General features: G+C 40.2%; 1 protein-coding gene and 1 non-coding gene across 3 annotated transcripts; both read right to left on the bottom strand.

Annotated features, from left to right (window-relative positions):
* Positions 1 to 42,796: 42,796 nt before the first annotated feature.
* LOC126469961 (protein phosphatase 1H) lies at positions 42,797 to 213,907 on the bottom strand. 2 transcript variants are annotated; one of them, XM_050097375.1, is made up of 8 exons: positions 213,603 to 213,907; positions 180,051 to 180,264; positions 128,698 to 128,853; positions 102,480 to 102,677; positions 96,983 to 97,165; positions 82,121 to 82,228; positions 71,559 to 71,710; positions 42,797 to 43,804 (listed from the first exon to the last, which is right to left on the bottom strand). In XM_050097375.1, exons 1-8 carry the CDS (start codon positions 213,851 to 213,853, stop codon positions 43,057 to 43,059), a joined length of 2,010 nt encoding a protein of 669 aa, XP_049953332.1. In that variant the 5' UTR covers positions 213,854 to 213,907; the 3' UTR covers positions 42,797 to 43,056. The 2 variants fall into 2 exon arrangements, with proteins under 2 accessions (XP_049953332.1, XP_049953331.1); XM_050097374.1 differs by having other exon boundaries at positions 71,553 to 71,710.
* Trnaa-agc (transfer RNA alanine (anticodon AGC)) lies at positions 169,026 to 169,098 on the bottom strand. Its single transcript has one exon. It is a non-coding gene; the product is annotated as a tRNA-Ala (tRNA).
* Positions 213,908 to 231,413: the final 17,506 nt, after the last annotated feature.

The raw sequence follows: 231,413 nt of genomic DNA on the forward strand, positions 1-231,413 counted from the left end.
GCATTTATATCTGCCTAGACTTACCTCAGATTGGCTGTCCTGCATTCAATTACATCGAGTTTTAGGTCACTGCCACTTGACCGGACATTACAGAATGCAAGCAAGGAGGTACAAATTTGAAACAAGATTTCCATATGGGCAAATTTCTATTGGGTCTAGTACAAATCATGAGCATACACTCTCTTTGCCACAGAATATGAATAGTCAGGTTGCAACCATCAGTGAAGAGTTGCATCTCCCAACCGACCTATGCAGTGCATAGTTTTGAGCTAGCCTGGATTTTTGATAAGCTGTTCTCATTGCCATCCTATGTAGTTTCCTATCCACATGGCCATCACCAACAGAAACTGAGGCGGAGACTGGCACACAGAAAGAACCCCCCCCCCCCCCTCTCTCTCTCTCTCTCTCTGTGTGTGTGTGTGTGTGTGTGTGTGTGTGTGTGTGTGTGTGTGTGTCCTCATTTTCACAAGGTGAAGCAGGTTTAGCATCATTTAGCACTGGTTGTGTGTATATATATATATAATGGAGTCTAATGTTGTGGGGAGACAGAAAACACTGTCTCCACCCACCTTAAATATATTTTAGTCAAAGGCAGAAAGAAAAGGAGGTGTAGAACATAATGAGACATGAATGTATAAATGTGGAAGTTCATGACATTCTTCAAACAATTATTTGATGAAGCATTTCCTGAAATATTTAATGAGATTGTCCAGGAGTAGGGTGATTATTGGCAACAGGAAATCCTCTGGAAATTCCAAGTATCTTCAAGCTTATTAAGAACACACAGAATGACCCAGACTTGTTACTTTATTTTCAGCATAACAAATAGATATAGAACAAAGTGTATATCAGTAAGAATGTAGGCAATTAAAGCTAGGGAGTAAAATAGAATGCAATATCTCTATTTGTCAGTAATTAACAACCGACATATTACCCTTATTACGGCTTTAATTAAACAGCAGAAACAGAATACAACATACAGTGCATAAAAAATATAGACATGCAGATTTGTTTGGTACAGTAATTGAAATTCATTTTCACTATACACATATCAATTAAGGCCATGGATAATGTCCAGCAGGACACTCATAACAAGAAACTAAAAAGTAGCTAAATATTTAAAATTAATGTTAGTTTGATACTTAATCCTAAGAACTTGGAATATTTTATAAACAAATGCTTTAACAGTGGGGAAGCTTACCTACAACACAATTTACTAACACAAGCCACTGTACACCATATAACTCTATGTTACCACTAGAGTGTTCAGTATTAAAAACAAAACTTCTAGAGCTTTAAACAACAGTGTACTTGCCAACAGAATCTATTAACAGGACAGAAGAGCTTTATTTGACAATGTTAATATACGACTGATACCCAATTACAAACCCACTACATTTCAAACACTTTAATTTTCTTACTGCACACACAGATTAGGTGGCAGTCAGAATGTAGGAAATTACAACAATTCCCAGCATTGTCATCTTTCATGAAGATAGTAAAAACTATTCAAAAAACAGGCTTTTGAATTACTTACAGCAGACTTCCCGGTAACGAATGATTTGACTTCAGATTCAGAAAATGTAAAACATATGTGGTGGCACCATTTATAATACCGGTAGTATTTCTGTAAAATGTTAAATGAAGAAAACATCTCACAGGCATCTTCCTAGAACCAACAAAAACCTTTGACTCACAAATTTTGTTAAAGAAACTTGACATGCTTTAAATGTTAAAGATGGTGAGGAAATGGTTTCTGTCTTACCTAGAAAACAGAATGGAATGGATTACTGAAACATTTACTGGATTAGTAAGCATCTATCAGAACAAGAGTATGTAAACACAAAGATTGCTATGCATTGGGTACAATACTATCCCAAGTTTACATTAACGATTACACTTAATGTACCACACTGGCAGAAGCAATGGTGTTCTGTTGTGTATACAAACAGTTTGTACCCAATAAAAATTACATTTTGTTTTCAATGTGCCAAAAATAATTAAATATGGTAATACTGAATTTTTTTGTGATCTATGTTGTAGAGAAAGGTGAAATATTAAACCAAGATGTATGCAGTGCATCTGCAGTTTCCCCATCTCCTCCCACCAAGCACTCAGCCAGCATGGTGTGGTGGTTGGAGAAGTGTGCAGTGAGGCTGAGTGCTGTGGCACTCATGCAAGGGCATGGCCCATGAGCCGAAGTCTTGGCCACCACTCGCTTAAGGAAACATGTAGCAGCCTACTTCGCTTTGTTGAGATATTTTCAACATTTGTAATCCACATAAGATTGAGGGAATATGGTATGGTTGTAGGTTAACAACTAGAATTCTCTCAGATACAGATTTATTCACACTTAGCTTCTACACAGATACAAGTCCGGAGGCTAGCTGCTGTTAGCGTCCAACATCCTCCCCAAAGCCCTCTCCTCAAAGATAGCACACTTACGCACAGAACAAATATTGATATTTATGGCAATCTATGCCACACACATAAGGCCCCCCCCCCCCTCCCGCACGGTATGGAGTACGTCCCTGTGAATGGGGGGGTGAGAAGTTAGGAAGGTAACGCACAGTTCTTCTGGGTCAGGCGGAAGCGGTCGCCGGCGGCTGAAAACAACGTCCCGTCCTGGAGTGGAGGTGTAGCACTTCGTCAGCCGGCAGGCAGAGAATCACCTTGCCAGAAGGCCTAACAAAGGCACGCAAATTGCCACACGCAGCACTTCTGCTCAATTTAAAGCAGCGCACCACACGAGATTTTGCACTTCCTCCCTCAGTATTGTCACACGCGAGTACCACACACACCGTATCGCCATCTACGACAACAGATAATTTATGTATGTCATCAGGGTGCACATGTGTTGTGAATTCTTGGATGGGAGCTGTACGAGCAATGGTAGGGAGGCAGGGAGGTGTGGGAAAGCCATGGCAGGGGGAAGCATCTGCTAAGAGGGGGGTGGCAGGTGCACTGGACTGCACAGGAGACAACCTCGGGCGATCAGCTGACAGACGAGGGAGCGTGACCGAAGGCAACGAGGAGCCAGCATGGATTGAACGGCGTGACAAAGAGCTGTCACACGAAGATAGTAACACAATGGTAGAATCTGAGTGGTTGGCAGTTCGACTGCGAGGGCTGTGAGGAGTGAAGCCCCGAAAAGATTGGCCACTTGAATTAGATGAACGCGGAGAAAGAGCAGTGCTCAGCAGAGAAGCACGCTGTGGAGAATCAATACCCAAATGCATGGTGTGGGAAGATGGATGGCCACTCGAAGCAGGAGTGGGAGAAATAGGGGCAGAATCAGGGAGGTTCACCTGAGGCTCAATGAAAGCTGGTTTCACTCGATTGAGTGAGACCATGGTTACAGAGTCTTTTATGAGGAGATCCATGTTATTCTCAGAGCGTTTGACGACCTTGTAAGGACCTGTGTAGGGCGACTCAAGCGGGGCTTTGACTGAGCCGTCTCTGAGAAACACGTACTCACAAGAGTCTAGCATGCGCCCCAGAGTCTTCCACCGAGGCCGATGCACCGTCGTTGCGGGGAGTTGAAGGTGCAGGCAGGATGGCTAGTTTAACAAACTTGTTGTTAGCAGCACCAGACAAGGGCGTGGCGTCAGAAAGCGTCTTAGTGCGGTCACGTCCAGAATGCAGTGCACGGAGCTCACGTTGCCTGGCGGAGTATGCTCTGTCGGCGGCGCGTAAACGTTCATTTACTGGCCTATCTTCATACGCAGAGATTGCAGTCTTGACAGGCAAAGGCAGCTTTTCAGTGCAGATTTCTGCGAGCGTGTCATCAGGCATAACTTGCTCATTGACGAGAAGACGGATGCACCACCACTGCTGGGAAGGAGACCTGTCGCCGAGACGCTCTTCGTAGATGAGCTGTCGCACATTTTCTATCCTGGTTTTAGAGACGCGCTCCGGTATCGTCTGTTTCGCCACAGCATACTTCCCTGCTAGGGGGTGTGCTTTGACCAGATCGTAAATTAAATCGACGCGGTCGTGAAGATGGTTCATGAGGCAGGCGAAGCGTGCATCGTCGTCCAAAGCACAGACATTGAATGTTTGCTCAACCAGGTTAAACCAGAACTCCGGGTGAGCGGGTTTGAAGTCTGGTAATTTCGGCAGATTCAGCACTGCAGTCACTGCAGAGGTGCGCCTATTACTTCGGACGGAAGTAGAGCATGCAGAAGATTGCGAGTCCGGATTATTGGCGTCCCGTAATGCGGGAATCGCGAAATGCACTTGACGCCGGGGGGCCGCTGAGAAGCGACGGACGCTCGAACGGTGTGAGGATCGTAGTCAAAATGTGCATTCTCATTGACGTGGTAGCTCGGAGAGAAGCCACAACTGATTAAGTACGCCAGTGAATGTCCGTTATGCACACAGTATTCACTCGACCGTGAGTGGTGGGGCTGGTTGTAGATGTCGGAGTAATTACTGTCCAGCACAGAATTGTTGACTTGATTAGAAGCAACACAAGGATCCCACACACATCCACTAGGATGCACACTCGGTGTGATATTTGCTGTTTGGCGAGCATTGAACACCTGTTGACTAGCCGGCGCGGAAGGATACACACGTGGCGGGAACTGATTCGAGTTTGAATTTACTACTGGATTTTCCAAAGTAGCAAAACCTCGCTCGACGCCACGAACTGTATTGAATTGTGTGTTCGACACAGGAGTAGGAATGTTCTGACCAACACACTGTGGAGAACACGTGGGAAGGTCCAGGCTAACAAAGCCAGAGTCCACGACCGTTGGTGGTTGGAAGAAACTGGCGGCACTCGATGAATTCCACTGCATGTTCTGGCTGAAGGATTCCGAAGATTCTTGCGGCATGTCCACTACGATGGCAGGAGTGCTGGAGAGATGTTGCTGGAATCCGGGCAGCGGTGAATGCTGAAAGGCCATTGTCTGGAGCTGAACAAAGGCCCTCGCGATAGCGGAGAAACCCGACGCGGTAGGCGCATAAATAACCTTCGGGCGGTAACTCGGACGTGTATTACACAAAAACGGGGTCACCAATGAGGGAATATGGTATAGTTGTAGGTAAACAACTAGAATTCTCTCAGATACAGATTTATTCACACTTAGCTTCTACACAGATACAAGTCCGGAGGCTAACTGCCGTTAGCGTCCAACATCCTCCCCAAAGCCCTCTCCTCAAAGATAGCACACTTATGCACAGAACAAATATCGATATTTATGGCGCTCTACGCCACAAGATCATCTTGGAGACAAATTCCAAGAACTATTGAGCTTCTACTCCCAGTTTTCATTCCACTCTATGTTTATCTTCATGTTCTCTGGATTATGGGAGTTTAGTGCTATAGTTGTGTCCCCAATTACAGCCAGTTTAATTTTTGTTGACACAGTTGTACAGATACCGCTGAGAAGTTCCTGTTATAGGTTTAGTATTGTGGATTGTTTTAACATTCTCATCACTGTGTCATCTGCTGACTGAAAAATATTTTGACATTTTTCATTAGATGTCAAGTCATTTTCATATTATAGCAATAAAATATGCCCAATTACACATCCTTGTCATATACTGTGATGATGTGCAATGTTTAGGCTTCAGCCATATCCAACTGCATGAAACACACCACTCACATTCCATGGGATCTGCTGGTTAATGTGAGATGTGACTGTGGTGCTCTGTAGTGGCAACTGTTGGCTGCATCTGGTTCACAGACACACAGTTATTTGACGAAAATGGACACAAGTAAAATTTCTACATTAGGTCCATTGTTCTGTCTAATGTCTGCTTGTGACTGTGTATGTGCGGATGGATATGTGTGTGTGTGTGTGCGAGTGTATACCTGTCCTTTTTTCCCCCTAAGGTAAGTCTTTCCGCTCCCGGGATTGGAATGACTCCTTACCCTCTCCCTTAAAACCCACATCCTTTCGTCTTTCCCTCTCGTTCCCTCTTTCCTGATGAAGCAACCGTTGGTTGCGAAAGCTTGAATTTTGTGTGTATGTTTGTGTTTGTTTGTGTGTCTATCAACCTGCCAGCGCTTTTGTTTGGTAAGTCACATCATCTTTGTTTTTAGATATAAATAAAAACTTCAGTATTCATGAACAAGTTGTAAGACAAAAAGGAAAGTTCCATGTCCAATCAGAAAGGACACCAGCTTATAAAAGTTCACAAAATCGAAGAAACTCACTCCTGAGAGAAAGTGAACTAATATTTGCAGAACATTACAGAAAATACTTCTTCTAAACTGACAAGAAACTCCCACATCCTCTCAGAAAAAGTAATAGTGAAAAAATTGCATACAGCATGATGCAAACTTATTACATATTACTTCATAACTCAGTGCCTCTAGTGTGGTATGCTATGATGAACTTCTGTAAAATGCAACCTTGTATTTAATGTTACAATCTCCTTAAGACTTTAACTGCCAAGATGTTACTAACTGACATTTAATTACAACAAATAATATGAAGAACAATGCATTTTTGATTAATCCTAACATGTCTTTGCATAAAACGGCATACTTTCAAAACACAAGTTGTAATATGACAATAACTGCAAACAAAAATTCTTTAACTGTCAGTGTGACATTTCTGGTCATCTTGTTACAACAAATTGTGCCAATAACAATGCTTTTTCAAAAGAGCTTTGATGTCCTGGTACTCTGCAACAGCATATATTAGTAGGATGTAAGTTATAATATAAAATCCAGCAAACATGGGCTTCAGTGGAAAATAATGAAATTCAATATGGTGCCTACCAAGTTCTGGTTGTGACATAGAGAGTGTTCTTGCTGCTTATTGGTTCAACCTTCTGGAGCATATTGCTGAGATATCCCCCAGAGCTTATTTGTGTTTCACAAGCTCCAATGCCTCCTCAACATGAAATAACAGGAAGTGACATTAAAATTCGTACATCTCCACATGAACATGAGCTAACTGGTACCCTGTGAGGATGGCTATACTTTGTGTCCATAATTGGAATTCACCTGTGAAGTTAACAAAGTGCTGCTATGCACAATTAAAATAATTAAATAAACAATATTGGCACTGGGACACTGTGGGCCAGTAGAACTGTATCTGCAATCAAGGAGCTGTTTGTGACAGTGAAACTGGAAATGAAGAAAAACAATCTGAGAAGTGGATACTGAAATTCTTCTGATTGTGCAAGTCATCCATAGCTTACCAAACATCGATATGTGGTCTACTGTTTCACTACAATTACTGCTACTATTAAAGGCAGATGTGGCTGATGCATGTGTAAGCAGAACAAGTTGGCAGACAGGTGTGCAGAGCACCCAAGGAGGTGGCATATTAGAGCTGCTGTATTTGAGTGGATTGTACCTGAAGCCACTGCTATTGGTGGGGTGTACTATCCATGAAGTAACCATGGCTATCAAGAGGGTAGATGTAAACTAAAAAGTTACTGTGTGTGGAATTTCCCAAGCAAGTGATCATTTGGAGGTGGTGTATGGCGAGAAGGTCATAGAGTAAAAAACCAGAACTGATTGTGGTGTATTTTATGGCTGTGACAAGAATAAAATAAGAACTAAATAAAGTTATAAAACAGGACTATATGAAAGAGGAAAAAAATGAGATGAATATGCACATTTAAAGACCATTTCTGTAGGTGGAAAAGTATCCTGGGGTGACAAAAGTAATGGGATAGCAGTATGTACATATATTTGTATACATACTGCTTGCACGAGGTATAAAAGGGCAGTGCATTGGCAGGGCTCTCATTTGTACTTAGGTCATCCACATGAAAAAGTTTCCGACATGGTTACGGCTACACAACAGGAATTAACAGAATATGAACACAGAATGGTAGGTGGAGCTAGATGCAGGGGACATTCCATTTTCAAAATCATTAGAAAATTCATTCCAAGATCCACAGTGTCAAGATTGTGCCAATAATACTAAATTTTAGGCATTACCTCTCATCACAGACAATGCAATGATTGATTGCTTTCACTTAATGACTGAGAGCAGTGGTGTTTGTGTAGAGTTGTCAGTGCTACAGACAAGCAACACTGCAGGAAATAACCAGAGAAATCAATGTGGGATGTACGAAAAATGTATCATTAGAACAGTGTGGCAAAATGTGGTATTAATGGCTGTGGCAGCAGACGACTGACGTGAGTGGCTTTGCTAACAGCACGACATTACCTGCAGTGCCTCTCCTGGGCTTGTGAACAAATCAGTTGAACCCTATATGACTGGAGAACTGTGGCCTTGTTGGGTACAACCTGATTTAGGGTTGGTAAGAGCTGATGATAGGTTTTGAGTGTGATGCAGACTGCTTCAAGCCATGGACCAAAGTTGTCAAAAAAGCACTGTGCAAGCTGCTGGTGGCTCCATAATGGTGTGCGCTGTATTTACATGGAATGGGCTGGGTCCACTTGTCAAGCTCAACCAATCATTGACTGGAAATGAGTATGTTTGGCAACTTGGAGACCATTTGCAGCCATTCATGGACTTCATGGTCCCAAACAACAATGGAATTTTTACACATGACAAAGTGCCATGTCACCAGGCCACATACATTCTGGACAATTCAAGCAAATGGTTTGGCCACCCAGATTTCCCAACATGAATTCCATCGAACATTTACGGGACATGATCGAGAGGTCAGTTTATGTACAAAATCCTGCATTGTCAACACTTTTATAATTATGAACAGCTGTAGAAGCAGCATGCCTCAATATATCTACAAGAAACTTCAAACAACTTGTTGTGTCCATGCCACATTGAGCTGCTGCACTAGTTGGAGAAAAGGAGGTCTGACACGATATTAGGAGGTATCCCATGACTTTGTCACCTCAGTGTATAAATAAATAAAGTGCGCGTCATTTATGTTGGCGGCCGAGTTTAGGTTCGTTCTGCGCATCTGGCGTCACAAAACAGTCAGCCAATGAACAGAGAACGACGTTGCCAGATCTTGACTGCTGTGCAGAGCATGGATGAGTGTCTTCAGTTTTAGAAATGTTCAATCATAAATAAAGTAATAGAACAAAAGCAATGTCTTGATAGCAGACATTCTTTTATAGAAAGTTTGGAAAAAGCATTCTTTATACCAATTGCTTCATATTCTATTAATTAATTAAACCAAACAAGCAATAAGACTCCTAATTCAGGCGATAGCAAGGAAAGGTGTTTGTATCACTCTCACGAACCGCTTTTTCGCAATAAAGAACAGCGGTAATTGCTTATTTCCTATTGTACTTCGACGAAGCGTGAGTAATTCATAGTCATACGAACAGTATTTGTCAGTATTTTGCGTGCTGCTTTGACACACTTATCATTCAATTTCACAAAAATTATTTGGCTCAAAAATTTGATTTTTACACGTCTTCTTGACTGATACCTTCCCCCCATAAGTGACTTAATTTTGTTTCGATGTTCAACGCAGTTATTATGCAGCATTAAACGGAGTAAACCATTGCACGAAATTTTGAAGAGTTTGCAGAGGTAGAAGTCCATAGCGTATACTTTCCGTGTGGTTGATTTTAGTTGCCACAATGTTGAGAATGAAATGTGGACAAGATACCTAAATGTCATATAAAATTTACTGTATAACAATATCTCATTTAATTTAAGTACAACATAGGTGTCGTATGTAATATTGAGAAATATTCCGTCTTTCACGACTGTAATAAAAGTATTATTTACACCGGACGCGTTTGGCTTTATTTTAAAGCACTTCAGTCAAGGAAAGGTATGGCACATACACAATGGTACTCATGTTCTCTTTCTTGTTTTTGTTCCACAGTCGCAGTTTTACCAATGATACTGAAATATATTCCTCTTCTGCAACTGTAATAAGGGACTTATTTAGACCGGACGCGTTTCTCTCTTTTGAAGCATCTTCAGTGGACAGTATTTTGTCTCCTCCATTGCCAAGTCATCTTTCGTAGTTTTGTGCTGCGGTAACACAATATTCAACGTTTGTGTTGGCAGATCAGTGTTTTAGCAAATAAATGATGTTTGTGTGTGCCACACACAAAAATTATATTAAACATAGCTCAGAGCACTTCACTGATAGACGGTAGATTCAAGTCCTAATGTTTTTGTAAGTCCACAGTTTTGTTTAATGTATTTTGTCTACTTCCTTTTGATTGATTGAAGTTCTTTAAAATAAAGCCAAACATGCTCAGTGTAAATAAAACTTTTGTTACAGTCGCGAAAGACGGAATATTTCTCAATATTACATACGACACCTATGTGGTACTTAAATGAGCTATTGTTATACAGCAAATTTTATATGAAATTTAGGTATCTTGTCCACATTTCATTCTCAACATTGTGCCAACTAAAATCGACCATACGGAAAGTATACTCTATGGACTTTTTTACCTCTGCAAACTCTTCAAAATTTCGTGCAATGGTTTACTATATTTAATGCTGCATAATAACTGCGTTGAACATCGAAACAAAATTAAGTCATTTATGGGGGGAAGGTATCATTCAAGAAGATGTGTAAAAATCTAATTTTTGGGCCAAATAGTTTTTGTGGAATCGATTGATAAGAGTGTCAAAGCAGTCAGAACACGATGTGTCTGCACAGGCGAGCAGTGCAGTGACAAAATCGCGCACAGCACGGAATGGAGGGAGCACGTCTTTGTAGCAGCGAAAGGGTTAATGCGGCCGTGGTGGTTTTACTTCATGAACTGCGCGCTCCCCCCTAAACGTAAGCTTGTGAACTATGCTATACTATGGCGCTGCTTCTCTTGGCACGTGCGTCGTGTGCAGCTGGCAATGCAGCAATCTCCCGCGTCTGGGCGGGCATGCGCGAGCCGCCAAGATGAAAGAATTGAACTATAGTGGACGTAACTAGAGATGAAGAAACAATAAACCCTCTTGTATGAACAGACAATAGCAGCTAGGCATTAGTAACTTCTAAATGCCTTTGTCATTTGAAATGCTTAAGACATCAACTGGCAGCATTGGAATTCAGTTACTGGCAGCTAAATATGATATGAATAATGAGCCAAACTTTCTAAATGTAATGAAAGAAGTACCTCAGGGATCTGTGTGCAGACTATGTTTGTTCATTGTTTATGAGAATGATCTGCCTAGCTTGCTACCTTTCAAAACAGTGATGTAAGATGATGATATCACACTTATCATTTCCCATAAAGGCACAAATGCTATGGAGAAAGATGATGGAGAAGACATCTTCCCTGTTTCAGGCAAATGAATTAACACTAAACAACACCAAAGCTGGGAGTGTAGTATTCTCCCCAAAAAATAACAGTAATGAGTATCCATTTTGAGACCAAACTTGGAATACCCACACAGAGAAAATATGCAACAAATTATGGTATGTGTTGTAACTTGTCAGAAAATCAAAAACCCATTGTCAGTGGAAAACAGCTACTTCTGGGATGCTATGGCTTTTTCCACACCATCCTGCATATGCACTTGGCACAGTCATGTGAGGTAACTCTGTTGGGGGCAGATGAATATTTCTTTGGCAGAAAAAAGCCTTCTGAGGCATGTATGGTGCAAATTTCAAAGCATTCTGCAAAATGTATTTCATTCAAAACAAAATGTTGACTGCACTTCAGTTTCTTATACATACAAAGATTAGTTGAGATGAGCATGAAACAAGTTCAGATATCCATCCTCACAGAACTGTAGACGGAAACTCTTTGAATACTCTGCGGACTGAACTAACAAAAATATTTAAAAAAAGCTTTCTGCAAGTAAGAAAATCTTATATTTATAAATTACCAGTTGAAACTTAAAAACTTGCAAAAGGCTGTAGAATACTAGTTGAAAGAGAAAGCTTCCTACACTACTGATGAATCTGTAAATAATTGTGTAACTGATATATTAATTTAACTGTAAACAAATAGCTACTGCCCCTATTATTCTAATAGGTGTGTGTATTGCAAAAATGTATAGCATACCTAAATTTAGCCTATGTACCATACATTTAACTGCAATGTGGTTTTACTGTAGTATGTAATTATGCAGTTATATATTAACCAATACAAATTGTATTTAAATAGCTGCAATATATTTACTATTGCTAAGCAACAGCAGATAATGTCTTGCTGCTAGGAAGCTGTCTGTAGGCTAATAAATCAAAAACTGAAAATCACCATAGCATTCCATGAATATATAGTTCTTCATGGATTGTAATATTTGATTAAGGGTAACACTAATTATTGGTAATTGTGCTCACGTAATACGTAAATAATATGATGCATGAAATATTGCACACTGTTGCAAGGATTCACAGAGGATAACATGCTGTGGATAGTGTCTTTGCCAAATCCTCCTCATTTTCTTTCCATTTCAACTGGCAATCTATATTCAACCCTAAGAATCTGGTACCCACAATGTATTCTAAAACATCATCACTAATTTTTAATCTAGCAATATTTTGTTTTCTATTTAACAGTTAGTTTTCTTTATGACTAGAGCCAGTTTGTTTTTCATTGACCAGTTGTAGAAATCTATGAGGGCCGCATTTGCCTTTCCTGTCAACTGTGTTGGAGTTTTAGCTGTGATCACTGTGTTGTTGTCATTGATTGATTGACTTATTTTTATTTGGTCCCGTCTGATTACATTGTGTCTACTTATAATATAGGACAGGTCAACATAACCTAATATATTAAAATATTTAGTCTACATTTACAATATAAAATAACATATTATGAATTATTTACATACATCACAATACAATATCTTACAATACACACATACAAGTAATAACAGCATTCCTCATTCTCTACATATCTACTGATTTACGTTGTAAAATACTTTTTCCATAACTAATCCTTTTGAAGTTTCTTGAGTGTCCTTTCACTCACACTGCACTGTAGACTCTTGGGTAGATGCTTTACCAATTGTACATATGCATTTTTTTCCTAGTAATTTATTGCCTTTCATTAATGAAATTATTGTTTTGTATGTGTAAATGGATGGAAAAGTCAATATTTTTAGATTATGAAAGACAGGTCTGCATGAGTCTGCCTTTTTAATTCCAAATGGTCCTAATGGCCTTTATTTGCAATACAAAAATTCTTCTTGTGTTATCCATGGAGAGGTTCCCCAAACAGTCATTCCATACAGTAAGTACTCTTAAAATAGAGCATGGTGCACCATACCTAGGAGTTGTTGATTAGCACAGTGTCCATGCTGTCTCTCAATAAATATTATGGTTCTTATTTGCAGCAGACATAGTCTCAATTGGAGTTTATTGTCAACTGTAATTCCCAAAATTTTGTAGAGGTAACTTCTTCCAATTGTTTTTTCTATTCATGAACACCAAGAACATTTTCTTTTTTAGATTCATAGTTAACTTTCCTGTGTGTTTATTATTAAATTGTTCATTGTGAACCATTCTGATATATGTGAGGTACAGTCTTTTATTTCATTTTGGAGCTCTTCTGGGGTCTTTCCTTTGATGAGAATATTTATATCATCAGCATATTTAATGTATTTATTGTTAGGGCTGGTTGGTTCCAAGTCATTTACAAACAGTAAGAATGAGATTGGTCCCAGTATGGGAACCTGCAGCATGCCGTATTTATCACAGTGTTTTTCAGAATGATAGGAAATTAAATTTTTCCCTTCTTTGTATAAGACGTCAACTATTTGTTGTCTGTTTTGTAGGTATGACTTTACCCACTCAAAGGCTGGTCCTCTGACACTCTCTCAGCATTAGGCTGTGGTTAATGATGTCAAATGCTTTTGAAAGAGCTAGGAATATTGCTGCTGTGTGTTGTTTTTTTTTTTGTCTAATGTGTTCAAAGTTTCATTCAGGAAATTGATAATAGCTGTCTCAGTGGATTTACTTGTTGGAATCAATGCTGTGTGGTCGAGAAAAGTTTATTTTTTCAGTGAAATCTATGAGTCTTTTGCAGAAGATTTTTTTGGTTTTTAGAAAGAACAAATAGTAGAGAAACTGGCCTATAATTTCTTACATCTATTTTTCGCCTTTTTTTTAACAATGGCCTCACTTTAACTATTTTTAATTTTTTCTGGGAAGATTCCCTCAAAAAGTGAGCTATTGCATGTATCAACCATGGGCCTAACTACTGAGGGTGCACATTTTTTAATGATATGGCCTGGTATGTTGTCAGTCCCAAAGGAAGATTTTGATTTTTAGCTCCTCTATTGTTTTTAGCATTTCCCATTCATTTGTTGCGAACAGGAAGAGAGACTTATTACTAGAATAGTTTTAATCTGGTTTCACTGGGAGCATACTGAAAGTTTTGCTACACCAGAATCTCAGCTGCCTCAGTGAAATATGAGTAAAAATGAGTATTCTTTCAGTTTAATGTTATGGTATTTTCTCTGTTTTACTCTTTTTTCTTATCTTACAATGTCCCCTGTGCCTTCCATCTTATTTGAAGTTTTTTCTATGAAGGAACTACTTGCAATTCTTTTTGATCCTTTTATGACTCTAGTTGAAATATTTTTGTGATTCTTAAAATAGGAATCAAATTCTGGAGATGTGGTGTGTTGTCTATATATTTCATGAAGTAATCTCTTTTGCTTCACAGATATTTGTATCCTGTTGTGATCCATTTATTTTCAAATTCCTTTTTGTGATTGTCTTTTTTTGGAGTGGAAAGCAAAGTTCAGAATAATAGCTAAAACTATTTAAGAACTTGCTGAACTTATCATTTGCATTTTTACATTCATAGATCTCTTCCCAAGTTTCTTTACTCAGACTGTACAGGAAATATTGTGTGTTCTGGTTATTATATTTTCTGCATGTAGTTGTTAGGCATTTGGTTGAACCAAGCTGTTTTCCTACATTTATCTTAATTTCTTGGGATGTGTGGTCCACAAAACCTATATTGAAGGTTTTTGTTGAATATTTCAAGGGCACATTTGTAAGTATTTGATCAAGGATTGTGGCTGCGGTTTATATGATGTGTATTGGTGTTTCTGTAGTATCTTTAAATTGAAAATTGCTAAGAGGTTCAGTAAAACAGTTTTTTGCTTAGACTCACTTGCAAAGTCAATTTTGAAATCCCCACATACAATTACTTTTCTGTTTTTTTCTGCAGTCTTTTGTAAAATATTTTCAAGGTTCTTTAACATGACATTAATTTTGTTAGTTGGTGCCCTATATAAACAAATTATAGCTATTTTTTTCATCAATGATTTCAATTCCATTTACCTCAATATCTGTCTCTATGGATAATTTTTCTAAGTAAGGTATACATTTAAAATTTATGCCCTTTTAACATAAATGCAACTATCACCATATTTATACAGTTTCCTACAAAAATAAGTATCCAATACAACATTTGGAATGGGTAACACAGACGTGTTTTTCATGTCATTTTCTAACAAAACATGAAATTCATTTAGTTTGTTGGATAGTGATTGTATATTTTGATGAAATACTACCAGGTTTGGAGTTAAATCTGAGTTCTGAAACTTACTGTCCTTAGTACTTATATTTATACCAGAATTGCTCTCTGGGAGATTTTTTTTTTTTTTTTTTTTTTTTTTAATTTTAAATTGTCGCTTTTGAAATGTCACACCTTTCACATGGCATCAGTTTCCCTTGTTCTTAATGATTTTACAGATGTCTGTAATCATTTTACTAAAATTCATTGAGCATTGTCTGTTTAAATGCAAGATACTCTGCATGTCTCCTCTCCTACTGGCAGCACAGTTGTGTCATATTTCTCATTTTTAGAAAAAACACTTATCACAAACATTTTGATCCTCTGGCTCAGTAGTGATTTCCCCATTTTCTTAGAGGTAGTCCATGTGTTGTAAAGTGCTTATTTTCCTGACAATCTAAGGTGAGGGAAACAGCATTTTAAATGGGAATAGCAGAACTTTTTTCTAAGTCCTGTTGGTTTTTTAATCGAGGAGGAGTTGGAGGAGGTTAGTATTTAACATCCCATCAACATCATGGTCATTAGAGATGCAGCATAAGCTTGGATTAGGGGAGGATGAAGAAGGAAAGTGGCCATGCCCTTTTGAAGGAGCCATCTCAACATTTGCCTTAAGCAATTTAGGGTAATCATGGAAAACCCAAATCAGGATGCCCAGACATGAGTTTGAACTGTCGTCCTCCCAAATGTGAGTCCAGCGTGCCAACCACTGTGCTACCCTGCCCAGTGTGTGTGTGTGTTTTTTTTAAATATACACAAAAAGATTCAATGTACATAGTGTGTCTTTTAATACTCTGGTTGCTATTCTGAGATCATTTTTATGAACATCATCTGCACCACCTACTATCATGATACTTTGATTCTGTGACACAGAGTTATTGTTTCCATAGTTCTTCAGAATTTCCGGTGCCCCTTCATTGGAAGATCATTTAAAAATGGCAAAAATGCTGAAACAAGCTTGTCATGATAGACACATAACAAATTAATAAAGTGTCAATAAAAAAGCAGCAAAAAACTTGGAAGAATTTATGTAACACATCGTTCTTTGACCTAATACGTGTTGTGGGACCATCAGAAAGGAAGCCTATATGTGTGATGTGACTAGTCTAATATTGTCTACATGGATCATGTGGAAACAATATATAGTGTTTTCTAACATGGGTTACTTTATACTTTATACATATGATTTAACTAGATATTTGGTGCCTATGTTCAAGTGCCTACCAATTCAGACTTTTTCAGATCTTCCATGACTCTCTCCCACGAGTCAGACAAACATTGGCCATTCATGCTGCCATTACTTGCAGACATTCAACACACAATGTTACACTTACTTAGCATGTTTCTTGCATACCTAAGTGAACTACTAGAATGGATCAGGCAAGTATTTTGTCTTATAGACTGACAGTACACTAACTGTGAACTGACAGTCTGCCACCTGACTGAGCCTATGTTATCATTCCATTTCATATTCCTACGAATTGTTACAACCAGGTCTTTGCGCAAGCTGACTGATCCTGTTGTGACTAACTGATATTGTAGTTACAGGATATTACTATTTTCACATTTTATGAAGTGCACAATTTCACATTTCTGGGCATTTAAAACAAGTTGCCAGTCTTTAAACCACTTTGAAAACTTCTCAACAGCTGATTGCATATCGTGCATTTTCTTTTGGATAGTATTTCATTGTGAGTAACTACATCCTCTGCAAAATGTCTGAACTTACTATTAATATTGCTTACCAGGTCATTAATACAGAACACGAACAGTAAGTATCCCAGCAAGAGTCTCTGGGGCATTCTAGAAGTCACTTCTACAGCATTGTAATAAAAAAGTTACGTTTGAAACTTCCTGGCAGATTAAAACTGTGTGCCGGACCGAGACTCAAACTCGGGACCTTTGCGTTTCGCAGGCAAGTGCTCTACCAACTGAGCTACCCAAGCAAGACTCACGACCCGCCCTCACAGCTTTAATTCCACCAGTACCTCGTCTCCTGCCTTCCAAACTTCGCAGAAGCTCTCCTGTATACCTTGCAGAACTAGCACTCCTGGAAGAAAGGATATTGCGGAGACATGGCTTAGCCACAGCCTAGGGGATGTTTCCAGAATGAGGGCGGGTTGTGAGTTTTGCTTGGGTAGCTCAGTTGGTAGAGCACTTGCCCGCAAAATACAAAGGTCTCGAGTTCGAGTCTCTGTCCGGCACACAGTTTTAATATGCCAGGAAGTTTCATATCAGTGCACACTCCGCTGCAGTGTGAAAATTTCATTCTGGAAACATCCCCCAGGTTGTGGCTAAGCCATGTCTCCGCAATATTCTTTCTTCCAGGAGTGCTAGTTCTGCAAGGCATGCAGGATAGCTTCTGCGAAGTTTGGAAGGTAGGAGATGAAGTACTGGTGGAATTAAAACTGTGAGGGAGGATCGTGAGTCTTGCTTGGGTAGCTCAGTTGGTAGAGCACTTGCCCACGAAAGGCAAAGGACTCGAGTTCGAGTCTCGGTCCAGCACACAGTTAAATCTGCCAGGAAGTTTCATATCAGCGCACTCTCCGCTACAGGATGAAAATTTCATTCAAGTTACGTTTGATTTGCCAAAGCCTGAACTTCCAGCGCCGAGAAGAGAAATTTCTGCTGTGAATAAAACAACAAAGTGTGTTCATATTTTTACAGACAGTCAATGAAGAGGTATGGCCAAAATGGTAAAAAACAGTTTTAATAGTGCTGATGCTTCTGGAATCGTGGAACCTGGTGCGAAAATTCAGGAAGTCGTAGCAGTCTGAAAGAGTAAAAAACAATTATGTGATTATAATAGGTGATTCGAACGATGTAGCCTGCAATGAAGGTTTTGATGTTACATGATCACTCACGGAGAAATTAATGGTACTCCAGCATTCTAAGGTATTTATTGTGAACATTCCAAAGAGACACGACTTAATGCCACAGTCCTGTATAAATTGAAGCTGTCTCTCAAACGAACTCTAAATTAGCAAAGACTTGTAAACAGTTTAGCAATACTTGTGTTGTAGATACGAGTAATTTTCAAAGAGAGTTGTTTACCAGACATGGCATGTACCTTAACAGGTCAGGTAAACAAACCTTAGGTACTCTTTTAAATGGAACAACCATGAAAGAAATCAACAAAATATCTCCTCACTCAGAACCTATTACCCTAAAATGGCTCCAGCAATTCCATCAGACTAATTTTCAAACTCAGAATTTCCACAAAACAGATAACAATGAGCCTATTGTTTCTGAGCTCACAAATACTTTTTTAGGCGAAAGCAGCCGCTTTCAGCAAATACCAAAGCTATGAAAATTTCTCACCATAATGTAGAAGGACTTATAAACAAAGTTAATGAAATTTCTGTTCTTTAAGATGACCCACAAGAGATAAAGGATGCTGATGTTTTATGCTTTAGTGAACACAACGTGAGAAATGTTGAAATGTTACAGCTCAGTGGTTACCATCTAGCAACACATTACTGTAGATCTATCATGAAGAATGGTGGAGTAGTAATTTCCTTAAAAAATAACATATCATATAGCACATTGAATTTAAAGAGTCACTGAATTGAACAAGAATTGAAATATGTGGCATAGAAATTACTGTAAGTGACCGTACAGTTGTAGTGTTAGCACTATACAGAGCTCCCTCAGGGAACATAAAGGTATTCCTGAGGCAGTTAGATTCTGTCTTATCACAAGTGTACTCAAAATCTATGGATCTAATAATTACAGGTGATTTCATTGTAGATTTCCTAAATGAAAGCAATGGTAAAGCAGATCTAGAACATCTACTTGATTCTTATAATCTGACGACATAGTAAATTTTCCAACTAGAGTTACTGAGAACTGTCAAAGTCTGATTGACAATATATTTATAGATAAGTCAAGAGTCAACAATATAAGTATACATCCAATTCTTAGCCTTTCTGATCATGGTGGTCAGTTGCTTACTCTCACTGACATCAATCTGAGGAATAGTTCTGAAAATTCTCGGAAATCTTTTACATCTATATCTACATCCATACTCTGCAAGCCACCTGACAGTGTGTGGTGGAGGGTACCTTAAGCACCTCTATCGGTTCTCCCTTCTATTCCAGTCTTGTATTGTTCGTGGAAAGAAGGATCTCTCTTCATGAGATATACGTAGGAGGGAGCAATATACTGCTTGACTCTTCGGTGAAGGTATGTTCTCGAAACTTCCACAAAAGCCCGTACCGAGCTACTGAGCATCTCTCCTGCAGAGCCTTCCACTGGAGTTTATCTATCATCTCCGTAACGCTTTCGCGATTACTAAATGACCCCGTAACAAAGCGCGCTGCTCTCCATTGGATCTTCTCTCTCTCTTCTATCAAACCTATCAGGTACGGATCCCACACTGCTGAGCAGTATTCAAGCAGTGGGCGAACAAGCGTACTGTAACCTACTTCCTTTGCTTTCAGATTACATTTCCTTAGGATTCTTCCAATGAATCTCAGTCTGGCATCTACTTTATCAACGATCAACTTTATATGATCATTCCATTTTAAATCACTCCTAATACGTACTCCCAGATAATTTATGGAAGTAACTGCTTCCAGTTGCTGACCTGCTATATTGTAGCTAAATGATACGGGATCTATCTTTCTATGTATTCGCAGCACATTACACTTGTCTACATTGAGATTCAATTGCCATTCCCTGCACCATGCATCAATTCGCTGCAGATCCTCCTGCATTTCAGTACAATTTTCCAATGTTACAACCTCTCGACATACCACAGCATCATCCGCAAAAAGCCTGTGAACTTCCGATGTCATCCCCAAGGCCATTTATGTATACTGTGAATAGCAACGGTCCTACGACACTCCCCTGCAGCACACCTGAAATCACTCTTACTTCGGAAGACTTCTCTCCATTGAGAATGACATGCTGCGTTCTGTTATCTAGGAACTCTTCAATCCAATCACACAATTGGCCTGGTAGTCCATATGCTCTTACTTTGTTCATTAAACAACTGTGGGGAACTGTATCGAACGCTTTGCGGAAGTCAAGAAACACGGCATCTACCTTTGAACCTGTGTCTATGACCCTCTGAGTCTTGTGGACAAATAGCGCAAGCTGGGTTTCACACGACCGTCTTTTTCGAAACCCATGCTGATTCCTACAGAGTAGATTTCTAGTCTCCAGAAAAGTCATTATACTTGAACATAATACGTGTTCCAAAATTCTACAACTGATCGACGTTAGAGATATAGGTCTACAGTTCTGCACATCTGTTTGACGTCCCTTCTTGAAAATGGGGATGACCTGTGCCCTTTTCCAATCCTTTGGAACGCTACGCTCTTCTAGAGACCTACGGTACACTGCTGCAAGAAGAGGGGCAAGTTCCTTCGCATACTCTGTGTAAAATCGAACTGGTATCCCATCAGGTCCAGCGGCCTTTCTTCTTTTGAGCGATTTTAATTGTTTCTCTATCCCTCTGTCATCTATTTCGATATCTACCATTTTGTCATCTGTGCGACAATCTAGAGAAGGAACTACAGTGCAATCTTCCTCTGTGAAACAGCTTTGGAAAAAGAGATTTAGTATTTCGGCCTTTAGTCTGCCATCCTCTGTTTCAGTACCATTTTGGTCATGGAGTGTCTGGACATTTTGTTTTGATCCACCTACCGCTTTGACATAAGACCAAAATTTCTTAGAATTTTCTGCCAAGTCAGTACATAGAACTTTAAATGATGAAACCATCCAAAATTTCAACACCAGCCTGCAAGAGATAGACTGGAGTCCAGTTTTCAATGAAACAGATGTGAACAAAAAGTATAATACATTTCCGAATGAATTTATGCCTATCTTTGAAGCCACATTTCCCAAAAAATAATTAGAAACAGTCATGTAAGCACTGTCAATAAGTCATGCAACACTACAGGAATAAAATCATCCTACAGAACATACAGGACGCTATATTATTCCCTCAGAACTTGTAATGATCCAAAGAAATGTCAGCACTACAAACTTTACTGTAGCATCCTAAAGGAGGTAATAAATAAGTCAACAAATATGTGCATTAAGTCTAAAATTGGTAAGTCTGACAACAAAATAAAAACAATTTGGAATGCAATAAAGCAGGAAACTAACAAAAAACGGGGAACAGTACATCCATTGAAATTAAACAAGGTACCAATATTGTAAAGAAACCTGAAATGGTTGCAGAAATCTTCAACAGGCACTTTTTGTCAGCAGCAGAGTAGGCAGGCTGTAAAGGTTCTGTGGACGAGGCATTGGCTCTTTTACAGAAAGCTATCAGTAATAGACCCCCACAATTATCCTTACCTCATGTTACAGTAAAAGAGATTGGAATAATGATTACCTAATTAAAAAATAAAAAGTCTGTTGGTGTGGACAATATTTCCTGTAAACAGTATAATATTGCTATAAATATATAAGTCCAGTCTTATGCAACATATTCAATACATCTCTGCCAGAAGGAATAGTCCCCGACAGGCTAAAATTGGCTGTAGTGATACCACTCTTTAAAAAACGTGAGAAAAACAATGTTACAAACTATCACCCAATCTCCCTCTTAACCATCTTTTCAAAAATTCTTGAAAAACTCATGCTCAGGTTGATTGTCAAAACCTAGGAGTAACCCAAGAAAATTCTGGTCCTATGTAAAATCTCCAGGTAGTTTGAAGACTTCTATCCACTGGTATGGTAAAAGAAGGCATTAAAAGGAAGGCTTAAGTTTTAAATTTTGCATTTAAGAAATCATTCACAAGAAAAACCATATCACTGTGTTAGTTGTCGCACTCCAGTGGAGTGTCAATATGTTCAGGACACATGTGGAAGAACTGAGACTCATTGTACAGGAAAGATTTATCTGAATGTATTTTCAAAAGATACATTTTAAAATTACTAAAATTTTTCTACTTGGAGACTATAGCTTCCATAGAAAAGATGATCTTATTGATGATAGGCCAATGGGAGAGTAGCAATGTTCATCAAGGACGCATACCACTCATCACCTGTGCTCTTAACCACAACACTACAAGCAGTGACTGTCTTGGTTCATACCCATGTTCTCAGTGTACCTGCTAACACATATGTACATTGGTGGTAAAACCTTCAAATGGCTTACCTTCCTCATTTTAGGGGATTTTAATATATGTAGTATACTGTATCGTAATCTGGTCCAGGGGTCAACTAACAGAGGACCTCAAAAAACTGAGGACATCATGTTGATTAATATGGGTCATGTTACTCATTTCAGTATTCCTACATTGCTGTCTACAGCCATGGATGTTTCATTTTACTCACCTTTCTGTGCATGTACTGCTTAATGAGAAGTAGATCAAGATGTGCGAGAATTTCCCTATCTCAATCCATCTGACGGATGGAGCAGATACCAAGCAGAGGCTGCTGAGATGGATGATCAGCAAGGCTGCCAGGATGCTTTACAGGCAGTAGCCTGTTTTCAAACAATATAAAGGTGTCCAAGACTGGATGGATCACGTTACAACTGTGAACGACAGGCTGCTAATGCATATACTCCTTAGTCAGCAGAAAAACCTAGGAGTAACCCAAAAAAATTCTGGTCCTATGTAAAATCTCCAAGTGGTTCGAAGATTTCTATCCAGTCACTCATTGACCAGTCGGGTGTGGTAACGAAGGCATTAAAAGGAAGACGTAAGTTTTAAATTTTGCATTTAAGAAATCATTCACATAGGAGTATCGTACAAACATACTGTCAACTGACCACCACACAGACTCCTGTATGGAGGAGATGATAGTAGACATCTAGAGAAGCAAATGAACTAGTTGCAAATAAGTAAGTTGCCAGGTCTGAAAGGAGTCCCAGTTTGGTTTTATGGAGAATATTCTATGGCATTGTCCCCTTACTTAGCTTGCATTTATCATGAATTTCTCACACAGCAGAAAGTCCCAAACAATTGTAAAAAAAGTGCAGGTGACTTCTGTATGTAAGAAGAGTAAGAGAATGGACCCACAAAATTACAAACAAATATCCTTAACATCAGTTTGCTGCAGAGTTGTTGAAAATTTTCTCAGTTTGAATATAACAAATTTTCTTGAGAGAGAAAAGGTTCTGTCCACAAATCAGCACAGATTTAGAAAGCATTGCTCATGTGAAACTCAGCCTGCCATTTTCTAACATGATACCCTGCAAACTGTGGATGAAGGTCGACAGGCAGATTCCATATTCATAGTGTTTAACACAGTGCCCAGCTGCAGGCTGTTAACGAAGGTATGAGCATATGGAATAGGTTCCTGCATATATGAGTGGCTCAAAGACTTCTTAAGTAATATAATACAGGCCACTGTCCTTGATGGTCAATGTTCATCAAAAACAAAGATATTTTCAGGAGTGCCCCAGGGAAGCATGATAGAACCTCTTATTATCTACGTACTTCAGTGACCTAATGGAATGATGAGTAGTCAATTAATGCTCTATGACCAAAAACGCCAAAACCTTTCTGGTGGCAACAGCAAATGCAAGGAGAATACTCAAAAGACAGCAAGCAGAGGTCATAGCAAGAGTTCCTAAATACTATCAAAAGATCAACATCTGTAGGTAAACTAGGGGAAGCCATTAGGATTTCCAAACAGCAGTCACAACTGTCAGTAGCACCTGCACCAACACAAGGGGTATTGCCCAAACAATGGATGAATTTTAGAAGAATATTACAGCCAGCTACAGTCAGGATATGGCTTTCTCTCACTATAATTTAGTTGACAAGAATATTTCCTGATGCCAGGAAGGAAGCAATTTTAATGCTAATTTTAAAAATGAGAAGGGACCACACTTCCCCTAGTAGTTACCATAGCATCTGGCTCAGTAGGTGTACAAGGATGACGCTGGAGCGTATTGTCAACTTGTGCCTAGTGTGTGTGTTTCTGAAATCCCAGCAACTAGTAAGTTGATTTCAGTATGTTAACATGCCTGGCCCATCTGAGAGGTAATTTAATGGGCTTTTCAGTGGTACCAACAGCTTTTAGATGTATTATTTTATCTGGATAAGGCCTATGATACTACCTGGAGGTATAAAATTCTGCTGCAGCTCCAAAAACACTATTTCTGTGGATGCCTCATCATCATCACATGGTCATTGCTATTGCAAATATTTTTTTAGGTACAGACTTCAGTACGGATTGTTCGAATGTTTCTAAGGAGGAAAATAACATCCCTCAAGGGAGTGTTTAAAATGGAATTTCTCATGATAAACAGTATTACACCAGCTATAATGAGCCCAATATAGTGCCTTTTCTTAATGATTTCTCCAGTGTCATCGATCTCATTCTCTTTTTATCTTACTTGTTTGAAAGCTGAGTGATACTGATATCAAATTTGAGGAAAAGATGAAATTTCTGGACTTTATATTTGATGAAAGACTACTTTGACTCCCATATCTCAATGACCTAAAATTAAGATTCTTCAATGCTTTCAATATTTTAAAATGCATTATTGATAAAAAGTTTTGGGGAGTGTGGTAATGTAATTAGAAACTATGCATGATTTTAAATTAATCTTCATACAAGCAATTTATAATGCATATCTTGAAGTAGATGAGTAATATATTATGCTATAATTTATGTTATTAAGTTATAGTGTATCTTTCTTTCTTTTTTGGTAGTAGTAGTAGTTGTTGTTAGCGTGGTTTGCCATTGTCACTGTGTAGCAAACATTACATAGTATGGCAAATACATAAATAAATAGATTAAGGACATCAAATGATATTTCATAAAGCCATTGTGCAGTTTCAATTCATATGTGGATGTAGATTTATGAATCAGAGAGATCTTTGAACCCTAAACTGCTGGATACAGTACAACATATGGAAATTGTGTTATCAACAAAGCCTTATTGCACAAGCTAAATTTCTAGCTTGTGGAAGGACACTGGCCTCACTTTCCACACAATGGCTTATTGACATAGTGCACCTATCATAAGGAGGCTTGTTTGTTCAGAAATCACCAGCAGCCATCACTGTTGCCAAACCTGCACTGGAAATAGGAAATGAGATCATTTAGTTTACTTGTGTGTGAATGCCTCAAGATCTTATAAGTTTATGGAATTAAGGTCAAAAGTCAGGGGTTGGGTATGGGATCCTCATGTCTACCAAGCAAGCCCAGCTTGATTTTAGAACTGATGGGTTACAAGAACACCTGTACCTTAGATCACATTTTGAAAGAGTTTTTAGACTGTCACACAGATTTTGCTGATGTTTACACTAATGGATCTAAGCATGGGGACATTATACACTTCTCAGTAACACTCGCTAAATGTATGATCAGGATAGGGATCTTACAGCAGTTTTCTGTATCTTGTGCAGCACTTTTTGTTGTTCTGATAACACTAGAGTAGATGAGATTTTATCATGGCTGAAATTCCTCATCTGTCCTGTCTTCCAAAGTACCATTCTCACAGATGGACAGATGTACCCAGCAGTTGGGATACTCCAGGATATCCAGCATATCTTTCAAAGGCACGAGTAGGAAATATATTTCTGCTGCATTATCCAAGGCACATAAGAACTGCATTCTATGACATTCTCCTTGTTTAGTACCCCTGTGAACAGTCACCATATATGTGATAAGGAGGACCATGTGCTGGCGGGATTCAGTAGTGAGTGAAAATGGATCTGAAATACAGTTTTTTAATTGAATGTGGGTTATTTTCTGACCTGAGGGCTGGTCTGTGTTTTCACAGCACTTGTCCACTATTTTAAATAACTATTTGACAAGTAAGGTGTGGATTTTAAGGTCTTGCGAGTTGTTTGGTCTCCTCAAAATATTGGATGGGGTTTTTTAATGTGGTGCATAGTGGCTGGATCACCATATATCATTCAGTGGCCACCCAGTTTCAGTAACCTAGTCACTTCTTAAATTTGTTGTCTTGCTGCTTTATAATGGATTTTATTGAGGTATTCTGCATTGGTTGTATCTATTTTTTGTGTTACTGAATTGTATGTCCTTTTTTGGCAGTGTATTTTAAATCTTATTTAAATCAAATTTTAAAGTTCAATTCTATTACCCCAAAATATGGGTAGTACCTATATCTTCAGGGATTAATTGACACACACAAAGTTAAGCATATGAGTCCATAATCTGAGACATGCCAATCAGATTCGGCTCCCTTTAATGAACACATGCTCAATAGGATGAAGACGGAGGAGGTGTGTTTGAATGCATTTCCCACAGTTTTCGCTGCAAGCATTGAACAGGTACCATACAAAAGCAATACACCTAAACAAAAGGCCATTTTGTAAGCTGTTTATATGAAAATAAGACAGCTCATTGATTTGTTCTCTGAAAGGAGTCCCATTTTTGTTGGAAGATGCCCCGGAATTAGAGTGATGAACTGTCAATAAAGGTGTAGAAATAATTCTGTGAAAAATAGCCAGATGTGAGCATTAGTTATTGGAGGTACTTGGATTACTACTACAAGAACTTCACTTACAAGTTTGATAGACATCACATGGACCCATGCTGCACATGTGAAATGCTGAAGGTGAAGTTACAATATCTCCATCTGAATGATGTAACAAAGCATAATGCAACAGCTGAATTAATGGTTCACATGAGGGAAAAAGGAGAGTACCATATTATCTCTGTATAACAGGTCTTTTCCTGTAGACAGCTTAACAGTTAATGTGTTCTGCCTTTCAAGACACGAAAAATAATTGTGAAGGAAATGGACTCATAAGTCCTGGCAAAGTATCTATCTTTCTAGCTAACTACTTAAGTGAAATGCCTTAATAATAACTAAATTTAGATTATTTTTCAGTAACTGTACAACCCAAAATAAAAGTAATATTCTATGTCAATACTTGCTTCATTTGCAGATTCTGGGAAATTCCACAAAATTCAGCAATTCTCTCTTGTGAGGGAGCATAGTCTTTTTCCTTGTAACTGGACTTTCAGAATCATCAAGCAAATGCTAGCCAACCACGACAGTGCATACACAGCCCACGCATGACAGTGTATACACAGTCCATGAACTAACCAGACTAATCAAAGTTCTTGAACTGAAAAATTCATTGTGAAATCCACATCTTCCATGGAAGGTGGAAGCGACCCTATAAGAAGATCTCTTTGTCTATAGAAACTCGACACAGGCAATGAAATGAACCTATTTCTTCATTTCATCATTTACTTTTTAAAAGAGAAATGAGAAGATTCACTCCAGGGTTTGGTGAATACTTTTGGATGGAACCATTCCATGGTCCTGTTATGGCAGATGTTTGGTTTTCAAATGACTGCACCTGTGCGGCTCATTTCTTGAGTCATTCTCCTCAGGGATAAGCTGCACAAAAGACACAGTTGTGCAAATAGACATGCTCCCATCAGCAACATCAAGGTTTGTGAGTGCCCACCCCAGCCCTTCATGTTTTACACAAAGCCATAAATGAGGAACTTGACAGGCTACTGTAGCAAAATGTATGTATGTTCATTACAACAAGCTCTTGGTCTTCTCCACATGTCATGGTAATAAAAAAGAACATTAATTGGTCCCTTAGATTGTGTGATGACTGTTATATCCATAGATTAACACCCATGTGCGAAAAAAAAAATTTTACTAGGTGGAGCAAGGCCCCCGCTTAATTTTACAAAAAGATAAACTTTCTTTGAAAACAAAAGGCTTCTTCTCCTACCAAAATCTTATAACAGGCCAAAGAATATGCCACCTTACTGAATTGAAATATTAGCAACTGAACTGAATTTACATTCCTTTGTCAGATTTTCTCTCGACACTTTCCGGCGGATGCCGAGGAAGTAGACAGGCACAGAGTCCGGGGCCGATGGCCGGCGTAGTGAAGACGTGGCACCTGGACGTTCCAGCTGCGTCGAAGCACACACACACACACACACACACACACACACACACACACACACACACACACACACACACACACACACACACACTTTATTGCCCCTCTCTCTGCACATCTCCTTCTCCCCCCTCTCTTTATCCATTTCCTCCCCTCCCCCCAAAAAATCTCTCTCCATCTCCTCCTCACCCCTCCCTCTCTGTCCGTCTGTGTCCCCCCCCCCCCCCCCCACTCCAATCTCTGTCCATCTCCTCTTGTTCTCCCTATCTGACCTCGAGCCTTGTTTATTGTTATTCCAAATGAAACCTTGATTGGGAAATGAAGTCACTTAAAATGAATGGGTAAATCAGCTGGTATAATTAATATAAGGGACACAGGAGAGACCTCTCCAGCTGCCGGATCTGTGTGGATAGTTTCTTGATTGACAGTATTTCTCATATTTTTAACCTGTGAATAGGTAGGGCTGCAAAGTTTCAGATAATTTACATTCCATAGTAGTAGTCTAATCATATGTCTGTAAGCCATGAAAACAACATTCCTCTTTCCACTTAAAACTAACTGCTACGAAAAAAAAAAAAAAAATAAAAAATAAAAAAATAAAATAAACAGCACACTGTTGTGTATACAATTTTTTAAAAATACATGTGGAAGAAACAGTTTGTCTAATGGTTTACATGGCCTGGCATCTGACTGTGAAAAAGGAAATGAAACCACACGTTTTCACAGCACAGCATTTTCTTTCTTACAGTGGGTTTTAACAGAAAATCTGTGCATTGTTGTTGGAAAAAAAAAAAAAAAAAAAAAAAAAAAAAAAAAAAAAAAAAAAAAAAAAAAAAAACCAGTATATTTCAGTCTGAATCTTGGTAGCGTATCAAGTAAAATTTGACATAAAACAGTCAAGAGTTGTTCGAGATTTTGGTTAACAATGTTTCCCTTTGATATATGAAGTGTATATTTATATATTACACATATTTAAAAAATGTGCAGCCAATGTCTGTCCAAATATTTATTAGAGCACCATGGAAAAATTTGAAATAAATTGGTCAAGAACATTTCAAGATTTTTACTAACAATGTTTCCCTTTTTCGTATGACATATGTATTTATGTACCACATATATATTAAAAAAGTATGTAGCCTACATCCATCCAAATGTTTATTAGAGTATTGCTAATGTCTGTCCAAATTTTTATTAGAGCATTGTGTAAAAATTTGAAATACATTGGCCATAAACTTTTCAAAATTTTTACTAACAACTTTTCCCTTTTATGTATTACATATATATTTATATGTCCATCCAAAAGTTAATAGCAGTGTAGTGTAAAAACAGAGAACAAAATCCATCAAGAGCTTTTCGATTTATTTACTAAAGTTTCCTCTTCATACATTACATGTATATTTTTTTGTACTGCATATATTAAAAATATGTAGTCCATGTTTCTCCTCATGTTATTAGAGTACATGAAAAATTTGAAGTAAATAGGCCAAGTCCATTTCAAGATTTTAGCTAACAACATCAATCAATGACTTGTCTTTAAACATTAAGTATAACAGCCTACGTCTGTCCAAATGTTTATTAGAGCATTGTGTAAAAATGTAAAGTAAATTGATCAAGAATGTCTCGAGATTTTCAGTAACAACTTGAGATGATGACTCGTCTTTATGTAGTAGTATCAATTTATATACTGTATATATTTATAAAAATATGTAGCCTATGTCTGTCTGAGGGTGTATTAAAACACTGCGTAAAAATTTAAAGTAATTTCATCAAGAAATGTTAGAGATTTTTGCTAGCTACCTTTCCCATTTATATAGTGTATATATAATTATATCTCGTATATAATCAAAAAATGGGTAGTCTATGTCTATTTGAATGTTTATTAGAGTATGATGTAACAATTTGAAGTAAATTGGTCAACAACTTTCTGAGATTTTTGCTGAAAATCTTGTCCTTTTATATAGTATTTGTATCTACATACCATAGCATTAAAAATGTGTAGCTTATGTCCGTCTCAATATTTACTAGAGTATCACGTAAAAATCTGAAGTAAATCGGTCAAGAACTTTTCAAGATTTTTGGGAACAATGTTAAACTACAGCCTGCCTTTATATAGAAGTAGGGATAGGATAAGATAGATCAAACACACTGCAAAAGAAAGGTGTGACATTCATGTGATCCACAGTGTGTGTCAAAGCTTTCAGAAGATCAAAATTATGCTTTGTTCAGTTCCTCGTTTTGTCATGTATAATCCCAGAGAAACCCCTGTCCATTGGATAGATGCATCTAGCTATGTCATTGGTGCACTTCTGTCATATAAAGACAAAAATGAACAGAGTATCCTATTGTATACATTAGAAATTAATCACACTTGGCCAGTGTAACTACTTACAAATAAAAGTAGAGACATTAGTGATCATAAATGCAGAAAGTAAGTTCCACACCTATTTGTATGATGTAATGTTCCTTGTTTGTATGATGTAATGTTGACGGTAAATTGAGTTCATGGTTCAGAGTAGTTTCAGGGGTAAGACAAGGCTGCAACCTGTCTCCACTGTTGTTCATATTATTTATGGATCATATGTTGAAAACAATAGACTGGCTGGGTGAGATTAAGATATGTGAACACAAAATAAGCAGTCTTGCATATGCGGATGACTTAGTTGTGATGGCAGATTTGATTGAAAGTTTGCAAAGTAATATTTCAGAGCTAGATCAGAAATGTAAGGACTATGGTATGAAGATTAGCATCTCCAAAACGAAAATAATGTCAGTGGGAAAGAAATATAAACGGATTGGGTGCCAAATAGGAGGAACAAAGTTAGAACAGGTGGACGGTTTCAAGTACTTAGGATGCATATTCTCACAGGATGGCAACATAGTGAAAGAACTGGAAGCGAGGTGTAGCAAAGCTAATGCAGTGAGCGCTCAGCTACGATCTACTCTCTTCTGCAAGAAGGAAGTCAGTACCAAGACTAAGTTATCTGTGCACCGTTCAATCTTTCGACCAACTTTGTTGTATGGGAGCGAAAGCTGGGTGGATTCAGGTTACCTTATCAACAAGGTTGAGGTTACGGATATGAAAGTAGCTAGGATGATTGCAGGTACTAGTAGATGGGAACAATGGCAGGAGGGTGTCCACAATGAGGAAATCAAAGAAAAACTGGGAATGAACTCTATAGATGTAGCAGTCAGGGCGAACAGGCTTAGATGGTGGGGTAATGTTACACGCATGAGAAAAGCAAGATTACCCAAGAGACTCATGGATTCAACAGTAGAGGGTAGGAGGAGTCGGGGCAGACCGAGGAGAAGGTACCTGGATTCGGTTAAGAATGATTTTGAAGTAATAGGTTTAACATCAGAAGAGGCACCAATGTTAGCACTGAATAGGGGATCATGGAGAAACTGTATAAGGGGGGCTATGCTCCAGACTGAACGCTGAAAGGCATAATCAGTCTTAAATGATGATGATGATGATGCATGTTACTTCTTGTAACAGACTACAAACCATTCCTTTACATTTCTTTCTACTTAAGAGTATTTACCTGCATTACTGGTTCATGATTTCACACTTGTTTTATACTGATAATCTTTCTTTCCCTCATATACTCCACGAGTGACCATTTCTTGTCCCATGTCACCCATGCATCATCACCCATACATGCTTGATAATTCCACCAAGTCTAGTTCTTAGTCTTTTCATGTGAGATTTTCGCATTTCAATTTCTTAGTCATTTGCATGATATTAGTTGTTGTTCTGCAGTCTCCCATTATGTGCCTGGATGCCCTCTGTTGCACTCCTATCTGATTTGGCAGCTATCTTTGCTGGGTATCCAGTATCCCTGCAGCATACTCAAACTGGGGTCTTACAAGGGAGTGGTGCTACTATTGGCAATTCTTGAAGAGCGCAGCATGCTGTTTCAAGCAACCTGAAGCACATAACCTACTGCTAATCAAACTCAAGGTCAGGGGGCTTGTAGAGAGAATGAGAGAGCATTAGCATTATTGTGATTGGTTGCATGCTTGTACTGTATTGTGTATGAGTAAGAACTGAGAAATAATGCCCCACCCTGTATTTGTTGAACTATTCTGTCTGGCAAGAGAGACTAGTGCGATAAGGACTGCCTCACAATGGCAACGAGTCTGCTTACCTAAATATCACACTATCTGGATGACGCCACCCACCTGAATATCTTAACATATTCCAAAATACACAAGGTAAAATATAAAATCACACATATGGGGATTATTCTGTAATACATTTAATTATTTTTTTAAAATTTCTTGTTCTATACACAAAAGACTAGCAAAGAGGACAGAAAACAGAAGCACCAAACTTAGGATGTATCACAGAATGGAGTGAAAAGGGACACTTTTTGTGGTTTTTAAATACTAACCACATATTTGGAAGAAAATTTGACTTAATGTTCCACCCATATGACGTTCATCCCCATAAGGCACTTATTTACGTAGTTGTATAATTTCTAGTTAAAATACCACCACATATAATTCTACAAATAGTGTTTGTGCCCTTCACCACACAAATGCATAACTTACCAGGATGAAAAAGACACCTGAGAAGGTTTTAAAATAAAGTTTAAGTACATCAAGCTGAATAAATTTAATTTTTAAGCTAACAATACCATTAAACTGCAGCTTACAACATAAGCAGGAAACTGAGAAAAAGCTAATGGCTTTGAAATTCAGGAAAGATGAAATAAGTACACAAACTTAATGACTACTACCATTCATTGAAATTAACATTGAACTTCATTAGATCTCTTTGTAGGAGCTGTGGATAAAGTAGACCATCTATAACCCTGTGTCTCTTGACTGGGTACCAGTCTTCTACCTATGGCCATTTCAAAGCTGATCCTGAGTTCATTTTGTTTCAGTGAATTTAAGAAATGATGCTTCAGTGTGTTTCTCATTTCTTACATCTGTCACCACACCCACGAAACACATGTGACAGAGCTTAGTAGATGAAGTAGCTCAACATCCACTCAAGTCCACCACAATTCAGTCATTTTCTTTTAAGATTTTATCTTCTGACACTAATACACTCCTGTAACTGGTACACATAACTGCTTTGTTCTACAACTTCTTGCTCAAGGATAGACTCTGAGTCTGAAGTTCCATGATTTGATGATACCTGGCATTAATCTTCTGACTCTTCACCACTGACATCTCAACTCAGGTCAACTCCAGAAACACTCTTAACAGGTTCCACATATATTCTTTTCTTGGGCACTCTTACCTTTGGACCACCATATGAATAGTGAAACAATGGAGTCATTTATTAAACTTTTATCTACATTTACATAACCATCAGCAGCAGGAAGCCTACCTAGTACAATCTGAGGATTTAATGGACTCACACCTGATTTTTGAAATCCAGTCATAATGTTTTCTCTTGCATTTCCCATCATGTGCTGTCTTAACTACCTAAGAAGTTAGGGAAATGCCTCTTTTGAAAGAGAGGACTGGTTTCTTCCAGGACCTCTTTTCTGTTTCTCAAATATTTGATGCCTTGTTGACTTTAAGAGTGGAAAAAGCCACATCAAGAGGCTGAGTAGGATGGGTAGAATTGCTGGGTAGGAAGACAAAATCAGTACCATTCTGCTCACATAACTCTATGGCATCCACTGACAATAAGATGATAAGCTGTCACCTAGAAGAATTTTTTGGCCCAGTAATTTTGAAGCATATGGTATGATCACTGTTTTAGCCAGTCTCAAAAACAATAATGGTCTCAAACCAACCAGATACCCTTCTGCTCTATCTGTCATTTCTTGCTTCTCCCATTGTCCAAGTGTCATAAACATGCAAAGCTTTATATAAAATGTATTCTGGTACAAGCACACCATCACCTGTAGCAGCATACGTTACTGACATAAATACTTCAGTATGGTTAACTACACATTTAGGACATTTTGTCCCATGTCCCATAATGATTTTCTTTAATCCAGGATCATCCGATAAATTAGCTTCATCATAGTTTATAATACTTCGTGATGGCATATTTTTAGTGTTCTCAAACCCGATGAAATAAACTTTCAATGTTTCAGGGGTAACTGTAGCTCTGAGTCTCTTAATGTTTTGGCATATCCTTTATGACAAGTCCCCTTTGTGACCTTCCAGGAAACAATATGCAAAATCTTTTTCTGAAAAACTGTTCATAAATTTAGAAACAGTTTGTCCCTTGGATTCCAAATATGCCATAACTACACATCATAAATTATAGGCATGTAGAGGGTAGCCCCATTCATCATGTGTTATTAGGTATTGCAGAAGATGATCTTCCCCACTTCTCTCTGCAGTATGGGCTGACCACCAACTTTAAGAGGTGCTGTATTTGATCCAATGCATTTTGTGTGTCTCTGCAGTACTAACCTGGGGATTTTGTATTTCTCTGCTGCTTAAGACAAACCAGTTACCTTTTATGTTAGGTTTCTAAGTTCTAGACATTTTGTGCCATATGGAGTCAACTACCCTGTAAATGATATTTGGAATTAGTTTTAGTTTTATATTAGCCAGAATAAGATGAATAATAAATTATGTCAGGCCTTCAATTGTCCCTTTTCATCCCAATCAATAACAAAAATTTATCTTAAACATGATTTACAATTTACTAAAATAAATAATGATGATCTAATGAACAAAAAATCACAAAAATTAAATATTTTATCATAATTAAAAGAAAAGATAAAAGTAAAATGCAATGTACTCAGAAAGTAGTATGCACTTTCAAAAAAATCTCTGTCATGCCAACCAAGCTGCAATGAGACAGAAGAAACAACTATCTAACGGTACTTTCCCAGAGGAAGTGCTGTCTCAACACAAGATACATCGATACAAGGATATAAAATGAAATAGATGAGATCTTATGATTTCAAGAAATGATTGGAATCTATTCAATATTATCATACGAAGCTGAAACTGAATTGGTCACATGTCTAGCAGTGCACGTAGAGCAGTTTGTAGGCAAATTATTTATGTGAATCTCAAATGCTACATAAAAAAAGAAAGGTGCTACTGATATCTCAACCACTTAATAAAACCAATTAAATCTTTAAATCACAGTTTAAAAGTTAAAACACAAACACCTGAAAATGCCTTCTCGGCACACATACACATGCGGCACATTGCCACCTAAACGATCTTACCAGACTGGCACCCATCAGAAAAAGACCACGAAAAACTCTCTCCGCACCCTCAGCTCAGCAAGTCGTGTGATCACAAACAGTCATTTATGCTTAACATTTTAAATACACTCTATTGGGGGGGGGGGGGGGGGGGGGAGGGATGATGACAACAATGCACCATGAAGGAATTATCCAAATGGGGTGGAAATCAGTAGATGAGATGTATGTGTGCAGACAAAAAAAATTATTAAAATTTCAGAAAAAATGGATGATTTATTCAAGAGAAAGAGCTTCACAAATTGAGCAAGTCAATAATGTGTTGGTCCACCTCTGGCCCTTTTAAGCAGTTATGTGGCTTGACATTTATTCACAGAGTAGCTGGATGTCTTCCTGAGGGATACTGTGCGAAATTCTGTCCAATTCATGCATTAGATCATTAAAATCCCAAGATGGTTGGAGGGCCCTGCCTATGAAGCTCCAAATGTTCTCAATTAGGAAGAGATCTGGTGACCTTGCTGGCCAAGGTAAGGTTTGGCAAGCATGAAGACAAGCATTATAAACTCTCGCCATGTTCGGACGGGAATTATCTTCCTGAAACAAAAGCTCAAGATGGCTTGCCATGTAGGGTAACAAAATGGGGTGCAAAATACCGTTTATGTACTACTGTGCTGTAAGAGAGCCATGGAAGAGGTCCTGCTATGCAAAATAATGGCGCTACAGACCCTTTTGTTGCATTCATGGCAAAGCCATCCTCATGTATGACATTTTCACCACAGACAGTAAATTGCATGATGTAAACTTCATTCCTGCCTCATGTTCATGGTAAGCTACTTGCTGAGTATTGGTGGGAATTTCCTGTTCAGTAATGCACAGTTAACAACTTTAGAGGAGAAATGTTCACAATTTTTCTTCTAAATACATGAATCTGTAATAATAATAATAATAATAATAATAATAATAATAATAACTACACTAAATATACACACTAGGCAGAGATCAGAACCAACCAACACACAGAAGAAACCCACAAAACCAGCATGGCAACACAGGCTACAGATCAGAATAGAAAAACCGAGAAAAGACATCGGACAGCTAACACAATTTATATGAAATGAAATGTCAGAAAAAAAACGAAAAGGTTAGGTAAAATCTCACAACAAGAAGCAATAAAGCAATTAGATGAAAAGAAGCAGAAATTACAAGCATTGGCCAAACGACTTAGAAGATACAAAAAAAGTGAAAATAGAAGGAAACAAAACCAAAAATTCAACACAAACCAAAAGAAATTTTACCAGACAATAGATAACACACACATTAAAATAGACAATCCACCAAGCATAACAGACATGGAACACTTCTGGAGCAACATATGGTCAAACCCGGTACAACATAACAGGCATGCACGGCGGATACAAGCAGAAACAGACACATACAAGATGATACCGCGGATGCCTGAAGTGATAATTTTGCAACATGAAGTCACCCAAGGAATTAATTCTACTCACAACTGGAAAGCCCCTGGAAAAGATAAAATACAAAATTTCTGGCTAAAGAAGTTCAGCTCAACACATTCACATCTAACTAAATTATTTAACAGTTACATTGCAGACCCATACACATTCCCTGATACACTTACACATGGAATAACTTATCTGAAACCTAAAGATCAAGCAGACACAGCAAATCCAGCTAAATATCGCCCCATAACATGCCTACCAATGATATACAAAATATTAACTTCAGTCATTACACAGAAATTAATAACACATACAACACAGAACAAAATTATAAATGAAGAACAAAAAGGCTGTTGCAAAGGAGCACGAGGATGTAAAGAGCAACTGATAATAGATGCAGAGGTGACATATCAAGCTAAAACTAAACAAAGGTCGCTACACTACGCATACATTGGTTACCAATAAGCTTTTGATAGTGTACCCCACTCATGGTTACTACAAATATTGGAAATATACAAAGTAGATCCTAAATTGATACAGTTCCTAAACATAGTAATGAAAAATTGGAAAACCACACTTAATATACAAACAAATTCAAATAATATCACATCACAGCCAATACAGATTAAGCTTGGAATATACCAAGGACACTCATTAAGTCCTTTCTGGTTCTGCCTTGCTCTGAACCCACTATCCAACATGATAAATCATACAAATTATGGATACAATATTACCGGAACATACCAACACAAAATCACACTCAAAAACTCAACCAATTACTAAAGATAACAGAAGTATTCAGCAATGATATAAATATGGCTTTTGGAACAGACAAATGTAAGAAAAATAGCATAGTCAAGGGAAAACACTCTAAACAAGAAGATTAAATATTGGATAACCACAGCTACTGCATAGAAGCAAGATGGAAAAAACAGATGCCTATAAATATCTAGGATACAGACAAAAAATAGGAATAGATAATACAAATATTAAAGAAGAACTAAAAGAAAAATATAGACAAAGACTAACAAAAATACTGAAAACAGAATTGACAGCAAGAAACAAGACAAAAGCTATAAATACTTATGCTATACAAATATTGACCTACTCATTTGGAGTGGTGAAATGGAGTAACACAGACAGAAGCACTCATTACACTTACACGATCACAATGCCACAAATATAGAATACATCACATACATTCAGCAACAGAAAGATTCACATTAAGCAGAAAGGAAGGAGGAAGGGGATTTATCGACATAAAACACCTACATTATGGACAGGTAGACAATTTAAGAAAATTCTTTCCAGAACGAGCAGAAACTAGCAAAATACACAAAGCAATCACTTATATAAATACATCGGCTACACCACTGCAATTTCATAACCACTTCTACAACCCTCTAGATCACATAACATCAACAGATATGAAGAAAGTAAATTGGAAAAAGAAAACACTACATGGCAAGCACCCGTATCATCTAACACAGCCACACATCGATCAAGACGCATCCAACACATGGCTCAGAAAAGGCAATATATACAATGAGATGGAAGGATTCATGATTGCAATACAGGATCAAACAATAAACACCAGATATTACAGCAATCATATTATTAAAGATCCCAATACCACAACAGATAAATGCAGACTTTGCAAACAACAAATAGAAACAGTAGATCACATCACAAGTGGATGTACAATACTAGCAAATACAGAATACCCCAGAAGACATGACAATGTAGCAAAAATAATACATCAACAGCTTGCCTTACAACATAAACTTATAAAACAACATGTTCCCACATAAAAGTATGCACCACAAAATGTACTGGAGAATGACGAATACAAATTATACTGGAACAGAACCATTATAACAGATAAAACAACACCACATAACAAACCTGACATCATACTCACCAATGAAAAGAAGAAATTAACACAACTAATCGAAATATTCATACCCAATACAACAAATATACAAAAGAAAACAGGAGAAAAAACTGAAAAATACATCCAACTGGCTGAAGAAGTCAAGGACATGTGGCATCAGGATAAAGTTGATATTATACCAATTATACTATCAACTACAGGAGTCATACCACACAATATCCACCAGTACATCAATGCAATACAGCTACATCCAAACTTATATATACAACTACAGAAATCCGTAATTATTGATACATGTTCAATCACCCGAAAGTTCCTAAATGCAATATAACATATACCGTACAGTTAAAAGGAAGTTACGCTTGATCAAGGTCTGTGTCACTTTCCATTTTTGACCAGACATAACGTCTGAGAAAAGAAAGAATAATAATGATGATGATGATGATGATGATGAAACTTCCTAGCGGATTGAAACTGCGCGATGAACTGAGATTCAAACTCAGGACCTTAGCCTTTCATGGGCAAGTGATCTACCAACCTGCGTTGTGAGACATGCCTGGGTAGCACAGTCAGCAGAGCAAATTTATTCATACTGCTACACATTCATACAACGACAAAATTACACAAACACACACACACACACACACACACACACACACACACACACACACACAGAGAGAGAGAGAGAGAGACACATACAGAAACTTCAGTCATACAACATAAAAATTAAAGCTTTGATACACAGCTAATTGCATTGTCATTTTGAGACTATATGATTAGCTACACTGATACAGATGAAAACACTGTCGACTTTCTGAGTGGCAGATCAGAAATGGCTCCATTCTGCAGCTTCCATTAGCATGTATTGCATATCTTTAAAAGACTATGTCCTGATTGTCACTTATTATTGTGTGATTAGCTTCATATTCACATGCATTTTCAAAACAGTCTGTTTTTTCCACAGTCACAAACAAGAAAGAGATTTTTTTTTTGGGGGGGGGGGGGGGAGGGAGGTATGGGGGAGCAAGTCACCTAGAACATTACTTACCAAGGTAAAATTGTTTCCAGTGCCACTGAGCAAGCACAAAATGGTGAGGTTTAGTCAACACACCTACTCTTGTTTTCTTGCTACATAAAATGTGATTGGGGTGATATAAAACACACTTGAAATCAAAACAAATGTAAAATTTATTTATTTCACTAGAACACAATATAAAAATTGGCAATTTCTGATATGCTGCATAATCACAACCAAATGAAGTGATTCAACACTGATTCTTGCTCAAGAGAATCAGTGTACATTAAGTGTATATTCACTACTGTGAGGCAACTTTCCTGTGTCTATCTTACTGTTTCATTAAATTCCACAACACAGTTTTTCAATACAAAGAATAAAGAAATTAAAACAGCATTTAAAACAGAAATATAATCACATCTATAATCATGATGATAAAAATTCACAACTCTCTCCAATGTGAATTACTAATAAAGTAAAAAATTAAGATTAAAGTACCTAACAAATATGAGGTGGCAAGCTATGGAACTTTTGCAGCAAATTCAATCTACACATTATCTAACAACCGCACAACAAATTATAATTTTTTTGTTTAAAACAATATCACACATAAAATTAAATATGCATAAGAGCACAGCAAATATGCCAGGAAAACTACTTCCACACACTTGTAAAAAATGACTTACTTGTCAAGTTTTTTATTTTGTTAATTGCTGCATTTGTAAAGTCTTTGACCCCTCACAATATACACAATGCAGTTAATACTGAATACATTCAATGAATGTTTTATCACAGGTGCGCCTGCCTCTCTCTGTTAAAATTTACTATTGTACTGCACACAACTGCCAGTCAATACTAGCAAAATTGCAAAAGTTCAGGTGTTTTATTTTCCCTATAAAAATATATCTTTATATGTGTTTGAGAAGTTTCCCATTAGCCCTTTTCTCCTCCTCAGAATCGTACTGAAAATCTTAGAGCTCCACTCACAACAGAACTAAGCTCCACAGATCACAAGCGAAACTGAAACATGATACAACAGGTAAACACAAATTAAGATATAAGACGTTTCACTAACACACAATAAGCAGTTCTAACATAATTATTTGAGCTGCATAACATTTTCAACATGTAATTATATCATTTTCAATAAAATTTAATGCTATCAAAGAAAAGGAACATATTTCCTGTTTGAATCACTCAATTTTGTAACTGTAGACAGCATTTTCCATATTATATCTGGGTAGGCAAAGGACTACGTTCTCTTTGGTTCTTGTTATTTATTCTTCCAAAACTCAATCAGCTACATACAAATTACTTACAGATTCGCAAAATATATAAACTCTGTAATGATACAGACTTTGCTATCTTATTAAAACATAAAATTTCTTTTTTACTGCAAAAAGTGATATGACTTGTAAATGTAAAGTTGAAGGGATGGTTACAGCTGTGGACAGTATTAATACAAATGGTTTTCTGGCAACAGGTTCAAAATACTGGAAGCACATGGCTCCAATTTAATCAGATCAGCCCATCAGAATGGGCACCTAAAAAAGGTATGTACTATTATAAAGTGTCCCAAAGACTGAGTGAGCGTGCACCTTCGTATGTTATGTTACAGTTTCAAGAATTTATAATCTAGCTTTCAAAATACTTATGTTCATAATTCATGAATTTAATGAAAAACAAGGGTTAAACATAAAGGGAACAATTATATACTGTGCAAATTCCTTAGCAGTCAAGGTCACTATCAGTTTATCTCCTGCACAAAACTAACATTAACTAAAAATCAGTCAAATATATCTGAAGTAAAATGCAGCTTTTGACGTCACATAAAAGTTCCTGGTAGTATACCTACTGGACTGGTGCCACTGGGAGAATTTCAACAGAGCTCTATTAAACTTTGCCTTAAATTAACCAAATAAATTACGTATGTTCAATACTACAGTATTTTACACTTGCAATGGCTTATTTCGCTCTTACATTAACCTATGGCTTTGAAATGTTAATCATGTAAATATTCTACCTATGTAAATGTATTCCCTAAACTTCATTACTATACATTAATCATCTTTATGTGTTGTGATATTTTCCCCATCATTGGCTGAATTCAATAGCAAAAGGTACATAAAAGAGTCACTGCTGGCAAGTATTGAGCAACAAAAGAGCTTTCATATGGTATTTTTGACTTCATGAAACAATTTCCTTCAGGGATGACAGTGACACGTTAGTCAATTTAGCCTCTGGTTAATAGACCCTGTTTATCAGCTGTACTTTTTTAAACTAAACCCTCTGAACAAAAGTACTATGTTTAGTATATAAACAATAGGCAATGAAAAGTGACAGACCTTCAAAGTTTAGGAACAACATTAAGCTTCACTTTTTTGATTGTTTTACAGCTTTATGTACCAGCAAACATACCTAAGAGGAATATCATGTTCTGCTTTAGGAGGAATCTGTATGCTGTGAGAAAAAATTATTGAATGGTACATGGATTAACTGAATTTCTTCCATTGTGTTCCAACAGTGGCATAGCCTATATGGAAAAATTCTGTACACAGTGGTTCTGGTGCAGAATTCAGTTTTAATAATTAGACTGTGAAATCTGTATCCTGTGAGACTTGGATTACATAATTTTTTTCCAGTTTTAAAATTTCAGATATTCTCATTCTCTTTCTCTTTCCTCTTTGCCTTCCCCCCTTCCCTCACACACACATAAAAATTTCTCAGCTTCACTTCAGAACTGGAAGTATTTTGATCCTAAAATACAACCACCTTCCCATATACATCTTTGCTGTCTCTATCTATCACATGTGTGGCATATGTCTTCATTGTCAATGTTACATTTTGGTTACCTGACTTTTCTCTGTTCCACACCAAATAAACCACAAATTGGACTGTAATAATATGTCACCATAAGCTCTTTGCTGTTTCAATTAATTCCAATTTGTCCTCCAGAATCTATTCAACCTTCCAAGTATAGTCATCACTCACTGCCATCAAGAACACCAACTTTGAACTGAAAATGTTAAATTGCGACCGATAACCAATTTTTTTACAGTTACATACCTAACACAGGGAGAAACTGAAATCAACAATAACACACACATTACAACACAAAAGTAATCATTTTATTCATTAACAATAAAATTAATTCAATAAACAATCAGTATCAAGAAATGAAAGATAAGAAAAATTCAATAATAAAGTAATGAACAGAACAAAAAAAACACAGAACAATGACTTCAACAAAAATAATATCATAGAACAGCTGCTGCTGTTACCATGTGCAGGCAGTTTGTAATTATTAATATAATATCAGTCTTCTTATAGGGAAATCTTACTTCAGGTACTTTTAAAGTTCATTTTCTAAGTAGGTGGAAAAGTTTGTGAGTCACGTCTCTCACGACTTCTCTGCACTGTCTTGCTTGGTAGTCCCTGGCCACTAGCACTTTCAGATGATACAGTCTTTGGAGTTGATTCCCTGCTACTAGGATTGCTCACATCATCGCTAGTGTGGCTTGCCTTTCTCGCACTACATGAGTAAGATTGTGTTCCCTGAGGACCATGAGGAATATTGGCATCTTTGTTACTTAACTTCTTTGGAGATGGTTTTACATACAAGTCCTTTCGATACCCTTTTTTGGTTGGAGATAGTTCAGGATCCGTAAGATCTATAACGCCCATACAGCGTGTTAACTCCTGCCACTTTTCTGTGGACTTACTTCCATCATCAGGGCTCACTGGAACCACAATCTCCTCAGCATCCTCATCGAAGTCCCATACGTCCTCCTCTGTAGAGTCAGAGGGAGATTTAACTGAACGGCGAACAGTTAATGATCCACCATTTCTAGTCACATCCCGTCTCTGCGACGGGATGGGCGATGTTCTAAGTGATAACTTCCCGAAAGTGTTCTGGGAATCAGGCTCACAGATACCCCAGGCCGCATCGAACATAGTATGCCACTCAGTATATTCTTTTTTATAAGGAAGTAAAGGTATTACAAATACGGATATGTCGTCGATGCTCCCAGCTCGACCTTCGTGTGTTCTCCAATTGTCTCCAACATGTTTCCCTCTGGACTGCATTATCAAATCTTGGGCTGCTGATGTGTACCTGAAAGTGAATATGCATACTGTTAAAGATACTGCTTTGGTACAGAGGCACCAACATTAATGCAGGAAGTTGTAGCAATTTTTCACCAGACAAAAATTAAAGAATAAACAGTGCCGATGCTCTGAACATTAAAGGTTTATGCACAGAAAAATGAAAATGCTTGAACAATGATGTCACATAAATGGACTTTGTGGTCATATTAAGACAGTTACATCTAAAATTACATAACAGACTACTAAATTTCTATGATCATTTAAAACTCCTATTAATTTTTTACCTGAATCACCTCAGTGATGAAGAGAAAACAACATACAAATTATCAGGGCAGACAAAAAGAAAACCAATGCTGTTACACAAGAAGAAATGCAAGGATTGGAAACAGTATGTCTGGCTTGTTAATTTGTGAGAACATTTGAATGTGTTCGTGTATCCTACATTTACACTGGCAACTCCCTCATTCTTCAAACATAAGATTTACAAAAGTGCTTAACAAACTAAACAAATAGTTTGCAACCTAAAAACACTAATTAATTAATACAATACGTTATCCAAAATTAACACAAAAATTATCTGTATATGCAAAATGTAATTTCTGGTCTGTTATGATCCCTTCATTCAAACTGAAAAATTGTGGTATAAATATGTGAAATAATTTTTGTGTGTGCAAATGATCATTGTAATTACTCAAAGAATTATCAAACAAACAAAAAAGCAATGTTATGAAACATTTATTATGTTCAAGTGAAAACTTGTTTCTAATTTAGTCACAGAAGATGCCGTGAAGTACAGTGTGCTATTGAATGGCACAACAAATCAAAATACATAAGAACTGTCACAAATAATTAAAAGACAATTATGCAAAGCAATTTCTACTAAAATGAAATTACACAAAGTTGGACAATCGGGATGCAGAGCTCTAGCTTGGATAGGGCAAGGAAATCAGCCATGTCCTTTTCCAGGAACGATCTCAGAATTTATCTTAACTGATTTAGGAAATATTACGGAGACGTTGCATATATATATATATATATGGCTAAGTTAATATTTGAAGCCTACTCCTCCAACTGTGAGCCCAGTGCCTTAAACACTGTGCCATCTTATTTGGTGGACTAGCTGTACTTATTTAGGTTTCCAAATAATGATTTAAATTATTTTAAGCAAGTGCCAGTGTTCTTCTATGAGGTGGTGACCAATTCCTTCTCACATACTTCCTTACTGATTAAATACCATGTTTCTAATAACATCATTGTGAATTAATTATCCTTAGCCTTAAAACAAACTGGGCTGAAAAATTAATAACATAAATTTGTGTCACTAGGTGGGAAAGAATGCTCATTAAAAATGTAACTATTTACGACTTCTGTTTGATCCATGTCACCAGGAAAAATCTTGATACATGACTGCCACCTTGCCCCCTGGTCAATATGGCACAAGTTGCAATGTTGAATATCAACTGTACCCTCCAATAATTTAACTTCTAAAGCAACTGCTGACAAAACTCCAAATATTAAGCTTCTAATTCCTCAGTTATACCACGTGGTATCCATCATCTCCAACTTTTCCTGACATCACTACTCTCAGGAAAGATTACTTCGAGCAGATAGTTAGAGAACCAACTCGTGAAGCTAACGTTTTAGACCTCATAGCAACAAATAGACTGGAACTTTTCGACTCCGTGAATGTAGAAGAGGGTATCAGTGATCATAAGTCAGTGGTTGCATCAATGACTACAAGTGTAATAAGAAATGCCAAGAAAGGAAGGAAAATATATTTGCTTAACAAGAGTGATAGGGCACAAATCGCAGAATATCTGAGTGACCACCATCAAACGTTCATTTCTGAGGAAGAGGATGTGGAACAAAAATGGAAAAAAATTCAGAAACATCGTCCAGTACGCCTTAGATAAGTTCGTACCGACTAAGGTCCAAAGCGAGGGGAAAGATCCACCGTGGTATAACAATCATGTACGAAAGGTACTACGGAAACAAAGAAAGCTTCATCATAGGTTTAAGAGTAGTCGAATAATAGCTGATAAGGAAAAGCTGAACGAAGCGAAAAAGAGCGTAAAGAGAGCAATGAGAGAAGCATTCAACGAATTCGAACATAAAACATTGGCAAACAATCTAAACAAGAACCCTAAAAAGTTTTGGTCATATGTAAAATCGGTAAGCGGATCTAAATCCCCTATTCAGTCACTCGTTGACCACGATGGCACCGAAACAGAGGACGACCGAAGAAAGGCAGAAATACTGAATTCACTGTTCCGAAACTGTTTCACTGCGGAAAATCGTAACACGGTCCCTGACTTCAGCCGTCGCACGGACGCCAAAATGGAAAATATTGAAATAAACGATATCGGAATTGAAAAACAACTGCTATCACTTAGTAGCGGAAAAGCATCCGGACCAGACGAGATACCCTTAAGATTCTACAGTGATTATGCTAAAGAACTTGCCCCCTTTCTATCAGCAATTTATCGTAGATCGCTGGAAGAACGTAAAGTACCTAGCGACTGGAAGAAAGCGCAGGTCGTTCCCATTTTCAAGAAGGGTCATAAATCAGATGCGAATAATTATAGGCCTATTTCGCTTACGTCAATCTGTTGTAGAATAATGGAACATGTTTTGTGTTCTCGTATTATGACGTTCTTAGATAATACAAATCTCCTTCATCATAACCAACATGGATTCCGCAAACAGAGATCATGTGAAACTCAGCTCGCCCTATTTGCCCAAGAAATTCACAGTGCCGTAGACACTGGCGAGCAGATTGATGCCGTATTCCTGGACTTCAGGAAGGCATTTGATACAGTTCCACACTTACGTTTAGTGAAAAAAATACGAGCTTACGGAATATCAGACCAGGTTTGTGATTGGATTCAGGATTTCCTAGAAGAAAGAACACAACATGTCATTCTTAACGGTTCAAAATCTGCAGATGTAGAGGTAATTTCGGGAGTACCGCAGGGAAACGTGATAGGACCTTTATTGTTTACAATATACATAAATGACTTAGTTGACAACATCGGTAGCTCCGTGAGGCTATTTGCAGATGACACGGTTGTCTACAAGAAAGTAGCAACATCAGAAGGAGGACCTGCAGAGGATTAATGCATGGTGCGACAGCTGGCAGCTTTCCCTAAACGTAGATAAATGTAATATAATGCGCATACATAGGGGCAGAAATCCATTCCAGTACGATTATGCCATAGGTGGTAAATCATTGGAAGCGGTAACGACCGTAAAATACTTAGGAGTTACTATCCGGAGCGATCTGAAGTGGAATGATCACATAAAACAAATAGTGGGAAAAGCAGGCGCCAGGTTGAGATTCACAGGAAGAATTCTAAGAAAATGTGACTCATCGACGAAAGAAGTAGCTTACAAAACGCTTGTTCGTCCGATTCTTGAGTATTGCTCATCAGTATGGGACCCTTACCAGGTTGGATTAATAGAAGAGATAGACATGATCCAGCGAAAAGCAGCGCGATTCGTCATGGGGACATTTAGTCAGCGCGAGAGCGTTACGGAGATGCTGAACAAGCTCCAGTGGCGGACACTTCAAGAAAGGCGTTACGCAATACGGAGAGGTTTATTATCGAAATTACGAGAGAGCACATTCCGGGAAGAGATGGGCAACATATTACTACCGCCCACATATATCTCGCGTAATGATCACAACGAAAAGATCCGAGAAATTAGAGCAAATACGGAGACTTACAAGCAGTCGTTCTTCCCACGCACAATTCGTGAATGGAACAGGGAAGGGGGGATCAGATAGTGGTACAATAAGTACCCTCCGCCACACACCGTAAGGTGGCTCGCGGAGTATAGATGTAGATGTAGATGTAGATGAGATATATGCTGATCTGATCCTAAGAGCACATTGAACTTGGTGTTAGTTGCTATCGCACTCCAAATACAAAGCACATTTTCTTCATTATAAGCTGTTACTGAGTACTTGGACCAACTTTAACTTTCATCTTCATTGAAGGAAAGAATGACCCTGGACATGGAGGAGGAACAAGAACAAGAAGAAGAAGAAGAAGAAGAAGAAGAAGAAGAAGAAGAAGATCAAAATTTAGCATCCTATCAATGACAGGGTCATTACAGTAGGAACATAAACTTGTTTTGGACAAGAATAATACAGGAATTTGGCCTTGGATGTTTAAAAGGGATCATTTAAACATTTTGTCTAAGTAATTTAGTGAAAATATGGAAAACCTAAATCTGGATGGGTGGCTGGGGACTGGTTGGCTGGTTGATTGACTGATTTAGGCCAGGGGACCAAACAGCGAGGTCATCAGTCCCATCGGATTAGGGAAGGATGGGGAAGGAAGTCAGCCATGCCCTTTCAAAGGATTTCCTGAAGCGATTTAGGGAAATCATGGAAAATATACATCAGGATGGCCAGGCGTGGATTTGAGCCGTCATCCTCCTAAAAGCGAGTCCAGTGTGCTAAGCACTGCACCACCTCACTTGGTGGTTGGTCATCCAAATAAGTGACTTGCTGATTCTTAAACTACATATGTTGTACCTTCTTCAGACAAGTATTACTTTACATGGTTATCACTAAAAAAAATTATTTCATGGTTATCATTCAAGAAAACCTTCTACAATATAATGACTTCTACTTTTCAGATATTTTTCCAGGTCTTCTTCAGTATTTTTTAGATTTGGGGCACACTTCTCCTTGTAGATTTTATTTACAAATTTCATGCCCATATGGTGTGGAGTACAAATTTCATGCCCATATAGTGTGGAGTACAAATTTCATGCCCACATAGTGTGGAGTTCTTTCATATAGTTTTAGTCTGTCGGTATGTAACATGTAGCACACTCATGTCTAGTCTCATACTGATGCAAGAGGCAATTGCCCTAAAAAAGTTGTGGGTTTCTCTTTGTGAAAATGAGAATCTCACACACACACACACACACACACACACACACACACACACAGGATTGGAATGTACATTAGACCTAGTTTTTGAAACAAAAGTTTCTTGTGTTGTTCTTTTTTAGCTCCCACTATGGGTCGGATGATTTTTTTTCTTTTTTTTCCTAGTCTAAAAGCTTTGAGTAGATTGGTTTTCTCAGACTCCCAGAAAATTATACTATAACTAACTACAGAATAAGACATGCATAAAAAATTTTTTTTTCAGCTCCATCAGTGATATATAAGACATTCATGACATACACGAGACTGTTCAATTGACCATGTATGCTGTCCACATGATAACTCCACAACATATTTTTATCTATTAATACACCAAGGAATTAGACACAGTTTTCTGTGTCCAGTTTTTTGTCAATAAAGCTACTGGTATGGATGTTATACGTGCTGAACAGCTAAAATATGGAGGCACCCTACTGTAAGTGAGATTACTACACCATCTTGGGATGTCGGGTGTTCTGCCGGATTTCAGCGTCGTACTTGCACGATATTTCGGTAATGTAGCTCGTTACCTTCATCAGTTGCGGCCTGAGTGGACCTGGTCCAGTATTTATGCCTGTGGCCTTCCCCCTTCACCTGGCGCTCCCTCTGCAGTCCGCGCCCATTCGCTGCCATCTTCTGGAGCATTGCTGTTCCCTTTTCCATCCGCTGCAGTCCTGGGTGTTCTCTATGAGGTCTGCGCCCGCCAGACACGCTTCTGGGTGTTCCATCTTCGGTCTGGTGCATTTGGAATCTCGTCTGTGATACCAGGCATCTCCCCCCCCACCACCCCTGTCACGAGGTACCAGCTAAGTAGAGCCTGGGATCCTGCTCTGGAATTGTTGAAGAAGCAATGGGGACAGCTGCACCACTCCACAAATAGAAGAACTGAAGGCGTAGACATGGAGAACAATCCCCATACAGAAGAGTTCCAGGCGGACCAGAACGAAGATTGAATGCCCAGGGTCGGGTCTGAAGAGCGCGGACCGCAGAGGGAACATCTAGAACCACAGCAGACTGAAAATGGAATGGCAACGCTCCAGCAGATCACAGTGAGCGGGAGAGGACCACAGGGGAATGCCTGGTGCCACAGACGGGATTCCAAACGCACCAGACCGAAGATGGATCATCCAGGAGTGTGTCTGGTGGGCACGGACCGCAAAGACAACACCCAGGACTACAGTGGATGGAAAAGGGAACGGCAATGCTCTATAAGATGGCAGCAAGTGGGCACGGACAGCAGAGGGAGGGCCTGGTGAAGGGGGAAGGCCACAGGCATAAATACTGGACCAGGTCCACTCGAGGAATAGTCTCAGGTTGCACCTGATGAAGGTAACGAGCTACATTACCAAAATATCGTGCAAGTACGACGCTGATATCTGGCAGAACACCCGACAACCCAACATGTCATTAGGTCATTGGGAAAGCCTAAAGAATTACATCGAGATTGCTACATTTATTCAATATGTGCTGGAGACAGGGAACTACTCCAAAAACATGGACACAAGCAAAGGTGATATCACTATTTAAAAAAGGAGACCGCAATAGCTGCGAGAACTATAGAGAAATGAGTTTACTGGACACCACATACAAAGCTTATGCTAGAACAGAGAACAAGAGGGCAAAGGCTATAGCTGACAGTTTATCATGCGAAGAACAAATGGTATTTCGGAGGGGCAAATTGACAACAGATGCAGTATTCATAATTAAACAGAAAGAGTACAATAGGGAAACCCATTAAGGATTCATTTATTTTACCAAGGCATTCAATAATTTTGACAGAAAGAAACTGTGGAGAATTACGAGGAAAAGACGATATCCACAACACCTAATAAACATTTTAAAAAGTCTGTACAAATACACAACTGTAATTTTAGGTATAAATAACACTCTAATGCAGCCTACAGTCACAAACAAAAGGAGTAAGACAAGAGTACATCATTTCACCCACACTTTTTAACATTTATTTAGACGAAACAACTTGGAAATTGAAGAAGATTTTTAATGGGAGAATTAAAATTAACAATAATTCCACTTGAATTATCTTTTATATGCAGATGACACCACAATACCGGTGGAGAATGAAGATCACCTACAAAGGGGAATATATTTATTAGGTAAGGTTTGTGAAGAGTACAATTTGATGATTTCAGAAAAGAAGACAAAATCAGTGGCTTTTAAAAAGAAATACATTGTATGGACAAAAATTGTAGGCCACAATAGAATGGGTCAAACATTTTAACTATTTAGGTTGTGACATCACATATGAGTATGAAAAAGACATAAAGAAGAAGTTGGTAAAGTTTGGAAATAAATATGGAACAATATGCAGATGTCTAAAAAATAAACCAAAAGAAACAAGATTGAAATTTTATAAGACAATGGCAGTTATGATGCTTGCTTAAGGATGTGAACCATGAGGGCTACAGGTAAATATCGAAAAAGTCACATGCAAGCAACAGAGGTGAAATTTCTAGGAGCAGTAGAGGGATGTACAAGAGCTGACAGATTTCAAAATTCAGAAATTAGGGAACAACTGAATATATTTAACATCTTCCATAAAATACAAGAAAACAGGAGAAACTGGAATGAACACCTCAATAGAACGTGTGGAGAAAGATTACTTCTTTAGGTAAGAAGATTTAAGCCAGTTGGGAGTAGTAGTCAAGGAAGACTGACGAGGAGAGGTTCCCCAGCAATGGGATTGACATTATGAAACAATCTATAAGGCAATGAAGGTTAAGGTCCGAAAAACACCCAGCAACCACTTGCCCTGGTGGTGCGAGTAATCACTGAACAAAAATTTCAGAATTTTGAGTGATGCTCTGTAGGTTTAAGAATAGTAAGAATTCACTGACTGGTTGCATAGTGTAACTGTTAGGGTACTGACCTGACATGCAAAAGGTTGTTGGTCTGAATCTTGTTAGATATTGATTTTTTTTTTAAATCTTTACTGAAATGACTTTGATCACTATTTACCTTTAAGTAACTAATTTACACACAATTCCTTTTATTTGTATTCTTTTGTCACTTCTTCAAATACTGGTTTTTTTTCTCCCTATCATTCTTTTGCCACTGGGAATCTTTGTGCATGTGAATTTAAACTTTCATTTGTCTATCATAATATTTACACATTTGAAAATGCCGATCTGTTGGTTAAAAAACAAAAGATGGAATGATCTATTTACACTGAAGAGCCAAAGAAAAATGTACACCTGCCTAATATCATGTAGGGCCCCCACAAGCACGCAGAAGTGCCGCAACACAAACTGGCATTGACTCAACTAATCTCTGAAGTACTGCTGGAGTGAACTGACACCATGAATCTTGAAGAGCTGTCCATAAATCCATAAGAATATGAGGGAGTGGAGATCTCTTCTGAACAGTAGGATGCAAGGCATCCCGGATATGCTCAATAATGTTCATGTCTGGGGCGTTTGGTGGCCAGCAGAAGTGTTTAAACTCAGAAGAGTGTTCCTAGAGACACTCCGTAGCAATTCTGGATGATGATTTCGATCTGTTTCAAGAAATACGGATTCATCAAGAAGCCACAGAATCAACTGCAACAACAAGAGAGCACATAAATGGACTTGTGTTCATGAACATGGTGCCTTTTTCCTGACTTAAGAGACAATGTGACATTTGATGATTTCACACATGTTGACAGTCATGTGGAAGTTTGCAGTGCCCCGACAGGTACTGAAATTTTTTCTGTTTCAGGTGACAAAAATGAAGAGTATGACAAAGTAGCAGAAGAAGAATATCATATGCAAAAAGCAATTCAGGGATGTAAAAAATAACATGCCATTATGAATAAAGCAGATGAAGTAACCTTAACCAGAAAGAAGAATTAAAGAAAAATGAGAACTAACTCTACTGTGAACCAATATACTTTTATTCATTTGTATATATTAATTCCTCTGTCCTGTTATGATTTACACTTAACTACTTAGTGCTGTTATTTTTGTTATTTCAACATAACAAAGATTCTGATTATGGAGGAAGCAAGGACGCATGTAAAACGAAGACAAATCATTGTGCAATCAAGACCTTACGGAAATTATGGGGCAGTTATAATTCAATTTTTGCAACTCGAGCCAGAGACGAGATAAAACTATTTACCATATGGGTATCCAACTTTAAAGGAATGAAGGTCAGATTAGACACTGCAGGATTTGCAGTTTTAGTAGTGTCATCACTGTCATGCCTTGCTGTTAAGCTCCAGTACTGGTATCACGAGATGCGTTTGAAACAGAAGCATCAGTGTGCACTACAGTTGCGGTCAGTCATCATGAAGCTGGACAAGGTGGGCAGGACTTTACTCATAAAGCTGTTTTATCAAAATAATGGCAACAAAGCTGCTGATCTTCACGAGTATCAATGCATTAAAGGAATATGAAGAGGTGTTCTTGCAGCACCAGGGTTGAAAAACATGATTTGAAAATTCAAAATAACTGGCAATTTGGGAATTGCTCCTGGGAAAGGCTGACGACCAATTGCAGCACAAACTGTCGAAAAAGTTACTGTTGGCATGACTGAGAATGCTGGAAGCAATGAGCAAACTTCAAGCAACGCATGAGCTGAGTCATGGGAGCTGAACATTTCGTGGTCCACCATTCAAAAAGTGCTGCGAAAAACTGTAAAACTATATCTGTATAAACTTCACATTACTCACCACCTTCTGCATGCGATGCAGACATTTGAGTACACATTGTTCTTGGGTTCCTTGACACAGTTAAAGTTCACAACATGTGGCCTCGGAACATATTGTGGAGCGATGAAGCACACTTTATGCTTTCTGGGACAGTGAAGGCTCACAATTGTGGCATTTGGGGATCGTTACTGTGAATGATATTCGTGAAGTTCCTCTGCTTAGTGCATGCATCACTGTGTGGTGTGGTTTCACGGCACAGCTCATGACTGTTTCATTTTTCTTTGATGAACTCGGACCCCTGAGACCAAGGACATGCAGTGTGAACAGTACACATCACAGTGATCTGATATGCCAACATGTGATCTGTGCTCTATGGGAGAGAGGTGCTTTGGACTCAACTGTTTTGAAGCACAATGAAGCTCCACCTCACATTGCTCAAAGGGTCACTCAGTTACTGTGAAACATATTTGAAAAAAGCAAATCTTGGTCCAACTGTTCCAAATTACATGGCCACAAAGATCACCAGATTTGAATCCGTGTGATTTCTGGCTGTGGGGCTACCTGGGGGACAGAGTTTATCAATGGGACACTAACACATGTTGGAGGTTGAAGCTGAGTATAGCATGAGAGGTAGCCTACACCCAATATGAGATGGTTTGGGCAGCAGCAGAGCGATCTCTAGTGCAGTACCAGGCTTTCATGGATACAGATGGCCTTCACACTGATCAACATCTGTAACCTAAAATGTAAACAAGGTAAGCAATTAACAAATGTTACCATCTCATACGAAAACTAAAACCTGTTTCTTTCAATGGCTTGTTCATTATTTCTCTTCCGCATGTCCTTACAAATGTTTTCAAAAAGTTTCATTGTCCTACGATCACTGTTTTTCATGAGGAGCCCTTTCAAGTAGTGGAAGTTTAATTAGAACCACCCTATATTTAAGTGCTTAATAGAATGATCACCTGTCTATACCAACATTTCGTGTCTTATTTAATTATAGTTACGTAACTTTTCTGAACCTCAATCTCTAGCTTTATATGCTGCTATTAATTATGCAACATCTATATGAATGTATAAATGTTTTAGGAGATGCAGTCAAGACATGCGTCCAGCTTGGTCTTTACTCATGACCCTGACAGCTGCACAGGAGTGAGGCAGCGATAATCTCATGGGTTGAGCACAGATGGTCACTGACATGATCTGGATGGATACAGCAGTGCTTCTCTGATACAACTAAGCCTGTCCTACTAAATTTCTTTTGCTTGCAGCACTTCTGGCAGGAATACACAGGATTTCTTTCACCACTTTGAAAACCTTGGGGAAAACACAAGCATTGGTGTTCCACCAAGACACAACATTCTTGAAAGTATCACCAGGGCCATTCATATTCAAATATCTCTCACGTTCATTTCTATACTTAGAAGTTGATGAAGGCCAGGCTCCAGAACTTCTTTATAGGAGAGGGGGCGGGGATCTTCTTTTTCTTCTAGTACAACTACACTATTTAACTACTGATGAACAGTTTGATACATATTTTCTTTTTTTCCTCACTCGGTACTAATAGTTCCTAGAAGCATGTGTGAAAAACTGTACCAATGTAATGAGAATCCTGCAGTTAATTAAAAACTTTTTCCTTTTAGAAAGTTTCTGACATCCTTTCAGCAATTTAACTACTGCATTGTGATCTTCACTTTGGCATGAATCCAGTAAAATAAATTCCCACAGCACTGAAAAAGGCAAGTCTATTTCACCCTCCACGTTATCTGTGGCTCCTTTAAAAGGTTTAAGCAATTTAATTATGCCATCGACTACATCAGGGTGCCATGAAGATATCATTTTCTGACTGTTTTTCTACATCTACATATATACTTCTCAAGCCAGCAAATGGTGCATGGTGGAGGGTACCTTGTACAACTACTGGCCATTTCCTTTGGTGTTCCTCTCGCAAATGGAGCAAGGGAAAAACAACCATCTACATGCCACCACATGTGCCTTGATTTACTGGCCATTTCCTTTGGCGTTTCTTTAGCAAATGGAGCAAGGGAAAAACAACCATCTACATGCCACCGCATGTGCCTTGATTTCTCTTTTTTCATGGTCATTACACAAAATGTATGTTGGTGGCAGTAGAATTGTACTGTAGTGAGCCTCAATTCACAGTTCTCTAAATTTCCTCATTAATGCCTCATGAAAAGGATATCATCATCTTCCCGTGGATTCCCATTTGAGTTTGCGAAGCATCTCCATAATACCTGTGTGCTGATTCAACCTACTGCTAACAAATCTTTTGAATTGCTTCAATGTTTTTCTTTAATATAACCTGCTGGGTGTGTCACACACTCAAGCGGCACTCAACAATGGGTCGCACTTGTGTTCTTTATGCTTTCTCCTTTACAGATGAGCTACACTTTCCTAAAATTCTCCCAATAAAGTGAAGTTGACCGTTCGCCTTCTCTACTACTGTCCTTATGTGCACATTCCATTTCATATTGCTTTGCAATGTTTTACCCAAATATTTAATCAATGTGGCTTTGTCAAGCAGCACAAAAGTAATGTTATGTTCGCATTACGGGATAGTTTTTCCTACTCATCTGCATTAACTATAATTTTTCTACATTTACAGCAAGTTGCCACTCATCACACCAACTAGAAATTTTGCCCAAGTCATCTTGTATCCTACAGTCACTTAACGATGATTACCTTTGCATACACCACAGCATCATCGGCAAGCAGGCACAGATTGCTGCTCGTCCTGTCCATTACATCATTAATGTAGATAGAGAAGAAGAGTGGTCAAATCACACTTCCCTGGGGCTTTCCTGCTGATACCATAACAACATGCTGTGTTCTATTACTTTAGAAGTCTTTGAGCGACTCACGGCACCCATGTCAAATGATTTCCAGAAATCTAGGTATATGGAATCTGCTTGTTACCTTTCATCCATCGTTTGCAGGATACTGTGCCAAAAAAAAAGGCAAGTTGAGTTTTGCAAAAGTGATGCTTTCTAAATCTGTGCTGATCTGCGGGCAGAACCTTTTGCGCCAAGGCAATGTATTATATTCAAACTGAGAATGTGTTCAAGAATTCTGCAGCAAACCGATGTTAAGGATAGTGGTCTGTAATAATGTGGGTCCATTCTTTTAGGCTTCTTGTGTACAGGAACCACCTGTGTTTTTTTTCTGGTTGTTTGGGACTTGGCACTGGGCGAGAGATTTATGATAAATGCAAGCTCTGTAAGGGGCCAATGCCAAAGCATACACTCTGTAAAAATGAACTGATATTCTACCAGAACCTGACTACTTACTTGTTATCAATTCTTTCAGTTGCTTCCCTACTCCAGGGACGTCTATCTCTATGTCCTTAATATGGGAGTCTGTGCAATGGTAAGTTTGTATAATCCTCCTGTGTGAATGATTTCTAAAACGTGAAATTTAAAACTTCGGCTTCCCTTTTGCTATCCCACTGTTGCACCAGACTGATCGACGAGTGACTGCCTTCAACCAGCTTAGTGGGTTTATGTAGAATCAGAACTTGCTCAGGTTCTCAGCAATATCTTTCACTAAGGTATGTCAGTGGAAGTTGTATGCTTCACACGTCGATAGTCTTACAGATGCAAGACTTTCTACTATCTTTTGTTTGTTGACATTTGTGCATTCTTTTTCAACTGAGAGTGCATCAATCTCTGTTTCCTCAGCATTTTCCAAATTCTATTATTAAACCATGTTGGGTCTTTACCATCCTTAAATCTATTTACTCGGCATATACTTCTCATGATGTGGTTTACAATCAGTTTAAACTTTGCTCATAATTCCTCTACAACTAACATACTGGAACTAAATGGTGTTCATTCACTTTCTATGTGGGATGCTAACAACTGCTTATCTGCTCTTTCTAGTGTATATACTCTCCCAGATTTCTCAATGGATTTATTAACTTTAATAGCCATAACTGTTATGATGATAACAGAACCACTAATTCTGGCTTTAAAGTGCCACTGTTGATAAGGTCAGGCCTATTCATAGGTACAAAACCTAAAATATTTCGATTGTATGTGGGCTGTTGAACCAGCTACTGACAATACTTTTCGGAAAATGTGTTCAAAAGTACTTCACAAAATCATCTGCCCATACCACCTACAACAAATCCATACACTTCCCAGGCTACTCATATTGTCACAGAAGAAACTGAGTGGTGGTGGTAGTTAGTGTTTAACGTCCCGTCGACAATGAGGTCATTAGAGACGGAGCGCAAGCTCGGGTTAGGGAAGGAAATCGGCCGTGCCCTTTCAAAGGAACCATCCCGGCATTTGCCTGAAACGATTTAGGGAAATCACAGAAAACCTAAATCAGGATGGCCGGAGACGGGATTGAACCGTCGTCCTCCCGAATGCGAGAAGAAGCTGAGTAGCACAGTCACCGTGGTGTAGTGGTTATGATACTAGACTGTTGCATGGAGGGTTGTGGAGTTCAAAACTCACCTGGACTGTACAATTTTAATTTCTATATTCAGTTCGAGTACATTCTAGAAGTATCCACAAATGTGGTGGTGGTGGTTAGTGTTTAACGTCCCGTCGACAACGAGGTCATTAGAGACGGAGCGCAAGCTCGGGTTATGGAAGGATTGGGAAGGAAATCGGCCGTGCCCTTTCAGAGGAACCATCCCGGCATTTGCCTGAAACGATTTAGGGAAATCACGGAAAACCTAAATCAGGATGGCCGGAGACGGGATTGAACCGTCGTCCTCCCGAATGCGAGTCCAGTGTGCTAACCACTGCGCCACCTCGCTCGGTCCCACAAATGTCAAGACTCATTGTACTGAAATGTTATTTAACTGTATATATACCGTATGCGTTCTGGCTGGAGGCAGTTCACTCCACGCTCTTGTATGTGCAAGTGCTGAATAAACCTTTGTTAAGTGAAATTAGTGTTTGTCATTCATCTAATTACACCTTCTTCTATGTGACAATATACTCACTAGATTAAAGTCACCACTAACTATATATTGCACGATCTGCATATTTCCATGCATAGACTTTCTTTGAATGGTTCTACAACTGTTATGGCAGAATCAACTGGCCGCTAAAAACCTACAATAATTAACTTTAGTTCAGTTAGAACTGCTACTTGCATCCATGTAACTTCACTGTCAGGCTTAATTTCGACTTTCATAGACAATATTTTTGTCAACAGTACTGAACACTACCCCTCCTCTGGCGTTCAATCTGGCCTGTCGATAAATGTTGTATACCTTGTTAAATGTTTTAGAGCTTTCTATTTGGGTTTCAGTCAGCTCTCCAATACCAAGTTCTCACTTTCATTTTTTTGTGGAAGAAATGAATTATACATCATGTAGATGCTATTCCATCTAGTTCCAGTATCTTGATCTCATTTTTTTTCTAATCTTGCCACCAAACCAGAGTTTTTCATACATCTTATAGTTCTATGCATTGTCTGGATGGATTTGTCAATATCAGCCAATTCCTGACTAAGGAACTTTTCATGCTATGTGTGCTATAATGCTGGGTTTATACAGTGCACTGCCCATGGCAGACATTTGTGGTGTTGAAGAGCTTTGCCTATGTTCAGTCCTTCATCTGCTACAAATGCCACTTTTCTTAGTTCCAGGAGGAGATATATCTATCTACAAGAGAAGGTCATTTTATGTTGTCATCAAAATTATATTCATACATGGCACTGTTAATAGAGCAAGCAAATATACCTACACCATAAAAATTGTAGCAGTTATGGACTATTAAAGCAGGAGATAACAGTTGTCAAAGTTATGATTAGAATACTGTAAGTATGAATGATGTATTACAGAAATGGATTATGTGAGACAAATAGTCAATAATATGACATTAAGACTCTATACCAGAGTTTACTTACTTGATTACACTATCAGAGACAAAAAATATACAAGTCAGCAATAACAGCAAGGTCAATGGATATTCAATTCTGAAAGTGTACACATTTGATGAAAGCAGGTTGGTCACAGTTCTCATGAAAACACTCTTCTGTTAATCCTTCTTCGGAGCTGTACTCCAAGAGTGTTTGAAGTACACCAAGAAAGTCTCTGTCTATCTGCTATCAAATGATCATGTAATACACAATTTATCATCATCATTATTTATTGCATTATTGGGCCTTTGAGGCCTACAACAGAAGAACAACGGTGGGGGTGGGGGGTGGGGGGTGGGGGGGTGGGGGTGGGGGGGTGGGGGGAACTACAAACACAAAAACCCCAATAAAGGGAATGTCTGTCAATCACAAGAGAGGAGGTACATGCTGCAGATGGTACTCCATCTTTTCCAGTCTCTAGCACCATTCTCCAAGGCTGCCAGTTCCACTTCTTGAAGGATCGTCGTCACTCGATCCTTCCATTGCGTTCCTGGGTTCATCTCGGGCATTTTCCCATGGGTTGAGAGTGGAGGATTCTCTCGCCTCTGTCCCAATAATGGTCCAATGTGCGGCTTTCCAAACCTCTGGTACAGGTCTTCTTTCTTTCTACTTTCCCATTTACCTTCCATGGTATTGTAGACGGGCCTACAGATCTTTCGAAGTACCTTTCTTTCAAACGCACATACTGAATCTTCTGTTGTTGCTGATGTTGCCCAAGTTTCACAACCATATAAAAGTACTGGCCTCACCAGTGTCGTGTGCAGATGGACTTTGTTCTTCTGGGATATCAGACGAGATTTAAAAAGATTGTTCAGACTAAAGAACACAAAATTGGTACTTGATGAACTTCTTTCGTAACTTCACTTTAGTTGGTTAATATTGAGCCCTTTAACTCTTCAACTCGTTCAAATGTATGCCTGCCTACAACAATCGAAGGTGGGAGAACTCAACTACGTGATACTCCAAGGTATTTAGTTTTGTCCTTGTTCACCTCCAGCACTATTTCCTTAGCATTTTGGAGGAATTGGGAAGTATCAGCACACATCTGCTCTAGAGTGCTGCCAAGGATCACAACATCATCAGCAAATGCCAGAACTGTGTCTGCTCCCACCAACTCCATTTCTCTGGTTTGGCACGTGTCACCCCTTACTTTTTCCAAGGCTAAGTTGTCATATCCTGCAGAATTTTTGGAGCTTAAAAAATGATGTTGTTTTAGTCTGTTTTCAAAGTTCTGTAACACAATGTTGCTCTTTATTTTTCTTTTCTGTGCCAGCACTGTTGTAATTTTCAGGCTTTGTGTCATATCAATTGTTAATCCACGACAAAACAGACAGAAGGATCACCATTTACATCTCTTTCCCTTGGTTGTTTTGTCCCTATCTTGTATGCATCAGCAGATATTCTTCTGGAAATTTTGTTCGTTTTCTTAGAGGTAATGGCTGATAAGATGAACAACTGCTTCTCTGGAAATCTGCCACTGGCGTGCTTCATCCCTCACTGTCATGGCACTATCATTTTCTTCATATGATGCCTCTTCATCTATCAAAAGTGTAGTAACCTCTGCAATTACAGCATCTTCTTCGACAACTGTTGCTTTATTTGTTCATAAATAACACACTCTTCTACTGTAGATACGTCTTCTGCAATACCAAAGTATTCCACCAAAAGTTTCACAATTACTGGTTCAAATGGCTCTGAGCACTATGGGACTTAACATCTGAGGTCATCAGTCCCCTAGAACTTAGAACTACATACACCTAACTAACCTAAGGACATCACACACATCCATGCCCGAGGCAGGATTTGAACCTGCGACCGTAGCAGTCGCGTGGTTCTGGACTGAAGTGCCTAGAACCGCTCGGCCATCGTGGCCAGCTCCACAATTACTGCCTGTCGCATTGTCCACAGTGGAACACTTACTAACACTGTAACACACTTCCACACCACAAAGATAATCTGATCTACTCTAACAGAAAACAGAAACCCATCTGAAATTTGTGACCACTGCACTGCATGCAGAGTGATATGTAAACGGACGGTTTTAATAGAGAGAGGAAACCTGTTACTGCTCCACCTATTCATCGCCTCTCTGTCAATACTGCTGTACCATGGCAGATAAAACTTTACAAATAGTTTTTCTTTCTAATCAGTAAAAAAACAAAATTAGTTTCATTCTATTCTCCATGACAACTACCGTGATTTCCCCTGACAAGACATTTTTTTATATAATTCTAAAAGAATATTTTCATTTGTTTCTGTAACACCTGGAAACTTTGCTGTGAGAAGCACATTGTTTCTTACTTCACACCTGTCCTCAGTTGACAATAATACTGGATGTAACAGTAAGATAATGTATTTTGCCATTATTGTCAGACCAGAGATTTCAAATCATAGCGTAATCATTCTGGTCAATAGTTTTCTTTACTTTAGGTAAGATCTCACTTCTCACTTGATTGGCAATCTCTTGTGTATGTCGAGATACAGTTCTTTGTGAATGCAAATTCTCTTCAGCCCTCACTGTGCCATACTTCGCACCAATGCTGATTAGTTCTTGTGAAAGACTAATAAACCCTTCTCCACTAACAATGTTGAAGGGCTGTAGATACAATGTACCCACTTTGTCACTCTATGAAACTGCTGTTGATGTTGACTGTATGACATTTTTAAACGTATGTCTTATAATGGCCATGGTGCTTCCCTTGTATATAAGTAATGCTTCACAACCCCCTCCCCCCCCCCCCCCCTTCCCACTCCTTTGAAACTGAACCTGACCAACAGGACCACAAGTATCCATTTGAGCCACATCTGGAACAAAACATCTGGATACACGATATGAACACTGAGGTGATGAAAGTCATGGGATACCTCCTAATACTGTGCAGGACTTTCTTTTGCCTGGTGGACCAACTTAATATGGTATGTACTGCACAAGTTGTTTGAAGTCCCCTGCAGAAATAATGAGCCATGCTGCCTCTATAGCCATCCATAATTTCAGAAGTGTTGATGCTGCAGGATTTTGTGCATGAACTGACCTCTTGATCATGTACTGTAAATGTTTGCTGGGATTCATGTTGGGCAATCTGGGTGGCCAAACCATTTGCTCGAAATGTCCAGAATGTGCGTGGCCTGGTGACATGGCAATCTGTCACACATAAAAATGTTACTGTTGTTTGGGAGCATGAAGTCGATGAATGGCTGCAAATGATCTCCAAGTAGCCAAACATAATCATCTCCAGTCAATGATTAGTTCAGTTGGCCAAGAGGACCAAGCCCATTCCATGTAAAAACAGCCCACACTATTATGGAGCGACCACCAGCTCGCACAGCGCTTTTTTGACAACTTTGGTCCATGGCTTCAAGGGGTCTGCATCACACTCAAACCCTGCTATCAGTTCTTACCAGCTGAAATCAGGACTCATATGACCAGGGCACGGTTTTCCAGTCATCTATGGTCCAACTAATTTGGTCACAAGCCCAGGAGAAGCGCTACAGGTGATGGAGTGCTGTTAGAAAAGGCACTCGCATTGCTCGTCTGTTATCACAGTCCATTAATGCCAAATATCACCACACTCTCCTAATGAATCCGTTCGTCGTATTTCCTACGTTGATTTCTGTGGTTATTTCATGCAGAGTTGCTTGTCTGTTAGCATTGATATGTCTACACAAACGTTGCCGCCCTTGGTCATTAAGCAAAGGCCGTTGGCCACTGTGTTCTCTATGGTGAAAGGTAATGCCTGAAATTTGGTATTCTTGGTGCACTCTTGGATCTCGGAATACTAAACTCCCTAACGATTTCCGAAATGGAATGCCCCATGCTCCAACTACCATACTGTGTTCAAAGTCTGTTAATTCCTGTTGTGCAATCACAATCATGTCAGAAACTTTTTCATGTGAATAACTTGAGTACAAATGATAGCTCTGCCAATGCAGTGCCCTTTTATACCTTATTTACGCGATGCTATTGCCATCTGTGTATGTGCATATCACTATCCCATGATTGTTGTCACCTCAGAGCATACATGAGTAGTTTTAACATTAATGAACACATATTTTTTAGTCCTACTAATGCAACTTTACAGAGACCACTCACCAAACAGCATAAATGTTGTGTTATCGATAGGCACACATCAAAAAGAAAGAAAACTTGCTAGCTTTCAGAGTAATCCTTTTACGAGCTATAATAGGTTGTGGTGGGAGTGGCATTAGGTGGGGTGGGTAGAGGAAGAGGAAGGCTGGAGGCAGAGAGAGGGATTGGGGATGGGTGGCTAACAGCTCAGAGGGAGGCAGTCAGTTTGCTGACTAGGAATGCTGGAGGGAGGAATGGTAGGTATACGGACTAAGCATGTGATGGAGGGTTGTCAGAGTCACTGGAGCGGTGCATTTTGAAAGTGACCTTGGGACATGATTTGGGAGGGAGTGGCTGAACGGAGGAAAGGGAAATTGTTGGGTGGAGAGTGCAGGGACAGTGGAATACTGGAGGTTGAGGCCATCACGATTACGGGAGTGGAGGATGTGTTGTAAGGACAAAATATAATCACAAAACTAGGAGACAGCTTCACAGTGGTTATAAGCATTAAGGTGTTCAAGTATGCTGATGTCTTTCATGTCTTCAATCATCCCAGATTTCTCCCCTATTAAGTAGTCTACGTCATAAAATTTACTCTATAGTATGGCAACTACGATATGGGTTGATTCTTGCAGAGAAGAAACACCAACAAGCCACTTTTAATAATCCTATTTATTCACATAACAGCATCGTTACCAGTTTTGAATCGATACACATTTATTGTTGTTTACATTAGTATTCACTTTTTTTCCCTCTTGTGGTGAAAAATCCTTGCAGAGCTGGTGCCTTACAGTCAAAACACAATGTGAGATAAGGTTTGGCCACTCCATGTCAACTCATCTAGGCCAATTATCCCAAATTTCAACAAAATTTTATGTGAACATTCACACATTTTCCCAACAAACAGTTGTTAAGTTTGTCAAAACAATACTGGCCAAGATATAGACATTTGTTTGACTCTATGTGCAACTTTATGCAGAGTGAGCATTCATTTCTGCTGACTTTGAACTGTTACATTTTGGGCAATTTTTGTCGAAAAGAATGAAATTTGGCCATCTTCTACATATTTATGCATTCCCATAACAATAATAATGAAAATAATTTTACGAGCCATATTCAACAAGAAAATTTTAGACAAAATCACCCGAAAAAATTTTAAAGTTTGGTTTCTTATATCTAGGGGACTACAGGGATGACAAAGGTAAAACTTGGCATGTAGTAACCTAACAACAATGAACAAAAATGAAGTTTCATTTATGTACTGCTTTCCAATAACAGATAAATGAAGTGCAAAATTGAAGATTTTGTAAAAAGATAAAAAATGCAATATTTTCAACCTGATTTTGCAGAAAACTTTGTCCTTCAAAACTTTCCAAACTGGGCTCATTACAAACACCATAGTTTCAACTGATAAAAAAGTGTATTTGATTACCGAACATGGGCTAGCAATGCTAGATAATTTGAACTGAAGTTGGGTGTGAATATCGCGACATGAAAAAAAAGTAAAATTTGGATTCTTATATCTCATACAGTAAATGCATACTGAATGTGAAACTTAATGTGCAGTAGGTTAGTAACACAAGGCCATGGAATACAAAATTTCATTTACCTCCTATTTTCCTAATGACCTACAAATTTGTTGAAAAGATGAATTTTGTGAAAAGGTAAAAATAGATATATTCAACAGTGATTTCACAAATACCCTTTTCAATTAAAGCTTCAAAACCAACCCTATTCAAAACAATGTATCTCACCCCCCCCCCCCCCCCCCCCCCCAAAGAACAGTGGGTTTGCTTTCCTACACGGGCTAACAATGGTACATAAATTGAGGCAAAGTAGCCAGAAAAATCATACTGTGTTTTTAACTTTGGCTTCTTATATATTGTTTATTAAAGGTATGATGTACATGAAATTTCTTACACAACAAATTATTAACATAAAGTTTTTCAATATAAAATACCATTCACATACTGCTTTCTAAATTTTCACATAATCATTTTTTCATAAAAATTACAAAAATATATCACATTAAATCTACTTTTAGAAAATCTGTTTTCCATAACTGTCTTCAAACTAATCACAGCTGGAATGACCATGTTTTCAAGCATTCAGAAAATCTCATTTGATTTTCCACTGTACACTAACAATACCTGAAAATGATAAACAAATTTGAGGGAATGTACCACGGCAAGATGATAAATTTAAGCAACCCATTGTCCATGTTTCATTGCATGTGGTTTTTATTTTTAAACTGATGAGTAATATCTCACTACATTCTCTTGGCCCATGGTGACACATTGTCAGTGCCCGTGTTAGAACATGTACCAGCAACCACATTGCCATAGCGGCCATGCCCAATATCTGGACAACACTAGTCACAGGTGGGTTTATTCATCCAGGTTCCCAAGCCTGTAAATTGGTTTCTTAATTCAGGCTACAAAGTCTTGTGGTGGTTCCTGTCCGCTTACAATGCCATTGGCTAAGTACCTCATCTCCAGTTCTCAAATCTGTAGGACTATCTCACATAGGGGGCAAGCAAAAAGTAATATCAATTTCCATTTTAAATTTCTCAACATTGCAACGTTACTGATTTACCAAAGGAACAAAATGATACACTGATAAAATTTATGCATCCTCTAGGCCTTTCTCACTCATATTATTGGCACCAAACACATGATGCTTGTTGTGTACCGGAACAACCTCTCATTTCGATACTCTCTCTTTGTTCAGTATCAACATTTGACCAACAGTCTCAGTTTCCAGGAAATCAAATGCAGAAAGTGGCTAAAAACTTCAAAAAATGTGAACTGCAATGCAGGTAAGATACTTAGCAAATGGCTTTTTAAGCAGACAGGTATCACCATAAGGCTTTGGAGCCTGAATTAAGAAATGAAATTACAGGTTTGGGAACATGGATGAAGAAACTCACTTGTGGCTGATATTGCACAACTATTGGGCATTACCCCAATGGCAATGGGATTACCAGTCCATATTCCTGAACCAGTAGTGACAATGTCACCATGGACCAAGGGAATATACCGAGATATTACATGTCAATTTAAAAATAAAAACCACATCCAATGAAACATGAACAGCAGGTTGCTGCAATGTCGCATCTTGCCATGGTACATTCCCTCAAATTTGTCTGTCATTTTCAGGTATTGTTAGCGCACACTGGAAAATCAAACGTGATTTTCTGAATGCTTGAAAACATGGTTATTCCAATTGTGGTTAGTCTGAAGTCAGTTATGGAGAACAGATTTTCTAAAAGCAGATTGAATGTGATCTATTTTTATAATCTTTATGAAAAACATGCAGATTTTCTAAAAGCAGATTGAATGTGATCTATTTTTATAATCTTTATGAAAAACATGAAGTTTTAACTTATTATGTGGAAATTTAGAAAGCAGTATGTGAATGATATTTTACATCGGGCTATCTTATGTTACTATGTCCTTTAATCAAGGATATATAAGAAGCCAAATTTAAAACTTTATTCGCAGTGTGATTTTTCCGGTTACTTTACTTCAATTTATGTAGCATTGTTAGACCAGGTTGGAAATTAAACCCACTGTTCTGGAGGGAGGGGAATGCAATAAGTTTTGTTTGTATAAGGCTGGTTTTTAGCTTTAACTGAAAATGGTATTATAAAAGCAGTGTTGAATATACCCTATTTTCACCTTCCACAAAAATCGGTATCTTTTCTACAAATCTGTAGATCATTGGAAAATAATAATGAATGAATTTGGTATTCCACAGCCTTATCCCTTTGCTCCGCAATGGTATTCTTACAATATCACCATTTTATAAGCTTCTGTGCCTTTTCAACATAGTGGTATTGCCTAGCTACCATGTTCAGTAGCTGCCAGCAGGCGCCATCTAGTGGTGTATCTTGGAACTACATCATAAATTTCATGGTTACTGTTCGCTTAGCAGTTGTCCCGAAGTGTGCATTACTAGTGAGTGCCTGTGCCTGCGACTGCTGATGTCACGTGGAATAAATATCTATATATCTGTTGTCAATACTACTAAATGTAAGTGGTTTGCATAATTTATTGTTAATATACACAATAATAATATCCAACACTGATATTTAGAATTTATGAGTGCCTTTTGTTTCTCTGTTCGGAATCATGGGTGGTATCGTTACAATACCAGTATAACCTATTACAACTATCAACAGTATTTTCCGAAAATAAGATTTACGATGTATCATGCTTTTGATCATTTACAAAGCATCATACAAACAATAGGTACAACTTAGTTAGTATATGTAAGTGTGTATTACATAACTAATTATTTTGAAGGTCATTGTTAAAAATGGCGAAGCTAAATAGAATGTCTTGGAAATTTTGTGAAATTGATGAAGCCTTTGTGGAGGAACTCTTCGCAAATATACCCAGTGGGGGATCAGATGATGATCTGTTATCAACTGATGATGAAGAAACTGCAAAAATGAATGAAGCAGTTTCATCACCTTTGATTTTTGATGAGAACCCTGAAGCAATTATTGGTGATACATCCATCTCTGTTGGTGATCTAGGCCTAGGTGACCCAGTTCCATGCATTCCAGTTACTGTAAATCACAATAACTCAGTGTGTAACACTACTGTTGATGTGCCTTTAGACATGGGAGATGATTCTGAGTCCGACTTAAGATGACTTGCCACTAATATACCGGATAGATAGTGATAAAATATGGGCACAAGTAAACAACACAAAACAGAAATTCCTTTTCACAGAACTGACTGGGCCATCAGTCTCTGATGACATAGAATATCCTGCTGAAATTTTTTGTTTCCTGTTTCCTGATATCCTAGTAGAAAGAATTGTGTACAAAACCAAATTGTATGCAACACAGAAGAGTGGTGGCATAAATCAAGTTCCAACAGACTGTACTGATATAATATCATTTTTGGCAATTAATATTCTTATGGGACTGAAAAGGTTACCTAGTTTCAGAGATTACTGGTTGTCTAACATGAAACTCCGAGACTCGTACATAAGCAGTTACATGTTTGTCAACAGATTTTCATGGCTCCTATCCCACATTCATTTTAAGGGTTTAACTGCACAACCTCGAAAAGGCTCTCCTAACTATGACAAACTGTATGAAGTGAGACCCGTTCTTGATGTCTTGTCAAAAAGATTCAGGGATTACTACAAGCCCAACCAACAACAGTCCAATGACGAAGGAATGATTAAATTTAAGGGCAGATCATCCTTGAAGCAATACATGCCAGCTAAGCCGATCAAGAGAGGTTATAAGGTCTGGTTGTGTGCAAACCAAAGAGGGTATGTGTGTCAGTTCGAAATTTACATTGGTAAATTAGGAGAGACCACTGAGAAAGACTTAGGAGGACGGGTTGTAAAAACACTCTGCAAAGACTTAGAAATGAAAGGTTATGAAGTGTACTTCAACAATTACTTCACCTACAACTGCCAAAGGATCTAAAAGATGACAAGGAACTACAAAGAGGAGATTCAGATTGGCGGAGTAACCCAAGAGGAATTCTCTGTCTCAAGTGGAAGGGTAGGAAAGGGATACATTTCTTGAGCAATTTTCATGCACCGGATAAAAAGTGTACTACAACCAGATGACAGAAGAATGGAACAGAGCTGTCAGTGAACTGCCCACTGCTTGTCAAAGACTGTAATGCCCATATAGGGTATGTAGACAAAAGTGATATGGTGAAATCTTGCTATGGGATTAACGGGAAGAGTAAGATATGGTATTTATATATCTTATGGCACTTTGTGGATGTCGCAGTTCTCAACTCATATATAATATTTTCTGAAGGAAGTGATGAAAACTTGATGAGCCTGAAAGACTTGAGATTAGCTGTGGTCGATGGACTCCTGCCACTGGACACACCAAAACAGATGCAAAAGATGAAGGCAACAATCAACAAATTTAAGCCCAAGATTCTGCAGGAACTGAGGTTTACAGAGAGTAAGTACCTACCAGTCAGAGGAACATGGAAGGGATGTGCCAACTGCAGTTCATCATCAAATCAGCAGTGTTCATGGTAGTCTTGCAAAACATGTGGTGTTGCATTGTGTCTCCGAGACAAGAAAAACTGTTTTTTGGATTATCACAGGCAATAAACTATTTTTACATTTGTTTAGAAGCAGTGACATTGCACTTCAGATTATAATATGGTATGGCATATGTTTGTGTGTAAGTGTAGGATTTTAAGGCATTTATGACATAGAGGTATTGTGAGAATACCACCTATACTTTTGTAATTATGTGAAATTAATATCTGAAAATAAACTTTCATATAAACATTAGTGGTCTTTTTTGTTATTTTGTGCTGAACAGTTGAAGATTTTGAGGAAAGTTTAATCTTACATGCATCAAAGAGTTATACTACTGATCAACTGCACATTCAGTTTCATGTAAAGCATGCATTTATTCTATGAAATAAAAGAATTTGACTTTCTCCCCCCCCCACCCAAAAAAAAAAAAATCATGTTAAAAATACTGCATTATCTTTTTGCAAAATCTCAAATTTTGCACTTCATCTATTCATTATTGGAAAGCAGTACATAAATGAAATTTTATATTTGATATCCTTATGTTGTTAGGTTACTACGTACCATGTTTAAAATTTGTCACACCTTTAGTTCCCGAGATATAAGAAGGCAAACCTTGAAATTTTTTCAGGTAATGATTTTTTCGAGTGATTTTGTCTAAAATTTTCTGGTTGAATATGGCTCACAAAATTCTTTCCATTATTATTCTTAAGAGAATGCATAAAGTTGTACACGATGGGCAAATTTCATTTCTTTGAACAAAATACTGCCCACAATATAACAGCTGAAAGTTGACAGAAATTCACACTCACTCTGCAAAGTTGCGCATGGCGTCACACAAATGGCTATATCTCAGCCAGTACTGGTAAATGAACGTTAAACTTTACCAATGTTCATTGTGGAGACGGGCGAATGTTCACATCAAATTTCACTGAAATTTGTGATTGATGAACAGGAAAATGTTTTAAAATTAGGCTATTTCATGTGTACTGTCACTGTACCTAATAACAATTGAAAACAACGTAAAAAAATCATTAAAATATCTGCAAGAATCAACATGTATTTTGTGCACAACCATGATCTCAAAATGTCAGTTTCTAACAAAACAGCAAACATCTTTGATTTAGAGTGTCTGCCCATCATACATTTTTTACTTTCTGTTACTGTGAGTACCTGGTGAACATTATTTTAATAAACTTTATTCCCGTTGCTTTTCTGGTCTCAAAGCCCATCTGATATCAGACAGTCAAATTCCTTTGTGTGATCAGCCAGCACATTATCAACTTTGTGCAGACATATGATGGTGGTGTGCTACAATTCCCAAACTTCTTGGACACCAAGTGAGGTCAAAGAAGAGGCATGAGGAGTGAAAGGTTCAGAAAACCTGGACTGCTGACCAATATTGAATGTAATATAATTCCGTGATTCAACTTTTACACCAGTCACCACAGAAGGATTTGTGAATATTTAAATAATACGAAGAGAATCAATTGTGACTTATAGTTGTAGTTATGAAATGATTTGGATGGTCAGACTGTGTTATTTCCTTTCTCCACTTGCCAGCCTGTCTCTTGTGTATGTCATGTTTCTGCAGCACTTGAAAGAACCTTTCCTCTCTTCCTGTTGGGTTGACAGTAATCTATAGCGGTAGATTGCAGTTTTTAAAAATCAAAAGGTTCTTATTAAGGGAGAAAGGAATCAAGGAATTATTATTCAAACAGATCTGCTGTTCATCTGGGGAACACTGTAAACCTTAATTAGATCTGGGACTGGAAACACTGAAGACCTTAATCAGAACTGGGGTTTAAAACGCCGTTTATTAACTCTCTTGTTCTATTCTCTAATATTTACTGAACGTATATAAAAATATTCTGCTGAGAACATCTACCTCTGTCATTCTGTTTTCTCACAACTTCCAATAATTTTCTTAAACATATAATGTAAATGGTTTCAGTTTTTGTTTTACTTTCTACCAAGTGCCCCCTTTTTTACTATAAGCATGAAATACTTTTGACATAAAGCCTTATTTTAATACCGCTGTTCAAAAAGCATGATAATAACACACATTAAAAATATAAAATGTGAAGTATAGACATGGACAACTATAACAACAAAAGAAAAGGATGTACTAAATAAATTTTGTATTCATTATTTACCCGTACTTTGCACGCTGGTCTTCTCTAAAATGTGTTAAGTTTTTCTGCACGATTTCAATAGCACTTTCATTAGAGGTCACGTCCCACAACCCATCTGTCCCCATGATAAGAACATCCCACTCTGTGATATCCTCTTCTTCAATATCAAATACTTCGATCTGCAATGAAATCAAACAGTGCATTTCAAATTTAGTGCAATTCCATAAAATTTTCATTTTTGTTTTCCCAAACTTACATAGTCATGTGGTCCAGAGATAAAAGCGTCATTGTATCAATGTGTCACCACTGCTGCTGAGACTGTTGAAAAATTACAGTAGCACATGAACACACCAAGTACCAATCATACAGAGCGAACCCAAAAGTCCATCAAGAAAATTTCAGAGATTGTTTAGAGATATTTTCTGAATGTTTTGGTGTAAGATACTTGTGGTCTCTGGTGGTACATTACAACTGCATTGCAATTTGACTGATTTCTTACCCATATTTATCTTTATATCAGAATAGTACTGTAAATATCTGCTAAACAGTGCAAAATGTTGACAGTATACAGTGTGTGTCTTGTTTCGACACAGATTTGTTCCTTTCACTTGTGGTACTTGCTGTTGACAATAACAATAACCTCCAGCCAATGCAAGGTGCAGGCTGTGCTCAGTTGAAATCCCGTATCCTTGTTGACGAGATTATCGGCTGTATGGATATGTATTGCTTCCTTAATGACACAGTCCCAGAAAGATGTTTTATCCCTGGCATCATCTTTGTGGGACTGCGTCATTAAGGAAACAATACATATCCGTACAGCCGATAATCTCATCAACAAGGATGCGGGATTTCAACTGAGCACAGCCTGGAACCCTGCAATGGCTGCTATTAAATCATGATGCAAAAATCAAGATTCTTCGCTAACAGGCCCGTCATAATACTGGCCTAGTATGGCCGTTGGTGAGTAACGTCTGGCCGCATTTGACAAACGCAGCGTACAGTGCACGCGCGGGAGAGCCGCTCTGCGACTTTCGGCACGGGAGTTTGAATATGGCAAATCACTGTGAATGCGAGATTTCCACAGCTGTGCATTCTTCGCGCACGTGTTCTAAAAATGGGGCATCGGTGTGCGGATACCGTCAGTTGTACCTAGCCACGAGCAAGGTTGAACCACCTGAAGATGTTGGACAGTTGCTCCAAGGAAATATTGTGGAATTTGCACAACGTGATCCGGCGGCAAACCCGTGAAGACTATTTACAGCACATCCGCTGGGGAAGCTTGATGATAATTTATTATTTGCCACTGAGAAATAACAACTCTAATATCCCACCACTCTTATAATATGGTGATATTCAGCAAGTGAAGGTGATATTTTTTGTATGGCTGCTAGTTCTGTATCAAGCAAAGGAGCCAAAATGAACATGTCACTTGAGGATGGGTTTCAGCCATCTATTGGAAGTAAATACCTGGTACGGTGGGCTGATCAGCAATTCATATTCCCTTATTGAAGACTTAGTTTTGCTGACATTAAAATATAGCTATTATCTTGACCTGGGCTTTGATTTTGACTAATGACCTCAGCAGTTGAGTCCCATAGTGCTCAGAGCCATTTGGGCTTTGATTTTGAAACACTGTGTTGTTGTGTACAGCAATTCTCACTTTCATTCATTAATACTGATTTGAGCTTGGGTTACTTTTGGTCATAATGATAATTCTCTACTGCAATTTTCGCTATCGCCTTAAGGTCAATCTCTGTTTCCACATATTACATGGTTTGTGGCAGTGATAGCTCAGTGTCAACCCATGACACTTATATGACAATGAAAGCTACAAGCTTTAATTGGAAATATCTATTTGAGAAAAAGCAAATTGACAGGTTAGTGTCATAGGTACTGAATGAAAAAAAATCTTTATGCTTGGGCAGAATTGCAACCATCTCCATCATGGTAAACTATTTTTAGTCTCCTTAAAGCTCGGTGCAAGTAAGTGTTGTAATATGAGGTTGCATGTTGGTAGTCAAGTTCAGTTAAACAGTACACTCAATTATGATGTTAAATTTATGTACTTCATAATATTATTTGCAGTAAAATATGAAATTTACTTTCTCTACATACAGGCTAAGATAAAAAACTACAAAAAAATTTAATTTAAACAGAATACGTAATTGGAGACAAAACATGAACTGATGCAATTAAAACTTCAGATATTCTTTCTATTATTGATACTATAGAATTAATAATACATCAGACTTATCAAAAATAATGAAAAACAGCTCACATATCTATCTGACTGTGTTTGTTGAAAATATGTGACACTTAAATCAGATTCATTTCCATTATCATTGAGAGAACTCTTTGCCAGAAGGTGATGGGAGTGAACCTCATTAAGTCAAACTTCCTATGACCTCTCTTAGCTGGAAACTCAAAGACTTTTATACTTTGGAAATGTTACAAATGCACCATCAAAGGTACAAGAGAAAGACTTTGCTACTCTCCACACAGGAGACACATTTTAAACTGACTGCCACCACTGCGCTCCAAGGATATAGCTTCTACAAGAAGGATGAATTTATTTGTAGGGCAAAAGACAGGGTGGTCATCTCTGTGAATGATATGTACCATTCCGCTTGCTCCTTTCACAACAAAAAAGCAGTCAGTACCGAAGAGAGCAATATTACGTAATGTTGCACTGCGTAATGCTTTTTGACTCTACTCTGGATAGAAAAGCTCAATTTCACCTTGTTCCACCTTGCTGTTTACCATTCCTGCGAGTAAGAGATTTTTAATGCACATAATGTGCAACAGAGATCCAGGTAAATACATCTCAAGGGCTGAGTTGTCGAGAATCTCACTGCATGAGAAGAGTCCAAGTGGCAAACTTGCAACTTATTGTTGCTGTGTGGCTATTTTCTGCCACTGGGCTCATATTAAGTTGTCATGCCTTTGCAGATGCTGTTGAGTGGGAAGTAGTGGATAATTCATATTCAAGTGACCACCTCCCCATTTGGGTCCCACTCTCAGAGCAGTCCCAGAAAGGAAACCAGCACAATGGATGCCCAGAAGTGCAAACTGTACACTGTACAGTCCACTGGAAGTTTTTAAAAATTAAGACGGCATTAAGGACTGTGTGGATCACACTGCATGATCCACCACTAAAGTACGTTATCACAAAGACCCTAGGCCAACAGCCAATGGGTGATAATAATCACTAAGCATTTGGAGTCAGGAGGATAATTTTGTGATGATCAAATGCAGACCATCTACACAGAACCTCTCAGTCTTTTGGGTTGTAAGTTTACAAAGAGGAATAACAAAGAGAATAAGCAGAGATCATGACAAATGTTTCTGGGTTCAAGAAACCATAAGTAGTATTTCTGGCAAACAGATCAGGTAGCCAATAACTGCTGCAATGAAGCACAGATGCATTCAAACTATACTTGGATAAATCATACAGGCAATGATGGATCATTTACATTTTAATCACTGGCATAGAATACAAATATCTACCTTTTAACCGCTATGAAATATTGATATATAGAGACAAGTTGGAATTTCTCTTCCAACATCAATAAGGAACACAGTTGGCCTTTTCCAGAGGAAACTGGATCCCACACTGCCTGTGGACCAGGAAACTGCACCAGAAACGATTAAATCCTGAACAGCATGATGCAATCTTAAAAAGCAGGGAAAACTAATCCGCAGGTGATTTTTAACAAAATCTGGTTGACTGGGAACTCTCCTGACTTGTGAAGCATCTCCCTCCTTGAACCAGGGAGGGCTCTACACCACCCAGTAGTTATTGCAGACCAGCTATTTTTGCTCTTGGGGTACTGGTATCATGTTCAGTTGTTTCCAACTACCCTAGAAACAGAAACTCATCAAATGATTGTATGACTTTGATGTTAATTAGTACTGTTTTATGTTTGATATGTTGGGGCCATCTAAACTGATGAAATTTGGTGTCTAATTCACACCTTCTGCTGTTTGCATAAGCAAGTTGGTTAAATAATTTACCTACTTGTCTATCACTACCCGAAACTTTACTTTCTAAATTTTTAAACTTTTTATTTAATTTAATATGGTATATCTCCCTATTATTAAAGATATTCTTGTAATCTACATTTCAGACTTCCTGCTTTATGAGTCTGTGGGTGCCCCCCCCCCCCCCCCCCCAATCTTAATTTGCTCTGGATCTTACAAGTCTACAATAATTTGCAATGTGGTCTGGGACTGTCACATACTGTACAATCTATTATTTATTATTTGATGAAATGCAGTGAACTTAATTTTCAAAACTCATTTTGTCCTCATCAAGTTATTCTTTTTTTCCTTCTGAAAGAATGTGTTCTGTACAAAAATGTTGTTCTTACTAAGTCTACTTACATATACCCTCTTGACATTTCTGATACCATATTTAAAGTTTTACAAAAAAAGAATTATCCTATTTTCACCTTAAAATCCCCCTGTTATTACCTTGTCTTTGTTTTTCACCTCACTTGTAAAAACCTAGTATATGCTATAGATCTTATTTAATTCTTTCATTTCTACTACCCTGTCTTCACAACCAGCAGTCCCGATATTTACAGCCCCAAATAAAAAGTAGTAGAAGTTAGTTTTTTATGGTGCTTGTTACTGTTAATTTCACCAGGCTTTACACAGCAAGATGTAGGCACAGAAGTCGCTATGCATGCCTCACGGTCTACAGCCACTGTTTGAGTTAAAATCATTGACAAAACTACAAGCGCATATTGATACTCATTGAATACAGAGGCCGTTTAGTTGCAGACAGGCATGATTGAAAGAATACTAGAAATATTTACACTTTCAAAGTATTCTAGTTCTGAGGAAGGACTTTGTCTGAAAGGCTAAATATTTCAAGTATTCTCTTCATTGTGCCTGTTTGTGACTCAACACTTTCTCCACGCGGTGAGTAGCAATCTATTATTTCCATATTGTTGTTATTCCCTCTTGGACTTTCCATTGTTTCATTATAGAACTACATACACCATGTGCCAAAAAAGTGAATTACACAGAAGGAGAGGAGGAAACAAAACTATATGGACTGAGAGGAGAGTATGTGATGTTATTTCAGTGATTTCAAAATCAAGACAAATTTACAAAGTACTTGGCATAAGCGCCCACTTATCCCTATGACTCTAACCTAGAAGCACACACCCATTTGATTGGGAAAGATGTCATATAGCTGTAGTATCTTCTCCTGAGGCACGTTAGCCCTCAAATGTTGTAACTTGTCCTTGCTCATCTGGATACTGAATGTAGTTGACATCTGAGATGGTCCAACACATGTTCTATTAGTGACCCACAGACGTTCTATCGGGAACAGATATAGGGATTTTGCTCGCAACAGGTGTACCTCAACATCACAGAGCAAGTTCATAGAGACACAGGCAATGTGTGGATGAGCTTTGTCCCACAAACCAATACTGTTGCAGGAGAGGTAAGACATGAGGACACAGTGTCTGTGATGTACCACTGTGCTGTCAGAGTTCCCTCGATCACTACCAGCCATGATCTGAAGCCATACACAATGACTTCCCACACTACAATGTCAATAGTAACACTGTGGTGCCTTTCCCCAAGTCGCAGCAGTACTCGCCAACAATGCCCATCCACGTAGTGCAGAACCACGATTCACCAGCATGACATGCTTGTGGTCAGACAGCTGTTTGTGTTGTGGTGTTCACGGCAGCCTACACACCGAACAGTAATTCTCTAGTCCACATGCTGCTAGTGTCCGACTAATGGTGTGGAATGACACAGAATGTTGTGGATATACCATTATTTGTTCTCAGATGGCTGCACAGATGAAAAGCAGTTATGACATGCTTGGTGTACAATATGATGATCCTTCCTTGTGGTGGCTGACCGGGAACCTCGATGATAAATATGCCTGTCCTCATGTTCCCAAGCAGTCCAATACTGGGCCAATGTCACATCTGAAAGCCCCACAAATCTGTATCGTACATGATTTGACCAGCTACCCAATGGAGATCCACAATGACCCACCTTTGCGACTTTGTAAGGAGTCTGTAATACTATCTCACATAAGTATGCAGTATTTCCATGTCCTTCAGAGTGCACTCAACATCTGATGCTGTTCGTGCCCCTTATATACCCTACCTGGCCCAGTGACAACACTAAACACAAAAAACAATAATGCACTCTAGCGGGCATTTTACCTGTCATAGAAAATTGGAACCTGAATCATTTACATACCCACTGATGGTGTGTACATGTAAAAAGTTACATTGACATACAAACAGGTGTTTGGCATAATTCACTTTTTTGTCACACAGTGCAATTACAATGAACTGTGTTTCTATAAATCAGTAAGTGTATGTGAAATACTCCCACACTCTACACTGAATTGACATTTCCTGGCATATTAAGACTGTGTGTGCTCGGCCAGGACTCGAACCTAGGTGAAGTTTGGAAGGTAGGAGATGAAGCTCTAGCAAAAGAAAAGCTGTGAGAGCAGGTCGTGAGTCATGCTTGGATAGCTCAGTTGGTAGAGCATTTGTCTACAAAAGGCAAAGGTCCTAGATTCGAGTCCCAGTCCAGCACACAGTTTTAATTTGCCAGGCAATTTCAAATCAGTCCATACTCCATTCCAAAGTGAAAATTCAATCCCGATACAATGAGTTGTTATCAAGTTTTGAAATATTGATTACTGTGTGCCTTCTGTGAATGAAACTGTTACATACAGTTCCATCAATGTCAGAAGACTACAAACAAAAAAGAAATCAATGAGTAAGATATTTTTACTTGATTTATTATTACACCTGACACCAAGGAAAAGATGTAGAAAGACAAAATCTGGCTGTTACAATAAAAGTATATTCACTCTAATTTTATTTAAAATCTACATAAACAATCGAAGAAGGAACGAGCTCAGGATTTCACATTAAGTCAATGATTAAGTAATTAAGAGATTAGCACAGTTACGAGGGCTGTTCAATAAAGAATGATCATAATTTTTTTTTTTTTTTTTTTTTTATTTATTTTTTTTTTTTTTATTACAACATACCTTAACTCATTCTTATAATTTTGATGGTCCTCCTCAAAATAGTCTCCCATGAATGCGATGCTCTTATCCCAGCATTTCTGCCAGTCTTCAAATACATGCTGGAAACATTTCTTAACAGATCCTTCAAAATTGCCTCCGCAGCCTTCATCACTGCTTATGATGTTTGACAATGCCTCCCACGAAGGTGTTTCTTCATGTTAGGGAATAGAAAAAAGTCGCAACGGGCTACATCCGGACTATAGGGAGGGTGAGGGATGCGCTTCACGTTGATTTTTGCAAGATATTCAGCAACAACACTGGCAATATGCGGCCGCACATTATCGTGACGCAGCATCCAGCCTGCTTCACGGAAAAGTGGTCTTTTGCACCTGATATCGATTTGCAATGTTTTCAGGACATCCCTGTAGTATTGTCCAGTTACTGATGCGTGTGCAGGTACAACACGCTGATAAACCACTCCATGATTATCAAAGAATGAGATGACCATAACTTTCCCAGGAGAAGCAACCACGTTTGCTTTTTTAGGGATGAGTGATTAAGATTTCCACACTGAGCTTTGCTGTTTGCTCTCAGGATCAAATTGATGTAGCCAAGTTTCATCAGCAGTGATTGAACTTGAAAGAAACTGTGGATCTTCCTCTAACATCAACTTTAACTGCATGCAGACCTGCATGTGAATGTTCTTTTGTTTGGGAATCAACAGTCTTGGAACCTGTCACGCACAAACATGTGTCGTGTGTAATTTTTCTGTCACCAATGTGTGGGTGGCACCCAATGAAATGTTCAGTATTTCAGAAAGTGACCTTAAGGCAATTCATCAATCCTCTCTCACAAAACAGCAGCAGTGTTGACGTTTTCTTCCATAAGAGCAGTAACTGGAGCACCGGGTCCACCTTCCTTTGAAATTGATTGTCTCCCCTCTTTAAACATTTTGAACCACCTTCGAACTGTGCTGTAGGGAAGAACAGACTCTCCATAGACCTCCTGTAACATTGTACAGGCCTCAGCTGAAGATTTGTTGAGACGAAAGCACAATTTCAAAGCCGCATATTGTTCCTCGCGTGTTACCTCCATTGCAGTGGTAGACGATACTGAACATGTCTGACCTTGCCTGCCTCCCACAGGTGGGAACTAGGAGTCCCAACAATGAAACTACTATGGCATGTTTGTTGCACATTAAGCTTACAGAATATCATTAGATTAAATCTTAGTGTGAGAAATTTTGACCATTAAAAATTATGATCAATCTTTACTGATCAGCCCTCGTAGATTGAGAAAGACACAGCACAACACTGCCTGTGTCCTTTCAAAATGAACCGTCCCACCCCTCATCTAAGTTCCTTTGGGTCACCACAGAATACCTAAACCAGTGTGACCAGATGATGATTTGAATCAATCTCTTTCCAAATGCAAGTCCAATGTCTTAACCATTGCACCACTTTGCTCAGCATATATAAACAATATTCTTACTCATGGTGAAAAAAGGTCCTTCATTTTGCCAGTGAACAGCATTTTCCATGACTTCTCAAATGTTGGACTAGGAGAAGGAAAAGTGAAACAGTTCAAGAACTACTACAGAATGTATTACCACAGGTCAAAGACAGATAAAAATGAAAGCAATGCAATTGCCTGCTCCAATATGAAGCAGGATTATTTGACATACAGCTAGAATTACGTGCAAAACATATATCCTGCAATAGTGTATCCTTCCCTTGGTGATGTTCTGCAGAAGAAGATCAAACCTGATATCACATTTGTCTTTTCAGATGACATCTGCAAATGGGGTCTCAGGCATTGCTGTAACAACTGTGCTAGCAACAGAAGTTATAAATGCATAAATTCCAAATCCACTGCACAGACTTGCAAACCTCCCAAGATAAACAGGACAGTGTCAGTCAAGACCTATTCTCTGCACAGCATGGTAGAGGTTATACTTTTATAGCTGACTTTGTTAGTGCAGCTGCTATAACTACACAACAAAAACAGATTCATACTAGTTACAGGTGGCATTTGAGAAAAGTATTAGCAAGTGTGCAATGGTTCACTATTTGAGGGTCGTTGGTTTCACTTTCAATAGCTCTGTAATATTACCGTATGCATACATGTGGGATTCTATCAGTCAGTATTTAGACAGTGTGTGCCTTAGGTGGAACTCTTGTATTTGTAACTTTCTTTGCTACTGCAAATGGTACAGCTATTCATTGGGTCTACAGGTGGTGTCTGATCACCAACAGGGCCATTACATATCTGTTCTTGACATATGTGTTAAGTTACACTCTGATGATTATCTCATACTTTGCATAAAATATTGCAGTGGTGTGCCAAAATTAGCTAATATTGGAGATTTATGTATGTGTGACAGCACTGAACTACCACTGTCATGGATAAAACAAGTTATAATATTAGTTTGTTCTCTTTAACTTTGAATTAAGGCACAAACCATGCCTCATTTTTACCATTACAACAAAAATTATTCTGGAAAAATTATTTATTTCTGATATGACATCTAAACATCTGAAAGTTCTGGTAATGTTTCTGGAATTATTTTTAGCATTAGAATTACACAAAAAGCATAATGTATCCAAACTTACACCATTTGTAAGAGTTCTACAGTGTGTATTTGTATTTAGTTTGAATTAATTAGTTGTGAAGGGGGAAGAGAGAGTAATTTTTATATGAACCACAATGAAATTGTGCACACTCATTTCACTAAAAAGCTCAATCAGATATTGAACCTCTATAGAGTTCTATTATTTCTCTACACCAAATACTTATGCTAATTGTGAGACTGGCATATGGTAATTTCATTATGATGCTATAGCAAGTCTGGTGTGTCAATGTATGCTGCAACACCTTAATAAGTATCACATTTCATTTCACAAGACCAACAGCAGCCTCATACCAAGACTTGTCTAGCTCCACGAAAAGCCAAATAAAAATGAAGGTCCAATACAAAAATCAACAATTACATTTAATTCAATTGTCTCTCTCAATATCTCACTCCACAGAGCCAGTCAAATAGAAGTCTCTAAATGGGTAATTTCTTAAGTCTTACATTCCTTATACTGCTCTCTTAATTCAACAAATATATTACATAAACTGTTTATTTTGAGTCTTTGAAAACTCTTCAACCTATAGTTATTTCTTTGCAGAATAAGTATTCTCAGTTTTGGTATTTTCTTGCTTTTCTTATTTCTATACTAAAATATCAATTCAATAATTGAATTATTGTAACTGTAATGAAGCATGAAAGAACACCTTAACTTTCTATTATACCACTTCATCCAAAACTACAAAGCAGAATTGGTGTTTCAATCATTATATGTGGCAAATGCCCACATGTGCTTATTCATAAATAGTAATCACTGAACCTCTAAAAGAACTAATTCTGGAAGGAATAAAAATACACTTTTCTCATTTGGATGTGTCAGCCCTCATTTACTTGTACTTGCTTTTGCAACTGCCAAAAATTTTTCATTGCTGAATAAAGTAAACATTCATAAAAATGGTTCTGCATATAACGAAATACCAAAACACACACCTCAGGCTGTGATGACAAGAATGGTTTGACAGGAACATCAGCCACAACAGCCCGGAGATCGTGGTCACCAAAACCACGGGTCACTCCGATAGTCCCCAATACACGGCTCTAAAGCAAAAATAAATTAATGAGACATGATGAAGTAGAGAAGCTGAAAGAAACAACAACAACAACAATAACAATAATAATGGTGGTGGTGATCAGAAAATTATTTAGAAAAAGCAATGAAGATATACAAGAAGTTATTCTCACCAATAAATAAAACACTGATCTGACTGATAATAATAATAATAATAAGTAGAAGCAACATTCTCAGTAATTACCAGCTGATGGCAGACCAAGAACTCAGATTCAGTTCTGTTCTTTACCAATGGTTTGGTTGTGCCACAACCTGTTTGTGAACATTTGTCTTCACTCTCATTTGATTCCTTTAGCACCTTCTTAATTATCTGAATACTTTTATAAAATAATTTCAATATACTTGCTATAAATGGCAGCTAACAATATAGTTGCTAATCTTTTCTTTCCTTAATTGTAATTCAAGAATGTTATTTGAGTCAAATATTTGGAACACTTATTTTCAGAATCAACTAAAAATCAAAGGACAACTGATAAGCTACTTTACTGATTCCCAATTAACGTTTAGGGTAACACATGTGATGAAATACTGTGAATGGTCAACATGCTGATCACATGTAACCTGGCTGTACAACTGTCTGATCAGTGCACTGACTGATGTTTGACTGAGTTCTTTTTCTAGGACAGAAAAAGAAGATGTGACAGTTACTCCCATTTACATATTAGCTTATATTTCATCAAAACTTACTAAATGTGCTTTCCCCTGAACCATGTTAAGTTTTGCCTTTATGAGTTCTGTAAACACAAGTGAATTTAATGTGACAACAAAGACAGCTATGACACCTGTTAAAACCCAGATGATACCAACTTGGACTGTCTGCCACACAAGATGTGATTAAAACCATTTTACATCATGGGGTCACACAGAAGGCTATCTTATTTATGTGCCTGTTGACACTCAGTGCCTCAATTATAAGGTTAGTCGCTGCCTTTACTTCATCCATTATCTGGTATTACCAATTCCATGTATATTTTAACAGTCAGGCTGCCCAGTGTTAGCATGTTGGACCCTCCGATTGTTTCATCTAACTGGTTTGCTTGGACCTTCACTGAGATTAATTTAACATATTTTCTCAGTTAAAATTAAACAGTAATTTTCCAGTGCATGTTTCACTTTCTTCAACATTGACTTGTATTGCACTGACAGTCAGCAACATACGTCAACATGTGTAAAGACCACTAAATAACATCTGCATTTTGAGAGTTGCTGTGGTTTCTATGTGAAAAACTCACTATCATATAGTGATGGGACCTGTGGTGCATGCAGGTTACCACATAAATACACAAAGTGTCTCTCATTCTAGTGCCATAAGGACTCTTTTCTCTACCAGAGTAATGATTTTCAAAAGCCAGTTATCACAATAAAAGGAATTTTACCACACAGTCATCCCATACTAATTACACTACTTTGTTATCAACCCAAACCTCTCTACCAACTTTGAGAGACCTTATAACCCTCCACAATCCCTTCAGATGTATCATCCATAAAACTCCATCCAAATTGCACACAGATACACTATGAAATTCTGCAGCATATGGACAAAAAGATATTTTGCATCAAGCTGTTGTGAAATGGTGTCAACAATTTGTCCAATGTCGCACAGATGTGGGCGATGTTGATTGGGAAGGACAGCTATCAACATCAACTGCAGAGGACAATCTCCAGGCAATTGAGGAAGAACATCTTGTTGTGGGTGGGGGCAGGACGGAGGGGGGATTTTCCAATAATGAGAATGTTTGGACAGCAGTTCTCAAATGGCTCTGTGACCACGGAGTGGATTTCTATCACCAAGAAATTGAACAACTGGTGGACTATTCAGACTGTTGTTTACAGAGGTTTGGTGACCATGTTGAAACATAATGTCACATTTCTGTGCCACTTTGAAGTTTAGTACAGTATTCAACAAAAGTTACTTGGCCTACCATAATACACTGGTGTCCAAAATTAAAGCATCGGATAGAAATTTTGTAAGGTTGTGTTTATTCTGCCACAAAACAGTATAAACAGTATAAACAGGTGATAGTAAAGTAGAAACAATGTAAAGAATACAGAATGTAAACAACTGCAACATGCATAATGGTAGACAAAAATGTTCTTAATTTTTTCCAATTTAATGGATTTGCACACACATTCCGACAACTGGTTAATGTGCTCAGTATGGGGTGTGACCACTTCTTGCAGCAATACAAGCCTGACAACGATAGAGCATGGTGTGAATGATATCATCAATCTCATGTTGAGGAAATGACACCCATTCTTCCCGGAAAGCTGGTCGCAAGTCTTGGAGAATGGTCGCTGGATGCCGACATGGTGCAACTTGTCTCCCAGGTGCATCCCAGACATGCTTTATGGGATTCAAATTGGGAGAGCGAGCAGGCCATGCCACCCATGCAATATCTTCCGTTTACAAGAAAACATCAACCGCTCTTGCTGTATGAGGTTGATCATTATAGTCCATGAATACAAAGTCTGAGCATGCTCCACCTCCCAACAACCAAGGTCCCTAGATCTCATCATGATACCTGGCAGCAATTACACCCTGCTGATTCACCCACACAATTTCATGAAGAGGTGTACATGTGGTCAACATAATCCCTGCCCACAACATTAGGGATCCTTCTCAACATCAGTCTCTTTCCATAATGTTTGGGTCCCAAAATCTTGTTCCATGTTCCCTCCAGATGCAAATGTGTTGTGAATCACTTTCCAGACCAAATCAGGACTCAGCTGTGAAAAGAACACTGACCTACTGCTCGAACGCCCAGATGGCACGTTGATGAATCCACTCTAGACATTTCCTTCTGTGAATACACATCAGAGGTACACATACAGCAGGTCTCCAACAACAAAGGCCACTCTGCCAAAGACTTCTGGACACCATTTGTCTCAATACAACACGTCCAGTGGATGCTGCGAGGTCAGATGCCAGGTGCTATGCAGTAATAAGGTCATACTGTTGTGCCCTTACATCCAAATAACGGTCCTCTCTTTCTGATATCACACGTGGTCGGCCCTGCCCTGGTCTTTGGGGGTCTCTATAAATTGTCGCCGCATCCTAGAAATAACAGAATGGTTCACATTAAGCCTTCGGACCTCATCAGTTTGTGACTTTCCTGCTTCCATTCATCTTATGGCCTTCCACTGCAGAGAGTCAGGTCTTCTTTGTGCCTTACTGCACTGTCAGTGACTGTATAAACAGCAATTGTGGTTGTGGGACTACCCAGCAAACACAACCCCACTTGATAGGTGCCCCGACATCATTGTTGACGTGGTTGTCCATTGACCAGAATGCCATTTTCTGTGCTTAACACAACTGTATGGACATCTGTCGACAGTTTGTATGAATATATGAGGTATTAGACACAAGGCAGGGAAATTGCGGTTTGTTGCTTTAATTTTGGACACCAGTGTGTGTGTACATAAGAATGTCTCTTCCCATACACATAATCATTTAACAAGGTCTGAAGTCTTGTCCAGCAGCCTGGACACCTGCCATGGTCCTATTTGTCCCTATTTGTCAATGGTTTCAAAATTCTCTGACTGCCTGGAAATCAGAGTGGTCATCTTCACCCTGTGCAGTCTTCTCTCGGATCGAAAACTCAACTATTAACTAGTAGCTTTACACTTCTTCATGTCACCTGGCGCAAACTGAATCGAATCAGATGTGGGATGGGAGAAACAATTGCAACACTTTACAGCTGGTTATGGTGAGGCTCTTCAAGCTGTGACTGCAACAAGGTAGCACAGACCATTGAGAATTGCCCCAACATGCTGTCACTGGACTGCTGGGAGAACTGCATCTAATTGGCTCTAAAGTGCTGTACGGTTGGAAAAAGTTTGACATTAATATTTGATTTATTTCTTTTCATTTATTTAGCTGGCTACTTACTATTTACGTGTTTGTAACTGCTGATGTACTTTTAATTGTCTAGGAACATCAAATGCTAAATACATAAAATATTATTTTGCTCATTGCTACAGGCAATTAACTGCCAATGCACCACTGTTGCTTTCAATCAAGAACTGTATTTGCTCTTAATATTGCCTGAGAATCAGCTGACACCACTACAAGCAAGTTGTCTACATATGCCACCATACCTTCAGTTAATTTATACACATCCACAATGGTGAGGAGCTGTTCGATGCATGTGTTCCAAAAACTTGAGCCACAGATCAGTCCTTGTGGGCATCCTTTGGTGAACATTTGATTATCTTAAAATTGCTCGCATTCCATTTTAGTACTCTTCCCTGGAGGTTAAGGTACAAAGTGTCTGGAATCAGTATTATCTTTGGTATGCAAACACTACAGACCTCCACAGGTTGTCAAAGTCACCCGAAATGTCCAATATTATTGCAAATATGTATTTGTGGGTCGAGTTACTAAGACGAGCACAATGGTGGCATCAACAGGGTATCTCTTCTTGAAACAAAGTGCCACAGGTTACGGTCATGTAGCTCACTATATTTCCGCAATACATCACACAGGAGATGCTGCTGAACCATGTCCAGTGCCTTGGGGGGCAAGAAGGTCTATGAGACTTACAAGCTGCTGGGAACGTATCTTCTGACTTTTCAATTACAACTACTCTTGAAGTTTTTGAACACTCTGGAACTCTTCCCAGTCCAAGATAATTGTTGAATAGCTCCATACCAAAGGGGCCACTCTGTCATATTGTTTAATGCAAAACTTTGGGATGAAGACCAGCAGCACTTGGGGCCTTCTTAGGCTTAAGTTTTGCTAATGTCTTTGCAATGTCGTTTCACATGAATGAGGGCATCCTTACATTTTAATTGTAAGTATCTTCCAGATTTTCTCTTAGTCTATGATATTATGGCTTGTCAGTTCACCGTATGTCCCCAGGGAGGATATTGCCTAGTAGAAATTCTCATTTGTCACCATCCCTGAGCCATATTTATATCAACCATGAAAGTGTTGTCAAAACCATCAGTTACTCTGGTTTTTACATGAGTCCACAGTCTTGATATACAGGCTGATTTTTTCCACTGTGTACAAACTCTCAAGATTAACCAATGAGAGGATACAGAACAAAAAAGGTCTAATGAACTTATGTCCAGAAATGCATGGTTTCCATGTGCCTCAATGCAAGGATGTACACACCATAGCATGTTCTGTCTCACACGTTCACATTTACCAGGCTGCATCCGAACAGTGTCAAAGGCAGCATGAATACGCTGTCCCAGTGTCTCCACATCTGGTATGGGCTCTGCATACATGATACTTTTGAGATGACCCCATAACCAGAAATCACATGTTTTGAGATCTGGTGAATGAGCAGGCCATGCAACTGGACCCCCTCGTCACGACTGAGATGCGTCCAGATATTAACAGCAAAGTGGATTGGAGCACCATCATATAGCAGCCACTTAACCCTTTGAATCATCAATGGCACTTCCTCCAGCAGGAGAGACACAGTCACCTGCAAGGAATACCAATAGTTCCGGCCTGTTAGATGACATGGAAGGAAGACTGGTCCCAAAATACAGTCACCAATTATCCCAGCTCACAAATTCCAGCTGCACTGATGCCTATGATTTGCTGTCACCATATCATGGGGGTTCTGTGAAGCCAGTGACAAAACTACTTCCAGTGTAGAAAGTCTGTTGCTAGTAAGCTCTGCACATGCTGTAAGTGATAAGGGTAGTAACAATTGTGGGTAACCTGGCTTACTCCGCAGTGGCAGGCCAACTGCCTTCCACAGTGTTAATCACGTTTTCCTCCAAGTCTGGGTCCAAACATTTCAGGTACGTCCTTCATGATTTCCTGCTTCCTGAACAAACCTGTCTCAGACACTGAATGCTGTGGTTGTTGTCAATGGGGATAGGTCTCCTGATACAACCTTGCTGCCTTCCCCCACTGCCATTTGTCTTTCTATAAGTAAACAGCCTGTCGGCAAACTCTCGATTCGAATACAGAACCATTGTGTACAATGCTGTATCAGATCCACTACAACATGAGTCAGCAAGAGAAGTGAATCAGACACAACATTACCAATTACTGTAGCAGGAGAGGGCACAAAGACATGACGTATGAGGTACAATACCGCCCTCTAGAAGGAAACCATGCATACTGTAGCTGTGGATACATGGTACAGTGTGTATTAGCCTGCAGTCTCTGTAACAAAGTAGGACTGAATAAATGGTCTCTAGCATGGAAACCATGCATTTCTGGACATAAGTTCATTAGACCCTTTTTGTTTCGTATCCTCTCACTGATCAATCCCTTGAGTTTGTACACAGTGGAAAAAACTCACCCTGTATTTTTCAAAGGGAAACGTTGTACACCATGGGCTGTACAATTTCCAGTTTCATACTATGGTGAGTCTTCCAAGTTCATCCTTAAAACTTATTTTCGTCTCTTAACAGTTCAGTTCTTGCCTTAATGACAGGAGAGCAAATCTTAAGACAGCTAATTTCCAAGTTTTACAGTCTCTTGGCACAACTCCATTACGGGTCCTTGTAACTGTGCTTGTAGAAATGCTAAGTCCTAGAGTTTTTCCTTAATTCCATCTTTGTAAGCAAGAAGAACTCCTCTCTTTCAATATTTGTTTCCAATTAAGGCCATGACCTCATCAATAAAGCCTTTGTGGCTATTTATGTCACTGTACACTTATCTTGTGTCCATTGATGTCCAATTCCATTGGGAACCGTGTGCACCACAACCGTATTATTGTCAATACATTTTTTTATAAATGGGAGCATTGGTCGTAAATACTGAAATCCTTTATTTTAAAGATCCATTTCAGTCTCTCCTATGAGTCCCTTCCTCCTTACCCTTTATGGTAAGAGCAATGTTGTCCTACCTCAGCATTAGCAGTACATACCGGCATGGAAATCTATTGGTACAAGTCACGGTATGCACTCCCAACCCGATTTCCTTGAGGCTGCTGATGGCACAATCAGAAATAATCCAGGCTGTTGCAGCCACATGACAACATGCCCTAGCTGACTACAGCCCTGCACAGCCAAATGCTTTGCCAGAAACTATGGGGAGCAACTAATAACCATGTGTAAACGCTATCACTGTCCCAGTCAGATGATATCCTTTCAGAACTGCAGTCAGTGCAACATGAAGCTCTGAGTCAGCAGCACACACCTCACATATACAAGAAAAATTGTGACCATTGCTTTAAGTAGACGACCGGCTGACTGTGGACTCTCATTTGGCACTTAATACATGTTCCTATAATATGTGCTCAAGGTTTACTGTCTAACATATACATGTAATAATAAGTAATGCAACACTTTTTTTCTCAGCCTATTTCGGTTGAAGAAATGTGGAATTTGTTGTGGGATATCGTGGCATATTCCTGCTTTAGTGCCTGTAGATTCATGAAGTTACAATAGGTGGCAGCGCTATTGTTGTTGTTGTTGTTGTTGTTTTCTTCAGTCCTGAGGCTGGTTTGATGCAGCTCTCCATGCTACTCTATCCTGTGCAAGCTTCTTCATCTCCCAGTACTTACTGCAACCTACATCCTTCTGAATCTGCTTAGTGTATTCATCTCTTGGTCTCCCTCTACGATTTTTACCCTCCACGCTGCCCTCCAATGCTAAATTTGTGGTCACTTGATGCCTCAGAACATGTCCTACCAACCGGTCCCTTCTTCTTGCCAAGTTGTGCCACAAACTCCTCTTCTCCCCAATTCTATTCAATACCTCCTCATTAGTTATGTGATCTACCCATCTAATCTTCAGCATTTTTCTGTAGCACCACATTTCGAAAGCTTCTATTCTCTTCTTGTCCAAACTATTTATCGTCCATGTTTCACTTCCATACATGGCTACACTCCATACAAATACTTTCAGAAATGAATTTCTGACACCTAAATCAACACTCGGTGTTAACAAATTTCTCTTCTTCAGAAACGCTTTCCTTGCCATTGCCAGTCTACATTTTATATCCTCTCTACTTCGACCGTCATCAGTTATTTTGCTCCCCAAATAGCAAAACTCCTTTACTACTTTAAGTGTCTCATTTCCTAATCTAATTCCCTCAGCATCACCCAACTTAATTCGACTACATTCCATTATCCTCATTTTGCTTTTGTTGATGTTCATCTTATATCCTCCTTTCAAGACACTGTCCATTCCGTTCAACTGCTCTTCCAAATCCTTTGCTGTCTCTGACAGAATTACAATGTCATCGGCGAACCTCAACGTTTTTATTTCTTCTCCATGGACTTTAATACCTACTCCGAATTTTTCTTTTGTTTCCTTTACTGCTTGCTCAATATAGAGATTGAATAACATCGGGGACTGGCTACAACCCTGTCTCACTCCCTTCCCAACCGCTGCTTCCCTTTCATGCCCCTCGACTCTTATAACTGCCATCTGGCTCTGAAAATGGAGTCTGTCGGGGAAATGGATTTCAAGCAGAGAGTTGTCACTGAGTTTCTTTTGGTGGAAAACCAGAGCACCACAGATATTCGTAGGCACCTGCAGAATGTCTACAGAGACCTGGCAGTGAACAAAAGCACAATTAGCCATTGGGTGAGGTGTCTGTCGTCATTGCAACAAGGTCATGCAAAAACCCAACCGATCTCCCGTGTGCCAGCTGGTCACACACAGCTGTGACTCTCGCATTGTTGGAATGTGAGGACATTATCATTCAGAGTGACTGACAGACCAAATTAAAAAGCTCACTGAACAACTGGACATCTCTGTTTGAAGTGCTGACACACTGGTCCAACAGTTGGGGTACTCAAAGGTGTGTGTGCGCCCGCTAGGTTCTTTGCCGCCTAACAGAACACCATAAAGAGCAACGAGTTTGGCCCAATGAAGGATGCACTCAGTGGGAAGCAGTACATGGATGGTAGGGAGGTTATTGATGCACCAAGATGTTGATTCCAATGTTGACCAGTAGAGTGGTACCATGCATGCAAACAGGACCTGCCAGTAAAGTCGTGTAAGGCCGTCACATTGAATGGAGATTATGTTGAAAAATGGGGTTTCGTAGTCAAAAGAGTGGGGAATAATATGGTGCATCGGAATCTTGAATAAAACCAACCTGCTTTCAGAAAAAAATATATGTTGCATTACTTATTGAATGCCTCTCATATAAACTGCTTACATTAATTACTGCACTTGAGATTCAGAGGGCAACGCTTGTTTTGTCAACTAGCACAGTATGTAGGCCCACAGGGAGCTGAAAATCTGAAGATAATGCATAATCTATGAAGTCTGTATAACTTTATTAACTGTGATATATTAAATTACTAAATGACAACTGTCACTCACCAGACTCCAAAATAGCCTAACTGAGGTTTTTACTTCAATGCTCAATTTTTGTTGCATGGAATACAGAACATGAAACAAGAACACACCATTTGGTATGGTAAATGTTTTGTGTTCTTGCTTTGTGTTCTGTACTCCATGCAGGACTTTTTCATTGCAGGAATATTTGCAGCTGTTTTAGGACAAAGATAATGTAGATCCATCAGCATCCCCTCCCCCTCATTCTGATATTAGAATGGTGGAACTTCACACATGGAACCTCACTATAGAGCATGAACATGGATATTTATATCTTACAAGTGAAAGAGACAATGTTAACAGAGATTGAGACCAGGATGATTCTGACAGCACAGGATGTGTTGCAAGGATAACTCCCATCCGTGTAGTTCAGAAAAACTGGCGATGGGGAGAAATATCCAGATGGCCCGGTCGTGAAGCAGCAACTGAATTCAAGCATGTTGTGCTCAGCTGCACTTTGTGACACTGAGTGGTCTATTTTTTTTCTTGGCCACAAATTTGCAGTGACCATTCATTCTAGTGGACAGCTAGTTGGTTGTCAAACTAACATAAAAGTTGTGTAGTGATGACAGCAGAGTTGGTATGTAATTTGGCTACTTTCACAGGCGGTGTGGTATTACAGAAACACACCACCATGGCACAGGCATCCCAGAATCATATCTGCTCCCTCCACATGATACTGTTACTGTGCAATACTAACTATATAAACCACATCTCCAAAATGGAAACATTTACCCTCCAACATCTGGAAGTGCATTCCAAACAACACCTTCGTAACTAGCCAACCTGTTGATATCCTACTCTTGGAGCACCATTACCCATCAACATCCATCCCACCCATAGTGAAGCCCCTCATCAACCCCTCGTAGCACCCAGACCCTGACCAGTTGATCTTTTCAAATGGCCACATCTTGTAGCACTCTCTCCCAACACCCCACGAAACCCAGAACTCAAACAGGCCCAAAACACTGTTGTTAAACTTTCCACCAGAAACCTCAATCCCATAAAAGTTTCAGTCCTATCCAAAGGTCTCATCTTCAGTCCCATATCCAAGTTTAACCCCAGTGAACTCGTTACAGACCTTTTCTTCCTCTCTTAATCCCTACAATAGAAACACTTCTTTGCCACCAGTTCCTCCAACCATAGCCAACCTAATCACAGAACTGAATCTTGCCTTTCCCAGTTCATTCCACCATCCAAAAGTGATCCTAGCCCCCTTCCACTTAACCACCCCCTGGTCACATTCTAGGAATTTTTTGCCTCCAACTTGGCCTCACCATCCTTCCCAAGGCCCTTCCTAAAAATAATAATCTTTCAGCAGAAGAAAGGAGAGCTACACACAACCTCGAAACAGATCCAGACCTAATCATCCTCCCGGCAGACAAAGGCTCCACTTCTGTCATGATGAACTGTAGTGACTACCTGACAGAAGACTTCCGCCAAACGTCTGTAACCTCTAATCCCCACTGAAACCTGTAGTGCAATCCAAGAACCTCTCCCCTGGGTCCATCTCCCACCTCACTCCAATGACACACTGCACACCCATCTTCTACATGCTCCACAAAATACATAAATCTAGTAATCCTGGATGTCCCAATGTACCTGGTTATTATGCTCCTACTGAAAGGATTTCCACTCTTGTTGATCAACACCTCTAACCAACTGCCTGAAACCCAGCCTCTCACAACAAAGATACTAATCACTTCCTTCACCGACTCTCCACCATCCTCACCCCTTTACCTCCTGGATACCTACTTGTCGCCACTAAAGCCACCTTCCTATACACCAACATCCCTCATGCCCATGGACTTGCGGCTATCAAACACTACCTTTCCCAATGTTACTGAGATTCCAAACTCACTACCTCAATCCTCATACACGTTAAAAACTGTATGTGTAACACAACTACTTCTACTTTGGAAGATGTATAAACAAATCCATGACACAGCCATGGGCATCCACATGATATCCTCCTATGCCAACTTCTTTTATGGACTGTCTGGAGGAAACGTTCCTAGCCTGTCAAAACCCCTAAGCCCTTGTCTGGTTCAGGTTCTTTTATGATATCTTCTTCATTTGAATTCAGGGCCAAGACATCCTATCCTCATTCCTTCACAACCTCAAAACCTCTCCCATCTGCTTCACCTGGTCCTCTACAACACATGTGCCACCGCCTTCCTGGCTGCTGACTTCCACCTCTCTGATGGCCCCATATACACCTCCATTCATGTTAGACCCAGGAACCACCAATAGTACCTAAGAGTACTTGCATTTCAACTACTGCCATCCGTTCCATACAGCCTGGCCACCCACAAAAGAGAACTCCTTTGTCCAATATACTGAAGGTCTCACGAGGACCTTCACAGCCTGCAGAAGACCCAGGTGCAAGTCCTGTACAATACACCCACCCAGCACCTTTACTCCAGTCCTGTCATTGACTATCCTATCCCACCGGAGGTTGGGCCACCAGTGCAAGCAGCCATGTCACATACCAACTCTGGTGCAATCACTGCACAGCTTTTTATGTCAGTGACAACCAACCAGCAGTTCACAACAATGAATGGTCACCACCAAACTGTGACCAAGAACAAAATAGACCACCCGGTGGCACAACATGCAGCTGAATGCAACATGCTGCTTCATGAACTGAGCCATCTGGATCCTTCCCTCCACCACCAGCTTTTCTGATTATGCTGCTGGAAGTCATCCTTGCAACAAATCCTACGTTGCTAGAACCATACTGGCCTCAATTTCTGTTAACCAACTGTCCCCATACTGCCCACCCAACAGACTCCCTTCCCCTGTCCATCACACCATCCCCACTCATCTCTCCGTGTCACCTCCAGGTGCACTGCTCCCCAGGGCTCTGAGTCCTGTGCATCAGATGCCTAACCCACGCACCTGCCACCCCTCCCTCCCACATTCCTAGCCAGCCAACCTACTGCCTCCCTCTAAGTGCTAGCTACGCACCCCAACCCCTCTATCTGTCTCTCACTTCTGTCTTCCTCAACCCACCCCACATGACAAACCTTCACCTCACCCTAGTCCACCAGCCGAACTGCACTCCTAGCATCGTGCATCCAACCGACACTATGTAGAGGCACAGGCATATGTGTGCTTGTGTGTGCTTATAATGTAGCTCAAGAAAAGATTACTCTGAAAGCTAGCAAGTTTTCTGTCTTTTTTTGTGTGTGTACCTGTCAACAACTCAATGCTCCTGCTTTATGGTGAGTAGTCTCCTTTACTTCTGAAGTACCAGAATTTTGCTATATAAATATATTTAATCTCTTAATTCCTCTCTTAACACCATCCTCTCTCTTCCCACCATCTTGCTGTAAGTTTGTTCCCCAACTTCCAGCTATCTACAATTCATCCCTCCCACATTTTATGGCATATTCAATTTATTTCCCCTTCTCCCTCACTGAATGATTGTTTTTAATGTGGTTTCCAGTTTCTGTTGTAAATTTTTACCCTATACACCATTTGATTCTTCCTTTTTTGATATATCCAGACATCTTTGTCTCTTATAAGACACAAATCTTTTCATAGCTCCAGAAACTTGCTATGTTTCCATTTCCTCTGTCCAACAAGCCATCCTTTCCAATGTCTATTCGCATATCTGTAAAGACTCCGTATAACCTCTCCTGACATAAATTTCACACAGCACCAACAATAGCTCCATAATAAATTTTTTAGGCTCCCCAAATCCTTTGTATCTCTTCTAACAAGTCACAGAGAAGCACTAACCTTATAAACAACTACAGTCCTGGCTCGAAAAGGTACATTCCACTTGTGAAAACCATACTATATAACAACTTTGGTGTGATAGCTGTGATACATTATTTACAGGCATTACCATGACAGAGTCAATTTATATGAATGGCCAATGTTGCCACCCGACTGCTGGATCTGCTGCTTGACACAATATAGCTAACCTTCACAGTTGCTTTGCTGCCTTATAATAGGGACATCTGCCTATTTTGTCTCTTTGTAATGAATGTTTTCTGTCCTTGCTTCATGTTTTATACACCACACAGGATTTTTTCATTGTCATACTAACAATCATAATTTTGGACCTTTTTTTTCCAGCTTCAAAATGTTTTATGTATGTTTCCACGCAATTAGTTTTTCATAAAATATTCACTTCTTACAGACCGCTGCAGCACAAATATGTTCAATGTTTTTTAGCATTCACAACCAATCTAACATCTAAGTATAGACAAACTCTAAAAATCCTGAAAAGCGACTTCATTTGCCTTGTGGCCTTGTGCATGGTAAATATCAAACCTACAGGGTAGAGGTAACTCCACAGATGCGGAACCACACTTCTAAAGCAAAACCATGTAGATAAACAGAAATTTAAAGCCAATCAGTAGGAGATGGGAGAAGGGGAAAATCTGTCAGGCTATGCTAACAGCATGGTAGCCATTTTGAAGCTGCAATCTTGGACGGAACTCATAATTTTCAAATGAAAAGGGGGCCATGTGACATACCAAACAGATAGAGAATAACAGGAGAAAAACAGTTAAGCCTTTCATGTGAAAACTGCTTTATTTAAGTTATGACTGAAGCTTATTTCTCACAGGTGACGTGAAAGCTGACAGTGTTAACACATGTTGAATGCATTGAGATCGTCCTGATATCAGGAGAGAGGAGCACCCGTGTTACCACAGAGGATCAATGCCTCCTAGACAGATCACACATTACCCACAGTGCAACGATGAAACTTCTTGTGAAATTCCATGAAATTGTCTCTGTCGCACGCAAATCATAAGCTGGATGAACAAGAACTGCTATGGATGAAGCAACATCAACTGCTCTTTTGGCAACATTCAGTACGAGTCCAGAGGGCAGTACTCGCCGCACCTTGCAGGAAACGGGTCAGCTGTACATCAAAAATAATAATTTTGCCCACACACACAATATGAGTTAACTTGTAAACAAATATAGTTATGCTCAAATTAAAGGACCATTGTTTGTATTGAGTAATTATTTATCTGTTTTGTATATCATATGATAGTCTTTCAATTGAAAAATTATGAATTCCACCCAAGAGGGTGGTTACAGCATCACGTTTTCTCCCTCTCCCATCTCATACTACTTGAATTTAAATTTCTGTTCTTCCTGTTTTTGTTTTGGAAGGGTGATTCCACACTTATGGACCATTCTGTATTATTACAAAGTAGCACACCTGGATCCCAAGTTCTTTTAATGATTCCACATGATGTGATACACTAGGATTCATTTTTCATTTCATTTCATATAGACAAATATTCAAAGAATACATTAGGACCTGATTAATCTCTAATTTGTGAAGTCATTTCACTTAAAATTCCATTTTTGACTCAATGGAGAACTTGTGTACAACTACTTCAAACCAAATAACTCACACAATAATTCTGCACAGCTGCAGAGAAGGAAAATAGATTGACCACACACAAAAAATAACATACCCGTTTCCCTTCCCCGACAACAACAGGGTATTTTAAATCATCGCGGGTAACGATTTTGTATGCCCATCCATTCATGAATGCGTCTCGATACAAAATCTTCTTCCCCAAATCGTGCACTGTCGGTCGTCTAATATAATCTAGACGTGTGAACTCATTACCCAACAGCTCAGGTTTCAGGGCAGCCTGCAGTAAGAAAAACATAATTTATTTTAGAAAGATGAAATTCAAAATATGTAAATGATATCAAACTCCTTAAACAGAAAATGTTCATCATCATGTATACTAAATTAATCAATAAGGAAATAGCTTCCATTAAAAAAAGCCACTTGCAGTAGATATGAACGTGACCTCATGTCACACCAATATGGAATTAGTAATGACCAAAGGGACATCCCCATATATGCTCAGCCGAGGAATAGTCAGGCAACCTTTCAGGTCAAAAAAATTGTGTCTACACCACAGAACTTCCTTGGTTTAGAAAAATGAATGGGAACATGCCTTATCATGCAGGACAATGAGCTGGGTATGCCTTGGATAAAAATTTGATTTTCAATATTTTGCACAATTACTGACCGTATTAAATATTTTTAAATGTCGTCATAGTCTACTCTTGAAGAGGTATAGTTTTATGTTAAAAGTGTGTTTGTCTTAAGCAAGCATAACTGATGGCATGCAAATACCTAGACTTTATTCATACAGTATTTGTGGGTGAGAACATTAAGCGACTTCCAAGAAACTTTACAATTAATTTCAAATGTTTATGAAACTTTTTCACGTTGACAGCTTCACAAAATGATGAAAGCAAAGAAGTTTATAACTTACTAAATTTTCCCTGTTCACGCAGTAAAACTTCAGCATCAGACATGACATTTTAATTTATTATAAATACATTTGACTTAAAGTCTCCTCACCAAAAAGCAGAAGCATTGAGTCGTCGGTAGGCACACACAAAACAATGGAACCTTGATAGTTTTCAGGCTTATCCTTCGATGAGTCAAAGTAAAATGAAACACACACACACACACACACACACACACACACACACACACACACACACACACGCCTATGCCCCTATGTGATGCCAGCTAGACTAAAACTATTTTTTGGCAGGTGGACTGGTTGTCGTGGGGGTAATGTTGAGTAGGGTGGGTAGAGGGAGAGGGAGGAAGGAGTCAGGGAGAGGGACTGGAGGTGGGTGGCTAGTGGCGTGAAGGGGCACAGCTCGTTTGCCAGCTAGGAATGAGGGAGAGAGGGCATGTATATGGGCCGGCATAACTGTAGCAGCTGTTGGAAGTGGTAACACTGAAGGCGAGATAGGGATGTCAATTGGGAGGGGTTGAAAGGACAGAGGAATGGGGAAAATGTTGCATGGAGGGTGTGGGGACAGAGGGTTACCTGAGACTGAGACCAAGGTTATTATGGGAGTGAGGGATATCTGCGCAGCTTGGAGAAACTGGTGGTGGAGAGCAGGATCCAGATGGCTCAGGCCGTGAAGCAGCCACTGAAATTGGTCATGTTGTGCTCCACTCCGTGTTGTGCCACCATGAGGTCCACTTTGTTCTTGACAACAGTTTGGTAGTGGCTACTAATGATCCTTGTCACAAGGGTTTGGGAGTGAGATTGGCATAGGGATGGACTATGATGATGTGTAGGTTGGATGGATTACAGAACACCACTTTAGAAAGGGCTGGAAGAGTACTGGTTAAGATGTTCCTCATTTCAGCCCTACACCGAATTTTAAATATGCTGAATTAATCAAAGAGCTACTCTCCTTCTCCTGATCCCTACAGTGGAAACACTTCTTTGCTACTAATACCTCCAACCAAAGCCAACCTAATCCCAACACTGAACATTGCCTCTCCCAGTTCATACCACTACCCAACTACGACCATCCCCCCCCCCCCCCCCCCCCAACTATCCCCAGTCAGCGTCTGGGAATACCTTACCTCCAATTTGGTCTACCTAACCTTCCCAAGATCCCTTCCAAAGAACACTGACCTTTCAGCAGAAGGAAAGACAGCCATTTACAACCTCAAAACAGATGCTGACCTAATCATTGCCCCTGCAGGTAGAGGCGCTCTACCACTGTCATGATAGGTCGCAACCGCTGCCTGAAGGAAGGCCTCTGTTGACTGGCTGTCTCCTCCACTACAACTTCTGCCAGATTGATCTCATCCTATAAGTCCAACAGAACCTCCAATCTCTCCTGAAATCTACAGGCCCTTCCAAGAACCTCTCACTTGAATCCACTCCCTACTCACCATAGCACCACCCCACTCACCTACCTTCTAAATGCTCCCCAAAATTCATAAACCCAAAAATCATGGACACCCCATTGTCGGTGGTTATTTTGCTCCCACTGAAGGTATTTCTGCTCTTGTTGACCAACACCTCCAACCAACTGACTGAAACCTAACCTCCCACAACTAAGAAACTAACCACTTCCTTCACTGACTTCCCACATCGGTCCTTCCTGCGAGCAAGTTTTCTTTCTTTTGTGTGCGCCTATTGACAACTCAAAGCTGCTGCTTTGTGGTTAGTGGTTTCCTTTCATCCAAAATTATTTACATTCTACAGGAACTTTCCTGTGACATTTCAATGTATTACTTCTTTACTAGCAACTCCATTAATGACACACTTTGCAAGCAGTATATACACACATAAAAAAAAAGTTTTGCGTCACCTCAGTTCTAAGAGTTCCAGAACCCGTACAGAAAATTGGAATACAGATCAACATAAACATCATTTCTGCCCTTTTTATTGCTCATGAAAACCACACATTGCATGTTGTACCACCAAATAGAGAGACCTTCAGAGGTGGTGGTCCAGACTGCTGTACACACTGGTACCTCTAATACCCAGTAGCATGTCCTCTTGCATTGATGCATGCCTGTATTTGTCGTGGCATACTATCCAAAAGCTCATCAAGGCACTGTTGGTCCAGATTGTCCCACTCCTCAACGGCAATTCGGCATAGATCCCTCAGAGTGGTTGGTGGGTCACATTGTCCATAAACAGTCCTTTTCAATCTATCCCCAGCATGTTTGATAGGGTTCATGTCTGGAGAACATGCTGGCCACTTTAGTCTCTAGATAAGTGATGTCGTAATCCCAAAGGAAGTCGTTCACAAGATGTGCATGATAGGGAGTGAATTGTCATCCATGAAGATGAATGCCTTGCCAATATGCTGCCGATATGGTTGCACTGTTGCTCAAAGGATGGCATTCATGTATCGTACAGCTGTTACTGTGACTTCCATGACCACCAGCGGCACATGTCAGCCCGACATAAGGCTACCCCAAAACAGCAGGGAACCTCCATCTTGCTGAACTCGCTGGACAGTGTGTCTAAGGCGTTCAGCCTGACCAGGTTGCCTCCAAACACGTCTCCGACGACTATCTGGTTGAAGGCATAGGCAACACTCATCGGTGAAAAGAACGTGATGCTAATACTGAACGGTGGACGTCAGAAGTCAAGTTGTGCATCATGCAGCCTATCGCGCACAGTTTGAGTTGTAACACGACATTCTGTGGTTGCACGAAACGCACTATTCAACATGGTGGCATTGCTGTCAGGGTTCATCCGAGCCATAATCCGTAGGTAGCGGTCATCCACTGCAGTGTTAGCCCTTGGGGAGCCTGAGCGAGACATGTCATTGACAGTTCCTGTCTATCTGTATTCCTTCATGTCCGAACAACATCGCTTTGGTTCACTCCGAGACGCTTGGACACTTCCCTTGTTGAGAGCCCTTCCTGGCACAAAGTAACAATGCGGACGCGATCGAACTGCAGTATTGACTGTCTAGGCATGGTTGAACTACAGACAACATGAGCCATGTACCCCCTTCCTGGTGGAATGACTAGAACTGATCGGCTGTTGGACCTCCTCTGTCTAATAGGCGCTTTGTTTAATAGGCGCTCATGTATGGTTGTTTACATCTTTGCATGGGATTAGTGACATCTCCGAACAGTCAAAGCGACTGTGTCTGTGATACAATATCTACAGTCAACGTCTATCTTCAGGAGTTCTCGGAACCATGGTGATGCAAACCTTTTTTTGATGCGTGTTCATATATCAATGAATGTACCTGTAAAATTATATTACTGTAGAACACACAGTTCAGGAGATATGACATCATAAACATTTAGATGTGTGAAAAACTTACTTTTACTTAAAATGGAGTGCAAATTACCCAGACTATATTCACCTAGCATCTCATAATTAGAGCATTTAGCGACTTCCAAAAACTTTAAGCATGCTTTCAAACCATTTTTAAACATTCTCACTTGCATGTTTAACATCAAATATTTAACATATTAACTCATCTGTAAGGTAACCAGAACTTTGAAGCTGTTTTTAAACATGGGAGTTCAGTTCTTTAAAGATTCAGGAATTTTTGGTATTGTCTGATGTCCAACAAGTCACACATCACTACCAAAGTATCACACTGATTCCTATGGAAGCAAACCGTACTGTGACTTTAACTGGAATCTACATGGAAGCAAGATTCATCAGAGAACACATTGTGTCTCTGCCACAGTAGGTAACTGGGGCATTATGCACCCAAGTGTCATCTTGCACAATGTAAAATTTAAAGGACAAAATGTACAGTTAAAGTCGTGATGAAGGCCAGCCTTCCACACGACAGTACTATCTGATGAGGGCAGAGAAAGGATAGCAGTACTGCCTGGAACACTCGCAGCATAAATGCAGACCTATACTGAATGTGCTCATGAAGCTGACAATACTGAAGAGGCATTAGAAGCTTGCAGAATACCATCTGTCATACAGCTACAATGACATTTGCTTCTCCATCAGCAACTGAGCTCTGGAATGTCTATACGGTGGTGGACGTGGGGAGTTGTCTCTATTAAACTCATGCTTTGCATCTTTCTTTATTATAGCACACTCTGCTAATGCCATTACAGTAAATTACTTACAGCATTTCAAAAACTACAGAACACTCATGAAGAAGAAAATTTTAAGCATAGGATGATTCAAACACAAAACATGTGGTGCAGAGACTACTTTTAATGACATAAAGTCAGAATCAGATATTATACAGTTACTCTCAGCAACTGAGGCCAAATCATAAAAGTCACAAGGAGCATTGCTAGTATTTCATGCTTCATGCCATTAGATGTGTAACAACTCATATAATTGAAATATGTAGTTTATTAGCAATGCCACATTAACAAGGAACTCAACATATTTATTTTCTTCCTCAAATTATTTTGTGAATTGCCCTGGTTTGCTTTTTAATTATATTCTGGGACATGGCATTAAAAGAATCATTATGAGCTCAAGAAATTGAAGTTCTTACTGAATTTCCTCCACCCATACACAAATTTTGTAGTTTAGTGCCAATATTTTCTCTAATAATACACGAAATGCAAATATATAAAAAGTAATTCTTTATACTGGAAAATACAATATTGCAGTTTTTATGGTTTATCATGAATGAGAATTATAATTTCAACAAATGTGCTATACATACCAAGTGTCTTACTCGTGCCCTTTCCGACTCTGGCGTGAAATCGTGTGACATTGGAATGACTGTTCTATTTTTCGCTAGTACAGCCCTCGAATCTCCAGCATTTGCTACAAATAATTTGCCCAGAATGAACAGGGCAACTAAAGCTGTGCATCCACCTTTCATTCTGTACTTCTTTTTATCCTCCAAAATCATTTGGTCCTGATATTAATGAAAAAAAAAATTACTGAACCAACAATAAACATAGGCATGTGATAACAAACATTTCTCTGTGTTTTAAGTAAAGCTTTATAAAATAACAAAAAAAAACTTATTTGGGCTATAAGACATGTGCACATTTTCTTCCTGAAAATAAGTGCATGATTAAAATAATGATGAGAAGTAAAACATGAGTATGGTCTACAAGTGATTTCATTTAGACTACTTACAGCCATTATCACACACCAGGCAACAAATAACAATATGCAGAAGTGTAGAACTCATAGCCGCCACAAGATTTAAAGAATGAAGTACAAAATCTAATTATAAACCATATTTCTGTAGCTCGTCCTTGTTTCTTAAATTATTTGATGTTTCAGTATTAAAGAAGTAATAGTATCTTTTTCAACCATATTACATAAAAAACAAAGCTAAAAAACATCTACGGTGGTTGCAGTTAATTTTAGTAATACTGGCACAGAGAAATCAATGCCCCTATAAATATGTGAAAAGTCACAAAATGTGTTAGAGATATAACAGAAATTGACACTTCACTAGTGCACAAAATGAGCCAAACTATAGTGAAACTGGAATATCAGTTTGCAGCCATACATGACAGTATGCTACATATTTAACTCATTTCATTATGTCCATGCAGGAAGTGTTAATTTTGCTTGGACATACAATAATAGCACACACACACACACACACACACACACACACACACACACACACACACACACACACAAAAGCAATGCCATGTAAGCTTTTGTTAGAAAAGGGTGGGAATGAAAACATATAAAGAGAATCTGGCTTTGGTGAGTAACAGGTACAGATACGACAAATGATCTTGACCCAACACATGGAAACTGGAGGTTTCCATGTTAGCTGAGGAGGAACAGATGTGAATTGTCATTACTGTGATAAAACCATTCCACAAAAATAAAACTGTGCCTTCACCAGCCAATATACCTTGATTATTGGACCATCTTGACATGTGGTACTGTACTGTCGGAACACTGTGCACACTCCAGTGGATAATTAAATGAATTACCCAATTAGGCATAATAATTAACAAAAGTAATTATTTGGAAAACATGGTAATTGATACAGTATTTTATTACACCAAAAATGGTGAAAACTGCGTAACAATTGGAGTGCATATAATGCAGATATTTGTGCTTTAATTCCAAGAGTCTGTCAGAATTTACTGAGGTGGCTGGATGCAAGGGTTCCAGATGGTGCGTTCAGGGGCTGATGTGGCTGGCAGCTCCTAATAGTACCAGTCAGCACAATTGGTAGAGCCAGCATGTGCTGTAAAGGGGAGTAGCAGGTGCACGGATACTGAGAAAGAACCCACAATAAAAGTTAAGACACAGTTTATGAGGGTGGTTACGCCTTCACTTCAGTTCTGGTGGACGAGTCCATCAGTGGACACTGCCCACAGGAAAAATAGTCCACCTTACTTTCTGTTGGGGTGGACTGTAGCAAAGTCAGAGTGTTTGTTAAAGTAACATTTAGAGTTGGTCTCCAGGTCAGTAAACAGTAGAGAATGATATAATTACAAGAAGAGTTAATATCTGGTAAACCATAGTATCTCATGTCACTGCCACCAAGAATTGTGATAAGTGGCACAATGTGCCACTGTTAGGAGAGATCTGGCTTGGCAGCTGAGTGGGAAAGACATCTGTTGAGTATTGCTCTGTTCTGAATGCACAATGAGCTTGCTTTGGGCACATACGGTGATAGTAACATTGTATAAGTAAACTCTCACAAGCAGTGAATTTTAAGACTGTGTCTAAGTATATTTCCGCTGACAACCTGCAGAGGCTTAGACATGAATAGTTAATGAACAAAGCTTATGGCATGTGCAATGTTCACTCCCATGCCTGAAGACAGGTGAGTGCGGTGTACTGGCAAACTCTTAGCTATTTGAGTGTTGTAATACTGCCGTTGCCGATGATCCTTTGGTCGTGACTCACAATTTGTGGAATTTATTTGCTTCGAGAATATAAAATTATTTATTTATGGTTTTCCTGATTATCCTGGTGAGGTGCAAAAACTCCCGTGTGCCAAAGATCATTATTGGCATCTCCCCAACATAGATTAGTTCTGTTGCGGCATTTTCAAAACAAACTCTTATTCTTATTTGAGGCCTATGTACCACCGGTAGCACAAACTCCTCTTTGAGCAAGCTCTGTGAATACTGATAAGTGCCATCTTTGAATTTGTTTCAATGTAATTATGAATGCCCAACCACTTAATCATAGGGCTCTTGGCCTCCACAATGTAGTTCACTTCTACCATAATTTGTTGCTATTCATTCATAGAGATATTAAAATTCCCCAAGTATGGCTGTCTTGAAAACTTAACTGAGCAGAATTTACATTTTGGAGTGCAGTGTATTGATAATTGCACTAGCTGTACGTCTGTTAGGTTTTCAAGGTAGATGAAGTGTGGTTGGCCTATAAGGGCGTAGTACTGGCAGGTAAATCAGTGTCTATATAGTGCCATGCACACCCATAAACTGCCCCTTACTGTAAAAGTGCATTATGTCCCACAGTATGTTGTCAATTAGGGTTTGTCATTCCATATTCTTTCGAAGTTGGCTAACATAATTCTGTTATGTTCTAATGTACTTTCGTTGTGTTCGGCACCATCACTATAGTTAGATTCTTAATAAACATTAATCTGACCACAAGAGGATATCAAAAATGTCACAAACTCTTTAAATCTAGGTCATTAAAGGTTTTCCTACAGGCTTCAGTTTCCTGCATCGTGAAGTATAACCTTGTGAACAAAAGAAACTGAGAAATAGTATGTGTGTGCTCTACTGGTATCAAATTTCCCTCAGACTACATGTGGAACTGAGAGCCAGAGTGGGCCAAATGCAACTTTCTTGAAACAGAGAAAAATTTATCTACAGTTTAGTACATCACATGATTTATTGAATGCATATTATTTGAAATTATTAGTATTATTATGCAAAGTAGACATTGGTGAAACTATACTTGCAGCATGAAACTAAAAAACAAATATCTTGTCTTAAAAATAATAATACAAAGTAATATATATTTCAGACCCTTGGAGATGACCCACTATGGCTCTAAGTTTTTAAAGTCAAACTAGAAAAAGCATATGTGGGTCATCTCCAAACTCACTCTTGCTGTTTAGTTTTCCATCTCCAAATTCTGGAAAAATTGATGAGAAGTTGGTGTAATATAAGGTAACAAAGACATTAGGTCTTCATATTTAGTTTTAGTTATTTTAACTGCTCTTTTATAATCTGGTGGCAGGCACCATGGGAAGGAATAGCGAATGTAGCCTTAACAGTGTTTCTGCCCCTTTTCATTGGTGAAACACCAATAATTTTCCAGCTTTCTATTTCATGTAGTAAAGTGGCATTTAATTTTCATGGGTTCAGATGCTTCAAACATCATCCATTTAATTTGGAACCACTGTGCCTTTCCAACATCTACCGTTTCCTTGCACACTGAAAATTTACATTTTTGTATTATCTTTGATATCAAAAAAGTTGGACTGTTTCTTTTTTTCTGTAAAAGGGTTCTTTGTCCTGCAGTACTTTATGAGATCCACATAATCATCAACTGAAAATAGAGATTGGGCTTTCATTCAGCAGATTCATTACTACTGAAGACCCTGTCATAAGGGAGGAAAGAATAACCTGATTCTACAAATTTTTGATCTGTTATCTTAAACTGAGAGTGGTGGACAAGACAGGTCCACAGTGAAGCTATGTACTGTTTACTGTTTCTTCCACCAAATATGTCAGAATATGTTATTAAATGGTCAGTTTTTGTGTTTACTGAATCGCGGTAAGATAACAGACATGATCCCACTTCGTTGGCACCCCGCTGACGTAATAATTAAGTGAATGTTGCTTATGACCATCTTCTCAATTAGTATTTCCACGTCGAATCTTAATATTCATTACATGAACCATTCCTGAAAAATATGCATTTTACTGGTCAAAATCACCAATGGACCATAATGTACTGTGTACTCATGCCCGGTAATTTGTATTGCACAAACATATGAAACCGCAAGTCACATTTACGACCCCTGTTTTTTGTATGTTTTCACAGATACACATTTCTCACTTGAATTAACATACTCTTGGTCCATGTCTCTTTTCCTTTTTCTAGTATTTTGTACTCACTGATCACTATTTTGCACATGTTTCCTTGTTTCTGTAACTATGTCACCATTTTATTGCATTATGTCAGCCATCTTGAATGTTTACATCACATGATACGAGTCATTTGTTCCGATTGGCTGCTTGGATATGGTCCACTATGGCTTGTAAGGGAATTGGGATTTTATAGAGACTGTTTTCTTTACTCTGTTATTATACTGCATTATGAGGAATTTAGACCAAGCTAACAGTTTTGTGAAACACTTAATTCAGCAAAAAATCCACAGATGGCATCAGCTCCAAAAACATGAAACCTGGATTTGTCCACTCTGGCTCTCAGCTCTTCATATATGGGAACATGCACATTGAGTAAACAGTCTATAATGTATCTGTATTAATTACACAGAACAAACAACAGAAACATAGGCAAGTGAGACTGCGATTGAATGGTGGTGATCTTTCCACTGGTCATATTGTTTACTAAATTGTAAGTGACAAAGACAAATGCATTAACACAACATCCAAAAACTGGCAGAAAAAATCAAGCAGCACTACAGGCAGACAAAATTACTATACTTACCAAGTACAATGAAAAAGAAGGCAAAACACTGAGCATTTGAAACCACGTGTTCGTTTTTCTGCAACTGAAGAGAATATGGAAAAAAGGAAAATGGGGTCAATAAAAGCTAAGTCACGCAGGCCCTTAAATGATGAGAGGGAGGAAAGTGGCAGAATGCTTGTGGTGTTAAATTCTGTCAGACTACAAATAATAATAATTTCTTGTTAAGTTAACAGAGCACTATTTTATAAAAGGCAGTTGAAGAGTTATGAGAGCAAACCAAGGAAAGTCAGACCAAGTCAATACGCAAGAGTGGTTTCCAAGATTGAAAATGAAACTACTGTAAACAAATTTGTCACAATCAAAATTTGGGAACATAGGGGAAACAGTCTGGACAGAAAAAATACAGTAAGATCCTAGGAAAGCAAGAAGGAAGGAAGGGCTGAGAACACAGTGCAGAAAGAGTATGGAACAGCTACAGAACAGGTAATGAAATGAAGGAAAGTGGAGAAGAGGATGAAAACAGCACAGGAGTAGAAGAGTGAATCTAAGACCAAGGGAGTGGCAGGAAAAAGTACTTCTGGAAAGCAAGAGAACTAAAACTGTTCTTTCTTAGACAGCATCACCGCTGCATTGACTTCTCAACCATCTGACTTTTCTCATCTCTCTCTACTGTTTGAATACTGTTTTGAATTATACTGGGTGTCTGCAAATCCCCTCTGACATTTCCAAGAAACATAAATTGGAAATTTTTAGAAATACAGAATCATAGTTTGTTGTAAAACGTTTAGGAGCTCTCAATGTTCTTTTCTTTTTCCTGTGTCCCTTGTTGCACATTTGCGTAGGAGTGCATAAAAATGGCAACAGAGCAGGAGAAGATGCAATGTGTCATATGGTATGTAGAACCCAAATCTGTGGCAATAGTACTGTGGAATTATTGACAAGTATAGGAGGGCACCACTGGCACAATGATTTGGCAGTTCCCCAGTGTCTTCAGCAAGTTGACAGAGTATATGCTGCATTTCAACACAGCCCTCAGAAGTCAATTCGTCATGCATCACACGAATTGCAGTAAGCAATATCAACTGCCAATAAAGTTTTACATAATTGGTTATGTCTTTCTGTGTACAAATTGCATATGGTCCAAGCATTGTAGCCAAATGATCATCTTCTACAGTGTGCAGTCATATGTTGCATGCTGACCTCCATAGATGCTGAAAATACTTACACGAAAAAGTGCCCATTTTCAGATGAAGCAATATTTCACATTTTTGGACATGTGACTCACCACAAAATTATGATTTTGAGTTCTAGACATCTATACAGCATATATCTGTGATAGCCCAAAGTTTAATGTTTGGTATGGGCTGAATGTACGATAGGATGATATGCCCATTTACCTTTGAATAGAAAACCATAAAAAGAAATATTTACCTGGACATGCTCCAACAGTTCCTGCTACCACAGAATGAAGAGCTGCCGCCATCCATCTTCCAGCATTGTGATACACCCCCACAATGGAGTTTGAACAAGCGACATGTGATAAATTACACATTTGCTGAGGGCCCCTTATCTCTACCAATGTCAAGCCACTAGATTTCTTTTTGTGGGGTTACGTCAAGAATCGTGCATAGAAAATGTGTCAACGATACTGCTAACCTTTGTGCATGAATTAGTGAAGCAATCAGAACTGTTGATGCTGCAATGCTGACCTGTACATGGGCAGAATTTGAATATTGCCTTGATGTTCTACAAACAACGAGTGCAGCACACACTGAAATTCTGGCATAACAGAAAAAACTTTGAGAGCAACTTAAGATTTTACAACAAATCACGATGCTCTGTCTCTAAGAGTGTCCAAGTTATGGTTTTTCACAATGATAGCTGTGGTATATGCAGAGCTGCACCACTGCATATTCAGCCACCACATTCATGGATACACGCTTTGCGGGCCAGGTAGGGTCCCTTCCTTACCTCAGGAGGTTGTTTGTCAACAGTAGAGTCACTGAGCTGTTTACCTCTAAGCCTCCTGCAGCCAACTAAAGTGTCTGGGGGCACAAACCACACCAATACATGATGCACAGGTTATGGTAAACAGCGCTGGAGTCGCAAGAACCTATTTGTGTCCATGTGACACCCCACCTGTATTCCTCACTGATGGGTACTTAAAGTCACAGCTCAGCCCCTCAATGGCCAGTTCAGCTTTGGATTCTAGACTGATTACCAGCCAGCCTCAAGCCTATGCTTTGTACCACAGTTGCTGCTCAGCCCCTCAACAGCCAGTTCAACTTCAGATTCCAACACAGCTGCTAACCACTCTTGAGCCTACGCTTCAGATCACACTGTTTGCTGCTGCTGCCATCAGACAGTGCCTCCTCATATGTTCACCAGGATTGCAGCCATTTGACACCCATCAGCTGCTCCAGAAGGCCCCGCTTCACTGGAGCTGCTGCTCAACTGTCCAAGAGCCCATTACCTTGTGCGACCATTGTAAACAAACAATTGTTATTCCAATGCACACATCAATGACTACCTCAGTACACCACTTGGCCAAGGACACTCCAACAGTGACACTTTGTGGACACCTTAACATGACTAGGTACTCACAAAAAGCTTTGCATTCCCTAAATATTAGCTAATGTATGTGGGCTTAGATTCAAGGGGACAAGGAATAAGGGAGTAAGCATTATGAAATTAATAACACCTTTACTCTGAAATAAAAACAAAACAATAAATCAAAATAAAGTCAGCCTTTTTGAAGGTGAACATCTCTGAAATCAAGATAGGCTTCGGGTAACGTTAAATACCGTGTTGTTACACCTACTACCCCATCCCCTTACCCTGCTAAACCACCCCTCATTTCCCCCAAACCAACTACTGAACTGTAAAATGCTTGGATCCTCATTGGCATGTTGTCCACAGGGTAACTGGGACAGTGTTGTTCCACCTGAGGGTTCCTGTGACCGCACACTGGAAGTTTCCACCAATTCCAAATGTGCTAAATTGGATTCACGATAGCAGGTACCACAGGCCATTACACTTAGCTGATTCGTGTTCACAATGTGGATGCGATGTACATGGGCATTATCATACCGAATGACAAACACACTACCAAAATGTTGGCTTGACGAGTTAGACAATAAGTAGCGGGATCCTGCCCTAAAATTTCCCTTGGTAATAATGAGACACATCTATCTAGCAACTTATACATGATACTGGCCGAAAACATGACTGACACAACTTGCTGCTGAAACTGTGGAATTCCACATGAGAGTCATCGGTAGCTGGCCACTCCCACACTCTTCTATAATGATCATCAAAAGTCTGACAAACCTGCACTTATCAGTGAAGGTGACCTGTTGCCCACATTATCCATGCACCACAGTGCTGAGAGTTTCATACTGTTGTTAGTAATGGATACCTGGATCATCATAGCCCTTACAGATATCTGACGAAAGGTAGTGTATTCTCCTTGAGGTAGCTATGTGCCTTAATTTGTAAGTAGTGGTTATCGGCTGGTGTTTCTGGTGAGCAATATGAGGCTTATCTTCAATGCTTTGTGTCTCATAATAGGGCTGGATGTGCAAATAACTTCACTGTAGAGTACATTAATTTGGAAGGCAACTTCCTTCATTCACAGCCTTTCTTACTACAAAGTGACAAGTGTGCACACAACTTGAAATGATACTATGAGGCATGTTGATGTACTGAACAGTGCTCACGAGACACATTGTCTGTTTATGACTCAAAACACAGGACACCCTGCTGAACTGCAGTGAGAATGCAAATTTACTTTGCCCTACATTACTCTGGAGGCTGTACATAGCAATTTCCTGTGGTCAAAAAGAGTATGGACAAAGAAACCTCTTGCATGTGAGATCTTAGTAAGGCTCATTTGAAAGTGATATGTTGACAATTATGACAGAAAAATTATTAGCTGCCAATGACTTACCATGTGCATCAAGAGGGTGACTGAAAATGAGTGTCCTGGATTTGTGGAGAGCAGCCTTCTATGGGATGTATGTATTACACTTCACAAAATGGCCACCATTGACATTCAAAAAATATTCAAAACAAACCATTAAGTTGCACCATGAACACCAAATGAAGAATGGTGTGCCACACTCATCACAAAGGTTCACATCATCAAGACTGAAGGCAAACTCTTTTGGAGGTACATACCATGCAAGATGTTCAGCTAGGTATCCACTCTTAAAGAATTCACATAAAATCATACTTGTGTAAAGGGGTGATGAGAACTGATGGAATGTTATGGCACACAACCCAATAACAAACAGCCTGCCCTGGAACATATCATGAAACTGGCTATACTTTAAGAAGTAGCTGCACATAGTGCGATAATGTGTTTTATAGGCACGGAAAAAATAAACATCCACAGGACGAATTTGTCCAATGGTTTCAGGTGGTATGAACTGCAATGTCACACACTTTTCAGGAGGAACAGTTTGCTCTAAAGAAGTGTGATTTTTATATGCAGATCAGGAGTCAAGCAAAAGCAATTTATTTTGACCAGCTGGTGGTCAAAAAGCAGTGCTCATACAAAAGCTGTAGTTCTCTTATGCCCATTTTCCTACTCTTGCTTGCTGTGGCGTAAATATTCCCTACTGCTCATGCAAGATCATGCACATGAGAAGGAATCACAGGGGGTAGAGCACTTCCACTGTTTGCAGAACAATAAAACTTCCCAGCCAATTTACCATCCATATTAACAGTCAGCATAATTGTATATGAATCCGTTAAGGTGATGTTAGTTGATCTTGATACATCTCTCTTGATACCTATATTTCCAGGGTCTCCTTTCATATGCATTTTCTCTTCAAATCCCGATTGGTGAGAGTTAAAAACAAATTCATTACTGAACGACAGGATAAGTTTTTTCATCTCAGCTACAAATTTTTTGGCCAATTCCACAGTTTGCCGTGCATCACCAAGTTGATGCTTTGTATGAAATTTCATTATCTTACATCTTTCGATTCTGTAGCAATGTTTGAAGTTATGCAACCATCCACTGCTTTCCAGGAGATCACTTTAATCTACATCATGTGCAATTTGATGTTCATAATGTAGTAGGTCACTATCATGCACATCCAGTAAACTGTATTGTGCATCCTTGAAATGTACAAACATAGTTTTTGTGACAAGTACCCCTTGTTCTCCCTTGAATATCTGTAGTTTTTCTTATACACTACATGGTTATATTGCTGCAGAATTATTCAAAATCTGTTCATAATCGTTTTTTCACTATGCTGTTGATGACCTTCTATGTACATAATTACATATAGTACCCACTTCTTGGACAATAATTATCCATTACTAGATTTCACTGGACACAGGATTTGTGGCTCCCTGGTTGACAAGGATAATGAAATACATGGCTCAACACCTGTTTCAGTATCACTTTCACTTAATATGCATGTATCAGCATCATTGTACTCCTCATGTACTAAACATATTCAACACCACACATTCCACTCACTCATCTTGCAAAAATGCTAATATTTCATCTGCCACTTCCTTCTCACTCTGTGAAATTCCTTGGGTTATTTTATGGTGAAATGTCAACTTCAGCAATTGTTGTTGTAGATATAATGCAATGTTTGCTTTGTTTATCATTGCTATTACTCTGCTTTGTATCAACACCTCTAGCACTGTAGCGTTCCTGTCAGTTACTTGTCGACTACGCATTTCAACTACACTCCATAGCCTCACACTGCGCTCACCATTGGGTACCTCCAGTCCTGCCCCCTGTTGCCATTAGCAGCCAATACAGTGGTTGCAAGGTAGACAATCTGCCGGAAGAACGAGCTAGACAATCGGCCAGAAGAACAAGCCACTGGTTCTGAAATCTTGCGTAATTATAACCTCCTTTCATGTGCTTTTCTGCCACCACTTGGTGAGTAGGTTTATCTATCCAATTACATTATATTGTCAAAAATTGATTGTTTTCATTGAAAAATTTAAATGTTATTTTGAAGTGAAAAGTGGCATAACTTGCTAGTTATGGTTCACTCACAAACTGGTTGGTTCAAATGGCTCTGAGCACTAAGCGACTTAACTGCTGAGGTCATCAGTCGCCTAGAACTTAGAACTAATTAAACCTAAATAACCGAAGGACATCGCACACATCCATGCCCGAGGCAGGATTCGAACCTGCGACCATAGCGGTCGCTCGGTTCCAGACTGTAGCGCCCAGAACCGCACGGCCACTCCGGCCGGCTCACAAACTGGAAAACTTGTTCTATTTAAGAACACAAAATGGAAAACTTGTTCTATTTAAGAACATCTGTGTCAAAAGTATCATCATCTTTATTTCAAAAACATTCCTAGCTCATAACAACTAAAATTAGGGAACTTGGAGGACATGTAGAAAAATCTGTGTCTTTAATTGTTCTATCCATGCAGCAACCACAAATCAAATAGGAAAATGTGTGGGGGTGAGGCTATTAATAGTACCAATTGCCACCACCCGAACACAATGCTAAGCATCTTACTTTAATGGAGGACTGATACAATGACTGATCAACACGCACAGCACGTGCCTGTGCACACACACAATGATTAAGGGCTGCAGAAACAGTTGCTCTGATTTAGGTTAGTGTTTGACAATCAGTTAACAGGGATTTTACTTGGCTTTGGGGGGAGATATTCTTTGAAGTAATCATCAAATTAATCAAGTGGAATATCATCAAATTTTCATGACGTAGTAATCATTCTTACTGAGGATGTACATTGTATCAAATTCCTACAAGAAAGAACCATTATTAGTGATAATACAAACACTTTATTAGCAAATTGTCCAATATTTATGGCAGTATGACTTCACATGCATTCTAAGAATATTTTGAAAATATTGAAATGTAGCTGTATTAACGGATCTTATCACAGCATATGACATAATACTAATAAAAGAAAAACTTATCAATTTTTGTAGCATTTCTATGCTCTTCTCATTAATTATCATTAACTTCTTCATCAAGAGCTGTCACATAAAGCAGCAGTTACACAGCAGTCAGTAAAACACACTTACAAATGCAAAATAATGTTTACACATGACATATTCATAGACTTAGTGTTTACTTTTGGTGATTTTACAGAAGAACAGTCATGCAAATAAAGAAATCAACGTTTTTCCTATTGAACAATACTCAAATATTTACGCAGGTACAAAGAGACTGGATAGACAAGTGAGGAAAAAAGCTTCAACAAACAACGCTTTGAACTGAAAACAACAACAGAAGATATTCAAGGCAAATGCTCTCAGATATTAATTAGGTTTGGATGTGCAAATCTGTCAACATGCAACAGGTTTACTAAACCAGTACAAATGACAACTTTCTTTAAACTACATTGCTTCCCTTTACTGTCACAATTTTTTCTCTGATTACTGAATATTTGCTTCCATTGCTTGAAAAGTGCATTATACGGTACTTAAAAACACAGCCTGGATCACTATTTTTAATTAATGATCCAGACAACGTTTTTCATTCATTATACCAATGGAGATCACAACTTCCAGAGACATGTCATCAATTATGAATTGCACTGTATGATGCAAAGTCCTTTATTCCACACCCCGTTCTACTTTCCTCATGTAGCTTTACAAAGGATTCATCCTTTTCTTAATTGTTACCACTTTTCTACAAATTTCTCCTTTTTCTCATTTGATCTTTAATACAACACATCATTGTCAAAGAAGTCTCAAAATAGATTTGATGCAACTGTTGGTCTTTTATCAAAGTACAAATCTAGTCCAAGGGCACTCTGAAAACAATACACATGAAATCCTGGCACATACATTCTTAGTCTCAATTCTCTAATACCTTCAATCTTCTACACATACTGTCCAGAAACCCTTCCACTGTTGCAGTCTGGTCTGGAATGCTTCCAACAGAACTGGTCTCAGCAAATGGATTGAAACTGGGTATGATATACCTCCATGTGTCACAGACTTTTGACTTTCTTTTTATTCAGGGAGAGACAGAGATCAGAGGGCAAAATATCCACAGAATTTAGATACTAATAAATAAGCAGAATATTGTTATCCATGCTGTACTGCACGATCACAGGAGTGGTGTGAACTATGTATCATGTACAGAGTGCATAGTGTTCTGTGCAGCCATCATCTTTCTAATGCTAAATCAGCCTAAATCAGTGAATTTTAAACACTGTAAAGGCACTGAAAGCAATACTGTGCTCCTGTTTTTGTGTTTTGATCTATACAATGAGAGTATAAAAAACTGGAGCAATCTCGGAGACACCAATGAATGTGTTATATGAGGCTATACATACAAGAGCAGGCACAACACATCAGTGCATTGGATATGTAAATGAGTAAATGGAAAGAACTCAGTGACTTTGAACATCAGTGAAGGAACAGTACGAGAATGCTTTCACATGGATTTCACAGTAGGTACATGTGCTAAAGCCCACTGTTAGGCCAAATTCACACAGAATTTGTGTGGTGCAAACATCTGGCAGGTATGTGGCACTATTTCACATCACATGTCACTTTGTGGTCTGCGCCACATCCACTTGCCGTCATGAGTGGTGCACCGAAGCAACAAATGCCAGAAGTGTTCAGGTGGCACACAGCTGTTTTCAGTAATTTGAAGTCATCCGCTGTGCATAAAAAAATGTAGATGAAACAAAGCTACATCTACCTCTGTAGATAGTTTCTCAGTAAAATTTTTACTTTCAACACAAAAAATTAAAAACTACTGTTTTTGGATTTGCGCATGTTCTCCCCTATGCAGTCTTTCTCATTCCGTAAAAGAAATGATTTTATGTCGTCATATAGTCTGACATCACAGATTGATAGTGAACTGGTTTATTTTTGTTACTGCCCATAGTTTTGTGGTAGTTCCCAAATAACTAAATATTTTGAAAACTTTTCAGTGAGGAATGTCGTCACTGGCCAGTTTACGTTTGGTGGGTTTTAGGACATAGATTGCTGAGTATGATGTATAGCTAACATATCATTTTAAAGGTGGAAGGAGAGAGATACCTCTTTTCAGTGCTGAGTAAATAAGTGAAAATAAGTGATATATCTTGACATCTGGCAGCCACACGCTACGACGCAGAACATTCAACATTATGGCTGTGCACTATGTCGATTTGTGGCAAGTATTTCTCTTTTTTGTCATTTATAAAGTCAGTTGCAATAAAATTTTATATTAATGTTGCATTAAGAGTTACTCTCATTTTAAAACTAGAGGTAGACAATCGCACACCCAGCAACAGAGTTCACTATATACTGTATACATAAATTTTTCTTGTCTGCACTAACAGTTATATTCACAAAACATTGAATAACTGTTTTTGTTCACATATTGTCGAACAAATGGCATGTGTTCCAGTGAGCAATGATTGCGAAATGAGATTCTGTTACTGATATAACTAAAGTATTCTGCGTTCTGGAAGTTTTATGCTTATCTATTTGCTGACGTATTTTATGCTTATATATTTAGGCTTTCTTGATGCAGGCAGTGTATACAAGGTAAAACACCATTTTGCATATTTTTTAAGAGTTATTACATGATTACTTACATTATCTTTGAAAAAGTAGCACTGTTTTTTTTTTATTTTCCTGGCCGAACAATATTGAATTTGTGCAGTTAAATTTTATTTTGAGAAAGCACAACACAGGTCAAAACACATACTGTTTACTGCAATACCAAATCTGCACAAGCAGTACTGGTAGCAGCACATACGAAAAAAATTAATGCTATTTGTGTTAAAATTATACTGCATGTGTACAGTCACAGCATCACATTTTCTGTCCTTAATCAATGGGGTTTGCCGGGCAGACATGCAAAAATCCACTATTCAATCAGTACTTGCTCATACAAAATTCGTTTTACAGCTGGGATATCCTGTCACATTTCAAGTAATGCTTTCTCTTGCCACTTTTTACTGGCAGAATTTTATCACACACAATACGCAAAACTGAAATGTTATCTAGTGTCAGATTTCTTTTTCCAGTATCTCTTGGCTTCTTTGCAATGCTTTTACAAATCCATGGTTGCTAGATGTTATGACTTTTCCTTCCCCTTAGTTTACTAGTTTTTTTGAATGAGTCTCTGGGCAACCCATAGTCTAGTGCATTAAGATCCCTAAAATTATCTGGTTCCATCTCCCACAGAAGGAATCCATTGTACTTGGAGTTAGCAATGTCTGGAATCCAGTTTTCTGGGTGAAAGGATATTTTGCTCCTCTATATAAGGGCAAAATCTTTTATCACATGATAGGAAACTATGCCCTGTTACTAGGAATTTCTGGTCTACAGCAGTGAAATATTTATGGATGATCAGATTTTGGAAAATGGCCCTAATATTTTGAACATCTCTTACAAATCCAGCAATATTTAGGTTTATGTTCACATGAAAGTCTTGAGAAACCGGTATTATGATCAAAACATTCCAGTTTCATTGTTTTTCTCTGAATTCTGTCCTTCACTTTGCCTACTACAATATAGAAAGACTTTTGAGACACTCTGTAAAAATGCTGGAAATTTTCGGGATACACATGCAGTCCTTTCATTACATCAAATGTGCCGTATTTCTTCCGTTTTCCCAACCATAACAGATGAACCCAATACCTTATTTGCTGCTTAACATTTACGCGCTACAAAAGATCCAATGCATCAGTATCTTCACCTGATAAAGAAGACATATTCTGATCCATTCGTAGTGGGGCTGTTCCCCACCTCTCTGACAGTGCCACTTCAGCGTGAATTGCTCATGCCCTGTCCATACCAAGTCATGTCTTGAGACCACCACGCATCTGCACCATGCCATTTCTGTGTGAATTGGGCCTTAGGAATGTTATTTAGAACTGAAAGGAGCAAGGAAGCAAAAAACTCAATCATTGCTCCAAGAAATTAGCTTTCTATATACACCTGGTATTTTTCCTATGGGTTGTCGGCTGCATTTTCTCTGCTGTTTCCACAGATATTTGCAATTTTATTTTTGAACATGGAGCTGGAGTCAGGTCCGGTCTCGGAAACTGATATACGGCTGGGAGAGGGGTGTGCTGACCACATGCCCCTTCATATCCGCATCCAGTAACGCCTATGGGCTGAGGATGACACAGCAGCCAGTCGGTACCATTGGGCCTTCATGACCTGTTCGGGATGAGTTTTGTCAGGCCAAGCAAGTACTGCTCATCTCATCTTTCATATGATGCCCAGCATCAACAGAAAATGTTGGTTTATTTCCCCATTACAAAAAAAAATCATTTTTAAAGTGGAATTTTACATGCCCATTCGACAGAGCAGTCCAAAATTGGTCTAGAGCGATATTCATTTTATCATTGTGTATTAACAGGAAGAGTAAAACACAAAGAATAAACAGTACTCTTACAGCAACTCAGCAGGGCTTCTGCATGGTGGTAGCAGTCAGTGCAGGCTAGGGTGGTGCTATCATTGCTGGAGTACTGGTTATTCTTCATGTTCTCTCTGTTAATAAACATTGATAACATGAATATTGCACTAGACTAATTTGGGACTGCTCTGCCAAATGGGCATGTGAAAAATTCCACTTTAAAAATAATTCTGTTTGTAATGGGAAACAAATTGACACTTTCTGTTGACACTGGACGTCGCACAAAAAATGTAATAAGCAGTATCTGTCTGGACCGACTCCCGCTGCGCGTTGCAAAAGCAAAATTGCAAATATTTACTGAAACACCAGAGATAATGTAGCTGATGACTCTAAGACACTGTGTGTGTGTGTGTGTGTGTGTGTGTGTGTGTGTGTGTGTGTGTGTGTGCGCGTGTGTGTGTGTGTAAAGCAGTATGTATGTCTAGCATCTCCTCTTAATTCCCTGGATTGGTTTCAACCAAATTTGGCACACAAAGAGCAAACTTCATGAATATCAGCACTGTGGGATTTACAATCTCCTAGCTCCAGTAGGAGCAGAGATACAGGCAAAAACATGGTTTTTCAGCCCTTGCAGTGCTGGGTACCCTGCACACCAGGCACGTTGTGTGGGGGAATAGTATCAACCTGCTTGCAGGACAGCCTGAATGCTGGGGACAAGAAAGGCTTTTCCAGCCCCAAAGTTGCAGTCTGCTCTGCGTGACAAGTTGTTGTGTTGGAGTAGCATTGATCTGCTTTGCACCGTAGCCTATACTTCAGGAACAAAAAACTGTTTTCAAGCCCATGACATGTAATCTGCCCTGCACAACAGGCATGTTATGGGAGTGTATCGGTTTACTTTATTGACCTGCTTTTCAGGGGTTACACATGCGGGAAGGTACACTTCGGGAAATATTGAGATTGACAGAGGAAGGAATAGACAAAGATAGGGGGAAGGAAGGGACAGATAGGAAAAAAGGGTAGGAGGGGATGTACAGAGAAGTGGGAGGCAGGAGGGGATGGACACTGAAAGAGGAAAGGAGGGGAGGAGATGTACAGGGAGAGGCAGAAGGAGAGGAGAGGACCAGAGAAAGTGTGATGGAGGACGAGGAGGACATAGAGAGGAAGGCAGAGGAGATGGACACAGAGAAAGCTGAGAAGGGGGAGATGCAGGAGGAAGGAGGACAGTGTAGTGTAGTAGTGGTCAGATGAAAAAGGAAGAGGGGATGGAGGATATGAACAGACGGAAGGTGGGAGGAGGAAGACATGGACAGAGGGAGGGTGGGAGGAGGAAGACATGGACAGAGGGAGGGTGGAAGGAGGAAGATATGGACAGAGGAAGGGGTGGAAGGAGGAGGATATACACAGAGGAAGGGGTGAAGGAGGAGGATATAGACAGAGGAAGGGGTGGAAGGAGGAGGATATGGACAGAGGAAGGGGGAATGAGGCAGGTATTGCCAGAGGGAGGGGGGAAGAAGATATGGTTGGAGAGAAAGGGCAGAGGATATTGACAGAAAGAGAGGGGAGGCGGAGATGGAACATATAAGAGAGAGAGAGAGAGAGAGAGAGAGAGAGAGAGAGAGAGAGCTGGGAGGATGAGATGGACAGAGAGACAAGATGGAGGAAGAGGTGGCCACAGAAGGGGGAGCAGGAGGCATAGGAAATATATATGTCATACACCACCATGGTTGAAGCTGCAGGGAAAATGCTAGTCCTCTACAAAGTGAACTGTATGAAACAATATAATAGTGAACTATTGGAGAGGACTTCTGTTATAGATAGCATTCAAAGGCCTATGATAGATATCCCCAAAGAAAGATTATGGGATTTGGCTTTACGACAGTTTTGCAGCACAGAAGCCATTTGCCATTATAACAAATGAGTTGCATCACTTACAGCAGTATGAGGAATGGGATCATTGATCTGTGGAGTAGTAGTTGTATGGAGTGATGATGAGTAATGGCACATGATGTAGTATATACATTTTTACACATATATGAGAACATTTAATGTTTTGTCTGGCAAACCGACCTGTTATCAATTCACATCTCATCTAGCAAGAAAGAATTTCTACACCTGACTTTGGAAATCAGTATCTTAAAAGACCATACACCTTAGCAAAAGATATCTTGCTTCTTTATGACTAAGGTGTCCAATAGTTAGTTACTATTCAACAAACTTTAAGGGGGTTTCCTTTTATTGTCTTATTTATATGGACACGTCAACATCATCAAGGATCAAACCACATGAGAAGTGAAATGAGAGAGAGAGTGAGAGAAAACCAATGTTGCCCCAGCAGATAGAACAATTAGCCAAATCACATGACGGGGTGTTATCAGATCTTTTACTGGCTGTCAGTGTGACAGCTGAGTGTAACAGCAAGAGGCACTATATAAGAACACTTGAGCCTGTCAAGATTGTGGGTGCCTGATGGATGGACACACTATCTCACAGACCACGCAGCACATGTTTACCAGCCATGACTCAGCTTTCTTCACAGAAGACCCCTTCAGCTTCTGTGTATGTTGGTGTTTCAAAACACACAGCTTTTGTGCCTCCAGTGCAGGCGAACGCAGGTGTAGATTCTCTTGTGGTTGCCTTCGAAATGCCCTTTGAGGCTTTCTTGATGTTATGGTGTCAGCAGCAATGGCACAGCAGTGGCCAGCAGTCTGACCAATCGCACAGCTCGACGAGTGCACTGGCATGAAGGGTGGCAGGTTAGCCCACCAGCAGTTGATGTTGTCCAAAGCAACTGCCAGGAGGAGAGGACCATCATCTGTCGCATTCAGGGATTTCATCTCGAACTCTAGGTCATAAAGCTCTGCTTTAACGTTATCAGACCTCATAGACTGTGTGAAGCCACGAAAAATAGCCTTGATCACCTTGTCTGTATGTGTGGCATGTGTTTGGCCACTTTCGTGGTGGTCACACTCCTGTAATCTTCACAGGTGAGGAAGTTTGACCCACACCAGATCTTTCTCCACAGATTTCAGAGTGAAGTTGTACTTGACCTCTCATAGCTAGCCGTGGTAGAACTCATCATTGCATCTCCCCTGATGGTAAGCATCATCGAACTCCACCGTGATAGGTGTGGCGAACACTGCTATCTGTCAGAGTGTTGTAGGACAGTCCTCTGCAGATTGGAGTGTGTGGGCACACCACCACAAAAATCTACCTCTACTTCAACTGAGCAGGAGTGAGTACAACCTGGGATTTCGCTCTCTCCACTCCTTTCTCTGCTGATATCATACACCTGTCTATTCAGAATTGCCTTGGAACTCCAATTGGTCTCATGACACCTCTCTATGGGCAAGCATGTGTTACCTGCCACTGTGTTTAGGGTGCAGTTTTGGGAAAACTGTCACTAACTGAATTAACCAACAAGGGCAGCATTGAGGATTGTGGTCTACAACTGAAGACTGAAACCGAAGATAAATGGACCACACCACAGAAAAAAATCACTGATTTCATACTGGACAGACAGTACCGTCCAGTGAGCAGTCATATCACTCAGAAACAGTTCCAGGCTGTCAGGTTGCAGAAGCCAGAGCCTCATGCATGTACCTCTGCTTACCCACATCACAGGGCTCAAATATTAACACGCATGCAGAAACACCATGACAGGAAAAAGCATGGAAAAATAAGGCATGGAAAGGCAAATCATGGTACACATGGGTACAAACAGAGATCAGGATTTGACATGTTAAGTGGTTGAAGTATTATATTGTAGGAAATTTTTCATAGTATGATATGAAGCCCTGAGACACTGTCATTGCCTCTGATCAGCACATGATGCAGGAACATACTATTTGACCCTGTAGATGTGTTTGTTCACCTACATTTCCCCACAAGCAACCAGTAACTTTCAGCAAGAAAATGCATCATCCCACTGCACTTGAATGGTGTCAAAATAGTTTGAGGGACTTTTTACACAAACGAGGATGCTTGTGTGGCTCCTTTGTCACATGACATTAAGTGCTGAAAACATCTGGGGTGTCATTAAGGGATATGTATTCTTTGGGTCCAGCTACGACCTAGCTCGGTTATGTTTTGGATGGCGAGTAAATGGTCATGGGTCAAGATGGTTTCTCAATTCTTTCAGTGTCTCACAGCATTCATGCCACAATGCATACTCTCTGTCATCAGAGTAAAAGAGATAGGTTTCTTTAATTGAAATCCTCATGATTGAAGCAACAGATACACTACAGGATATGCATCTAATTAACACTATGAAGCAAGAAGCTCTGAACAACTGCGTGGAATTCTTACATAGAATAAAAACATGGACAACAAGTAAGTTCTTGAAAGCAAAGTATTTACCTAGTGGGATGTGGGAAACTGCCTAAAAACCTCATCCAGCCTGACAGGCGCAATGAAATTCGCCGGGTGGATTTGAACTAGGGCTGGTGCATCTCCATGTTCCAGAAGCAGTGTTTTAACATGCACAGCTATATGAACAGTTTACAGACCCTATAATATTCTCAAAGCTATATTTTATGGGATTATCTTTTAAAAGGACAAAAATCCAAGAAAATTATGCCAAAAGACAACAGTGAAATCCTAATGGACTTAACTGTTTGGAAAGCTTAATAATGCGTTTGCCAGTTCAAATCTTCGTCAAAATCAACACTCACAAATATCTTAACATTCTGTGTAACATTCATAAAACTGAATATATTCCTTTTTTCTATAAAAATTAAGAGAGACTCCATACTAAGTGTATCTTTGGGAAACGTGACTGACAAATGTTTCAGCCCCTTGCTACCAACAAGATTAATTATAACACTTATGGCATCTGCAAAAAGTACCAACTCTGCTTGATATATGTTACGTCACAGGTCATTCACATATTACGAACAATAGAAGAGTCCTAACTGAACACTGTAGGACTTCTTTTATAACTTCCCCTAGTAACAAATTTTCTCTCTCCTTTCTGCATTGTGTAAATGTATTTTTGACACCTGAAAAAATGTATTTGGTTAAGAACGTCGGATCCTTACGCATTTTTCAAACACCATTTCCTGTCTTTTTACAATACATTCAGATCCACAGCCTATGACCTGTTACCATTTTTTAAAATTGGTTTCAGGAAAAGCCCGTTTCACCAGATAGAACCCTGTTACCAATCTAATCTACTAAAGAGTCCCCAGGAGGGATCTTTGTAGGTTGGGTGTTGGTACTACCCAATGCACCCCACAAGATGCTGGGAGCAAATTTTTACAGAACTAGTAGGATTCACGTACAATCCATATGTAACTTGAGAAAGAGAAGCTGAAACATGCAGAGTCTAACATGACTGGGCAGTTATTAATTGTATCACCTCAACAATCATCAACTTTATTACAGAGTTAGCCTATTTTTTTCTACCATCACTGGTTAGCTGTGAATAAAGTACTGAGCTTGTGACAACACACTAGTCTCCAGTTCAAAAAACCTGGAGTCACCAAACCTAAATTCAGCTATTGGTATAAAGCTCATTTGTATGCTGTCCATTTTCCACTTACCAGGGAGTACATGTATCTTAGACAATTTTATAGAAGAGGTAAGCATTATGCCCCTCAAAAGTTTAAGATTCAGCAATTATATCCAAGTGTTTGTACCATCAAACATAGGTCTCAAAGTGCGATCCTTGACTACACCGAACAATATAGATGCAAAATGCAGTATGAGAAATAATGTAAAGCTAAAATGATACATTTTGTCAATAAAATCTCTGGAAGCAGATTGCGCTGGGAACAAGGAATTATACGAAAACTCATTTTCGTACAAAGTTATGAACAAGTTTCTGGAAGTCACCTTTCCTGTACCCATTATTGTTTTTGTCATTTACTTGTAATAAAAAATGAATATTAATGATGTATGATAACAACCGAACAGAGCCAAAGCTGTATTGTGAATATTATTATAAATGTAAATAGGTTTTATGATACCCATGACTGCAGCTGGGAAGGAATGTTTATGGCTGTATGAACTGTTTGAGTACTGGGCATTGCGGTAATTGCACCATGAATCAGGTTCAGGAGGGCAAAGGTGATGTACTGGTTTTTCATCAGTTGACAGTCTGTGGAAGAAGGTAGCCCATACTGTCTGCTTCATTTTCAACAGATCCTCAGTATTATTTCTAACTACCACCCCATAATACTGCTGTAGTTCATCAAGCATTTTGTCTGTCTGCCTGCCTATTATGGTTTTATTATCAGAAAGTTTCTTGTCTCTCAAACTTTGTTTCAACTTCCTCAACCTGGTGCCCATCCTCTTTTAGACATGACCAAAACATTCCAGTTTTGTGATCATCTTCTCACCATAAGGCTGAGTGGCTACTACACTGTTATATACTTTTGAGTCTCTATCACCTAAGAATTTAGTGTGACACACTCCCCTTTCATTCACAGATCGACTAAAAATTTCAATAGCTGCAGAGGCCTCCATACCACCACTTGTTCCTTCTTAATGTCTGTCACTGATCTGCCCTTCTTCATTTACACTTCTAACAATTTTTGGTTAAAATCTGGAAATCTATTACCTTTCCAGTATCCACACTGGTCGCCGTAGCAACAGAATTCTTAGAACTGCAGCCACGCTTTTGCCAAGTCCCATCAAAAGCAACTGGTATATCAGTCATACCATCATTTATTTCAACAGCTTTGTTTGCACCACCCTTCATTGACTCACATGCAACAGATTCCACAGCATCTGCATACTTGTCGATTTTACAAGGTGGGTGTGGCATATTCATCATGGCACACATTGATTCTGCTGCAGTGTGTCCTTTGCCAATAGCTCTCAATCCATAAAACCACCTAACATTTACTTCAAAATAATTACAGAATTCCAAAATGAATGAGTATATTTACAACTGGCACAATTAATAATAAGTTTCCTGACTAGTCCATTTCATACATCACTGTCTTCATCTAAACTAACTGGCCCTCCACATATTTTACACGACAAACATTAACCTAACACCCTTGTTAGGATGTGTAAATCTAACAGAATATAACCTAACCTACCATTTACATCACTTCCGTTTTGAGAAAACTGTGTATCACAATATTATATTTTAATATTTTCAACATTTCACAGCCCTGTCAGCAACTGTATAAATATTAATATTAATTTTAATAATCAACAGCCTCAGTTGCACCGTTTACTTACAATGCGGCAGCCACAAGTGCTGTACTGGAACTGTACAGCAGTACGGCACTCGTGGCTGCTGTATCGCGGTTGCGAAGTGGGGCCAAGGCAGTTTCAGATAAGTTTTTACAGTCTGACGATAATTTATGGATTTGTAGTTTTAGCTTGACGATGTCCCCTATGGACAAACGGTAGTTACTGTTATTCTGAAGAAGGTTGGGTTATCCCGTCTGAAACCTACATAAATTCTAGGTAAATGTTGCAACTGAGGCTGTTGATTATTAAAATTAAAATTTTATTTTAATCTTCGAAGCACTACTGGGTGTTTCTCCAGATACTTAAAAGTTTGCCTGTATTTCATTGTCTGTAACTTCATACGCGACATGTTGAACACAATGTTTCCCTTTATTTGAAAATCTATTACCATGAAAGCCACATTTCTTAAAAACACTTTGTTTTGGCGTCATACTTTACTTTTTGAGAGATTTACCAGTTTATTCATCACTTTTCCTTGGAAAAACATTAGCACTTCGACATACAATGCATGTTTATACTATGAAATGTTATGATACTGTTCTTGACGGTTCTACCAATACAAACACGTAATTTAACCTTTAGAACACAGCAATCCACAGCCTTCTATATAAAAAATTGCCGATTTTATTAGATCTTGAAGTATTGCACATAAAAATTTTAATATTTTCAACCGGTGTAAATTATTAAAAAAATAATAAAATAAAATACTTCCCATGTGAGATTATAAGTGATATATATAGCATTTTATTCAGAGAATTGCAAATTTTATAATGAGATAAAAATCCGAAAATGTGAAAAAAAAATTTTTTTTTCCTTTCTAACTCCCCTTAAGTCACCAAATCTTAACCCCACACAAATGTCTGGGACTATTTGGAACAGCAGGTAAAACGTAATGATCAATCAACATCTTCGCACTTTGGTAGCTCTACAGGATCTAATCATCTGCGAGTTGCTTCGGATGGATACAGCATATTTGAAGAAAATTTTAATCTCTCTTCCTCACCAAACTGAGACTATCAACAAAGGAAGTAATGAAGGATCAGAGATTAGAGTTAAACATCATTCAACAAAGAGGTCATTATAGAAGCAGTACAAACTCAGACTATGGAAGGCTTCGGAAGGAAATAGGCTACATCATTTCAAAGGAACCGTACCAGCATTTGCCCTAAGTGATTCAGGGAAACCACAGAAAACCTAAATTCGGATAGCCAGGCAGGTATTTGAACAATTGTCGTCCCAAATCCAAGTCCAGTGAGCTAACATCTGCACCACCTTGCTTGGTGCTATTATCACGGCTAGAAACAGGGTTTTACAGTAATAGCTTGACGTCTCCTAGAGGTGAATAATTTATCATCTCGCATTCCTATGTATAACTATTTCATGATCTCAGAAGACAACAAAGAAACATTAACACATTATATCACATATTAAAGGGTGAAAAACCCTGTGTGATCATTAGAGGTGGAGGGGAGAATGGAGGATTTGCAAAAAAATGATGAGGAAAGGAAGGTGGGGCACTAATTTCATACTGGACAAAGCTGGGAAAGGAAATTGATCATAAGTTTTGCAATCAAACCATATGCCTTAAATTATTTATGAAAATTACAGAAAACCTATCTTGATAGGAAAATAAGCACCTGAACGCCATTCCTCTCAAAAGTGAGTGGAGTGTCTTTTACTGTACCATCTCATTTGGTCAGAAGGACAAAGTAAATTGGACATGACAGAGGAAAAAAATGGCTCTGAGCACTATGGAACTTAGCATCTGAGGTCATCAGTCCCCTAGATCTTTGAACTACTTAAACCTAACTAACCTAAGGACATCACACACACCCGTGCCCAAGGCAGGATTCGAACCTGCGACCGTAACGGTTGTGCGGTTCCAGACTGAAGCGCCTAGAACCGCTCGGCCACACCGGCTGGCCTACAGAGGAAACAGAAGACACAGAGGAGAAGGAAAAATGGGAATGAAAGTGGAACAGGCTGCAGGAAAAGAATGGGAGGGATATTGCTAAGAATCAAAATGCAGTGGGAAAGATACTATCAGGGAGAAAACAGGCTAAGAGACAGAGACAAGTTGGAGGAGACTGACGAGAAAGATAAGGACAGAGACATCTTCCACAATATTCTATTTCATCTCATCTAATACAGAAAGCTCTCAGTTATCTAGGTGTGGATTATTTGTCCATGGTTTAGCAATTTTTGGAGAGAGAGGGGAAGGGGGGGGGGGGGGATGCAGCCCAAAGTAGTTTGTTATATTTTATATTTTCGTACAGCATACACTATTACGCATGTGACTTATGTTTCAACAGCAGAAGATGACGTGGGCACCAATCCCACCACTGGACATCTCTGAATTATTTTCACATTGTGTCCCATTTACTCTTCAGGTAAATGTGAAGATTCAATGATTTTAACATACCCATGACTGATTTCCTGTACATGTGTTTGCCTAGTCCTTTTTCTAGGAGATAAAGGTCAATAGTTCCAAACCCACTGAGTCAGGCAAGAAATGAGGAAGTAATGCAGCAGGCTATGAAATCTGATAAGTAGCATGTTTTGCAAATATAGTATACAGAAGCATGCAGTAAAACACATGTGTACTTAGGATTATCCATAATTTTCAGTCATCTGTGCAGTATCGGGTCTGCATGAAACCAAATAATCGGGAACTTTCTGTATTTACAAGTGTGTTCAATGTCTCCCCATGATACTACAATGAATCCATGTTACAGGCTTGAAGAGATAGTTTTGTCTTACCATATCGTGGAAAGCCAATTCCAAAGCTCCCTTTATTAGCATCTCCTTGTCGGCCTCTTTATCTGGAACCCACATGGCAATTCCTCCTCTTTTGCCAGGCTCTACAATATCTTCTAGTCTGGGTAATAACTGTTCGACAACATCCATTAACCTGCCCTGTAAATACAATACAAAATTCAAAGTGCAAAATGTTTACAAACTACTATTGTAAACTGGTATTGCTCACCAAATGAATACTGCATCTAGAGAAGAGTTTTGCCAGATCTATAGCAGGCGGTGTGATTACTGATTTTTTTGATGTACAACAAAATTTTTTGGCTCAAATTAAGTGAAAGGTAATTTTCTTTGTAAAAGAGGAAAATGGATGACATATTGTTATGAGAGATTGTACAACTGTTTAAATTTCTTAAAACATTTATTATAACAGTCTCAACTGCAAATAGTCACACTTAGTAAGTAGTTTCAATCAAATGTAATGATCATCTCCAGTCTAAAAACAAAATAGAACAAAAATTAATCAATAACTACACTGTTCTGAAAACTTAAGGACATGATAAATAAAGTACCATAACATAATAATTACTAAGTAGAAATGAAGGAAAGTGCAGGAGCATGTTTTCAGAGGTCTCCTAGTTGTGCACAGAAAGTTGGATGTCACACGGTATGACGTCAGCAAGATTACAGTACCAAATGTAGCTAGCCCTGCAAAACGAGGCAGTTGAAGGAAAAGGAAAAGACAGTGTGTGTCAATTAGTAAGCAGTTACGGTGCACTGTGGTGCTGTACTTCATTACAAAATGGCCCAAAGACAACATCTGGATGACATCACGGGTGAAAAATCATTGAGAAACTGGAAGGAGGATAAAGTGTGATGAGTGCACCCCAGGAGTTTGGTATTGCTCACAACACTGTTTCCCATGCATGGGGAACATTCCAAACCACAGGCACACATGGTGACTGCATGGCATGGTCTCTTTGTCAGATGAGTAGTACATCGTGTTTCATTGACACCCACACATCAGCAGCACTGTTTGTGATGGTCCCAAGAGCTCTTCTCAGATGAGAGCACATTCAGTCTGAGTAGAGATACTCAACGTACTTTCATATGGTGAGAGGTGGGAACACATAATGCACCAAGGAACATTGTCAAATGTGATCATTTTGATGGTCCGAGTGTTGTGGTGTGAGGAGGCGTAATGTTGCATGGGTGTACTGATCTCCAAATCTTTGAACATTGCGCACTCACTGGTCATTGTTATTACAACATGGTACTCCTTCCCATGTGCATCTTTTCAGGGGTGTATTCAGCTCTGACTTCATTTTCATGGACAGCAATGCCCAACAGCATCAAACAGTGCTGGTGGATCAGATCTTGGAATGAGTAGTTAGTAGGGGTAGTTAGTAATTCCACAAGGAAAAATTGATTACTGTCATATATTCACTAACTTTATGTGATTTGTCTAACGAGGATGAAAGCTTCAGCAGCAATGTAAGCTATACAATTAGTCTGGAAAGTTGATAAATCTGACAAATCCCAGATTTTTTTCTGTTATGTCCACATTCAATACTTAAACATAGCATCTCAGTTTCTTCATTGCTTACATCTGCACTACTGTATTGACTTTCCATATATGAAACATATCTTCACTGAATTCTACTACTACTTCTTCAATTTCATTAATATATTGCTATTTTTGGCATGCTCCTTCTCAGATTCACTAATGAACTATAACATCTATTTTGTCACAACAAAACATATCTGTTACTGCAAGTATTTTTTTTTATTTTTTTTAATTTTTTTTTTTTTTACTAAATGTCAATCAGTGTAACTTTAACATAAGGTCCTTCCTCAACTCAAAATTGTAGTTTTCTTGACATATATTCTTCTTCGAAGAGACCAAACTAACTCAGTGCCAGTTTTCAAATTTTAATACACTATGTTTGCTCAGTGGTTGGTAGAATCTGTAATTTAGCAACACACATCAACTGATTTGTAAGCTACATCCACCCTCACTTCTGAGTGTCTTATTTAAAATTTATCTGGTACTTAATTCAGATTACTATTCTTAGAATTTTGGAACTTTTTTGCAAAATCACTGGCTTTTCTGTCCCTGAAAAATCACAAGTTAAAATATTGAAAAACAATCACAAGGAGAGAAAAAAAACATGTCCAATGATCTAAAAAAGATGAAAAACAGTTTGTGAAAAATAAAAATAATTACATAACACAAAAAAGCCTTTTTTTCTTTTGGTTATTAACATGTTCTGCCAAGATTAACATCTTCGCCTTCTTCCTTCATTCTTTTACAACATGATTATTGTTCATCTGAGTTACCAAAGTGATACTCATAACCTCATTACCCACCCCTTACATCAATAACTACATTCAAACTGCATCCACTTAATGTGATGGAGAGCATATAGCACAATATGCTGCACCACATTTAGTGGAAAAATAACTGCCATCTGCAGAAATATACATGTGGCAAAAAGTCACAGCTCATAACTGTGCTCTATTCATAACACTCACTTACATGGTAGATATGTTTTATGTGGCTACCCTTCAATGACAGATTCTGTAAGAGTTTAGAACAGCGCTATGCATGATTGTCTCCAAATGAACTTTATCAGGTATTTCTGAAATGCATTGACAATGACTAAATAAATAAACCACAGACTGCTAAGTTACTTTGAATTTCCTAACAAACTGAATGTTTGATTTGGAGGCAGCACATAAACATGAAATTAGTCAAGACTGAGTAATAAGACATTTTTGTAAGAGACTTTCTTGTTATGTGCACCAAACATCTTCATCCTCAGAGCTATTCCATGACAATCTGGTATTTTCTTTCCCCACCAAAAGTGCTCAGATGAATGTTCAATTCTGTATTACTATGACTTGTACATATGTTTGATGTGAGGTTTACCACTGCCACTGAACTTAAAAAAGAGTATTGTAAACTTTTGTCTAAATAGGTTTAATTCCTAAATATTGAAAGAAGCAGTGGTTCACTCTAAATATGATCAGATTTAACAATTACACTGCATCTCCATACAGATGAATGTTAGGCAAAGACCAATTCATCTGCGACATCATTTATGTATATTTTGAATGACAACACTTGATCATATTTTCCTCAGCAACCCACTTATTATACACATTTTGTAGTGTACTAACCATGTATGGGCAGATTGGCATGAACCTGAATAATGTATTGCAGCAGCGCTGACAGCAAGCGAGTGCAAGATGTTGTCACTGTAATAATTCAACAAGGTCAACCCAATTAGTTTTTTCACACTGCAAACTCAACTACACCGCACAGACTAGCTCGCAGCACAGGGCAAGGCAGAGTTCCACACTGACAGTGGCTGTGGTTAGGATACATGACTGGTAGTGTGCATATGCACATCAAGCACACTGCTGCCGAATATAAGTACTTGACATTTTTGTAACTAAATTATTCTTAGTCCTGCAGCCTTATCAGGATGACAAGGCTGAGCCACATGAGGTTGCCACACAAAGCTGCCACTAGAAGTCACCAGTCAATGCCACAGCAGGGAAAAAGCTCTAAGCACTAAGTGCCTCCCCAGACTTACTGCCACTGCACAGCTTGCCTTCCCAGGTCAATTCCAGCAGCACAGCCAACTCCTGCCCAGGGGACAGTGGGTCACTCCACACGCACACCGGGAGTCTATCACCATTGCAGCACAGCATCTCATCAAGGTGGGCATCCACTTTAGTTACACAGCTGGGCACCACCCAGGACCATAGCAGATACAACATTATCATGTGCACACGCTGCTGGCACAGAAACTGTGTGGCCTGTTTACATAGCAGCTGTTTTTCTCTGGACCTCCTGGGCTCTCACCTCACCTCCACCACCCACTCACATCATCTTGACTCATAGCCGCATCTCTCTTTACTGGGGGTGCTATAGTTTGGTGTCAGAATTTGCACTGTCGTCTTCACTCAGCACGGCACCTGGGCTATAACCTGCGGTGTCGACATGGTGATGTGAGTGGTGAACCACTTCGTTATGTTTTGGAAGGTGTAACAGACATGGAAGTGAGACCTGGCTGTCATCGTAATTTAAAGGTTTCCTTCTTTAGGTCAGAGGAGCTGACTGACTAATCTGGGCTAAAGGATAATTGTAGAGAGCAGTATTTGGTGTCTGTAAGGTGTTCACAATGTAATTTGCTTGGGAATACTGTGCCACGCATGGAGTCAGTGCCTCTACTTTTTTATACATGTTGTCAATATGGTCATATAGTAAGGCAAAGTAGAGTGTCTAGGCGGCTCATGACTAAACTGTGATGATCTTTTGCAGATGTGATTTTTTGCTGAATATTGGATGTAATTAAGATTAAGAGTACCACAGTGCAGAGTCTGTGACAAAAGGTTTGCCAGAGCAGGAAGCGGTACAGACATTTTTATAAACGGTAGTGCAGGTAACAGCAGGTAATACACAGCTACATGGGAAGTTGACAGCTAGGGGCAAAGTGTTAGCATTGCTTCCAGTACTGTAGCATGCTGGAGATCAATCTGCCGCATGATTAATTACTCCACTGTCTGGAAAATCATCTAAAAACATGAAGTCGTTCTTACAAAGAAGGGTGCGTACAGGTGCACCACAGGACCTGCAGTCTGCTAATAGGTTTGCGATGGAATGCAAAGAAACTGACATATCAGTATGGGTAAGGGATAGATGTGGGGTGTTTTCTGCAAAGATTAAGTGATCCAGGTGTGGACAAAAGGGGCATTTACAAAGGTAGTGTCACCAGCCACAGGGAAAATAGAGGAAATAGAAGGTGTCAGCAGCAGAATTTTGGTAATGGATGTAAGGGTGGACGAGGAGATGGTAAGCAGCTGTTATATGCAAGGGGGAACCTGAAGATCAATTAAAGGTATACCCACTAAAATCAGATGCAACGAAAACATATGCAGAGGTGGAGGGTGCTGTTATGGGTGTTGTAAGAAATAAAGAGTATAAGGTTTTGTTGGACACAATGGGGTATGTGTCAATTGCCAGTAGAAACTCAGTAGGTTGAAGGCAATGGAACTTCCCTAGCTATAGGTTTCGTGGGGTCAGCGATAATGATATGTGACTATTGAGGTCAGAAGACGTAGATTTTCATATAGCAGCTGTTTGATCTGAGTAGTGTGTAGAGGTGGTACCACATGTAAGTGAGGACTAAAGCATGATTCTGGGGTTAGATTTCTTGAATCAACACTGTGCTAAAATTGGCCTGCGGCAACATACCGCAGAACTTAGTGGAATGATACTGCAGCTAAGGGCAGCCATTGCCATTGTAGAACTGTCACAAGGGGCATACAGTGTACTGGACAAACAAGTTGAACAGCATACAATTGCACTAAGGCTCAATTCACACAACTGTGTGCCAGGTAGCAAAAGTCACTTTGGGTGGATGTGAAGCCGTGTCTAACTGTGAGTATGTTATGTGTTGGAGGGCCTCTGGGAGATAACGACATACTGGATCCAGAAGTAGTTTTATTATGAGAAGTGTTGTACGCATAGAAGAAAGGTATGGCAGGAGAGTGGTATGTGTAAATAGAGATAATTTTGGCGAAAAGGAACTGAAGAAAAGGAAGGGGGTGTTTAATAGCAAATTTGGACATTCCATATGAGGATGAGTAGTGCACGAAGATTGGTTGGTTTGGGGGGATTAAAGGGACCAGACTGCTACGGTCATCGGTCCCTTGTTCCAAACACAAAGAACACCCACAGAGAATAAAAACGAGGAACAGAAGAGATCACAGACAATACAGAACAAGAGAAACTGAGACAAAGAAAAGACAAAACGAACTAAAACCACACAGAGTTTGACAGTGGTTGGCCGACCATAGAAATAAAAAAGGAAAAGCCAACCACTTAGAAACACATTAAAAAATCAGTTTAAAATCATAGGCCAAAGGCCAGAATCAACACAAAACAATAAAATAAGACAGAAACACTCAGATTAAATGATAAAATCCCCTTGCCCGAATAAAACGTAAAACTAAGTCAGCCATAGTGGAGTCGTCTGTTAAAAGGGCAGGGAGCGTAGCAGGCAGCGCAAATGTCTGCCTGACCACAGCTAAAAGGGGGCAGGCCAGCAAAATGTGGGCCACTGTCAAAGCAACCACACAGCGACATAGAGGACGGTCCTCCCGGCGCAGTAAATAACTGTGTGTCAGCCGGGAGTGGCCAATGCGGAGCCGGCAAAGAACTACTGAGTCCCTGCGAGTGGCTCGCAGGGACGACCGCCACACAGCCGTCGTCTCCTTGACAGCACGGAGTTTATTGCGCATTGTCAGTTCGCGCCATTCATCGTCCCATAGCCCCAAGATTTTGCGGCGGAAGACTGCCCGCAAATCAGTCTCTGGGAGGCCAACGTCCAGAGATGGCTTACTGGTGGCCTCTTTCGCCAGGCGGTCAACATGTTCGTTACCCAGGATACCGACATGACCGGGGGTCCACACAAAGACCACAGAGCAGCCGCAACGGGCGAGAGTATGCAGAGACTCCTGGATAGCCATCACCAGACGAGAACGAGGGAAACACTGGTCGAGAGCTCGTAAACCGCTCAGGGAATCGCTACAGAAGACGAAGGACTCACCTGAGCAGGAGCGGATATACTCAAGGGCACGAAAGATGGCGACCAGTTCAGCAGTGTAAACGCTGCAGCCATCCGGCAAGGAACGTTGTTCGGAATGGTCCCCTAGAGTGAGCGCATATCCGACACGACCAGCAACCATCGAACCGTCAGTGTAAACAACACCAGAGCCCTGATACGTGGCCAGGATGGAATAAAAGCGGCGGCGGAAGGCCTCTGGAGGGACTGAGTCCTTAGGGCCCTGTGCCAAGTCGAGCCGAAGGCAAGGGCGACGAACACACCATGGGGGTGTATGCAAAGTAGCCCGGAAAGGAGGTGGAACAGTGAAAACCTGAAGCCCAGAGAGAAGCTCTTTGACGCGGACCGCTATTGTACAACCAGACCGGGGCCGACGTTCTGGCATACGGACGACCGACCGCGGGAACAGGAGACGATAGTTTGGATGCCCGGGCGAGCTTAGAACATGGGCAGCATAAGCGGCCAGCAAACGTTGGCGTCGGAACCGCAGTGGAGGTACACCTGCCTCCACTAGTACGCTGTCCACAGGGCTGGTGCGGAAAGCACCAGTGGCAAGGCGTATCCCGCTGTGGAGAATTGGGTCCAGCACCCGTAACGCAGATGGGGATGCTGAGCCATAAGCCAGGCTCCCATAATCCAGACGGGACTGGGTTAACGCCTGGTAGAGCCGCAACAGGGTAGAGCGGTCGGCGCCCCAGCGGGTGTGGCTCAAGCATCTCAGAGCGTTTAGATGCCGCCAACACGTCTGTTTAAGCTGCCGGATATGAGGCAGCCAAGTCAACCGGGCATCGAAAACCACCCCCAAAAACCTGTGGGTCTCCACCACAGCAAGGAGTTCGTCGGCAAGATAAAGCTGCGGCTCAGGATGGACTGTTCGGCGCCGGCAGAAATGCATAATGCGGGTCTTGGCTGCCGAAAACTGAAACCCATGCGCTACAGCCCAAGACTGCTCCTTACGGATAGCGCCCTGTAGCTGACGTTCAACAGCTGCAATGCCAGTAGAGCTGTAGTAAAGGCAGAAGTCGTCAACATACAGGGAAGCGGAGACAGAATTTCCCACGGCCGCAGCAAGCCCGTTAATGGCTGTTAAAAACAGACAGACACTTAAAACAGAGCCCTGTGGCACACCGTTCTCCTGGACGTGGGAGGAACTATACGAGGCCGCGACTTGCACGCGGAAGGTACGACACGACAGAAAATTGCGGATAAAAATCGGCAGAGGACCCCGAAGACCCCATCCATGAAGCGTAGAAAGAATGTGATGACGCCATGTCGTATCGTACGCCTTCCGCATGTCGAAAAAGACAGCGACCAGGTGCTGACGGCGGGCAAAAGCAGTACAGATGGCCGACTCCAGGCTCACCAGATTGTCGGTGGCGGAGCGGCCTCTACGGAACCCACCCTGAGACGGAGCCAGAAGGCCCCGAGACTCCAGTACCCAATGCAAGCGCCGGCTCACCATCCGTTCAAGCAACTTGCAAAGAACGTTGGTGAGGCTAATGGGACGGTAGCTGTCCACCTCCAGAGGAGTCTTTCCAGGTTTCAAAACGGGGATGACAATGCCTTCCCGCCATTGCGACGGAAACTCCCCCTCGACCCAAAGACGGTTGTAAAGATCGAGAAGGCGCCGCTGGCAGTCCACTGAAAGGTGTTTCAGCATCTGACAGTGGATGCCATCTGGCCCAGGAGCGGTATCAGGGCAAGCAGCTAGGGCACTGCGAAATTCCCACTCACTGAATGGAGCATTGTAAGATTCCGTGTGGTTGGTGCGAAACGGAAGGCTCCGACGTTCCAGCCGCTCTTTAATGGAGCGGAAGGCCTGGGGGTAATTCGCAGAAGCGGAACTCATAGCAAAATGCTCTGCTAAGCGATTTGCAATGACGTCGGAGTCAGTACAAACGGCTCCATTCAGTGAGAGCGCAGGGACGCTGGCAGGGGTCCGATAGCCGTAGACGTGTCGAATCTTGGCCCAGACCTGTGAGGGAGTGACATGGAGGCCAATGGTGGACACATACCGCTCCCAGCACTCCTCCTTGCCTTGGCGGATAAGGAGGCGGGCCCACGCACGCAGCCGTTTGAAGGCGATAAGGTGGGCTAAGGAGGGATGTCGTTTGTGACGCTGGAGCGCCCGCCGGCGATCTTTAATCGCTTCAGTGATCTCAGGCGACCACCAAGGCACAGCCTTCCGCCGAGGGGACCCAGAAGAATGGGGAATGGCAGATTCGGTGGCAGTAACGATGCCGGTGGTGACCGATTGAACCACCGCATCAATGTCATCAGTAGAGAGAGGCTCAAAAGCGGCAGTGGAGGAGAACAAATCCCAGTCAGCCTTATTCATAGCCCATCTGCTAGGGCGCCCAGAAGAGTGACGCTGTGGTAGTGACAAAAAGAGCGGAAAGTGGTCACTACCACACAGGTCGTCATGCACACTCCATTGGACAGACGGTAAGAGGCTATGGCTACAGATGGAAAGGTCAATGGCGGAGTAGGTGCCATGCGCCACACTGAAGTGTGTGAAGGCACCATCATTTAACAGCGAGAGATCGAGCTGCGACAATAAATCCTCAACGATGGCGCCTCGACCTGTGGCCACTGACCCACCCCACAGAGGGTTATGGGCGTTGAAGTCGCCCAATAGCAAGAAAGGTGGCGGCAATTGGGCGACCAGTGCAGCCAGGACATGCTGCGAGACATCACCATCCGGTGGAATGTAAAGACTGCAGACGGTAACAGCCTGTGGCGTCCACACGTGTACAGCGACAGCCTCTAAAGGCGTCTGGAGAGGGACAGACTCGCTGTGCAGAGTGTGAAGGACATATATGCAGACGCCACCAGACACCGTTTCATAAGCAGCCCGGTTCTTAAAATAACCCCGATAGCCATGGAGGGCAGGGGTTCGCATTGCTGGAAACCAAGTTTCCTGGAGAGCAATGCAGAAGAAAGGGCGAAGGCTGATAAGTTGGCGGAGCTCAGCTAAATGGTGGAAGAAACCGCTGCAGTTCCACTGGAGAATGGTATTGGCCATGGCTGGGAAAGGCGTGACGGGACTGGGAAGGCAGATTATGCCGCTGGGTCACCTGCTGCCTCCAAGTGAGCACCTGTGCCAGTGCTTTCCATTGCGTCGGAGGGACTGGCGAGATCGAGGTCCTCAGCGGATGCCAGGATCTCCACCTCGTCCTCAGACGCAGAGTTTGAAGGTTGCGGTGGGACAGGTGCCACCGCAATGTCAGGATGCTTGGGAGCCTTTTTCTTCAACTCCTTTGCACGCTGTGCCTTGGGAGGGTCTGGCTGGGAGGGCCCCACTGGGTCAGTCTCAGGGACGAACGACGACCGTGAAGCCCTATGACCAGCGGCCGGTTGTTGTTTCATAACTTTGCGGGAGTCCGCTTTGACACTGGGCAAAGCCTGGGAAGGGAGGGCCCCAAGGGACCCCTTCCTGGCTAGAATAGCCGAAGAAGCCCTACGCTTCTCCGGCTGGGAAGGGGGGACGAATGTCCCCGATGGTTGGGGTGGTGTTGCTCCTGGAGTAGATGGAGCAACAGAGGGCGAAGTGCCCCCCACAACCAAGGGGGCCGGTTCATTGTGACATAGCTGAGAGGCAACAGTACGTGACGACACGGGAGAGGATCGGACCGCTTGTGCAGCAGCGGCATAGGTGGATGTCATGGGCACGGGATGTAGCCGCTCATATTTCCGCCTTGCCTCGGTGTATGTCAGGCGGTCCAGAGTCTTATATTCCATTATCTTCCTTTCTTTCTGGAAGATCCTACAGTCCGGCGAGCAGGGGGAATGGTGTTCTCCGCAGTTAACACAGATAGGAGGCGGGGCACATGGAGTATCAGGATGCGAAGGACGTCCACAATCCCGACACGTGATGCTGGAAGTACAGCGAGATGACATGTGCCTGAACTTCCAGCATTTAAAACACCGCATCGGAGGAGGGATATATGGTTTCACATCTCAACGGTAAACCATCATCTTAACCTTTTCGGGTAAGACATCACCCTCAAAGGCCAAGATGAAGGCACCGGTGGCCACCTGATTATCCCTCGGACCCCGATGGACGCGCCGGACGAAGTGAACACCTCGTCGTTCGAGGTTGGCGCGTAATTCATCGTCGGACTGCAGAAGAAGATCCCTGTGGAATATAATACCCTGGACCATGTTGAGACTCTTATGCGGTGTGATGGTAACTGAAACATCCCCCAACTTGTCACAATTGAGCAACCTCCGTGACTGGGCAGAGGATGCCGTTTTGATGAGCACAGAACCAGAGCGCATCTTGGACAAGCCCTCCACCTCCCCGAACCTGTCCTCTAAATGCTCCACAAAAAACTGAGGCTTGGTCGACACGAACGATTCTCCATCAACCCGCGTACACACAAGGTACCGGGGTGAATATTCTCCACTGCCTTCTTTAGCAAGACGTTCCTCCCATGGAGTAGCTAGGGAGGGAAACGATCTCTGATCAAATTTCTTCCGTTGAGGTTAGACCTCGATCGCTTAGAGACTGCTGGTGGAGGCCCACCAGCGATAGATGATGTAACACGCTTCATTGCGGGTCATCCGCCCTGATGCCACCTACTCCGACCAAGGGCCCTCCCCACGGGCGCCACCCAGCCACAGCAAAGGCCACCTGGCAGGATGGCCAGTACCGGGAGTCCCGATGCCCCAGGGAGATGGGCATCTACTCCTTGGCATACGTGGGGAGTTAACGGCGCAGGCATCAGTAGAGCGATCCCTGTGTTGTCAGGGGGCTACAACCAAGAGGGTACATGGCGGCCCCACCACAACGGACTGGGTACCGTGCTGGATATTAGGTGCAAAAATGTCCAAGGTGGTCGTCGTAGTTAAAAGCAACACTGCAGAGTGCAGCGTGATAATCGCACAAAGTGACGTATTCCCGCCCAAGAGACGGAAAACGAGCTGGACACCATTGCAACGAAGAAAAAATTGGCTAAAGGTCTCAATGCACGACGGATACAGTGCACCATGTAAGGCGCCCTTCCCCAATTGGCTCGCTCTTCGGAATAATTTAGAAAGATGGAGGTCAAACCCGAGAGGGGACCATCACATAAGGCCGAAACATTTGAGACTCCTTTTAGTCGCCTCTTACGACAGGCAGGAATACCGTGGGGCTATTCTAACCCCCGAACCCGCAGGGGGGAGTGCACGAAGAGTGTGAACCATAAGCAGCAGCAAGCTGCCGTTTAGACAGCATTAGGTAGCAACATGGAGCATCTAAAGGAAGTACACAGAGAGCAGAAGGAAGAATTGCTGTTTGAATCTGAGGATTTATTTTTTCATGGGGTCTGTTGCCAGCAACATACATGACTCAACACCAAATACCAACAGGGAATGAAGCACATGTGTATTGGAAACCATATCACAAGTTTAGGTATCTGCAGCTGATTATGAACATTTTATTAACCATCAGTTAGCTGACAGGATAACTGAAGAGAGTCCATGGGGTGCAGGAATCGAGGTCATGCCAAAAATGTCTATGGATGGTTGTATACAATACAGATTCTGCTGTGATTACCATCATCTAATAGCAAGACCATAATGGACGCATACCCCAGCCCCAAGACTTTCGATAACTTATGATAACGTATTTTTCAACCTTAGATATGAGGAGTAATTACCATCAATTGGACATTGTTCCTGAAGACCAGCTGCAGACAGCATTTTCAGTACCATGGGGGCATTATGAAATCAAGAGAATGCCATAAGGACTGAAAAATGTGCCTGCAACATTTTAGAGGATATTGGATGGTGTGTTGAGAGGTTGAAACTGCATCAGTGTCTAGTTACCCTTGATGCTATCACTGTATTCTCAAAAGACACGAAGCAGCATAGACAATGTGTAAAGGAAGTGTTTAAGAGAGGGACTGAGGGCTGCACGCCTTATGCTGAGCACAGAGAAGTATCATTTTGCATTAGAAGACAAAGGGTATTCCTGTCATGTAATTAGTAAAGACGGAGTAAGGACAGATCTGAGGCTAGTGCAAGATGTACGAGAGTTTCCATTGCCTAAGTCAATTAAAGAACTGCAATCTTTTTTGGGGCTCTCAAATTACTACAGAAAATTTGTGAAAGGGTTTGCTGACATAGCACGACGTCTCACACAATTAAGAAAAGGTGTGAAATTCATAAGGGAAGAAGAGTGTCAGGGTGTAATTGATGAATTGAAGAGAGTTTAGCCCACTTCTAGAATTTCCAGAGTTTCAGAAAGTGTTTACTCTTTCATGTGATGCATCTAATCGTGCTCTGTGATGTGTTTTAAGCCAGGAGATTAATGGTGAAGAGTATATTGTACCCTATGCATCGCCACAGGTGAATGCCACAGAGAAGAACAATTCAATGATGGAGAAAGAGATGTTGAGCTTCATTTATGGTGTCACGTATTTTAGATGTTATCTTTCCAGGAAAAAATTTCATGTAGTGTCCGATCACACTACTTTGAAGTGGTTATAGGGACTGAAGGACACATCTTGCAGGTTGACGAGATGGCCCTGACACAGCAAATTTGACTACAAAGTAGTATACATGCCAGGGAAGAAGCACGGGAATGCAGATGCATTAAGCAGGAAGTTCTGGGTCATGTTCTTGCAGAGCGGCACTCAGCAGAGAGCACAGACAGTGACAGTAAAAAGTACAGGATGCAATCACAGTATAGCACATGTGATGGGCCGTTGTGCGAGGAAACAAGGCTAGGGCCATGTGTAGTAGTACCAGTGAAGTTTGAGGAGGGGATTTTAAAGGAAGCACATGACCATGCGCTAATTGGTCATGGAGGGCGCAGAACAACAATCCAGAGAGTGGCTGAGAGATACTGGTGAAGAGGAAGGGAAGCAGACATGGATCAATATGTGAGGAACTGTGAACTAACTTGACTCATACATGAGTTCCATTGCAGAGGTTAACAGAAGCATCAAAACCACTTGGAATGCTTGGGCTTTATGTATTAAGACCATTCAATCAAACACCAGAAGGGAACCGATTCACGTTAACAATAATAGATCACTTTTCTTGGTATGTGGAGATGGTTGCTATGCTGAACCAGCAGGCAGTGACTGTCGCACAAGCAATGGTATGATAATTACAGACCAGGGTACGAATTTCACGTCAGACTTACTGAAGGTTCTGTGTTGGTTACTACATGTGAATAAGTAAAGAACTAGTCCTCTTCACCCACAGGCCAAAGGTGTTAGAGAAACAGGAGGAATCAGTGAAACATACAGCAAGTTTACCACAATATAAAGTAGGGCAACTAGGGCAACAGGTGATGTTATCCAGTCCTTACACATCAAAGGGGGAAACAAATTTATCACTATATACCAAGGACCCTCTCAAGTGGTGGAGACTACTTTGTAAGTTACCATGAAACTTCAGCTGCCAACGACAATGACGATAATACATGTTGGGTGTCTATGACCTTTTTGAGGTAGTCCAGAGTTGATTCCAGGAATTTCATGGGTAGAGCTCAAGGAAGTGTCAGTGGAGTGTAATAAACTACACAGATCCTACGAGCAACTGCACGAACAAATTAAACAGGTAATGGAAGTTGTGCCACATACACAGTGGAAGAGAGAATGGCTGGACACTGGAATAAGATACTGAAAACACTATTTGGAAAGGAAGAGATTTGGAGACACCGCAAGGTTTCATAATGATTATATAATGGAAAGACAGAGATTTTGGTTCAAATGGCTCTGAGCACTATGCGACTTAACTTCTGAGGTCATCAGTCACCTACAACTTAGAACTAATTAAACTTAACTAGCCTAAGGACATCACACACATCCATGCCCGAGGCAGGATTCGAACCTGCGACCGTAGCAGTCGCCCGGTTCCAGATTGTAGCACCTAGAACCGCACGGCCACTCCAGTCGGCCAGAGATTTTGGAGCCAGATTTTAAACTGCAATACATTTCCAGGCACAGATGTGGACCCTGACCACAACTTAATGGTTATGAACAGTAGTGCAAAATTGAAGAAACTGGAAAAAGGTAAGAACCAGAGGTTGATGAAAATTTCAGAGGGAGCATTGGACAACAGTTGAATATAACAGGGGAATGAAATACAGTAGAGCACCAAACATGAAGACAAGGCCTAGTAGAAATCCTTGGATAACATAAGATAATGAATATAACTGACGAAAGGAGAAAATATAAAAATGAAGCAGGCAAAATGGAATGCAAACATAAAAAAAGACTGACAGGAAATGCAAAATGGCTAAGCAAGAATGGCTAGAAGTGAAATGTATGGATTTAGAGACATGTTTCATTAGGGGAAAGATAGATACCACTTAAAGAGGCCTCTGGGGGAAAAGGCAGCAGCTACAGGAATATCAAGAGCTCAGATGGAAAGCCAGTCCTAAGCAACGAAGGGAAAGCAGAGAGGTGGAAGGAGTATATAAAGGGTCTAAATTTAGAAAGGGAAGTGGACGTGGATGAAGATGAGATAGGAGATATGATACTGTGAGACGAATTGGACAGCGCATGAAAAAATGGAAGTTGGAACAAGGTTCTGGGAGTAGATGACATTTTGTTACAACTACTGATAGCCTTGGGAGAGCCAGCCATGACAAAAGTCTTCCATCTGATATGAACAACGTATGAGACAGGTGAAATACTCTCAGACTTCAAGAAGAGTGTAATAATTTAAACTACAAACGAAGCAGTTGCTGACAGGTGTGAAAATTACTGAACTATCAGTTTAATAAGTCATGGCTGCAAAATACTACAGTAACATGAATTCATTACAGAAGAATGGAAAACTGGTAGAAGCCCAGTTTGGAGTCCAGAAACGTAGGAACATGTGAGGCAATATTGACCCTATGAATTATCTTGAAAGATAGGTTAAGGAAAGGCAAAACTATGTTTATAACATTTGTAGACTTAGAGAAAGATTTTGACAATGTTGACTGGACCAATCTCTTTGAAATTTTGAAAGTAGCAGGGCTAAAATACAGGGAGCGAAAGGCTATTTATAACTTGTACAAAAACCAGACAGCAGTATAAGAGACTAAGGGCATGAAGGGAAGCAGTAGTCAAGGAGTGAGACAGGCTTGAATCCTATCCCCGATGTTATTCAATCTGTAGCAAGCAAGCAGTAAATGAAAGCAAAGAAAATTTTGGTGAACAAATTTAAGTCATGGGAGAAGAAATAAAGTTTTGCCGATGAAATTGTAATTCTGTTAGAGACAGCAAAGGACTTGAAAGAGTAGTTGAACGGGATGAACAGTGTCTTGAAAGAAGGATACAAGATGAAACATCAATAAAAGAATAATGATAAAATGATAATGGAATATAGTGGAATTAAATCAGGTGATGCTAAGAGAATTATATTAGGAAATGAAACACTTAATGCAGTATGTGAGTTTTGCTATTTGGGCAGTAAAATAACTGACGATGGCCAAAGTAAAGAGGATATAAAATGTAGATTGGCAATGGCAAGAAAAGCATTTCTGAAGAAGAGAAATAATTAACATCGAATACACATTTAAGTGCTTCGAAGTCTTTTCTGAAGGTATTTGACTGGAGGGTAGCCATCCAGGGAAGTGAAACATCGACAATAAACAGTTCAGACTAAAAGAGAACAGAAGCTTTTCAAATGTGGTGCTACAGAAGAATTCTGAAGATTAGGTGTGTAGATCATGTAACTAATGAGGAGGTATGGAACAGAATTGAGGAGACAAGATATTTGTGGCACAACTTGACCAAAATAAGGGCTCGGTTGATAGGACACATTCTGAGACATCAAGGGACCACCAATTTAGTATTGTACGGAAGCGTGGGGGCGTAAAAATCATAGAGGGAGACCAAGAGATGAATAAACTGAGCAGATTCAGAAGGATGTAGGTTGCAGTAGTTATTCAGAGATGAAGAGGCTCACACAGGATAGAGTAGCATGGTGAGCTGCATGAACCACTCTTCGGATTGAAGACCACAACAAAAACATTTGGCAGATGAGTGTGATATTAGAGAATTAAATGAAATTGTGGAGGCAGTAAAAATGTGAGCAGAGGTAACTAGGTCAGCAGAAGAATGGCACGCTATGCAGATAATGCATTTGGGAAGTGAAGCTTAACAACGCATGGCTGTTACGTAAATTAGAAGAGGCAGAGTAATGGATTATACTGGGGCATCAGAGGAGGTGACGACCCAGAAGCTGGTAATGCTGCAAGCACAGGCTGAAATGTTGGACAAGGGAACTGTAGTGACAAGAATGCTACAAGCATTAGCCGATAGCACACAGGGTGCACAAGGGGTAGGGTCAAACTTGTAAAAAGCCATTATCACCTGCTGCATGGACGAGTGAGTGCTAATCTTTTGTCACCTGAACATTACTTGTAGCAATTACAGAAAACACATATGAGCTAGGGCCTGAGTTAAGCCCAATCATAGAACACAGGAGACAAAACCTGTCCTAGTACTACCACACAGCATCAGTGGAAGTGGAGACTGACCAAGTGTATTCTAATTTGATTCCCAGTGACAGGAAGGCATGCACAGTTTAAGTGTTATGCCATTCACACATATCCAGTGAAGTAGGGAGTTCTTGCAAAATTCGTGCACATGAGGATCTATGGGATATTGTTAATTTCGGAAGATGGTAGCAACCACGCAATAATGACACACAAGGAGTTGCAACACTGTCGAATGGGGAAAGTCATTATGTGCTCGACCATGTACTACAAACAAGCCAGAATACATGCACAGTGTAATTCATCTTAGCCAGACAGAAGGGACTAGATTGTCCGAGGAAAATCACGGAACCAAGATTGAATTTCCAGCAAGCAGGTTTTCATTGGATTTACTACACTTATAATGACATCATAATAGAGGTGAGTTATTATTAGCTGAGGAAGCTCATGGAGGCGAGACAGAGTGAACTGAAGGGAAGTGGTTACTAATAAATGGGACTACCTGCAATATACCAGGGTCAACCTTCCATCTACCAGGGCGATAATGGAAATCATGGACGTGAACATCTCACAACTATAGTTGTTTTGGCCAGATGTACCTTTGAAATTATTGCCAGCACTGAATACAACATTCCTAAATCATAACCTACAACCTGACTTAATCCATTTCCTGGATCAATTCATTTGCATGCATGAAGGGCATACTTCAGCTGAGCAGTTAATGCAGCACATAGAGCAGCTCAGACGGGGACAATGGCATGAGACGACGATTTTGAGTGCCACAATACCAAGTGCAGCAGTGGCTGTTACTCTGTTGTGTGTAACTTTTATCGTTTTGAGGGGAAGATCCGACCATCAGCATAAACCACCAATAGTCCAGATTCCAGTAGAATGCATCCCTAAAGCATACGACAGCATGAAAGTGTAATCTTATAGTGTGAATATGGAAGAGATGTACATTTCAGGTTAAGAGAAAAAGTGTAATGAAGCAACTAAAAACACTTAAGAAAGGCAAGGCCTCAAGTTCAGATTGCATATCAATCAGCTTCCTTTCAGAGTACGCTGATACAATAGATCCATACTTAGCAATCGTATACAACCATTGACTTGTAGAAAGATAGCGTACTCGAAGACTGGAAAGTTGCGCAAGTCACACCAATAGGAGTAAAATGCTGAATTACAGACCAACTTGCAGTAGGGCTTTGAAACATATACTGTGCTCGAACATTATCAATTACCTCAAAGGAACCGGTTTATTGACAAGCAGCCAACACAGATTCAGAAGATATCATTCTTGTAAAACACAACTAGCTCTTTATTCTCATGAAGTAATGAGTGCAGTCGACAGGCAGTGGCAAATTGATCCCATACTTTTAGATTTACAGAAGCTTTTTGACACTGTTTCTTAAAAGCAATTTCTAATTAAACTGCGTGCCTATGTGGTATCATCTCATCTCAGCTGTGCGACTGGATTTGTGATTTCCTGTCATGAAGCTCACAGTTCAGAATAACTGATGGAAAGTCATCAAGTAGAACAGAAGTAACATCTGGCATTCCCCAAGGAAGTGTAATAGGCCCTCTGTTGTTCCTGATCTACATAAATGATTCAGGAGACAATCTGAGAGTGTTTGCAGGTGATGCTGTCATTTACCGTCTAGTTACATCATTACATGACAAAAATGAACTGCAAAATGATTTAGACAAGATATCTGTACAGTGCAAAAAGTGGCAACTGACTCTCAATAATAACAAGTGTGAAGTAATCCATATGATTTCTAGTAAGGAATCCACTAAATTTTGGTTACACGATAAATCACACACATCTAAAGACTGTAAACTCAACTAAATACTTACAGATTACAATTACGAATAACTTTTTGGAATAATCACAGAGATAATTCTGTGTGGAAAGCAAACTAGAGACTGTAAGTTATTGGTGGAACACTTAGAGAATGTAACAAGTTTACTAAAGAGACTGCTTACATTACACTTGTCCGCCCTCTTCTGGAGTACTATAGTGCAGTGTGGGATCCATGTCAGAAGGGACTGATAGAGAGCATAGAAAGGGTTCAAAGAAGGGCAGCTTGTTTCGTATTATCACAAAATAAGGGAAAGAGCACCACCGATATTATATACAAACTGGGGTAGCCGTCATTAAAAAAAAAAGGCATTTTTTTGCGGCATGACCTTATAAAATTTCAATCACCAACTTTCTCCTCAGAGTGCAAAAATATTTTGTTGGTGCCCACTATCATAAGGCAAAATAATCATCATAATAAAATAAGAGAAATCAGAGCTCGCGCAGAAAGATTTAAGTGTTTGTTTTTACCATGCGCTATTTAAGAGTGGAATGGTACAAAAGTAGCTTAGGTGGTTCGATGAACCCTTTGCCAGCACTTAATTGTGAAATGCAGAGTAATCATATAAATGTAAATGTAACTGTACATGTAGATGCAGAGCAAAGGGACAAGTCATGAAGGTTAAATTGCCAGAAGTGCCAACGAGTGTGATAAATTTATAAGCAAGCAGCAATAAGCAGCATACTAAGGAGACTGGACACAGTATCTAACCCATGTGGACAAATCACCAGTTGTTTTGATTATCAATTTCTCTGTATTTTGTACGAATATGTAGAATAATTTTAAATAGGTTTTAAGGTTGATTTGAGGGACCAGTCCTTGCTCATAAAAGGGGTTTATGTAGCATACCAACCATACATGGGCATATTAGTGAGGCTGAATGATGTACTGCAGCAGTGCTGACAGCAAGTGACCACAGGATCTTGTCACTGTAATAATTCAACAAGGCCAAACCAATGTTATGAAGCAGATTAGTTTGTTGCAATGGCAAACTCAGAGGTGCTGCACAGACTACTGCAGCAAGGGGCACAAGGCAGATTTACACATTGGCAGCGACAGTTGTACTTTATGTTACGTGACTGGTAGTGGCACATATTCATAACAAGTGGACCGTTGCCTTCTATAAGTACTGGATCTTTTTCCAACAAAATTGTTCTCAAGTCTTGCTGTGCTGGACATGTTCGTCACACGGCCAGCTAACAGAAGTCACTGGTTGAGACCACAACAGGGTAAAAGCTATATGCATTAAGTCCCTCCCTGGACTAAGTGCCACAGTACGGCTGTCCATCCCAGATCAACTCCAGCAGCATGACCAGTTCCTGCCCAGGGGCAGTAGGTCACTCCCGGAGCACACAAGCTGTCTACCGCCATTGCAGAATGGGTGTCTAATCGTAGTGGGCACCCGCCACAGTGATGCAGCTACAGCATATATAGCAGCACTAAGTACACACACTGTAGGCACAGAAATCGCACAGCCAGCTTTGTAATGAGGCCACTGGCACTCGGAGACTCAGAATCGTGGGATGTGCAGGCACCTAACACAGCAGAATTCAGCAGCCAGCATGCCACTGATCCAGTGTATCAAGCAGCACAGCCGCATCAACACAGAACTTGTTACATTCGCTACTGCTTATCTTTGGAGCCCACAGCCTCCTGGACTCCCACCTCACCTCCACCACACACTCGCACAATTCTGTCTCATAGCTGCCTCTCTCTCCTCTGGGGACTCTATAATTTTTAGTATTGTTTCTCCCATTCAAATACTTGACAGCAGTGGTTCCCCTAAACTTTTAAGAGAAGTCATAAAAGGAATGTATGAAGAGTTGCATATATCTATTGCAGCCAAAAGTAATCCAAATACAGACGGCATCATGGGTGCAGTTTATAACATTTGCTTTCTAATACCTACAAAAACAAAATCCTTTGGGAATACATAAATAAACTACCATTTTACTCTCTCAATCTTAAAAATCCAGACTGTATACTGACAATGTTATTTGCAGATGACCAGGTGATTGCTGCTAACAGTGAGAATAATCTACAAAGAACAGCACATCAAATACAAAGAATCTGTGTTTCAGGCAGCTTGCAGATGTTTGATAAAAACAAAGATAATGGAATTTTATGGGAAAAGAAAATTAGATCCAAATTGCAATAAACAGGAGGGCAAGTAACAAATTTTAAATACTTGGGATGTCATCATTCCATCCTGGATTTTCGATTGCATATAAAGAAAGATTATGCAGTTGATTTCTCATTCAGAAATTTCACATGAAGGTGAAACTGATTTTCAAAATAAGATAGAGAAATTGAATTAAACATACTTTAAGACGAGTAACAATAAGAGACAGAATGAGGAATGAAATGATAAGGGAAACAGTGAAAGAGGAACCCTTGCATAGCAGAACAGAAACATCATGGCTAAGATGGTATGGGCACTTAAAAAGAACAGTAAATAAAAGGAGTCCCAAGAGGGAACATGAAATGGAGGTGCGAAGGAAAAGACCCAGTGGAAGACCAATGGATAGGTGGCTGAAAGGTGTGGAAAAGTGTGTTGAAAAAAGAGGTATGACTGGACCAGAGTGAACACAGAAAGATGGTTGGAAAACATGACTAGATGGTGAGGCTTACGTTCCACACAGGCCCAGCCTGGGCAGTAAATTGTTCAAGATTATCCCATTGATGATGATGATGATGATGCATATAAAACAAATTTTACAATGGAAAGAAAAAAATAGACGCTTATGAAATGTTGTAAAACCTTGCCACTCCCAGTTGTAATGTATGGATAACAACAAATGAGGACACACTACGAATACAGGGTGCGGAAACAAGGGTTCTTAGATGTGTAGTATGATAAACAAGTCTATATCAATAGCCAAATACAGAAATAAGAGCAGAATTAGGATTAATACCTCTAGATGAAAAAATAGAAGGAACTGGAATGAACACATCAGAAGGATGGAAGGTGACAGATGGCCCCAGTAGCCAGTGGTCACGTGTAAATGTATGTGTATGTGTATGTGTGTGTGTGTGTGAGAGAGAGAGAGAGAGAGAGAGAGAGAGAGAGAGAGAGAGAGAGAGATTTGTCTATTTCGAAAGAAGGCCTGATCAAAAGCTTACGTGTTTAGTAGTCTTTTTGTTGTGCCTGGCTGTGACACATCTCCGCTATATGGTGAGCAGCAATCTATCCTTTTCATAATATTGTCATTTTCGATTGCATATAAAGAAAGATTAGGCAGTGGATTTCTCATTCAGAAATTTCACTTGAATGTTTATTGTTTGTGAACAGATTGTGTTACGTGTTATGTAAGAGGAATAAATGACTAAGAGCACATGTAGGAATTCGACAGCAGCAGGATTATGACCTACTGAGACAGCAGCTTATTTTTCCTTAATATCGTTGCTTGCATTTACAAGATATCCAGACTGTCATTCAAATATGGAATCAATGTTTTAAGGACGACTACACTCAACACTGTGCAATTAAAGGCTGAGATGTCAGACAATGTTCACTCAGCCGTGCAGGATTGCATAATCACATCACACACTTCAGCCAGGATATGGGCTTTTTTTCACGTGCACTAGTATCCACACTGACAGTGCATTGATGAACTGTCAAGGCTGCATTACAGAGAGGTGCACTGACAGTGGTGCATCCAACAACAACGTTTGACACGAGTGGCACTCTGTCATGTTTTCAGTAGCGTCCCAGTTCTACGTACAGTATCATGACAATCGTATCCATGTATGGGTGACAAAGTTACGGCTAGCACTTACATTGGTTCCAAATTCTTACTTATTACATTTTGAAGGGTAGTATAATACATGGTAAAATTGCAAAAGTCTTCTGAATCAGCTGACTGAAAAAGTATGTAAGAATGACCACTAATGTCAAAGAAAAATTTTTTCGTTAGGATAATATACATGTTTTAGCAGTGGGAGAACTGAAGTACATGAAACACAAATTGTTAAATCACCCACTATACAGGGTGATTCAAAAAGAATACCACAACTTTAAAAATGTGTCCAGAATGAGATTTTCACTCTGCAGCGGAGTGTGCGCTGATATGAAACTTCCTGGCAGATTAAAACTGTGTGCCCGACCGAGACTCGAACTCGGGACCTTTGCCTTTCGCGGGCAAGTGCTCTACCAACTGAGCTACCGAAGCACGACTCACGCCCGGTACTCACAGCTTTACTTCTGCCAGTACCTCGTCTCCTACCTTCCAAACTTTACAGAAGCTCTCCTGCGAACCTTGCAGAACTAGCACTCCTGAAAGAAAGGATACTGCGGAAGCATGGCTTAGCCACAGCCTGGGGGATGTTTCCAGAATGAGATTTTCACTCTGCAGCGGAGTGTGCGCTGATATGAAACTTCCTGGCAGATTAAAACTGTTTTAATCTGCCAGGAAGTTTCATATCAGCGCACACTCCGCTGCAGAGTGAAAATCTCATTCTGGAAACATCCCCCAGGCTGTGGCTAAGCCATGTCTCCGCAATATCCTTTCTTTCAGGAGTGCTAGTTCTGCAAGGTTCGCAGGAGAGCTTCTGTAAAGTTTGGAAGGTAGGAGACGAGGTACTGGCAGAAGTAAAGCTGTGAGTACCGGGCGTGAGTCGTGCTTCGGTAGCTCAGTTGGTAGAGCACTTGCCCGCGAAAGGCAAAGGTCCCGAGTTCGAGTCTCGGTCGGGCACACAGTTTTAATCTGCCAGGAAGTTTTAAAAATATGTATTTAATGAAAGAAACATAATATAACCTTCTGTTATACATCATTACAAAGAGTATTTAAAAAGGTTTTTTTCCACTTAAAAACAAGTTCAGAGATGTTCAATATGGCCCCCTCCAGACACACGAGCAATATCAACCCGATACTCCAACTCGTTCCACACTCTCTGTAGCATATCAGGCGTAACAGTTTGGATAGCTGCTGTTATTTCTCGTTTCAAATCATCAATGGTGGCTGGGAGAGGTGGCCGAAACACCATATCCTTAGCATATCCCCACAAGAAAAAATCGCAGGGGGTAAGATCAGGGCTTCTTGGAGGCCAGTGATGAAGTGCTCTGTCACGGGCTGCCTGGCGGCCGATCCATCGCCTAGGGTAGTTGACGTTCAGGTAGTTACGGACAGATAAGTGCCAATGTGGTGGCGCTCCATCCTGCTGAAATATGAATTGTTGTGCTTCTTGTTCGAGCTGAGGGAACAGCCAATTCTCTAACATCTCCAGATACTGTAGTCCAGTTACAGTAGCACCTTCGAAGAAAAAGGGACCAAAAACTTTATTGGCCGAAATGGCACAGAAAACGTTCACCTTAGGCGAGTCACGTTCATACTGAGTTGTTTCCCGCAGATTCTCAGTGCCCCATATACAGACATTGTGACGGTTGACTTTCCCGTTAGTGTGGAAAGTTGCATCATCACTAAACACAATCTTTGAAACGAAAGATTCATCTGTTTCCATTTGAGCAAGGATAAAATCACAGAAATCGATTCTTTTAATCTTATCAGCTGCAGACAGTGCTTGAACCAATTTCAGACGATAAGGTTTCATAACTAACCTTTTTCGTAGGACTCTCCATACAGTTGATTGTGGAATTTGCAGCTCTCTGCTAGCTCTGCGAGTCGATTTTCCTGGGCTGCGAACAAATGCTTGCTGGATGCGTGCTACATTTTCATCACTCGTTCTTGGCCGTCCAGAACTTTTCCCTTTGCACAAACACCCATTCTCTGTAAACTGTTTATACCAACGTTTAATACACCACCTATCAGGAGGTTTAACACCATACTTCGTTCGAAATGCACGCTGAACAACTGTCGTCGATTCACTTCTGCCGTACTCAATAACACAAAAAGCTTTCTGTTGAGCGGTCGCCATCTTAGCATCAACTGACGCTGACACCTAGTCAACAGCGCCTCAAGCGAACAAATGTACAACTAAATGAAACTTTATAGCTCCCTTAATTCGCCGACAGATAGTGCTTTAGCTCTGCCTTTTGTCGTTGCAGAGTTTTAAATTCCTAAAGTTGTGGTATTCTTTTTGAATCACCCTGTATTAACCCGATTTGTCAACTTCTGCATTCCTTTTCTTCCCATGTTTCAAGAAATTCATGCTAGAAAATTAAAAGATTAGAGTAATTGCAGATTTTTTCCAGACCTTCCAGAATCGCATTTTAGGGTGGAATCTAATCTCTAAGGACTGGGAGTGGATAAGGTGCATAGAAGTAAAAGAGGGCAACATCAAAAAAAGAAAGGTTACAAAATCACTGTTGTTTTATATTCAGAGTGGGAAATTTTAGCTTTCTCTCATGCACATTAACACTTTTCAGTCACTAGTGGAGTGCACTTTACACAGTATCTCTAATTATCAACTAAGATGGTGTCAAGTTGCATAACGACATTTGTATTTCAATTTTTACTCTCCTCATTTTGGCTTACATTCTTCATGGAATCATGTGAGGCATACCCCAAGACTGTCCGCTCCCAGCAGCTGAATGGTCAGCGTGACGGACTGTCTATCCTCTGGGCCTGGGTTCGATTCCTGGCTGGGTCGGGGAACTTTCTCCGCCCAGGGACTGGGTGTTGTGCTGTCATCATCATCATCATCCTATCATCCTCACCGACTGCAGGTCGCCGAAGTGGCGTCAAATTGAAAGACTGGCACCCAGTGAACGGTCTACCCGATTGGTGGGGGGAGGGGGGGGGGGGGGGCGGCCTAGCCATACGATTATATTTAATAAATTAACCCCAACAAGATTGTTTCTTCAGCCTCACTGATTACAATTCTACCCCAACTGTGTTTGTAGCTGTCATTTGGTAATGATATTATTGGCATGTTGTATACATGGAAGAAGCCTGGAGATACTGACAGATTTCAGATAGATTATATAATGGTAAGACAGAGATTCAGGAACCAGGTTTTAAATTGTAAGACTTTTCCAGGAGCAGATGTGGACTCTGACCACAATCTATTGGTTATGAACTGTAGATTAAAACTGAAGAAACTGCAAAAAGGTGGGAATTTGAGGAGATGGGACCTGGATGAACTGAAAGTACCAGAAGTTGTAGAAGGCTTCAGGGAGGGCATTAGGGAACGACTGACAAGAATGGGGGAAAGAAATACAGTAGAAGAAGAATGGGTAGCTTTGACAGACAAAATAGTGAAGGTAGCAGAGGATCAAGTAGGTAAAAAGACGAGGGCTAATATAAATCCTTGGGTAAAAGAAGAGAGATTGAATTTAATTGATGAAAGGAGAAAATATAAAAATGCAGAAAATGAAGCAGGCTAAAAGGAATACAAACATCTCAAAAATGAGATCGACAGGAAGTGCAAAATGGCTAAGCAGGGACGGCTACAGGACAAATGTAAGGATGTAGAGGCTTATCTCACTAGGGGTAAGATAGATACTGCCTACAGGAAAATTAAAGAGACCTTTGGAGAAAAGAGAGCCACTTGCATGAATATCAAGAGCTCAGATGGAAACCCAGTTCTAAGCAAAGAAGGGAAAGCAGAAGGGTGGAAGGAGTATATAGAGGGTCTATACAGGGGCGATGTTCTTAAGGACAATATTATAGAAATGGAAGAGAATGTAGATGAAGATGAAATGGGAGATATGATACTGCGTGAAGAGTTTGACAGAGCACTGAAAGACCTAAGTTGAAACAAGGCCCCCGGAGTAGACAACATTACATTAGAACTACTGACAGCCTTGAGAGAGCCAGTCCTGACCAAACTCTACCATCTGGTGAGCAAGATGTATGAGACAGGCAAAATACCCTCAGACTTGAAGAAGAATATAATAATTACAATCCCAAAGAAAGCAGATGCTGACAGCTGTGAAAATTACCAAACAATCAGTTTAATAAGTCATGGATGCAAAATACTAAAGCGAATTCTTTACAGACGAATGGAAAAACTGGTAGAAGCCGACCTCGGGGAAGATCAGTTTGGATTCCGTAGAAATATTGGAACACGTGAGGCAATACTGACCCTAAGACTTATCTTAGAAGCTAGATTAAGGAAAGGCAAACCTACGTTTCTAGCATTTGTACACTTAGAGAAAGCTTTTGACAATGTTGACTGGAATACTCTCTTTCAAATTCTGAAAGTGGCAGGGGTAAAATACAGGGAGCAAAAGGCTATTTACAATTTCTACAGAAACCAGATGGCAGTTATAAGAGTCGAGGGACATGAAAGGGTAGCAGTGGTAGAGAAGGGAGTGAGACAGGGTTGTAGCCTATCCCCGATGTTATTCAATCTGTATATTGAGCAAGCAATAAAGGAAACAAAAGAAAAATTTGAAGTAGGAATTAAAATCTATGGAAAAGAAATAAAAACTTTGAGGTTCGCTGATGACATTGTAATTCTGTCAGAGATAGCAAAGGACATGGAAGAGCAGCTGATCGGAATGGACATGGTCTTGAAAGGAGGATATAAGATGAACGTCAACAAAAGCAAAATGAGAATAATGGAATTGGATGATGCTGTGGGAATTAGATTAGGAAATGAGACACTTAAAGTAGTAAATGAGTATTGCTATTTGAAGAGCAAAATAACTGATCATGGTCGAAGTAGAGAGGATATAAAATGTGGACTGGCAATGGCAAGGAAAGCATTTCTGAAGAAGAGAAATTTGTTAACATCGAGTATAGATTTAAGTGTCAGGAAGTCATTTCTGAAAGTATTTGTATGGAGTGTAGCCATGTATGGAAGTGAAACATGGACGATAAACAGTTTAGACAAGAAGAGAATAGAAGCTTTCGAAATGTGGTGCTACAGAAAAATGCTGCAGATTAGATGGGTAGATCACATAACTAATGAGGGGGTATTGAATAGAACTGGAGAGAAGAGAAATTTGTGGCACAACTTGACTAGAAGGAGGGATCGGTTGGTGGGACATGTTCTGAGGCATCAAGGGATCACCAATTTAGTACTGGAGGGCAGCGTGGAGGGTAAAAATCGCAGAGGGAGACCAAGAGATGAATTCACTACACAGATTCAGAAGGATGTAGGTTGCAGTAGGTACTGGGAGATGAAGAACCTTGCACAGGATAGAGTAGCATGGAGAGCTGCATCAAACCAGTCTCTGGACTGAAGACCACAACAACAACAACATTATTGGCATAGCATAAAATGATGCCAAAAGAAAATAAAAATAAGCATGTGTATCAACTACACATTAAATCTGGAACACCAGTAAAAGTAGCAAATAAACGAATTTTTACTAATTGTGCTTGTACAGTATAATGAGAAGAATCCATGATTAAATCTGTAAGTGATTTACGGGTGTATAGGGTGCAAAATTTAGGACTGCCACTACTGGCAGCAACAATGGCTCTAGCCTGGCTGAGCTTCAAGGTGAACTTGGATGCCACGTCATGCTGCTTCCATTCTGTGCCAGAGATAATAAACTGTAGTGGCTGGCTGTTGTTACACGCCAGTCTCTTGGCAAACTGTAACCAGATGTCTTCAGTGGGTAAGAGTTCTGGAAAATGTCCAGGTCGGGGCAGTTGTCATTTATTTATTTATATACTTGTTCCATAGATCTGTACATGTGAGCAAGTCACTCAGATGTGGAACGTGTCAATGTACATAATAGAATACATAGAATAAAGACATTGTTATAGTATTAATAACAGTGCACAAAAGTCATACTTATTAGCTTAAAAACTAGTCAACATAAATGTGAAGATAGCAGTTTCATATTTAGGGCATTATTGCATCTATTTTAACCTTGAACAGTAATCAAAACTTCCCACTTTGGGTTTAAAAGTGACCCAAAAATGGAAATGAGAAAAACAGGAATTTTTACATTAGGGCATTATTACATTAGTTTAACAGTAAACAGTGTCAAAAAATTTAAAAACATCTTTCCAATCTGGGTTTTACTTATTTCTCTGAAAGAATTGCTCTAGTGAATAAAGTGAGGTCTCAAGTAAATAACTTTTCAAGCTACGTTTAAATACTGATGTACTACTCCTTATACTTTTGATGCTGTTGGGTAGGGAATTGAAAATTTTCGTTCCAGCGTACTTTACCCCTTTCTGAGTAAGTGTCAAGTTCTTTAACTCACAGTGGAAATCCTCTTTTCTTCTGTTGTTATGTTCATGATGTAGGCAATTTGTTTCATACAGAGTGGGGTTATTTATTATGAAGCACATCAGTGAATATATGTACTGAGATGTTGCTGTCAGTATTTCAAGTCGTTTAAAAAGATTTCGACATGAGGTTCGTGGGGGTACACCACAAATGATTCTTATTGCTCTTTTTTGTGCTGTGAGGATTTTCTTTGCAGCAGGTGTATTGCCCCAGAAGATGATGCCATAACACATGACTGAATGAAAATAGCCAAAGTAAGCTGACTTTGAGATGGTAATGTCATTGAAGCGTGACAAAATTCGTAAAGCAAATGTTGCCGACGTCAGCCGTTTTAGTGTTTGTAGAACGTGATGTTCCCAGTTCAGCCTACTGTCCACGTATACACCTAACAAACTCTGTACTGAGATAGGTCAGAACAGCGTTGGCAGCATGCAGTCTTGTGTTATCTTGTTGAAAGATAATGTCACAGAATCAATCCTATTTTGTTATTTCTCATGTGTGTTTCTTTTTATACAGTTGACAAAATAATCTGATACACCAACAAGTTTCCCACAAGTTATTTACAGTACACAAAATGTTTGATGATTATTATTATTATTATTATTATTATTACCATTATTGTTCACGTATTGGCCCAATAGGACTATGCAAGGTGCAATCCATCAATGTTACTTTTTTTGGTCCAAATTTGTTTCATCCTTTCAGAATGAAGTTTCTATCTTTCATTAGACCATGGTGTCCCAGTCTGTTTTCTAATTTCCCTCTGACCAACTTTCCTAGCAAATATCTTTTGCCCAAATGTTTTTCTGTCTGTAATGTCTGCCTGAGTTATACCAGCTACTTTAAGGTCCTCCTTAATTGCAGTAATCCATTTAACTGGATCAGTTTTGGTCTTACTTCTGTTTTTGTAGAATTCTGCTATTTGTTTTATCAACCCTTTTCTCATGTCACCATATATGTCTGTGTATTCTTCTATTTCCTTATCACTTCTCAGCCTGTAAGTTTCTCCATCAGTAATTTTGGGGGCTAATATTTTCCTAATAAGCTTTCTTTCTTTCTTTTGAATTGCTTCAATATCCCTCTTTCTACTTAAAATTAATGTGTCTGCTCCATAAAGATATTCAGGTTTGATTACAGTGCTGTAATGCCTAAGTTTACTAAATTTAGAAAGTGATTTTTTAGAATAATATTTTGTGTTAATCTGAATGCAACTACCATTTTTTGACTGTTGATCTTTGTTGGTAGCTTTTTCCAGACCGTTTTCTTGTATGATTTCCACGAAGTATTTAAACTGAGAACCCCCTTTTTTTTTTTTTTTTCTCTCTCTCTCCATATTTTGTGTTCAAAAATGTTGGTGCTTGTTTGTTGAATATCATATATTCTGTTTTTTCGAATAATATTTGTAGTCCTACTTTTTCCATGATACCTTTAAGAATTTCAATTTGTTTTTGAGCTGTGGTAATATCCTTAGTTAAAATTGCCCAATCATATGGAAAAGCAAGTCAATCTATTCTAATATTACTTCTGCCTAACTTGATTGATTGCTCTACATTTTTACTTGACTTTTGGTCTCGTCATTCTGTAATTACCTTTTCCAGAACACAGTTAAACATTAATGAGGAGAATCCATCTCCCTGTCTAACACCAGTCTTTATATCAAATGGTTCGGAAATTTCTCCCATGAATTTAACTTTTGAGCTAGTGTTGTTAACATTTCCTTAATCAGTGTTAGAGTTTTATTATCTAGCCCTTGCTCCTTTAAAATCTGGAAAAAAGAGATTCACGGTTGACTGAGTCATAGGCCTTTTTAAAATCCACAAATGTACAGTCTTAGAGATAAAAACTGACCGCCAGCTGGCGGCCACAGAGACTACGTCTGAATTGTTCACTTAAGATGGCCAATAAAACCGATCGCCCTTGATAACACTAAGTAGGGCAATCTGCACATTCTAGCAACACTGTAAGATGGCGAAGTGGCAGGAGGAAGTGTTGTCTACTTCCGAGATGTTCTCGTGGTGTGTGAGCACGTGGTCTAGTAGTAATTGTCATGCATTCTAAACTTACAGTCACGTGTTTGCATCCAACTGTATTTCTTTTCTTTTTTTTTCACATTTTGGCCCTCATCTAAAGTTATGAGATTGATTGAACATCAAAGATAATTCGTTCCACATTCTACTCACCAGTAATAACAAATACTTCCAGAAACAATTCCACAGGACAGCTTGTGGCTGTGCCGCTATCAGAATAGCTTACGCTCAAGCGTTTCCTCTTACTGCAGCAGCTACCGGCCACCACCTGCCACCTGAAATCGGGCACCGCCCAGGCGAATGCAGCGTGACGCTGTCAGTGTATGTCTGAACTGTCATTTTCGAATTTAAAGTATTAGTTATCATCTTGCAGTTAAGCATTGGATTTTGCATACTTGAAAATCATGAACTACAGTTAAGCGTCGTAAAATTGGGTCGCAGGTGCTAAAAGGTGTAACATCTTCAACACAACATTTACTTTTTGTATAATACAGGGATGAATGCAGAGGAGGCAGCTCTAAAGGTTTGAACTGTGTGTGGAGCGAGTGCTCAAAAGTGTGTTTTTCACTATGAATTCTTCCCCAAAGGTGTGCCCCCCACAGCTGGAATTTGTTGCCAACAACTGAGACACCTTTCAGTCGCAGTGTATCTGCATAATTGATCTGCGCATGTGTTGTTCAACACACAGCAGTTGTCACTATCACTGGAACCAATGACTCTCTCTCTCTCTCTCTCTCTCTCTCTCTCTCTCTCTCTCTCTCTCTCTCTCTCTGTGTGTGTGTGTGTGTGTGTGTGTGTGTGTGTGTGTGTGTGTGTGTGTGTTCTCGTGTTCATGCACACTCTGAATCAATACTATTAACATTAGAGAGACAAGCAACAATATATATTGCATCAAAGATAATTGTAAAGTATTTTAATGCAATAGCTAATTGCTAAAAACTGAATTTTTACCCAACCCAGGTCTTGCATATTACATTAAGTAAGATGTATTAACTCCATAATATCATTAGCAGAGACAGTGCACGCTTGTCGCAGCTTGCGACAAGTGCAGCGATTAGCAGTGCACATTGCCACCGTGATTTCTATATGTTGTCTGAGCGTGGACACTGCAGCAGATGCTTTGCCATAAACAAATCATCTTGGCTCTGACTGCAGCGAACGGACACCACTGCCTTCATGTTCTTATAGTAACCAACGTGAGATTCTACTCACAGGTGCCATGGAGTAATTGGAATGGGTGTCATGTCCTTAGCCATCAGAATATTAACCAGTGATGAAATGTCCACTCTATTCGAATCCCAATAAAATAGGAACCTTTTCACAAAGTAATTTATCCAACACACAAAAATTAACTGCAGAGCTTTCATGCACGCAGTGGTAACACACAAGGAAATACACTACCGGCCATTAAAATTGATACACCATGAAGATGACGTGCTACAGATGCGAAATTTAACCGACAGGAAGAAGATGCTGTGATATGCAAATGATTAGCTTTTCAGAGTTTTCACACAAGGTTGGCGCCAGTGGCGACATCTACAACGTGCTGACATGAGGAAAGTTTTCAAAAGATTTCTCATACCCAAACAGCAGTTGACCAGCGTTGCCTGGTGAAACGTTGTCGTGATGCCTCGTGTAAGGAGGAGAAATACGTACCAGCATGTTTCCGACTTTGATAAAGGTCGGATTGTAGCCTATCGCGATTGAGGTTTATCATATCGCGACATTGCTGCTCGCATTGTTCGAGATCCAATGACTGTTAGCAGAATATGGAATCGGTGGGTTCAGGAGGGTAATACGGAACGCCGTGCTGGATCTCAACGGCCTTGTATCACTAGCAGTTGACATGACAGGCAGCTTATCGACATGGCTGTAACGGATTGTGCAGCCACGTCTCGATCCCTGAGTCAACAGATGGGAACGTTTGCAAGACAACAACCATCTGAATGAACAGTTCGATGACGTTTGCAGCAGCATGGACTATCAGCTCGGAGACCGTGGCTGTGGTTACCATTGGCACTGCATCACAGACAGGAGCAGGTAACACAACTGTGAGTGCTCTTCAGACTTCATTCAGTAAGTCATCAGGAGACAGACTGAAACGTCAAATTAATGTCGCTTCCTGAGTCATATTCAATCCAAAATGAGGTGTTATTAAGATAGTTGAGTATTCCCATATGAATATTCCAATAGCCAGAAGAACCCGTTAGTGTGAAACCATCAGGAACTACATTAATATCAAACTGCAAGAACTTGAGACAATATGTGGACTCTTCCCTTTGCAGGGTAACCTTTTACTGTTATTTAGTATACTCTCCATCCTATGCGTAATGCAAATGGAACTTCACATTCATGAGGCACTTTTCGCTATTCTTGACAAACATCAGCAACTTGTAATCCCTGTGAGTAACAACTGTGTGATGATAATGGTACAAGTTGGTTGGTTGGGGTTTAAGGGACCAAACAGCAAGTTCATCAGTCCTTTGTTTCAAATGTGGTCCATTCCGCTAGTGTGACATCTCAGAAAAGTCAGAACAATAAAAGGGAAAAGGCTAAAAATGTAAAAGGGCAGTCATGTTGTCAATGGTAAAAACTGAGAATAAAAACCACTTTCCCGGAGGAAACCGAGAACCAGGGAGACCATCCGGGAATCGTCAGCCAACATCAAAGGTAAAGTGCGGGGGAGTATGTACTGATCACGCAGAGCCAAAAGAAGGGGGCATTCAACCAAAATGTGGGCTACTGACTGGAAGGCTCCACAACCACAAAGTGGGGGTGGCTCATCACGCAAAAGAAAACCATGGGTCAACCTGGTATGGCCAATGCAGAGTTGACACAGTGTGGTCGAGTCCTTTCGGGAGAGGCGAAAGGAAGAACGCCACGGGCCTGGTGTTACCTTAATCGCATGAAGTTTATTAGACAGGGGAGTAGCCTCCAAGAGTTGGCCCATGATTGTGCGAACTGGGATTTGATGTGAAGCCGTAAATCTGCTGCAGGAAGGGTTACAGAAAACGGGGGGTAAGTGACAGCTCCCCCAGCCAAACAATCAGTGAGCTCATTACCCGGGATACCCACATGGCCAGGGACCCAAAGGAAGTCAACGGAACAAGCAGCACGGTGAATATCAGCGAGATGGTCATGGATGGCAGAGACCAATGGATGGCGCGAAAAACACATATCAATAGCCAGAAGGCCACTCATTGAGTCCATACATAGCAAAACGCGGTTGTGTTGGGACTGTTTAATAAAGGTAAGGGCCTGGGAAATTTCCGTCAATTCTGCTGTAAACACCCCACATGTAGGTGGCAGCAGATTATTTTCTGTTCCAACAGAGGATGTGAAGGCATACCCCACATGATCAGCAGATTTAGAGCCATCAGTATAAAAAAGCATCCCGAAACTCCCATAAAATTCGGCGGAGAAAGAAACGGAACACCATCAGGGGGATGCAATCTTTCAGACCTCGGCGAAGATCCATCCGAATTCGAGGCCGAGGAACTAACCAAGGGGGTGTGGAGGGGAGGGAGCAAGGAAGACAGGACAAAGAAGGAAGCTGAAAATCACAGCAAAGAGATGCAAGGCGGAGCCCAACCGGTAAACCCGCTCGAGGGCGGGAATCGGGTGGGCGACGCCCACTGTCTGGGAACAGGATAGAATAGGAAGGACGAGTAGGAGAGGAACGGACAGCGAGTGCATAAGACACCAGAATCTGGGACCACCGAACAGAAAGGGGGGGGGGGGGGGATCCCAGCTTCAACCAGGAGACTATCAACAGGGCTAGTAGGGAAGGCACCAGTGGCCAAATGGATACCACGATGGTGGACTGGATCCAGTATGTGCAGTGTGGAAGGAGCAGCCAAGCCATAAACTTGACAACCATAGTCCAAGCGAGACAGAACTAGAGCACGATAAAGACGGAGAAGGAGGGAGCGGTCAGCACGCCAAGAGGAGTAGGCAAGGAAGTGAAGGACATTGAGTTTACGGAAACATCGTACCTTCAGAAGTCTGATATGGGGCAGCCAAGTGAGCTTGTTGTAGAAAAGAAGACCCAGGAAATGAAACTGTGGGACCACAGTCAATCATTGTGCATCAAGATAGAGCTCTGGATCAGGGTGGATCGTAGTACGACGACAGAAGTGGACCACTCTCAATTTTAAAGGAGATAATTGAAACCCGTGTGAGAGGGTCCATGCACAGGCACGCCATATAGCTCCCTGGAGCTGCCACTCTGCAGAGGCCATCGAAGAGGAACTAACCCAAATGCAGAAATCATCCACATACAGGGCAGGGGCGACCAAAGGACTGACAAAGGCCACAAGTCCATCGATAGTAATGAAGAAAAGATGTACACTCAAGACAGAACCCTGTGGGATGCCTGTCTCCTGGGTCCGTGGAGAACTAAAAACAGTACCAACCCAAACCCTGAATGACCGATGGAACAGGAACTGGCAGATAAAAATTGGGAGTGGGCCCCGAAGACCCCGCTGATGAAGTGTAAGTAAGATGTGATGGTACCAGGCCGTGTCATAGGCTTTGCGAAGGTCAAAAAATACTGCAACCAAATGGCGGCACTGGGAAAAAGCCTGCCAAACTGCGGATTCCAAGCGAAGTAAATGACCAATCGGAGACCGTCCCTCTCGGTAGCCACACTGGTAAGGGGACAATAGATCCCGAGATTCGAGGACCGAATTGAACCGACGGGCTACCATCCATTCAAGTAAATTACAAACAACATTAGTCAGACTAATTAGCCAATAGCTGTCAACAAATAGGGGGTTCTTAGCAGGCTTAAGGACAGGAACCACGATGCTACCCCTCCACTGAGAAGGGAAGTCACCCTGGAGCCAGATACGATCAAACACCCGGAGATGATGATGCCGTTGTGGAGCACTGAGATGTTGAAGCAGTTGGTTATGAATGGAGTCTGGGCCAGGGGCAGTATCATGAGAAGAAGAAAGTGCGGAAAGAAATTCCCATTCAGTAAAAGGTTCGTTGTAAGATTCTGACTGACAAGGGGTAAAACATAAGGCGGACGCTTCGGCCCGCTGTTTCCGGTGAAGAAAAGCAGCCGGATAGGAGGCTGATGCCATTGCAAAATGGGTCGCAAGATGTTCCCCGAGAATCAACGGGTCCGTACAAAGGCCATCTGTGAGGTGAAGGCCTGGGAGGGTGGACTGCCGATGGCAACCTTGGAGAGAGCGAAGTGTAGCCCATACCCGTGACATAGGGACAGTAGAACCGAGGGAAGAAACAAATCGTTCCCAACACATCCGTTTGCTATGTTTGATTAAATAACGGGCTTTAGCGCGAAGGCGCTTAAAGGTAATAAGGCTGGCGATGGATGGGTGCCTCTTAAGGTGTTGCGAAGCTCAACGGCGATCACGGATGGCGATGGCGATGGTGATGGTGATGGTGATGGCAATGGCCATACTCCACCATGGGACTTGCCGGCGACGAAATGCTCCAGAAGAGCGCAGTACAGCAAGGCTAGCAGCGTGAACAATCGCGTCAGACACGTCACGTAGGACGTCATCAATACGGCCCGACAAAGAGAGAGAAAACACGACCTGTGCAGTGTATAGAGGCCAATCGGCGCGTTGGAAAGACCAACGAGGTAACCTGTCTATCGGAGACCGGGAAGGGAGAGAGAGAACCAATGGGAAATGGTCACTATCACAAAAATAAACTGATCTAAGAGAAGAATTCGTCTAAATGGAAATGCACTGCCCCACAAGGGATGATGAGCATTAAAATCCCTGAGAAGGAGGAAGGGAGGAGGAAGTTGCTGAAGAAGGGCAGTTAAGGCAGCAGGTGTAAGAGTCCTCTCAGGAGGGAGATAAAGATTGCAAACCATGACCTCAGAGTCCAGGTGGACCCTAACAGCAACTGCTTCCAATGTAGTTTGAAGAGGAATCCACGTGCTAGCAATGTCTGTACGGACCAACATACAAACGCCACCAGAAGCCCACAGGGGTCCGACCCAATTTTGACAGAAAACACGGAACCCACAGAGGGTTGGTGCGTGATCATCAGTAAAATGAGATTCCTGTAGAACCACACAAGCTGCAGAGTAGAACGAAATAAGGGATTTCAATTCCGGAAGGTGACGGTAGTATCCATTACAATTCCATTGGATAACCACAGAATGATGATTTAAATGGGGGTTGAACAGGCTAAAGCCAGTCATACCGCCAGGTCACCACCAGTCACCGACAAGGAGGGGGCGACATCCATGAACGACAGGTCAGAATCTGGCGGTGAAGCTGGTGACACCAGAGGCTCTTTGTACCGGGACTTATGTTTCTTCTTCTTTCCTGGTTGAGAACGAGGAGGGCTGTGTGGCATAAAGAAGCCAGCCGCAGCAAGATCGAGAACAGAAAGAGATCGGGCGACCTGGGGGCCAACAGACCGCGGTTCTCGCAGTCGTCGCTTGGCAGCAGACCTTTGGCCTGGAAGGTGCCGGGAAGGGGCATCCCGGGAGGGGCGCCCTTGACCAGCAGACGCCGAAGGAGTGGGACACTTCTCCGGCTGGGGAGGGGGAGCAGCGCCCAGAGGAGAAGGTGTGGGAGCCGCAGGGGAGGGGGGGGAGGAGAGGGGTCCGGGATTTGGGTAAGGAAGGGGTGAAGATGTAACTAAAGCATAAATAGACATCATGGACACAGGGTGAAGACGTGTATACTTCTTATGAGCCTCTGTGTAGGTTAAACGATCAAGAGACTTAGTCTCCTGTATCTTCTTTTCCTTCTTGTATACTGGGCAATCTGGTGAACGTGAAGAATGATTGCCATGACAATTAAAACACACAGGAGGGGGAACACAGGGACTCCACTCATGGAGTGGACGTCCACAATCACCACAGAGAGGGGCCTGCGAACAGCGGGAGGACATGTGTCCAAAACGCAAGCACTTAAATCACCTCATAGGAGGTGGGATGTACGGCTTCACATCACATCGATAAACCATGATCTTTACTTTCTCAGGGAGGTTATCCCCTTCAAAGGCCAGGATAAAGACACCAGTATCAATGTGATTATCCTTAGGACCCTTCTGAACATGCCGAACAAAGTGAACACCCCGCCATCTGAGATTGTCCCGAAGTTCCTCATCAGTTTGTAGGATGAGGTCCCTGTGAAAAATCACACCTTGAACCATATTTAGAGACTGGTGGGGGGTAATGGACACAGCAATTGTGCCAAGATGGGTACAGGCACGAAGGGCCGCAGACTGGGCAGCTGAAGCAGTTTTGATCAGCAACGAACCCGACCACATCTTGCTCAGGGAGTCCACTTCGCCAAAGTTGTATTCAATGTGTTCCACAAAGAATAAAGGTTTGGTATTGGTGAAAGTATCCCCATCAGTCCTGGTGCAAACCAGATAGTGGGGGAAAGGCTTTGCCCCTAGCCAACGGGCCTGATCCTCTTCCCCGAGGGTAGCCATGGAACGGAAGGCCGAAGGGGCAGGAGAAGCAGCACTAGAAGAACCAGTTCCACGCAGAGATATGGCCGCAGAAGAATGGCCAGAGTTCTGGACCCGTATGCATTTCATTTGCATAGCGTCCGCCCTGACACCACCCACTCTGATCAGGGGCTCTCTTCACGGGCGCCACCCAGCCACAGCAAGGGCTGTCTGGCACGGCGGCCATTGCCGGGAGTTCCAATGCTCCAGGGCTCCAGGATGACGTTGCTCCAAGGCTTGCATGAGGAGAAATGTGATCCCTGTGTGTTCAGTACGCTTGTTCGCCCACTGCTTGAATACTGCTCAGCAGTGTGGGATCCGTACCAGATAGGGTTGATAGAAGATATAGAGAAGATCCAACGGAGAGCAGCGCGCTTCGTTACAGGATCATTTAGTAATCACGAAAGCGTTACGGAGATGATAGATAAACTCCAGTGGAAGACTCTGCAGGAGAGACGCTCAGTAGCTCGGTACGGGCTTTTGTCAAAGTTTCGAGAACATACCTTCACCGAAGAGTCAAGCAGTATATTGCTCCCTCCTACGTATATCTTGCGAAGAGACCATGAGGATAAAATCAGAGAGATTAGAGCCCGCACAGAGGCATACCGACAATCCTTCTTTCCACGAACAATACGAGACTGGAATAGAAGGGAAAACCTATAGAGGTACTCAAGGTACCCTCCGCCACACACCGTCAGGTGGCTTGCGGAGTATGGAGGTAGATGTAGATGTAGGGGGCTCAACCAAAAGGGTACATAGCAACCCCACCACACGGGCTGGGTACCGTGCTGGCTATGCACCCTAGCATCAGACAACGACGTGAAAGGAAAGGTGGAATGAACTAGGAGGGCACGCGTCAGACACTAGGTAAGGTGCTCTTCCCCAAATGGCTCACACTACGGAAAAGAAATTTAGTAATGGAGGTCAAACCCCAGAGGGGGACCAGGGAGTGCCAAAAGGAGGAGGTGATTACGCAACAAAGCTAAATTGCAAAACCAACATTACCAGGAGGATAGCAGAGGCCAACATAAGCAAGGACACCAAGAGAGGGAGAGGAGAGGGCGAGGGAGAAGGAGCAAGGAGAGGAAAGGAGGGGAAGGGGAAGGAAATGCAGCCCTGGAAAGAAGGAAGGCTGCAACAGCTCGGGGCCCCGTGCTCGCCACGCACGTATCCACAAAAGAGTTGTGGACCCCCTGGGGGATGGTACAGGTTGTCAGTGGATGTACTGGTGTTATGCTGTCCAACTGCTTACAGTAACGTTAATGGTGGGGCACAAAATCTAGCACTGACTACCTAAGTAAAGATAGTGTGGTGGCGTCGTCGCTGCTCTTTATTTGGCATCAGCTTGAGTAATCTGATTTAATGAACATAGTACTCCATTCACGAGCTGTTAATGATAAAGTGTCACTACAGAGATCATCGTGTGGGTATTACATTAATTCTGCAGTAAATGGCATGACAAATATTACTGTCAGCTATGAAGCTGAAATGAGTCACTACCCAATTACTCTTTTGTTCCACTTGGCTAAGCGATCAGTTCACTGCAATCCTGCTTCTACTGTTCACAAATATTTGTATACTGACCATTCGTTATTTGACTAAATATGCATTGCAATCTGATTGGCATGTATATGACATGGGTTGGGGCCATCACAAAGCAATGACTAGGGAATGGATGCCACTGAAGTCCCGTTACATTGATGGTCAGACAAATGTTCGCAAATCACCTGTATTGGCTCAAAAACCAATTGCATCTTAAATATTGAAGGACAGACATCCACACTGTCACAGGGCGTTGAAATACAGTAACGGCATCAGGTGAAAATTCGTGTCCAACCAGGGTTCGAACCTGGACCTCCTGCTTGCTAGGCAGAAGCGCTGACCATTGCACTATCGGGACAACAGCCAACCTTCCTGCAGGACCTATCTACACACGTTCCTCATCAGACATAAATTCTCATCTTTCCTGCATACCATATATGCGGTACGCCCCTTCCCTGTCCATTATTCCACTCGCTCACAGATACTCTGGCCCATCGAGACCTGAAAAATTATAAAAGATGCTTCAGGAGGAATAGTAACTATTGTAGGCGGTGGTAGTATAAACAAATTGCAGAAAAATGACATATAACATATGTCCAATTATTATTGAGTATATATAGCTGGATTCAATGCATTTTCATTTCATTTATTGGTCCTTACAGGACCCTGTTGTCTACACTTCCTTGAAAATGAGTTTCCAGTATTACTGGAAGAGGTTCCTTTGTCTACAAGAATGCACATGTTCCTCCAGTATGATAGGGCTCCTGCACATTCTAGTCGTCAGGTGACACATCATCCAAACCTAACATTTCCTGGAAGATGGATCAGTAGATGTGGGCACTTTTCTTGGCCACCAAGGTCCCTGGACCTTATCTCTTTGGATTTTTGCCTGTGGAAATGGTTGAAAGGTGAAGGCTACAAAGAAAAAGTAAACCCATGAGTTGATTTGATCATTCGGATTATGAATAGTGCAGCTCTCATAAAAGAACACAAAGAAGATCTCGGAAGAGCTACACGTGGTGTTATCAAGACAAGTCAAAAGAGCATGGAAGTTGGTGGGGGAATTTTTGAAAATCAGCTTTGAACGCCATTTGCCTTTGATTCGAGTTTGTTAGTGTTACATACTAACAGCTGTATCTCTGTACTCAATAAAAAGAGGACACATTTATATGGAATTCTTTATGCAATTTGTCTATACTCCCACCTGCTAAAATGTCTACTATTACTCTTGAAACACCCTGTACATGCATGTATGTGTGGTGTCTGTTATTTCGGACATCTCTGTACACACACACACACACACACACACACACACATTTCTGTCTTAAGTGCTATTCGGAAAATGTTTGACAACTCAGTGATAGTGAAAGACTGGAGCTGCATTAACCTACTCATTTGACTGGATATAGTTGTAATTTTCTGAACAATTGATGTTTAATACATGATAGATGATAGTGATTTGGAAAATTTACATTTGCGAGATGGTTACTTTATATGTTAATTACAGTGTCTCTCATCATTTACTTTGTGGGAAACCTGCTTCTTTCTACCCTAGCCTATACTACAGCATTCTTGGTACCTCACTGGGTGTGCTACTGCAACTGTAGCCAAAGATTCAAATCCAGCTAGAAAATTATATTTCAAGTCAGATGGTTTTGCTCCTCCTGTACTCTCATTGAAAACTATCAAAATGAAATTAAGTATAGGAATCCTAGGAAACCCTTGAGTTCATACTGTGGTACTGTGCTGATGAAAAAGTAGTTTTTCACAATTATCAGATGACAGATGGAGTTTATCAGATTCCAATAATTATGACTGCATTAGGAATTGTAGGTTCACAGGCACTTTTCTGCCACTTATTGTAACTATTTTTCGAATGTTAGAGCTGGAAGAATAGAAACATCAGATATTCGCCATGTAGAATATTCGAATTCACATTTATGTCTTCACGTTTCGAGCAACGGCAGAATATCCGTCAGAAAAGCTGACAACAAGAAGTCGTTCATGAATGTCTTCTGGCCGGTGTGCCAATGACAGTGATCTCAATAATAATACTGTATAGCAAAGATACGTTGCCAACTCAACCACTGGAGAAGCTCCAAAATTGTTAATTGTGTCTGGTGAATATGCTTTCAAGGCTTTGGTCCGATTAAGACAGTAATACACAAATAATTGTCACAGTTATTCATTTATGACATTTCGTTTGCACACAGTACATTGATGTATTACAAGTAATTACACTCAAGCCCCTAAACCTAGTTACAGAAATGCAAATAAGACTCACTGACATATAATGAGGATGTTCCGGCCCTTGCCACCCACAACTTTGCGACGAAGCTATAGTCACTTCCGGGGTCACTCACAGAACACATCAGCTGGTATCCTTCCTGGTAGTATAACTGAAACTTGGCAACAATGCAGAATATGTTTGGCAACTCTGTGACCGACGAGTTACTTCCTTGATGGCACAGAACTATCCTGCTAAATTCATTTGATATTATTGTGTCATTTCAACTGAAAAACATGAGTGATTTTCTCTTGAGATGTGATATAAGGATATCAGTTAATACTTTAGAGTACACGAAATTTTTTTTCACACAGGAAATACCACTTAGTATCGGCCCTTATGTTGTGAGTTATCTGTCGTAGCGGCTACTGGGCCCTACTGGGTCAACAAGTAGACACAGACGCCGCACATCTTCACTAACTACGAGGTAACGTGCTTGCCTATCAGGTGCAGGCTGCTTTCGTTTGCCTTTTGAGACTCGCAGAAAGCCATAATTTTAATTCTTTTGTAGCAAATAGATAGAAGCTAAATAAGGGAATCATAAAACAATGCTCGAGCAAACTTTGTCTTGCTACTTTCAGTACCCCTTAGTGTCAGAGCGAAAACCTAATGGTACTGCAAAAGTCATTGTGCCACTTTTGTTTTCTGTCGACATATTTCTTGTTGTTGTAAATACATAATTGTAGATATGAACTGCCATATTTACATAATACTTGAGTATAATACAAGACATGAAGTAAATAAAGACCTTTTCAAAGTCAAAAGTCAGTAATATCCTACTATTTCATGTTAAAATAGGCACAATCGTCTTACAGACAAGGTAGACTGCCATCATGATGTTTCTGTAGTAAGTTGAATCTAATTTGGATTAGTACAGTGAGTATTTTAATTGCATTTTCCATTAGTTTATTGAACACAAGAGTAATCAAAAAAGAGAAGTTAATCAGCAACAGTATATTCTTTCACAACATCTAAAACAATCTGACAATGCTAAAGTAGTTAACAAATTCTACGCCTGCAGAAACCTACTGGTTCTAACAGTGTCATAACACCAGTGTAGCTTCAAGAGCATTTTCATCTAGAAATGAACTGCCTTGACAGTTGACTGATCAAGAGTGGGAAAGGCAAAAGTTTACAAGTATACAATCAGAGGGATAAGTACCTGAGATATGACTTCCTTATCAATACAAGTGCCTGAAAGATGACTTCCCTAACAATCTCTTGGAAAGTTTTGTTTCTCAAATCAACAGAGTGCGTTATCATGCAGTAGCACACGTGATGTAGTTTTGTCTCAATTGTTGACAACAAATTCCAGCTGTGATGGACACACCCTTGGGGAAAAGCAAAACACACTTTTGGAGCTTTCAGATAGAAAATATTATGTTCACACTACTCTTTGCTCAAGTTTACGTCTATTGGTACGGCTCAGTCTTTCATTTCTTCTTAGGAAGATGATGATAAAGGCATCATAACTCGTCACCAGTAACAGTATTACATAGGAATGTTCAATGAGTGACCTGATGACGTTCAAGCAAAACTGCAATAACAGTCACTCCGTTGATTTTTGTTGTTTTGAATTAGAGCATGGACTACTACTACACCAGACTTTTGAAGCTTTCCTGTTGAATGCAAATGTCACATGATGGTTAAATGGTAATCCATCACTTATATCAGTAGCTGAAATATCTTTAATGTGGAAAATCATTCATGCCAGAACGATTTTTGTTGAAACAAGAATATCTTCTTCTGGCGTATTTTTACCAAAAGCAGTCGTCCCACACACTATTCAAATCTTTCAAGCTGCCTCCTCTGCATTCGCCCCTCTATTACACAAAAAGTAAATGTTGTGTTGAAGATTTACACCTTTTACCACCTGCAACCCAATTTTACAACGCTTAACTGTAGTTCATGATTTTCAAATATGCAAAATCCAATGCTTAACTGCAAGATGATAACTAGAACTTTAAAATCGAAAATGACAGTTGGGACATACAAGGACAGTGCATGGCACATTCACATGGGCGGTGCCTGATTGCGGGTGGTGGGTGGCATCTGGCCAGTGGCCGGTAGCCACTGCAGCACAAGGAAACGCTTGAGCGTAAGCTATTCCGATTGTGACACAGCCAGAAGCTGTCCTGAGGAATCGTTTCTGGAAATATTTGTAATTATTGGTGGGTAGAATGTGAAACAAATTAGCTTCGATGTTCAATCAGACTCATAACTTTGGATGAGGGCCGAAACATGGAAAAAAAAGAAAAGAAAAATACGGTTCAACACGAACACGTGACTGTAAGTTTAGAATGCATGATGATTACCACTACACCAGGGGCTCACACAACACAACAACATCTCTGAAGTAGACAACACTTCCTCCCGCCACTTCCACATCTTACAGTGTTGCCAGATTGTGCAGATTGCCGGACCTAGTTTTGTCAGGGTCTGTTGGTTATGTTGCCCACCTTAAGTGAACGACTCGGACTTAGTCTCTGTGGGGGCCAGCTGGCAGTCAGTTTTTATGTCCAAGACTGTACATTCAATATTGTTTCCAGAAATCCTTTGGTGCCTAAGGATTAGTTTTAAATTAATAATTTGTTCCGGACAGGATCTATAAGGTCTAAAGTCTGCTTGGTATTCACCAATTTTAGGTTCTAACTGTTCTTGGGCTCAATCAAGTAAACATTGTGTGAGAATTCTGTATGTGACTGGGGGGGGGAGAGATTCCTCGGTAATTATTAACATTGGTTCTATCCCCTTTTTTTATGCAATGGAGGTATTAGGGCAGTTTTCCAGTCCTCAGGTATTTTTTCAGATTGCCCGATACGTCCTATTAGTTGAGTGATCTCTTATTTGTGTTAGGCCAGCTGATTTTAGTATTTCTGCAATTATACCATCTTCTCTGGATCCTTAATTCTTTTAAATATCCTAACTTGTTTAATTATTTCAATTTTGTCATGTTCTTTAGAGTTAGGGTTGGTGTTAATAGTTTATTGTGGTTCCAAAAGTTGGCTCGTGCAGTTAAATGTAATCTATATACATGCAGTTGAATATGTTCAAATTTTTACTCTTTCTTAACTGTTTGTACACAAATTCCCTAATTGTAATAATCTGTGGATTACTATTAAATTGGCATGGTATGCTCCCCTTTTTTTTTCCTTTCCCAGAGTTGTCAATGCAGGAAAATCGACATGGAATATATATACAGGCATGTGTATTTATCGGTGTTACAGTTTCCAGAATGAGATTTTCACTCTGCAGCGGAGTGTGCGCTGATATGAAACTTCCTGGCAGATTAAAACTGTGTGCCCGACCGAGACTCGAACTCGGGACCTTTGCCTTTCGCGGGCAAGTGCTCTACCATCTGAGCTACCGAAGCACGACTCACGCCCGGTACTCACAGCCTTACTTCTGCCAGGTGTTACAGTTTGTCTGAAATATACAAATCTTTGTTGTAGTGACAAAATGATACAGATTACTCACCTTGTGTGGACTGCTCTTTTTCTATTTTCCCCTTTTGTTGCATACAAGAGCTTATTTTATTGATTTATGCAATACTCTTACAACGTCTGTGTTGAACTATTATTTATGTTTTTTTTTTTCTTTTTCTTTTTCTCAAAAGCATAATCTATCATCAGCTGTGACATAGTTGCGAATATGAACAGTGATCCATTAATGTCAAATGTTTTTTATTCCAGTCTTTGATCACAATATCAATTCCTTTGAAGATGACCGGTTTCAGTCAGTAATGACCATCTTCCAATCTACAATATAAAAATATATACACCTAGTGGGCAGTCTGTCTTTCAACACAATACAACATTACATATCACAATATACTATCATATAACCAGGGAAATATACAGATAAAATATGGTAAAGTGGACCTCTTTTACACGACGTCCTAGTGTGATAAGGCCATAATGGCATCGTTAAAACATATAAATATAACCAGCATGGCATCGTCACATAGATCTAAAATATGGTGTAGAATAGGCCACATCGTCCACACAGTCATTTTGCAACTGGCTACTGAAGTGCAGTAGTTACCAGAAATCTGTTTCCCTACACCCTTGCTACTGTGAGCTTAGATGTAGTCATCATTTATGTAAGAAATATAATCTGATAAAAACACATTAGGTAAATACATGTAGCAGACTTTTAAATATCGATAACTGTTACAGAACCCAAATGTGACACAGTAAAAGACGAATACAGTTACCCATATAAAATTATTAAAAGGAAATATATAAAGATAATAGGTCTGACACTTTTATGGTGAATTTACGGTCAAAAATAAAATATACGTAATACATTGCCTGTATCGACCTATGAATTACCTATGCATACTGTTCTCAACATAAATCACCAAGCAAGGCTAGGTATAAATACGCAAGGCATTAAATGGTTATCGTAGTTTGTTATCAAACAAAGCAAAGCAGCCATTTGGCACAAAATCACTTTGTCCACTGAGTACCCTAGTGGGATCATGCTTTTTGGCCTTTTGAATCTCCAACAAGTCGAGAGCATGACCGTTCTCTGCCCTGTGTAGAATACACATACAACTCTCAATATTGCCTACAGTGTGGCCAATTTCTGCCAAATGCATTCCCAATGCAGTTTTGTTATGTGCCTGAAAATGCTCCCTGAATCTTATTTTAAAAGAACGGCCAGTTTGACCAATATAAAATTTGCCACAACTACTACAAATGATCTTGTAAACCCCAGAACCATCAAATTCATCAGAATCATTACTCAAATTATGTTTTACATGTAGTTTCAGTGTGTTGTTAACTTGAAAACTAAATCTAACCTTAGATTTACTGAAACACTTTTCTATTTGTTGGGACATTTTTTCGTAAAATTTCATTGGAATAGTTTTCATCTTTTCTTTATTATTTCTTTTTTCTGGATGATTGCGGGTCTGCCTACTATTTACTTTCTGTTTATTTATCCTATTGTACAGGTGTGTAACATCATTTGCTGAGAAACCGTTGGCTACTGCAATTTGCATTAATATACTAAGTTCTTAGCATGTTTCATTGTTGGCCAATGGTAATCGAAAGAGTCGGTAGATCATAGAGGTGAAAAAGGCCCTTTTAAATCATAGCGGATGCCATAAACTGACACCGATAATAGTGTCTGTACATGTAGGCTTTCTGAAAATCGAAAATTGATGTCTGTTATCAAACTTCTTAATAATAAGGTCTAAATAGTTAATGGAGCAAATTTCTTCCATTTCTGTAGTAAACACTATTTTTTGGTGCATGCTGTCTACGGCTTGAGCAAATGGGGTAACCTCGTTCTTGCCCCCTCTAACAGTAACAAGATGTCATCGACATTATGTTTATAATATATATGTCTTGCCTTTCAGCCGTGGTAACTTATCAAAGAACTTACATTCTAAGTCGTTCATAAAAATGTCTGCTAACGTACCAGCCAAACTGTTACCCATCCCAAGAGCATCTTTTTGTTGATATATTTTGCCACTGAAGGTAAAATAGTTATAAGTTAATGCAAATTCTAAAAGTTCTATTAATTTTGTGTATTCTGCAGTACTAATCTTGTATGCGTATTCTACACAGGGCAGAGAAGGGTCACACTCTCGACTTGTTGGAGATTTAAAAGGCCAAAAAGCATGAGCCCACTAGGGTACTCAATGGACAAAGCGATTTTGTGCCCAACGACTATTTTGCTTTGTTTGATAACATACTACAATAATCATTTAATGCCTCATGTATTTATACCTAGCCTTGTTTGGTGATTTATGTTGAGAACAGTATGCATTTGCCTTACTTCCATACATTCATCGCTCTAATCCTGTAACTGATTATATTCTACCTATTCATGGATTGTATGGCCACACTATATAATTTTATTTATTGACTATTAATATGTTGTATAAATGTTTTCTGTGGGAGACATATAACAATGTCTGAAAAGCCCTCTAGTGGTTAAGTTCTTATAATCACTGCATGCCTATGTAACATCTGGGTGGCCAACCCAACAGAGGGTGCTGATCATTGATCTGTCTTTTCTTCAGTTATTTAGTCATATAGACGTCTTATCTTTTTATAGGTTGCTACAGACAGTGTATTGTGTATATTTTATTTTTGACCGTAAATTCACCATAAAAGTGTCAGACCTATTATCTTTATATATTTCCTTTTAATAATTTTATATGGGTAACTGTATTCGTCTTTTACTGTGTCACATTTGGTTTCTATAACAGTTATCAATATTTAAAAGTCTGCTACATGTATTTTACCTAATGTGTTTTTATTAGATTATGTTTCTTACGTAAATGATGACTACATCTAAGCCCACAGTAGCGACATCTATGAAGGATGTAGGCAAACAGATTTCTGGCAGCTACTGCACTTCAGTAACCAGTTGTAAAATGACTGTGTGGACGATGTGGCCTATTTTACACCATATTTTAGATCTATGTGACGATGCCATGCTGAGTATATTTATATGTTTTAACGATGTCATTATGGCCTTATCACATTAGGATGTGGTGTAGAAGAGATACACTTTACCATATTTTATCTGTGTATTTCCCTGGTTATATGATAGTATATTGTGATATGTAATGTTGTATCGTGTTGAAAGACAGACTTCCCACTAGGTGTATATATTTTTATATTGTAGATCGGAAGATGGTCATTACTGACTGAAACCGGTCATCATCAAAGGAATTGATATTGTGATCAAAGGCTGGAATAAAAAATATTTAGCATAATCTATGTTGCAGTGACAGACTGATCTGTAGTGTAGACCAAGGTCTAGGTTAGGTTGAAAGGTGACAATCTGATTGCAAGTTGGTGAAGCCAACAAATGTTAAAGTTAAATTATGGTTGAGGTAAAAGACTCATATCTGTAACATAACTGGAGGTCTATGTTAGCCTGGAAATTGATAGTTTGATTTTCCATTACTTTCTGTTTACTTGCTTACTTCCCCTCCCTCCCATACACACAGAGAGGACTCTAGACACAAGTAAACAGAGAGAAGAAAATGAAGTCAGTCTTAAGTTATTTATTACATATTTGTGTGTATTTGTCCTAGCTTATGAAGTGTTTCTCTCCAAAAATTCAGTCTGATCACACTCTAAACCTAGTATGTTGAGGGGGGTTGTTTCATTAAACACTTAGTAGTTTCCCACAACTGAAATGAAAAATATCATTACATGACTGGCTATGCAAATCAGCTGTTCCACCACCTAAACTTCCCATGACCGTTTGCAAGAGGTGTTACCAACAAACACATCGAGGTTAGTGTGCGGACGGCCCCTACCCAATACATATGCTGAAATGTTATGTTTTTCGTTTAGCAGCTGTCTTCATTAATTATCCCCTCTCTGACGAATTATTTCTTCATAGTTATCTCATGTATCACAATCACTTCACCAATATTCAGTACTAAAGACTTAGATAATTAACTTCTTTTGATGTTACACCCTCTCATTTGGCTGTATAACATTAGTATGTATCAATAGGTTGGTATATTTTGACCTGAGATTCTGGCTAGCCTTGCACCCTCCAACACTTTTACCTTTATTCCTCTTTCCCTTAAGTAACAGAAAAAGTAACTTACAGTTCTGCAAGCTACAACTATAATAAGCGGCCAGTTGTCATTTCTGCATCACAACAGCCATTATTTTTACACAATCCATTTCTATGTAAGAAATTATATTTGTTTTCTCATGTAATTTTGCAAGAAAATTCCCTGAAAATTTTGAAACAATGGCACTTTATCATAATAGATCTTGGGGTAGTGAAACAATTTACTTTTAGGTATTAATATACCATCACAACCAGTCACTAGTCACTTTTATTATGTTGTTGTCAAAAAAAATCTGATTATTTTTTATCTAGTAGAAAATACAAGGATTGGAACTTTAATAGTGGCAACTATTTATTTACAGCTCATACAAAATAGATATGGGTTTCAAAGTTTTACTGACCTTCAAAGTAGACACCAGCATTGTGTATAACCCATTGCCAGTGATGTGGAAGTCATAGGATACTCTTAGCAGTGCCAGTTGTGTTGACACTTCGAGCGGCGCAGTCTATTGCCTGATGAATTTGTAGCAGTTCTGAAATGAATGCTGCAAAGTGTTTCCTTTAGTTTAGAAATTGAGTTGAACTCACAAGGGCTTAAGTTAGGGAAGTGCAGTAGGTGGTATAGCACTTAGCAGCCCCATTAGTCAAACAAATCAGTAACAGCTTGCACTGTACGTGCTTGAGCATTGTACTGCAAAATGAGGGTCAGGTCCTGCAGAAAGTGTCATCACTTCTGTCTCTCGGCTGGTCATAGGTTGTGTTCCAGAAACGAGCAGCTGAGAGACAGAAGTGATGACACTTCCTGCAGGACCTGCCCATCATTTTGCAGGACAATGCTCAAGCACGTATAGTGCAAGCTGTTACTGATTTGTCTGACTGATGGGGCTGCTAAGTGTTATACCACCTACTGCACTCCCCTGACTTAAGCCCTCGTAAGTTCAACTCAATTTCTAAACTGAAGGAAACAATTCACGGCATTCACCTCAGAACTGCTACAAATTTGTCAGTCAACAGAACGCGCCGTTCAAACTGTCAACACAACTGGCACTGCTAAGAGCATCCTACGACTTCCACATCACTGGCAATGGGTTATACACAATGCTGGTGACTACTCTGAAGGTCAGTAAAACTTTGAAACACGTATCTATTTTGTACGAGCTGTAAATAAATTGTTGCCACTACTACAGTTCCAACCCTCGTATTTCACCAAAAATGTCATGAGGCTGCATTTCATTCTCCAGCTTTACCACTATATGGAAAAGTTGGTCATTTCATTCTGAATCACAAACTTTTTCACAGCTACTACCACCAAGATCAAACAAAATAAAAAAGTACCACACAAAATTTACACAAATCAGCAGTTAGCACAAATACTTTTAAACTTTTTAAAACCTAAATTATTTTAGAGATTACAAATAAGTAACAAAGTTCAGACACCTAACCTCTCGGCAAAATAAAACTTACGTATAACAGATGATGTAGCTGATTTGCTGCAGCTACTGATGCTCCAAACCCTGCATGGCCATCAAATAACGCGAAATATACATAGGGCAGGGACATCTCATTTCCAATAGATGATGTGCCTAAGGCTTTTGAGGACTCTCCCGCCCTGCGCAGCTCTCGTCTTTCTAGGAATGCTTGGTCTTCATTCCACGTTGATTTCCCCGCATTAACCGCTCTGAAAAAAAAAAAGAGCAAACCGTGCCAATTTAATAATAATTCACAGATAATTACAACTAGGGAATTTGTGTACAAACAGTCAAGAAAGAGTAAAAATTTGAACATATTCAACTGCAAGTATATAGATTACATTCAACTGTGCAAGCCAACTTTTAGTGTCTAGAGGGATGATACATCATGTACCATTATGATTTTCACTTCCTCCTGCTCCATTCATGAATGATGGGCAGCTAGAACAACTGTCAGTAAGCCACTGTACCAGCAATATTTTTTTTTTCTCATTTCACTGTCATGGTCATTTCATGTGACATTAGTGGTACGAAGTGATGTGTTTCTTGACTCTTCCTGAAATGTGTACTCTAAATTTTAGCAGCAAACTTCTCCATGATGCTTTTGCACAGACTAAATGCAACTGTTACGAAATGCACAGCAGTACTTTGAATCTTCTCTGTCTTTGCAGTTAATCCTACACAATAACACTCCCAAAGTGACGAGTAATACTCAAGAAGTGGCTGAATGAGGATTTTTATAAGTTCTCTTTTGTGGGGATGAATTAACTTTCCTTAGGATTCCTTCAACATATCTCGATCACATCTACCATTTTTGTACTTTCAACATTGCAGCCCAGACAGCAATCATGATAATCTAATATATAACAAACTATCAGCCTCAACTGCGGTAATGAAACCAGCCTTTACCTAGGTTTCAGCCGAAATAATTGAGCCTCCTTCAGAAGATATACCTGAATCTACAATTTGTCAAAGAAGGCATGGTCTAGTTTTATTTCCAGACCATGCCCTCTTAGACAAATTGTAGATTCAGGTATGTCTTCTGAAGAAGGCTCAATTATTTAGACTGAAACCTAGGTAAAGGTTGGTTTCATTACCGCAATCAAGGCTGATAATTTCTTATATATTACATCTACCATTCCTGTAGTTAGTTTTATGTGGTCATTTCACTTTAAAGCAGTCTGAATAAATATTTTTAGGTACTTCACAACTTTGATTGTTTCCAGCAATTGATTGAGAATGGTGAATTCAAACATCAAAGGTTTCTTTCTATACACTTATTCAGAATAAATTACATTTATTTACTTAGTATACATCACAGTGGTGACAATGTGAAGTGCTGACTACTGGCTGTATTAAATAATGTTTAGCATTAAAAAAACTGCTATCACATAATTTGCTAACCACCAGCAGTTTGACCAAACACAACACTTATGCTGCAGGGCAGACTTCTCCATTCTCTCAGTCACTAAATTAAATTAGTTTGTAAGTAATAATGGCAATTTGCAATAGGCAGTGAATGCAGGAAAAATGTTTGTAATAAAATAAAATGCACATGTAACTGTTTAAACACTTAAAGTGAAGAAAATGTATAAACAAATGTAACACAAAGTGTGTGATTACTTATAGGATTCACTGACTGGGAATGTGTATTAGTTTGTGGCTTATAAAAGCTTTGACATGTTGAAGATATGGAATGTAAAATGGTTGTAATGGTATTAGAGAATAACAAGCAACTATATGAGTGCTGACTAAAGGTTTCCATTAAGTTAAACTTAGCAATTGAGTGAATATGTCTCCTTCCACAAGATAGTTTAATGTACTGAGAAAAGAGATGGCTTTTGGATATCCTTTGTGACTTAAAGCCATGGTTTTTTTTTTTTTTTGTTTTTTTTTTGTTTTTTTTGGGGGGGGGGGGTGTTAGGGCACTCAACTACGAAGGTCATTAGTGCCTAGTCACAAATGTAAGTGCACATATAATCTGGTAAAACTCAAGGGGGGCGGGGGCGGGGGGACACACACACCAGAAAGTCAGATAAAATAATTAAAAGAGCTAGATGTCTTTGGACAAGTCCGTCAAAGTAATAAAACGAAGAACATTAGCAGCTGCTCGAGCATCATCAGCTAAAATTTCCTGTAAGATAGATGGCAGAGACAGGACAACACGAGATTGATTAAAACGGGGACACGACAATAAAACATGGTGCACTGTCAATGCATGACCACAAGGGCACTGCGGGGCGGGGTCACCGGATAGCAGGTAGCGGTGGCTAAACCGGCAATGCCCAATCCGCAACCTGGCCAAAATGACCTCCTCTCGCCGAGATGTTCGGGAGGAGGTTGTCAAGCTGTTGGGAACAGTTTTATGGCCCGGAGCTTATTTTCTTGAAGTGACGACCAAGTATCCCCCCATAATGACACAAACCTCTTACAAACAACCAGACTAATGTCAGACGATGGGACACAAAGGGAGGCTGGCCGAGGCAGGACGACTGCAGCCTTGGCCGCAGCATCAGCAGCCTCATTCCCAGGCACTCCTACATGGCCTGGAATCCACATAAAGCGAACAGGAGAGCCATCATCAGCAAAAGAATGGAGGGATTGCCGGAACCGTTGCACCAAGGGATGGACCGGATATGGAGTTCCAAGGCTCTGAAGAGCACTGAGTGAATCAGAGCAGAGTACATACAGAGAATGGCGATGGCAGCGGACATACTGAACAGCCTGATAGAGAGCAAAAAGCACAGCCGTAAAGCTGGAACACTGGTCAAGGAGCGGGTATTTAAAGGTGAGATCCCCGACGACAAAGGCACAGCCGACACCATCGTCAGTTTTGCAGCCATCATTGTAAATAAAGGTGTTACTGGGGAGTCGCGCACGAAGTTCGACAAACCGTGAGCAATACAATGCATCCGGAGTACCCTCCTTCGGGATCGTGCAGGGGTCAAGATGAATGTGAACCGGGGCCTGGAGCCAAGGTGGTGTCGGGCTCTCACCCTCTCTGAAGGTGGCAGGGAGGGCAAAATCCAACTGTCGAAGCAGGCGACAGAAGCGGACTCCAGGGGGCAGCAGGGCAGACACATACAACCCATACTGATGGTCGAGACAATCGTCGAAGAAGGACTGATAAGAGGGGTGGTCGGGCATTGACAACAGCCATCAGGCATACCGACAAAGCAGTACGACGTGCCGGTAGGTCAATGGTAATTCGGCAGCTTCGGCATAAAGACTCTCGACGGGACTAGTATAGAATGCTCCGGTTGCAAGACGTAACCCCCCGATGATGGATGGAGTTGAGACGGTGTAAGAGGGATGGCCGAGCAGACGAGGCTCCCATAATCCAGCTTTGATTGGACTATGGACCGATATAAGCAAAGCAGGACAGTGCGATCCGCTCCCCAAGATGAACCACTAAGAACACGGAGGACATTACGGGAACATGTACAACGGGCAGCCAAATATGCGAAGACCAACAAAGTTTCCTGTCCAGTGTGAGCCCTAAAAACTTCGTTGTCTCCACGAATGGGAGAACAACGGGACCGAAACGTAAGGATGGTGAAAGGAATGCTTTATATCGCCAAAAGTTGATGCAAACCGTCTTCTCTTCAGAGAACAAGAAGCCATTAGCCACACTCCATGAGTATAGGCCGTCAAGACAACGCTGAAGGCAGCGCTCCAGGAGGCATGTTCTCTGGGCACTGCAGCAGATCGCGAAGTCATCGACAAAAAGAGAGCCGGAGACGTTAGGTGGAATACAATCCATAATTGGATTGATCACAATGGCAAAAAGGGCTACGCTCAAAACGGAGCCCTGAGGCACTCCGTTCTCCTGGAGGAAGACGTCGGACAATACGGAACCCACACGTACCCTAAACATTTGATCTGTTAAAAATGAATCAATAAAAAGGGGCAGGCGACCACGTAGGCCCCACCTGCGCATAGTGCGGAGGATACCTCCTCTCCAACAGGTATTGTAAGCCTTCTCCAAATCGAAGAACACAGCTACCATTTGGCGCTTTCGCAAAAAGTTGTTCATGATGAATGTCGACAAGGTCACAAGGTGGTCAACAGCGGAGCGGCGTCGACAAAAGCTGCATTGAACGTTGGTAAGTAGCCACCGAGATTCAAGAATCCAAACCAACCGAGCGTTAACCATGTGCTCCATCACCTTACAGACACAGCTTGTAAGAGAAATGGGATGGTAACTAGAAGGAAGGTGTCTATCCTTCCCAGGTTTGGGTATGGGAACAACGACGGCCTCACGCCAACGCATGGGGACCTGACCTTCAGTCCAGACGCGATTATAGGTATGAAGAAGAAAGCATTTGTCTGCCGGAGAAAGGTGTGTCAGCATCTAAATGTGACTGGCATCTAGCCCCGGAACAGAGGACCGGGACAGTGCAAGTGCACGGTCGAGTTCCCGCATGGTAAAGGGGGCATTATAATCTTCCAGCTTCAGCAAGAGGGAGGAAGGTCGCCGAGCCTCTTCTGCCTCTTTTCGGGGAAGGAAGGCAGGGTGGTAATGGACAGAGCTTCAGACCTCCGCGAAAAAGTGGCCGAAGGCATTGGAGACATCCACAGGGTCCACAAGTACCTCATTACCTGAAGTCAGGCCAGGTATTGTGGAGTGGGCCTTAATGCCCGACAGCCGGCGCAGGCCACCCCAGACGACAGAAGAGGGAGAAACTGTTAAAGGAGCTTGTGAAAGAGGCCCAACAAGCTTTTTTGCTGTCTTTGATGACTCGACAACATTGCGCTCGGAGTCGTTTATAATTAATACAATTTGCCAGCGTAGGATGGCGGCGAAAGGTGCGTGAAGCACGTCGTCGAGCACAAATAGTGTCTCTGCAAGCCTCATTCCACCAGGGGACTGAAACGCGACGTGAAGAAGAGTTAGTACGAGGAATGGAACGTTCGGCAGCATTGATGGTAACAGACGTGAGGTATTCGACCTGACTGTCACAGCTGAGAAACTCTTGGTCCGGAATGGTCACCAGGGAGGAGTAAAGTCCCCAGTCAGCTTTCGGTATGTTCCAGCTCGAGGGACATGGGGATAGGGTGTGGTGCAGGAGACTAACGACACAGGGGAAATGGTCGCTCGAATGGGTGTCAGAAATGACATACCATTCGAACAGACGGGCAAGAGTGGTAGAACAGATCGAGAGGTTCAAGTGGGAGTACGTATGAGTAGAGTCTGAGAGGAAAGTCGGGGCGCCAGTATTGAGGCAGACAACATTGAGATGGTTGAAAACATCCACCAAGAGGGAGCCTCTCTGACAGGATGCAGGAGAACCCCAAAGGGGATGATGAGCATTGAAGTCACCAAACAATAAAAACGGCGGAGGAATCTCAGCAATCAGCCCGACTAACTGCGGATGACGATGGAGTGTAGACAGTACAAACAGAAAAGTAAAGACAGAAAGAGTAATAGGGACAGCTATTGCTTGGAGTGGGGTGGTCAATGGGATGGGATGGTAATAGACATCGTCCTGAACGAGCAACATGACCCCACCATGAGCTGGAATAGCGTCCAAAGGGGTTAGGTCAGATCGCTCGGAGGTATAGTGGGTAAAAACAATACGGTCAGTTGGGCGCAACTTCGTTTCCTGGAGACCAATGACGAGCGGACAGTGCAGGTGGAGGAGCAGTTGTAATTAGATCGAATACCTTTTATGTTCCCAAGTAACAGAGCCATCGCGAATCAGAGAGAGGGGGAACGAAACGGGTGTAGAGCTGGTCACCTCGGTGGCCGTGGAGGGCCAGATTTCGAGGGAACATCGCTACAACCATCGGGAGGCGGATCCTGTTTCAATGAGTCGTCGCCAACTGCGGCCACATTCCTGGGTTGCGCAGGAGGGGCAGCATCTTCCGCCGACGACAGGCCAGCTGAGCGCCTGGCAGCAGAGCGTCCGGAGCAGCGACTGTCGGATGGAGCATCAGACGAAACGCGCCGGGATGGAGAGGGGAATAAAGACTTCTTGTTTGAGGCCTTCTTGGAAGACCGATGAGTCATAGGGATGGTGGGCTGTGGGGGCTGGACCCGAAGAAAGTCCTCACGCTCAGGGTCCTTTTTTGAACGCCGGACCTCGGAAGCCGGGGTCCATAACGTTTCCTCGATGGACGCCTGAGAAGAGGATCGCTTCTCAGGAGGCAGAGGAGGAGGAGGAGGAAGGGTGGCCCCTGGGGCAGAGGAGGCAGTGGCCGCGAGGGAGGAGGATTTGGAAGGGAGGGATTTGGGAGGCAGAGGCATAGACCCCGGATGGGGTGAGGAGGTGGAGGGGGGACAGGATGGGGGCGAGGATACTACGGAAGGAGTGGACACGACCGAAGCAAACGACGTTGTCAACATCACGGGATGGAGGCGGTCATATTTCTTCCTGGCCTTGTCAACATCACGGGATGGAGGCGGTCATATTTCTTCCTGGCCTCAGAATAAGACAGACGGTCGAAGGTTTTCAATTCTTGTATCTTCTTCTCCTTCTGATATGCAGGGCAGTCGAAAGATCTAGGCGAGTGGAGGCCAGAACAATTGACGCACCGAGGTGGTGGGGCGCATGTATGTCCCTCACGAAGGGGACGTCCACAATCGCCACAAAGGGGCTCAGCTTCACACCATGCCGACATGTGCCTGAAGCGCAAACATTGAAAGCATCGCATAGGAGGCGGGACGTACAGTCGCACGTCGCACCGGTAGCACATCACCTTTACCTTCTCCGGGAGAATATCCCCCTCGAAGGCGAGGATAAAGGCCCCAGTGTCGACGCAACGATCTTTGGGGCCGCACTGGACTCGCCGGACGAAATGTACGCCATGGTGCTCCATGTTGGCCCTGAGCTCCTCATCAGATTGCAGCAGGAGGTCCCAATGGAAAATAATCCCCTAGGTCCTATTGAGCGCCAGATGTGGGACAATGGACACTGGGACGTCCCCTAGTCAGTCGCATGCCTGGAGCACCGCCGACTGTGTAGCGTAGGTAGTCTTTATGAGAATGGACCCCGAACGCATTTTACTGTTGTTGTTGTTGTTGTGGTCTTCAGTCCTGAGACTGGTTTGATGCAGCTCTCCATGCTACTCTATCCTGTGCAAGCTTCTTCATCTCCCAGAACCTACTGCAACCTACATCCTTCTGAATCTGCTTGGTGTATTCATCTCTTCGTCTCCCTCTACGATTTTTACTCTCCATGCTGCCCTCCAATACTAATTTGGTGATCCCTTGATGCCTCAGAACATGTCCTACCAACCGATCCCTTCTTCTAGTCAAGTTGTGCCACAAACTTTTCTTCTCCCCAATCCTATTCAACACCTCCTCATTAGTTATGTGATCTACCCATCTAATCTTCAGCATTCTTCGGTAGCACGACATTTCGAAAGCTTCTATTCTCTTCTTATCTAAACTACTTATCGTCCATGTTTCACTTCCATACATGGCTACACTCCATACAAATACTTTCAGAAATGACTTCCTGACACTTAAATCTATACTCGATGTTAACAAATTTCTCTTCTTCAGAAATGCTTTCCTTGCCATTGCCAGTCTGCATTTTATATCCTCTCTACTTCGACCATCATCGGTTATTTTGCTCTCCAAATAGCAATACTCATTTACTACTTTAAGTGTCTCATTTCCTAATCTAATGCCCTCAACATCACCCGACTTAATTCGACTACACTACATTATCTTCGTTTTGCTTTTGTTGATTTTCATCTTATATCCTCCATTCAAGACACTATCCATTTCGTTCAACTGCTCTTCCAAGTCCTTTGCTGTCTCTGACAGAATTACAATGTCATCGGCGAACCTCAAAGTTTTTATTTCTTCTCCGTGGATTTTAATACCTACTCCGAATTTTTCTTTTGTTTCCTTCACTGCTTGCTCAATATACAGATTGAACAACATCGGGGAGAGGCTACAACCCTGTCTCACTCGCTTCCCAACCACAGCTTCCCTTTCATGACCCTCGACTCTTATAACTGCAATCTGGTTTCAGTACAAATTATAAATAGCCTTTCGCTCCCTGTATTTTACCCCTGCCACCTTCAGAATTTGAAAGAGAGTATTGCAATCAACATTGTCAAAAGCTTTCTCTAAGTCTACAAATGGTGGAAACATAGGTTTTCCTTTCCTTAATCTTTCTTCTAAGGTAAGGCGTAGGGTCAGTATTTCCTCACGTGTTCCAACATTTCTATGGAATCCAAACTGATCTTCCCCGAGGTCGGCTTCTACCAGTTTTCCCATTCGTATGTAAAGAATTCGTGTTAGTATTTTGCAGCTGTGACTTATTAAACTGATAGTTCGATAATTTTCACATCTGTCAACACCGGTTTGTTTTGGGATTGGAATTATTACATTCTTCTTGAAGTCTGAGGGTATTTCGCCTGTCTCATACATTTTGCTCACCAGATGGTAGACTTTTGTCAGGACTGGCTCTCCCAAGGCTGTCAGTAGTTCTAATGGAATGTTGTCCACTCCCGGGGCCTTGTTTCGACTTACGTCTTTCAGTGCTCTGTCAAACTCTTCACGCAGTATCATATCTCCCATTTCATCTTCATCTACATCCTCTTCCATTTCCATAATATTGTCCTCAAGTACATCACTCTTGTATAGACCCTCTATATACTCCTTCCACCTTTCTGCTTTCCCTTCTTTGCTTAGAACTGGGTTTCCATCTGAGCTCTTGATACTCATACAAGTGGTTCTCTTTTCTCCAAAGGTCTCTCTAATTCTCCTGTAGGCAGTATCTATCTTACCCCTAGTGAGATAAGCCTCTACATCCTTAAATTTGTCCTCTAGCTATCCCTGCTTAGCCATTTTGCACTTCCTGTCGATCTCATTTTTGAGACGTTTGTATTCCTTTTTGCCTGCTTCATTTACTGCATTTTTATATTTTCTCCTTTCATCAATTAAATTCAGTATCTCTTGTGTTACCCAATGATTTCTACTAGCCCTCGTCTTTTTACCTACTTGATCCTCTGCTGCCTTCACTACTTCATCCCTCAAAGCTACCCATTCTTCTTCTACTGTATTTATTTCCCTCATTCCTGTGAATTGTTCCCTTATGCTCTCCCTGAAACTCTGTACAACCTCTGCTTTAGTCAGTTTATCCAGGTCCCATCTCCTTAAATTCCCACTTTTTTGCAGTTTCTTCAGTTTTAATCTACAGTTCATAACCAATAGATTGTGGCCAGAGTCCACATCTGCCCCTGGAAATGTCTTACAATTTAAAACCTGGTTCCTAAATCCGTGTCTTACCATTATATAATCTATCTGATACCTTTTAGTATTTCCAGGCTTCTTCCATGTATACAACCTTCTTTTATGATTCTTGAACCAAGTGTTATCTATGATTAAGTTGTGCTCTGTGCAAAATTCTACCAGACGGCTTCCTCTTTCATTCACCTACTACGTTTCCTTCTCTCCCTTTTCCTACTACCGAATTCCAGTCACCCATGACTATTAAATTTTCGTCTCCCTTCACTATCTGAATAATTTCTTTTATTTCATCATACATTTCTTCAATTTCTTCGTCATCTGCAGAGCTAGTTGGCATATAAACTTGTACTACTGTAGTAGGTGTGGGCATTCACGCATTTTACTAAGAGCCTCGATTTCTCCGAATATATCCTCGATATGCTGTACAAAGAACATGGGCTCGGAGGTGGCGAACGTCCCCCCCATCGGTCCGAGAACAGACTAAATAGCGGGGGAAGTATTTCGCCCCAAGCCGGCGGGCCTGTCCTTCCTCCCAGGGAGTGGCTAAGAGGGGAAAGGCAGAAGTACCAGAACCAGAGACAGAGACAGAACCTTTCCTTTTAGAAGGTGCGGCCGCAGAGCGACGTCATGCATGTTGACATTTCATTTGCGAAACGTCCGCCCCAATACCACCCACTCCGACCAGGGGCTCTCCCCATGGCTGCCACCCAGCCTCAGCAAGGGCCACCAGGCAGGATGACCGATGCCGGGAGTCCTGATGCCCCACCAGGTAGATGGGCATCTACTCCTTGGCTTACGTGGGGAGGGTGCAGCTCAGGTATCGCCAGTATGATCCCTGTGTTGTCAGGGGGCTATAACCTAGAGGGTACATGACGACCCCACCACAACAGGCTGGCTACCATGCTGGATTTCGGGTGCCATGGAAAGTCCATCATGATCGTAGGTGCAGATGGGGACGCACTATGGGCGTAACTTGTGCAACCCATCAAGTGTTTAGGCCCAAATTGATGAACAGTGGGTGCAGTTACGACGCCGTTACGATGATGAGTGCCAAGGTCTTAGTGCACTGAGGACCAGTGATACACCACGTAAGGCGTCCTTCCCCAAAAGGCTCGTACTTCTGTAAAATTTTGAAAAATGGAGATCAAACCCCAATGGGGACCATCACACTGAAGGCCAAAATGGTTGAAACTCCTTTCAGTCGCCTCTTACGACAGGCAGGAATACCTCAGGCCTATTCTTACCCCGGACCCGCAGGGGAGGCATGTGGTTGTGTAGACCACAGTAACTGATATACAAATCTTAACTCTCTGGAAGTAATGCATTCAGTTGCTTTCAGTATTACCCAGGCAGAATCAATCAGAAGATTTCTTTAAACTGCCACACCGCAGTACTGCAACGTGGGGTGTACCTCAGTATTCCATAGAAATTCCATAGGATGGCTGCTTCTTTTCCCATAATACATTAATAACCCTTCTTAAACTGTGGCTGATAACTCTATAGATTTTTAAAAAAAAATCAGATTGTTTGTTATATATTCAGCTCAGGAACTGAATAATATTCTGGAGGGAAGCAACTCATGATTCACAGCTAATATGCTAAATCTCAAGTGCAATTAAAAAAAAAAATCTAGTCTTCCAGGGACAATACTTTTTACCCTGACAATCTCTTCCTTAATGGCAACACAATTAGTGAAGCAGAAGACACCCAATATCTGGAAATGAAAATTAATCAGAACTGATCATGGAAGGCACACATTCATAACATCCTGCAGAAGCTGTCTGAAGTTGCTTTTACAATTAGAATGTTGTCCAAAAATAGCACCAACGACACAGTGATCTTTTTTTTTCCTTAACACATTTTCATAACATTTTAGAACAACTTAATTCATGCTCAAGAATACTTTTATTCTGGAAGTGAGCTATAAGTGGCATATACTGGGGATTCTTAAGACTGACACAACACACTTACTTTATGAGATTTGTGTTCGACAAAATGAACTTGATTAAAAGGAACAGTAGCATCCATTCAATGAATATAAAGGGTAGGAATGGTTTTTATATTGTAAACATGTCCTCAAGCAGTGTTAAGAGAGGGGGGGGGGGAAGGAAAAAAAAAAAAAAAAAAAAGAGGGCGTGATGTTCTGTAACAAACATTGTCAATAGGTTCCACAAAGATGAAGACTTTGTTTCTGTACGGGATATGGACAACAGTGGTACTAAAATGCCCAATTCTCCCTTGGGAGACAGAAAGAAATGTTTTCTGATGAGATAACCTAGAACTCCCATTCATCAAGTAATATCAAGTCAGGATCACACACAGAGTCCATAAAAATGGAACAGGTATGTTCATTATGCTCACCGTGTCTGCGACAGAACGTTTTAAAACGCTGCATTCTATGAGAGGTCATATCTTCAGATCTCTCTAGTGTGCCACTAGGTATGTTTATTACAGAGAATACATGTCAGAAACCTCACTAAACCTTTTAGACATAAAATGATTTCCCACTCTTATTTGTGGAAGATTCAAACCACAATGAGGATGTAATTCTTTAGGCTTTCCCAGCAATCTAATGACATCTTGGGTTGTCAGGTGCTCTGCCAGATATCAGCATCATACTTGCACGATATTTCGGTAACGTAGCTTGTTACCTTCATCAGGTGGGACCTGAGACTACTCCTCGAGTGGACCTGGTCCAGTATTTATGCCTGTGGCCTTCCCCCTTCACCAGGTGCTCCCTCTGGGGTCCGCACTGACTCACTGTGATCTTCTGAAGCATTGCCATTCCCATTTCTGTCCGCTGCAGTCCTGGGTGTTCTCTTTGCAGTTCGTGCCCGCCAGACATACTTCTGGGTGTTCCACCTTCGGTCTGGTGCGTTAGGAATCCCATATGTGGTACCAGGCATTCCCCCTGTGGTCCTCTCCCGCTCACTGTGATCTGATGGAGCATTGCCATTCCATTTTCGGTCCACTGAGATTCTAGATGTTCCCTCTGCATTCCGCGCCCATCAGACCCGACCCTGGCCATTCCATCTTCAGTCTGGTGTGCCTGGATCTCTGTATGGGGATCGTTCTCCATGTCCACGCCTTGAGTTCTTCTGTTTGTGGAGTGCTGCACCTGTCCCCGTTGCTTCTTCAACAATTCCAGAGCAGGATCTCAGGCTCTACTTAGCTGGTACCCCGTGTCATGGTTCATGAGATTATCGGTCACTTTTATTTCTATTGACTCCCTAATAATAATGTCCCAAAACATGGGCGTCTGTGCTAGAAACTTGGTTTCTTCATAATTCATTGCATGACCTAGCTCTAGACAGTGTTCAGCAGTGGCTGATTTTGCTGCCTGTCTTAATCGGGTGTGCCTCTGATGTTCCTTGCACCTGATATCTACTGTTCTTGTCATCTGGTCAATGTAGGACATACCACATTCGCAAGATATATTATAAATCCCTGGTTTACGTAAACCCAGGTCGTCCTTAACATTTCCCACCAGCCCCCGATCTTGCTGAGTAGACAGAAAACACACCTGATATTGTGTTTACGGAGGATCCTGCTATTTCTGGCAGAAACAAAACCAGCATAGGGCAAATACGCCACCTTCTTTGCTTCATCTTGCTCTGCATGGCACTGATCAGTGGGTGCAGAGCCAGTGCCCAACGGTGTCTTGTGTGTGTACCATCGTCTTCACATAAGGTGAATTTGGTGACCCAGACATCAACATGAGTTCATTATCATGATGCTCTCAACCCACTGTAGCATGATTCTGGCATTGTGACATGAGTAGTTACCCTGCAGTAAGATGCCATTGTCATCACGGAAGAAATCAAGCATGAAGGGCCGCAGGAGGCTCACAATAATATCCATGAAGTCAACAGCTGTCATGATGCCTTCGATTACTAGCACAAGTCCCATCGAGGCCTAGGTGAATATCCCAAATAGCCTATTGCATCCACTAGCCTATGTCCATGGTGGCATGGATGTTTTGTGCAGCCATTTGCTGTCATGAAGGCATCAGGAAACAGCCACTGACATAGTGTAACAACAAACATGACTCACCTGACCAGGTGACATATTTACATTGATCCAAGGATCATTCTTGATGATCCTGTGTCCAATGCATCAAAATTGTTGACACTGGGCCAACATGGGAACACATCTCATCTGCTGCAGAGTTCTGTATTCAAGAATGTGCACTGAATTGTGCACTCTGAAACATCTGTGCATGCAGATGCACTATACTTTATCATCAGATCAGACACAGATCATCTGGCATCTAGCCTGTTTTACACAGTGGCCAAGTCTCCAAGCACCACATTCTTTGATGAGGCATGGACGTCCGACACCTTTCCGTCTACTTGTCATTTCAAAATCTTTCAACCACATGCCATACATGCTCAGGACAGTAACACATAATCTGGTGACTAGATTTGTCCCTTCTGAGGTGCTCGTTCGCAACCTTTGGCCTTTGTCAAAGTCACACAAGTCAGAGCTTTTCCACGTTTACAGCCCCTATTGTTAATTGAACAATTCCGGATTCATCGCTACTCAACTTACATATGCTGCTTACCACAGCATGTTCCCACAAAGTCACCAGGTAGCATTCAACCTCATGGTGGGCAGTGGTCATTAAGTTCTGGTCCATCAGTGTGTGTATCGTGAAGCTGATGTAAAAGTACTTAACGCCTAAACAGTTATTTACAAGACTTAGAGGATGCTAATGTTTTGGCTCATCAGTGGATTTTCATCCATAGGTCACCAACCTTGCCGATCTGGACAATGTGCTACAGACATCCTCAAAATACTATTAAAATGTCTTAGGGTATGTATTCTCTGAGAGGACTTTGCAATTTACCCTTCACAGGCTTCTTACATAATATTTTATCACACCCAACATACTGTTTTACGAGGGCATGCTGAAAAGTAATGCTTTCAAACTTTTTATGTGAAAACTCTTAAAGCTTTTTAAATAAAACAAACATTACTAACATTCTACATCTTTATTCTTCATGTCTACACATCTGCAGCCCTCTGCTACAATACAGCTCCGAACTGTAGTGTGTCACATGGAGTCGTGTAACATAACGACAACCGTAGATGAGAAACAGGGCGCCGTAATTGAGATTCAAATTTGAAGAGTTTGTCCAAACATGGAACGTCCCCCTCCTTCAGCATGACAATGCCACACCACACGAGCTCTGTGACATCTGCAACAATCTGACGCCTTCGGTTCACTGTCATCGATCATCCTCCATGCAATCACAACTTGGCCCCATCCCATTTTCATCTGTTTCCAAAACTTAAGAACACCTCCGAGGATTTCATTTTTATAGTGATGAAACACTGCAAGCAAAGGCAAGGTTGTGGGTCCATCAATGAAGTCAAACATTCTACTGTGACAGTAACAACAAACTGTCTCTCGTTGGGAGAAATCTGTTTGTCACTAGGGTGACTATTTTGAGAAATAAGTATACAGACATGAAGAATAAAGGTGTATAATATTTATAAATTCGTTTTATTTAAAAAGCTTTAAGAGGTTTCACACAAAAAATTTGGAAGAATTATTTTTCAACACACCCTTGTAATTAGTGAGAGATTATATATTATGTGCACTATATGCTTTGTGTGACTGACTAATTGTACGATCTGTTGCTATAGTATCTCTGCAAGTTCAATGTGAAAACTTCACATTTCTAACTCTTGTTCTAGTTGAGATATGGCAAGATCGTCTGTGTATCCAGCTTACTGAATATGGAGGTTTTTCTTGCTTCTTTACACAGCTCCTTGTCCCTTGCCAGGCATTTTTACAATTGCGACATAGTCACTGATCCCATTCACTACATAAACAGTCTCAAAGAAGTCTGGACTATTCATAACCAAATAATTAAATTACTTTCTGAAATGGGCTGTTTCTTAACTGTTTGTCTTATTTTGCTTTTGGAGAAAGTTGTAGATCAATTTTGAAGAGTCTTGTCTCTTTTGTAACTTTTACAACTTTAATTTTCCCAAGCTGATGTTGGATAACCCACAGTGATGGAGTATATGTAAAAATGAACTGGGCTTTTCTTGTTCATCATTGATGTTCCAACTTAAATGTTGTGTGCCCCTTCATCTCCTAATATCCTTTGATATCATAGTCTCACATTGTTAAACATATTTCAACCAGTGTTACAAATTTCCATCCTTTGAAGTTTCAGACACCCCCCCCCCCCCAAAAAAAACAAACCATGGACCTTGCCACTTGGTGGGGAGGCTTGCGTGCCTCAATGATACAGATAGCCGTATCGTAGGTGCAACCACAACGGAGGGGTATCTGTTGAGAGGCCAGACAAACATGTGGTTCCTGAAGAGGGGCAGCAGCCTTTTCAGTAGTTGCAGGGGCAACGGTCTGGATGAATGACTGATCTGGTCTTGTAACACTAACCAAAACGGCCTTGCTGTTCTGGTACTGCGAACGGCTGAAGGCAAGGGGAAACCACAGCCGAAATTGTTCCCGAGGGCAAGCAGCTTTACTGTATGATTAAATGATGATGGCATCCTCTTGGGTAAAATATTCCAGAAGCAAAATAGTCCCCCATTTGGATCTCCGGGTGGGGACTACTGAAGAGGATGTTTTTATCAGGAGAAAGAAAACTGGCATTCTACGGATCGGAGCGTGGAATGTCAGATTCAGTAATCGGGCAGGTAGGTTAGAAAATTTAAAAAGGGAAATGGCTAGGTTAAAGTTAGATATAGTGGGAATAAGTGAAGTTCGGTGGCAGGAGGAACAAGACTTTTGGTCACGTGAATACAGGGTTATAAATACAAAATCAAATAGGGGTAATGCAGGAGTAGGTTTAATAATGAATAAAAAAAATAGGAGTACGAGTGAGCTGCTACAAACAGCTTGTTGTTGTTGTGGTCTTCAGTCCAGAGACTGCTTTGATGCAGCTCTCCATGCTACTCTATCCTGTGCAAGGTTCTTCATCTCCCAGTACCTACTGCAGCCTACATCCTTCTGAATCTGCTTAGTGCATTCATCTCTTCGTCTCCCTCTACGATTTTTACTCTCCACACTGCCCTCTAATATTAAATTGGTGATCCCTTGATGCCTCAGAACATGTCCCACCAACCGATCCCTCCTTCTAGTCAAGTTGTGCCACAAATTTCTCTTCTCTCCAGTTCTATTCAATACCCCCTCATTAGTTATGTGATCTACCCATCTAATCTTCAGCATTTTTCTGTAGCACCACATTTCAAAAGCTTCTATTCTCTACTTGTCTAAACTATTTATCGTCCACGTTTCACTTCCATACATGGCTACACTCCATACAAATACTTTAAGAAACGAATTCCTGACATTTCAATCTATACTCGATGTTAACAAATTTCTCTTCTTCAGAAACGCTTTCCTTGCCATTGCCAGTCCACATTTTATATCCTCTCTACTTCGACCATCAACAGTTATTTTGCTCCCCAAATAGCAAAACTCCTTTACTACTTTAAGTGTCTCATTTCCTAATCTAATTCCCTCAGCATCACTCGACTTAATTCGACTACATTACATTATTCTTGTTTTGCTTTTGTTGATGTTCATCTTATATCCTCCTTTCAAGACACTGTCCATTCCGTTCAACTGCTCTTCCAAGTCCCTTGCTGTCTCTGACAGAATTACAATGTCATCAGCGAACCTCAAAGTTTTTATTTCTTCTCCATGAAATTTAATACCTACTCCGAACTTTTCTTTTGTTTCCTTTATTGCTTGCTCAATATACAGATTGAATAACATCGGGGAGAGGCTACAACCCTGTCTCACTCCTTTCCCAACCACTGCTTCTCTTTCATGCCCCTCGACTCTTATAAGTGCCATCTGGTTTCTGTACAAATTGTAAATAGCCTTTCGCTCCCTGTATTTTACCCCTGCCACCTTCAGAATTTGAAAGAGAGTATTGCAATCAACATTGTCAAAAGCTTTCTCTAAGTCTACAAATGGTGGAAACATAGGTTTTCCTTTCCTTAATCTTTCTTCTAAGGTAAGGCGTAGGGTCAGTATTTCCTCACGTGTTCCAACATTTCTATGGAATCCAAACTGATCTTCCCCGAGGTCGGCTTCTACCAGTTTTCCCATTCGTATGTAAAGAATTCGTGTTAGTATTTTGCAGCTGTGACTTATTAAACTGATAGTTCGATAATTTTCACATCTGTCAACACCGGTTTGTTTTGGGATTGGAATTATTACATTCTTCTTGAAGTCTGAGGGTATTTCGCCTGTCTCATACATTTTGCTCACCAGATGGTAGACTTTTGTCAGGACTGGCTCTCCCAAGGCTGTCAGTAGTGCTAATGGAATGTAGTCTACTCCAGGGGGCTTGTTTCGACTCAGGTCTTTCAATGCTCTGTCAAACTCTTCACGCAGTATCATATATCCCATTTCATCTTCATCTACATCCTCTTCCATTTCCATAATATTGTCGTCAAGTAAATCCCCCTTGTATAGATCCTCTATATACTCCTTCCACCTTTGTGCTTTCCCTTCTTTGCTCAGAACTGGGTTTCCATCTGAGCTCTTGATATTCATACAAGTGGTTCTCTTTTCTCCAAAAGTCTCTCTAATTTTCCTGTAGGCAGTATCTATCTTACCCCTAGTGAGATAAGCCTCTACATCCTTACATTTGTCCTCCAGCCATCCCTGCTTAGCCATTTTGCACTTCCTGTCGATCTCATTTTTGAGACGTTTGTATTCCTTTTTGCCTGCTTCATTTACTGCATTTTTATATTTTCTCCTTTCATCAATTAAATTCAGTATCTCTTGTGTTACCCAATGATTTCTACTAGCCCACATCTTTTTACCTATTTGATCCTCTGCTGCCTTCACTATTTCATCCGTCAAAGCTACCCATTCATCTTCTTCTGTATTTTTTTCCCCCATTCCTGTGAATTGGTCCCTTATGCTCTCTTGGAAGAGCAGTTGAACGGAATGGACTGTGTCTTGAAAGGAGGATATAAGATGAACATCAACAAAAGCAAAACGAGGATAATGGAATGTAGTCGAATTAAGTCGGGTGATGCCGAGGGAATTAGATTAGGAAATGAGACATTTAAAATAGTAAAGGAGTTTTGCTATATGGGGAGCAAAATAATTGATGATGGTCGAAGTAGAGAGGATATAAAAAGTAGACTGGCAATGGCAAGGAAAGCGTTTCTGAAGAAGAAAAATTTGTTAACATCGAGTATACATTTAAATGTCAGGAATTCGTTTCTTAAAGTATTTGTATGGAGTGTAGCCATGTATGAAAGTGAAACGTGGACGATAAATAGTTTAGACAAGAAGAGAATAGAAGCTTTCGAAAGGTGGTGCTACAGAAGAATGGTGAAGATCAGATGGGTAGATCACATTACTAATGAGGAGGTATTGAATAGAATTGGGGAGAAGAAGAGTTTGTGGCACAACTTGACTAGAAGAAGGGATCGGTTGGTAGGACATGTTCTGAGGCATCAAGCGATCACCAGTTTAGTACTGGAGGGCAGTGTGGAGGGTAAAAATCGTAGAGGGAGATAAAGAGATGAATACACTAAGCAGATTCAGAAGGATGTAGGCTGCAGTAGGTACTGGGAGATGAAGAACCTTGCACAGGATAGAGTAGCATGGAGAGCTGCATCAAACCAGTCGCAGGACTGATGACCACAACAACAACAACAACATCACTACCTCCACTAATAGTGTAACTGGCTTCTTTTCCTAGGGTCATGTATATTTTTTCTGCCATATCTACTGATCATACAACACAGGCCTGTTACATTTTGTGGCTGAAAAGTTATTTCTTCTTGTTTTCACCCCTCACCCCTCATACATTTAGCACTAATACAAATCATTTGATATATTCTCATATTCCTTTTCTCTAGTATTTTAATTTTTTTGATCAATTTTCAAGTATTGCTCTATTTGTGATTTTATAACTTCTATAAACCAAAGTCAGTGACTAATATCAGAGATTGCTAATTTGCCCATTCTTTATTTTATTTTTTATTTATTTTTTATTATTTTTTATTTTTTTATTGAGACAGCAGAAATCTTATCTCGTACTTGATAATGCATAGGATTCCTAACTTCTGCATGCCTTTTGTCTAGCAGCTGACACCCCTCCACTACCCCCAGTTATTGACACAGGTTATTGAGGAGAGCCAATGAAAACCTCTTTCATGGGGGAATTATATTTCCTTGGAGTTTTTCCAATGAAACTCAGTCTGACATTTGCTATTCCTAGAACTAGTTTTATATGGCTGTTCCACTAATAAATATTTCTGACACATACTTGAACATATTTTCTGCTCAGAACTGTTTCCAGAAACTTAGTGCTAATCATGCAATCAAACACTAATGTATCTTTATGAGCAATATGTTATATTTATGTATGATAAGAACAAGTGTTAGTTTCTCAGAAAACACTGCCAACACATTTCACACAATCAACGAGATTATTTACATAAATTATTAATCACTGGTTTGTTGGTTGAATGGGGGGGGGGGGGGGGAGACAAAACGACAATGTTATCACTCTGTTGATTCATGAGTGGTGCATCCAGAAGTAAAGTAAAGACGTTCACTGAGAATGTTTTCTGATCTAGTTGGGAGATTCATAACAGGAAAACACATAAGGCTAAAACTGTAATAGATATCTTTGGTACTGTCAATAATAAAAGCAAAATGGACACAATAAGGCAGTCAGCACCTGGGCTCACCGGGGCTCTACATGTGCCAGGAAAAATTCCACCCCTGATCCATTACAGTCAAGCGCACTCACTATTCAACAGAGTGTGACCCCTAGAATAAAAAATTGGATGCAGCAGAAAGAGGGAAAACTGAATCTAAAAGCAATTAGTACAAAGTAAAAGAGGGATGAAAGACTAGCCTGGTCAAGAAGGTAAAGTTGGGAATCACCCTCCCCTCCGCCCCCCCTCCACCCAGCACGCAGCAGCAGACACCTCGTCCCAACCATGCTACCCCTGCTCTGGAGGTACATTAAAACCTTATCACTGAGAATAAAAACCACTTTCACAGAGAAAATTGAGAACCTGGTCAACCATCTTGAAGTGTACATCAATATTAGAGGCAATGAGTCCACAAGTCCATACTTAGCACAGAGGGCCAAAAGGAGAGGGTATTTCACCAAGATATGCTCTATTGTCTGTAACCCTCACAACCACAATGTGTGGTGGCTTGTTACACAAAATAAAACCATGGTTAAATTGGTATGAACAATGTAGGGATAACATAGGAGTAGGGATTCATTCTGGGACAAGCAGAAGGAAGACCGACATGCTGCAGAAGTCTCCTTGACCGTGCAGAGTTTATTAGATGAGGCTGTACCCCACCAGATGATGTTCCATTTCCAAGCGAGCAGAGATCTCATGTGAACCTGCAAATCCGCACCTGGGATAAGCAAACCAAACAGGGAGTGAGTAAGTACTCCTCTAGCCACAAAATCGGTCAATTCATTGCCTGGAATACATACATGACTTGGGAGCCAGAGAAAGACAACTGAGCATGTAGCACAATGGAGGTATGTGAGAAAGTCTTCAATAGCGGAGCCCAAAGGGTGGCAAAAATAGCATTGGTCAATAACCTGGAGACTGCTGATTGAGTCAGAACACATTCCAGGGAGGCCCATTTAATAAAATGGAGGGCTCTGTTACAGCCTGTCAGTTCTGCCAAAACACGACATGTTCCTGATAGCAAATGGTGTTCCATACCAGCAGGAGATGTAAAAGCATATCCCATCTGATTCACAGTTTTAGAGTCATTGGTGTAAAAGATGATAGCATCCTGGAACTCTTGAAGGACTTGACATAACAGATGCTGAAAGGTCATGGGGACAACCAAGACTTTAGGACCTTGGAAGAGACTGGTCATAATCTGTGGCCTAGGCGGCATAAAAGGTGGAGTGCATGAGAAAACATGGGGAGTAATCTTACATGAGGGCAGGTTTCAGGAGGGTGACATCCCTCACACACAAAAAGAACATAATACATGGGATGATCAAGGAACTGTCGAATGGCTATTATATAGGATACCAAGAGCTGATACCATTGTATATGAAGAGGGAAGATGCCTGATTTGGCAGGAGACTGCCTACAGGATTCGTTTGAAAGGCACCAGTGGCCAGACACACACCACAAAGGTGGACTGGGTCAAGAAGTTTCAAAGCTGAAGGAGGAACCGAGCCATAAACCTGGCAGCCATAGTTCAATCAGGTCAAAACCATGGCTCAGTAAATATGGATGAGAGTAACACAGTCTGTACCCCAAGATGTGTGGGCAAGGAAGCAGAGAGCATTATGCTTCCACATGAAGCTAGCCTTCAGGTGATGAATATGGAGCAGCCAAGTTAGCTTTCTAATAACAAGCACGCCCAAGAACGTGCTACAATTTCCAGGTGCTGGGTACCTAATTAGAGTTCCAAGTCAGGATGGGCCGTGGTATGACAGCAGGAATGCATGAGCTGTGTTTTTATAGGAGAGAATTGTAAACCATGGGAAAGAGCCCATGCAGAGGACCACTGAATGGCATCTTGGAGATGGTGTTCAGCAAAGGCTATCGAGTTGGAGCTGTACCACATGCAGAAATTGTCAACATACAACTCAGGGGTGACCAGTGGCCCAAAAGAGATCACTAGCCCATTGACAGAGATGAGGAAGAGTGTGACACTCAACACAGAGTCTTGTGGGATGCCATTCTCTTGAACCTGTGGGGAGCTGAGTGAAGTGTCGACTAGACCCATGAACAAACGGTAGGATAAAAAACTGAAATGCATAAAAATCGGTAGGGGGCCTTGAAAACCCTGTTCATGGAGGGTAAATGAAGCGTGATTACACTAAGCAGTGTTGTCCACCTTATGCAGGTGGAAAAAAGATTTGGATATGGTGTTGGCGTTTAGATGAAGCCTGTCATATTGCTGCTTCCAAGCCGAGCACATGGTCAGTTGTGGATCATCCCTCCTGGAAACCACACTGACAGGAAGACAAAAGGCACTGAGATTCGAGAACCCAGCATAACCTGCTAGCAACCATCATTTCAAGTTCCTTACAGAGTACTTGGGTAATATATTCTGGAGGTAAAACAGTCTCCCATTCGGATCTCCAGGCAGGGACTACTCAGAAGGACGTCGTCGTCAGCAGAAACAAAACTGGCATTCTACGGATTGGAGTGTGAAATGATCGCTTTATCGGGCAGGTAGGTTAGAAAATTTAAAAACGGAAATGGATAGGTTAAAGTTAGACATAGTGGGGATTACTGAAGTTCGGTAGCAAGAGGAACAAGACTTTTAGTGAGGTGAATACAGGGCTATAAATACAGAATCAAATAGGGGCAATGCAGGAGTAGGTTTAATAATGAATTAAAAAATAGGAGCACAGGTAAGCTACTATGAATAGCATAGTGAACGCATTATTGTAGCCAAGATAGACACGAAACCCATGCCTACCACAGTAGTACAAGTTTATATGCTAACTACCTCCGCAGATGAAGAGATTGAAGAAATGTATCATGAGATAAAAGAAATCATTCAGATAGTGAGGGGAGATGAAAATTTAATAGTCATGGGAGATTGGAATTCAATATTAGGAAAAGGAAGAGAAGGAAAAGTATAAGGCGAATATGGAATGGGGGTAAGGAATGACAGAGGAAGCTGCCTGGTAGTTTTGCACAGAGCACAACTTAATCATAGCTAACACTTGGTTGAAGAATCATGAAAGAATGTTGTATAAATGGAAGAGGCCGGGAGACACTGGAAGGTTTCAGACAGATTATATAATGGTAAGACAGAGATTTAGGAACCAGGTTTTAAATTGTAAGACATTTCCAGGGGCAGATGTGGACTCTTGACAAGAACGGGGGAAAGAAATAGAGTACAAGAAGAATGGGTAGCTTTGAGAGATGAAATAGTGAAGGCAGCAGAGGATCAAGTAAGTAAAAAGATGAGGGCTAGTAGAAATTCTTGGGTAACAGTAGACATACTGAATTTAATTGATGACGGGAGACAACATAAAAATGCAGAAAATAAAGCAGGCAAAACGGAATACAATCGTCTCAAAAATGAGATTGTCAGGAAGTGCAATATGGCTAAGCAGGGATGGCTAGAGGACAAATGAAAGGATGTAGAGGCATATATCACTAGGGGTACTGCCTACAGGAAAATTATAGAGACTTTTGGAGAAAAGAGAACCACTTGTTTGAATATCAGGGGCTCAGATGGAAAACAAGTTCTAACGAGGGAATCTCCCCATCGCAACCTCCCCCCCCCCCCCCCCCCCCCCCCCCGATTTAGTTATAAGTTGGCACAGTGGATAGGCATTGAAAAACTGAACACAGATCAATCGAGAAAACAGGAAGAAGTTATGTGGAACTAGGAAAAAAATAAGCAAAATATACAAACTGAGTAGTCCATGCGCAAGATGGGCAACATCAAGGAGATCGTGAGCTCAGGAGCACCGTGGTCCCATGGTTAGCGTGAGCAGCTGCGGAATGAGAGGTCCGTGCGATTAGTAGACGAAAGGACGTGCCTCTCCAATGGGAACCGAAAACATTTGATTGCAAGGTCATAGGACAACCAGTTTCTCCACAGGAAAACACGTCTGATATATTCTATATGACACTGGTGACAGCATGTGCGTCACGTGACAGGAATATGTTGTCCACCCACCTAACTTGTACACTTGGCGAATGGGTAAAAAGATTCTTCTACCTTGCCCAATTTAGGTTTTCTTGTGGATGTGATAATCATTCCCAAGAAAGTGATGAAAACATAAGAGTTTGTCACATAAACTGCAACAAATGAATGCAACAATTTCACAGTCGCACAGTTTTCCCTGTGCTCTGTCAAAACATATGTTTTTAAGGCTTTCTAATTTTTCCGTGTGTAGACCGTCAAATCCTGCATATGTCCAAGCAAATCTGAACATGTCCTGGAATTTTGGAGAGCAAAGTTGATTATGCGCGAGTGCCTGAACTTTGATAATCGACATAAGATCACGTAAACAATACTGCTCTGTGTACCTGTGCTGCTTTGCAAAATCATAGAATCTTTTCACAAAGTATTTCACTTGCCGAAAACTAAACACATATAACGGTTGCACAAGAGGTGTACAACCTGGAGGAATGATAATCACGTCTACTACCACACTAAAATTGTACAATGCTTGAGCCTTCTGTCCTGTATAGCTGTCAAGGAGTAAGGCAAAATCTGTGTCCGCGTAAGGAGCAATCACACTTCATTAAAGTCTTTCACTAGTCTTTTCTCCATTTTTCCTGACGCACTGCAATTCACAATGACATTCGGCGTTTGCGCAAGTACTCTATTCACCTGTTGCTGTACTTGCTGCCCAAATACACCATTTTTTTCCTGCAAACATAAATAAAATGCAGGTAAAAAATCCTGCTTTGTCCAGAGCATATTGTATGGTATAACTATGCGAAGTGGCATGCAGCTGGTCTAAAGTACATTCCGTGTCGCCTTCTCCAACTAACGATAACGTGCGGGTCGATTTCATTTCATAGTTAAAACCGGACTGATCTGTGTTGATAATATATGTGTCTTCATTGGAATCTGACATTAGTTTCTGTAACAAACATCTTGGAACACTCTAAAAGTTCTTCCAGTTTATTCGCATAGTTCTAGCTTACATATTTCGTAATATTCCTGCTCGTAATTTTGTATTTACTTTTGAACGCGACAAGCCAATGAGATGAAGCCTTGAAGTCCAGGCCGATTTGTTTAGCGTAATGCAATCCCCAAATCTGTAGGTCTGTATCATGCACTGCACTTACTTCATTTCTGGCTTTAACAAATTGTCGGTATATATGGTTTTCTAGTTCACTGAACTTCTGTCTTCGGGTTCCACCTCATTCCACGACATCTTTGCAATGTTTAATTGTGCCTTTTTCCTCCATCCCTTTAAATTTCTTAAATTTATTTGTTACTTCACTCCATAATCTATATTTGTGTCTTCTAATTGGTTTGGACAGTAACCTGTATTGGAGCATTTCCTTCAAGTAAGCCAAAGAAATACCATCAGATTGAAGTCGTCGTATTTCCTCTTTGTGTTCTTCGTACAGATCGTCAACAATCTCATCATCTGGTACATACAGCCCCGCAGCAATCAGCAAGGTATCGTCATCACCACATGTACTGTTTATCAACAAATATAGGAAATAATCATACAAATGTTCGACAATCGTTCGATCCCTTAAGGAACTTTCCGATTCCTTAAGTTCGGAAAATATTCATTGACCTTGTTATTGAAGTCGCGAGATATATTTGCTGGATTCATATTGCCCACAGAATACATCTCACGTATTTAATGCACTCTTGTCCAAAGTAGCGTACAGTCAACTGCCAGCCAGGGAGCCTCGTTAGCAGGAATACTCTCTCTTGCGTGCGCTGTAGTCGACTGACAACGTGTGTTTCGATGTTTGTTTAGGTGTAGTGTCCCCATACTACAGAGCAGTTACCTCGCATCGGACGGACATATAATAATTGTCTGAAAATAAAAAATTAAACTTCTCACTCGGGAAAGACTTGAACCAAGGACCTCTTGTTCCGCAGCTACTCACGCTAACCACGGGACCGTGGCGCTCCTGAGCTCACACGATCCTTGATGTTGCCTATCTAGCGCATAGAGTACTCAGTTTGTATATTTTGCTTATTTTTTTCATAGTTCCACACAACTTCTTCCTGTTTTCTCGATTGATCTGTGTTCAGTTTTTCAAGGCCTACCCACTGTGCCAACTTATGACTAAAACTGAGGGGGGGTGCGATGGGGAGGTTCCCTTGTAAGTAAAGAAGGGAAAGCAGAGTGGTGGAAGGGTTAGATACAGGGTCTATATAAAAGGGTGATGTACTGGAGAGCAATATTATGGAAATGGAAGAGGACGTAGATGAAGATGAAATGGGAGATATGACACTGCGAGACGAGTTAGACAGAGCACTGAAAGACCTGAGTCAAAACAAGGCCTCAGGAGTAGACAACATTCCATTAGAACTATTCATAGCCTTGGGAGTGCCAGCCATGACAAAACTCTTCCATCTAGTGAGCAAGGTGTATGAGACAGTTGAAATACCCTTAGACTTCAAACGGACATTATTCCAATTCTAAAGAAAGTAGGTACTGACAATTGTGAACATTACCGAACTACCAGTTCAATAAGTCACGGTTGCAATACACTAACACAAATTCTTTACAGACAAATGGAAAAACTGGTAGAAGCCAACCTCGGGGAAGACAAGTTTGAATTCTGGAGAAATGTAGGAACATATGAGGCAATACTGACCCTACAACTTACCTTAGAAGATAGGTTACGGAAAGGCAAATCTAAATTTATAGCATTTGTGGACTTAGAGAAAGCTTTTGACAATGTTGACTGGACTATTCTCTTTCAAATTTTGAAGGTGGCAGGGGTCAAATGCAGGGAACGAAAGGCTATTTACATTTTGTACAGAAACCAGATGGTAGTTGTAAGAGTCAAGGGGCATGGAAGGGAAGCAGTTGTTTGGAAGGGAGTGAGACATGCATTCTGTCTATTGAGCAAGCAGTAAAGGAAATAAAAGAAAAATTTGGAGTAGGAATTAAAATCCACAGAGAAAAAATTAAGACTTTGAGGTTTGCCAATGACACTGTTATTCTGTCAGAGACAGCAAAGGAACTGGAAGAGTAGCTGAACAGAATGGACAGTGTCTTGAAAGGAGGATAGAAGATGAACATCAGCAAAAGCAAAACAATGATCATGGAATGTAGCCAAATTAAATCAGGTGATGCTGAGGGAATTAGATTAGGAAATGAGACACTTACAGTAGTAGACGAGTTTTGCTATTTGGGGAGAAAAATAACTGATGATGGTCGAAGTAGAGAGGATATGAAATGTAGATTGACAATGGCAAGGAAAGCGTTTCTGAAGAAGAGAGATTTGTTAACATCAAGTATAGTCAGGAAGTCTTTTCTGAAAGTATTTATATGGAGTGTAGGCACATATGGAAGTGAAACATGGACGATAAAGAGTTTAGACAAGAAGAAAACAGAGGCTTTCAAAATGAGGCGCTACAGACGAATGCTGAAGATTAGATGGTTAGATCATGTAACTAATGAGGAGATACGAAATAGAATTGGGGAGAAGAGGAATTTGCGGCACAACTTGAGTAGAAGAAGGGATCAGTTGGTAGGACACGTTCTGAGGCATCAAGGGATCACCAACTTAGTATTGGAGGGCAGCGGGGAGGGTAAGAATCATAGATGGAGACCAACAGATCAATACACTAAGCAGATTCAGAAGGATGTAGGTTGCAGCAGGTACTTCAAGATGAAGCAGCTTGCGCAGGATAGGGTACCATGGAGAGCTGCATCAAACCAGTCTCTGTACTGAAGACCACAACAACAACACACAGAGTATGTTGATCAAGCTAATAGGCCTACAACTGCCGAGATACATCGGATTCTTGCCTGGCTTAAGGACTGGGACAACTATGCTATCTCGCCATTGCGAAGGGAAGACACCTGAGGGCCAAATGTGGTTTAAGACCCTCAGGAGATGGTGTCTTTGGGGAACATTCATGTGTTGGATGATCTGATCATGAATTTAATCATGTCATATGGCTGTCATGGGACAGGGCAAATGTCTGAAGTAATTCCCTGTCAATGAAGGGTTCATTATATGATTCAGCTTGATGGGCAGCGAAATGTATGGGGATGTTTTCAACTTTTTGCATCTGCAGTAGAAAAGTAGCTGGACAGGAAGAGGATGCTGCTAATGTCCCAAAGTGGTTCGCAAGGTGTTCTGCAAGAACTGATGAGTCGATACAAAGACCACCCTGTAGGACAAGACCCAGAACAACTGTTCAACGTTGGTGGCCCATACCAGAAATGAAGAGGCATACTTTCCCGGGGAGAAGAGAGAGAACTCCAAGCATTCCTTCTTAATGCATCTGATTACATAGCAAGACTTAGCATGAAGTTGATTACAAGTGATAAGGTTGGTTTGGGAAGGATGTCATTTCAATCACTGCAGGGCTCATCAGTGATCCTGAATAGCTATTGCAATTTTTTGTCATGGGAAGTGCCCAACACAGTAGCCGATTTGTCTGGTGGCAGCAAGGTCACTGTCACAAAGGTTATCGTGTAGTGAGCAATGTAGTAAGGCCACACAATTGGGGGAAGAGATCATTAGACCTATACCTGAAAAGGTGTCACGGGCAGCCCTGAAGTGGGCAGGAGAACCATCACTGAATAGGCGCAGATCATGGTCTGTAACAAGCTGATGAATCAGAAGGCCACTACTAGCCAAAATGGTACTCCCCATAAGGGGTGGTACAGGTTGAAGTCCCCCAGTAGGAAGCAGGAGATGTTGGGTGGGTGGAAGGAGTTGTTGGATTAATGTGGTCAATTTAACATAAGGAAGTGGCCTGCCTGGAGGTTGGTAAACACTGCAAATGGTAACCATTGAGGTTGTTTGCACTCACGCCGATATTGCCTCCAACAAGGTGTGAAGTGGAATCCATTCACTGATGACATCTATATCCCTCCCAAGACCAGCAAGATTCTGACAGAATGCACAATATCCACAGAGCATTGGAGAATGGTCATCAGTGAGGTGCATTTCTTCGAGAGCAATGCACACTGTAGAAGAAGAAGAAATAAGGTGTTGCAGTGAAAGTAGGTGACAGTAGTACCCATTACAATACCACCAAATGATCACATCACTGGAGGCCAGGTGGACCTGTCATGCAGCATGATCATTGTCTGTCACCAGTGGGGATGGAACAACATCCACAAACATTGACTCACAATCCTACTGCACAGAGGGATCTGGCATCTATGGGGCACTAACATACGATCTTTGACAGTAACATCCGTCAGCTGGCAACACAAACCAAAACACAGTATTGAAACAAGTGTTCAGTTCCTAGTGATGTGAAGTGTGGAAAACAAAACCCAAAATGGCAGTTATAAGAAGAACAACAGTGCCACAAACAGAACTAAAACACAACACGTACAAAATCACCCACAGAACCTGTAAGTAGAATTTAAAATATTAGTACCCCATACGAAAACCAGCCACCAGAACTGTTTATAACCTATGTATACACTGCCCCAATATGTAAACCAAATAGCAAAAATACAGACATATTCCAGGCCACTGAAAATGCCTTGCAGAGAATAAAGGCGAAACACGTATGGCACAAAAACTGTGTTTCAGTTGCAGTTAGATGGTCAACAAGTAAAGACTAACAATATACCATAATATTACACACAACTGAGGAAGACAGGACTACGAAAGTTGAAGATGTCCTATATTTAGCTTGACCTTGTCCTCAACCCCTTACTTCCTGTGGTTGGCCTGTTGGTTTCATTTTATTGCTGGTGTCAAATATTATCATGTCATTTTTAGTTTTTTTCACATGCGTATGTAGTGATGTTATGGTTGCCATATGTTGGAAATAGGGGTGGCTGCCACCCTGATGACATCATGGGCCAAAGCAAACAGGTGGAATCGAACGCTTCCATAATGCCTGGAATTCTACCACAATGGACTGACAAGGGACCACAAATAAATACACAGAACGGGATTACCAAAGTGTCCGATTCCACCTGCCTGCTTTCACCCATGACATCATCAATATGGCGGAAATGGCTATTATAAGCATCTCCAATATGGCGCCTATGATGTCACTACATACATGCGGCAAAAAACACGAATATATGCACAAATAAGACAATAACATCTCCCTCCAAAAATACAATCAAACTAACGGGGCAGCCGCGTGAAATTGAGGGTTTTAGGGAGGGGACAAGCTAAATATAGCAGGAAAAAAAAGACATACCATGATCACAAAACACAAAAAAAAAATAATTAAATAAAATAAAAATAAAATAAAATAATTACAAAATCTGCAAGAAGCAGACACTTCCCTTGACCTACATAGGTCAACCATAACTATTGATACAAAAAAACTACCATTTACAACTACGAAAAACAAAACCAAAACACCTCAAAAATTCAAGAGCCAAACATCCCTAAGTAAATTAAAACATGTTCAGTACACAATAAATACACAACAAGATGACATCTACAAACACCACATCGTAATGACGTCACACACAACAACACCCTTATGCCATGGTCAAAGCAGACAGGTGGAATTGGTCGCTTCCGTTGGCCCCAAAGAACGGCAACATCAAACACAACACATAATCAACCTCAGAAGGAAAGGAAGGTTAGTGTTTAACATCCTGTTGATGGATCTCTGATTGGGAAAGGAAGCTGAATGTGTCCCTTCACAGGAAGCATACCAGCACTTGCCTTAAAATACCCACGGAAACCCTGGTTAACCAGCACACAGCATTACTTCTGAATGTTCAAGCATATGTAAACAATAAAAATTTGTGTGGCCTTGTTTAAGTAGCCGTAGAAAAGCTAAATAACGCTAGCCGGAGGTGGATATGAAGCCTATCATTACTGAACACAATTCCACTCTTAACTGCTGTTCCATCTTGCTCCATAAATTTGACTGAGATATACACAAGATTGTGTCTGCTAGTAAGAATTATGTTGTGCTCTCCCTACCACCCCCCCCCCCCCCTTCATTTTTCATAGTTGGAGCCCGACATATGACAAAAGTACCCATTGGAGATTTGTTTATTATGTAATGCAATGTATCTTTAACGGCCTTGCAGTTTTATTTTTTACCACAAGGAGTTTGGCTGAAGTTTACAATGGACCACTCATGAGGAGATGCTGGCAATGCCAATGCATGTATGATTAAGAGTGAATGTGTTATTACTTCTGATAGTAAAAATTGATCTCTTATCTTCAAAAATCCACCTCTCTAGTCCCATGATTAAAAAAATAAATAAAAAATAAACAGTGTTTCTGACATTCAGTTGTTCCGCCATCTTCAATTTCCATAGTTCTGCCAGAAGTTTATTAAACATGACATCAGGCTACTGCAGAGACAAGGGATAAATTGAAGCCTTTGATAATGTTTTGGCAACTCACAAAGCATAATGCAACAGATCAGCATATCACCTCAACTAACATTTCGCATACACATTCGTTGGCTTCGCCAAATCACAACCACAATGTCACTTATGAACCTTACCTGCACCACGGACAATGCAACAGATCAGTCTGTCACCACAATCTACATCCCAAAAAGCAATATGGATGCAAAATATTATTATCAGTGTTCTATTTATACACATCACACACCCCAACACCATTATGACATACAATGAAGCTAACACCAGATATCTGTGGGTTTAGTTGGTCTCAGATCAGTCTGTCATCAAAAGTTCTATTTCACATTCACAGATGTTTGCTCCACTGTTATCTTCCAATATAAACTGTTGCTGGAGTTACACTACATAATGGTCCGTCACCACTACCTAAAATTCAGGGAGATTGGAGAGTTACCAGACACTAGCCCATAAACCACCATCTAGAATCTGCTGGACAGAAAGTCTTCAACTGAGTTATTGGTGTTTCTTCGAAACTGTGAGTAGAATGGGTATTTCACAGACAACCAGAATCACAAAAATTAATAACAGAACATAAAGTCTACAAGAAAAATGGTTAACAACTATGGAATGGGTGAAGCTAATCTCAATTATTGAATACGCAGAACAAGGGAATCAATATACACAACTTAACCGACAAATCAGTTAATATATTGTAAACAACACTTCACGGAAAATGAACACACCTCTACATTAGTTTAACACAGTGAAAATAAGACTAAAATAACTCTACAACAAAAAATAAGAGTAATTACACCAATCAAACCAAAAAACAACTAATCCCTTAAAAGCATAAATAACAAAATAAGGTGATTAAATGTATCAAGTTTAAAATGTGTGGCAGCCTGGGACTTACAATCCTGTCTTTCTTAGACAATGCAGCATAAATATCACTAACCAAGCAAGCCATGTAACTCAAGTCAGAACCTCAATTTATAAAGGAATGACATCACTCCATACACATAAATTCACTGTCTTAGTAGCATCATCGCAATCCAAATCAGCTCTCAAATTTGGGTGGAACTATCATTGTAGTATTATTAATGGGTGACACGACCAGCTTATCTTAGCTATATGACACATATTTAAAACTTGGAGGTAGAACTTGCTGACGGCTACTACACTAGACAAAATTAACAAACAACGTACCAGATCGGTTTGACGGAGGAGATAGAGAAGATCCAAAGAAGAGCGGCGCGTTTCGTCACATGGTTATTTGGTAACCGTGATAGCGTTACAGAGATGTTTAACTCAAGTGGCAGACTCTGCAAGAGAGGCGCTCTGCATCGCGGTGTAGCTTGCTCGCCAGGTTTCGAGAGGGTGCGTTTCTGGATGAGGTATCGAATATATTGCTTCCCCCTACTTATACCTCCCGAGGAGATCACGAATGTAAAATTAGAGAGATTAGAGCGCGCACGGAGGCTTTCAGACAGTCGTTCTTCCCGCGAACCATACACGACTGGAACAGGGAAGGGAGGTAATGACAGTGGCACGTAAAATGCCCTCCGCCACACACCTTTGGGTGGCTTGCGGAGTATAAATGTAGATGTAGATACATGGGAGTATAGAATACGGCTTTTTGGAAACATACCAGCAACCACTTTTTTTTTAGCAGCATTCACATAATACAATACTATAATATGCGCTACAAGATTGATCATCAATTTTCACAGCAGCATCTACATTGACATTGACCTCCCTATCATCACGCATTTTTGTTAAAGCAATTCATTGTTACAGCATTAAAAAAAAAATGAGCCAGTGAACTGAAGACAGAGACAGGAACTGTAGCAAAATAGAGTGTCATATTAAGAGTAAGCTACATACGCCTACAGGAAACATGCGCATTATGTAAACAGACACCCCATAAAAGAAATTCAGAAACAAGGAAATCACAAATCTGGACTGGCGTGGGAGATCCTCAATTACATAGTAAAGTCAATTCCAGATTCACAAAGAACTGTTCTATTGTGTTAGCTGTCACAAAGATCATATACGTTACAGACTCCAGTTCTGAAATACGTCACATTTCATCAGTATCAACTACACGACTGCAAATATAAACTTTTTGATTGCTACCATGACGAGAACATACAAGAGGGCGAGAACGTGGCTAATTTCGCAGTTTTATTTAGGATCTCTTTGCAAAGTAAAAGTACTGAATGTGAACTGTACAAGAAAGGTATGGAATAACGCAATACATGTGCATTCAACAAGATTTTCACTTACAAGCGGCGAGTGAATGGCAAGTACACCAACTACTTGTGTACGTATATGGCGAAGTCTTATTTGTTATACTTACTCCGCATATCCACTGTGCCAAGGCAAACGCGAGGTGTCTCGTGGTACTATGATGGGTCTCGAATGATGATCTGCAGAAACCTGGACCTCTTCGTCAGAAGTAAAACTTAGAAAAAAGGGGCGCTTATATTTGAATTTAAGCGGTTTCTCAAAATCTGGTCCTTTGTCTGCAATTCCTAGCTGTGCACCCTGATCTATATCACCAGTGCCACTTACAGCGTTAAAAACGGCAATTTTCAGTTTATTAAACATTTTTCACTACTGTTAGCTCACTAACGTCAAACACAACACTCAAATCACACAACACTCACCCAAAGACTCTACAAATATAAACATAAGACAACTGAGCAACGTACCAAAGACCTTCAGAACAATAGGACAGCGGCATTGTTAAGTTCATTCGAACGACTACAAATAAAAAACAATTACAAAAAATTCAAAAGTACTTAACTTGAAAATGCAGCATGAAAAAGAAAGTTCTTGTGATATGGACGTGTTACATGCTACACATGCAAGAGCACAAACACCTTTGTCCTATACTTCCTGTTAAAAAAAATATAAAAAAATGTTTCCAGTTCCTATTATTCATAACCGCATCCACTGAACAAAAATACGTCCAGAGAATTAAAAATCTATACAATATGATTCTATTAATTAGTTAAGTTAAAACTTGCTATGAGGAGAAAAAATCGTATGCCTGAATAAAGTACAATCGAAAGATTTTAAATGATGTAACTTATTTCTTTATTTGAAGTCCAAAGACAGTCATGCAACGTCAGAAAAAGTAACCCGTAACCATTACTAACACGACGGTGATACTGACGTTATAGTTTGGACATAATAAAATAAATTATTTCGATGTTTGTTGAATTTTACATTCAAATAAAAAACAAAGAGAGATAACAAAGTTTTAGTTGCAAGGGAAATTAATTTTAGTTAGGGTTGAAACATGAATAAGGCACGCCACAATTAGCGCGGGATCATACAATACCCGTTTTCTGTAAGTTGCTTACGAGTGAAAATTTCCTAAAAACTGCATCTTGAATAAAACATAGCACAATTCAACGTAACTAAAAACATCGAAATGCGAACTAAGATGTCTAGCAAACGAACACACGAAAAAGATTATCAATACGTTCCATTCTTTTACTTACTCAGCGTATCCGGAGTTCCATATTAAAATACCAAGTCGAGGTGATATGACTGGGCGTACATAATGATCTTGACAGGTTAGTAAATCTTCATGCGTTCGAATATCCAAGAATCGCGGTCTTCGATACCTATGTTTTAAAGGTTTTCGAAGTTCAGCTTCTTCTGCTGCTCTTCTGGCACGGCGAGCATCAGCGATTCGAGTAGGTTCGCCATGTGGCCCTAACGCCTGCACTAATGCGCGTCTCCACTTTCGAAACATAATTCCTCGTCCTCGGAAATGGTGTAGAAGACTCAACAATTAATAAAGTAACCGCCACTTCTGGTCTGAGTATGTCACACGAAGAGAAACCAATACACAGGATTTCAGTGATCTTACAACGAAGTATCTAAGCTGCGCTTTCGTATGCAGCGATAGCAATAGTTGGAACTGCTTATAAGCAGCGAATGTACCCACCACTGCTCCTTTGAGAATAGCATTGATACCAGACTCACGATAAAATAAACTTGGCTTTTACATAGAGACGTTAGTGACGATGCAGCAAGTTCCAGCATTGCAGCTTAGGAACCAAAGAACAGAATAATCGCTAACAATACGTATTATCGTGATTTTCTCATAGTAAGAAAACTGTAAACCTCTCAAAAGACAGACCTGTACAAAAACTGGACTCGTTTTTAGGACGATCAGAGTTCTACTCCTCATCTAGACATCCAGACATATATTCTAGTAATTTCCTTAAACTGCTTCAGGCAAAACTGTAATTATTACTTTGGAAAGCACGCAATCGATTTCTTTCCCACGTCCTTGTTCTCTCTAAGCTAATATATAGCCTCTACTGACAATGTTATTGATCAGATGTTAATATCTGATACTCTCTTTCTTGTACTAACAATAATTCCACATAAGAAATATACATGTCTCAAAGAAATCGAGCAAGTCGGTAGTATATGGGAATGTTGGGTGCACTAGTGCATAAATTTGTGCATAAATTTCGTAAAAATTTACACCCAGTTCGCTCAACATGGTCATATACTACTCCCTGTCAATTTATAATTTGGAAGCACCACAATTAAATTTTAAAAGTAATTTCTTGTTCTGGGTGCCCTAGAATTTTTTAAATAACTTGAGTCACAAAAACGTGTGTACATAAATTTAGACTGAACTACAAAGTTTTCAGATCCTATCACAGTAGGACATGCATTTGAATACAAAATAAAATATTAAACTAAAAGTTCTAAATCAAGAAATTCATAATCATTACTTTCACATACCTTTTTCTTTCCTTTGTATCTTAGTTTAACATTTCCATCTTCAAAATACTGAAAATCCCAACCATTCAAATATTTGTCTGACAAAGCATTTTTAAACTCATCATTCAGCTCCTCAATAACTTCTTCCTCAATACTCAGTAATGTTATGTAAATCATTTACTGCCAACACACTAATTTTTTAGAAGATTTATAATAGACTGTGTTGTTTAGCTTCTGAAGTAGATTTAATAGTAAAATTTAAATTTAATCAGAGTCTTTCATGGCAGCCCACACAACTTATACATGTTTCAGACTTCTCTGATCCTATGTACACCACTATATGAAGATTAACTTCAGAATTAACTGAACCACTTCATTCATTTGTGCTGTTATTAAGAACGTAGCCAAGGTTGAAGATCGTTTTACCAAATGACTAGCTCTCTCCAAACAAAGCGTTATATTAATCACTGGTATGATCATTCGCTTCAGTCAGTGCATATAGGAGAGTATGGCTAATGTAGCTGTGTTCGAAATTTTATATATATACACACACATTGAAGACCTAAAGAAGCTGGTGCACCTGTTTAATATCTTGTAAGGCCCACAAGAGAATGCAGAAGTGCTGCAACATGATGTGGCACGGACTCGATTAATGTCTGAAGTAGTGATGGAGAGGATTGGCGACATGAATCATGCAGCGCTGCCCATAAATCCGTAAGAGGGGTTGGAGACGTCTTCTGAGCAGTACGTTAAAATGTACCACAGATATGCTCGGTAATGTTCATGTCTGGGAACTTTGGTGGCCAGTGGAAGTTTTTAAATTCAGAAGAGTGTTCCTGGGGCCACTCTGTAACAATTCTAGATGTGCGGGGTGTCGCATTGTCCTCCTGGAATTGCCCATGTCCGTCAGAATGAACAATGCATATGAATAGATACAGGTAATCAGACGTACTTGTCACCTGTCAGAGTCGTATCTAGATGTATCAAAGGACCCATATCACTCCAACTGCATACGCCCCATACCATAACAGAGCCTCCACCAGCTTGAACAGTACCCTGCTGACATACAGGGTCCATGGATTCATGAGGTGGTTTCCATACCCACACACATCCACCCCTTCGATACAATTTGAAACGAGATTCGCCTGACCAGCCTACATGTTTCGAGTAATCAACAGTCCAATGTTGGCGTCGATAGGCGCAGGCGAAGCATATAGCTTTGTGTCGTGCAGTCATCAAGTGCACAGGAGTGGGCCTTTGGCTCCAAAGGCCCATATTGATGATGTCTCATTGAATGACTCACACGCTGACACTTGTTGTCCACCTAACATTGGGATCTGCAGCAATTTGCTGAATTGTTGCACTTCTGTGACATTCAAAGATTCTCTTCAGCCTTCGTTGGTCTCGTTCTTGCAGGATCTTTTTCCAGCTAGAGTGATGTCAGAGATCTGATGTTTTATTGGATTCCTGATATTAACGGTAGACTCATGAAATGGTCATATGGGGAAATTCCCACATCATCACTACCTCAGCGATGCTGTGTCTCATCGCTTGTGTGCTGACTGTAACACCACATTCAGCAGGAGCTACGCTAATGTGTTCTAATGAGGTCTTATTTCGATAAGTGATAACTGAGCAGTCTTTGGACTGCATCTGTACTTGAATAAAATCCATTTACTAAAATATATTAAAGTACATCAAGTAATTAAAAATTCTTAATTACTGTTGTATTTTGTACATCACATGTAAGATTATTATTTCTGTATATAGCTTTGTAGGCAAGTGTATCAATTGGTATTTTCTCATTGAAATCATGGTAGGTTTTTTTGTAGCTATGACTTTTCTCCACATGTCATGTTAATCACATAGATAGGATAGATTTGTTATGAAATTATATGGACTTATACCACCATCTCTTCTTAGTTGTGTAACACATTTAAATTTACTTAAAGCATCATAAGTCTTCAAATAATTATTTGGTGGGTCTAAATTGCATAATTCTTGGTGAAATTCTTCATTTCTACAATGTTTTAAACACAGTGTATGTAGGTTAACATTTTCGTTTTATCTGGTTATTTTATTATTAGTCTCAAACACAAAAGTATAAAAAATGACGTATCAGATTTCAGTGAATTAGAGTAATTTGAGATATTTGGCTCAAACATTATTTTTTTCTTATTACTCAATCGAAATACTTCTATAGTATGGAATTCATAGAAAAATATTCGTAATTTAGGATTTTCCAATACAATTTCTCATTGTTCTAACTCAGAATTAGATTCATATTTGACGATAATTTCCATGTTTTCTACCATAATTTCCCTTCAGTTGGAAGTGCATCTTCTATTTCAACTCCAGCTTCATTGTAATTGGCCCATCTAAGAATCAATTTTATTGAAACACCAAGAGAAAATTAAATTTATATCATATTCTTATTTATAATCATTAAAAATTCCACCAAGCATATCTGACGAATAAAGTACCTTATTTTCCTTTTTTATGCTATTATTGTTAAGTGTATGAGCTTCTATGGTTATTTTATCAGCGAGAGATCAAGACAAATGCAGCAAAACTGATGATGAAATAAAATGGTGTTCAATTCCATATAAAATACTATTTTCTTTCTCTATGTTTACAAGTCGAATAGCTTTGCTACAGAATTATCATTTAGCTATTTATTGGATTTACTTTGATATGCTAGATAATCTCTGCCATTAACTTGAACAGTACTTATGCTCACGTACAGCTGAGCATAATTTGGAAAGATTGAAACATCACCAGTATGGATGTCAACCTCTGTATCTTTGTTAGGAACATTTAGGTTATTTTTAGATTTCTCATAACAGGGAATGAGTGGAACGGATACCTTTCAATTTTTTCATTTATAAAGGACAGAATTTATTAAAAATATTCTTCAATAACTGTCACAGTAGCGTCATTGTATTGAATCAAATTATAATTTTATTCAGTTATAGTTATTTCTAAGTTGTGAATTTATTCATAAATTGGCACAAACAAAGGATGATGTGGCTAATAAATTACTGGTGATCCGAACACTGCATTAATCTGGAATGAAGCAATAATGTTAGCTCACTATGCTTTACTTTTGTTTCACCATGAAAATAATCGGTTGGCGAACGTAAAATTGGAAGTAAGTTTCAGAGGCAGAATTCTTTGTGCGGGGCAAAGTCAGGACATGCGGGGACCAAGCAGCAATCGGTATTGTAATTGTCAACTGTCGAAGCTGCGTTGGTAAAGTACCGGAACTTCAAGCGCTGATAGAAAGCACCGAAGCTGAAATCGTTATAGGTACAAAAAGCTGGCTTAAGGCAGAGATAAATTCTGCCGAAATTTTTACAAAGGTACAGACGGTGTTTAGAAAGGATAGATTGCATGCAACCGGTGGTGGAGTGTTCGTCGCTGTTAGTAGTAGTTTATCCTGTAGTGAAGTAGAAGTGGATAGTTCCTGTGAATTATTATGGGTGGAGGTTACACTAAACAACCGAACTAGGTTAATAATTGGCTCCTTTTACCGACCTCCCGACTCAGCAGCATTAGTGGCAGAGCAACTGAGAGAAAATTTGGAATACATTTCACATAAATTTTCTCAGCATGTTATAGTCTTAGGTGGAGATTTCAATTTACCAGATATAGACTGGGACACTCAGATGTTTAGGACGGGTGGTAGGGACAGAGCATCGAGTGACATTATACTGAGTGCACTACCCGAAAATTACCTCGAGCAATTAAACAGAGAACCGACTCGTGGAGATAACATCTTGGACCTACTGATAACAAACAGACCCGAACTTTTCGACTCTGTATGTACAGAACAGGGAATCAGTGATCATAAGGCCGTTGCAGCATCCCTGAATATGGAAGTTAATAGGAATATGAAAAAAGGGAGGAAGGTTTATCTGTTTAGCAAGAGTAATAGAAGGCAGATTTCAGACTACCTAACAGATCAAAACGAAAATTTCTGTTCTGACACTGACAATGTTGAGTGTTTATGGAAAAAGTTCAAGGCAATTGTAAAATGCGTTTTAGACAGGTACGTGCCTAGTAAAACTGTGAGGGACGGGAAAAACCCACCGTGGTACAACAACAAAGTTAGGAAACTATTGCGAAAGCAAAGAGAGCTTCACTCTAAGTTTAAACGCAGCCAAAACCTCTCTGACAAACAGAAGCTAAACAATGTCAAAGTTAGCGTAAGGAGGGCTATGCGTGAAGCGTTCATTGAATTCGAAAGTAAAATTCTATGTACCGACTTGACAGAAAATCCTAGGAAGTTCTGGTCTTACGTTAAATCAGTAAGTGGCTCGAAACAGCATATGCAGACACTACGGGATGATGATGGCATTGAAACAGAGGATGACACGCGTAAAGCTGAAATACTAAACACCTTTTTCCAAAGCTGTTTCACAGAGGAAGACCGCACTGCAGTTCCTTCTCTAAATCCTCGCACAAACGAAAAAATGGCTGACATCGAAATAAGTGTCCAAGGAATAGAAAAGCAACTGGAATCACTCAATAGAGGAAAGTCCACTGGACCTGACAGGATTCCAATTCGATTCTACACAGAGTACGCGAAAGAACTTGCCCCCCTTCTAACAGCCGTGTACCGCAAGTCTCTAGAGGAACGGAGGGTTCCAAATGATTGGAAAAGAGCACAGATAGTCCCAGTCTTCAAGAAGGGTCGTCGAGCAGATGCGCAAAACTATAGACCTATATCTCTTACGTCGATCTCTTGTAGAATTTTAGAACATGTTTTTTGCTCGCGTATCATGTCATTTCTGGAAACCCAGAATCTACTATGTAGGAATCAACATGGATTCCGGAAACAGCGATCGTGTGAGACCCAACTCGCCTTATGTGTTCATGAGACCCAGAAAATATTAGATACAGGCTCCCAGGTAGATGCTATTTTTCTTGACTTCCGGAAGGCGTTCGATACAGTTCCGCACTGTCGCCTGATAAACAAAGTAAGAGCCTACGGAATATCAGACCAGCTGTGTGGCTGGATTGAAGAGTTTTTAGCAAACAGAACACAGCATGTTGTTATCAATGGAGAGACGTCTACAGACGTTAAAGTAACATCTGGCGTGCCACAGGGGAGTGTTATGGGACCATTGCTTTTCACAATATATATAAATGACTTAGTAGATAGTGTCGGAAGTTCCATGCGGCTTTTCGCGGATGATGCTGTAGTATACAGAGAAGTTGTAGCATTAGAAAATTGTAGCGAAATGCAGGAAGATCTGCAGTGGATAGGCACTTGGTGCAGGGAGTGGCAACTGACCCTTAACATAGACAAATGTAATGTATTGCGAATACATAGAAAGAAGGATCCTTTATTGTATGATTATATGATAGCGGAACAAACACTGGTAGCAGTTACGTATGTAAAATATCTGGGAGTATGCGTGCGGAATGATTTGAAGTGGAATGATCATATAAAATTAATTGTTGGTAAGGCGGGTACCAGGTTGAGATTCATTGGGAGAGTGCTTAGAAAATGTAGTCCATCAACAAAGGAGGTGGCTTACAAAACACTCGTTCGACCTATACTTGAGTATTGCTCATCAGTGTGGGATCCGTACCAGGTCGGATTGACGGAAGAGATAGAGAAGATCCAAAGAAGAGCGGCGCGTTTCGTTACCGGGTTATTTGGTAACCATGATAGTGTTACGGAGATGTTTAATAAACTCAAGTGGCAGACTCTGCAAGAGAGGCGCTCTGCATCGCGGTGTAACTTGCTCGCCAGGTTTCGAGAGGGTGCGTTTCTGGATGAGGTATCGAATATATTGCTTCCCCCTACTTATACCTCCCGAGGAGATCACGAATGTAAAATTAGAGAGATTAGAGCGCGCACGGAGGCTTTCAGACAGTCGTTCTTCCCGCGAACCATACGCGACTGGAACAGGAAAGGGAGGTAATGACAGTGGCACATAAAGTGCCCTCCGCCACACACCGTTGGGTGGCTTGCGGAGTATCAATGTAGATGTAGATGTAGATGTAGAATTGGAACCCAAAATATCTTGGTGTCATCCTGGACCATTCACTATGCTTCAAACAACACCTTCTTAAGTTAACTGAAAAGTTGATGACTCGAAACAACATCCTCCATAAGCCATCATCTCCTGAAAATTCACATCCATACAAAGATGTGATAACATTTTCAGTGTATATAGATGCAGGTAATCCTACTATTGGTATTTTCGAAAATAACAGTTCCACCATGTAGTGAACGCATTAGTAGTTGCACCTAAAGTGGCATAAACTGCATAAAACCATTTACATCAGTTCCTGAGACAATAGCTGTATTAAAAAACACCCTACCATAATAAAAAGAGTTTACTGCTTTATAATTTCTTCGTTTCCTTAGCTTATTATTTTCTTTTTTGAAGTGTACGAGATTAAATCCAAAACTTGTTAAACTCACGAAATTTAAAAGTCAACTGATAACTCCAATTTACAGAAATACATAACATATTCTTGTTAGAAACTATGTAGAAGATGTTTAAATGGACATCATACAAAACTGTAAAAATAGTAAATGCATTACTAGTGTACACGGGAAAAAATTATTCATCATATTATTATGTGAAGAATTAAAACGAATTATGAGTCATAAATCTTTTAATATATTCTTGTGAATGAAAAACGACGAGCAACAAACTGAGTGTGATAGAAATGAGTGGCAGCTGAAGCAGCCTTCGTCTACAACCAAGTTCCTAGAGCCCTTCAGGGCGATAACACAACACGAAAATGTTTGGGTCTTAGGAAATAGAGATTTAGATTGTTTTTATTCAAATCTGTCATCAAAAGACAAATGTAAAAGTACATATAAAAGTGAATAGAATATATACCAAGAATAGGAAATATGGCCAGTTTAATTTACCATTTAAAACTTCTACTTAAAATTAAATTCTCATGACTAAAGATAAAAAATGGAACAATTAACAGCTGCTCCACTATATGATAATAGTAGAAGGAAAAAACTTACTTGGTATAGTGTATTAAGAAAGATTCCTTTTCTTATTAAATTTCATAATATCCAGTAAAACCTAAAAACTGAAGATGTGATAGAATTTTCACAAGTGATAAATTTAATGATTGAGGGAAATATTTCCATTTTCTACCAATTTATTTGGGAAACAAAAAAACTGAAAAACAATTAGTAATCATCTAGTTAATAAAGCATTTGCAGATGGATTACAAACTACAACTATAGAGATCAACCTTACTTTACTTGATTCAGGTTTCTAGTTGCATGTATCAAATCAAACATTATGAAAATAGGGAAAGAAATTTAAAAAATTCATTGCCTGTTGAAAGTAAATTTTACAGTTTCTTCTAAATTTACTAAAAATATTTAAATGTAAGAAAGACACATGTAAATTTATTATATTTTAAAGGTAATGAAACAAGTGTCAGCTTGAGCAGACTTAGAATTGCATTCACGCTATTGTTAGGTAAAATATTTAGCTAGACTTCTTTCAAGTCCAATTACAAAACACGCAGCAGATCAATTTATTTGTGATATGTGTTTCCTCCGTTTTAACAAAGGATGAATTGGTTACTCACATATGAAACTGTTCAGTTAGCAAAGTATTAAAAGTAGAATAGGCAGAATAATTCTCTTTCTCTAAGTTATCAAATTGTCTGCAAATTTAGAAAGTCCATTTCGTCATTTATACTGAGTCTGAAACTTTACTTTTAAAGATGGAGAACTGCCGGTCAAGCTAAGAAGCTTCTTATACAATGACATATCAAAAATATGGACTAATCGTTTTTGTTACTATATCAGCTCTATAAATGGACAGTATAAAGATCCAGTTCTGTATTGAGGACCAAAATTGTCATAAAATCTAATAATACATTTGAAAAAAGAGTTTGAACACCTTGGAAGAATTTATTCTGAAACTGAAATAATGAAACCAATAACACCTGAAAAACAACCAAGATATGCAAAATCTAAAAGATATTCAATGTGCGGATGCCATTATGCACAAGAAAACAAAAAAGTCCATCACTATGATGATTTAGCTGGAAAATATATCAGTCCACAATGGAAAACTTGTAACTTAAAACTAAAAAAAACCGACATTTGTAAACATTTATTTGCATAATTTATCTGGACATGACTTACATTTGTTCATAAAAAAGCTTCTTTATAATGAAAAACAGAGACATCATTTTTACCAAGAAGACAAATTTTCATTGGGTTTGAAAAATAACAAATAACAAACATTAGAAAATTCTTTACAGAAAGTTTAATCAATCTGGCAATTGAAAAGAGTGCATGTTGCTACGATTATATGTGGTATAAGAGGTGGTGGATCTGAATGTTGTAATGGATACATCAAAGCAAAAACATATATTTAAAAGAAAATGATCTAAAAAGATATAAATTTATATAGCGTATTTAGATGTAAACAACGACATAACTGTGGTATGAGGCAATGTTTGCCATATGAAGAAAGAAAGTACATTTTTTACTACAATGACTCACAAACTATGTGGTTTAATTAAAAATCTTTAACAATAGCTATCTCTAGAAATGAAAACATCAGAAATGTACATTTTTAAAAATCTGACTGGTGGAAGAAATATGTAGACTAGAACAAATGAATGAATGATTTTGAATAAGATCTCTACAAGTTGATGAACAACACAGTATTGGGAAAAACAACTGACATTAGAAATGGAGACATACAAAATTAGTTTTACAGGAAAATAAGTGTGAAAAACATATAGCAAAACCAAATTTTAAAGGAGAAACAATACTTAATGGAAATTTAGATGAAATACACACACAAAAAGCAAAAATTAATTTTAATAAGATAATTTATATTAGTATGACTATACTTGATTTACCTAAACATTGATGTATGATTGTTGCTATAGTGTTATCAATAAAAAATATGTAGAAAAAATTGAAATTACATTTATGAACATTGATGCATACAATATAGAAACTGAAGATATTTATGAAGATATGAAGACAATGTGTGAAAAATTTGATACAACTGATTATCCAAAAGAAAGTACTTACACCATAAGTTATAGGCATAATGAAGGACAAATGCAACAGAAAAATAATGGAAGTATTTTGTGATCTTATAGCAAGAATGTAAGCTTATAAAATTGGTAATTTAGTGAAGCTTCTGCATGTTGAGAAAAATCGGAGGTAGATATTAAACATGCTGTAAAAAATAAAATGTTTTCAGAATATTGTTAAGAGTGTTTGATGATACTGAAATATATATAACTGCGAATTAAATATAGAGTATTAAGCATGAAATTTATTCAGATGAGATGTTTCTCTGTTTTAACAATATGGAAAAATTGGATGCTCAGGCATCAAACTGTTCAGTTAGCAAAGTATCAAAAGTAGAATTACCAGAAAAAGGTTCATCTCTACATTTCAAAATTATCAGCAAATTGTTATTTATCCTATGTTTGAGACCATGCTGTTAAAGATGGACAACTGACAGCCATACCCAGAAATATTAAGTGCACATGATGATAGAAGGTATATTTTCGAATCTAAAGTAAATAAATTACATTATGGGCTTTACATAATTAAATAATTGATATACAATTAATGGTATGAACGACTAAATAAATTTAAATGATCTTTATTAATTTTTTCTGTGTAAAATGGAAGTTCTACTTATGGAAAATAATTCCGTATGGAGTGAAATAATGAGTTTAATGTGATTTGGAAGACAGATATTTGGAATCAATAAGTGGTTGGGATTTTCAATTTTTTCAAGGTGCAAAAGTTTAATTAAAAGGTAATACAATCAAAATAGTATCTGAAAATAATGGTAATAAATATCATGATATAGAATTCACTAAATGAAAGCCTGAGAAAAATTATTATGAAAAAATTTGTTTACTTTCTTGCCAATATTTCTAACCTTTATTGACCAACAGCAGACAGTGTAGTCAAATTGTTACTATAAAAAATACTGAAGTATTTCATAAAGATAAGTTTCAAAAAGTTGGATCTCATAGTATATACAAGGAACTTTTGTAGAGAAAATAACACGTAAAATCATCAATTCACAACAATTTCACATATAGAAAAAATTCTCAATAATTTTTTTCTGTATAGTAGGAGAAATCTATAAATTAAGAATTGATACTTGAACGCCACACACTCTACCTTGCCTTCCATATCCACCTCCTGTCCCCATCACATCTCCTGCACAATCTCATCCCCTTCCGCAACTCATCCATTTCCTCCAACACATCTACATCTTTTACACTGTCTGCAGTCTTGATCCCCACCCCCTGGTGTCCTCCTTCCTCTCCATCCCCGTCCATTGCCGCACCTCTATCAGTGTATCCCACCCTCTCTCCACCTCCACTACCTCCATATCCTTCACAAAGGCAATATCCAGCACCTCCACCTTCCAGATGATGAACTTTGACATGGCATCTACCTTTCTTACCAACTGTAGCTTGGCCTTGTTTCCCCCTCTCCCCAGGCCCCCCTTTCCCATCCCCTACTGTGTCCTGATCTGTTTTTCCTCCTTCCCGCTGAGCCTTTGTACTCCCTAATCAGCAGTTTTCCTCTCCCATCCTTCCCTTCCCGTCCCCCTTCGGTGTGCCCCACCCCATCCCCCATCCACATCACCCCCTATTCTCCCCCTTCTAGCACATCCCCTTCTCTTCTATCCCCTTCTCACTCATATCCCCACCCCTGGCAGATACTTCCAGTTTGTTTTATTCATCCTCGATTCTGCTGCGTCAGTGTTGTGTTTGGTACAGTTCTACAGAGTCTTTAAGGGATGTGACTTTTAGTCATGTGCATTACTTGTATATAGTTTTGCTGTCCTTGGTTTTTCTGTGCTGCACCGATCATCGCATGAGTATTTTAATAGCCCTCCGACTTTTTATGCTCTGGCCATACTCGGCTTTGTGCCTTTTAATTCTTACAGTGTGTGGTTTTTTTGTGTAAAACACATTTTTGTTTTTTATCTCCATTTTACAGTCACAATTTTTGTATAGTTTCTTCCATTATGTTCCCCCTTTTTTACATCTATGCTCTACCATGTTTTCTCCTTTTTATTGTTTTAAATGTCCTCCAGTACACTTGTAACGTCTCTAGGCTGAAGAGCAGCGTCTATGCTCTCGAAGCCCGCCCCAGATGGGGAATTGAAAATACATTTAAGGAAAAAAGTGTTTGGTGTCGTATCTGCCTCACCTAAGTTTTAAGTAATGTCCTTAAATCTATCATCTGCTTGCTATTATCCAGTAGGGCCTCTTCTCTGTTCATCAACTCATGAACATCATCCATCACTTATCCCAGCAGCATAGATAAATTTCTCAGGAATTGGAATGGATTGGATTGTTTGGGTGAAGAGACCAAACAGCGAGGTCATCAGTCTCATAGCATTGGGGAAGGACAGGGAAGGAAGTCGGCCATGCCCTTTCAGAGGAACCATCCTGGCATTTGCCTGGAGTGATTTAGGGAAATCACGGAAAACCTAAATCAGGATGGCCGGACGCGGGGTTGAACCATCGTCCTCCCGAATGCGAGTCCAGTGTGCGAACCACTGCGCCACCTCGCTCGGTTTAATTGTTTAATGATGTAGTTGCCACACTGGTAAACTTATTATTTATTATTGACAAAAGCCTAAGATCATCAAAGACACAGATCTCAAGAAAACTACTTATCTATTTACCAGGCAACAGTTATATGTAAACATTAGAATAACACTGTTAACAAATGGGATTTACGTTTGAACCATGAAATGATCATCCCCAAACATAAATGAACATTTCTGAATTGTTATTCAAAGTCTGTGGCATGTACTAGGTGGAAGAGATAAATACAGTCGCTGCTCATATCTAATCCTGCTAAAGACAGATCTGTACTTGACAGAACAGAAATTCAAATCAAAACATGCCGTAATGTATAATGGGCGTTCTGTACGTAATGCAACACTTCTCTTTTCTCAGCCAATTTCAGTTGAAACATGTGGAATTTTTATTGCGCGACATCGTGAAATATTCCCGCTTCAGTAGCTATAATTTCATGAAATTCCAATTGTTGGCGGCGTTATATGTTCCCTTAAAAATTGCGTATGTAATGGAGGTGACTTTCAGGCACAGAGCTGTCATCGAGTTTTATTTGACGGAAAACGATAACATTTCAGATATTCATAGGTGATTGCAGAATGTCTACAGAGACATGTCAGTGAACAAAAGCATGATGAGTCGTTGGGCAAGGCGTCTGCCATCATCACAACATGGTTGAGCAAACCTGTCCGATCTCCTATTTGCAGGCTGGCTAAACTCAGCTGTAATTTCATTGGACTGTTTTTTCTCATCCACCCTACAGCCTGGATCTCCCACCTTCTGAGTTTCATCTGTTTGGCCCAATGAACGACATCCTCTATGAAAAGCAGTACGTGAATGATGGTGAGGTTATTAATGCAGCAGGACTTATGTCGACCAGCAAAGTGGAACCATGGGGGCATACAGACCCTCCCAGTGAGGTGGCATGACGCCATCCTATTGAATGGTGATTATGTTAAAAACTCGGGTTTTGTAGCCAAAAAGTGGGGAATAATTTGTTAGATTATAACCGTAAATAAAACCAACCACCTTCAGGAAAAAAAGTATTGCATTACTTATTGAGTGTCCCATGTATTTCAGTGGCAGAATAACATAGATTGCCAGTAGTATGAAACGGGATGGATCAGAACGGGATTTCACCGTCAAAATTTCTTTGACAGAAACTTGTAATATTGATGCTAGTGGGGAGAAATGTGTCGTCGTCCACTAACTTCTAAAATTAAGCGATATTCGCCTAGCTCACTAATGTCACGGTAGTGGGTTCTGTGCTTTTGCAACTTCGTAACCTTATTTTGCTTTGTGCTCGTGACGAACTGCGAATGTTCCATGATGATTTGCATATTTTTTCCATAATATGTTCTTCCATAAAAAAAGACCAGATATCTGTAAGCGAAAAATGATTTAGATCTTACAACAACTGAACAGAGTTGACTCCTACATTGTGTATAAATAAGAACAAAAATTGTAGACACAATTTTCATTCAATAAACATTTTTAGGTGAAAAATTCAGCTCTATTAAAGGAGAAAAAACAGATGCTTGTGACTTTATATGCTGTGTAGGAATCAAGCTCTACCTATTCTCCTACAATTTTTTTGCTGTGGTTGTTTATATGTGTTTACACTATGAAATTAATGTCGATGTTTTGAAATATTGTTTCACTTGTCAGCAATATGCGATTCAAAATTAATCAAGAACATGATCTATGACGCTTCCTTATCGGGTTAATAAACTTTATTGTTGTTAGCTCCTTAGCTCTGACACAACACTCCGATCTTTTGTGTCACGGATGGTATCTCATCATTTCACTTCCATTATTCAGTAGTAGGCTAAAGGAATCAACGTTGTGTTGACATTATGTCTAGTGTAGTCAATCCAAGATTTGATGGTGATGTCATCTGATGGTCCCTCCCATTCTGTTGATGTTTATTGGGATTCGGCTTTAGCATTTCAGTATTGGGTTTAGCTTCAAATGAATTCATTATACATTGCATTAACAATGCTAAGCTCACAAATCAGTATTAAGTTACATATCAGCATAGAATCCTATAATACTTTCAAGTGGTCATGATTTGGAGTATTATATGTTGTAGCTGGAATGTTGTTGACGTTTTTAGAACTTCTATGGAGAATTATACAGTATGTGGAGCTGAATTAATACAATCCTATTGTCAATTTCCGTCATTGATACAACAATTTAACCACATCCATAGCAAAGGGCAGTTCCTTATTAATTTTTCTTGAGACAGCATGCTGCCGACAACAAGAGACCTGATCCCAACCAGTATGTGGGATGGAGCTGTTGCAACAGCAACTGACTAACCCATCAAGGACTAGTGTGGCGAATAAATCAGAGCTGTTCTGACTTGACCTCACTCTTGTTGTTGAATGTCTACATTTCCTGGAAATGCTTGTTGTTGTTGTTGTGGCTCCATGCTACTCTATCCTGTACAAGCTTCTTCATCTCCCAGTACCTACTGCAACCTACATCCTTCTGAATCTGCTTAGTGTATTCATATCTTAGTCTCCCCCTACGATTTTTACCCTCCACGCTGCCCTCCAATATTAAACTGGTGATCCCTTGATGCCTCAGAACATGTCCTACCAACCGATCCCTTCTTCTGGTCAAGTTGTGCCACAAACTTCTCTTCTCCCCAATCCTATTCAATACTTCCTCATTAGTTATGTGATCTACCCATCTAATCTTCAGCATTCATCTGTAGCACCACATTTCGAAAGCTTCTATTCTCTTCTTGTCTAAACTATTTATCGTCCACATTTCACTTCCATACATGGCTACACTCCATACAAATACATTCAGAAACGACTTCCTGACATTTAAATCTATACTCGATGTTAACAAATTTCCCTTCTTCAGAAACGCTTTCCTTGCCATTGCCAGTCTACATTTTATATCCTCTCTACTTCGACCATCATCAGTTATTTTGCTCCCCAAATAGCAAAACTCCTTTACTACTTTAAGTGTCTCATTTCCTAATCTAATTCCCTCAGCATCACTCGACTTAATTCGACTACATTACATTATCTTCGTTTTGCTTTTGTTGATTTTCATCTTATATCCTCCATTCAAGACACTATCCATTTCGTTCAACTGCTCTTCCAAGTCCTTTGCTGTCTCTGACAGAATTACAATGTCATCGGCGAACCTCAAAGTTTTTATTTCTTCTCCATGGATTTTAATACCTACACCGGATTTTTCTTTTGTTTCCTTTACTGCTTGCTCAATATACAGATTCAATAACATCGGGGAGAGGCTACAACCCTGTCTTACTCCCTTCCCAACCCTGCTTCCCTTTCATGTCCCTTGACTCTTACAACTGCCATCTGGTTTCTGTAAAAATTATAAATAGCCTTTCGCTCCCTGTATTTTACCCCTGCCACTTTTTGAATTTGAAAGAGAGTATTCCAGTCAACATTGTCAAAAGCTTTCACTAAGTCTACAAATGCTAGAAATGTAGGTTTGCCTTTCCTTAATCTTTCTTCTAAGACAAGTCGTAAGGTCAGTATTGCCTCACGTGTTCCAGTATTTCTACGGAATCCAAACTAATTTTCCCCGAGGTCGGCTTCTACTAGTTTTTCCATTCGTCTGTAAAGAATTCATGTTAGTATTTTGCAGCTGTCTGCAGCTCGTGGTCGTGCGGTAGCGTTCTCGCTTCCCACGCCCGGGTTCCCGTGTTCGATTCCCGGCGGGGTCAGGGATTTTCTCTGCCTCGTGATGACTGGGTGTTGTGTCCTTAGGTTAGTTATGTTTAAGTAGTTCTAAGTTCTAGGTGACTGATGACCATCGATGTTAA

This window comes from Schistocerca serialis, chromosome 3 (assembly GCF_023864345.2).
Source record: "Schistocerca serialis cubense isolate TAMUIC-IGC-003099 chromosome 3, iqSchSeri2.2, whole genome shotgun sequence".
Classification (NCBI taxonomy): domain Eukaryota; kingdom Metazoa; phylum Arthropoda; class Insecta; order Orthoptera; family Acrididae; genus Schistocerca; species Schistocerca serialis.

Excerpts from the sequence above, each read along its gene's own strand:
- LOC126469961 (XM_050097374.1), bottom strand. The coding sequence starts at position 213,853 with ATGTTTAATAAACTGAAAATTGCCGTTTTTAACGCTGTAAGTGGCACT. Across the intron at positions 128,854-180,050 it reads AGCTACATCATCTGTTATAC|GGCAGGTTAATGGATGTTGT; the intron begins GTAAGTTTTATT and ends TTGTATTTACAG. Across the intron at positions 43,805-71,552 it reads GACCAGCGTGCAAAGTACGG|GTACACATCAGCAGCCCAAG; the intron begins GTAAATAATGAA and ends ATTCACTTTCAG.